The sequence below is a fragment of the Lates calcarifer genome, linkage group LG20 (genome assembly GCF_001640805.2).
Source record: "Lates calcarifer isolate ASB-BC8 linkage group LG20, TLL_Latcal_v3, whole genome shotgun sequence".
NCBI lineage: Eukaryota > Metazoa > Chordata > Actinopteri > Centropomidae > Lates > Lates calcarifer.
The window spans coordinates 14,308,846-14,576,693 of NC_066852.1; the positions used below are offsets into that span (position 1 = coordinate 14,308,846).

The following is a 267,848-nucleotide window of genomic DNA, read 5'->3' on the forward strand; positions in this document are numbered from 1 at the left end:
TATGACATTAATCAGTCATTTTTAATAACACAGTTATATTTTGTTTGCTCTACGTTGTCGAGACAAACTGATTACAGTGATTGGGCCTTTTGTCAATATTCAGTAACACAAGCTCACTGTACTGGAGCTCTTTATTGTTGCAATTCTTTACAGAGCCTGGGAGGTTATATTCTTTGTCTCAAAAAATAAAATAAAATAAAAGATAAAAACTCCTCAGATGTTACTTTGTAATATTTACTCAGTGGTCAGTACTTTCAGCTCAAGCACAAGGACTCCAGACTCACTTCACTGCGCAGTGCATGCTGGGATCAGCACTGTCCTCCATGATTATGAAATGGATAAAGGTAGTGAAGAAGTACATTAACCAAAATTAGCCAGCTTCTTACCATATCCATTTTTTTCATCTACTCATCATAGTTTTAGGTCTCTCACTCTCAAAACAGTGGCCTTCCCATGATGCAGATGTCCTCTATATTGTGGTTTTGGTCATATCCATCCTTACACAGCAACTGCTGAACTTCACATGGCCTAACACTGGCATCTTGTGATGCAGGTTGTGAACATGCATCCAGCTTACTTTGTGAAATTCCCTGCGTTGGCCTTTGGGTGGAGACACTGGGCCACTGTACACGAGTCATTTGGAATGACAGTGCGAGAAATTTTCACCCTGTGATGGTATGCATTTATAATGTGCAAACATGGTTTCAATAAAATCTCTTTGTATTCTCTTAAACATGATTTCAGTCAATCTTTTCAGCACAGTGAGTGTACAGTTATGCGCTTGTTATGCAGAGCACATCACAAGAATCACTCTAATCTGTATGGAAGTCATTTAAAATGTATAAGAGCAGCTTTAAAGTGGGAATCAAGGGGAGAATATTACATAGAGAGACGTGAAGGGCAATTCAGGACAGGAGGGTTCTGGAAATGAGACGTAGGTGAGGACCAGAGAGGAAAGGAGACAAGGTCATCACACCCTGCTGGCAAAAAACGATGACGCTGACCGAGTTTTGCCACAGCCCTCCTTCCTCCCTGCCTCCCTCCCTGCCCGCCCAGTGTCTTCCGTCAGACACTGCAGAGGAGAGAGAGGCGAATCAGCGCTCTCCGGTCCACCTTCATCCCTCCCACTCTCTCCCCACCTCTGTGTGTGTGGGTCCTACTTCACCTCAGAAGTGAGATGCTCTGCAGTGCTGCACACTGAGGCAACCACCATCAGCTGTTCATCATCCACCCAGCGCCAGAGCACGAAAGGCAGGAGCTGCTACATCATCTAGCCCTGACAGGAGGTAAGTCTCAAAGACGTGTAGCTGCAGCTCAGTGGAAGAGATCCAAGGGCTAGAGTTATATCAGGTAGGCAAGGAATGTGCTAGAACATGGACGTACGCAGGGCAGGATACTAGATAATACTCATATTCAGAAATGTGTAAACATTAGTCTATAACTTGACATTAAAAATTCACCATGTAATATTAGGCTTGGGATGATGATGCATGCACAACTGTGTCAAGGGCAGTGGAAAAACATGAGGAACAGAAGAACAAAACAAGAAAAGAAAGAAAACAGGAGAGAAAATAGAAAACATCTGTGTCAAATTTCAGTTTGAATCATGTCCAGTCATTAGATTTGGCCACAGGTGGATTCAGTCAAGTCCCAGAGACAACTAGAGGACGTTTACAGCCAACTGGATCAGAGCAACTCAACCTTTTCAACTCATGACCCAAATTACAAAGTCATGTTTGCTGTATCACGAGAAAAAAAACATTTGTATATTTTGGTATCTTTTTGTTTTTGTTCTTTTTTTTGGTCTATATACAATTAACAATGTCATGACCTCACCCAAAATTAACTCACAACTGCCTGGAGAGCCTGACCAGCTGGCTGAGAAGCAGATATGGATCATAACTCAATTTGTCACATTGCTGCAAAGCCACTGTTTGCTTACATGTTACTTTGATATGATGCTCTTTATAAAGCGCTTTTCTCTCTCTCTCTCTCTCTCTTTTTTTTTTTTCAAAGTTGGATGGGTGCTTTTTCATCATGCTCAAGTCTCTGTTTGTGTTTGGAGTGCTGGGAGGTGAGAATCATTTTAAAGAACTGTCTCTTCTCTGGTACATAAAGACTACGCTCTCACCACCTTCTGTGTTGTTCATGTGCCCTTCTCTGTTTCGCCCCAGTGCTGCTGATCCCAGCAACGTGCAATAAAATCAGCGTTTGTGTTGAAGATGACAGGGACCTGAGAGTGGACTGTCTGATCGAGCCCAAGCCCAACAAGATCAACAGCTATGAGTTCTCCTGGTCCTCTGGAACCAAAGAGTCCCTCATTAACACCAATGTGTCTGGTTCAGCAGCAGAGGTCCAGTTCAAAGACAAAAGCTACGTTGAGGAGCTGGAGTCCGAAGGCTACAGGATGACCCTGAGTGGCTTCACAGACAACCTCCCACACAACACCACTTACATGTGCAAAATAAGTGGGGAGGCTGCCAGAGTCACTGTGGAGGCAGGTGGGTGGATCGATTGTGTTTGTGTGTGTGTGCGTGTGTGTGGATTTCGAGGGAGTGAGCGTGAGAACAAGTGAGTGGGAGACGAATTGGAGAGGCTTTTGTCAACTGTTTGCATCCCACTTTTCTTCCTCTGCAGATCAGCTTGTCCCGTGTTCAGCCGTGAGCGTGCTTCTGAAGAGCTCCTGCTCCTGGATCATTTGTCTTCTGCTCTTCTTCTATCACACCCACAGCTAAAGAAGCATGCAGTCTTGTGATGGCCCACACACACATCTAACCACGCCTACACATCTGTCCGCATCCACAGACATCCCAACAATACCACCACATGTTAAAAAGATGTTGTCAACAGCTTGCAGCTAAGACTCTCCTCTCCTCTTGTTTTCCCCCGAAGAGCACAGAAATAGTACTGAAATGTTTTCATAACTCTCTTTGATGAGAAAGAATGAAGATGACTGAATAGAAGTGTTTAGAGATGTGCTTTTTGCTGCACAGGCACACACAGTGTTGTACATGTATAAATGCACTAAGTAACTTGCCATGTAAATATTACTTTGGAAGCTGCGGCGTATGTTTTCAATAAAGGGATGCTATTTAAAGTCAGACATTGACTTCTTGTGAATTTAATGGTAATGGGACAGAACTGGGACCCAGATGGGAAAAACAAGGTCCAACAGGAGCTCTCAAGGTGATCTACAGTGCTTATAAAAATAGCATGTACACCCTTTAGAAGTTATTATGTTTTATTGTCCTATAGTTTTGAATCAAAGTAAGTTTCATGTAGCTTTCTGGACACTGATCAACTGGAAAAAGTCATTTAATGTCAATGTGAAAGCAGTCATCTACAAAGTGAATTACAAATATGAAAAAGTATTCTCCACCTTTAATAGGAGGCACCTAAGTCATCACTGATGCAGCCAGTAGACATTTTTCACAGCAGACATTTTGCAGCAGCACAGACTTCAATTACATTTAAAGTGGCACTGCTCCATTTAAGGGTTCCAGTAAGGTAGACTGCACAATGCAAAGGCTCTGGAACTGCAAAAATTAAACAGTATACAACAGTGCTTAGCATTATTAGTTACATTGGTGCTTTTCCTGCCTCTACATGTAAAAATATATGCTGTGAAAAAGATCTATAGGTTTTAGAGGGAACATCAGTTCAGTGGAGATAGTTTATTTGTCTGTAACATTTGATGAGGTAGTTTAATGGCAAAACCTCCACCATGAAGACAATGGACCATTCCAAGTAACTCAATTATATTGAAAAGCACAAGGGATGGATACAGGAAAATTTCAAGTCACTGAACATCCCTTTAAAATGAGCTATAAATCAATAAAAAAAAAAGTGGAAATACTATGCCACGGCTGTAAATCAGCCTAGAGCAGGTTGTCCTCAAAAAGAGAATGAGTATGCAAGAAAACTCTGAGTTACAAGCTTCAGAAGCTCAGAATGTGCAGGCAACAAAACTGGCCAAGTGCTTTACCATTCACATTTGTATTTGAGGGTCGTCAAAGAGAAAGCCACAGTCACCCCAGCAACCTGCACAACCTGAAAAACAACAATATTACTGTCATTGAGTGGCTGAGTAAAGCTCTCAATCCAATCAATAAACTGTGGCCAGACTTCAAAAAGGTTGTTCACTCACAATGCTGCAAGCAACCTGAGAGACTTATTCATACAGACTGAAGGCAGTAAATACTACTAAATTAATTCAGATCACTTTGTACAGATCTGTTTTCATTTTACAGTCTTTCTCTGTTCATCCTTTTCTAAGAGAAGCCACATTAAATCTACTAATGTTTAATGTTGTGAAACAATAAGACATGAAAACTTCCGGTGGGGGTAAATGTTTTTTTTATAGGCCCTGTCTGCACTTTGGTCTAACTCCAAATAATCCAGGGTTACAAAGGCATCTAATTTTCTCTATCTAACGAATAGATCATTCTTTAATCCAATTACTTTGAGTGATTATTGTTGGAACTTACAGAGCCCAGTGTCCGGTGGTAAATATTTGATATAAAGAAGATATCATGAAATAAATAATCCTGTAAATTATTTAATTGTCCTTATTTTCATTTTGGCAGCGTTTTTTTTAAGGAGTTTTAAGAATTTATTTTGATTTCCAAACGCTCCCTGTGATAATTTAATTATGGTTAATTCATGACAATGCAGAGTCACCAGTCACTTAAAAAAAAAAAAAAAAGAGCAGACATTAATGTTCAATTTCAAAAGAGTGCTTATGACTCGCACTAACACACATTTGCTGTCCAAGTTACACCACAAAGAGGAAGAGAAGACATCATTTGAGACCCCATTTATTTATATATTATTAATTATCCTCTCTCCTTTACAAACTATTGTATTTTCTTGCCTAGTACCTCCCTTAACCGAAATAGGTATTCTTGAGCCTTGGCGCTATCCGTAGTTTTCGACAACATAATGATGGCCGCTTTCGCTGGTAGCAGTAAAGGACCAGAGCTATCCAAAGCTGAGTACCTAAAACGTTATTTATCCGCCGATGAAGATGCCAAGAAATCAAAGGGGAAGCTTAAAAAGAAACGACGTAAGGTTCCTGAAAGAGGGTGAGTCCACTGAGACGTTGTAATCAAGCTGTTCCCGGACAGAGTGTGTGCGCGTGTTAGCCGTTAAGCTAGCTGAGGTCGCGCCACTCACTGCTTTAAACTCAGTGTTTTGAATGATAAGTGTCTATAGCGTAACCAAACTCATCTTTACTTCTCTCATTTAAGACTTAAAATAGTAGACGATGACATAGACTGGAGACAGATGGTCAATGAGGAGAAGGCGGTGGAAGAGGACGAAGACGAAGCTCCAGTGGTAAGAACTTAGAGCTAACGCCGTTTAGCCCGAGTCCATTCATTTTTAATGAAAACGCGTATTTCTGTTATTTACTTCAGGGATTCATAGGGTTAATGTATGGTTTATAATAAACGTCTTAATAAATCCGCATGTTGAGCAGATAATGTGGAAAACCTTAAAATGCATCTCAAATTTGCCAAACATTAGTGGTTCTTTTCCATTTTCTGAAACTTTATAGACAGAATGATTAATCGAGGAAATAATCAGATCAGCCCTACTTTTTTAATCAGTCGTATTTATGAGAAATCCTGATCACGGTATCTTAAGGCCCAGCAGAGTTCTTCAAATTTGTTGTTCTGTCTGACCCAAAACTTTCAAAACATTCAGCTTAATATCCTACAAGATAAAGAAAAGTGATTGATGATTGATTTACAACTTTGCCTATAATTCTCCAATACGAGAGGTATTACGGAGATAGTTACCATGGAACAATGGTGTGATGTTTGAATTTATATTGTCATTTTGCTGAATGTTATGTCTTGTTCTACTTAGATTGCTGAGGTGATTGATGATCGACCAGATGAGGTGAAGCAGCTGGAGGCCTTCAGAACCAGCAACAGATGGAGAGTGATTGGAGGTAATTGGCATTTGTGAAAGATGTAGAGAGAATCTGTGCCTGTGTGGTAAAGAAGATCGTTATTTACTTTGAATCTCTGTTCTTTCCTAATAGCTGATGAAGATAAAGACACAGGAGGGAGTCACCATGACTCACCAGAGCTGTCATCAAAGAGAGGGGGACATGATTCTCCTGTCAGAAAGACCCGACATGACTCTCCAGACGTATCCCCTCCCAGGAGAGGTCGCCATGACTCTCCAGACGTATCCCCTCCCAGGAGAGGTCGCCATGACTCTCCAGACGTATCCCCTCCCAGGAGAGGCCGCCACGACTCTCCAGATATATCCCCTCCCAGGAGAGGTCGTCATGACTCGCCAGACTTGTCACCTCCTCAACATTCAGGGAAATCAGGAAAGGTGCAAAGTAAAGGTGAGAAGCAATATTTGAGGCTGAGTCTGATTCTTATTGTATAGGACCAGGTGTTATGAACAAAAATAAAAACATCACAACAACTAGAAGAACCTCAAACTGTATAGTATATGTATATGTTGTTAAGTTAATAAGTTAAGTTGTCCTTTTGACATCTATTACATTTATATCTTGATAATTGAAGGCCACACTGAAATTCATTTTGCCATAGCTCTTTAAGTACTTAAGAACTCATTATGGGAAGACTTACTTTTAGTAAAGAATTGCTTGGAGTTTTAATGTGTATAATAATATTGTATATTATGATGTACAGGATAAAAAGTGAATAATATCATTATAGTGAAATGTGATAAATGGTAAATTAATACATGTATATCTCCATGTATTCAGTCAGCCTAATTCTTTCCTAGGTTTTTACCATCATTGTCTCATAGTGCAACTGGCCTAACAATTTCTTGCACATGAGAAAAGTACTTTTGGTTCAAGTGTCATATAAATACTTCATTAAACAACTAAGTATTTCTTTGTCAGATTCATCCCCCACCAGAAGGAAGCCCAGCGCATCACTGTCTAGTAAAAAGCGTTCACCTGATCCTCATCGGTCACCACCAGCAAAGAGGTCTCAGAACAGGCATGACTCAGACTCTGACCAGTCACCTCCACGCAAAAAGACGCTAAAGGGAGGAGCCTCAGACTCCGACCAGTCTCCTCCGAGGAGGCGTTCAAAACAAACACGAGGCTCTGATTCTGACCAGTCTCCACCCAGGAGGCGGCCGCAGAGTGGAAAGGACTCAGATGGAGATCTGTCACCACCTCGTAGACCTGGCCAGTCACAGGTGAGGAAACTGTTAGTTTGAGGATTAATATAAAATTTGATTCGCCTGTGTGTGTGTTTTCAATGTTTTTTTTTTTCCCTTCAGGGCCATAGGATGCTTTCTGGTGGGAAGGCAGGTCTGGTCTCTGTAGATGTTTTAAGGAAAGAGCAAGAAGAGAATCGACGCAGAGAAAGAAACAACCAGCCACTAGAAGGTTGGCACAGCTTTTCTCTTTTAAGATACTTTTCCTTCACAGCTATTGATGGCAGATCCGACAGGAATTTCCATCTCAGATCTGCATGACCTTGTATCTACATATACCTATTTTCCTGCTGTGAATAGATGAATCCCGCAACGCCCAGACTGTGTTCCGAGACAAGAGCGGTAAAAGGAGGGATTTGGATTCGGAGAGGGAAGAACAGAAGAGAAAAGCTGGAGAAAAAGCAGCAAAGGATGAGAAATATGCTCAGTGGGGGAAAGGGTGAGTCTGCATAAAATTTGCATACTTTACAGAAGGTTACTGAGGGTGATTGTGACCAGATTAAGAACTGAAATGCCCTATGTGTCGACTTTTTTTCCCATGATTTAAAGACAGCATGTGTTTATAGGTTGGCCCAGAGCCAGATGCATCAGCAAAAACTTGAAGATGCACTGCATGAAGCCCAGAAGCCGCTGGCACGTCACTACGATGACGAGGATCTTGACCGGATGTTGAGAGAGCAGGAAAGGGAGGGAGATCCGATGGCTGCGATGCTAAGACGGAAAAAAGATCGCAGTGCAAAGACACAAGGTGTTAAACATAACATACGTGTACCTTGGTCTTTGACCTGACTGATGCAAAATGGTTGTTTAGTTACAGTTCATATTGCAAACCATATTATTTTTGTTTTGCAGAGAAGCCTCGGTATAAAGGCCCAGCACCACCTCCAAACCGGTTCAATATTCTACCAGGCTATCGCTGGGATGGAGTTGACAGGTACAATGTGTGACTAACTGGGATGTATTTGTGATGGGAGTACTGTGGGCACATATAGCATATCCCTACTTCGTACTACTCCCCTGTATCTCATACCATTAAACAATTAATGGTATGTGATCACAGTTGTGGCTTCTGCATTGATCCTGAGCGTTATCGAAGGTTTGCTCTTGTGCATTGAATCATTGAGCTGAGGGTGTGATTGACGAATTAACAGCAGAATTTCACTTGTTTGTGTGTTGCAGGTCAAATGGTTTTGAACAAAAACGCTACACGCGGATAGCAGATAAAAAAGCTGTCCAGGAGGCAGCTTATAAGTGGAGCGTAGAGGACATGTAATGGCAATCAGAGACAGATAATTTAGGAGCAGAGGTGAAGCGCGGAACTGCTGAACGTCTAGAATTAGTTTAGAGGGATCTTCTAATTTGTGCTGTTGAAACAACAACAACTGCACATTAGACTCATCTACTCAGCAGAATAGACTTTGTTCACCTTTCCAAAGCAGTTTGTTACTGTACAAAAGATATCAGCTTATTACGGACTGGTAAACTGCAAATATAACTGTACATAACAGTGAAGTGACAGCATCTTTATGATTTTGTAAGAATTGATTTAATGTTCAACCAAAAGAGATGTGTTTTTCACTGTTTTATTAAATAATGTTTTTGTAAAGTGTTGTTGTGCCCCAAGCCTTGTTAGTTTCTTTTTCTAATGGGTTAGGGTCACATCTGCTGTGAGATCTTTTACACCTTCTGGTAAACATGCGTATTCTGGTTCTAGACTGAGGTCTCAAAGGTGGAGAATCTATATTATTGATTTTCCTACTACAAATTAAAATATCTGGGGTAAAAAAAGGATATTGGTGCTGAAATGCCATGGAAATTAAGAATACTTTGTACAAGACATTGAGGACATTTGAACATGGGTTTTATGGTGACTGGACCCTTTAGCTGCAGATCCATCTTCATGACAACTGAGCAAACTTTGATGAAGAGGATGGTGGTTCAATGGCTGAAAGCCATGAGTTTAGATTGTGTGATTATATTATGGCTTTATATTTCAAATAATTCGCCTTTATGCCTGTAAATATGCCTATTTCATTAATTCTGTTTTCATTTTGTGGTTTCTTTATATTTTAAAATACAAATTGCAGTGAGTGTTCTTGAATAGTAGTCCGGGTTACTACTGTCCACGGCATCTACAACTGGAGACGGTGTAAGCGATTTATTTATTGTTACTTTAATTCTGCACACTTATCAACAAAAATATAAATAACCGTATATGTGTCTTTATTTGCGTAAAATTACAAATGGGGGCAATTATCAGCACTGACTATGTAAAAAAAAGTGGGAATCTTTAAAACGTAACCGACTGGGCTCGTTTCATTACGGAATGTTTTGGGGGACGTACGCGCGACTGCTGGCTGTTCTCTGTCGAGGTAAAGGAGTAAAGAAAGAGTGTCTTCCAGCTTCATCTCGGTTAAAATGGTTGACTGGAGTCCGATAGCGAAGGTGTACGACCCGCTAAAAGCGGGCAGCATCGACGGTACGGACGTGGAGCCCCATGACCGGGCGATATGGAGGGCTATGGGCGCCCGGTACAAGCCCAGCAAGGGTGTTGTCGGAGACCCGCTGCTCACTCTGTTTGTGGCTCGTCTGAACCCCCAAACAACCGAGGATAAACTGCACCAAGTGTTCTCCAAGTACGGAGACATTCGGCAGCTCCGGCTGGTCCGGGACATCATCACGGGCTTCTCCAAAAGATACGCCTTCATTGAATACAAGGAGGAGCGGTCTGTCGTCCGGGCCCGCCGGGACGCCAACAAACTGGTGGTGGATCAGCACGAGGTGTTTGTGGATTTTGAACAGGAGAGGACTCTGAAAGGATGGGTCCCGAGGCGGCTCGGCGGCGGGCTGGGAGGGAAGAAGGAGTCCGGACAGTTACGGTTCGGCGGCAGGGACAGGCCCTTCCGTAAACCCATTAACCTCGGGGTCGGCATGGTGCAGGAACGGGGAGTTGGTGGTGGTGGAGGGAGGGAGTGGGACAGACAAGCCGCGAGAGACAGGGAGGACCGGGACCGGGACCGAGACCGAGACCGGGATCGACACAGAGAGGCTGAGTGGGGCAGCAGGGGGAGGAGAGATGACCGGGACAGAGGCAGAGAGAGGGACGACCGCAGACACGGTGACAGAAGCAGGCACCGGGACAGGAGATGAGGGTCATGTTTACCATCCAAATGTGATGTAAAGCATTGTCCAGCTGCTGCAGCTCGTCCAGTGGACGGATTTTAAGACAATTGGGCAGTGGAGGAAAATATGACTGCTTAGGCTTGTAGTCAGCACATGTAGAACTGGTCTATGGAAGTGTTATGAAAACCTTCTTATGGTGGGGTGGAATTGGTGTGTACTGTATGTTAATAGGAGGTCAACCTGAACTGGGCTTTTTCAGCTGGCACTCTTGAGTATTTCAGCATTTCCCAGTGAAATCTGATGTTGTACATCCTTGTAGTGTGCACTGAGCAGTTTGCATGTTGTCCAGCCACGTAAGGCCCACAAGCTTTGAAAACAGAATCTGCAACTAAATGGACAAAATGCCATTATACATATTACACACCTATACAGTACCTGTCCATCAGACTGAATGTGTTACACCGTTTGTCTCTTAAGACAATTCAGTCTTTATAGTGAAATCTGAGACATGTTTTTAGATTTCCTAAAGTGTGAAGATTAACAATGTGGCTTCTCCATGTCATACATGTTTTTCCTGATTTTTGGAGCGTCATACTTTTTGTGCAACACTGGTTTCATACTTGAGGGAAGAAAACCAAATTTGGCGTCTGTTTCTTGTCTCATACTTGAGGAAAACTGAGACAGGGAGATTTTCCTCTATTATTATTATTATTATTATGGGTTGCATTTGCTCAATGAAAGAGGTCATTAAATGTATTTTTTCTATTTTATATGTAGCCACTAGCAAGTTTGTTGTGGAATTGTAATACAGAAAATATAGCATCAACCAAATGTGATGCACAATTCTCAATTCTTAAAGTTGCAACTCCATTAATTACCATTAAAACTCTTTTGTTTAATTTTTGTTGTTAATTTCAATGACAGCAATAATGGCCACAAAATATATAAAGTCATGTACAGACACACAGGGAAATCACAGGAGGTCTGTCTTTTAACGTACACAGTGTGATTTAAAAGTTATCCAACTGTCCTGAAGTCTTAGCACAGCTGTTTAATCCCTGGTCCTGCCCACAGAAGCAGATTGTGTTTCAGTTATGAGTCACAGAGTGGATTGTTTTCTCTCAATCTGACCGCAAGTATGTCTGAAGTCATCAATATGCAATGCTAAGACAGGTCTGGTATTAGCATTAGTTGATTAAGTCTTATCCAGTGACTCCAAGCATTGCACAGCGTGGCGTGTGAACACATCACAGGCACTTTTATCTGATCAGATTGAGCTCGCTGCTGGAAGGTTTGTTGCCTGAGTTAAACCTGAGAAAAGAGTTAGAGCTGAAAAGAACTGATTACTTAGCAACACTGATGTAACACAATAAACAAAAGCAAGTAAAGAATGCAAATGCACAAATATACCAACCAAATGTGTTCCACGAAGGACCACATGTTGAAAAAGACAGATGTGCTGGATGTGGTTAGGGAAGGAGAACTCATTAACACAGAAACCTCCAACTTCCACTTCACTTCAATCATGTCTAAACTGTTTATTACTGCGCATTGTGTAGGAACAAACCTGGCTTTATAGCAATATGGTCAACTGGGACTGTTGAAGTACTGCAATCTTACATACAGCGTGTTAAAGACTATCTCTCAGAAGTCATTCGTGGTTGGGCGGACACGGCCGCTCTCCGCCTGCCAGGATACCTGGGGTTCATGATTGGCCAACCAGGGAAAGCCTCTCTTTGGACTGTGCTAAACTCGATCCTGTGAACCACAACATATGGACACTAATGAGCTGCTCTCCATGAGAAGCGATAGTACAATGAAATATTGATTAAAAACTTACTCTCACCTGAAGGCAGGGTTAATACCGATGTTGTCTGGCTGCGGGAGGGCAGGCGTTCGCCTCCTGCGGCAGGAGGATGGAGGAGGGAAATCCTTCTGATACTGAGACTGCATCTCTGTTGTGTCTTGTTCGTTTTTCACTGCTGTCGACCCTGTCTGATAGTGGTTGCCCTCTTGCTCGTCCTCCCCTGCTTCCCTGTCCCCGCTGCTGCTTTTTCCTCTTCCTGTTTGTCGGGAGGATGTGGGATGAGGACTTTGGGCCTCCTGCTGCGTGTTCTGGTCTCCTGAAGGGTGATCGTAAACTTGTTAAAGGTTTCATTTGAAACACAGTTATGAAATGTTCCATGAACCATCTCATTCCTTTGTCTTAAGAGGCAACATCTGGAAAAAATATCAAAACTGTGTTTATCTTCTCCCAGTATCATTCAGTTGCACTGTATGATACTAGTCCTCTTTAATTTTGATAACTGCTGTTTTTAATTATCAACCTGTAATGTCACATCTTAATGACTTAATGGATTTACAGTTACATTAAGCCTAAAGGCTACACCCTCATTCCTTCATCCAGCACTTTGCTGGTAATGTTTAATGTATTTGGGTCAGTAAAATCCAAATTAATTTAACATCTTGACACACACTAACAGCATTTTTACATGTAACCTTATAAGGATGTTTTTTTGTCACATTTTAAGTATTCATTACCTTGTTATTATTATTATTCCACTATAATGGCAGTGTTTTATTTATATTTCAGTTTGACTGATTAAACCTTTAAATGAAAGAAAAAACTCATAAATCACTTGCCCATATACACACAAAACACTGCCTGGCATGCCTACTGTCAATATTGAAACACTCATACGTCCACATAAACACAATTCATGGCTTATCTTCGACTGTAGACCTTTGCATCTGTCTTGTTGTGGGATGGGTCTGAAGCAGAAGGCCTCCCGTGACGTGGTCTCCATCTTAGCGGGAGTGTCCGGGTAGAGAAGATATCCTGAGGGGGAGGTCAGGACATGACAGAGAGGGTAAAAACACTTTCTTTTTAACACAACACTTTGGAGTAAGTCCAGTGAACACATCGTCACAGCTGGACTAACCTCACGCAAGATTTTCTGAAATCCTTCTAATCAGGCATTTTTATTTTAGTGTTTGAGCTGGAAAACCCCCAAGCTAGTTGGCTATCCTTGTTTAAATTATAGTAGTTGGTGGTGTAGGTCATGGCTCATTTAGGCCCATTTACTGACCGCAGTAAAAATAACTGTAATGACAATGACGCTAAAAGCTGAACTGATATCTGCGATAAGAATGTAATGTTTTATTTTTATTTATCCATTCAGAAAATTGCCCTGAGATTGAAGTGAAACCACAGTGAGCTTGTTAACAGGACTTCAGTGTTTAAATATATGATGAAGAAAAAACGTTTGATTCTGTTTAAGCTACGAGTAACTGATCCCAGATCATCCCTAACTTTTGTCTGATTCTGGGACGTAGCAGCAGCAAGCCTTTACCTGCCACTGTCGGCAGCTCCCCCCTGTAGGGTCGACTACGCAGAAAGAATTCGTGGCGGCGAGGTGGGTGTTGTGGGTTGGCATTTTCGATGAACATTTTCTCCGTCGGCTCCTTTCTCTGACTGTGCTGGTGGCCCACTGGCATCACCAGCAGTTCTGAGTCTTTGGTGTCTGGTACAAGAAATACTGTAAAAATGAGCACAGGTTCAGCAGCAGCACAGAGTAGCACTTCAGAAATGTCACTGTTTTTAATGTGTTTCAAATAACAACTAGTATAAAGGCTTAAACAGCTCTGCAGAGAGTTATTTACTGTATTTCTTACCTTACATGTAGAAAAAAGACAAGATGTGGTCCACTGCTGCAGTTTCACTACATACTGTCTACATTTCTCTGCACTGTGTGTATATGTGTGTCAGGCAATATACAGAGCTGCTTAAAGCTTGTTTACTGCAGTAGTCATGGCATCCTATTCTTCTCCAGTGACTGGCAGATACAGTAGTTACCAACTGAGACAATAAAGCAGCAGGACCACCAACAGAGAGTTGAAACTTTGCAGTGGCTGCTTGCACAGGCAGTTTTAAAGGGAAATGTAGTCTAGTATTAAAGGTTTTCAAGTAGAGCTGATTTAACAGGGGAACAAAAAAATACAGACTGACGCTTACCAGCAAGTTAAATGTGAGCCTTGTTTCCAAGGTAACATGGGTAAATTTTCAGGTCTTGAATAAATGACTCAAGTAAAATGTACAGTTGCAAATTACAGTGATGATAAATCTGACTGCAGTTGTGTTTAGAGACACACTCACCACGCTGTCAAAAAAAAGAAAAAAAAAAGAAAAAGAAAACATGCTGTCTACTCAGTGGTTGCCCCGGAGCACTTGGCCAGCACTCAGCAATGCTCTGTGCCTCCCATTTTTCTGGCATTAATCCCAGCTATATTACTTTCACATTAAAGGGTCTGTTCCAGCCTGTAACTCCTCTGTAGGAAACCTTATACTTGTGAAAATGTCATAAATCGTTTTACCTGATGCAGGTATTCTGTGGTGAGGGTGTTCCCGCAGACTTGCAGGTCACTTTCATTTGTGATACTGAGGTCAGACATTATTTTAACCTTATCTGCCTATGTGTGCATATTTTCACCAGCATACTGTGTGTGAGACTTGTTTTTAATTAAATCCTGTTTGCAGTTTGCACAGCAACAGCTCATAATAAGGTATAAGATAAGATAAGATAATTCATGTCTTATCTTTAAAAAACAAATCTCATTCACAATTTAGTTGTTCCAGACTGTTAATCCCATACCAAAAAATCCATGCAAAACATAGCAGAAACTACAGACACAAATTTTATAATCTATTTTATAAACATGCAATTGGTAGCTAAAGGTTTTCTTTTATTATTCACTGAATTATTTCAAACTGTCAGCATTTAATGGGAGATAATTGCAGGATATAGGGCAATGCATGTCAGCTGGTCATAATTCATTTATATGTCAAGAGATGTTGTTTACAGTCCTTGCACTTCAAGTCAGCACTTGAACTGGCATCTGACTCTTCCTTTCACTTCCCCTAAAACTTTAACTGCATTCAGCGCTTGCACTAAAACTCTTTTCAGGATTTCCTTTTTAGCTTCTTTTAGTACAACAGCTTTAAAGTCTTTTCAGTGCCCCAACTTCATTTGCTTTAAATGATTAGCCTGGCTGGATATTTTTTCTTATAATTAACAAATCCTTTGAAAAGAGAGATGACTTAGCCCTAGTTTTAAAAGATTTACATGTTGAGTAAGACCCAGTGAGCTTGGGTCTGGGTGCCAAAGACAGGGTAAAGAAGGGAAAAGTACTGCTTGATTTTATTCTTTTCTTCTTTTTTCTTTCTTTCTTATTTTTTCTTTGTTGTTTTTCATCATCTTCTTCTATTATTATTATTATTATTAGTAGTAGTAGTAGTAGTAGTAGTAATATTTGGCAAACTTTGCACTGCGCCAGCAGGAGTCTCCCGTTCCCATAGTAACAAGCCTTCAGTTAGAGCCGTACGTAGACTGAGTTAGCACCGCAGTCTCTGCCGACAGCTTTCTTGCGTCCAAAACTAAGCTCTAACTGCTTTCTATTTTTGTTTTCTATGCCAACTAAAGAGTCACCAAGAAGCAAAAGCGACGTTTTATTTGAATGTTTTAGTTTAAAGGGTGAGAGAGGCACTGTAGAGCTCGTCGTACAGCCTAGCCAAACTCTCTCTATCAGAGGCTCTGCTGCTTTTTCGGTGTCCGGAAGTTCTGTGGGAAAAAAGTGAGAAAGGCATGAAAAAAAGGAGCTGGAGGAGACTTTTGGCCGATTTTCTCCGAGCACAGTGAAGTACTGTTTTCTCTCGGAAATCCAGCGGAGCGGACAGAGGGCGCGTGTTTTTACTGTATTTATCTAATAAGTGGCAGCGTGTATTAATTTATCGATGGGTCTACCGACGCTGGAGTTTAGTGATTCTTTCCTGGACAGTCCGGAGTTCAGAGAACGACTGCAATGCCATGAGATAGAGCTGGAGCGCACCAACAGGTTTATAAAAGACCTCATCAAAGATGGAAACATGCTCATATCTGCCCTCAGAAGTAAGTGCACGTTGGTTGATCGCTTGTTTTGGGGGTTAAAAGTGTGTTATTCAAAGTTATTCAAGCAGCTGCACGGTCTGCTGCCTGATAACAGAGGGCAACCCAAGGCCATCAGTTCAAACAGAGTCAGTGTTGCGTTTAGCCTAGATTAGACTCAATAATAGTCAATAGTCTAATATGTTGACTTATGTTTGGTGCTATGAGCAGCACAGTTAGGTAAGTTATAATGTTACAAGAAGCAGGTAGTATGGGTTTTATAAGCTGTAATTAATAGTTAATACATTCTTTAGTGCTTAATAGATCTCAAATTAGCAATTAATAGGAACGACTCCAGGTTGTGCAGAATCCTCCTCCAGCATGACGCTCTTTAATTCATGGGCTACACGACACCCGGACCAAAATCCATTTATAAACTTCTTATTAACAACAAACTTATTATGGTATAACAATTTATTCACTTATACATAGAGTTTAGTTTAGTGCTGATCTCTGTGTCTCAGGCTTGAAATAGTTTAACTGTGGAAAGAACAATACAGTAAATGTTAAATGTCATTCTCTTCAACCAGTTTGTTATGTCTTGGTAATAACATGGCTGTGTGTTTTTGTTAATTTATAATGCACTTATAAATGTTGTTAAACCAACAGGATTTTGCACATTCTAAAAAGTCATCAGGTTTGCAGTTAAAAGGGTCTTGAGTTTCTTAACTTCTACTAAGCCATTAGAATAAAAGTTAGGGTCAGTCTCCTGCAAGTATACATTTTAATAAATAATTAATAAAAGGTTCTACAAGAATCTTTATTGGGATTGCTCTGAATTATATTTTCTCTGATCAAAAATGTATCACTGTGTTTTACTGATCAGATTATAAGACATTTAATAACTGACTGTGAAGGAAGAGATCTATTTGGTACCTTCTTATAACAATAAAAAGGAAAATGCTGGAAAGCTGGATGTATAACTGCTGCACAGATTGATGGTGGCTGTCATGTTCATATGAGGACTTTATAAACGCAGGTATACCTCGCACTTGTTTAGAGTTTCTTTTGATCACCTCAGGTGTAAGCTAAGACACACCTCCGTTTGTGGATGGCCATGGTTTCTTTGACTCACCTGCTGGTTGAAGTCATCGGCGTGAACGCAAGATGCTGCGTTTGACTACTGAAACAACAGGATTACTGCGTTGTTAACATGAACAGGTCACTGGCATCTCAACCACCAGTGCCGCCAAAATATGTTGTTACCATGGTACAGTGCTTTTGCTATTGGTGATAAACTCACATTTATTACCTTTACTGACTGGAAATTCTGATCTATTTGGAAAGCCTTTTCAAAATCTGGTAGAGTTTTCATCGGGTTCACCTCAAATCTGTGTGTTTTAGTGCCACAAATTAGATTTTCAATCAGGTTGAACAAGGCTGTCATAAAAATTAAGGTTAAAGTTTTGTAGGCATCTGACCACAAAGTCTTTGATCAACACAGTCCAACATCACCTAAGGGAAACATGTACAGCACAGTATGTGGACTGCTGTATGTAAGAGATTTGAACACAGTTCAATGCACATCTTAGATATTGGTAATTAAGGGCACAGAAATCTTTTTTGACCCTATAAATGACAGGTATATTGACTGAAGTGTTTGACTTACTAGTAATCAAAATTATAGCCCTGCTTTCCCCCTGTGTCTACAGTGTCTTTCATGCATCAAACCTGTCCACAGTTCCTTTGTGCTGATCTCCAGGCAGTAATCTGGTATGAACTGCTACTAAAGGACAGTTTAGTGGTTTCATTGTCAGTGTATAATGCAGTAATGTTACTGAAATAGTGCCTTACAGCAGCTGGTATTATGGGTGTGTGAGTAAGAGAATGCTGCCTTGTGGTGCCAAGTGTTTTTCACGTTCAACAGCAAAAGGCAGTATTAAACGTTATTATTGGAGTGTTGTTTGGACACGTAAACACAGTGTTCTGAGAGTAAAGCCAAGTGGAGATTGCTGCAAGGTGTGGCAGTTTCTTTGGATCAGACTTTGACACCTCATGTCTCGGCAGCAGATGATATGCAAGAAGGAATAAGTGATGTTGCTTGTAGCTTTATAGGGAAATGGGAGCACTGCATTGTGTTGAACCAAGAATGACAGTATGCAAACTCATGCCAAGAGCATTTGTGAACATAATGCAAAACTGTGAACTTACATTAGTTATGAATAAATGATGGCAGTAAGTAACTTGTTGTACCTGTTTTAAGTGACTGAATGAAATTTTCTATGTTTTTCTATCAGATCTCTCGCTTGCTGTTCAGCGCTTCTCTCAGTCTCTACAGGAGTTCCAGTTTGAATGTATCGGAGATGCTGAGACTGATGATGAGGTCAATATAGGTGAGATGAATAATGATCTAAAAGCTAGGAGCTGAGACTGCTACACATGTAGAATATGATCAGTCTTTTCACATTTGAGGTGTGTAATTTTCTTTGCAGCCCAGTCCTTAAAGGAATTCTCTCAGCTCTTGAGCACCATGGAAGAGGAGAGAAAACGACTGGTAAGAAGAATCATCTGTGTGTGTGTCTGAGAGAGAAAGAGAGAACCAAAAGTAGAGATCCTTATGTTTTATGTTTTTAAAGATAAAGGGAAAGAAGAAAAATTGAGGACATTTTGTTGGTTGTGACTTTGAGAATCACTTAAGTTAAATAAAAGTCTTGTGGTATGAGTTACACTGTATTTTATATAATGTAGATATGCTTAGTGCTTTAAAACTTTGTTCTTATCAATTAATCAGATTTAGGAGTGTAAATGTTTTTTGTAGAGATACTCATGCTTATTTACAAAAACTTACTTTTTACTGTCGCTGTGTACTATCCTTCTCTGCATGAAATACAATCATAAATAAAATGTTTGTGATTTATATACATTTATTTGGTCAGGAATAGAAAGCACAGACTTCTGAAGGGCCTTAGAAAGGAGTTACATGGTAAAGGATTCTCCTTGCTCAAGGCATCTTGTGCTGTTCTTAATATACCATTAGGCCAAAAAACCCTGTCTTTACCAAATTATCACCAAAGTCATTATCACCAAAGTCTAAACCAGTAGTTTCCTTTTTTCACAACTGGTTCTGCACTCTCTTTGTCTCTGCTTCATTGGGATGAAGCTGACCCAACTTGGGTACAGAGAAACACTCAACAAGTGAAAGTTTTTTGTCAGTAACAATCACTTGATGCGTCACACTGGCTTCCTCATGCCTGTGCTTTAATCTGGTTTTCCCACAAGTCTGATTCACACATTTGTAGTGAAAACTTGCTCCATGGTGATTCGGAAAAACGTTTTTGACTCAGAGACCCTCCATCAACCAGAGGCCTTTGTGTGGGAGTGACTGGAGTCTGGCACAGTTTGTGTAGGCACTCCTCTGCGCATGTGCAATGTATGTGTATTGTATGCTGACTTATGTATAGTCCTGTATGTGTGTGTGTGTGCCTTTGTGGCTGTGTGCATGGTCTGGTTACAGAGGAACCATGTGGAACCTATTCTGCCAATTCCCCTGCGAGACTGAGTACAGCCCTTACAGCCTGGGAAAGTCCATAAAAGGGTCCTGTGTGTGTTTGTCTGCAGTGTGTGTGTATATATGTGTGTGTTTTGCTTTTCCGCTTGGAGTGGCACCACTGCAACACTGCTTTCTACTATGCCTACTAATACCATCATTATCAAGTTGAAGGGCAATTCCAGCAAATGAGTTGCAGTAAACTACCTACCTGTTCAACCTAAAAGAACTATTATAGAGATGTGACAATGCCCCTCATTTTCCTAGTTTTCAGTTTCATCCCACTTATTGTTGTGTGCTAAAAAGAAGAAAAGAACATACAAAGACTTCTCTTGGTACTGGAGAAGCACCAAAATGAAGTGAAAGTGAAGTCATGATGCAGGGCTGGGAGGTGATTCAGAGTCTAATGCTTAAATCAGCTGGACAGCACAAAGCAAGACGTGACTGAGAGCTGTAATATCTAGACTCATGACTAAAGAGAACTGAGACTAAATACAAACACCAAAGTTCTGATAAACACTTCACAGCCTCGACATCAATCAACAGTTTTTTCTCCTACTCATTGTTACAGTTCGCTGTAAAAATATTACCACAATTGCACCATTATTATTTTAGGTTTGGAGGTTTTCTGGTGAAATTTGCAAGACTTGGCTCATATAACTGTGAAGGATCTCAGTCATCCAGGTCATTGTATATCCAGAGAGGCTGTTTTGTTATGAGATTAGTCTGATAAAAGTTACACAGTTTCACAAGAGTGAAAATGGACTTATTTCAGACAGACTTGGTTTAATTTCAGTGAAATGTTGTGCATCCACCCCTGCTAATTTGTGTTACTACTTTTCCTGGAAGAAAAGCTAATGTTTTGGCCCCGTTCTAGTTTCATCTATTTGAACCTAGATTTTTTTTCTGTGACTTAGATAACAATCCTAAAATACTCATTCCACTACACTGCATGATGCAGGCTCCCAGTTAACTGAAATATTAGATGAGATCATCCTAAAAATAGATTAAGAAAATTTCAGTTTTAGCTTTACTTATATGCAACAAATTTGACAGTTGATGATAGACTGGGTTAACATCTTCATTTGAAGTGAGTGATACACAGGGACCTTGTAGTTGTGGGATTGAATATGACTTTTTCTGTGTGTTTAGTGTTAAATCTACCCATAAATAAAACAGAAATCTAAAAAAAATTGTCTCTTTAAAATGAAATTGGCAGAAAAGTGAGGGACAGACATCTATTGAGCAATGAGATTGGAGAAAACGTTTTTTAAGTAAAACACTGAAGTCACCACAGCAGCCTGTCTTAGAACAGTGACTGAGATGCTGTCTTATTTGTACTGCTGGTTTCAGTATTTACTGTTACAACACACTGAACTGACGGCTGTGGTTTTTTCCTCTCTCAGATCCAGAATGCCGATGACGTGCTGATCTCACCACTTGAGAGGTTTCGTAAGGAGCAGATCGGAGCTGTTAAGGTACTATTTATCTGCAGTTGTTGGGAATTAAAGGGTAACTTGAAAGCTTAGTAAATAATTAACACAAAGTACCTGAACCAGTTAACGTTTGCTTTTATGGTTTTACATAAAAGAAGCACAGGCGATATTCAAAACTTCTTATGTCCCTGCTGAGGTTTTTGACCAGGTCATTATGTGATTCTCAGTTCATTAAGCCTGTTGCGTTCATTAGTTATCTAACTCTGGGGGTGATGATCATCTCGCTCTGGTCTGGTCCCACTCTGTCTCTCAGTAAATGGACAGAGAATCCAATTTGTTCAGATAAAGCAACGAATCACAGTCCAGTGTCAGTAGCAAGGTCATGGGAACGGACGCTGGGAGGCAAGACAGGGAACGCGTCACAGACAGAGAGATAGTTGAAGTCAGTGAGGCAGTGTAAACACAAAGTGAGTCTGGTGTCTGGTTTCAGCAGCTGTCTCAAGTCTTAAAATTCAGTTTTTGTCATTTTTTTCCCCTCTGCTCTCTTTTTAGACAGAAATAGAGACAGAGAATGCAGTGTCACATGGTAGGCAGGGTTTAAGAAATAGAACTGGCCGCAGCTAAAACTAATCCTGAAAGTGAAATCACAGTTCGTTTCCCTGTGTTTATCGTTGTTTGTGATCTACGCCTCAGCCTGTAGAATGTAGCAGGGGTATGTGAGCAGTACATCCTCACACTGATGTTGAGCAAGAGACTTGAGCTGGACATGGAGTTTGTGGCTGCAGCTGTTGTGGAAAATGGCTGTCATCCTAAATATTTTGGCAGAGTCTCTTCATTTAGATTATTAATGGTCCCACTGGACTTAGTCATACAGCTTTTTGGTCCCTCAAAGCGAGAACATTTGTTCATCCCAAAATCTTCATCCTACTGAACTTTTGTCACTTTTGAAAAAAGTGGATGTTGTGCAGGTATTTTCAGGGATGCTGTGATCTCACTGCAGACTTGTGGCATTTTGGTATTTTTCACCACACTGGCAGCGAGGCTCCAGGGAATGCAGTGTCAAAGTTTTGGTCGGTCGGTTGGCCCACCACTGTGAATGTCTGTTTAGTACAGACATTTGTGGTCTCAGGATATATCTTACTGACAGTATTGTAACTCAGGTATTGTAACAGCACCACAACTAAAAAAATGTAATCCCTGTAAAAGATATGTAAAAGGCTGGGAAACAGGAGGTATACAGTGTGACATTCTCAGTGTTTATTAGCTGATGTAAAAACTCACAAGCTCGCTTTTATTTATTGCTTATGTCCTCCTCCTGTCTCCCCCAGGAGGGAAAGAAGCAGTTTGACAAGGAGACAGAAAGGTACTACTCTGTTCTTGAGAAACACCTCAGCCTTTCCTCCAAAAAGAAGGAAACACAGCTGCACGAGGTAAACGCTCAGATTCCCACAAATCACACACCTACTGTAGTTCCTTCCATGTGTGTTAGATAACATTAAGTTCTATAAGTGTGCTATGGCTGTTTTTGTTGCAGGCTGACTCACAGATGAGTAAGGACAGGCAGGTTTTTTATGATGCATCGTTGCAGTATGTCTTCAAGATCCAAGAAGTGCAGGAGAGAAAGAAGTTTGAATTTGTGGAGCCGGTGAGTTCACATAAAAACATTATACTCAACTGTGTACTGTGTATTTCATTTGGAACACAGGACTTTTTTTTCAGTATCAGCCCTTTGCCTCCTGTGTTGAGTTGTGTGCATACAGATATGATCATGGAAAGGCATGTAAGCCAGGTTCTGAAAAACACACATTACACACACTGTTTGGCCAGTGATAAAAATGTTTTAATCACTCATATCAGTAAAGCCCACTTCCCGTTGCTGTAGCAGCACTTCCTGTATGGATATCTTTTCCGCTGGACAGAGAGGGAAACACTTTGTTGTAAAGTAAACAAGGGTAGAAGATCAAACAACAGGCAGAGTTTGGGGGTTTTTCTCCTGTAAAGGCTATTTTGATTGATCGAGCAGACGACTGACAGTCATTCTTTTGTAATCCTCTCATTATGCTCTAAACCTCCAAACCCCCACCTAACATTTTTTCCTGCGGATCTCTCTGTCTGCTCTTCAGCTATTAGCCTTCCTGCAGGGTTTGTTTACATTCTACCATGAGGGCTACGAGCTGGCCAGTGAGTTTGAACCCTACAAGCAGCAGCTTCAGTTCAACCTGCAGAATGTAAGTGTGCGTCTTCTGCAAACCTCTAGACCAGATCTGGGTCTTATATCACTTGTGAATAGTAATTTTAACTAGTTTGTTCCATCTGGTCTACCTGCCTCTGAATCCATAAAGAGAGAGTATTTGAAAGGCAATTTCAGATGCATCTGGCGCAACCTCTGCCAAAGTGGAAACCTCAGGCACCTGGTACACGTAGCATGTTGAAACACAATGTGAATTACTTTTAACCACAGTTTAAATGAGACTTGATTTAGTAGACTAACACATTTTACTGCTCAACGGTTCACACTTGGTTTGACTGGTTTACCTGGGAAGTGACAAAGTTAGGATGATCAGAAGATTAATAGGAATCCTGAAATCAGTTATGTCTAGATTGAAAAAACAGACTGAGTCATTATCAGCCCTTTCAGTTGCTCCTCCATTTTAACTTCTTGAAACATCTGGAAATACCTAGAAAATTAAACTGCAGTTTACCTTTGCATTTTAGTGCAAGCTTGTATGTCATTGTTGCAGCCTTATGGTTTGGGATCTCAGATATTTTTTTCTTTTTAGATAAAAGCAGGCACTTTTTAACATGCAAATGAGAAATCAATGTACTGCTTGAATTTACAAAATAAGGGCTCAGATAAGCATCATTACAAAGACTTGTAGTAATTTACTCAGCTGGGATAATTAACCATGCCCTCTTTTAAACAATTTTGTATGTTTATTCATATAAATATGTATGTAAGCCTCCTTCTCCATCCAGTTTCTTACGCATATGTTTGTTGTTAAGGCTCGCAATAACTTTGAAAGTACACGTGCTGAGGTGGAGAGGCTGATGAAGAGGATCCGATCGGCAGAAGAAGATTTCAAAGCCCCCAGTTGCTTTACCATGGAGGGATATCTGTATATACAGGAGAAACGTGAGATACACAGAAATCATATTTTCTCCTCTCTCTCTGTCTGTATCTCACTTATGCTGTCAAGAAACTCAAACTCAAGTGCACATGCGTGAAAATGTGTGTCATGTATTATAGGTCCATTGGGCAGTGTGTGGACCAGATACTACTGTACTTATGAAAAAAGCTCCAAGATGTTCACCATGAGCAACACAGAGGCCAGACCAGCCAGCAGACAGGTGAGCTGGCAGCACAGATGTGTACCTGTAACCATACCTGTGTTTTTAAATGTTTTAGACCACTCCCTCAAAAGTAGTTTTAAGTAGGGGCTGTTTTGGAAACACGGTGCTCTTCAGTATCTGACATAAAGGTTTTGCATGTTGTTCCCAGAAGCACTTGAATGCTCTGAAAACAAGAAGTGCTGCATTATCATGAGCTACTAATGCAACTTTAACAAAAACAAAAATGTGTTTTGGTTTGAAAAGTAAGTAGAAAAACACAAATATGAACCTTAACATATTGAGTCAGGTTTTTAAGTTTCTTTCCTACAGTATCAAAAGCTCAGACTTTGTGAGAATCCTTTAATGCAACACATTGATTGCATCTCTCTGTTAACAGAATGGTGTTGTGAACGGTGCCCCGGAGATGTTCAGGCTGCGCTCGTGTGTCAGAAGGAAGACTGATTCAATCGACAAACGCTTTTGCTTCGACATTGAGGTGGTAGAGAGGTGAGAGGGACAGATGAATGAGGGGTGTGTGTCCATAACACACATCTGTCTGTGGAATAAATAAATTGAGATATGGGTACTGTTGGATTGTGCTCAGGTAAAATGACCTGTCTTTCTCTGCAGACATGGCGTCATCACCTTACAGGCGCTCTCTGAGGCCAACAGGCGGCTGTGGATGGAGGCAATGGATGGAAAAGAACCTGTATGAATATATGCATCATTTAATAAATAATAACAATTATACAGTATCATCAGGAAAGCTTGTAGTCTGCAGTGAAAGTGTGCTCAAATTGTGACAGACTTATGCTGCAGTTAGGAGTCATTATTTCATTGTTGTCAATGAAACTCACTTCTTAACAAGAACAAGATCTTTATGAAGCCTCACAGCATTTGAAAGTAATGCTAACACAGGTTTACATTATATATCTGTTGTTCTCTTTCTTTCTACAGATCTACACATTACCTTCTTTACTCAGCAAAAAGGAGGAGAGTAAGTACCATGATTTATTCTGTTCTTAAAAGGGGGGTTTGTTTCAGTTCAGAAGAATTACTTTATCTATTATTATAGATTAACGCAATGTTTGTTTTTTGTTTTGTTTTACAGCATTTCTTAATGACGCAGGTTTCAACTTTGTTAAGAAGTGTATTGAACTGGTGGAAACAAGAGGTATTCCTCCTCTGTAAAATGAGTATTATCATGATTGAACTGATTCTATAAGTACTGTAGCTAAAGGGTAAAATTACCACACATGTTAAAACATGTCTGACATGTCGTGTGTGTGTATAGGTATTACCACCCTGGGACTCTACAGGACTGGAGGAGTCAACTCCAAAGTGCAGCGGTTGATGACGAGTGTGTTTGGTAAGAAATACCCTGCTTTCCTCTGTATTAAGTAATTTCCTGCATGGGAAGCATGAGCACCACCAGTTAAAACAGTTAAAACTATAGATGAATCATGAAGTCTGTACTTTCCCGTAGCGGCCACAGCTCCCCCTGACATGCAGCTGGACGCAGACGCCTGGGACAACAAGACCATCACCAGCGGCCTCAAGAATTATTTCAGGTAATATACTGTAAAGTTCAAAACAGCCTTTCTGAATAATGCCTCTCATGAATTATGAATTCAGGATTTCTTATGTGTATGCAGGTGTCTGGCAGAACCTGTGCTGACCTATAGACTGCATAAAGAATTCATAAAGGCTGCAAGTAAGATCTGCTTCTTTGAAAGTAGCATGATAGGCACAATCAGTGATTATTTCTACGGTGTTTGGATTTAATTTACTGCCTCATACCATATTACTGTATATGTCATGTAGCATAAGCATACTATGTGACCCTTTCATCTGAATCATATCCCTTTCCTTGTTTCTCAGAGTATGATGACCAGAAATACAGAGTGAGAGCCATTCATGCTCTTGTTCACAAACTACCAGAAAAAAACAGAGCCATGTTGGACCTCTTAACCAGCCACCTCCTCAAGTATGTACATATTACTACTCTTACAGATTACATTTAAAATTTCATTAAATTGAGACCTTTTAAGAAATGTTTATTTGCTTTAGCTGTACATATCTCAAATTTGCACAAATAAGTGTGATTGAAAATATATTAATAAAATAAAATGATAAACTAGCAGGACTGCAAGTCTAGATGTGATTGCTTGTTAAATTGTTTTTGTGTTTCTGTTTTATTTCACACTTTGTCTCTTACTTCGCTGTTAAATGATATAGGACATAATAAAAATGTGTGCTTATCGTGTGTGTGTGTGTGTGTGTGTGTGTGTGTGTGTGTGTGTGTGTGTGTGTGTGTGTGTGTGCAGAGTGTCCTCTCACAGTGACCAGAACCTGATGACTGTGTCCAACTTGGGAATGATCTTTGGCCCCACGTTGATGAGGTCACAGGAAGAGACTGTGGCTGCCATGATGAACATAAAGTTTCAGAACATTGTAGTGGAGATTATCATTGAAAACCATGATAAGGTACGCCTACACATAAGCATACACATTACCTACACTCTTTCTCACACACACACACCTGACATAATGTATGTTCCTATCAGATCTTTGGTGAGGCCCCAGACCTCTCGCTGCCGTTACCTCAGGCTCCGTCCTCTCGGTCGACTCCTCGGAGGAACAAGGCCATCTGCCTGTCATCTGGAAAGAGGAAGGCTCGTCTCTACCCTCCTGCTCTCTGCCTGGCCGACAATGACAGTGAGTACTGTGCTGAAATACAGAGATAGCACTGTCACATGCATTCTTAATGAGTTATGTAAAAATGCTATATAAATAAAGTTTTTATCATTATTATTAAGTTGAGCTTGATTGACATTAGTGGGCTCATCATCATCATTTCTGCTCTTTATGTGACGTGTTTCCATTTCTCCCTCCAGGTGACACATTCAGTAGCAGCCCCAGCACCACTCCAATGGGTAGCCAGGAGTCTCTGTCCTCGCATTCCTCTGAAAAGAACGGATTGTCTCAGACCTCACCTCCGTCCTCTCCTGCTGCCGAGCCCGGCTCGTCCTCCCCAGCGCCTGCATCTCCTCCAGCAGCTTCCGCCTGCTCCCCCTCCCACAACTGCTCAAATGAGAAGGATCAGAAACACCCGACAGATAGCACCACCTCCCCTCACCTCACGCCTTCCTCCTCCTCCTGGACTTCCTCCCAGCTCACTCCAGCCCAGCAGACTTCCTCTGTGTCCTCCTCCACATCCTCTTTACTCTCTGCAGAAAGGAGTCTGTCTGTCAAAGGAAACTCAACTGCCTCCTTGTCATCTGTTAAAGAGTCGAGATCTCCCTCCAGAGCCTCCACCCAGCATGCTTCAGTGGAGTGCGCCTCCTCTCTCAGGGAGGGTCAGCCTGTTCAGAGAGTGTCATCTGTCTCCTCTCTGAAGAGCATTAATTCGGTGGATCAAAGAAATGCACCAACTTCCGCTGTCACAGAAACCAGAGTGACAGACTCTACCTCTCCTCGGCAGCACAGGACTTCGTACAGGACTGCCTCCTCCTCCTCTTCCTCCTCCTCCTCACTGTTTCCCTACCAACTTTCCACATCTTCCTCTCTCACCTCCCTACACATCTCTGAGGGTGCGTGCATTCGTTTTGTAGTTGCAAAAATACAAAGATGAAGCTGTAGGATAAAGTCTGATGACAGTGTTAAATGTTTAAATATCTCTCGCTTCCCTGTTTCAGTGCTGATTTCTTGTGTTTTATTACAGATTACAAAAGCTGTCATGGATCAGTACAGAGTCTCATGTCGCTGGACCCACGAGGCGCAACACACACACGTAAAACTTCACACGTCCGGTGTGGCTCAGATCTGACTGCAAAACACTCTGAGGCCTCATCCAGTAACTGTTACCAGAGGCCTGGATCATTGTGAGTGTCTCAAATTTTGGAGAAAACGAGAATGCATGGCTGACTCAAGAGGCAGTCATCTAAATATAAATAAACACATTTTTCTCCGTGACATCTCAGCCATTATTGGTCTGATGATTACTTTTTTCTAATTGGCTCAAGACCTGCCTGTATTAATAATAAGTTGTTTTGTTTTTAAATGCTGATAGCATGGTTTTGAAACAGACATACTTGCAGTAAAAACTGGAAATGGTCTCAGGAAGTGATAGTTCTGTGTTTGTGTGTTATAGATTGTCAGTTGAACTACCACAACGTGAGAGTTCAGTATTCTCCTCAGCATTAGACATATGTTCCTCAGGAAGGTATGTTGTTTTTAATTTTGCTTGTGGCACAGATTTTTTATTATTGAAGCCTGAATTCATAAGTAAAAGTAAAACTTATCGATGCATAAAATCCTCCTGCGCTTGCTTTCAAAATCTCTCTTTTCTCTGATTTTTCATCTCTCAGGGAAGCAAAAGCTCTTTACTCCTGTGAAGCAGAGCACAGCCATGAGCTCAGTTTTCCACAGGGGGCGCTGTTCTCAAATGGTAAGAAAACTACTCACAGGTTTTACACCTTGTTTTAACATCTGTTTTTCTATATCCATAATCCCAGGTTCAGATGAGGAACTAGGTGTTCAGGGGCCACATGTGTAAAAGTCTGTATTGATTTTGATTAATCATTTAATCAATCAATAGAATAACTACTTTGACAAACACTGTGAGACTGTTTGGAATCATCATGACTTGAATGAGTGCTTGGCTGCACATCATGTCTTTGTATGACCCAGGAGTGAGACAGTTGTAGTTTACCAATCATGTACTGTATGTTGTTCATTTAGAGAGTGTACAGTTCACTGTAAATCTGTGGTATGCTAACATAACCAACAGGATATCATTAAATTTGCTTAGAAGTAGAGAAATGTCCATGTCTTAAGAAGTTTTGGGGCATCTGTGTAAGTCATTATATAAGATGACGTTTGATTGTTTTATGTATGAGGGTCTTTTTTTACTTGCTGAGTTGCGTTGTTTGTGTCTGCAGTGTACCCGTCTGTGGAACCAGGTTGGCTTCAGGCGACGTACAACGGCAGAACAGGCCTCATACCTGAAAACTATATCACCTACATCTGACACACCTGATGACGTCATCGCCGCATCACTGAATAACACAACGATCTAACTTAGACTTTAGGGATCTACAGTGCATACATTAACAACTCTGTGCTGCTGATCAAAGATATATTTATCTTGTAACTGTGACTGCTATCACTGAACAGTATGTATGTCAGACTACTGTGGCTGGATCTGAATGATGTGTGTACTGTATGTATATCTGACTACTATATCTGAACCATGTTATGTGTTATTAAGCAGCTTATAATACAGTAGATGTTAATATGTGACACGTTGATTTCACTTGATCAACATTATCAGCTCCTCTTTTATGTTTGTGTTCAGCCTGAGAACGCTACATGAAATGTGTCTGCAAGGTACATGTGAACAGTATTTTTCTATCGATCTTGGTAATTTATGTGTTTGTAAATAATCATGTTAATGGTATAACTGTCCAGAGATGAAGTGTTAACACGTCTGTCCTGGAGCAGTATGAACTGTTGGTCTAAGAATCAATCTGACCATAACACCTTCCTCCTACTGCCTCCTACTGTCAGATTTCATGCTGCCTAAATAAAGGACAAATACGAAAATTAGCTTGTGTTTGTAGATTCAGTTTAAGTTTAGTATTATTTTGTATGATTATTATGCATTATTGTATTTCAAATAAAAGGCTGAGTACTGTATGTTAGTGTTGGCAAGTGAAGAGGGAAATGATCTGCAAGTTGTATGTTCTTTCATCCACTAATTTCCAAGTTGTTCTGTCAGTATTGTGTAATTTCTGAGCTTTATTTCTCTGGTGCTCTCATGTGCTTTTCTAACACTGTGTCTCCTGTGCTCCAGGATCTCTGGTGTCTGTTGTGCCTGCCTGTCTGTCTGCCTGGTTCCCTGCCTTCATCACCCCTCATCACCCGCCACACCATTTCTCCCATTAAAACCTTTTACCTGTATTTCTGATAGGTGTGAGATGACCAATGGTCCCACAATCTCCTCTTTAAAAGATGTGTTCCCAATGATAAATTATCCAGATTATATGGGTTTTTTAAAAAGGTTTTTAGTCTATGTGTATATATAAGAATATATAAATGACACATAATAATGCAATCAGCAAGCTAAATTTTAATTTTATATTCACATACATACATTCTTATTTTATTATATTAAAGCTTTGATGCTATCATACTTTATCTACATTAAGTGTAGCAGAACAGGCACGTCAGATCTTTGAGCTGTGCAGTTCCACGTATAATCCACTACGAAGGTGTACCGATCTCTCCCAGCCTCCTCAGCAGTCCGTCCAGTGTCTCCATGTTCTGTGATTTCTCCTCTAGCAGCTCGTATCGCAGGCTGGAGATGTCCTGCTTGATCTCCTTCAGCTCACCTGAATTAACAACAGACACAAAGTCATGCAAGTAAAGTTTCATGCCAAAATGGAAATGAAAAACTATTGGCAAGTACATGTAGAGTACCTTTATATCCAAAATGGATATAACAATTGAAATAAGTTCCGTTTCATAATCACTCTGTTGATTTTACCTTCAGTGATCTCATCACTCTCTCTGTCCGTTTGGGCTTTGATGATGTAACGCTTTATCAGTCGCTTCATGATTTTCTACAACCAGTGATGGAAAAAAAAGCTCAAATTCTTTGACAAAAATTACCAATACAATAATAAGAATAGTCCCATTTTCACATTTTGATTTAGATTTTTTTTCTTTAAGTTTAGAATCTAGAACTACAAACACACATACACATACCTGGTATCTGGTTGGGCTGGTAGAAGCACCATATCCTGAATTTTTGCTTTCTCCAAGCTAGAAGATTAAGCTGAAGTTAACTTAATTGAACACAACTGTGACATTTCTTCTTGTCTTCAGGTCTGAGGTGGAGCCTGTAGTGCAGCAGAGAAACCACTGGGAGGTGTTCATGCTCTGTATTTAAAGCTCCACTGAGGACAAAGGCTGTATATGATGTTTTCATGAAATATACATGTGTACACATAGTGTGGTACCTGGTTGAGCTGTGTCTCTGTTTTTTCCTCACTGTGTCCTGCCATATGCTGCAGGAGCAGGGACTTGACACATGTGGCCAGTCCCAGCATGGATTTTGGACTGGGGACGAGGTTGAAAGGCACAGGGAGCGTCCTTCCCTCCTCGAAGTAGGAGAACCAGAGTTTGGCCCGAGCAAACTTCCATTCAACATCAGCATCATCCTAAAGAAAAGAGGGAAACAAACAGGTAGGAAAGAGACAAAACACACCACCTGCTCCACTGTGGCTTTTTGAGTTTAAAACATCAGATTTACTGGAGTATAGTTGTGTAGTGAAGAGTATTTCAACATTTTTGGAAATGTCCTTATTCACTTTCTTGCTGAGAGTTAGATGAGATGACCAATACTTCTCATGTGTCTCAATGACATGCGAAACCAAACAACCACTCCACAAGCACATGGTACAACACAGGAGAGCCAGCTCATCAGGGCAAGACTCAGCCGTTCATTTACATCTGAAGGAGAAGGGACACTCATTCGATGACGACAAGGTCTACATCTTGGACAGAGAGGACAGATGGTTTGAGAGAGGAGTAAAAGAGGCCATCTATGTCCACCTGGAACGTCCATCTCTACACAGAGGTGGTGGCTTACAACACCAACTATCAGCCACTTACAATGCAGTCCTGAGATCCTTACCCAGGAGACTTAACCCCCATTCACACCTTGAGACATGTGACCCTAACGACGATGATGTCAGGGTGGGGCAATGACCCACTAACGAGTCACACCTGTGCTCATGTGACCATAACGACTCACATAACGACTGGGTGGGTCATAACCACCCCCAGAGGTTAAATACCTGGGACTTCCCAAGCAGTTTTCAGAACTGAAGAAGCCTTTTGGATGAGAGGTGAAACATCTTCAAGAATATAAAAGAAGTCCAGTTGTCTTCAACTTCAGCACTTAAGACTACCATGACCTGGATGACTGAGAACCTTCACAGACATGTGTCTCAATGTTAAATATGACGCTACAGCCAACACTAAGTTACCCCAGCATAATGACTGGAAACAAGGGGAAACAGCTAGCCTGGCTCTGATCCAAGGTAAGAAGTCCACCTACTAGCATCTCTAAAGCTCTTTAACATGTGACGTCTTGTTTGTTTAATCTGTACAAAACGCAATTTTAGAAAAATACAAGCTGTGGTTTTACAGGGGTCTAGCCAGGCTAGCTGTTTCCACGTGTTTCCAGTCTTTATGCTAAGCTAAACTAACAAGCTAATTGAGGTAGTACATGAAAGTGGTATCAGTCTTCACATCTCCCTCAAGAAAGGGAATAAGCATATTTTGCATAATGTTTTTCAACAGAGGCTGTTAACATCACAGCTCCAAACCTCAGCAATGTGCACATTTGATCTGCAACAGAAACATTTAAAAAATGATTTACTGTTTGAGCCAACAGAAATGAAAAGCTTTATAGAGAAAAAAATGTTTGATGGTAGATTTTGTACATATAAATCTACTCTTACTGCATGCACGTATGCATATGTAGTACACACTAAATGTATAATTCATCATTGTTTTATGAGTATTCTCAGATTTCTGATGGAATATGCTATGTATTTAAATAGTATGCTATATACAAGAACATGACTGATTTTGTCACCTATTCAATCTATTTACAAAACACGTTGCTGAAGTGTTCTAATGAAATTTTAAGACTTCACATATTCGATGAGCCTAACGTTGTATGCTACTTTGACAATTACATGCGAATATAGGTAATGCTTCCCCAGTCCATATCTGAGCTTGTATCTGAAGCACATAATGATGTTATTATGTTGATAGGATTTGATTGGCGAACCTCAATCTCCTGGAAGGAACTGTTAATCATGGCGATGAGCATGTTGAGCAGCACTATCACCATGGTAACATTGTAGACGCCATACAGCACGTAGCCAATGTTCTCGATGAATTTGTGTCCATTGTTGATTACGACGGACCTGACCTCAGACAGTCCAAATATAGCCCAGAACAATGTTTTGAAGCTCTCCTCCAGGCTAGATGGAGAGAGAGAGAGAGAGAGAGAAATGGAGGGAGACAAGAGAAAAGTTATTTTTCAGATCAAGCAAACCATTAATCATCAGTAGGGAAAATTCAAGCAATGGGAAGAAAAGAACATTTTTTGGCCCACAGTTAGTTCTTACAGTGTTCAACATGGTGTGTATGTTACTGCTCACCAATTTCAAAGCATATACATGTGTTTCAAGGCAGAAAAATCTAAATGCATCTGTGAACAAACGTGTTCACTTAATGTCTCACGTGGTGAAAGCGTCATTCTGCTTAGCCCCCAGGTAGTAGGAGTACAGGTTAAACATGCCGATCATGAACGCCAGAAAGACCAGGATGAAGATGACCATGAACTTGAAGATGTCCTTGACGGTTCTGCCTAAGGAGATCTGCAGTGGGCCGAAGCTCTCGTTGGCCGGGAGGATGTAAGCAATCCGAGAGAAGCTCAGCACCACGGCGACTGCATACAGGCCCTCCGATACCAGCTGGGGGTCTGACGGCAACCACTCGTTCCGAGCTACAAAAACAGAACATGAATAAGTCAGTGAGGTTCAGCAAATCAGCTTTGACTTAAGTAGATTTTCTTTGTTCCAAACTTCTTTTTGAAAGGCAAGTCTTACAAAGAAGCCTGCAGTTATGCTTTCAGGTCAGATAATGGAAGAAACTGGTTGCATTAGGACACCATATTATTCATTTCACAGAGAGGGTACACTGATTAGCCACAACATTAGAACCACTGACCAGTGATCATCTTGTTAACAATACAATGTTCTGCTGGGAAACCCTGGGTCCTGACATTCACCTGGATGTTACTTTGACATGTACCACCCATCAACACTGTTGCATATTAAGCACAGCCCAACCTCCATGGCAACAGCATTCCCCCACACCACAAAAACTGTTCACAAATGTCTTGAGGAACACAACAAAAACCAAGGCCTTAACCTGACCTCCAAACTCCCCAGATCCCAATCTGATCCAGAATCTGTGGGATGCACCAAACCAGGCAACACAGCAGCTCTTATATGGAGGCCTAACCCCGCAATCCACAGGACCCAAACGACCACAGACGTCCCAGTGCCAGACACCACAGGACACCTTCAGATGTCCTGTGTCCATGTCCCAACAGGTCAGAGCTGTTTTGGCAGGATGAGGGGGACCAACACAATATTAGGTCAGTAGTTTTAATGTTGTGACTGATCAGTGTGTGTGAAGAAGCCGGTTCTCAACTTAATATGATTATAAGGATTGAAAAAAGAAAAAAACAGATGTTCCCCTACACAGATATGCATGTTGAAATCTTACAGTTTTACCTCCTCTGACCTCCAATGTGTATTGGTGGGTCTCCCCACTAATGTGGGTCTGAAGCCAAAAATGTTGGGAACCACTAAACTAAGTAACAAATACTTCTACTCCTCAAAAATGCTAAGTTTCTAAATTTGAATAGTTTGCGGTTTTATCATGTTTTTATTCAACTACCCGATAACAACAGGAGAATTCAGACAGAGACTGCTTGTGTCTGGCCGAGTCCAAAGCCAGCAGATGTCATCTCAGCTATAGTGGGATATATGCTCCTCTATGCACCATCTTGTGCTAACTCACTGCAGCTGTTTATACATTAGATAAATGATGGTTTTTAAAGTGTGGCAGTCTGTTAGCATGCTCACCCAGTGTAAAGTAGTTTATCTCAGGGGGCAATGTGACATTAATCAGTGTTGTGTAGTGTGTGTGTACATAGGTCTGGGCTAAGTTAGCATGTCTCAGGGCAGAGAAACGGCAGCTGAAGGAGGCGAGGAAGATCGCCAGCATCCCAAAGTCCAAGAAGTTCCATGGTTCGACCAGGTACTCCCCGGGTCCTTGACTCCAGATCTCCTTCACTTCAGCCCAGATCATACCTGCGGCGGCACATGTCAGACGATGTCATGCACAGGACGCCGTGATGTTTTTGGTGAGGAATTTCATCCATCAAGATCATCTAAATCTCACCCATGACCCATGAAATGATGAGGATCTCCATCCACGTGAAGGGTGTTGTGGTCATGCGGTAGAGCAGTAGCGGGCTGAATTGGGGTCCTCCCGGCTGATGATGGTGGGTCATGTTTGGCAGCAGGGTGGTGCCCGCAAAGCGGTCAGCAGCATTCAGGATGAGAAGGCCCAGGAAAATGGTGAAGGAAGAGGCGTGGGCCACAAACTTCATGAAGGGGCTACGCATCACTTTCCCCACCTGAGTGAGAGAGATGAAACAGTGGGAGGATGAGAGAAACCATCCTGCAGGGATTTATAGTCTGATTTGTGTATCTGGGAATTAATGTGGGTGACTTACTCTGCTGCAAGGAGCGATCCAGTAAGCCAGAGCCAGTCCAGGCAGTCCTATAGCCACTCCCAGCACCACCAGCAGTTTGATTGCAGTGGTCTGTTGTCTCAGACCGGGCAGATTCTCATACCAGATACTCAGCAGCTGCTGCTGGCAGTTAGGATGAGCTACAAACTGAACGGTGCCAAGTGAAGGGAGAGAAACAGAGACATCATGAGTGGTGAAAAGACAGAGCCAAAAGAATCATCATCATTCACTCAGTAGGAGTCCAGGGTGGAAAAGCCTATTTTGTCTGGTCAGCAGTTCAAAACCCACGTTGGCTGAATCCAGAGCACAGTGGAGCATTTTTTCCATTGATAAATGACTTGAATGTTAATCAATTATGGAAGAGGCTTGAAGATTAATATTGTGTTATTTGACTAATTGATTGACTGTTTCAGCACTATAAACTCTGCTCTCTGATAAAGGTATCACATGAGACATTTGAAAATTGAGAATAGAACAGATGACTTCAGACTTAAGTTAAATCTCCATTAAAATATAGTTTTATATTAACATTATATTAGACCATTATCTGCCAATGAGTTTTCAGTGACCTTACAGACAGGCATTGTTTTCAGTCGATTTTTTAAAAAGAGGTCTGAAAATCAGCTTGAGATGTTTGATGACTTTCATTTGTACAATAATTTATTTGTTTTTTGCATAGTTTGTTACCATCCTGTAGCAATGCAGTGAGGAGCTGAAAACCTTTTGAAAACTTACTGTACATTCAAGGATGTTGCAACATCCGGACTGCTCAGCTGCCACATACTGCCATTTTTAGTTAAAGAATCTAGCAAATACACACTATCACTTTGAACAAGATGCTCTCAGAGCTTATTATCTGGGATTGAATCACATCATTTCAGAATTTCCTTATATGTACATTATATTTAACTTTGACTAAATTTAAATGTGATGACACGGCGCCGTGATTCTTATCCAGGTCAAGTAAAAAATACTTGTTGTATACTTAATGACACGATGTGATCCCTTTTCGCTGTTAAATCTTTGCCTTTACTTAGCAATAATTCTTATATTACCATAAAAACATGGACTTTTTCTTACCTCAGCGTCATAGCCTGTTTGTGAGCATACTAACCTTTTTGAGTTCATATTTGATGGCTAATTTGAGCCTGGTGAGGGAGGGCCGACCTGGCAGATCATAGGTGTCTTCGGTGTCAGTTTCTCCGCTCAGTATGGCCTCCACCTCCTCTGTGCTGCGGCACAGATCCAGGAGGCCCACCACATAGTCCTTGCACTGGCTCGACAGACAGCAGTAGTCGTTCTACGAACACCACAAGGGAAAATGTATATCAGTGAGTGAGACATTTTAGATGTACTATAGTAGACCTCAAAACATATTTAAGTTAGTATTAGTGAGACATAAAATTGCCTACATACCAAGAAAGGTGAGCTACGTGATTAATTTGTGTACATGGATGTATCTCAGAAGCATTGTGCCATGTATTTACTGTACTGTACTTGTAGTACAGTAATAATTGTTGTTGTATGTCTGGCAAACAAGCAATGTCAACAGTGACTACAGGAACTAGACCGTCATCTGTTTCTGCTTCCTCTCTTAAGGCTCATAAAATGATCTTATGTTTACAGGCAGGTTTTACTGGCAGCTGGTTGGCAGCGACCTGGCAAATGTTTTGTGTATTTGATGAAGAGCTGGTTTTTAGGTCATGTTCACAGTAGCAGTAACAGGATGTGCCCAGTGATCTTTGATGCCCTGTGTTCACATAATTGTTGCTGGTGATTCTGTTGGATCTTTGTTGGGATTTGTACCTTAAATTCTTTCTCAATGTTAGCCAGCATGGCCAGTTCGTTGCTGAGCTCCAGGGCTGCCAGCACCGGGTCCTCACTGGACAGGGAGAGGTAAGCAGGACTGGCAAGTCCCCTGTAGGCATTGATCCTCGATCGCGAGTGGCTGAAGGAGTCAAACTGCTGCTGGTAGTTACAGGAGTCACAGCTGCAGAAGTAGTCATGAGGGGGGTCGATGCGAGCCCCTTTACTCAGCAGGGTGTGAACTATCTCGTATTCCCGGCAATGCGCTGCAAGTATGACTGGAGTCACATCATGAGAGAACCTGTGGGAATGGGTGTACACAATAACATGGATAATATACATGTACAAAGCAACAAAGAAGATAAATCAAATGTGTTAACATAGTGCATGTGATTATTCTGGATCTGTGTCTCATAAAAGGTACTGGTCAGTGTGGACACCTTTCATAACTTTCATCATCGCTTGAATTTTTCCTCCAAATAACTTCCTCCCTTCTCCAATCAAAATCAAAATCATTGTCATGATCTGTCTGTGAGACTCCCTGGACTTTGTCCTATTTCCTGTTTTATATTGAAAGTGCATTCCTTTTTGTGCCTGTTAAGGTTCTGCTTCCTGCCCTTGTGTGTATTTCCCTCCAGTGTGTCATCCCCACACCTGTTCCCACTTCCCCAATCAGCCCTGCAGTCACCTGGTGTCTCCCCACCTGCACCTTATTCCATAATCAACCTGGACTGTATCTATAAGTGTCCTTCCTTTGACAGTTTGTCCAAGCTGACCAGTGATGTCCAAACACATTCATACCACTGTGCCCTAATGCCAACTCTGCTGTTTGCTACCACAGCTCTTTCCACCACTCCAACCTCCTCCTTACATGTTCCGAGTGCTGTTGAATTTACTAAGATCAAATGTTTGTGTGTGTTTGACAAAAGTTTGACATTTGTATAAATATGCTTACTCTGCTTTCTTGCTGAGAGTTAGATAAGATACCACTCTCATGTCTGTCAAAAAACCACCAGCAGATGGCTAATTTAGCTTCGCACAAAGATTGGAAACAGGGAAATAAGTAGCCTGGCTCTGTCCAAAGGTAACAAAAGCCAAGTACCAGCACCTCTAAATTTCACGTATAAACAAGTTATAGCTTGTTTATTTAATCTGCTCGAAGGAGTTTAAAAATAACAAATTGCCATTTAGCAAAGGCATTACATGCCAAACTATTTCTTGGCAAAAACCAGTTGTCAGGCAAACAGCAAAGACTTCAGGGAGTTACTAGGTATTAGTCCCTGAGAGTGAACTTCAGTCCTGATGATGATGTTGCCTGCAGCAAACACAAAATAGCCCTTTACGTAGTCAGGACGAATTCAGGACCAGCGCTGCAGTTACTGTTAACTGTGGTCAGAGGGCACAGTATTTTTAGTGACGCCCCTGTCTTAAAGGTCTTACCTCGTCCCATCCTCATCATAAGCGTAGAAGTCATCCAACATGTCAGCTTGAGCAGGGCTTGCTGTCAGACGACGAGTATCTCTAAGTGAAGGGTGACCCAACAGGGCTTCTGTGATACGAACATAACCTTTACCTAAAAAAATCACACACACACACACACACGTAGAGACAGGGCTAAGATGTTGGAGTGGTTTAGTACCTGGTCACTTTCACAGCCTTACCTCAGTACTTTGCTAGTATCGAGGAACATGAATTTCCTGTAGTATTATTAAGATATTAAGATGAGTTCCCTTCAGCTCTGCAGTTTAGCATCTTTCAGCTCATTGTTTTGGTTTTAAGTTTTTGGCTGCAGCAGGAATATCCTTTCAGTGAAAAAGTCTGTAGAAAAGGCTCTGGCAGTTCACCAGTTAACAACCTAATTAAGCACCATAGAAAGGCCAGTCCAGACAGGTCACTGCACCACACAGAGGACAGTCTCCTCAGGTAGTCACTGTGTAGAGAAACATTAAGCAGCTAAAAAGACAAAGCAAAAAGGTGAGGGAATATTGAACTCAAAAATGAGTCACTGCCGGTTTAACCCTTTAAATCACTGTTATATGCAAACATACACAAATGCACACATCTTACTGATGGCTAAGAGGAGGGCATCACCCACTCTGGCCAAATCCGCCCTCCCCAGCAGTAGCTCCGTCACCTCGAGATGCTCGTTGGCCACAGCCAGCTGCAACGCATTCTGGCCCATGTAGTCCACAGCGTTGACATTCAAGTTAGGAACATGGAGCAGCATGCGCCGCACCTCTGGTATGTTGCCATACTCAGCTGCCTCCAGGAAACGCTGCTCAACCTCTGACAGGCTGGTCGAAGGAGCGCAGAACATATAGGCAGGACCACGGAGAGCCTGGCGTCGTTTAACAGCAGTGAGACGAGCCATGAGCTGTCTCTCAGAGCTGCTGTGGCTGCCAGAGAGTCAGGAGACATAAACATACAGTATATATTGTCCACATGGGAACTTACACATACACACACACATATTACATTTTGGAAACGACACCTCAGGCACTTGTCCAGAGTTTCAACTCAATTCAACTCATCACACATTAATAGGATTTAATCATTAATTCTACTTAACACCAGAACAAATACAGCAGAGAAGTTTGGAAATATGCAAACAACATTTCTCTACAGAAACTGCAATCTTCGTGCAGGTCCGTGTAGGGGACCATGTTTGGATAAAAATCTAAAAATAGAAACTGAGATAAAGTATACAAACCAAAAGATAACTAGAAATGTTATGTTTACAACCCAGATTTAACACAAATCCACCAAAACTTCAAAAATAGTTCTACTGGCCTGTAAATTTTTGGGAAGTCACTGAAGGGGAACAACACTGGTACTCACAATCCTCCATTAACCTTAATGACATTATGCTGATGGGCCTTTTATTGATTGGCAAAAACTACTCTCTTTTTTCCAAGTAACAAGTTGGAAAGTAAACTATAGTCATGGAAAACTAGCACCAGTTCGATTAGAATAGTTTGTTTAGAATAGTTTGTTTTTCCTGTATATAATACATACAGTCTCATTTTACCGTGTTCACCGTTGAGACTGCAAACATACAAACAAGATCATCCTTGAAGAATATGACAGACTTTTAAAAGGATACTGTGTAACATCACAAACACTAAAAGTGCAGTTTTGATCTTCATCAGCTTATTTTTACTTCTTGATTTTACAAAAATAACTGCACTGTTGTAATGGACACATGCTGAGGTTATTGTCTCACTTCATTGCCTTCTATTACACGTCTTCAGGTAACTCATTATTAATTCATCATGCTGTGTTAACATAAATACCATGAAAAGGCAAAATGCTGCTGAAAAGATATTACAGTCAAATGATTGCTGATTCTGATTACATAATATGAAAACACACCTGCTCAGTACATGAACATCTGGCTGAATAGGGGCTGTAAATGAGAGACTCACCCGAGGCATCGTCCAGGGCAACAGTTCTCCTCTCCAAAATCATCATACATCAGCAGGTTATCACGGCTCCTTGCCCTCGGGCTGTTAGTGTAACCTACAGGCCGGCTGTTATGATGAACCGCAGACGGTCTGTGGTTCATCCTGTAAGTGGTCAACAACCGAGGGTCCGCTCCCGCTTCATATGAACGAGTGATCAAGTGCTTGTGGCATGACTCTCTCTCTCTCTCTCTCTCTCTCTCTCCCTCCCTCCTCATTTTTTTCTGTGTCCTTGAGAAAGAATGCATCCTTCTGGGTCCCACTATACTTTTATTTACATGACTCATTGAACTACAGATGTGGAGGGCAGCTCAGTGTTACCACTGACCACACAAGTTATTGGTGATATTTGGTTATTTTTGTCTCAGCTGTTTCCACTGAATCTACAGCCTCCTCTTTAATTTCCCCTGAAGTTGTTCTCTGCATCAGTTTTGAGAATGCAGGCTGATTTGCAATGTTTAAGTTGATTTACACCAGCAGAATACTCTCAAAATATTGTGCTTTGCCAACAGTTTTAATGCGCAGGCTGTAAAATGCTATTTTAAACTGTAGTGTTTAGAGTACATGCTGAGTTTTGTCTGTGTGTGTGTGTGTGCATGCGTGCAGGAGTGACTGATGGCTGATGAACAGCAGATGAGATTCCTCAGGGTTTAAATTCCCAGTAGACTTTGCTTCCTGTGCTCCCACTCTCCACTGATCCTCGTCCACTGTGGGAAAACAACATCCCACTCTGTGCGCACACGCACCCACACACACACACACACACACACACACACACACACACACAACAGCATATATTCATACACATGTAAGCATGTGTGTTGATGCATGTCTGTGTTTTTATGCATGCAAACATGTATTTCCTCACCAGCAGATCAAAGGTGAGTCACAGTACCTTGTTTCTGGCTCTTGTATTGACAAGAAAGCACACGGTCATACACACTTACATAGGTTAATTTTAGCTTTTTCCTCTGATCATGCAGTGTGTTCTGCATCATCGCCACCAGTTTCTCCAGTTCACCGCATAGAAATTACACAAAAACACAACATTAAATCACACAAACATCTCAACACTTAAAAATGTGATAAAGCAAAGTCACTGATGTACAATTGTAGCAGTGAGAATTGCCTTTTAAGGGCCTGATTGCTGAAGCCTAGTGAGTTTGGACATTTCATGGTGTAACAGCGTTACATTTTACAGGGAGGCTGGTGGGGAGAAAGAGGGCAAACTCTGACAAATGTCACCAGCAAGAGTTTTTGTTAAGACTTCCTCCTCAGAACAGAACAGACCTAAGATCTGGATGTAAACACTGTCAGCTCAAACATACACACTCTTATTGGGGGGCACTGAGTGGGCAAGCACCTGGATAATCCTCTTCTCCCCCTCTCTCTCTCCCTCTGTGTGTGTGTGTTTTCGTACCACTGATTCTGGTGATAACAGTGTAGGAGCTCTGGCTCTTTGTGTGGTCTGGTATGTGCATGCTGACAATGAATACACACACAAACTAAGCTGTGTGTGCTACAGAGTAAAAATAAAGAGATGTGGGATCAGAGAGGAAAACACTGGTGCTCCAAATGAGCATCCTGTTCTGTGGAGAAAACTGTGGCTTGTTTAAACGTCACCGCAATTGTTCAGTCGTGATTTTTTTTGCTTCTCTTCGTCTCCCCAGCAAAATCTTGAAGTCCCAAAATCGTAATGTTCATCCACAGAGAGAAGACAGGTGATTAAAACCAAAAGCGTTCATCTCCTGGGGAGCAGGATTGAGATCAGTTAAATGTCATTTGTGAGTGCTGTATTTTACAAGGATGATACTTTATTATGAGAGTGACACACGAGGGCGATCACAGGGTCACCAAAATTTGATTTTAGTGAAGCATCAGAAACAGTATTAACACTGTACAAACTGAGCTACCAGATTGGAGTGAGTTCGACCTCACCTCAGATGTGTTAACTGATAACAGAGGACACCTCCCCCCCTTGTTAGAAGCTAGTGTGAGAAAGTCCACAAGTGCTCACAAGTGCTCCACTGTGAAATCGCCCTTGTTCCAAAGTTAACACACAGATATACAGATATTGTTTGATTATACTGACACAAATCAGATTCCATAGCTTTTGGTCATTTGCTGAAGACTGATGCTGGCTCATATGACCAGGAGATGTCGTTTAACATCAACACATAGCTGTGGGTCATATAAGCTTCTTGCACAAATGACCTGTGGGGATCGTCTTTTAAGAGTGTAACTCTTAAACAGTATGTTGATCATGTTTATTTAGACAGTGGATTGAATTCTGTGCAGTTTATTCATTCAACTCATCATTTCAGTCACTAGACTTCAAGTAAGTTGAACTCATGTTCAGAAGTGGTCTGATCATTAAAACTAGACATTTTGTACAAAATATATATTTTAAGTTGAATTAACTTCAAAATAGTTCAAATGAAATCTTGAAAAAATAAACAGAGGAAAATAGATTAAAATAACTAAATATATTAAACTATAAGAAGCTATATGAATGAAGAATAGCAGGTGCACATTTATTAGAACACAGAAATCTGTCATAACACAGAGTTCTATTAGAACACAGTTGTGTCACAGCTCAGTGAGTTCTACTAGAACACAGAGAGGTTTTCTGTAGACACAAGTTTCAGTTTAGTTTTATTCGCCGTAGTGAACAGACGTATCTGTGTGATTATCTGTACTGAACTATTGATATTTTATCACGAGAAGAAAACGCACTGACTCAACCTGAAGACAGAGAGTTCGATAAGAAGAGAGAGAAACACAAGAGCAGAAGAGACAAAGCTCGACTGAAGATGTCTGCAGACAGACAGGTAAATATAAATGCACCTTACTGAAGCATCAGCTGTGAGTTAGTTTGTAGTTAAGAGATTGATTTGCACAATTTAAAAACTGTTTTTTAAGTAATTTTAAGTAAAACAATTCTGTTAGCAGGTTAACTGTGGTTCAGTGAGTTACTTCATTGTGAGCAGGTGGATAGGCAGCATCTGTTTGTCTGTCCTGCTTTACACAGAAACAAGATGAAGACATTTTAATCATTATTTCTTAACTAATGATTTCACATACAACCTGTAACAATGTAATGCACATTTCATTTAAAAGAGTAAGAGTAAAGCTACATGTTCTTTTACTCTGTGACCTGAATATTGTTATTTGATACGAGAAAATAATTTATTTAGAAAACATACAATTAAAAATCAATTATATCAAACATATCCACTACACTACATGGACCTAACACTGTTTATATATCTCTGCTTTAGAGCACAACTCCATCTGAGCATCTTGAGGATGTTCTGCAGGATGAAGACGTCAGCTTCTGCCGCACCTCTCCAGCCATGTCTGAGGAGAGCATCATGACATACGCCACTTGGTGCTCCATCGCCGACTCAGACATCTCTGAGATGAATACACCTCGTGCTCAGGATCTCAATGAGGTTATCAGAGGTGTATGTCAAAACTTTGTGGATCCTGAGTACCCAGAGGAAGAGGAGGAGTATTTTGGAGACAGAGAGGAACTCCTCACCACTGAGACCGGATTCTCCTCCAGATTTTCCATCAGGTCAGAGGAGAGCGAGAGACCATCTTCCTCCGCTTCCTCTTTCTCCACCACCACAGCAATTACTGAGGCAACCCAAATGCTCGGCAGGAGGCTGTCAGGATCCTGCAGTCCACTGACTCTGCCAGCAAACCCAAGAAACCAGCTGTCATTCTTCAAAAAGCTGAAGTCAACATGGAAGAGCAACTCTATCGGGAAGGAGACCGAGATGCTCAAAAAGGTTTCTTCTTCCAAAGCTTCCTCCAGACTGGAGATGACCTCCACCCCTCTGGAGATCATTGAAGAAGAAGACACAGCAGAGAAAGACTCCACCAGCCCATCTCCATCACCCAGTCAGGTGGATGAGGCTTCAACAGATTTCCAAGACGAGGAAAGAAATGAGGTCCTGATGACTGCTGCCAACACTGAGGGGGAAGTGTCTACCCCTGACCCAGTGGACAGCTCCTCTCAGGCCCTAGAGAAAACCCCCAGTCTGAGCTCTCCATCAGAGAAAGATGGACCAGGACCCTCAGAAGAGGACGGACATTCTGCATGTTCCCAGGACCAAAAGGGAGAAGCAGCAGAACCACAGCTTGTCCTGAATTCTTCCACCATCTCTCCCATAATAAGGAGATTCTTCGAAAGCCTCACCGAAGAGTAAGTCATGTGTTTGCTCACTGATTTTCTGGTGGATACTTGAATACATTTCTGACATTTGAGAGTATTATTTCTGTGTTTCACCCTGTGTTTCTTTTTTAGGCAGTGGAGAGAGGTAAATGAAGGAATTTACAACCAAGCTGTGAAGGAGAAACTCATCAACATGTGCACAGATGTGCTGAAGTTCGTCACAGACTTGGTCATTAGAAAGGTCTTACAGTCCATCCGCCAGCCCTCCGTCACATCTGGCGCCTTCAACCTGATCAGACCCAGGTCCTTAGAGCACCTGAAGGAGTTTTTGGACAACATCCACAACGGTGTGCAAATCATTTTGAGCCAGGCTATCTGCGATACCATCGGTGCAGACATCCCTGTGAGGATTCCAACCGACTTCACGGCAGCCGTGATGACTGAGGTCGTCTCTGTCCTCTCAGTAGCTAGACAAGCCCCATTGGATGGACGATCCTCCAGTGCTGTTGCTCCTGCCCGCTGCCAGGTGCCAAAAGACAGAGCAGCAGAGAAGACCCTGGCATTTTGGCTTTCAGTGATGAAATCCTTCCTCACAGGAAAAGCCACTGTAGTGAAGAGAAGGATTATGACACAAAAAGAAAATGACAACAAAGAAGAGACACCGGCAAAAGGACATGACACCAGAAAGAAGTCACTGTGGAAGAGGTTTTTCAGTGCAAGGCAGAAGATAAAGATCCAGCCTCTCCTACTGGAACAGGACTCCACCACCTCCTCCAGTGTCTTCCTGAAAACAGACCTGAAGTCCTCTCCTCTGGTATTGGAAGATTACATGGAAGATGAGGACACGACACCAAACTCCCCTCTGTCCTCCATCAGCCCGATCCCACCAGATCATCAGGAGTTTGACTTCATCCTGAAGGACCCAGCCCTGGTTGAAGCAACAGCAGATGAGCTACATGAAGACATGAGCCAGTCCTCTCAGTCTCAGCCAAGAGACTCCGTCAGAGAGGCCGAGGAGAAGACGAGAAACAGCTTTTGCAGCTTCCTCCATAAAATCTTCTCAAAGGTAAGATGTTCTGCTTCTTCATCTAGAAACATTTGAGTTGTGAAGTTATTCACCTTTTCAGGACCAAACAAGTGTTGTTGTCTGTAACTTGAAAACATCTTCTCACTGTTGGATTTTAGTTTTATTTTTACTTTTGTACTGATGTGTTGTTTTTCTAATCACCTCTAAAACAAAAGGATGAGAACAAAAAGGAGACCGAGAAGGAGGAGAAGAAGACTCAGCGCAAATGTTTTCCTCTGTGGAAAAGACTGTTTTTCTGCCGTCCATGCAGCTGTTGCTTCGACCAATAACTTGACCAGGACCTCCATCTATCTCTCCCCCATTTCTTTTCTCTTTATCCCCTCTCCCCCAATCTCTCCTTTCTTCCCTTCTCTTCACCCCCCCCATCCCATCCCATACACCCCCCCCACCCCCCATCCCATCTACCTCCCAACCCCCCCATCCCCCCCCCCCCCCCCCCCCCCCCCCCCCATTCCCATCTACCTCCCAACCCCCCATCCCCATTCCCCCCCCCATCCCCATCCCACCTACCTCCCAACTCCTCCAACCCCCCCAATCCTATCTACCTCCCAACCCCCCCTTTCTCCTCACCCCCTAACCCCCCCCATTCTCCTCGCCCCCTCTCCCCTATTCCCCCTTTCTCTCTCAACCCAACCGGTCAAGGCAGATGGCCGCCCACCCTGAGTCCGGGTCTGCTCGAGGTTTCTGCCTTCTAAATGGAAGTTTTTCCTCGCCACTGTTGCCAGGGGCTTGCTCAGGGTGGGAACTGTTGGTTTCTTAATAAAATCCTCTTCAATTTGACAAACCGATTCTGCTTATCTACATTATGAATACTTAAATACTGATGGTACTATTGGTTTACTGGACACCTACATGGTAATGAAGAGTCTGAATTACAGTCACAATATGTCAAATGTTCATGAGGTCAATTATGACTCCCAGTCTATGAAACATCCAATCAGTTTAAAGGTCTGTTGTCTCAGCTAACTGTGAAATGAAGCTAAAGATTACAATTTCCAAAAAACTGAAAAAGAGAAACAGAGTCAATTAGTTCACTTTCAGATTCTGGGTCAGTTTATGAACAAGAAAAACATTGAACAACCACAATCTAATTCCCATGTTTCCTGGTTGGTCTTCTAGCATCAACTGCATCAACACAGCGGCCTCATTGAAGTGGAAGCTGATTTTTGACCCCACTTAATGTTTTTGTCTGTCTGAACATGGCCTTATGTGGAGGTTTCCCACAGCAGCCTTTTCCACTTCATAACTCTGTGGAGGATGCTCTGTCTAAGGAGATGACATTTTGAGCAACACATTTTGCCCTGGATTGTTAAAGTGGTTCATTTGTAGAGGTCAGGGTTTGATCTCCTTTTCCTGATTGGACCATGTTTTCAGAAAAATATTGCAAGGACTGAGAAATCTTCTCCGATCTGACAATTAACAAATGATAAAAGAATATTTCCTGGTTGTTACAACTTGGGTCTCATTTTAGTGAAATTACAATATTACAAATTTCGGCAGGGATTGTAAACACAGGGAGCTGCAGCAGACAAAATTACTCACACACACACACAGACACACACACACATATTCATGTATGTTTAGGTATGTACTACAGACGAAAGATTCACAGCACCACCTACTGGGATGGGTCGGTAGAAGTGATTTCACCTGCTGCTGCCAGTCATATTGAAACCCACACTCAGTGCAGACTTATGCAGCTTATGATGCATTCACTTTTACTACTTTTCACACTTACCCTCTGTTCACCCTTAGCTGCAGATTTCTGATACAGGACCCCTCGTCCCATGCACCAATCAGCTCAGGCTTGACCATTTGTCCTCATCTGTCTCTTCAACAGTGCAACATCTTGCCAAAGCACATTCACTGTAATTATTTCTAGGAATACAAACTGTTTACATTCACCAGCTGTTTCTCCTGCTTTGAGTAAACTGATGACCTTTCAGCTCGGCTGTGGACTTTGGTTCAGGTGGGACGTCAGAAGACATCGCCTTTGGCAATGGAATGTTTTGTAGGTTAATTTAAGAGGAATATTTAGGCTTGGTATGTTGAAGTTTAGCCTGCAAAGGCTTTAACTGTTACTGAGTTCTCATTGTGAGCTAAAGCTGCCGTATGGAAGTTAATGCTTTAACTTTGTTTTAACTATAAATATCCTCTTACTCAGAATAGACATGAGTATATGAACACCTATATAGATTATTTGCCACCACTTTTTGATAAGACAGTCTTTATGAAGGTTTACAAAACGGTCTGTTTTTTTTAACTAAGGATTAATAACCTGCTAAACTGTGACTTATAACACACATCTTTGAAACCCAAATGTTGCTCTTATAAATGGCATATACCTGATCAATACAGTTTTTGTAAATTATCTCTTAACCATGAAAACCAGACATTTTATAAACAGTACTTTATAAGAACATGGTAGCCCGTTTTTTCTTGTTTTCCTCTTTATGAAGGAGTAGCAGAAAGAATGTCAGAAACTTTGGACATATATGAACTAGAAAAAAATCCCCACCGTGCTTTATTATAGTACCTTGCAAAATCAGAAAGACGTAATAATAACAATAAATATAAAAACTTCTATTGCAAAAGTCCTGGAATTAGCCTGGAATTCTGTCTATGTTTCTGATGATTTTGGTCTTTTTGTTTTGTTGTAGATTGATAGATTGCATTATAATTTCAGGGATAATTATATCTTCAAGAGTCAAAGTCAGCTGGTGACTGGTTACAATGAGGTGAAACAATGAAAATAAGACTTCAACAAAACTTCTATCTTGTTTTATTAAAACCTCAGGTTGTACAAAGATGCAGTACAACTTATACAGTAATGACTTTGTGCTCTTCTCCTTTCTCTGTCAGTTATTGGTTGCAATCCTCCTGATCTTCATCGTGACAGATTTGATGGTGTGAGGGACCCCATTCTGTCTCCAGGTGTCCCACAGGATGTGTGTCCTCTGTCCATAGTTCTGCTCTAGGTCTTCAGGGGAGCCGTTGAGGTTTGCCAGGCCGCACTGGTTGAACCACCATCCCGTGTGGTTGTACTGAGTGCTGCAGCTCTCCACCTTGCGGTTGCAGATGGAGCAGGAGGGATTGCAGCCATCATTGTCTACATCTGAGGTGCTGAACGGAGCCGTGTCCTGGTTCTGCTCCTGCTCATAGCCGCGAAATGCATCACCTGTGCAAAAACATGCACAGAAACATATAGTACACAATCCATTTATCCCAGTTTTGAGTTTGCACTGTGTGGCAACCCAAAGCCTTTTTATCTGAGGGTGAACTTTTTGTAAACCTTGGTTTATTCAGTCATACCTGCACTGCCTGCATATCGACCCAGGTGTATACTGAAGAACTGGGTTTCACTGTCCAGGTGGAAATCATCATATGATGCATAAGAGGTGATGTCATCATGGGAGACCAGAGCAATATGAAGTTGGAAGCGAGTATCTTTCTGGCTCACTATGTGAAATACCTTCTTCAGGCCCAACCAGTGCTCTCCTGCGCACACACACATACACACAGAGAGAGTGCAAAATATAATCCCCAACATCTTTGTTACAGAAATGTTTGCCAAATGTAAATTCCTTGCCATCTTCATATCTCTCTGTTACCTGAGAATAAAGACTGGAAAAAAAGTGGAGAAGCTAGTCTGAAGCAAGTCTCCAGGAAGTCACTGTCAATAGTCACATAAACCACCACCCACCCAACCACCCCCACCCCACCCCAATAAAACAACAGTGTGTCCTTTTTACACTTTGGTTTTTGTATGGAGGAACATGTCGTGGCAGATTCTGTCACACACAGAGTCAGGCCACCAGGATTTAAATGATGTGTTCACTTGATGAACATCACCAGTTCTATTTGATTGCTTGATGTCAAAACATCTAAGTCAAGCTGTTTGAATAATGTGTGTTGGCCAAAGTAGCACAGTCATCATTAGTTTCCAACCTCCTCCTGCTCTTGGTGAAACACTTGAAACTGAAAAGACTCCTCTGTGACTGTATTTCAATGTACAACCTGCAAGGTTTCCAAATCCATCAGCATAGTCAGCCCAGGATCGTTTGAAGTCAGTCAATCCATCAATCCTCCTCTGCATCACCGTCCATCCACCTCCCATGTAGTCCATCTCACAGAAAACCTGCAGGACAAGTTCTGTTTTGAGCACCGACAGAATGAGTAAGCAGCGGACTCTGAATGACTGTATGAAGCACGTACCTCAAATGAAGAGTCAGTATTCTCAGGGTGGACGATGTAAATACCGCTGGGGATCTTGGGGACAACTGACACAAGGCTGTCCTTTATGTCGCTGCAGTCTCGTCCTGATCAAAACGAACATACTCTCTGTCATCATCAGGACTAACATCAACGTTCAAGGAAGCAGCTGCTGTTTGATAATCACTGATGACAGAGGAATGACTCTGCATATTTTTAAAAATGTTCAGTCATGTTCAGTCAGGTAAACTGATATTGATGTGTAATATTAATGGAATTTGACACCCACCTGTATGAATGTTGTACATATGTGTGTGTGTAAGTTACCATGGGACTGCACAGGTTTCACAGAGTACATCTCGGTGTTGCTTCTCTGAACCTCGGAGCTGAGCGCCTGCACTTTAATCATCAGCTCTGTGACCTGGAAATGTGACACTACTGTACATACGGCCAGCCAATCAGATGCTTGGAAACTCTGTTAATAAGAGAGAAAAGGAAGACTTCACTTTACCTGACTGCTGAGGATGTCCAGGGCTCTCTGCTGCTCCTCCATCACATCCCTCATCAGCTTCCGGGTGCTGCGTCCAAACGCCAACAGAGACTGCTGTAACTGGCCTGCACACACACACACATTTTGAACAACGGATGATGATGATAGAGGTAACAATGACGAGGGATAAGAAAGTTTTTTTTTTTTACCACAAACTGAATGTTTCTCATCTCGTAGCAGCTTGACAGTGATGTCACACGGGATGGAACATGTGTCCCGACCTTTGACCCCTCCGAGAGGTTTCTGGCCTTTGACAGGAGTGTCAGAGAAGTCCTCACCAAGTATTTCTGATTGGTTAAACTTGGTGCTGTTTCCTGTATCCTGGGAATAAAGAGAGAACGTCAGTGGAAATTTAAAATACCAGTCTGCGATTATTATACTATCGTAAGTGTGCAACACGGCACCAGGACCCTTGAGCTGTCTTTCCAAAACAAAGTAGTCATTTTTAGCATTAGCAATGACATGTGTGATTTTCCTGATGACATGCCAAAATGTCTGCTGTGCAGATGGTGTAGAGGGCACATACATATGGTCTTCTATCCAAACCCCCTGAATATGCCTGAGCACTGAAAACAGATAGATTAATTTGAGCAGACTGCATTGGAACTGCAGCTTTGTTACTTTGTTGAAAAAGAAAGTACAAGTGCACTGCAAAAACTCAGCTCTCACAAACAAGAAAATAAGAAAGAAAATGGGGTAAATATTTCTTGAAATCGGCTAAATCAGCGGCCAGCAGAACATGAAAAGTTCATTTGCCAAGATTTTTAAAACAAAACAGATGATTTTGCTTTTTTTTGGTAATATTTCCCTCATTTTATTGTTTCCTCCCTTCTTTTGAGAGCGAGAGTTTTTTCAGCAGCTTTATAAATCAGATCATTCTAGTTTCAAGTATTAAGTTACTTAGAACCATTAATAAAATCTTAGTGACACATTATGACATTTTTTATGATAACTAAAGATTAAGGTAAGATTAAATATCTCATCAGACAAAACAAACAAGCATTTATTGCCTTGATTTAATATACTCCATCTTACTTAGATTTCAATTTTTGCAGTGAGGGAAGAACAGTCCAGACTGATATTCAGCAGCACTTTGACTGGAGCAGGCTTGTTACTCAAACCCCTGAATCAGCAAACAGACACAGAGCCCTGACCAGCTTCTGCATCTGATTCTGACCTTTCTACTGAAGGTGGATGAATGAAGAAAATGAAATTTTCATCTGGGGGATCAACAAAGTTTTAAGTCAAATATCCTGGTGGTTGAGTTGGCTACAAACACACAGAGTGTGACTGCAATATCCTGTCTTTAAATCCTGTGAAAAACATTTGGAACCAGCAGTGGAACGTGACATTTAATAAGTATAGTGCTGACGTTCTTGTACTTGACTTCACCTGATGCTCCACTTTATTTATCTGACATCTATAGTAGATACTATTCAGTACATAGTTTTCAGATGATCTTTTAATACAACAGATTGGATGAGCCTCTAAAATGTGATCAACAGTTTAATGAAAAAAAATCTCCCTCTTATCGAGAAATTTTAGTCTGGAATTAAATTCTTTAAGTTTTATTTTCTTGTGAAAACATCTGCCACTTTAGTGGAAATATTTTTGACTTTTTTTTCAATGCAAAACAACTTTTTGAATTTTCTAAAACCAGTGTTTTCATGATATCAGTGCATGTTTTCAAGAAACAGACACTCATTTCTTGAACACTCAAGCTGATAAAAATCAGCTCCACCTTGACCAACCACAACAAAAATGCTGCTCACACAATCCTATAATATACTATATGCAATACTACACACACACACACACACACACACACACACACACACCATAACAATTTTAATGTTGATATAACTAATCAAAGAAAAGACAAATCCACCGCCCACAATACCTAAATCTAAGCCCTTACATCTCTGTGATTGCATCAGAATTTCTTGGAGAAGTTTGTACACATCTGGGGGGAAAAAATGACACATGGCCATGAACATAATTCCTGATAGAAGTATGGGTGTCAAGACAGATGACTGACTAAAACTGAAAACATTTACACATGCACATGGTACATACTGTGGAGGAGAGCAGATGAGGCAGAAGCAGCAGGAGGACAGTTGTTGTCCACATCATGTCAGTCTCGTCTGACTGTGATTATTTCCTCCAGGAGCCAAAGAGGGGCTGAGCTCTGTCCACTGGCAGCCACTCCTTCATTTACGCTTATTTTTCCATCCAGTCTGCTCTTTTCCCTTCACACGTCCATCCCTCTTTCCCTCTCATCTACCAAAGTCCTCTCTGTATCCCCCTCCTTCCTCTCGCTTGTCAAACTTTTCTCCTTTCTTCCTCCCTCGTCACCTCCCTTTCTCCACCTCCATCAGTCACTCCCACTTTTTCTTGTAAATCCTCATGACAACATCCCCCGTGAGCGGAGGTCAGATTTGTTAAATGGGCTGGTGATAAAGGCCTGGATAGGTTTCTGACAAGTAGCCGAATGTGCTGATTCCAGATTTGTGGTACAGACTGATTACCTCCCCCCCCTCAGTGTGTCTGTTACCAGGCATTGTTGCTTTACAGGTTCTATCCTGCCACCAGCATGAGAAACAGATGTGGAGAAAGGGAAACAGGCAGCTTGTTTTAATATAGAAACACTTTCTCTCTGCTTGTGTCTTTGCATGGGAGCTGCAGCTGAAGGTAGGGCGTCTCTGCTTCTTCTGCTCATATTTCCTCCCTGTTCTACTCCCTCTTCTCTTTCTCTCTCTCTCTTTCTCTCTGTGTGACCACTGACTCATACATCTGAAAGCAGCCTCCTAGAGGGTCAGACCAATTACTCTAGTTAACTGGGCAGTTAAGCAGTGAACAAAGTGAAAAGCGATAGAGAGCAACAGCACATTCCAGTTGGGGTCCAGCTGGAGCCGGCCGGCCTGCCGCTTCCTTGGAAAAACTTTGCTGTGAGTGCCAAAGAAAAGATTCGCTGTTGTTCTGAACCTGTGCGGGTTTACAGTCGCGGCCAGTGAGAGGAATGTGAAAAGCCTGGTGCCACTGCCTTGGGGCCCCCCACATCTGTCCCATGTTATATGCTCTAGTAAAGTGCCTACATGCATGCGAATGACACATTATATCTGCCAGGATAATGAGAATATTCATACCGTGTGGTATCTGTTAATCAAATACTCCTCTTTCTCTGTCTTTGTGATGAGTATGATACATTAAAACCACAACTTGTTGTTTTTAAGTTTTTTTATTTACCTAAAAACTGAGAGAAGGCAAAGCAACAAAAGAAGTAGATGAACAGAACTGGACTCAAAATACAGCAAACTGACCTGCATGATTTAACTAACCATAACAAAACTCACCACCACTCTCCCTGATTGTGAGGCTGTCATTCTGAGGTTAAATTGTTACGTAATGTCGCTTTAAATAAATGTGCTTGCTTCAGCTGGAGATTATGCATGTCAAAAAATGCTAAGAAAGTTGAATGCAAATGCAAACTGTGTTGGTTGTTTAATAATATTAAAGTTGCTTGTAATCTTTAAAGTGAATAGTGTTAGCAAAAATTATGCCAATCATTCCTTTAACATCCAAAAAAACATTCCAGCAGCTGTCACCTGAACACAACCTCAATCATTTTGGTTTTTTGTTGGTATTCTTTCAGTCAGTATTATTGTATTAATCCTCACATAATCCTCTCCAAAAGACTCCTGTCCTCCCAGATTTAATGCTTAACGATGAAGTGATTTGTCTGAATAAATGAGAACACGTCTCCATACTAGCAGTTTTGTTTGTGGTGTGAACAGGCACCTGATACATCGCCTCTGATGGTTTATACCCTCTGATTTGACAGTGTAGGGACGCTGATTAAAAACACAGCGTGGAGATGATTTCGCTGAGGAAAACAGCAGAGGAAAGAATGTTTGACATTGCAGAGGTAATAATCAAAAGACCACAGAAACCATCATCGCGCACTTTGTTACTCCTTCGCTGCGTTCAGACTGCTGCTGAGTTATTGTAGTACTCTGTGAATTATTCTGATGGTAACAACAAACAAAATATGTTACAGGTGTATAAGGTAAGACAGTGCCATCTGATGCCCATTGGTGTGTATTACATTACATTTATGCCTGTGTTGACCTTTTGGCAGCTGCTATGCTGTGTCTAAATTCTCCACAGACACACACACACACAGAGACACACACACACATTAAAAGCCTTTAAATATCTTGCTTGAAAACAGCTGATACTATTAAAAAAATATGTGAAAAAACCTTGTGCCTATGTTGCTTTAGAAACTGGTGGTAGAGACTGTTGAAACAACTGATAATGTCAGTACAAACAGTACATGTTGGCACCTTGATGATGGCTGGACCACACATATAAAAACATATCTTATAGTGTAAGACAGCTGGTACATACACTAATGTGTTAGTGTATTAAAGAGTAACCTGCAAATAACAAGACTACTAATGCACAAGGAGGTGAAGTGAGTGTATGATGTTGTTGAATGAAATTATTTTCCTCTCGTAAGGTAAATAAAAAAGGACTGTATAAAAATGACTGGGGTACAGTTAAAGGCAGCAACATGTGTGGTAATATAATGTGTGTTTTTTAGGAGACGGCTGATGGATCTGATTCCAGCAGAGTGGTACAGTCTCACACAGGCTTAACATCTCTGAGACGGATGGTTTCAGAGCGAGCAGGGCTGCTGAAAATCTTCACACACACACACACACACACACCCAACTTATGCAACTCCTTCACGGACACACAGATAGGAAGTGCGCTTTATCAGTCACACTCCGGCAAATGTATGTGGCGTGGAAACATCAGAGGCAGAGGAGGAGACTGAGGGAAATGCAAAACCAAACAGCACGGACACACAACTGCACCACACAAGTCTGTTTTCATCATCACAGTTTTACAAACAATTGCTTTGTTGAACCAGATCAGTGTTGAACAACCTATTTAACTGGTCACACTGTGTTGTCATCTTCTCTTTGTTGGTAAAGAGGAGGAAGCAAACTTTCTGTTTTTTTCTTTAAGTGAACATACTCAGTGACAACTAAGAATTAATTTGCACAGTAAAGGGAAAAGGAGCAGAGCGTGAAAACTTTAAAGATGCAATTCATTTCTGTGTGAAGACAGCCTCAGAAAGGCATGTAAATTACAACAGCTGGCAAATAGAAAAATAAATGTAGACTGATGCAATAAGATTTAAAAAATAACTTTCTCTTTTCGCTCCTTTAGATCCAGTTTTCCTTTTATTTCCCCTTACATGGGAATCAACATCAAATCTGAAGCATTCTCCATAACTTTAAACAAGCATATATACCATATATTATTTATTAAACACTGTAAATCTGCCTCATCAGGACTGTTTGTGTGTGGTTTGATTAAACTGACAGTGACTGAAACAACCCATCAACTGACACCTCATCCTGAAGCAAATGTTTCTGAATCCTAATTGGTCCACAGATATTTAAGACATCACATTTCTCCAACTGAGCCATGCCCCCTTCAAACCAGTGAGAAGACCTTAAATAAAAAGAAAAATCTCTGATGTGGAATAACCAAAACTGTTCAGACTTTGGCAGAAAATACTCTTTTCACATCCTATCGCATCCCTCATGGCGAGAAGCCGAGTGACAAAATACGTTTTCAGGGTCTTTAAGTTTGTTCACAGGAACTTCCACACTGCTTAACACTGTATTCATATATAGACATATATATATATATGTGTGTGTGTGTGTGTGTGTGTGTTGTGTGTGTATTCTGTATCAGCTTATTACAACTCTCAACTGAAGCTTCATGCTGTCAGCAGAGTGACATGTTTTAATGCAAGACTGCATGTTTTTATGTCTGTATCATTAATTCAGCCTGATATATCTGGTATCTATGGAAACTTTGGGATTTCAGCTAGAAGTTAAAATGAAGTTCTGTTCGGTTTGAAGACTGTAAACACAGTATGAGTTTAAAATCACGCACAGTGGCAGTCCACTGCTTGTTAAGTGGCTTGTATGATTAGGTTTATTTGTGCCAGCCATTTCCATTTCTAAAACGAATACGTGACTCAGGTGTATATTTTAAGTCAATAGCCATCATTGTAATCATTTATAAGAGTCCCCATGTCCGGTATAGTCTATATTTACTGGTGAATTATAATGATGAAATACTGAAATGAGTTATCGGATGCTCAGTCCAAGCAGACATTTTTCTTGAATTCAGTTTTGTTGGCCAGCTGAGCTCCGGCTCATCGTCTGCGTGTTTTCCACTAGAGGGCAGGACGCCGAGGCAGCGCCTGCACGGACAAACAGGCTCCGGCTGAGCTGGCCTCAATCAGGGGCGGATGTTTTCTCAATGCAACTTCCCAATCTTTCCCCCACCACCAGCACCACCACCACTGACCCCCCCCTTCCAAAAACCCAGACCAGGCCCTGGCCTTGAGTGCAAAAAAAAAAAAAAAAATGACCCCAGCACAACAGACCAGGCTGATTTCTCCTCTTCAGTATTTTATTTCCTCACCTCTTGTCTACACTCTTTTCCTCCAGCAGGAGAAAACCGCACAAACTGGAAACAAACACAAGCACAAGAGTAGTAGCTGGGTGTTATATCACGCATTTCCGCCCGTTTTTTTCCGGGACTGGAAGTGTTTGACGCATTTGTAGCCGTAAATGAAACAGTGAATACACAACTTTTTCTCTGATAAGTATTGTGTTGATGGTTTGTGTCTGTCCTTGGGAGTGAAACGTTTCTCCCCTTGCAACTGCGGCAGCTTTAAACCCTGCAACCCCGCCCCTCAGTACTATCACATGAATCTGGACTCAACAGCAGTGGATGTGAAAAAAAAAGTTTGGAGGTCTCGCTGGAATCACTTTTCTCCAACTAGTTTCACACAGCTTTGAGTATTTCTTTCCACTTTAGGAGGCGTTTAGGTGAAAGTTTGCATCGGAAATCGGAATTCCTCTGCGTGTTTCCCCGGCTGTGATTTCTCCAGCTTAGTTTTTTTTTTCCCCTGCAGGAATACAGAGACGGAGAGAGAGAGAGAGGAAAACGGTCTGGCTGCTTGAAGGTATGTGGGAGGCATGTAACGTGTTGTACACTGCTCAGATTGTTTTTTGTCACAGATCTCCGCTTTAAATCGCTCTCCTTCGACTTCTTTAGCCGCCGATTGTTTTTCTTTTCACGGCTGATTAACTTCCGAGATGTTACAGCTTGAAATAGACGGACAACGACACAGTTCAAATGGGGTGTGGGGGGGTGGGGGGTGGCGGCGAAGTGAGCGAGGGAGAGAGGAGGGAGGAGGAGGGTGGTGGGGGGTGGTTGGAGGGCAAAGAAGAGTGTAAACAAATCCGATCATAACTCCAGCACAACTCACACGCATCTAGTCTGAACGGGCCTTGAGTTCACTTTCCTGACTCTTTGTTTGTTTGTTTGTGTGGTTGAACTTTTTCGACAGATTTCTTTTCGACACCAAAAAGTTTTGGTTTTTTTTTTTTTTTTTTTGTTTGTTTGTTTTGTTTTTTTGTTTGTTTTTTTTTTTTTTGGCGACATGGACACGCACCGCGGCGGCGCGCCTCCGGCCGGGCAGCAGGTCGTGCACGTCCGCGGGGACTCGCAGACGGAGCTGGAGGCCCTCTTCAGCGCCGTGATGAACCCCAGCAAGGCGACCAGACAGCCGGCCTCCCTGCCCATGAGGATGAGGAAACTGCCGGACTCCTTCTTCAGGCAGCCGGATCCCCGGGGCCACTCCAGACAAGTACTGATAACAGCTCAATAACCACAGCTAGTTAACATTCATGACAGCAGCCCTGTAACATATACACTGAGTGACCAGAGTAATACAAATCCAAACCAATCCAATTCTAACTGCTGTATATATGTATGTATGTGCAAATGTATGGAAAGATGTTTGTCCTCATTATTTAGTCCACCTCCACTCTCAGATCTGAGAGGGGCCAAATATTAGAAACACTCAGTCTTTAAATGTATTTTTTTTAATCCGACCAACACTCCCAAAACTCAAAGATACTCAGTTTACTGAAGCATCAGATCCTCTTGTTTGAGAAGCTGGAGCAAACAAATGTTTTGAGATTTTTCAACAGTTACAGCTTGAACAGTTACTCGACTTTCAAAATAGCTGTCAAATTATTTTTCTGTCAATCAACTAAAATGCTTATAGCTCCAGTTTTGATCATTGGTTTACTAGTTTTGACAATTTCTTGACAAACCAAGAGATTTAAAAAGCACCTTGGGATTTAACTCTGCTTTTGTAATTTTCTATTTGTATGTTATGGTGTTTCTGATATTTGGTCCAATTCCTATATGCATTCACTGCGACTGGAACCAACTCTTTGGAGATTGTAATTCCAGTAAAGGATAAAATTGGATAGTATTAGACACTGTTAAAGTATAGTTGAGCTGTTTAAGCCACAGTGAGAAATATTTTGGGCTGATCTCTTCAATTTCGTGTTCAGTGTTGTTTATTTATTTCATAAACACACCTTGAATCTACCTATATTTGACTGGAATTACATTTGAGTCACATCTACAAAGTCACATCTACCCTCAAATGAACTCAAATGTTCACTGAGTTTCACAGAAAACTGGCTGAAGGATCTTTAGATAACTTTGCCAACAATCATACACCACCAGCAGTGAAAACTCCTTGGCATAAGAGATAAAACTTGTAAAGTGAAGCAACCAGACGTGTGAATGACCAGTTTCACTCCTCTTCCTCTAAGCGTTTGTCTTTCCACCTTTGCACACTCAGGTATCCATCCCAACCTTTTCTTCCTGCTGGCTTATGTTTCTGATTGCCATTCGCGGCTCGTCATGACAGTTTGTAAACCCTGCTTGTTTCTCGTCAGGCCAGTTCGGATGGAGGTGTGTGCGGTTCCCTCACTCCTCATCACGTCCGCGCCCACTCCTCCCCTGCTTCCCTCCCAGTCAACTCCCTCTCCACTCAAGCGGCAGATGTAGCAGCGACGCCAATCATACCTGACGACGTGCCACTCCCCCACGGTTGGGAAATGGCCAAAACGCCTACTGGCCAACGATACTTCCTCAAGTAAGAGGTCTAACTTTTGTTTATCATTGTGTTTGATCTGCTGCTCTGCAGGTTACTCGAAGGGTTTCTGTTTAGTAAGATCCAGAGAGTCAGCTCCGCCTTGTCGTATCATCTGCATTTCTACATTGGCACTCATACTGTGTAGGACACAACAAATTCTTCTTTTAATTGTCTTTTATTTTGGTCTATAAAAAGTCAGAAAATAATTAAAAGCACCACTCTCAGTTTCCCAACAGCCCAAAATGAGTCTTCCTTTGTCTGACTTGTCCAAAAATCAAAGAGGTTCGATTTTGAATCATATAAAACAGAACGAAAATAGCAAATCCTCACATTTTGGAGCTGGAATCAGCTCAGTTTCTCAATTTTTGATTGATAAAGTACTTAAAAGATTATCAAAAATGTTGGTTAGTTTGACCTAGACCATTAAACAATGTCTGTGGAGAATCTGAGTCGTCCAGGTCATGGTTATCCAAGAGGGATTGAATCAAGAGTAACCGGACTTGGTTGTAGATACTCAAAGACGTTTCACCTCTCATCCAAGAGGCTTCTTTCGTCTTCTGTTCATGAAATGAAGAACTGAGGAAGCCTCTTGTATGACAAGTGAAACGTCCTCAGGTACAAAAGAGTCCAGTTGCCCTGCATTCAGCCCTTCTTAGATAGATCAGTATGGATCCTATTTTAAATGCACCAGTAGTACTTTCTGTAGGTTTTTACCAAAGTTCTGTCCTGTTACAGAAAATGCAAGATGCTGCATCCCTCTTCAATATAAGTAAAAGCATTGGTAAAAGAGAGAGAATACAAAGGGAAACAGAAGAGAGACCTGTGCAGATACTGTACAACCAGGACTCAATCTCAGTCGGTTGCATGCAAACAGAAAATGTTCCAACTAGTTTTTCAACCACTGTGGTTTCAGCCAGTTTCATTCATGAGAGCACATGGCCCGACAGCTCACACTCCTGTCACATGCCACTGTAGTGTTCAACAGCACAGGCGCTGACGTGTGCCTGCATGAGTGTAGACGTACGTGCACATCTGGCAGTACAGGTAAAGCAGGTCCAAGGCAAAACATGCCTCGCGCTTCTCATCCGTCAGGTTACAGTGTTTTTTTTTTTGTTTTTTTTTTTTTTTAAAAACAGATACAGATGTGTTTAGACTTGTTGTGTGTTTGCAGTCACCTGGATAAGACAACCACTTGGCACGACCCTCGTCTCTCGCAGCTTCAGTCGGCTGCGGCTCAGCATCCTATCCCCGGCGCTCCGGTCCATTCCCACTCCCTCAGCAATCCAGCTCCCACTACGCAACCACAAAACATCAGTCCAGAGACAGGTATTGCTCTGCTCTTACCCACCAACCCACCCCCCTGTCTCACCATCCAGTTTCTCTCAAAAGCACAGACCTGCTTTTCATAGTTCTCCCATCTCCAGCTGGCCAGGTTTTTGCTGGGTGTAATTTCCTCGGGATTCCCTTTTGGTGTCTGCATCCGTGGCTTTTGGTGACTTTTGTGGGAATAATCACATTCATAGATTAAAGCCCAGGGTGACCCCTGATGACAGTCTATGATGGAGGCTGCTTTTAAAAGAGAGATGGGACTCTCAGGTTTGATGGTGAGATCATCCCACTAAACTGAGAGAAATCTACAGTGGTGAAAGGGAAGCAGTCACTTCATCAGTGTCTTTGTTGTCTTTGAATATTTCCACTCATGCCAAATATTAATAGTGTCAGTTCACCCAAATTACAAAAAAGAGAAAAGAAAAGAAACAATAGTCCCAGACCATGCAAGCGGGGTATGCAATGATAGCTTCACAGGTGGGTTTTTCTTTTTGTAGTTATTCCTCCTGTTTGTACTAGACATTATTACCATAGATCCCCTAGCTATTCATTTCCGATTTAAGTGACAGGAGACAAAATCTGGTCCTTGGTATATGCAGTTGTCTTTAAATCAGACAAATGAAGTGGATATGTTCCAAAGCTGCAGTCGTTTTAAGTACTTCTTGCTATTATTATCCCTGCACTGCAGCTCAACAGGTTAACACAGAGATGGAGTTTTATACTAAAAAAAACTGTATCTTTGGAAAGTTGTTTTGACTAATCCAGACTTCTGAAGGGTCAAATTAACTTCAGACAAACATCTGAATGTGTTTTTGCCCAGAACAAGGACTGTGGATTTTGTTTCCTGTCATTTATATTGAAAGCACAATAGGAAGGAATCTCTCTTTATTTCCAGTATGAACAGGAGGAACGATTATTGTAAGCCACAACTATGTCAGTGTTCACCTGGGCACCTCACTGCTGTCTTAAGACAAACTCGTTATGGCTTTTACAGTGGAGATTAATGAAATTTCATAAGTGCCTTCCATGACATTGAAAATAATCAGACATAATTAAATCAGCTATAATCAGTATTTTTATGTTGACAAAGGATCACATGACTACTTGTGTGTGAAAGATGAACCCACAGAAAAAGCTCATCTAACTCTGCAGTTCCCCTCAAGCTCCACAGACCATTTTAACATCTTTCAGCTCAGTGTTTTGGTTTTCAAGGGCACAACCATACTGTTTTGGTTCACTTTCTGCACTCTTATCAGCCTTACTTACTGAGCGCTACCTGCTCAGCACCATCAGCAACACAGCTAGAGACTAGCTGGTGAACACAGTGGAGCATTTAGCAGCTAAAAAGCGGAGTATTTCCCTCAGGAGTTGGTAGAGACCAAAAATAGGGCGAAAACAGGGTGAATCCTGGCCTTGCATTCACCAGACGGCCAGAAATTTGACTCTGAATGAAGGATAATGCTAATCCACATCCTCCAAACATGAAAATGGGTAATAAATTCACTACCACACCTATAGGCTTAAAGTTCACAATCACAACTTAATGTCAGTGTTGTGTTTACCTTTTGTTTTTCACTGTCCTCTAGTGGTCAAACTATCAATGTGGGGTTAAAGGAAGAGAAGCAGAGCGGTTTTCCAGAATATCCAGAATAAGGGAGACATTGTTTCTGGAGAGAGGAGTTCCAGTTGAATTTTAATTATGTAATTTGGTTGAACAGACCCTGTAAGAGCAAAACACTTTGATTCCCTCTCCCCCCCCCCTTTTTTTTTTTAACAATGAGCACCCTGAGTATTGACATGCATATTTCTTTACAAAATTTCCCACCCACTGCATTCAGGCCAGGAGCACATACTGTAGGTTAGACAACTTTTACTCTACAGAACATACAGTAGCTATTTTCCCACTAACCTTCACTTCTATTCTAAAATCTCCACCACCTAAAGTTACACAGTCAGTAAAGGACGTGGGCCAGATTCGTACTTTTTACTCTCAACACACCATTCACTCCATCCACCATTTGCCTTCTCACTGTGTACTTTCACTGCTGTTCAGGTCCACTGCCTGAAGGCTGGGAGCAGGCTGTGACTGCAGATGGAGAGGTGTACTACATCGATCACATAAATAAGACCACCACATGGGTCGACCCGCGTCTAGGTAGCACACTATCAGATTTGTGTCTCCTGAATTGACAATTCTTGTTTGTCAATGAGAAACATTTTGTTCCAATGTCCACCATCACAAGTTGCTGTTTAGCGACAAAAATAAGAAAGATCGCAAAGTTTTGACAAGTTTTCCTCATATATGTCATTACTGATGTTTTTACCTCTTGGAAATATTTACTTAATTGTCAAAAAGTTCTTTTCCTATGAATTTTATGTTCCAGCACAAAAGATGAACCCTGGCATCCTCGGCTTGGCAATGCAGCAAAGGCAGGAAAAGGAAAGGCTTAGATGCAAACAAGGCCTGCCTCAGCAAATCACACCACAGGTCAGAGGTCAACTACAATTGTACTTGCATGTGCAAAAGTTGTTTCATACAAACACAATTTTAGATTATATTATACAAGCAGGTGTGTGTGTGTGTGTGTGTGTGTGTATTGTAGGAGGCAGGAGGAAGAAATCAGATGGACCATGACAGGAATGCACAGACACTTGTCCCATCTCTGGATGTTAGGATCAGAGCATCAAACCATGAACCTACACTTAATGGGTGAGTCCCTGTTTAATATCACTGTCATGCTGTTACCGCAGTGTTAACTGTCAGAGAGTTGTGACAGAAGAGGAAAAGGTGTCAATAAGCTTTATTTAAGGAGTAGCAGTAACAGAGTGTAGTAATAATAAACACAAAGCTCATTTTTCTGAGTATTAACATTAAGAATCATCTACATAGCTGCCCCTGTTATCCACATATTTTTTCACTTTTTCAACATCTGCTGCTGTTACCATATATTGGGGGATAAGTGGAATTCCATTTATGTAGCTCGTAGCATTGAAAAATGACATTTCAAAGACTCAACAGAGTCCAGAAACAATGTCCCAGTTATTCTGGATAAACTATTAATCTCACTGTCTGCAGTTTTCATGAAAAATATTTCTGTGTTAGTTTCAGTGAAAACTATATAGTTCCAGGAACAACTATTATATACGTACTTTTTGTACTGTGACCTCAGTGACTACACAGCATTTCCACAGGTTACTCCATTTTTTTTAAAGAGACAGTGATCAGAACTAAAGGAATGTTTATGTGTTCTTGCGCAGCGCTCACTCTCGCAACGAGAGCACCGACAGCGGTCTGAGCGTCAGCAGCTTACCCCGCACGTCGGACCACATGTTGAGCTCTGTGGATCACATGGATACTGGTAATACATACATACACACACGCGCACGCAACCATAAAACTACAAAGTCAGAAAGATGAAAAGATCATTTGTTCCCAAAATCATTCAAAGTCATGTATAATACAGTGTCCGGATTTGCATCAAAATCTCCACTGCAACCAGTGGGAAGAAGTTTATTTTGGATGTGGTTTATAATGCATCACAACTTTGGCTGGTTATAATGCCATTATATTGGCTTATGTTGTAATACCTTAAATTATCTACTTTAGAACTGAAAACTATGAAATATTTTAGAAATTTGTTCCTGACTGGTAACTTTCCCAAAGACAATGCCGAGTAATTTGCCTAAATTTTATTTTGAAATCCAGGTAAAAGGGTGTAAAAAGGCTTCCCAAACTGAGCAGTGACAAGACAAAGTAAACATTCAAATTATGGCCCTGGCATCTTTATTTGTTTATTTAATATTTATGTATCTGTATTTGTGCACATACACTATTTATCTAATTACATTTTTTGTGCATTCAGCAGCTCCCCTCTGTGTGTCTGCATTGATTTATTTTTTCTTATGAAATACAAGAGAGAGAGATGGAGAATGTGCATTTTACATTTTATTTATGTACATACACACTTCCTGTGAAAAACTGCACCTGTATAGAGCACTGGCTATATTATCAGAGACAGAGACAGTCCCTGATTTTGTGAAAGCATCCAGCAACCCATGTAAATTCCCAAACATCTCCCATCTCACTGTCGGTATTTATATTCTCCACACACTTCAGTTTTTTTATCCTCTTTTCCTACTTGTGTAGGCGACTCCGGTGAACCCTCCTCGATGACCTTACAGGAGTCGATGCCCGTGCTCCCAATGTCTGAGAACGAGGAGCTAATGCCCTGCATCCCCGAGGGGCTGAGTTCAGACCTTCTGATGGACATGGAGACCGTTCTCTCTGGTTCGCATATGGACAGGGACAGCCTGCTCACCTGGCTATAGACACATCCGGCCGCAGCCTAACGTATGGTTTGATGTCAGATCTTCATAACATGACTGAGAATTTTGGAGGATTTTTTTTTCTTTGCTTCAGAAGTGGTACAGAACAACACAACTGAGAGAATACACTACCGTTGTGTGATGGATACGTAACACTACTCACACCCTGAGGAATATAAAAAACTGACTCTCACAGACGGTGGTAAGCTGCTGGTATTCTCTTTTTGGGCCTGGTTTTACAGAGATGCATGCTGGAGCGTCTATATTTTTACAACACTCCTTTCTTTTTAGTCATCGACCTCAGATGATGCTCCCCACGTCTCTGGTAAAGTATGTCAGAGCTAATTTTAGAGTACAGATTTTTTTTATTATCCCCTCTTGGGTAATACTGTTTGCTTAAAACTTTTATAAACACAGAGTCAAGTCAGAAACATCTGCATCTAACAGTTACTTTAATGCAAAAGAAGTTATGTTAAAATAAGACACAAGTTGCACAAAAATGTAAATGTAACAAAACAATATATATATATATACATATATATATCATATCCACATTTATCTCTTACTTCATATAGCCTGTGGCGCAAAATAGAAACATCTACAGTAGTATTACTACCTCTAAGCTGCCTGTAGTTTGTGATTTTAATGCACATGCTCTCAGTCTGAAACATGCTCTTAAGAAGCATCAGGACTGAGAGCAAGAGCTGATTCAAAGAATTTATCTCGATCAACACTACATAGCTGCCATAAAACCAAAAATCCCAGCTTACAAAATACTTATCACAGTTCACACTCCATTGCGACACAGAAATATTAAGGGGAAGAGGACGCTCCCTTGTGGTGAGCCAGTGGAAGATTAACAAAACTCCCATTTATTCTCAGAATGTCAGTTAAAACACTCACAAGCCAAAAAACAGTATTAAATCCCCAATCAGAGTCACTGATACGGTGAAGACTGAGGCTGCTCACAACTAAGACTGTAACATTTTCTGTTGTTTTTCAGAATAAAGTTCAGGAGAATAAGCTTTGCCTGTAGTTGCAGTAAAAAAAAACAACTCATTCCTAACAAATCACAGCCTGTCAGTGACAGTCAGAGAAATAAAGACTACGGGACAGTGCCAATGTGAAGAGGAATTTCAACTCAACACTACAAGTAATGTTAAAGTATGTTTGCAGGATCTCTCTTCAGAGAAAGGACCCCGGGATTATACACAGGATGTCCACAGTAGATGAGCACATGGTCAGTATAATGCAATCCAACATAATGCAGGGTTTCCCCCAGGAAACTGAAATCCTGACGCATTTGGTCTTGTGATCAATTTAGTCGGTAGATGATGGTTTCAACACACTCATTAGATACAACACATGGCCTTTGCTGTGTGAAATAGCAACTTTGCTCTTTTTACTTTTAGGTTACGGTTTTGTATTTTTTTAGAACAGTTGCCCACGTCTGTTCTGAAACACTACAGCAAATGCTGCAATAGCCTCACTATAAAATCACCTATTTTGAAGTAACTATTATTCCGGGTTTGTTAATGCTGTGTTTCAGTTTTTGTTGTTCTATTGGATTGCATTTTATTGTAAAGTGTTCCAGTCATTTTGTCCACCCCTGCATTGGATATAAGCTTCACAATGGTAGTATTTATTGGAGATTTGTCTTATTGGATTACATTATATTGTACAGTTGTAATATTATTGTGTTCACCCCTGTTGAAGAAATGATGCCATATAGTTTCAGCAAGAAGAATATTCATTGAGTCAGTCAACAGCCCATCAACTTTGAGATTAAGCTGTGTTATTCCTCTTATCGCTTTTTCCACCACTGGTTTGATATGTTTCCGACATAAAACCAGCAGCAGGTTCAGCCATGTTTTTTAGTTTTAGCTCCTTACCTTAAACTACACTTCATCTACACCTGATACTTTTGCTGACCATACCTGGATACATGCAGCACAGATTTAGATTTTCAGATGCATTTTTCTCATCAGTTCATCTACTGTTTTCCACAGTTCTCTTGCAAATTGTTTAAGCAATGTAATCACTAACTGTGACCATCAAGTCTGCATTATTCTTTCACTTGTGCATTATCATGGTGTGGTGATGCAATTTAAGAGCAGATTGATTTAAGAGTCTGTGCTGTGTTACTAAATAATGATGCAACACTGACTGCACTCCTGATGCTCGCTGTAACGAAGCTTCAGTTTCACTTCAAGTCCATCAAAGTAACACATCTTTTCCCCAGTACAGTTTTTTTGGCTTTTTTTTTTTTTTTACTATAGATGCCATGTATACAAAGCCACATTATCATCATCCTTTTCTTTTAAAAAATCTGTCCTTGGCTCAAGTTTTCCACTCTTAAAGAGCTGTTTTGTAAGTGGGAGGGAGGGAAATATTGTGCTTTAAAAATGGGCTTCAGGGCCGTTTGGAGAGTCGTAGTCAAGGACCCTGTTGTGCCTCCTCAGAAAAGCAACATACTAATTGCAGATGCTGTGTTCTTGGTATGTTTTGTTCTAACTATAAGTGCTGTCTGGTGCTGTAATAGAAGGCAATCGTCAATATGGGGAGCTCTTTAATCCTGCTCCTTTAGCTAAAGTATATAATAAGTATATAATCTGTTTTTATCCGCCGGGTTGTTTCTGCAGTGTGTTTATATTTTATCTGAATTTGAAGCTGTTTTATTATTGGTGAGAGCATTTCTTCTAACCAGCTTCCTTTTTTACACACATACAGTATATAGAGATAAAGACTTCATTCACAACATCCCTAAATAAAGAGCCAGGTCACCTTTTTGTAATCTTTAGCTAAAGCTAAATTAAAGTACCATGGGCTCATACGCATAATGCAACACACTACCTAGCATTTTATTTATCTTAGCATGCATGACACTCGCTATGTATGTTATGTATAATGATGTTTATTATCCTATTTACAGAGAGTTTGGATGCAATCAGACTTCTTTTGTACCTTTTTATGCATGTGCTTTATATAAATTTATTTCCTCTTACTCTCACTGTAATCATTTTAAAGGAGTTTCTGTTTAATAAACTTTTAAATACACCTGACAAGTAGTCATTTCTACTGATGTGGTTCTTAACTCCACGTCGACATCTTTATGGGATGACTGGTTTCTGTTGTGTTTATATTTATACAATAGGCTAATTTAACTTCATGGCACATGGCAAATGGAGGGTCACTTAGCATTTCATGGCTGAGTCCACTTATGTGTTGTACTTAAATAGCTTGCTGCAGCATGCAACATTTCAGTCTGAAAATGTTTGAAATCCAAACATTAATCCCTGTATAATGTCATCAGTTACTTTATTTCACAAAGATTATCAGCTCAGTGTCAGTACGGAGAGTGCTGGCTTTGGTACACAGAGTGTATTAAAATCAGCATAATCATCTCACAGTCATTTGTACTGGCAGTCATAATCCAAAGCTCAAATTGCTTAAAGTAAAATTTTGGACTTGAAGGAAAGATACCAGTAAAAATCCTTCACTTTTACTCACAAATTTAAGATTGAAAACTACCTCCCAACTTCTTTATTCTTAAATTTAGAAGAGATTCAGAGGTCTCTTAAGTTAGTTAAGAGCGTATGTCCTAGATGACTGCAGCACAGAAACAGAGCTGAGCACATATATGTCTTATAATATTAATAATAACAATATGCTGGAGAATTATAATTAAAAGATTATAATCTTTCTTTTTTGGCAGTCTGCTGTTAATTTATATGCAATCACCATCAAAGCATCTCCATTGTCTGTGGCACACAGTGTTCTCTTTATCATATGATTTCTCTATTGAACCTCCTCTAAAAACAGCAGAATGTTTCTCAGCAGAAATTTGTTTACATTTCACCCAATTTCCTATTATTTACAGCCCTATTTATATATTCATACACTATAAACCAATTGCTGTTCATTTTCCATGTTAATTATTCCCAGGAATTTCTCACAAATAAATAATTAGATTAATTAGAATAATTAGAATTAGAAAATTGTAATTTTACATAGCATGTTTTCACAGAATAATATATCACTGAATGGGATATGGCAGATGTATGGTCAGTCATTATCTCTGACTGGCTAATTCCTCTCCCATAATATGTGATTATGTGATTTGAACATGTACAACAATGTTTGTTTGTTTGTTTCTGTTTTACTCCTATTGGTTCTTTAGATCATTATTAAGTCTAATTATTAGAGGTTTGATCAATTCAGGCTTCTAGAAGATGTGTGGATGTTTCTTTAACAATAAACAAATGTAACAAATTATTTAAACTCCACCTTTGAGGGGACATGGGTAGAAGACTTCTGGAAAAATTACAGGTACTTTACATAAGATGAGTCGGGGTAATTTATGTATATTTATGTGGTATTTAAGAGGTCCATACAAAGCAAAGCAATCTGAGGAGCTTAAAAGGGGGAGGGGTTACTGAGCAGGGAGTTCAGGGAAATACCATTGCTTACACTCATCCAATTTATCTATATGACAGCTCACAACTTCAAACCATCTGACTTGTTCTCTACAAGGCCTCCACATGTGAGTATCTTGTTGTAGGATGTATTCCATGTACTAATATTTAACTTTAATAGTCTTAGATAACCTGACAAGTTAGAATTGTTAACACGTTGTTATTGTGGCAATATTTAAGACAGTTTCCTATGTAGTTTATATGTATATTATCAGGCATTTAATCTATCTTGTAATAAATAAGAGACATATTTTCACGTTTTATTTTAATTTAATAATCAAATACAAAGTAGGCATGAACATACAGTATGTAGGTATGTTATTTTAATATTTGTATATCAGTGACAAAATGAACAGCGTCGGTGTTGATCTTCATTTCGTACAGACAGACATTACTATAATTGTAGTCGGGTATTTTAACCGACTTGTTTTCCAGAAGATGAAACGCAAAAGTAATTCTAACATGCTGAGTCTGACTTATGTAATCTCTTATTGTTATGTGTTGTAGCCTATGTAAACGTGGACACAGTGAGATGCTGCTAGAAACCAGCAGAGCACTGGGACTCCAGGACTGGGGACTGAGCTCACCTGAGGGATTTACCTGAGGGATTTCTAAAGTATTGATTTCTAACATAGCCATCTTTCTGTTTCATTTTCATGTATCTCCGGATTGTATTAACCGGAAGAAGGAGGCGGTGCTGTGTCTCGCCTGTAACGAGAAGCTTCGACATTGCCCACCGGGACTTTCCGTGAGGCTGAATTGCGAAACGGTGAGTGTGACAGACAAAACCACTGGAAAGGAACAGACGTGTTAATGCGATGTCTCGTGTGTTGGCCAGTTTTATTTTCCGCTCCGTGAGCTGCTGCACAGATTAGCGCGAGCAAAGTTTGGCCGTTGTTAGCGTTAGCAGCCGTTAGCGTTAGCAAGCTAATGTCCGCTGATGTTATCAAAACTGCTTTCTGTGGGGCGTTGCATGGCACATTATACGACAGCTGCTGGTTGAGTGTGTATGTTAATTAACTGCTTGTCATATTCCTTCCCAAATATTAAACGATATAGCTATGGTTATCTGTAAAAGCAGAATTAGACCAAAACATAACAAGAGCAGAAACAGGAAGAAGAGAGGTGATTAACCTGGTATTGTGTTGAGGAAAGTACCTAGCTCCCCTGTCGGAAAGCAATATCAGTAATTTATAACACATGTTGTCTGTTTTCCTAGTAACGTCTTTATTTGACTGTCTAATTCTGTACCACCAGTTGTAATTCTGAAAGGATTAGCTGGATGATCGATTAGTCGATGTACAAGAAATTGTTTGGCTTGTTTTTTAAAAAGGGGCATTCCACCGATTTTCTATTAAAAAAAGCAAGGCTGGATTTCCAGCTCAGCAAAGTGGGCCGAAAGCCCCAGGTTCATTCCGTATCATTTGGATTTACATAATTGAATTACTTAATAGGAATAGAAGAATCTAGTGTTTTGGAGCTCAACCCATACCAAGAACTAAATATCGGATTATTTCTCCCTCTGCTGCTTTGATTTTGACCACCTTTAAAAATCCGTCTCTGGTGCCTTCCCCAGCTGTGTGGAAGCACATTTCTAAATCACTGAAGTACCCCTTTAATATATTTAGGATTTAACTCATTCATAAAGTAAATTTGTCAAACATTCCCAGCTTCTGCCTCTGTTTTCTGTAATTGAACTGTTGGGACAAACAAATATAGCAATTTAAAGACATCACCATGGGCCCTGTGAACCACATTTTTCACTATTTTTAGGTAATTTGCAGATGTATAGAAAGTTAGTGTTTGTAATTATTCCATAGTGAATGATTGTGCAAGATCTCCCTTTGCAGTATTTGTTCCCAATATTTTGCTATTATTTGGCATTGGAGTTAGATTTTATTACATTTTACCACTAAACAAATTATCTACCTTGTTTTAGCACTATGTTGAAGTTATATATAGATATATATCCTTAGTGAAATACTCAGATCCCACTATCTTTAAGTGTCCTTATTATTTTATTTTTTATCATTGTAAATCTTGGAATTTTTAGTAGAAGTGAAAACAAAGTCATATAGATTTGAACATTAGTGGTTGTAATGATGAACCTGTCAAAGGTCTATGAGTTTGAAACAAATACAATGACCTAATAAGATTGAAATCATGAACACAATTCAGCCTTTGTTTTTGTTTTGTTTGTGTGTGTGTGTGTGTGGGGTTTTTTATTTTTATTTTTGTTTTTCCATTTCTACAGGTGCTGGTAACATAAAACTAAAGACGGAAGCCCATTATCCCTATCAAAGGAGGATACAATTTTTCTTATTGAGTTTGTACTATTCAATTATGGCGGCTTAGACACCTACAAAAGGGATGTCTGCAATGGGGGGAGGGGTTTGAGACTAGACATCCCTTGGTCTGTGTGTGTGTGTGTGTGTGTGTGTGTGTGTGTGTGTGTGTGTGTGTGTGCGCGTGTGCGCGCGTGCACAGACAGGTGACAAATTAAAGGAAAAACCCAACAAAATGAGTTGAGACACATAACAATTGCATATGCTTCCATAGAGGAGCAATGCATGGTAAAATTTAGCACTTAACATTGAACCATGCTCTGTGGCATTTTTAAAAATGCTGAGAAGGCCCAGTGGATTCGGATACTGTGTCAAGTGTGTGAAAGAGGGTTCATTGTTGGGGCATGGATGGCTGGAGCTTCAGTCACAAAGACTGCTCAACTGGCTGGTGTTTCGATAGGAACAGTGACTAAAGTGACATCTGCATTTACATCTATTGGAAAGATGTCAGTATACAAGGTCGGAAACTGTGGTCGATAGCGCACATTTGATGACTGTGATGCTCGTGCATTAGTACGATATGTGATGAAAAACAGAGAAGCAACTCTTCCTCAGGTGACTGAGAATGTCAATGCGGGATGTGCTCAGACTGTGTCAGCAAGAACGGTCCGTTGACAGTTACATAGAGAAGGATATTATAGTAGAGACGCAGCGTTTGCTGGCATGGTTTGGGTCCACTTGTATTCTTAGAGGGAGATGTCCCTGCAGATGAATACAAATTATTCTGAGTGATCACCTTTATCCTATGATGCAACATTTTTATCCTGGTCTGTTCCAGGGTGACAGTGCCCCCATCCATAGGACTAGAGAGGTCACTGAATGGTTTGATGAGTATGAGAATGATGTGAATCGTATGATTTGGCCTTCACAGTCACCTGATCTCAACCTAATTGAAAAGCTATGGGAGATTTTGGACCAACGTGTTAGACAACGCTCTCCACCACCATCATCAAAATGCCAAATGAATGAATATCTTCTGGAGGAATGGTGTTCAAGTTTCAGAAACTTGTAGAATCAATGCCAAGGCGCATTGAAGCCGTTCTGGCAGCTCATGGTGGCCAGACACCTTTCTACAAGGTTGAAAATGAACTTCTTTTTTTTTTGTCCACCTGGAAGATTTTCAGTATTCAGGCATGATTATTTAGATTTAAAACTATCTTAATTCACAACTTAAATAATAGGGGTGATTCTTTTTCTTTTCTTTGGCTGGTAGGCTTAGCAAATTTACCTACCACTACACAAAATCGCCTACAGGTGCTATTTTCCAACCCTGCCTGACTAAGACACTTTATTGTTGGTTTTTCCATTAATTTATCACCTGTCTCTGTGTGTGTGTGTGTGTGTGTGTGTGTGTGTGTGTGTGTGTGTGTGTGTGTGTGTCCGTGAGTGTGTGAGCGTGCTTGAGGCATTTATTTAATCTATAATATTTGTGCACATAATCACGTACCAGATGTTTATGGTTAAATGGTTAGATGATGTATCAGACATGTCTGTGGTAAATGTACGCGATAATTAAGTGTACACTGACCACAGTGATTACTGGTAATACACCATTTAACATAGTTCTTTTTTCACTGCACTGGATGTTATTTGTCAGACACAGATTACTCGGACTGTAACTGAAAAAGAAATATTGTAGTTTCAGCAGTTAAATGGTCAGAGGTGGTTCTCTGTGTTAGGTGCAGGTAATATGGATCCAGGTGTTACATCTATATACAGGCAGTAGGAAAGGTTGAAAGGTTAATGAGTGATGTATATAGTGCTGTGTGATAATTATGGTTGGTAGACTGGTACTTTTGTTTCTTCTGTGTGAGATCTCTTAAGCTTCACTTTCTTTTTCACTGTCTTGGTCTGAGTTACACCTCCCACTTCTTCTGCCCCCTCATCTATTTCACTATTTTCCGTTTCAGTGTGACTGAGTGTGTCTGTGTGAGAGGGTAAGACCTTGGGTATTCTCAAACCCCTCTCCCTTTGAAGGACATCGCTTTTCCCTTAAATCGCTATACCTAAATCCAAAAATGGAAACTCTCGTTCAACTCAAAAACAGCCAATTTCTGATGGGACTTTGTCGTAACGGGCCTCCACCTGACCTACAGTATGATAACTCCTCAGGTACCAATCTCTTCTATTCTTTTCTCTTTATCAGATATATATGAATGATTTATTTGCCTTTATTTTTGCATCTGACCTTCTAATCTAAGGGAACTGTGTCAATTTGATGTCATCTCCATCTGCAGAGCTCTACCGCATCTCTACCTTTGCTCGTTTTCCGGCTTCGGGGGTCACAGAGCGAAGTCTGGCGAGGGCAGGTTGGTTCTACACCGGCGTGGGCGACCGCGTGCAGTGTTTCAGGTGTAATGTGACGGCAGAGGGCTGGCAGGCCGGAGACTGTCCGACAGAGAGACACAGGCAGCTCTCTCCATCCTGCTCCTTCATCCAGAGCCTCCCATCTACAGCCAATCTGCTCTCCTCCTCTCACTCCGCCTTCTCCCCACTCCGCATCGCCACAGCCATGACAGTAAGATCAAGGGAGTTTCTTATAAAATCAGTGACATGCTTTTTAAGAGGAAGTTTGCCCCTATATCTAGGAAAATTTATGAAATAGTTTTGTTTTTGACAACAGAATCTATTTTTGAGCATGAATACAGAGAGCAATTTTTTTTTAAACGAGTATAATGTTTTGTTTTTCGTTTTTGTTTTTTCTTCTAGCTTTCTGGTCCAGGCCCAGCTGCTCCTAACCCGACAGTAAGCCAAGACGAGCCAGTTGGCTACCTGAACATGGGTTTCTCTGCTCCACCGCCTTCCAGCCCGCTGAGCTCTCGCGGCGTAGAGGACATGTCCCACCAGAGGCCAACGTGCCACAATCCCAGCATGCGCAGAGAGCAGGACCGCCTGGACTCCTTCCACTCCTGGACGCTCTCCATCATCACCCCCGGAGAGCTCGCCAAGGCGGGCTTCTACTATTTAGGCCAGGGCGACCGAGTGGCCTGCTTCAGCTGCGGAGGACAGGTGTGTGCACACAGGGATCAGTCATATTCAGAGACACACATTTTAACGTTGCTTTGTTTTTACTGGGATTGATTATCTTCCTTTCAATCTGCACATTTAGATTTTTTGTGGTCCTGCTCTTCTTGTATTTATTGTGTCCTAGTATCACTTAACTTGTAATTCATGCATTCCCTTCTTTTAGGGTTAGGGTTGGGGGTTAGGGGTTGACTTATTCTGCTCATTGTTAATAAGTTTTGATCGGAACATACAAGGAGGGTTTAATATAAAAGTCTGACAGAAGTGGGCAGCAGGCTATAGTACATCCATCTTATAACCACAAGCAGCACAACATGTTTGTTTTCGAACAGTGGTCATGTCAGACATTTTTGTTTCTTATTTGCAGCTGAGTAACTGGGAGCCAGGTGACAGAGCTGTATCCGAACACCAGAGGCACTATCCAAACTGTCGCTTCGTCCGCGGGGACAGGGCCGACAACGTGTCGTTGCCCGGAGCGGCGGGAGCTGCATCCGGAGGGGTACCTTCCCAACTGTCTGCAGGAGGCCCAGCCCTCAGTAACGTGTCCAACCCTGCCATGCAGCAGAGCGAAGAGAGGCTACTCACCTTTGTCAACTGGCCGTCTCGTATACCTGTCAGGCCTGACCAGCTGGCTAAAGCTGGCTTCTACTACGTTGGTACGGACAAAACCAAAGAGACAGTTATTCAGCGACACATAATGAGGGAGAGTTCATCCGGTGGTCGTAAACATGACTCCAAATGGAAGCTAATGTTGCTCCATATTTGCTCACATATCCACAATATCAACTTTATAGGTTGTATTATGTTGTGTTTCCACCCTGTTATAGTCTTCCAAAGTGGCCACAGAAGTGAGTTAAATATTAAATCAGTTCATCTTTAATTTGATTAAAAACTAACTACATTACTTTTCAGCAGCTGTCACAAAGTTTTTACCTAAGAAAAAGGTGGAACAACTCAGAACAAAGGTTCTTAAATTCTTAAACGGAAAATTTACTCATAACGTGCAGATGATGTCCCCCCCCACACTGTTTTTTTTCCTCTGCAGACAGGTATTTGTCAGTGATGCTATTGTCTAGTTTCTTTTCATTCAAAATGGAAAGTCTTGACAAAAATCTTTTTTAGGGACGCCTTGTTATAAGCACGAGCTCATGATCTCATATTGACGTGATCGCAGCAAAAAAATATTTCAAGCAAAAGAGGAAATGAGACATATGTATTCAAACTACTTTCCAGCAGTCGTGTTTATTAGAATCACTGTGGTGAAACCCCCAAAACATTTGTCAAACTGAAAGCTCTTTTTTTGCTCCAAAGGTCGTAACGATGATGTCAAGTGTTTCTGCTGCGATGGAGGCCTGCGATGCTGGGAGTCTGGAGATGATCCTTGGGTGGAACATGCGAAATGGTTTCCTCGGTAAGTGTTGCTGTTCAGTTTTTTAATGTTTATTGATTCATTTGGTGTCAACATGTGTTTTCCAGAGCATGTAAAACGGTATCAAAGCACAGACTGACATTTCGATTGTTAAAATATAAGAGGATAGTTTATATGAATGTTGGTGTTCTTGTATCTCTGGTTAATTACAGGTGTGAATATTTGCTTGAGGAGAAAGGGCAAGATTTTGTTCACCAGATCCAGGCTCGTTTTCCTCGGCTGTTTGAGCAGGTAGAGCAGCAGAAAATATTTTCTCAGTTCAAACATTTGGTTCAGAACAGTTCATTTAAAACAACTTATTTTTCTATTTTCTTCCCAAAAGCTTTTGACAAATGGAGACAGCAGCTCTAGAGAGTTTGTGGATCCACCTGGTGAGTGTGAAATTATGTAAAATCGTTTACAAAGAATCCCAGACTGACATGTAAAATAAAATGTTTAAAATTTTCATGTCATAGATCATAACGTGTCTGTTGTCTTTTAATCTCAGTGGTTCACCTCGGCCCAGGGGAGGAGCGATCTGAGGATGCTGTCATGATGAACACCCCTGTGATCAAGTCCGCCTTAGAGATGGGTTTTGAGAGGAGTCTAGTCAAGCAGACGGTCCAGAGCAAGATCCTCACCAGCGGAGAGAACTACAGAACAGTCCAGGAGCTGGTTTCAGACTTGCTGAGTGCTGAGGACCAAAAGAGGGAGGAGGAGCGTGAGATGCTGGCAGAGGCGATGGCATCAGGTTGGCATCCTCAGCTCCTCTGTCAGCTGTTCTTGGACCAGTGAAGCTTCTGGAAATCATGAATGATAAACCTCTTAATAACTGTTTACATCTTTCTTTGTTTCAGATGGTTTCACCTTTGTGAAGAGACACCAGGCAGCGTTGATCCAGCGTCTAAAGAGTGTCGAGCCAGTGTTGGAACATTTAAGAGAGCAAAATGTGTTATGTATGTTCAGCTTTTCTTTGTGTGTTTTAGTTTTCCAACAACAATTTCTAATCAAATCTCAAAATTCTAACTAAATTAAGTGATCATTGTCATAGTAACAATAGTCTGGCTTTAGTATCCAAGAGCACCTTTCATGAAAAAGTAGTTAAATTACAATTTGTTACTACAATGATGTTTCCAGGATTGATGTTCTGTATACAATTGATTATTCAGCAACATAATATTTGGCTAACAGTACTTTGGAGGATAATTGGCGTTATTATTGTAGCTCTTATCATGCGGCTGTAACATGTAGAGTTTGTAAATCTCAATTGGGAGTAACTCTTCCCTGTTATCATGCAGCTGCTGAGGAGTACAGCAGTCTTCAGGCTCAGACGACGGCACAGCAGCAAACTGCCAAGCTGATTGAGCTCGTCCTCACAAAGGGCAACGCTGCCGCTGAGGTCTTCCGCAACTGGATCCAGAAAAACGATGTCCACCTGCTAAGAGATCTCATGGGTACGTCTTTCCCACCACACTGAACATATAGTGTGTGCATTGCATTTGATAGCCTGCATAGATTAAAGTAAAAATATATATATATATTGGCCACTAAGGCTTGTATGTGTGTATGTGGATCAACATGTACAGAATTTGTTTTTTTTTTTTTTTTCGTAATCTGAAAACAAAAATACAGTAAACTGTAGCTCTGTGATTCACTGGAGTCCAGGCTGCATCCACAGCACGAAGTCCTTCTGTGAAGCTTAATCTCACCTTCTATATTTCAAGTGCTGATAGTTGTCAAGACTAGAGAAATGAGAACGAAACTTAAGAAATGCAAAGATTGTCTCGTATTTGTGTTCACTGTGCAGTAGCTAACTAACTGCTGCTTTTCATATTTTCAGCCCAGTCAAACGAAGCTGCATCACCAAGCCAAGATCTTTCAGGTATGAAGATGCACCTGAGCTTCAGACAGAACTTAATGTCCTGCCAATGTCCTGTCGTGTGCTTGATTGTTTTAATTGTAAAGCATGAACACATAAAAATGAATGTTTTTCTCTGCAGACCTTCCCATGGAGGAGCAGCTGCGGCGGCTGCAGGAGGAGCGTACCTGTAAAGTGTGTATGGATAAAGAAGTCAACATCGTCTTCATCCCATGTGGACACCTGGTGGTGTGCAAAGAATGTGCGCCGTCGCTGCGAAAGTGCCCGATCTGCAGAGGCCTGGTTAAAGGCACAGTCCGAACCTTCCTCTCATAACCTGGAGGCTATGAGCCAAGTTCCCACAGTCTCCTGCCACAATGATGTGATTGAATGTAAGCAATATGATCAGTATCATACTATTAACTGGTGAATATTACAGTATAGAAACTGGAAGTAGCCAAATCAATATTCAAGACAGTGTGCTCCACTGTTGTTCTTAACAGTCATGTTAACGTATATCTAAAACAAAAACTTCAACACATTATTCTGTTTCCAAAATAACATGATAAGATTGCACTATAACAGCAGCCCTGCAGTAAACACCAGTTGGATGAAGGTTCATCATTTGGTTACTGTCAAGCATTTAGTGATGAGAACAAGCAGCAGCTACAGTAAATCATCTAAGTCTGATGTAAGTCTGATTAAAACCCAAGATGTTTATTTACCTGCAATACTGTGCTTACTAATTCAGTAAGGGCAAATAAAGCAGAGTGCTTAGAAGAGTCTCTATAAACTTTACAAACTTAACCGCATTTACTGCTGGGCTTCTGTCTTGTTAGAGGAGTTTTTGACCAGTTCTTTATCTTGAACACTCGAACTGGCACAAGCTCAAGTTTACTTTTATTTCAAAATTTGAATCACTTATTCTAAACCAGAAAAGTAAATCTAAAACATATTCTAATTTTTCTGTATGAAAGTAACATTGTAGTGATACCACCCTGTTATCAAACTGAACTGACTTGTGAATTACTGCAGTGATTCCCAACCAGGATTAGTACTTGTACCTCAGGTGGTATCTTTGCAGTTGCTTGGGGGTGCTAGGACAGGTTGTGGAGTAGTTCATTTGAAAAAATAGAAATTAGAATTTGTATTTATGCTCATATTGAGTTAGGTATAACACCTGCAAACTGTTTGAAGACTGCATAAAAGTTAGTTAGCAAGGAGAGAAGTAGAAACAGTCTAGCTTGGCTAAAAGTAAATGGATAAACAGTTGAGATAATGCTGGGGAAGTGGTATTTGACAGGGCTGTGGGGGTACATCTGACTAAAAAGGTTTGGAAACACTGAATTGGTGTCTACCTTACATCTCCAATGTGATCACAGCTGTTCTATATATTTTACAAAAAACATGGATATATTTTGTTGTTCTAAACATTACATGCAAGAAAACATGTTTTGAGACCTTTACTCAGCCATCTAGCGATACTAATCCTGCATTTTCCCTGAATGTTCACACCAGAATCTGGCAACATTGATAACTGTCAAGTTACGTGGCCTGCACTGGTTGTTATTCAGTGACTGCAGAAAGATCAATAAACTCTGTTGAAAAATATTATGTTCCATGTCTGCCACTCTAAGCATGATTTGCAGTACTTGTGCTATAGTTAAAGCCATTCCTACAGTGGCCCTGAAGGTCAAAACAGGACATTTCACAAAACACATAAATGGCATATTGAGTGAAGAGGAAAGATGAGGGAGAAGACTGTGTATTTTTTGTTTTAGCATAGGGCTACAACTTAAAATGTGAAAAAGGTGAGGGGGTCTGAATACTTAATGAAGGCACTGTAGCTTTATTTAAGAATGTTAAATACAGAGAAGCAGCTTAATACAAAATACTAATTATGGCACATATCAATATCCGTTTTAACGTGATCATTATTACTGAAGATATAATAGGTATGTATGTGGTGTATCATTTCAGCCTTTTATGGACATGGCAGATAGAAAGAATGTATGTAATTCTGACAATTATCTATATGTTTGAATGTGTGGCAAACTGGTAGTATAAAACAGACATGTCACAAGTCACTGCAACATCAGGACAAGTGTATTGTGTAAATGTTTTGTGTTTTCAGAACTGTTATTGTCAGCGGATTCAACTTTAAATTGTCAGAATAAGTACATATAATACAGTGTCAATAATCTATCATCTATAGGTTCGTTATCTTACCCGCATTTACAATGTAACGTAACAGTTTACCGTTGTCAGAGCTAAAAAAAAAAAGAGGCACAACACAAACAATGTAAACAAATCAACTATTAGGAGAGAACATGGCAACAAGTGAGAGGGTGAAGTCAGCCAGCGCTGGTCGTTGGTACTCGATAATAGCTTCTCGTGACTTGTCGGTCTGATCGATTTGTGCAACTGTGAACGACCGTAAGCATTTTGCAGACTACGTTTAAAGAGACATTTCGAAAGCTTGTGCGACGTAGAGTCACTTCCGGGTTCGACCTGCTCGACGACTTCTTTTTCCGGTAGACTAGTTGCCTCGCAGCACATTGCTGCCCCTCACGGGTAGTGATCAGATTGCAGTACGGAATAATTATTTCCCTATGTTTAACCATTTTGCTGCGATTAACTCAAGGACTGTTAGCACAGGTGACTGTTGGTTTTCTGTGGGACTCGGCAAGTGCTTTATTGAGAGTCCCTTTGCCCATGTAGCCTTTCTCTTTCCTCCATGTAACATTAGCATTCCATGAGTAGGGGTTTCATTTTGTTGCATGTTGGCTGCTCAACTTGGGATCTACTCAGTCACAAACAAGTATTGTCCCTTTATGCAATCTGAAATGTGGTATTTTCTGTAATGTTGTGCTTTGAGCTTCTGGGCCACCAAACAATCCAGTTCAACCATGGCTGTATTGCAAACACGTTCAACATGAACATGAAAGCGTTGGCTATTGGCAACTCCAGTACAATAGTGTCAACATTATATAGTAGTACTAGACATTGTGAGACATTTTAAACTTGCTACTGATAACTAAAGCATCAGAATCTCTAAGCACAAGAAAGTCATTTGTGGAATAGATTTCAAAATGTGTCTGCATGTGACCAATACTCTGTACATAAAAAACTAATGTCCATGTATTGGTCATACAGAAGCCAAACTGACTAAAATCATGCTTGATCATTTCTTTAAAACCCACTGTTTAGAAAACTTTGATGCCTGGTACTGTTTGTACAAAACCATCCTTCTAAACTGTGATGCATTGACACTGATCAAGGCCAGTGTTTAAGTGAATGACTCTGAATGGAAGCAGCAATATTTCTTCTAGCTCATTTCTTGCCAATGTTAGGAGAAATCAGTGTTTGAAAAACACTTCTTTTGCCAAACACTGAATTAACATTACTTTGTTAATGAAAGGTTCTTGGGAGAAAATTGCACACATTTTACTTGCAGGATGTAAAATTGTATTACTTCAGGAAGTGATTGTAAAGGCAGGGAAAACCTCTCATTTACTCCATGTATCCATGTGTGAAGACAACTCACAAAAACACAAGCACAGTCAATCAGTGTTAGTTTATACAAATATTTATTCTTCCACAAGTCTCTTCAGCCAGTTTAGATGATGCCAATCTGTGAAGAGAAGACATGAATTACACAATGTTCCTCAACAGCGTGAACAGAACTGGACCTGCATCATCTGGCATCAGTGGTTCCTTTGAATGCATCACAGACATTCAGATCAAATAAAAGTTTACATCACTTGCACAGGACTGACAACTTTTAAAAGTATATACAACCATCAGTTCAACTGATCTGGCCTTAGAAACTCAAAAATATCATTTTACTCTATTGAATGACCGTCGACTCACCTTGTTAGCAACATCCAACGCATCATAATCTGGTGCGAGACGAACGTACGCCTTCTTCTCACCATCAGGCCTGAACATGGGTTAGAGTAAAGGACATGGTCAAGAGGATGCAATGAAAGGACAGTTCTAAGTAAAATTTATGCCAGCAAGTTTATATTTACGGTGCAGGACTGAAGTGCTGATCAGACAACTATCTAGACCACATTTTAAACCAGACCCTAATCTCAGATTATTCTTTTACTTGTTACAACAGATGTAATATCTGGAAAAGTATGTCAAAATGTAAAAGTAGCTGTGATAACAGTAACCCAATATACCACTAATCATTGTTCTGGCATGAATTATGATACATAAAACATTAGAAGGTACTGCACAAAATAATGCTTCCAGTCCAGAAATAAAGTCTCCACCACCACAGCACAGAATTAACATTTAGCTCAGCCTGGGTTAAGATCTCTACCTGATGAGTGTGTTGACTTTGGCGACGTCGATGTCGTACAGCTTCTTGACAGCGTGTTTAATCTGGTGTTTGTTTGCCTTGACGTCCACAATGAACACAAGAGTGTTATTGTCCTCAATCTTCTTCATGGCGGACTCTGTTGTCAAGGGGAACTTGATGATGGCATAGTGATCCAACCTACAGAAAAAAAATACATATTTTGAGTCAAAAACCCACTTTAATATCCCATGTCTTCTTTATAAGACAAACCCTTGATAATCTAAGTATACTTCCTGACATACATCAAATCTCTCTGACTAACATATAAAAAGCATTTTAGTTGGGTGCATCAGTAGTTTATAAAGCTGGAATCATGCTTTTTCATACTTTGATCGCTATTTACCATCATATGCACCAGATTTAATCCTGTTCCATTTGTTAGCAGCATTCAGTCAGTGTAACTCACTTGTTCCTGCGAGGAGCACTCTTGCGAGGATACTTGGGCTGCCTACGGAGACGGAGGGTCTTGGGACGACGGAAGGTGGGAGAAGTCCTTACTTTCTTCTTCCTCTGGCTGTGTACGCCCTTGAGCACAGCCTTTTTGGCCTTCAGAGCCTTTGACTTGGCCTCAGTCTTGGCAGGGACAACTACGACAGAAAAATAAAGTGTTAGACTGTCTGTCAGCTGTCTTTGCATCTGCAATTTAGTAATCAGCCACAAAACAGCACCATCACCTCTTTAGTCTTTGGATTGTGTTTACTAAGTTTCCTGTTCCAGTCACAAAATGTCATCAGGAAAATCTAGTTACACTGATAAATTTAAGCATTAATATAGACTTTAGCTCTATGTGACATGTGTCTGATGAGTGGTGTAGTACCATAAACACACATTTTTCTTACACAACTGATAAAAGGGTTTAAATGTTTTAACTCTCTCGCTGAGAACCGATATATACACACACCAGTGACCCTACTTCACACACCATTCTTACATTAAGATACAGATGACTGCTAAACACGCGAACTTGATTACATTTGCCATAGCCATGTGCCATTTCAGTCATCTTCCAACACTTGAAAATACGAAAAGTTGCATTTGACCATGTCAAACCACCTCTCAGTACTACACACTTCACTCACGTTTCACTTTTCTCAGACACGACTAGCACCGAGTAGTAGAACACCCCCATCGGGATTTTATCCTACAAACCCACTGCAAACAACAACAAAAATGCCCAGAACATAAGACACATTACTTAGTTTTCTTAAAATTAGACGAAGGCTGCGGGTTTCACGTGTAACTAGAACAACGTTTAAAACGACCGGAGGAGCATCAAATGCTAACATTACGGTAAAAACAGCTAATATGCTAACCTACTGTGATGACGGCGACTACTAACTAACACATAAAGATATTAACTGCCTATAACGAGCCAACAACAGACAGTGTGGGGACAAATCGGGGCAAAAACACAACTGTAGATGGGCAGCGTTTTAGTCAGCATGACCAACGCTAACATGCTAATATTAGCTTAGCATCACGTTCCAACATACATGCCGGAGACGCAGTCTGCGTTATCTGCATATTTTAACAGCTGACGGCGACACCCTGAAATTATTTAAACGGCTGTCACTTCAGCCCTACATTTCGGACACATCTGCTGAACCTGAGAGATGCTGTTTGTGAAAATTGTACAGTTTATTCATTCAAAATGATGAGGTAGACGAACCTTCCTTCTTCACCTTCGGTGCCATGTTGAGAAAGGAAGAATGAACGGGGTTTCCTGCAGTATAATGCATGGGCGAGATCACGTAGCAATTGCATCGCGATAGTTGAGCAGGCCGACCCATCAGAACTATAAACTGTTTAGACTATAGACTATGGACTGTTTATTTAAAGCCCCGGAGGTTGCTGCTTATATCAGCCAGAACATTAAAACCACTGAGGTGAAGTGATTTAGACATTAATTATCTATCGCCTTTCGATGGGTGGTACATATTAGGCAGCAGGCGAACTGTCAGATTGTGAAATTTATATTCGTATTTTTTGTGTGCAGAGCCTGCATCGGAACCGACCCCAGAGAGGAGGCCTGCTTTTCCTATTGGAAATATGGGCAAAAATAAGGATGTGAGCGATTTTAACAAGGGCCAAATTGTGATGGCTAGACGACTGGGTCAGAGCATCTCCGAAACGGCAGGTCTTGTGGGGTGTTCCCGGACAACAGTGGTCAGCACCTATCAAAAGTGGTGCAAGGAAGGACACCCAGTGAACCGGCGACAGGGTCATGGGCGCCCGAGGCTCATCGATGAGCATGGGGAGCGAAGGCTGGCCCGTCTGGTCCAGTCCCACAGAAAAGCCACTGTAGCACAGATAGCTGAAAACCTTAACGCTGGCTGTGACAGAAAGTTGTCAGAGCATACGGTGCATCGCAGCCTGCTGCGCATGGGGCTGCGCAGACGCAGACCGGTCAGGGTGCCCACGTTGACCCGAAAGCGCCTACAGTGGGCACGAGTGCGTCAGAACTGGACCGTGGAGCAGTGGAAGAAGGTGGTCTGGTCTGGCGAATCACGTTTTCTTTTACATTACGTTGACGGCCAGGTGCGTGTGCGACGTTTAGCTGAGGAGGAGACGGCAGCAGGATGCAGTGGTGGAGGCGGTGTGATGCTCTGGGCGATGTTCTGCTGGGAAACCTTGGGTCCTGTCATTCATGTGGATGTTAACTTGACTCCCACCACCTACCTAAACATTGTAGCAGACCAAGTGCACCCCTTCATGGCAACGGTGTTCCCTGATGGCAGTGGCCTCTTTCAGCAGGACAATGCTCCCTGCCACACTGCAAACATTGTCCAGGAATGGTTTGAGGAACATGACAAACACTTCAAGGTGTTGCCTTTGCCTCCAAATTCCCCAGATCTCAATCCCATAGATCGTCTCTGGGATGTGCTGGAAAAACAAGTCCAATCCATGGAGGCCCTGCCTAGCAATTTAGAGGACTTTAAGGATCTGCTGCTAACATCTTGGTGCCAGATACCACAGGACACCTTCAGAGGTCTTGTTGAGTCCATGCCTGAACGGGTCAGAGCTGTTCTGGCAGCACCAGTGGGACCTAAACAACACACCGAGCAGCCACAGGTGATCACAGATGTGGCTGATCAGTGGATACAGGGCCAAATCTGACAAATACAATAAAATAACGCCATTTTCTTAATCCATATGACTGATCCACCGTATGTATTCCCTGTGCTGTAAGAAGCACTAAAAAGTAGGCATACATAAGCTTTAATAGGAGCCTAATCACAGCTGTCAGTAAGCCACAGCATCATCCAAATATCTTCCATTAAACCGACAAATAAACTATAATGTATCCTTTAAAGAGTCTGAATATTACTCTGATCAAGTCTAAAACTGATGAGTATTTACCATCTTAGGGGAACATAGTTTCCCCATTGCTCACACAATTGCCTTCTATATTTATATTATTTCCTGCCCCCATCTTCTTCTGTGGTACTTGTGTCTCGGTAGTTCAACATAGTCATTAATCACTCAATCGCCTTCTTTTTTACTGAAGAACGTTTGTAAAATATGATCAGTGTCTCAAATTGTTGGTGAGCAAATAAATCATAGGAAAAATACCACTATATACAAAACAGTTTATTTTATACTCTGATAATACAAAGCGCACACATGAGAAAATAAGCAGTAAATTAAATTTCAAGATGTTTAAAAAAAAAAAAAAAAATCTGCTTGTACCACTTCCTCTATTCCTCTTGTGGCTTATTTTTCATCCCCCTTTTCCTGGTGAAGAGAAAAAATAAAGACAATTTGAATTCTTTTAAAATATTTTTGACTAATATCCACAGCAAGTGCCATATCTTAACACCCTTCTATTTCAAAGTGAACTCCATAATTCCAGAAATTGGATTAATTCATTTAAGGGGTCTAATTTTTAAAAGAAGAACAGCATTAAATGAAAATGGCAATAAGACAGACAATACTTTAATGTATATTCTGGTTTATAAAATGTTTTGGAAATTACATGCACAGGGAACTCTTCATTAAGAGGATGCTCTCCCCCACCCGCCTTACTTTTTTAACTTGGCTCCAGAGGAATTTGATCCTGTCTTCTGTGACGCCTTCTTCTGTTTTTCTGTTCCCTCTTCTTTCTGTGTTTTATTTCTTTTCTTGAGTACCTGTCCTTTGGTCTTCTTTTCTCCTCCCTGCTCTCCACTCGCTGCCTGTTTCTGTCCTTTCTTTCCCTGTGCTTTGGCTTTTTTCTTCATTAAGAAACGAGGAGTTGTGCAAATGGTGCTTCTCTTGGGAGGTTTCTTCTCAAGTCTGCGCTTCACTTTGCTAAACACAAACAAATACAGCAATGCAGTATTAGAACCATATTACCACACTGATCAATTTATCAACAAATAAAAGCAAAAAATGACTTGAAATGTATTGGTAATGGTGGAATTTCATTATCATTATCATCCATCTCTTTTACCTGTGTATCTTCTTGAAGCCAATCATGTAATCGGGTACAGGACAGCCGGCTTGTTTTATGACATTAGCAATGCTTTTAGAAAGAGATGCAGAAAGAAATACATTCAGAGAGAAGGTTTCAATTGTATAGACTCCAGCTTTGTGCTTATTGCCTTCAACAGCAGAGACAAACACGAAACAAGCACCCAGTTACACACGCATTTATCTACAAAGGAAAATCAGCGTTTTTTCATTTACTGTGTTCATGTACCTGCGCAGCAGTGGTTTGTCATTTTCTGTGAAGAAGGTGATGGCTTTCCCCTGATGTCCAGCTCTGCCAGTACGACCTGAGGAACAAGATATATGATACATGGACTGATGAGCAGACAGAGAGGAAAAAGAGGAGAAAACAGGGCCACTCTAAAAAATGATATTATTATTGTATGATAGTATAATGATAGTATTATTATTGATTGATTTTTTTATTTTGATTATTTAGCTTGTAAAATGTCAAACACGATAATGTGCCCATTCTAAGTGACCAGAATCTGACATTATGGTTCCAAATCTTGTCAAAAACCAAAAGGTATTTAATTCACAATGATATAACATGAAGAAAACGAGCAAATCTTCAGGTTTGTGCAACTACCAGTAGAAATCATTTGGTCTTTTACACAATGAACAATTAATCATTAATTTAAAAAAGAACAAATGTTTTTGTCCATTGACTTATTGGTTAACTATCTCAGCCTGAGACACAATGATCATATTAAACTGACCGATTCGATGGATGTACTCCACAGCGCTGGTGGGGAAGTCGTAGTTCAGCACAAGGTTGACTCCTTTGAAGTCGATTCCTCTGGCGAGCAGAGCTGTGCAAATCAACACCCAAATCTTACCGGAGCGGAAACTGTTCACTACGTTGTCCCTCTGAAACAGAAGAGCCACAGAGGAGGAGGATAAATCCAGAGTTGCACTTCAGTGACACGGAGAGGACCAGTATCACAGTGTATGTGTACCTGCTGCTGTGTGCGGTCTGCGTGGATCACGTCTACATTAATGCCCTCGTACACCAGCTCATGGAAAAGCTCCCGCGCTCGCTCTATAGACTGAACAAACACCAGCATGGGAGGCAGAAAACCCTGAAACAAAGCAGAGACAACAGCCTCATTTAATCTTAGGTTGTATAGAAGCAGAACCTGTTCCATTATGTGTTACATTTTAATGTCTCCTACCCTCGGAGAGTAACTGTTTACTACCATTTAATGTATACCAGTCTTGTCATTTTAAAAACTCATCAACCAGGAAAAAAGGGTCATGTGACTGTTGTCCGTACTTTTTTGATGATGTCTCTCATGGCCACCAGTTTGCCGTTCTCTGTGCCAACAAACAGCAACTCCTGTTCCACTGTCTCAACAGCTGTATTTCTGCAAAGACGGTAAATTCATGAGGGAAAAAGGCCGTACAAATCCATCAAAGTGAGTTGAGTGTTGCGAGCAGATCCTTACCTGTGTCCAATGTTGACCGACACCAGGTTGTCAAGGTTCAGACGGCACCACTGCTCTACATCTGGCGTGCAGGTGGCGCTGAAGAAAGCCCTGCGCACCTTTGAACCGGAGCAGGCCAGAAACACTGTGGCCAACTGCTCCCTGAAGCCTGTCTTACCATCTTCAAACAGCTTATCTGACTCATCGACAACCAGCCACTCCACACTGAGCACAAACACAAGACAGCAAACAATCTCAGATTAGTAATTCTTTGCCATTATTATGAAATGAAATCTGTTACAGAGTAGCAGATCAAATGTTACCTGCTGAGGTCGAGAGCTGGAGGATCCTGCTTGAGAAGGAAGATGAGTCTGTTTGGAGTGCTGACGAGTATATCTGCGCAAAGAAACGCAGGATGTGAATAATGAGGAGGGGCGATCAGATTTACCTCTTCTGTGAACCCATTTGCTGTATCTTACCATATTTTTTATTTGACTGTGGTCCATATTTCTTGGCTGCCAGAGAAGCTTTGTCTATGATGTGAACCCTAAATCCGACTCCCTCTGACAGACGGAGCAGCTCTCTGTAGGTCTAAACACATCGCAACAAAACTGAAAGGTGTTAAAAGGTACGTGATCTACCTTAAGCTGTATTCAATACAGATCAAATCATGGTTGCTCAGGTCTTCAAGTTTCCTTCCTAGCCATCAAAAAAATTGTTGCATATTATAAACTTAGCTGGACTTTCCTAAAACATTTTCTGAGAAATAAAACATAACTGACTAGAAATGTTACTAATTCTTAAACCTGCAACAACTGATTTTTTAGCGACTTGGGAGGCCGCTGCACATGTAAATAAGCAACTGATACAGATTTAAAAACATCCCACAACACAACTAATAAATTGCTGTTGCTACATATGCTAATATGTAGCCAAGTCCCAAAATAATCACACCCCATCCTACGATTGATAAGAAACAGACTGCTGTGTATGTGTGTGTGTGTGTGTGTGTGTTTGTGCGCGTTTACCTGGCTGGCCAGTTCTCTGGTCGGAGAGATGATCACAGCTCTGAAACCCAGGTTGGCTGGCTGCTGCAGGCGGGCGAGCAGCGGGAGGCAGAAAGCCAAAGTCTTTCCTGATCCCGTGGGGGCACAGGCCAGGACCTCCCGACCCTGACAGAGAGAAGTCACACAGTTAAGGACCGTCTGTGTATATCGTTTACAAATGACTGACGGTGTGTGTCACTGTGTACTCACGTGCATCATGAGAGGTATCGCCTGCATCTGTATCGGTGTCGGGGAGCTCAGCCCTGCGTCTTTGAGGTTCTGGAGGACGCGCGGGTTGAGACGATACTCGGACTGCAGCTCCTCGAACGTGCACACAGGGTCGGGTACATCACAGCCGTGGACATTTATACGGTTTTGTGAGCGAATGCGGTTCACCTAAGATCAAGTGAAGAGAAAAGGAAGTTCACAGAGAATAAGGGACCTTAATGAATATTTCAATGGCAGACATATTTTTTTTAACATTTGTCTGTTTTTTGTGTTGTGAGCACCTTTTCCTGATGAAGATGCTTCAGCCTCTTCAGAGAGTTCTTCTCCTTCTCGTCACTCGGCAGGCTCTGGATTTTTCTGTCCAATGAGGACGTCCAGGTGATGCCGTTTCCCTCTGTGTCTTTCAGCGGTCCGCCTCCAGCTTCAGTCAGACAGAACACAGCAAACAGTGGTGAGTCTCTTAAGTGGACGGCTAAAAAACATTAGCAAACTTCAAAACATCCGGTCTCCAGCAACCAGCCACATCTTTACCTTCCACCTCCACCTGATTTCTTTTCATCTTTCTCTTCTTTCTCTTCTTCTTCATATTCACGCCTGTCTCTTCGTCCTTTCGCTTCCTTTTGCCTCCTGCACCAGAATCTCCATCTTCACTTCCCTCCTCATATTCCTCGTCTCCTCCTCCATCCTCCTCCACCTCCTCTCTCAGTCCTGTGGTCCTGCTCTGGGCTCCATTGGCTGATCCTGTGCCAAAGTAATCGATTCCAGAGAGAAGATCTGAGGACGCCTGCTCTCCGTGAGACCTGACAACCTACACAATGAGACAGGAGTACATTGTATGTTTAAATACAAAATTGTGTTCCATCATTTAACTAATTAAGTGCGACGTTAAGGCACCAAACGTCGCTACAATATCCAAAATATCCTAAAAACAAACGCTGCAGCACACTTTCCAGCTAGTACAAATCGGCGTTAGCCAAAACAGAACAAACCGTGGTTCGTGCTGCTGTTATTAAACGTTGTTTTTGTCCCGTATATCACCAGCTACATGTGTTATGTTTACCTTAAATCGAGCGGCGTCTTGACCAAACCTCTTCAAGTCAAATTTAGCTCCAGCTCCGAGTTTCCGAAACAAGTCGAAGGCGTCCATTTCTGTTGCAGCGTGGTCTGTGCTCATCCAGGCATCACTAATCAACCCAGATCGTCTACCGCTAAACCCTTTGTGCTGCCCCCTACTGGCTGTGTTTACACTACCTCTGTACTGTAACAACTGTATTTTTGTAAGCACAACCGCATCCTTTCTTTCATTTAAAATTGTAGTAGATCACAGGCACCTGCTTATAAAAGTGAAAAATGGGGTGGGGGGGGACTCATCAGCATTATGATTACTGATCGAGCTACCAGGCTCAGGCAAAAGGGCCCAAAGCATCAGGAGGCTGCTGTATGCATGTAAAACAGCAATACATTAATGCTCATCAACTATTATGCCCTGCTGAAAATATTAACTTATATTTACACTTCATACTTACATTAACACATTAATGATTTAACAGCCTGAAAAAAGCCATTTTACTGTTGTTGTTTTTTTTTCAGTCCACCACAATCACTCTGGTGCAGTTCTGTTCATATGAGACCTCAGGAGAACTGTATCTCATTTTGTATCACGTGGAGAGGAATCAGTAGTTCCTCAGGTTAGATAAGTGACCTGTATGGGTTCAAATTGTCACTTTCACACTTTTATACTCAGTGTTTAAAACCTCAGGTCAAATTCAGGGCAACAGCGTGACGCAAGACAGAACCAACAAACAATTTCTCTGATATCAACACCTACTGTATGTGAACTCTTGTGTTGAGTAACTCTGAGCCAGCACCAGCCTGCAGGAAATCATTGTATTTATTGTTTTGAACATCTTATTTGCTCCACAGATATCCAGTCTCTCAGTCCAGTCAGTGTAATCATTACTGTGTTCACACAGACAATGTAGTGTACTTCATTATCTGAATTGTGGCTGGGCAATACTAAATCAATATAATGGTATTAAGAATAGATCTCCAATGTTGATCTGGCAAATTAATGTAAAATAAAATATTTAAAAAGCGAAAAACAAAATAAAACTGACTGCGATCAACCATGTTCCACTTTCAGACATTACATCAGACAAAACTCCCCACATATGTAAAACAAGAACTTCAATTAATCACTTTGCTCACATTCATTAACTTGGACAACTACATTTTGTTAAATAATAAAACAATATGTTCATATGATAACAATATGGTTTCACTGAAAGTCAGAAAACAACTAATTTTCACCCAGCCTTAATCTCAGTCTTTATGTTTGTCGATGAAGTTGTTCTTGAAATGTAATTTCACTACATGCCTTTGTATATCAGATGTTAAGAGTGCAAGTGCAATTAGGTAAATAAAAGTATATAAAAAGCTTCTGCCAACTTCAAGAGGAAAATGAAAAAACATACAAGGCCTGTTGTGGTTCCTTATGATGTCCTTAAATCACATTATGACATAATCTTTGCCTGCAGTCACTGCTTTGATAGTTTGCAATTGGACGTCTTTCCTCTTTTGGTTAGTCTGCTCTGATCTGTCCAGACTTGAGAGACAAGCTTTTGTGATCTCAGGTCTCAGTTTTCTGAAACCCAGCGCTGCAGCTGGACAGTTCTTCACAGGTCTTCGTCAAATCCTCCAGAAAACTGACCACTACCTCCTTCCCTCTCTCCTCCTTTCCCCCTCCCTCCCCTTCAGCCTCCAACCCCTTCAGTCTGATCAGAGTCTGCTGCAGACATCCGATTCTCTGCTGAGGATTGAAACCGTCCCCGCCTGCATCTTTCTCTCCCTCCGCCCCCTCCCCTCCTCCCTCCTCTGCTCTGAGATATCTGATCAAATGCTCTTTGATGCCCTTCCCCTCCTCGCCCGCCAGCGACTGCCCGAGGGCGGGCATGTCCTGAGACTGACTGAGGCTGAGCAGGTGCAGGAGAGCCTGTGAGAGCGTGTGTCGCAGGCTGGCGCTGTAGCGGTACTCTAAGAAGTCGTTTGTGTCTTCACTGTTCTCGAGCGCCGTGGCCAGCGAGCGCCACACGCAGCTGAACCGCTTCGTGTCGCCGTAGCAGCTGCGGCGGGCGGGGACGGCCAGGGCGGCGGCCGATTTGATCCGTACCTTGAAGTTCTTGCAGGAGGTAACGACATGACAGAGGGCGGAGAACGCGTCACAAGACCACAGGGCTGAGTCTGAGAAGAGGAAAGAAACTGTTAAGTTTGACATGTGTATAGACGTGATAGTGGTATCAATCATCTCACCTAAATGTCAGCAAGAGGGCGAATATGTGTATTTCCCAAAATGTTGGAACTGTTCCTTTAAGGTTGTGTGTAAGCGAACACACTCAGGTGTTATTGGTTGGTCACAGAGCCAGGCCAATGATACGTTTAACCGATTTATAACACAGGTGAGTGCCCTGAGAATAAATCCTTACCGAGTGGCAGGGCTGGGTTTCTGAAAGCTTTTCCCAAGGCGTAACAGGCGTTCCATCTGACCTTCATCGTGGCCTCTGACTGGACAGTTTTTACGAGAGCTCGTACTGCTTCTTCCAGTGGGCGCTGGAAAGCAGACCGGGTCAGCTGACTCCGGCGCAGGAAATAAAGCAGATTGCCGAGTGCTCGCACTGCGTTGGACTTCACCTGGGAGGGTCGAAGAGAGGATGCAAGGTCAGGAGAGATGAGAGCCAATCGAAATGAAGAGTAGAAAACGATGCCACCGCAGGGCAGATATTTGATTCTTTGTAAGAACTTATGGAAAAACAGCATTTCGGGTTTTTCTGCATGGCCCTGGCTTATTTAAGAAGCAGGGAATATGCTTTTCATTTAGTAACTTCACAGCAGAACACAGTGCAGCAAGAGTTAACAATCTGTTTACTCTTGTGTATAAAAAGTGTAAATGCTCACCCTGTCTTTGTCGGCTGATGCTCGAGTAGCTGCCTGCAACATCTTGAGCAGCAGCATGTCTGACAACTCTTCTTGGAAGTCCACACCCACACTCTCCCTGATACAGAGAGAGGAGATCAACAGATGACAGAGGTAAACTCTATAATAACAGATTATATGCCTTGAATACTGTGATGAAAGTTGGACTTTTACTTTGTAAGATAAGTGTGCGATCCATGCTTTAATTGATTCATCATCAGATTAATTTATCAAGAAGTGCTTTCTTACATATTGACAATAAGTGTGTCTGTGAGATTGCCTAGAGACCAGGCAGCCTTAGCACGGACGTTTGTAGATCGATCCTCCAGGGTGGCGAGGATAGTGTTTGCTGTATCTGCGACAAACATCACATCCTGAAAAGATATCACAACCTCAGAACAGTTCCTTGTAGTTCTGAAACATGTGGTTTTATCAGACTTTAATCTCTTGACAGAATTTAAAGGATTTTAGTTAGTGCTCAGCATGTTAGCTGTTTGTCCCTGTGCTGTACCTCTCTCAGACAAGGGAACAGTATGTAGACTCCCAAAGCCCTGACAGCTGCCGTCTTCACCAGGTAATTTTCACTGTAGGTCAGCCCCAGCAGCACAGTGATGCACATCAGCTGGGTCTTGTCCTGAAAAAAAACAAAAAAAAAACATGCACAGCTCCATGAGGCTCGGTGATAGCTTTGTAAAAGCAGATAAGAGTTCAAAAACAGTGAAACTCACAGGCAGCTGTGCGAAGGCCTGGGGCAGGATGGAGGAGAGCGTGTCGCAGGCGCTCGACTGCAGCATGGGATGCTGTTCACTCTGCAGCACTCCGTTCAGCGGACCGCTCAAGACTTCTGACCAAAACTGCACCACCTATATCATGCACACACATGCATGAGATGAATTAAAATAATCTATCAAAAGGGTTATTGGGCTTAAACGCTCTTTTTCAGACTGTTTTGGTTAGATCTCTTTACCAAAACTAAGGTCTATTTTGTATAAACAGTGCAAGTTATTCAAATTCAAATTCAAATCTTTTTTTAGTTGTGACAAATATTTGCACACACAGGCCCATCTCTGGGTAGAGAAAAAAAATCAACAACAACAAATTATAGACCCTTGTCTTGGGACTGGCTCATCTTTGTCTTTCAACAATATATCATCTGAATGAGAGAGGAAAGAATCTAACACAATAAAATGAGACAAACAGCAATAGGAAATAAAAGTGTCTTAACAAATGAACAGGTCTAACCTAATACAGAACATACAATACAAAGACAGTTTGTACATACTTGGCTTATGGGGACTCTCAAGCTCTCAGGCACGTTGTTCTCTGCTCTGTACTGCTGGATTATTCCTGTCCCCAACTCCTCCAGTAACTAAACAAGAGTCGATGACATAGGTATCAGAGTCCAGATCTTGACCTTCTGGTTGTTACTTATGTCTTTTTTAAATATTTGTTAACTATCATCATTTTGTACAAATCATAAAATCAACCACCTGTAATGCTGAAGTTTGAACATAGATTCAGAAAAGAGAATGTAGGGGTCACTTAAGAATGGAGTAGGAAGAACTAGAGAGCATTACCTTTGCTCCATGCAGTTGTATGGAGGGATCGGTCTCCCCAAGGCAGCGTGCGCTCACCTGCCCAATATCACACAGACATGCCTGGGCTAGAGAGAAATAGCCACGTACCAGGTGGGACAGGACCTGAAACACAGTGATACATGACACCTCAGATTTCAAAATAGTCTATTTGGTGATTTCTTGTGTCGTTTTCTGTCTCATTCCATCTCTTACCTGTAGAGCTTCTAATCGGATAGGTGAGGGCTCCAAAGCAGCACCACCTCCTGTTCCCGCTCCCTCGCTGTCTGACTGGTCCTCTCTGGGCTGAGTCACCAGCGACACGCACAGCTGCAGCAGCCACGGCGGCGAGCTCTCCTCCTCCCCCGGCGTGCGAAGAATGTGGGGGGAGTGCGTGTGCGAGCTGCGCTGGGAGGGTGTGACCGGTGTGCGAGAGGGTGAGGATGTCCCGTCTCGTTGTCTCCAGCTGAGAGCCGAGTCCTGCGGCGTGAAGGAGCCGGCGCTGCTGCTGCCACTGTCCGGCTGTCGGAGGAGGAGCTGCACCTCGGGGAAAGGAGCCTGAGTCGTCACCAGAGCGCCGTAGAGTGTCAGGACCGACACGCGCACGTTCACGTCTGAGGACAGAGAACCGCTGTTTTAAAAGAGTGCAATGTGCTGGCCTGTTACTTGACAGTGCTGACAAAATACAGACCTCTGTGGCGCACATAAGGACGCATCTGCTTCCAGAGCGGGCTGAGCAGACCAGGTCTGAGACGGTGGTAGGGAGCGTTGGCCACCAGATAGGCCAGGCACTAGCACACAGGAGAGGAGGAGACATGCTGTTAGGATAATAACCCTGCATTATTAGACATTTTCTCAACACACACTGTTGGAAATATATTGACAGTTTTCATTCATGGTGTGTAATCATGATCTGGGTCACCCACACGAACAGCAGTCATTGCAAGTGATGAACAGACCTTGCCTTAACATTGTCTTGTCAATAGTAAAGTTGTCAGTCCATTTTTTTATACATTCAATAGCTTTGTTTTCTGATGTAAAATGAGTATCATAGTCTCAAGGGGCAGCTGATGTGGATGTTGATTTTTAGTTCGTTCATTTTTGTTTACTCTGCATTTAAAATAGCAACATGTGAAACTCTTTAAACCTGTAGCTGTTATTAAAGGTGCTGTGTGTAAGTTTTTGCCATTGCCACACAGCCAATGTTAGCAGCAGTTAACAGCTGTTTATTTATCAGTTTCACTTGTTTTCTTCTACTTAAGTTAGCACGTGAACCAGCTAGCCCTGGTCTGTTTCATCTCATAATAGCACTTTTTGACAATGAGTCATGTCAGTCAATGGCGGAAGCTCTTGGTAATCAAACAGCTTTTAATGCAAACACTGGCAATTTAGCGATAGCAATTACTTATATATACCACCTTTAATATCGTACTCTGTTGATTTAGAATTACACTCCCACAACATTGTTGTTGCAGCAGAGCCAGAGATTTTGTCTATCAACTTTATGTCCTAGACAAAAATTCCTACATAACCCACAATGCAACTTAGTGATCAAAAAATAAAATCACTGCACGTCCCCTTTAACACTTAGTAGGCAAAGGTGGTATCACACATGACAGTAAACTGTGTTTATCAAACCCATGTTCATCATACCTTTATGACCTGTGTGAGTGTCTGAGGGGCGGTCTCAGCCAGCAGAGCCAGACTGAGAGCACGGTGCAGCTCTCTGATGGCAGTGGCCAGTGAGAAGGAGAAAGGGGTGTAAGATGTACGAGGAGACGCTGTATCTTCAGCCACAGCCAGGAACTGACGGGAGCCATCCAGCATGGCCGACAATACCTGAAGCGCACATGCACGCACCTGAGAGAGAGAGAGGAAAGTTAGATATTACAGTCATACGTGTTGAGGAGAATTATAACATGAGTGAAGTTATGTTGTACCTTTGGCGATGGGTCCTTCAGTATAATTGTGAGCAGAGTGAGAGGCGGTTGTCCCCCAGTAGGAGAGTCAGGGATGAAGGAGGACCAGTACCCGTACAGAGTCCGCTTTTCCACACTTTTCACCACTGCTAGCAAACAGTGCAAAGCTCCCTGACGCACATGGCCGTGGTTAAGTCTGACAGTGAAAAACAGTGCAGGATGGACAACCCAGAAAATGATTTCTCACTCATTTGTGCAGGAGATGAGTATAACAAACTATGTCTGCTTTTACTGACACCCAAAAAAAAACTTTAACGAACGATTTGAAACATACAAACCTTTTAGAGGGCATGAAGTTAATTTTGTTTGTCAAATGAAATTTGCGAATCATTTTCAATTCATCTTAAGCTCATAGTGGTGCAATGAGTGCATCGGAAAAAGCTTTGACTTTCAAACAAAAAAACATGCATGCAAAGAGTGAGAGAGTAGTGACATGGATCGACATGAGCAGTGTCTTGCTGTACCTTAATTTGCTCTGTGCGTTGCCCTCCATGTCGGAAAACTCTGAGTCAGAACTGTTTAGTTTCCAGGACGGGTAGAGAGATGGGGCAGAGGGTTTAGACAAGGACTCTCCTTCACCTCTGCCTCCCTCTCTTCCCCCTCCTTTTTGTAGTGCAGACACTGCCTCTCTATCATCTTCCTCTCCATCATCCCCTCTGCTCCCCTCTGTGCTCGTCTTCTTCCCCTTTCCTCTAGATTTCCTCTTTTTATTCTGAGGAGTGACACAATTTGTTAAAAAATATGGTCCTTGTCATAACTGAAGTTGACAAAATTGAAGGCTTATCTTACCCCTGAGGCTTTCCCTGGCGCAGCGGCATCCTTTGGTGGTTCAGAGGGTTTTTGTGGTTCAGCAGATTTTGGCGCAGAGAGACCCTCATACTGAGGAAGAGGTGCTGGGTAAAGCACCGCCGGCCACTCGACACTCACTCCCGGAGCTCCCTGGAACATGAGCCTCTGCAGAATACATGTACGAATCTCCAATTTATTACCAAAATATAAACTCATGTAGTGTTTGTTGCTGAAAAAGGGAACAAAAATTATACTGCAATAGAAAAAAGTGTGCAAGTGTGGTACAGTTTTGCACCTTAAGTATGGCCAGTACAGATCCAAGCTCCTCCCCTCCATTAAACTTCCACTTTCCACCGGAGAGACAACACTGAAGTCCTTTCAGTGCAGCCTGGATCACCTGCACAGAGGAGACAAGGACAGTTAGGGGTCAGCTATGATTAGATGCATTTTTCCCCAGTGAAATTTCTGCAACACCACAAAAAATTATCCGCACCATGCAGTAGAAGAGCTCATCAGTGTTGGGGGGTTTGGGCGACTGCAGTGTTGTCAGAAAGACTCTGAAACAGACACCTCTGTATTGATCATCCAAAGGCGGCTGACCCGGGATTCTGCAGAGAAACAATCCAGCCAATCACAGACACAATTATAACCAAGAAGAAGGAACATTTAGGCAGAAAAAACACAATACAAAAGCCAGTTTGTGACCCAAACTGCAAATAAACAGCCTTAATGAATGGACTTATTGTTATTGGAGTAGCAATGTTGAGGCTAGTGCTATAGAGCCTGAAAGGAAAACTATCAGTTGTGAATTCAAGTGTAGTCTACAAACTGGGCACCAACAAAAATGCACAATACATAATGGCTACTGGCTAAAGCCTACCTGAGACAGATGTTGGCCATACAGTTAAGAGCAACGCGGCGTAATTCCATATTTGGCTGAGATGGAGCACTGTACAGCAGAAGCACTCCATCTTCACCCAGTAAGTCACTGAGGTGCTATGAACAAGAAAAATCTCAATGTAAAATTTCAAGTTATCTTGAATTACGACACACTATCAGAACGCTCGTACAAACACCTACCTGATGGCACTGAGGTCCATTCCCATACACTACTGTGGAGAGTGCCAGGAGGACATCTGAGTGTGTCCATGTACTGCACATCTTCAGTGCACTGGCGGTATAGTTCAACAACACGTCCAATGTCTGCTCATCCATTATTACCTTAAGAAAACAGTAAGAAGAAAAGTATGAAAAACTTGCCTGCTCATAGTCAGTGCATTAGTGAATATGAAGGCTGAGCTCTACTGTTTCTAAAGCCCATTGTTACCTTTAGTTGATTTAGTAGATGATGCATTAGCTGGCAGAATTTGATGACTAAATGTTCTTGACTCAGTGGCACAAGAAAGCTGGCATGTTTCAGCAGAGTACACACATCCTGAAATGGAAAATAAGAGGCTCAGCACAACCAAGACTGTCTTTCACAGCATCGAAACTATGACAAAGCATCATCCTGGATGTCACATGTCGATTTAGTGAGAAATGAGAAGAAGCTTGATGCAAAGGTACAAACACAAAATGCAAGTCCAAACCAACATGATATGACATAATGTTATTGATAAGTTAATAATAATAATTGATATATTGAAAAATAAGAAATGGGGCAAAGTATTGAGAGTATATGGCTGCAACTGACAGTTATTTTCATTTTATTGCTGTTAAGTTAATTCATAATTAACTCATTATTAGGATATAATATTTTTGAAAATAATCTTCAGTTGATGTTCATATTTCTGAAACTGCTGATCTCCTGGGACTTTCAGTCTAGACTTTACTCACAGAAACGAAAAAACATCCAGTGAGCAGCAGCTCTGTGGACAGGTACACCTTGCTGTTCATTCTGAGATGAAAAGCGTCTCAGAATGAACATCACATCAAACCTTGAGGCAAATAACGATAGTGTAATGATGTGGGGATATTTTCTTGGCATATTTTGGGCCATTTAACACCAATCAGTCATGGTTTTGGATCTCAAAGAGATGTTTCCAATACCGTGTGGAATCAATGCCATAGATAAATGAGGTTGTTTTGAGATCAAAGGGAGGTCCTACCCAGTATTAGCGTGGTGTTCCTAATAAACTGCGCGGTGAGTGTATGTCAACAATGTTCATGCATGCTGCTTGAGCACTGACACACCAGGTTCAGACATTAGGTTCATATGTGTCTAGGTTTGGCTGTTGTTGCTTTGTTTGTTCCTGTCTATGTTACTATGGCACCAGGGAAACCTGAACGTTTGCTAGCAATATCAGAGCCTATTTATTTGAGTTTCTCAGTATCACAAGTTAAGTTAGGCGTCTCTACAAGACCAGAGAGAGAGTATCTGTTACCTCTGGTCGGATGTTAATGCTGGGGTAGAAGGTTTTGTTGTAGTTTTCGGACAGCAGGTGGTCAAACAGCAGGTTGAGCTCCTCTCTGAGTTGGCCTGAGTCTGCCCGCAGAGCTCTGAGCTTTGCGGCGCAGCGGGAAAACTGTTTCTCGGCGTCCGACGGCGGACCGAGCTGCCAACCGTCCGTACCCATGGGAGTGAAGGATGGAGCCTCCGGATCGAAAGCAGGGCCACAGCTACGGCCAAGAACCGGTGCTGACAACCCTGTTTGAGCCGCCATGTTTTTAGCCTCGGAAGTACTTTATTTGCGTGGTTGTTCTTGCGCTTCATTTCAAGCTCGACACACAAATGTTAATCTCATTACTGCCCCCTGCAGGGTCATCCAGAAACGCAACTTTTACATTATATTGCTAAAATTCACCATGTTCAGAAAAAGTCCTACATTCAAGTTTTATTATAGCACTTTCTCTCAATTAAGTATCAAAAGATGTAATCATTTCCAACTACTATTACTACTAGTAACTAGTACTATTAGATCATTTTATATGTGTATGTTATCTTGTTAACTTTTGTGTTTTTGCATAAAGGCACAGAAAGGTGTGCATTGTAAGCCAACTGTGGTAGTTCACGCTACTTATAAAAATAAACACCAATAAATTATTATTGATGCATTAATGTAATTGCCATTTTAATGTTGCAGTTGGTCAAGATAGAGCTAATTCTGACTCAACAGGCATCTTATACTAAATCTGATATATTGTTTTAAAATTTTCATCTTAATTCTCACTGTGGCTGCCATGTAGATGCATGAGTAAAGAGTACAATATGTCCTTTAAAATGGAGACAAAAAATACTTTGATATAGTAGTGCTAATGTGGTTAACTTTAAAAGCACAAGCATGTAAAAATAGCTCAAGAAATTGTAGGTCGATTGTAGCCTCAAAGAACAAAAGTATGTATCATTTCACATTATGATTAGGAATATACTTGATTATAGTACATGCAAGTAAAGTAAATTTAAGGAATGTATACACACTGCACACATTTTGAACCCATTTACTGTCTGAAAGTTGTTTTGTGCTCAACATGTTGAAAATATCACAATACCAAAGTGCACACTAAATTACATTCCAGAGAAACAGCAGTGACATTGTAAATATTCACAGAAGAAGTGGAAACAGGAATGTTCAAGCATGTACAAAACCTTAAATCTCTTAGCATGTTAATATTCTTTATTAAGTGTGAGCAACAGTCTTGGCATTTTTATTCATTATCAGTTGACACTGAAAATTAAAGGCATTTCAACAAAAACTTTCTGTTGCTCATTTTAATTTCTTGAAAAATAAGTTATTATACAACATATTCATATGAAATAATGTACAATGTCTGCGCATCAATGCACAGCAGAAATAATATCCAGAAATTATGATTCATGGTGAGTCTGTCAGATGTGCAAATGTTGACTGAGTGCTGGCATGATAAGTAGTTTTACATTGACATTTTCTATGAACGGCACATCACCAGTCCAGGCATGACTAAAGCGCCATCCACCAATGGTGGTAGTGTTGTAGGCAGCAAACAATAATGGACTAAAACAAGCAGGAAAGCAGGAGGTAGGCATGTCTGCAGTAAGGTGTTAGCAAATGTACAGTGTGGCACAGAAGTATTAAGGGCTGAATTAAAAGTAGTTTAGAAGGGCATGTTTTGTTTTCAGCCTGACTTGAACAGTAGAATGGCCACTTGGCCCAGGTAGAAATAGATGAAATGCTTCGTCTCGTGTGTCACGTAGCTGCCAAAGTTCCTCCCAACAATGCAGTGCCATGTGGGATTGTACTTCTTGTCAAACTCCTGCACGGCAAGCAGTATTTAGAGGTCATAAAAACAGGTTATAATAAATGTTACATGTTTGCACTAATCATTTAATAATGATCTAATGTACCTTTTTGACATAAGCGGCGATATCCTTCTCAATGTTGTACTTCTCCATAGCCTGCATGGCACAGTCCACTGCATCCTGCTGCATCTCATCAGACATGTCTGCGTTCTTTATCACTGCTTTCTTGTCCGACATGATGGATTTTTAACTGCACAGGAGAGAACACATATTTAGTGACATTTTTTCCCCCCTGCACTTTGTTCCAGGTCGTGCAACCAGGTAGACTTGATGTTTCATTTTAATGGCATCACAATTTGCTTAGAAATAGAAACACTCAGCAGGTATAGTTATGAGTCTACTTATTTGAACCTTGAATTGAGGATTTACATGATTTACTGTTGAAAACTAAGTGAGACTGGCACTATATCCAATCCAGCTGACTGGACAGGAAGGCCTCATGATAACTTTGAAAAAAAAAAAAAACCTTGAGCCCACTCTGGTGCTCTGGATTTTACGTGCTGCAGTTTGACAACACACCTCCTTCTAATGTGGGTGTGGGAGACAGACACAGTGTGTCATGTCTTGGGGTTTCACAGTGACCGATAAAACAAGGGTGCTGACATGTCATATATAATTCAGCAACATTGTTGAAATGGTTGCACCTGCAGGGTGCAGCTGACAGCATTGTAACTTTGGTTTACTGCTGCTAGTAAAAATGGCAACTATTTATACACATATTCAACAAGTTACTCTTTCTACAAATCAACATTTCAGTAACCACCATCACTAACTCAAGTGGTGAGGTTTGCGAACAGTGAAAATAAAGTGGAACCGGTATTCACGGCTTCTTATGACAAATAGAAGCGGCTCAGGCGACATTAGCATGCAAGTAACGTAAGCCTCGGTGTTCACGCTCACCTGCTGACAGTGCACAGGTTACACTGACGATAAACAGCACTTCACATTATCAGACATGCAGTTAAGTCTTACCGTCTCTCTGCGAAGTTACGGCGTTTAAACGTGTGCGTTACGGGCAGCTGTACAGTTTTTCGTTAATTTAAGCACGGAAAGCGTGCGGCTCTGTCCCGCCCCCCGATGTCACATCCACTACCTGATTGGCTGGAGTGAAGCCTCCACCCCGGCGCCGTGGAGCTGACGGCGTTTTTCACTTGCGGGCAGTGCCTGCATCTTATTTCCACCCAGAATGCACCATTTTCACCCCGCCTCACCATCTGTGGGTGTCATCGATCCAGGTGATCGGGCTGATCGATAGGATCCATCCGCATAACTTAAAGAGCTTGCTAAACATTAAGGGCTAGATTACAGCCAAACAGAGGAGGAGGCAAGAGACGAAGTGAATCCGCAGCAGTGCTAGGAATAATGACCCCATGCTAGCTGTAAAAAAAAAAAAAAAGACTATGCCACAAAAAATGAACAGAGAAAAACATTTCAAATAATTTTCCCAAAAATGTTATTAAACAGTTTTCCCCCAATGGAGGCCAAATCCCATATCTGCTTGCTCACCCATTTTAGATTTAAAAAAATAATGTTAAGGCACAATTTTACAGCTCATCTCTGTCCAAAATGACCTTTTTCTGGAACTGAGTTTCCACATTTCTTCAATGCAGTATGATGACATAATGGACATCCAGCTCTGACTTCCTGCAGGCTTTGGCGAGGAAGATAACTTGGAAAAACCTGAGAAGGCAATCTCTCTCTCTGTACTGCTGAGACCAGTTTAATGACCCTGGGTTACAGACACCTCTGAAACAGTGGAAGAATAAAACATATTGTAGCTTTAATGAAAGCACCAGATTGAGGAAATTGCATGCAGAGTGTGATTAATTTGGCAGTCCCACTCTGCTCAAAAATGTATTTTGCTTATTATTACATTATGTAACTGTTTGAGCATCACTGTGATGATGTGTGTGATGGGAATTTGAGATTTCCTTGAGAGAAGTGAATAAACTGGTGAAACAAACTTGTCTTTTGCACATTTTTTTTGAAGAGTAGTAAGTGTTGCAGTGTCAGCTGAAAGGACAGAGCTCTTACACCTGAGGTGTATTCAATAGGTCTGACCTCGAGCATACAGAGTGATTCTTATTTCATAATAAAATGTTATTTGTGTCTGATGCTCATACAGGGCATCCTCACTCAATGGGCTGTATAATGTCTGATTTTTTATACTGCTAAAAAAACCAAAATAACATGAAACTATATATTACATTTTTATTGAAGAGAACAAAGCCTCAAGATGCTGATGATTATACTTATCAAAACTAGACTCATCTTCTGCGACTGAGCTAAGAGAAAAAAACACATTAAGGTCACATTCCCCTGTCGCCCCCACCATCCCTCCCTCCTCCACTGTTCATAGTTGTCCACTATTTACCACTCTCCTTATGTGCGTGGATCCATCCTGCACCTCCCAGCCCTCCTCCTGGATTTGATCCGAGCTTTGCTCCACTAAACAACAAACATTTTTATCAGAAAAACAATCACTCATCAGGATGGCATCTGTGATCGCATCTCTGAGGTCCCACACAAAAGGAAACTTTTTCTTTTGACTGTTTGAAGCCCAATTTAGTTTGAATATCTCACTACAACGTTTCCGGTTTTGATGGGGTTATGTGGACAGGGCCAGGGGTCGGGATCCTCTCCCGGTAAAAAAGCTCCCATGCTCCTGCTCCATGTATCCATCCTGAAGCCTAAATCCTAATCCTGATCTGATCCTGAATCCCGATCTGGCTCCAGCTCCGGAATGGGGAGACAATGAGCCCAGTCCAAACCTTCAGAATACCAGCAGAACCAAAGAGAAGGAGGCAAGTTAGAATCACACCTTCACAGATTACTGAAAAATGTCAATAAATGCATCTATGATGGACACCGTCTATGAACAAAAACACTATCAATTACTTTGGATACCACTGGACCTCCAAACTGAAGGTAGTGTACAGTATATGATAGCTATATACAGTGAAGTCATACTGTCCTGACCCAACACAGGATTTAAACTGCAGGACCAGTGTGAAAAACCACTGGACTTTAAGGGACAGAAGGAAAGTAACCGTGCTGGCACTTATAATATAATGGGAGCATGCACAAGTACAGCAACTATAGCATGACAAAACAAATTTTGTAATACAACCAGGAACACTGAGTGCTATTTTCAAGCATATATGCAGGGTAAAAAAAAAAAAAACTAAAGCCTTATTTTATGCAGATTTCAGAGTTGTGAGAGGCCACAGCCATCATACCATTGGTGCCATACTTGTCTCCTCCTCCTCCTGTTTATCCTAATATGAACTGTGTTTCCTTTTCCTCTGTTCCCATCCTATCCTGCTCCTCTGAACTCTACAGAGAAACACACGAAAGGGTCAAAGTACAAAAGTAAATGCAAGACTGAGAAAAATGTATAACGATACCATTCGAAAATGACATCTATAACATAACAAATGTCCTTCAATACATCCTAGAATCGGGGGGTGGGGGGGGGGTGGGGGGGCAGTACACAAAGGGGAGAGACAAAGTTAGAAGAAACAGGATGTTGATCATTTTAGGGTGAAAAGGAAACATGGAAAAAAAAATGGAGAGGGAGAATTTAAATAGAAGAAAGAGGGCAACGCACACAGACCAGGCTATTTCAGCCAATCTTAACAGGTCAAACAGGAGTCTGCCATAATGTAAAGTCAAAATAAAAACCACAACAGAAAACTGGGGAAACAGGAACACACACACAAGAGAAACAGCAAACAACTGACAGATTAAATGGTCCATGGAGGCTGTACAGGATTTGTTCTTCTCCACTCTGAGATGCATTGCTGGGTTGAGTTGGCTGGTGGTTTACGGTTTAAGGTCAGGTGCGCCTTAAGTGCGAGAACGCGAGCGGGAACGCCGGGGGGAGTAATGCGGAGACTCTCTGCTGCGACGCGGGGATTGTCTGCGTGAGCCACTGTTGCTCCGGCTTCGACTGCGACTGCGGCTGCGGCTGCGGCTGCAGCTGCGAGAGCGGCCGTAGCTGGGGCTGCGAGGACCATCCATCTTCACACGGATGTAGGCTGTCTCTCCCTGAACACACACAAATAAGCAGGAATGGGAAAAGAACTGCTTGCCCACAATTATTATGGTTTAAAAACAACATTAAAAAAACATGCTTTTCCTATTATGAAGTGTCTCCACGTAGAAAGGACATGACAGACATCAGCGTTGAGCTTCATCACTGTGACATACTATTAGATAGATATCAATCCCAAACCTTGCAGTCACAGGAGTGACAGGTTTGACAAAGCAGCAATATTCTTAGCATGCATATAAACGGACTTTTACTCACAGTCCAGTTGTCTTCACCCCAATACGCATTTTCCCAACTTAACCTGCTCCATGTTTCACTTCAAGATTTACCTTAAACAAACGGTCTCAATGCTGAAATCTAGTCCCAGAGCGATTCCTTGCTGTAACACTTTACGTACCTCATGAGAGCGGAACTTGGTGTTATCCAATTTACGGACAGCATAGGTCATGTCTTCTTTGCGCACAAACTCCACTACCCCGGTGCCATCACGGTACACATCAGCATAACATACATCACCTGCCTCTCTCATGTGATCCTTCAGGTCCTGCCAGCTTCCACTGGGGGGAAGACCTGACAGGGAAGAAAGGAAGGGGTGATAAGAATCTCAACAACTACTACATTCAATGTAATCCATTAGGGGTATGTCACCTACCTGAGACGATTACCCTGTACTCGGACCGTCTTGACGGGGGACCGTATCTTCCCCTTGCGGCTCCCAAAGCTCCTCCACCACCACCCCCTCTACCACCTCCTCGTCCGCTTCGGGGGAACTCAACGCGCAGACGGTAGCCATCGTAGTCATAACCGTCACGTCCATAAACGGCATCTTCAGCATCCCTGCAGAGTGACAATGACAGACTATCATTATCTGGTATCACCACATTTCCCACCATTATAGGGGTTTTAGGGTGCACTATGTGGTTCATATATTTTACACTTCAAGCTTGGACACTTGGTCACTCACACATTATTTGGCATACAGAGAACAGGACAGCTGTCTTGAGACATTCAAACCCATTCGGTCTCAGTGTCTCTGTCCATGGTGCTGAAAAACCCTAAGAAGTGGTTATCAAAGAAATGTGACAACACTAAGCTAGGATGAGTGGGACAATTTACGGTTGAACAATTGCATAAATACTTTATAAAGACTAAATTATACCTATTGTTGCTTTGGTTTCAAAATAGAGTTTATTTTAGTTTATTTGTTTGAGAGAATGAAATATAAATAAATAAGGCCCAACACTGATATCTGGTTGTTGTTGTTGTTACTTATTTATTTTACTTTTAATTCAAGGTTAGTGTAAAAGTGTATGACTGGCTATTGATACCAAAACCTGAGCGATGACAATGTGACAGCATGGCACAAATAATGCCATGACCACTTCAACCCTAATTAAAAGAAACTTATCAAGCATCAAATTGCATGTGGAATTGCATATTACTATAAAATTAACCATTGTAAAGATCCTAAATGCATTAGGACAAACATATAAAGAAACTCTAAATCAAGTTTTAATCCTAATTAGGCCCAGACAGTTGGGTTTGATTGGACTTGTGTAAATCCACATGCTGCATAAACTGGAAAAAATGAGAAAAAGAGAAAGCCAGATTTCTGACAAGTCAATTTAACTTAAGAGTTAACCTAAAAGGCATTGGCTAAAGTGCTACGTGCCATAAATTTGTATATATTAACTAATTAATTAGAAGAAAAATGTTCTCCAATCTCCATGTGGTGTCACAGAAATGTAGCCTACTCAAAAAAATAAAGTGAACAGCGTTTTGAACATACTGACGATTAACACTGAATAGACTGTTATAGATATGTAAAAGACAATATATGATACAACATATGGTTTCCAAGTTTGAAAAGTAATAGTGAAGTTCATGTGTGTCATTCAGCTCTGAAATAAGGGAGATGATGTTAAAATGTGGCACTGCAGCTCACCTCGGGTCCTCGAACTCCACGAAGGCGAATGGTGGTCCTCCTCTCCGGTTTTTCAAATCAATATCGCGAATGATTCCGTATTTGTAAAATACGTCCTCGACGTCTTTGGTGCGGATATCTGGGGGGAGGTTTCCCACGTATATCCGACAGTCGTTACTCCCTGCGGGTCCGCGAATGACACCTCCGCCGGACATGTTACCAGCGGCACAAAACAAAGGTGACAGCTAGCCAACTAAGCAGGCTAACGAAGCAGGCGAACAGCGGTTTGACCCTCAACAACAGAACGAAGAAATATATTTATGGTTGTGGACGAGTAACTAACTACAAGAGTAATGTTTACGGGAATGTTAGTAACGGAACTGTCAGTTAGCCCTGTAGTGGGCAAGCCCTCTTAACCAATAGCAGACAACATAGTTCACAACGTCATCACGTTGCGTACAATATCCTGCTGTAGCTACGTAAAACTGTGCTGTCTGGAAAATAGCTTGACAGGAGTTGTGGATCCCTTGCAGAGTCCTCTAAGATGACTTTTAGATGACTTTTTGTCTTTTTGTCGAATTGTATACATATAATTTGTTCGAAGATGATTCTGTGGCTTGAACATAACAAAAGAGAGGGAAAGAAGGGTAAAAAATCTCTTTATGATGATGGATTTTTGGATCTAAAAGAGTTCCTGCTACATGTAAAGAATGGTTACAAATGTCATAGCTAGTGGAATTCTGCACTTGATGAAATGCCACTTTAAATAGTTCCAGAAATTAGGATCTTTTGTTTTCTGAAATTAGAAGAGACATTAAGTCAGTAATGTACTAATAGACATGAGGATTTCACTGTTCCTCCACTGGGAATGGAGCTCAGATATTTCAAATATTATGCATCAAAAAGCTTATCTCCAAAGAGAAATACTATACAAAACTGCATTGTGTTGTTACATGGTCCCATTTATGCAACTTTAGACTCCTATTTCACTACTTTTCAGAGGCAAATATTGTACTTTTTGATGCTTTCAAGGTCAATAAACACAGAATACCCCAAAATGTTGTAAACACAACTGCATGTATTGCACTTGTGTACTGGTGTTGCAAGTTTTTAAGCACAACCCTTAATGGTATCAGAAATACATAGAAAGAAAAACACAAACATCTGCTACTGTTATTGACTGTTTTATTAAAAGAGAATAAAGCTTTGAGATACTGAGGATTATACTTCTAAATCAGAAATCATCCTCCTCTGGAAAAGACTGACCTAAGAAAAAGATACAAACCACATTAAGGTAACATTCCCTTGTCACCTCCCAGTCCTCCCTCTTCCCTCCCTCCTCCTTAATAGTTCCCCCCTATTTACCACTCTCCTTACGCGTGTAGATCCATCCTGCACCTCCCAGCCCTCCTCCTGGTTTTGATCCAAGCTTTGCTCTTCTTATATATAATAAAAAACAAAAAAACAAAAATCTGAAAAATAAATCATGGTGCCATCAGTAACTGTGTCTCTGAGGTCCCACAGAAATTGGAAAAAGAAATTTGGATTATCTGAAGCCCAATTTAGTTTGAATATCTCACTACAACGTTTCCGGTTTTGATGGGGTTATGTGGACAGGGCCAGGGGTCGGGATCCTCTCCCGGTAAAAATGCTCCCATGATCCTGCTCCATGTATCCATCCTGAAGCCTAAATCCTAATCCTGATCTGATCCTGAATCCTGATCCGGCTCCGGAATGGGGAGACAATGAGCCCAGTCCAAACCTTCAGAATACCAGCAGAACCAAAGAGAAGGAGGCAAGTTAGAATCACACCTTCATAGATTATTAAAAAAAAAAAAAAAGAAAAGAAATGCATCTATGAGGGAGTTTACGCTGAGAAAAACAAGGGACACCGTCTATGATCAATCCCAAAAAACTAAGATTTACTTTGGAAGCTAAAATGAGCAAAAGCAAAAAACACAAGCTTTGGGCCTCCAAATACAAAGTGGTACACAACTTCTTAGTACTGAAACTATTCAACAACATCTATTGTCATATGTATGTATAAAGAAAAAAAAAAGCTGAACAGGCTTATAAAGCAGATTTCACAGTTGACAAGGCACAGCCATCATACCATTGGTGCCATATTTGACTCCTCCTCCTCCTGTTTATCCTAATATGAACTGTTTCCTCTGTTCCCATCCTATCCTGTTCCTCTGAACTCTACAGAGAGACACACAAGAAGGTCAAAGGACAGTAGTATATGCTTAGAAGAAGTAACATCTTTACAAATGAAGCCAAAAAAAATAATAAAGCATACGAGACAATCAGCAGAAGAAAAGTGTAGAGAAAAGGGATGGTTAGCAGAAACACAATGTGAGAGTGAAACGGGGCCATGTACACAGAGTGTACATCGAGGTCTGCAAAAATGAAAACTGAAAAAGTAAACTGCAACAAAAAAATGGGGCAAAAAAGAACACACAACATGGCATTATGAATGGGCAACACATGAGATGATCCGTGGACAGCACACAGGATGCGTTAAGCGATGTGAAGATCTCCTCTCCGGCTGTGAGATGCATGACTGCTTTTGATTAAGCTTGGGCGAATCTAGGTGCGGGAGCGGGAGCGGGAACGCCGGGGCGAGTAACGCGGTGATCCTCTGCTGCGACGGGGGGAGTAGCTGCGGGAGCCGCTCTTGCTCCGGCTGCGGCTGCGGCTGCGAGAGCGAGAGCGGCCGTAGCTGGGGCTGCGAGGACCGTCCATCTTCACGCGGATGTAGGCTGTCTCTCCCTGAAAAAACACACATAACTGAGTGTTCACTCCCACATGTGAGTTGCTACATGAGACTCACGGAAACAGAGGAGAGAAAGTCAGCCAGTGACTGAAGATTATTCTTAACATGCCACCACCATTGTCATCATTACTCCACGAATGACATGTATAGCCAAATTTATGATGCAAAGCAACATTACCTCACCATTCAAACTTAACATTGGCCGTATTTACTGCTCTGTTATTTTCACTCTCACTCCGGCTTTCTTCAATTTGAGAGAATGTTTAAAAAATTCCAAATATAGTCCCAGAGCCATTCCTCATGAAGTTAGCCTGAGGCTGTAGCCCTTTACGTACCTCATGAGAGCGGAACTTGGTGTTATCCAGTTTACGGACAGCATAGGTCATGTCTTCTTTGCGCACAAACTCCACTACCCCGGTGCCATCACGGTACACATCAGCGTAACATACATCACCTGCCTCTCGCATGTGATCCTTCAGGTCCTGCCAGCTTCCACTGGGGGGAAGACCTGACAGGAGAAAGCAGCGTAAGACTTAGGCAGTCATCTCTCTACAATTCTGTAAAGGCATAAAGACAGGAACAGGATACCCACCTGACACAACAACCCTGTACTCTGAGCGTCGGGACGGGGGACCATACCTTCCCCTTGGGGGTCCCATTGCTCCACTGCTGCCACCTCCCCTTCCACTTCTTGGAAACTCAACGCGCAGGCGGTATCCATCGTAGTCATAACCATCACGCCCGTAAACAGCATCCTCTGCATCCCTATAGGATCCAACAGCTATTATTATCTAACTTAAATCAGAGAAATAAAATCACCCAACCTAACTAATCTAGGAACCCTGTTATCTTTTAAGATTGGATTATTCGCCTACACCGATGAAACCTGGGAGAAAAAGGTGTCTTGCAGGCAGGAAAAACAAAAAACCTACTTGCTAAAGTGACTGATCTGAAGAATGATTTATGCTGGTTTAGTTATAGAGAAGAATGGAACTGAGCTACAGAAAGCAGAGAAGTGAGAGCATTTAATATGATCAATATGTGCACAGGCAGTTAAAAGGCTTGGACTGGCAGCTATTCTAGACTGGGAGGCGTTTCAAGCTTGGCACTGAGGAATGTTTGCAACTTCAAGCTCGACACACACAGCAAACCAAAGCAACTGCAAGTCAGTGCCTTTGCGTATTAATCGTGCCATCAAGAACCTGTATTAGTGCAAATGTTGAGCATAATAATCACTTTTGTGAATATGGACGCATTTTGGAAGCCTTCTCCACTGTTTTAATGTAGATCCGTAGATTTATAAATTAAACCATTCCTTGATAAAATTGTACAATACCTATTTAATGCATGTCACACTGAAAACTAAATAAAACTAAGCCTGTTCAGGATTTTGATTGACTAAGAAATTTATAGTGAATTAGTTGTTTTAATATTCTAGTTTTTGCATGTAGAATTGTTGTGTTGTTATTTATGTTGTTTATTTCCCTTTAACATAACTAGAGGAGTTAAAGTGTACAATCTGACAGAAAAAGTAAGTTTGTTACGTTCAGTGGTAAAGTTATGTTATTTGGTCTGCGACTAATCGATTAAGTCAGTTCTCTCCTCTGTGACAAAAAAACATCATCACAATTTTCTACAGTCATGTTATTATATGATATATATTTTCAAATTAACATCATGAAAGACAAGGAAAAGCAGCACATTTTCATATGAGGCTAGAACCATAGTTTCTGGCATTTTTGCTTGAAAATTAACTTCAACTATAATCAATCAATTATCGAAGTATCTGTCAATTAATATTCAACCACCACCGGGACCATTAGATTGAATAAACACCTCTCTAAAACAGAACATTACGACCTTCATTAAAGTAGGATTCAATGCAGGTTATTTAATATGCTTTGCATATTTTAAATGGGTGTGTGCCTCTATCTTTTGTAACCAGCTTTGATAGAAACTAAATAGGAGATAACGTTGAGACGTGGCGGAGAGGTGCAGCTCACCTCGGGTCCTCGAACTGCACGAAGGCAAACGGCGGTCCTCCTCTCCGGTTTTTCAGGTCAATATCACGAATGGATCCATATTTGTAAAACAAGTCTTCAACATCTTTGGAGCGGATATCAGGGGGGAGGTTTCCCACGTATATCCGACAGTCGTTACTCCCTGCGGGTCCGCGAATGATACCTCCACCGGACATGATAGCACAAAAACAAAACTGGCTAACAGGTCTCCTCCTCACGAATAAACGATAAAAAATGGCGCTCAGGTTGTAAGCAGTGTATTAGAAGGATGCCTTAAATATTTAATTACAGCTACGTCTTACTTAAAGCTGAAATTCTTCCCGTTAGATGTCAAAACAATCAGATGAACAACAGCTAAAAGTTGGAATCCGGAGCTCAGAGCCTTCCACTAACAACGCTTTCTTCTTCGCGGCTGTAAAAGAGCTTAACAGCCCATTTTAAAGGTGCCCACACCGCCACCTGCTGGAGCATCAGATTACATCCCACAGGATACGTGTATTGCATGTTGAACCTCGAGGGTGATTTTTTTTTACTTGGGAAACAGCAGTTGACTAAACAATTTCAGCTCACGGTCTATTTAGAAGCTGTTCTGTAGCTTTAGATCACATCAAACCACAATTCTACTCAATAAAGTTCATTTGCTTTTGAAAATTATGTGGAAAAACTGAGCCATCAAATAAAAATTCTGTCACAAAAAAGAGAGGAAAAGTCTTAATAGAGCTTAAAGATTTGTAAATCACATTTTTAACATAGCTGAAAAAAACCCACTGAATTGCTTGAGCCAAACAACATCACAGACTATGACAGTGAGATGTAAGTGGACCTTGTGGAAATATCATTTTGTCAAAAGTCGAAAGTCTTTGAACAAAGGTCTCTTGCAAATTTATGTAATGTTTATATAAAATCTGGTATTCTTATTTTCTTGCAATCTAAAGAGAAAGCAAAAAGCAACAAAAATGAGTTACAACTTGGTCTTTATTTGTTAATAACTTAATAGAAAACGGAATTCAAATATAAAATTTTTACACATTTACAACAATTCAAGCTTTCACCAGTACAGTGTCTGACAGCCACGGTGTTCTTTCATTAAAATCTTATAATAAACACCATCCCTCACATGAAACAATAAAAATCATACAAGACCGACGTGTAAACCCCTCACTTCAGTGCTGCAAATGACCCTTTCTTCATGCTACCTTTATACTTAAATGTCAAGGCCACTCAAAAACAGTTTGTTCATAATGTGTTGATTTTTTTGGTTCAGATGTCATGTCTATCACATCCTCTGCTTCTTGAGTGTTTCTCAGTCCTTCTTGGCTTGTTTCTCTCTGCGTTTCTGTCTCGCCTCGGACACTATTTTGAGCAGTGAGAGCAGAATAGGCACACACATGGGCAGGAAGAGTGGTATGTAGATGGCAAACTTCTGGTCATCGGGGAAGTAGAGGAGGTGGAGGAGGGAAGGATCGAAGAATGCTCTCTCTGATGCCAAGATGGCCTCTTTACTGTACTGCAGAGCGAAGCCGAGGTTTCCGGCCTCCAGCTCAGCCACAGCCAGCTGCAGGGACGTGACGGCACTGGACACCTGAGAGACACAACAACAACAGTCACAGGTTAGACACAACTGATGCAACAGATAGCAGTGAGCAGTATCTTTTTATTTCACAATTTACTCTGTGAAATTTGTACAGTAATCATCATTCTTTTCACAGACAATGGTCAAAACACTATTGTGAAAATCAGACTGAATTGCCATTTTGCTTCACTACATTCATTCTGCCTGACATTGTGTTCATATTAGCATATTTACAGAGGGGAGACAGCATATTCCACGTTTTTCCTCTTGACGTCCTTAACAGTTAGGATGGAAGCTGCGGTAGCAGTTTCTCAGAGCAGTCAACTTAATGTTTATCACACTGATCAAAGAAATATGTGGGGAATTTGTAGCGCCTACCATGAACTACAACGTCCCTCTAAAACAAGCCATAATATGCCGAAAAAATTTCAGAGCAATTCTTACCATTTAATGCCTTTTGTAGTCATTTTGTTGCTATTTTCCATGTTAGCTAAGTGTGTAACTAGAATGAGGTGGCAAAAGAATTACAAGTAGACAGAAATATGTGGACAGGGTTGCCCATGATCCTGATATGATAATGATATGTCTTTTGCTCACATTCACACAAGCTGCCAACACAGAAACAGACATATTAAGGCAGCTGCGTGCTCATCTTACCTGCTGAGCAATGTTGTCATTGATAACGATGTTGCCTATCTGGTCCAGCAACTGTGCCAGCGAGGTGATGGTGGTGGTTGCCGTTGCGACATTTTCCACACTCCGACTCCACATGAGGCGGTCCAGCTCCCAGTCGGCCAGTCCTGCGCTGCCGCACGCCGCCACCTGGAAGCCAGGGGGAGGGGTAGACGACTGCACGCCCAGCAGCAGTCTGACAGGAGATAGTGCAGCAAAGTTACCTTGTGTGTACAGGAAAACAAATACCTGCGGACTGCAGGCATCCACTTACCGAAGCTGTGCGAGGAAGACTCCCATAACTTTAGCCATGTTGATGTTGATGTCAACAGGGAACACAGCATCCAATCCATAGAAAGCATTTACGTTATAAACCTGTAAGAACACAGATAAATACATTTTTGTTTAATTAAAACCTAACACAACATATAACACACATATAGCTACTAAATTATTATTCCTACCACAGGCACTTGACAATGAGCTATAACCTGTCATACTATTTAGACTACAGTCACCCAATGTTGCTTTTTAGATTATCTCACCATGATTCCACCCCAACGAGGAGAGTGAAACGCATTAGAAGGCACTTCCTGTTTCTTGCGGTCATTGATGTAAAGGGGTGAGTGGTGAGCATCCGGGACGTACAGGAGAAAATTCAACACTGGGTTGGAAGATGCAGCATTAGAACCTGGAAATCAAATACAAAAAAATGTTTTAAATATATATATATATACACACACACTAAAATAAACTAAATTATGTCTCTGTTTTTAGCAAACACTCGAAAAACATTCAGTGCGTGTTCTCTTTTACCGAGTCTAGCCTCCACAGGGTTGATAACATGAGCGAGGCTGTCAGCGTTGAGTGTGTAGGCGCTGCGGCTGCTGTCAAAGCGAGGGTTGACACCAAGCACAGCATAGTACAACGTCTGGAAGGAGAATGCGCACATTAACATACAGTTGCTGAGTGTCTTGTCGTCGTGATGCTGCACATTCACACACTTGCACACGCAGTACCTGAGAGTCAATGCTAAAGTTGGCTACAGGGGCTAGTTTTGTAAGCAGAGGTTGGATGTAGGTCTGCACGGCACCCTCTATGTCCCAGTGTAGCCGGTGGGACTTTGGGTCTGGGTTCAACAGGCTGAACGTTATCTCATAACCTGAAGAGAAGAATAAGCAGAGTGCGTAAGGAAAGTGTCCACAGGGCTGAGTCGATACTGACTCTGCTGAGACAAACACCAACCCGGGCTGGATTTAAAGGCTCTCATGCTGTCGGCGATGCTCCCCTTGTTGCCGGGGCTGACACGGACTCTGTCGCTGAGCGCAGCAGTGATGTCGGTGTTGCTGAAAGACATCACCTGCAGCACCTGCTTCATCCGAGGCTCCATGTGAGCCAGGAGCTGCTCTAGTGTCCTGCCCACTCTCATCGGGGAACCGATGCGCAGTAAGGCTGTCCGTCGCTGACCGATATACACGTCCACATCCTGAGAAGTGTGAAGGTACAGGTCGGTAAGTGCTGTGTGATTTATATTCATCTTTTTGCTACTTGACCCCACAGATTTATGACCTTATCTCACAAAAGCTAATTTAGCCATTCATCATATCATAAAACTACACACAGAATTTAAGCCCTTCAACATATAAACACATACACCTTAATGAAAAACAAAGGAAACAGGAGAGGAGAAACAATAGGATGGAAAAAGGGCTTTAACCTGACGCAGCAGGGATGATGACTCTGGGATCACATACACAACCAAAGAACCACATGGACTCTCGCTGAGTGTGTGCAGAGACAGATCAGCTTCTACAGAGGGAAAGCAAGAGAGACATTACCACTTGTGGTCTCACTGAGATGACAAAATGTTTGCATCTGAGGAGCTGATTTAACAGGCAAGCAGCATCTTACCTGCAGCAGTGGGCTGGTTCAGGGCGTCCTCCTCCATGATTGTGGCTGTACGGTACCTCGTCTCATACCTGTACCTCAGAGCTGTGTCCTCTGGAAACAATTCATTCGACACCAAAATGATCTTGCAGTCTTCAAATTATATATTGATAGAAAGATCACAGACAGCATTGATAAATTACCATCTACTCTGTGTTCCTCATCCTGTGTCTGCGTTAGTGGGACTTTCTTCTGTTGTTCTGGAGTCAAGGTACCACGTGCAAACACAACCTCCACGTCAGCACTTAACTGTAGCTGCAAAATAAAAAATAATTAAGAGGGAGACAATTTAAAAGGTGCACATTTGTTACACATGGAGGATGACAGGCCATAAGATGGGGGATTAATTAATGTAAAGAACAAACAAACCTGCAGCTTAGCCAACTCGTTTATCTGACTGACAGGCAACCATGCGCGGTATGTTTCAGTTGTTCGCCACCACAGAGGGACTCCCACGATGATGACCACTGCTGCTATCGCCAGAGCAGCAAGCTGGCCTCGTCTGCGCTCTGAGAGACACGCAAAGACAGATGAGCCTATAAGCATTTGTGTTGTTGCTTGCATGTGTAATAATGTCAACAGGGCTGTAACTACTCATTTTCATTAGCAGTTATTATGAATTTTCTTGATTAATTGTTAAAAACTTCCCAGACCCCAGAATGGACCCAACATGCCTTGTGTCAACAGATTAGCAAAGTGACAGTCTGTACCATCACATCAATACTGATAGCACAATGATATTTTACGTACAGGGGATTTTATCCAAATCGTTTGCCCTCCATTACACTTCACCTACATCAGTCTGCTTATTCCATATGACTGCGCTAGATGCTGAATTTATAAAGGTACGTGTCAGATCTACTTTATACTTTACTCAAGTATTAAGCGAACATATAACGTCTTATACAGAAAACATGAATTGGTCAACATACAGGAAATAACTAGGACCTAATAATGTGTTTCACTAATCAATCATTCAAAAAATCTAGGTTTGCTTGCTTTTTGTGGTGACAGAGAAAGCATCACAGCTGCAACTGCTGGTGCGGCTAGTTAGCAGTTAGCTTCATGGGGTTACACGCAGAAAACAGCCACCCGCTTCATACTAGGTCCGCTATGACTGTTATACATGTTAAATGTGCTCCAACAAACTGCCAAGAACTGGGCTAAATTGTGCCTTTTTGTACGAATGAAACAATTTACAGAGTTCAGCTGCGAATTGACTCACCTACTTCCGTGGTAGCCATGTCTGTCAATGATCGGCGTTAGGTGCGTTTGTTAATGCAGCGCCCACAGCCGTAAGTCACATGACCCACGTTAAGAAAAAAAACCAGGTGATTAGTGTGGCTGTGAAAACAACATTAAGACGTCACCCAGATACACAGTTACAGTTTGAACAATTTAAACCAACTATTACAATATGCACCTCTCTGCCAGCCCTAAACCCGAGAAGGCGAGAGGGTAGTGAGTTGGTTTGAGACGCAGTGAGGGACAGGAGCCGCTGGCAGACCCGGTAGAAATATTAAACGCACAAATCCAATGTGAGCTATTTTGTCGACCACCGCCCCCATGTGGTAGTTTAGAGCCCAGTGTTGATTCTAGCAAAATGAACATTATTTATTTCCATTAAGCTAAAAAGGTCCCCAAAACATTTGTGTGTAGCTATAAATACACAAGTGACTTAATAATTAAATACATAAATAAAAAACAACTCAAAAACTAGGGTTATAGAAAAAAGAAAAGCAATGATTACTTTTTAAAAAATGTGTTACACTTCATTAATCCAGAGAGGTTGCCAGTGCTCTATTATGATGTTACTGGATTATTATTATTGATGTATTGATATATAAGTGACACCCAGCGGTGTAGTTGGTCTAGGAGGAGCTAATTTTACCACTATTTAATACAAAGTTAAAGCTCTTTAATCTATAATAAGACATCATAGTAAAAGTTTTGTGTGAAAAATCTGAAAAGTAACTAGTAACTTTATCTGTCAGATAAATGTGGTGGAGTAAAAAGAACAATATTTAATTATACTACAGTAAATGTTCTTGAGTAAATAACTACAGCTGAGCTTACATCCCAGTATAACATGGTCCTAACACAGTATAAAACTGCATCCAAAAGACACACAAGGCATAGAAGCTACAACATCACACACACAGATCTCTGCTAGTTTTTAATGTTTATTTTAGTTTATTTTTCTCCACTATTTGACACACCAAGTGCTTCAGGAACAATATTAACATCACAAACATCACAGTATTCCAACACAGCAGTGACTGCTTCCCCACTGCTAACCCCACAAATAGGTCCACTTTATGGGTGCGTCGACAGAAACCATCTCGTCTTCCCGTGGGGCGGGCCGGGGGGAATCAGGAGAAGGGGGATGACACACAAGCATCACATAATATCGACACCTTCACACAACTGAATACATTAATTACTGTATGTAATTTAAAGCTAATGTTATACTTAGAATAGACACACAAGATGTTCCTCTGATTAGTGGTGATTAGAAGCGTGAGAACAGAAATGTTAGGATGAATCCTAGTGTGTTAACGGTTTGTTACAGTGTGCCTACTGACCTCTGCTGGAGCTACAGCTGTCTGAAAGTACAACGAGCACCCCACACTTTAAGACGTTGCTCAAAAAATAAAAGTCAACTCAATCTGAAAAGTCTTCAGACTGTTTGTCTTTTCGTCTTGTCCCGTACCGGATTGTACTGATGCCACGAATAAATCGGTTGGTCCCACTGTCAGTGAGGATGTTAGTGTCGCGTTGTTTGTTCTGATAGAAGCGAAACACAGATACACACAAGCTGATCTGGCCTGCTTGGGTTTGTCTCAAGATTTATTATGAGGGGGGATAAAGGCAGAAAGCACCGCGTGTGGAGACAGGTGCAGCTAGGAAGAGGCATGAACTGAATACTGACTGATTATCTTGACTTACTGTACATTTTGCAGCCTCTAACTTCCTATCTCTGAGCCCAAAAAGTGTTACAGACAGACAGCTATACATTAAATAAAACAGCTGTCCACTTCAGTCATAAATTGTCTCAAAACTGTTTGATTGATCAAATAGATAAAGAAAAAAAAAAACAAGCCTGTTCCCTTTAGTATTCACGTTTCAGGTTATGTTTTTAAATACACATATCTAATAACGTAATTTAATAACTCTGACAACTCTAAAGTACAGTAGACAGCGCAGGCCTGTGATCGATGGAGGTGTGAGGGGGAATAGCAGAGCAGATATAAGACTATAACTAGGCCACAGTAGTATGTGGTAGTTTGATGTTTAGTAGGCGTGATTAGCCACGTAGAGGGATTTTGCTGCGGCACCGCCGCTTCCAGAGGACTCGTACTTGCCGAGCGCAGCCAGGCCGTTTGCCTGAAGAAGACAGAGAAGAGACAAAAAAAGGCGCAAGTAAGAATATTTGCACGGAGGAAGTTTCAATTTCATTTCACTCTGCAAAGATGTCACTGTCTGACCTCAGCGCGCTTGATGAACTCCTCGGTCGCGGCCTTCTCGTTGCTAAGCTCTCCTCTCCATGCGTTCAGGGCAGAGGCCTGCAGGGCGCGGCCGTAGGAGAAAGTCAGGGCCCAGGGCCTGGGGAGCGGGCAGTTGTTCATGGCATTAAGGTTCACGCTGGCCTCCTCTTCAGACTGGCCGCCTGACAAGAAGGTCACTCCTGAGAGAAGACAGAAACAAGCAAATACACACATTAGCTCCCTGCTCAAGCCTATGTTTTATTTAATGGGTCTGTAAACACCTAATAATATCCTAATAATTTCTGATGTAAATATCACACTATGGTTTGAATGAATTAATCTAAAATAAATGCTAAGCTAATGTATTGAGCACAGCATGTCAGCTAAATATGCAAAAAAGAGGAGTTTGTCCATTGGCAAATATGCAAGTCAACATATGTAGAGCACATTCTTAAATCTCAGTTGTCTATCAAATCAGTTTAGCACATGAATGATTTCTGACGTTTGAAAACGTTGTTGTTTTTATTACTATTTCTGTTCTTTAAATGCATCTGTCTCTAACCTGGGACAGCAGGAGGCACAGTGCGACGCAGAGCGGTGACAGTAGCCATGGCAATCTCCTCGCTGCTGTACTTGGTGGGGCAGGAGTGTCCGGCTGTGACCATGTTGGGTTTCAGCAGTGTCCCCTCCAGGTACACATGGTGGTCTGACAGAGCCTTGTACACTGCAGCTAGGACCTAGCAACAGGAGACAGATATATATACTGAATGTAAAAAAGACTGTGAGATTCACATACAGTAAAATAAACACTGTACAGGATGTATGCAGTGGTTGGTGTTGTGTATATTACCTTCTCGGTGACATACTGGCAACGTTTCAGGTCATGGTCTCCATCAGGAAGGATCTCAGGTTCCACAATAGGAACAATACCATTCTAGGAGACATTATAAAGTAAAGTTTAAGTTAAACTCTCATTTCAACTCACATTTAAAAAGCACATAAAAAAAACGGAGGGAATACATCTTTAACCTAACTAAATAACAGGCTATGCAATCTCACACCAACCTGCTGGCAGATGCTAGCATATCGTGCCAGTACATTAGCATTCTCAAAGATGGCCAGCTCGGACGGCGTGGTGTCGCTGATCTTCAGCACACAGCGCCACTTGGCAAAGTCTGCACCGTCCTTCTTGTACTGTGCACAGCGCTCAGACAGCCCGTCCAGACCTAGACTCCAACACATACACAGAACCATCCATCAGAAACACAGCCACGGGTGGGGGGTTGTCATGTTTGTGAGATTACAGAATGTGTTCCTAATGCTTCCTACCCTGAGTGGTGGTCTCTCCATTTGTTCCAGCGAGGGGCACAACACCTTTGTCCACCTGTAGAGACAGAAATAGAAACTTAAATTGTCCTTCAAATTCTCAAGAGCACCAATCTTTCCTTTGAACTATACTTGGTTTTCTATATTATCTAGAGCTTCCGATAGAAAACCCCATTAAGACTATTTATTCTCACATTCAAATTCTCCATCCATTCGAATGGACAGAAAAAAACATCTATTCTAAGAATTTTATCACTTTTTTTATTGCTGATGATTTATGAGTGTAACGTGTGTTACATTTAACACGTTCAGAATTTTCTTGAACGTACGACCTGAGAGCTCTTTCACCCAGTTTGTCCTCACAACCTGATCTGTTGTTCTGGGTGGGTCTGTGTGTATCTAAACATGTTGACAGCGAGCCTGTGTTTTCATATACAGTGTAGGAGCCTTTCTAGTTTTACCTGCCAGACAGATGATGGCTGTCTTTTTGCTTGCTGAACCAAAATACTTGGCTTAAGTCTAATATCAACACTGTGGAAAGGGGACATTTAGAGCCAAAGCAAAGAGCCACCAAATAAGGCAGAGAATCCCCGACTCACCAGCCAACAGCTGAGACCAGGTCTTGGTTAAAATGTGTGTCTACTTTGAAGCTTTAAATATGACAGAAACATCGTTTACCTTGATGCCAACAACAATGCCGCGGTCTTTGATGAGCTTGGCGAAGGGAGTGCCGTCGTCTGTGTTCTGGTAGAGGGTTTCGTGGAAGAAGATGACCCCGCCGATGCAGCTGTCGATGCGCTGGTCGGCTGTGAAGAGCAGCTGGCGGTAGCGACGCCTGTTCTCCTCCGTGTTCTCGACCCCGATGGGGTTCAAACGTTTCGCCATGCTGCCTGTAAACACCACACACACACACAATTATTCTCACAAGCTCAAATGAAGACAGACTTCATTAATGTGTACATAACTGCATAGTTAAAGGCTCTGACACTGCCTCCAATTTTTATGATTTTAGACTTTATTTATTCAACGACAGCTCAGCTGTAAAACCACCTTTTTCAGTGTGTAATGCATGAGACTGTAAAATATTATTTTAACTGATCTACACCTTTTAAAGTGTCAAGGTTTATTCAGGTGAAAACCTATACAAATGTGATATCACTGAGTCAATTAAAGTGTCATTTCACACTGTTTCATACATGAAATGGATTTTTCGATTCAACCAGTGGAAACTGAACCCAGTTTTAAAGTGATTCTGTAAAACCAACAATCAAAAAAGCCAGTGTCTGAGTTACAACAGGGTAATTTTCTTATATACTGATGTAGGTTGCTATATGAGTGCTATGTGGAAGGTTTGGTGCAACCAGATCCTAAAGGATATTCCAGGTTTCAAAAAGAAGAACATGACAGATAATATCATATTGATGTGACACTAACTGATTAAGATACATAAAACTGGGGAGCATGTGGAAACTTGACAGGACAAATATTCATTTTGCAACCACAAACACACACACACACACACACTTGTGCATACCGGTGGACTCATCAGCTGCGAGGATGCCTTTTCCTGGAGCTACTATCCTCTGAGCGATGTCCTGCAGCTCCTTCTTCTGCTCAGGAGTCAGCGCGGGATACTGGTGAGTCATGGTGGCTGAAAGAGGAAAAGAAAGAGTGAGGCATGGAGAGGTCGCATTATTTCACGGTGTGTCGACCTGGAGGACTGCCCAGCACAGGCTTCATGTAATGTCCCTCTACCAACATGGCTAACACAACAGAGAATTGAGCTCCTCTCAGTGAGGGCAGGAGGATGGGTGGAAATGTCCAGTGTGTGTGTGTGTGTGTGTGTGTGTGAAATGTGAGAAAACCAATGACTGAAAAGAACCAGGTAGAAATAACTGCTATAAAGCTTCCTTGTTGGCATTTGCATCATCTGAGTAGGACTAAAAAATTCTGTCTTGTCTCAGTCATACAGAAACAGTTTGGTGGCAGCAACTGCGCTGTCACGACGTGCCAGCCTGCACACACACACACACACACGCTTCAAACCAGATTATTCTGTTCCCTATTCCCTTCTTCACTCTGCCGTAAATAAGCGGTTACGTAACCCTCCCTCCCCTCCCCCTCTCCTCCCCACCATCCCTCCGAACCGCAGAAGACAGAGAGGGAGCGGTTATGTAACAACGCTCCTATATACTCTGCTGCCAGTCCTCGTTATAGCCGCAGGACTGGATGCAGCACGGCTCGTTTCCCTCTCCTCAGCAACACTCTGCCCTCTCCTGTTTTCCGCTGATGTCGTTACAGCCCTCTTTGTGCAATGCACGTATACATGCCTTTTGTTTCTCTGCCTTGATTAATACACAACTTGCTCCTCCATTTTTTGATCACCCCATCTAGTTTCCTGCTGTGCTCACCGGGGGATGCTGCTGCTTGCTGTCTACAAACGATAACTGCTGGGTGCACACGAGATGATCACACATGTGGGGTTTGCACATTCCCATCTTCACACATCCCCTGAAATGCATCACTCCCACTGATGCAGACCGTGCCAGGGAACATGCTGTGACTTGGTCGACTACGCCGGTTGCCAAGCTGCTCCCACCTAACGATGACACTGCTGTAGCTTTGTTCGACATCACAAGTACTCCGGCATGTGCCACAATACTGGATCAGCTATAGATGACTCTGTTTGATGGCTACTCCTTTAGTGACAAAGGTTAGCTCCAGCCAGCTGTGTATGGAGGCGTCTACTGCACTGAGATTTGTATAAAACAAACCACAGCAACTTTCATCTGCTCCATGCAAATGAAAAAAAAACAGCCTTACTAGATAAGCAAGAAGGTATAATCATGAGTGTAGACCTATACAGATACTAACATTTACATCCTACACAATAGACTCATATGACCACTTAATTCCCAACTGAGGCTGGTTTGCTGTGTTAGGACACTGCCTGACATACCCTGTATCCTCTGTGTTAATCCTCAGCTTAAGATAGATGAGATAACAACCTTTACAGCACACGCACACACACAAAGGCCTCTCAATGATAACAGTGTGAAGTTAACACAACACAAATGTCAAGCACAGCTCACTGCTGATGGTTAAGTTCTGCATGCAGGCGAAGTTAAAGAGGACAGACCTGCAAGGGACAATATGTGGACAAGTCAGACCAGGAGCATAAACTGCATGCAGACCTCTCCAGTGAGTAAAGCAAGGTATTTACACTCGATAAAGGCCGACCTAAGCGTGCTGGCATGATGTTTGCATGTGCACAGCCCTGCTCCACTGTTAGCCAGACAAAAAATCCCATGCTCAGCAAATACCTGTTATCTTTTGTGTAGCACCTGCGTGCCTCATCAATACATTTTCAGCAGAGTGGTTGGGTTTCTGTTGAGAAAACATTGCAAAATGATTTGCAAGCAATGTCGAAATTTCATGCAATTTCATGCAATGTCGAGTTAAACTCAAAGAAAAGTTTCCAACGATGTGAGCTTGAAAAGACATAAGAAGAGCACCTTGAAGGACAGTGCCCTGCTGTGAGCATGTGACCTGCCTCTGACATATGATCAGCCTAAAGTAGGTTTGGTGGCAACACACTGTTGCGCACGTACACAAGGAAAAATACACATTTCTAAGCAATGCATCTCTCTACTTCTGAACCATTCTGTCATTCGGTGGACAAATAAATCCAGATGACCAAGATCCAAGATGACAGAGCCAAAAATGTGATGTTGTGGCGACTATCAAGAAACATTTGAGCTATTTAAAACTACAATGATCACAGTGATCACATGGGGTCAAATCCACCACAGAAGAAGCACTCTTCTCCTCAACACTGTGTGCTTCACAGGTTGAGGAGATATTCTATTTCTCAGAGCTCCTGAATGTCAGACTTTCCGGTCACAAGCGAGTCACAAACCCAAGAGACAGTGATTTTACTGTTTTCTATTTTAGTGTCTGCTCCTTATGTGTCTCCTGGAAACACTCTACCTCTGTGGGGAACTTGAGTACAAAAACAACACGAAGGTCCAGTTTATGCTGCACACTCAATAATTATCACCTGCTTGAGGCCTTAGCACCACAGATGTGACAAACCAAAATAAGGGAGTCTATCTCGCACAGCTTACGTAATTTGCTAGTGGGAACAGTATGGAAGAATCAATCAATGAAGACTGAGGGTTTTCTCTTTTTAGAGGGTCGTCTGGCACGTTGCTGTCTTCAGTGATTAATTGATGTATTTATGTATTCTGCTCTAGACTTTATTTCTACAAATTGTCCACAAAAAGCAGAAGCTTCTTTTCCTGACTCATAGAAAATCCAAGAAGCAAAGTGGTCTGATGCTGTGGAAAACATTTCAAATCCTGCACGCCTGGAAAATAAAGCTCTGAAAGGCCGAATGGGTGGTGAAACTGTCGAGTCACTGCCTGTGAAGGTTTAATTCCAACATTTATCGACAGATGGAAAATACTGGGCACTGAAACATTCATTATTCATCCAATCTGATCACAGAGTTTGATTTCCCTCACGTGCCTGAAAAAGATCAATTATTTTAATTGATTTATGTGATTTTTCAGAGTGTTTTAAAGTGGAGGTGCTCTGCCTATCCTGAGATAAAGAGTGCCTCTGCTTTTAGAGAATGACAGTTCAGACAGTTCAGTTCAGACAATCATGTGGTAACTACAGTGATGAAGAGATGAGATGCTACCACCTCAACTTCCTGGGGGGAAACCCTGAAAACTGATTTCATGTTCTTTCACTGCTAATTACATACACTTTGGTAGTATATGGTTGGTAGAAGAGGTGAAAAATATTGACTGCATGTAGCTTTGGTTACATCACTTTCTCAAATTTTGAAGGAACTACTGTACAATGTATAAAGCACTGACATGTGCTTGGGTAAAATAAACAGGAGTCATCACTCAATACAGGATTATTTGACAAACACAGCTTTGAAATGCACTCTATAATGGGGTGGTCATTAAAAATACAAGTTTTAAATCGTGTTCATCGTCTTGCCGAGATGACATTTGAGCTGTGTAAAAGGTTTGATGGGAGGGACAGCTGAGATTATTATGTAGTCGTGTTAGCCTTCTCTCAATCTGTGATTTTCATTCCAGCCTGTTGCACGGTGGTCGACCTCAACAAGACAAACAACATTTCTGCACTGCGACATCAAGATGCGACGGCCAACTCCCCACTGTGGCGTCACGAAGAACCACTTAAAACTGTGATCACTATGTGTTAAATGATACTTTCATTAAACATCAGTCAAATGCAGCAAGCGCTAATCATACTGCAGATCTACAGACATGCATTAACATGCATTAACTCACATTTGAAATTCACATTTCACCGTTCAGATTTAACAGTATGACACAGCAAATTAACTTACGTTTAATTAGACCCTAGTAAAGACACAACATAAGAACAAATACATATGTATTCCCTGTCTGGAACTGATTTTCAACTAGGTTATCATGTATCTGATGCGTCTGTCTACTTTAAGCTTTCACCTATCACAGTGTGATTAGACCAGACACCACACGGTGTTCTTCACGCTACAACAGTCATTTGGTCCCTTTGTGTGAAAACTGATGCTGCACAGGCTCACTTACCAACCCAGGAGAGAGTCAGAGAACCTGAGAACACATAAACAACAAACTCTACATTTCTAGCAACCATGCTGCAGCTGGTTTCTTTTCAAGCACTGCTGCAAGCATTTAACTATGAGATGTTTGAAGCTTGCATACTCTACTGTGTAGTGTTTATAAGGCTGCAGGCAGGGGCTCATTTGGGGTAGACTGAGAATAGCTACTTAAACGCAGGCTGACATTGCAGTTATAACATTTATCGATAGTTAATATTAATTGAGATAAGCATGTGGGGAGAAGACAGGGGCATTTGAAGAGCAAATGGGATCATCTTTGCTGCCATGTCTGTATCATTATCACCACATTTACCCACCTTGTTATTTTCTCTACATTGCAAGCTGCGTGAGCTTTAAGGAGGTGAAATGGCTCCTGCGGGGCAGCACTACGGTCAAAAGTAAAAAGCCTGCTTGCCGTGCTGCATTTTGTTACCAGGCGGGCTGCTGGCCTTGACACTGACGCACGTCCCTGTGTTTGGGCTGTTTGTATCTTCAGGCCTTGCTCCAGCAGCACTAGCAGGAGCGCTGTTTCCCATGCAGCTCTCTGACACGAGAGCCTGTGGCAGACGTCAAGGCTGCGTCCAATGCAGTTCAGAGAGAGGTTGATACTGGTGAGAATGTGCATTTACAGCAGTTGACGTTTCCCTCTTAAATGCTGCTAAAGTAAACTCTGCAATCTCTTCAATTTGTATGATAATTTGAATATATTTTCATTTCCATAGCGCATATGGAGGGAAAACAGATGAGGTTAAAGGAATAACAGTGATAATTTCTGATTAATGTAAAACAACTGACAATTAAGCTTAAACAATTAGTCCCTTATTCACTTTGATGATATAGGGGCTTCCTGCCTCTTGAATGTTAATATTGTCTTGGATTTCTTAGCCCTCTTTGTGGTGAACTGAATAACTTTGGGATTTGGACATTTTTCACCAACAAACAATTGATCCTTGGGATATTAATTGACAGAAAACAGAAAAAAAAGCACATATTTAAATGAATCAACAATCCTGGACTGATCTCGTTTCAGCTCCATAGTGAACACTAAACTAAATCAAAAATATTCTGTATTTGTGCTGTCCTTCTAAAATGAAGTCTGTCAGTACAAATACACTGATGCAGCCAGATGTACGTTTCAATGAATGACTTACTCATATGCAGTGTACTGTATCCATCCCCCCCTCCCATCACATCAGAGGAGGTCTACGTGCTTTGGCTCAGATACATACTGACAGGCCACCTCCCTCATCACCTAACACTGCTGCTCTTCGGATTGATGACCACAATTCATCTCGCAGTGAAAACATATTAAACAGGAGGGTTTGTCGAGTGAGTTTAAAATGAAAGCAGACGCAACAGGCTCATCCTTGAAGGTCATCGTTTATGCGCACTTCCTGTTGCGTATTTCGAGGATGTGCTGTAAATATGCAACTTCACACATATACGTTACAACAAACAGTAGACGACGTCTTTCTGTCAAAGGAGACGACGCCATTTAATGCCAAAGGTACAGAGTAAAGATAATTCACGAGTAACTAGCGAAGGAGATAAAGTTCAGGTTCAGGTTGTGTAGAGCATCTTCATCATAATCATCGTCATCGTCATCATCTATCCATGATCAATAACACATGATCATGGATAGATGTGGAGCAGGTGAAGGTTGGGTCTTACCTGCTGATGGGTGTCTGAGCGCGCAGAAAGCAGGTGAGCGTTGTGCGGATGATGCGGGACGGTCTCCTGTTTCACTGCTGCAGCGCAACGTGACCCTTTACAAAAGCTTAGAGGTCGGGGCGGGGCTCACGCCACGGCGTCATGTGACGCAATGACGCTGACCAGCGAGCGCACATGCGCTGGACGTCACAGCCCAAAGCGTGAATGCAGCATGATTCTGCAACTTTGAAGAAATAAACTGTGGAACAAACATGACCTTTACCTAAAATATATATTGTATTCCTAATATATGTTGCATTCTTTTTTTTTAAGATTTTGTATTTTAACTTTATTACTAAATTTACTTTGACAAAAAGTATTTCATATCATTTCATCGCTTTTATCCCTTGTTTTTAAAATATGTATGTACATTTTTACTTTTATTGTGTTGTGTACTTCTTTGTGCCTGATGTGTTATGTACTATGCGTTAAATAAAGTGTTTTAAAAATATTTAGCAGAGGTCTAAATCCAAAGAAGCCAAAAATAATCATCCAGATATTTATAGATGCTTTATCCCTGTGAATGAGCTGTCTAATGTAAAGGGTTTTAGTACTGATGTTTTTCTCTCTCCACCCCCTGATGTTAATAGTTTAAATTGTACAAATGTATGGTACAAATGCAAGTAAATGTCCACTAATGGATATTTGACTAAATGTGATTTCATAATCAAACACATGCATGTTATGAAAGTGAAGAAATGATGGGTTTCAACATATCACTGACTTATATGTTGAAATCTGCTGTCAAAAACGGCACTTAAACGCAGACAAAATCAGCAGATCACTGTATAGTAAGAGTTTAATATTCCATCTGTGCTACATGGTAATTACAAAAATACCTTGTAACATTAACATGTAACATCAAATAGCATCCAAAATATTCATATAAACTTTGTATAGACGAATTTATAAATAAGAATTTTGGTGGCAAAAAAAAAAGCAAGCTCAGGATCACACATGTGAGGCATTCTGGGAACACATCAGGGCATACTTTACAAAATCATAATATAATCTGATGATCAGGTAAGTGCATGATGGTGTGATTACTGGCTAGGGTTACGGAAGCCTTGGACAATAGAAAAAGCCCTGTATCTATCAAAATGTTAACTGGAGGTAAACAATACTGTTGTTCATTCAACCCTTACAGTCCCAGCTTAGATCTGCACAGTCGGGTGCCATCCAGGAGTCAAAATCAAGTTCGACTTAGGACCTGAGTTGCAGGTTATAAAGGATAAAGTACATATTGAAGGCGTACACATCTTGATCTGATGTTGTTGATGCTTGCATGGTTTTTCACATGGTAAAGCAGAGGGAGTTTAGGCAGTAAAGGTCAAGTTCAGGAAAGGTTTTTGAATAAAGGTAGAGAATAAAGATCACTGTATAATCACTCAGAGGATTAAGGAGAGAGTTTCTTCTGACCACTTCTGCCAAAGTGCTTGCGTAACCATGCCACACGAAAACAAAGGCAGATGCTCACTTTGTTGAAGTGGTTTGGTTGACTACATATAACTTGTGGCAAAAAGAAAAAGAAAAAAGAAAACATGAAATTTGGTGCATTGTGTTCAACCAGCGTGACTTTTCTATGAGGGGTGAATTTGATAGCGGTTGTACATTATGTCTTAACAGGGCAGCCATGACCAGTCACTGGAAAACTGAAAGTAGATGGACAATAGCGCAATCTTTCTTGCACAACTGTTGAGCAAATACAGTAGGCTTGAAAAGGTGCTCATTGGAGAAAGGCAAACAAGTAAAAAAAAAAAAAAAAACACAAAAAACCCCGGTGCTCAGTATACAAGTGGGAAATGGTGTTTTTTACTCAGCTGAATCATTCCCATCTACACTAGATCCAATTAAACCCAATAATTACCTATTTTGGCCTTTACTAAATAAGACATTTTACAAGGCACACCACACCTGTGTGTAAAGGTGAATATGTGTGCAGAAGGACATTTCTGTAGACCTCGTGTGTTAGTGATCAGACTGTAAACTCAAAAGTCTGTCACACAAACACTTCTCTGCGTGGTCCTTTTTCCTGAGGAAGCTGCAGTGGGAGCGCCGGGCCAGGCAGCGGTGAAGTTGCGTGAGTCTGTGTGCCGGCATCCAGCTGCGTGTCTGGCGTGGCCGGAGGGCTGAGGAGTGAGTCATAGTCGAAGCCCTTCAGAGGCTGCAGAGACAAAGTGAGTCCTCGTCGAGCTTTGGCAGCTCGGTCCGGTCTCTCTCTCAGCTCCAGAATCACCTGGACAGTGACGATGGGGGAAAAAAAATCGCTTTAATTTACCTGCATATTAAATGTTTCTTCAACAATCTGACTCATGTTTGAAAAAAAGGGGGGTGTGGGGCGGGGGGATAACCCAACTGACTACATCCAGACATTCATCAGTTACCTCCACAGGCTGGCGCTGCAGCAGGGCGAGGTCAAAAGTTGTTCCGTGGAAGAAGGTTTGGCGTTTGAAACGGTCCAGGGTCCTCAGGCGACGGGAAGGGGTCTTGCACAAAAGCTGGACAGACAGACGGGTGTAAGCCATGATATGACTTGTTGCATGAAATGAAACAGTCAGTAGTGCAGATTTGAGTGTTATGGAGCAAAATTAATATACTTTGTGTAATTACCTCCGTTATTAGCAAGGCAAATGGGGGGCTGAAGCTAAGGGGCATTTCATAGGGAAAACCCCTCACTTTCCTCAGCATGCTGCAGTGGTCTGGTTCTGGAGTCACAGGGAACTGAGGAGAGTTGAAATAGTGACAGTATTTAAATTTTTAGAAAGCTGACAGACTTTACATGGCAACACAAACACATATGAGCCTTTTAAATTCTTTTAAAGTCTCCTCATATGGTGAAAAATGTGTAAAATTGCCTCATGAAACAAACGTCAAATGTGTTTTGCAGTCCTCTTTTTACAGTAAAAATCAAGCTCAGCTGTGTCACTGCAAGAGTAATTGTGAGTAATATCATCTTATCATGCAGGACACACTGAAGCTACTGGCAACAAGCGCTCACCTTCCCAGTAACCAATGAGAAAAGCAGAATTCCCAGCGACCACCAATCAGCTGCGTGGTTATAGGGTCCGCCACTCAGCACCTCGGGGGCTGCAGAGCAGACAGAGCGTGTTCATGGCACTGGATGTACTTTATATTTGAACATTAATACATTCGCTTCTTAGTATAATATATATTAAAAATGCACCAAGTGTCAGTCTGTTAATGTGTTCCAGCATCTGCACCCGAGGCAGATTCAATATATCTCTCACCCATATATTGGATTGTTCCACAGATAGTAAAGGCTCGTCCTCCTCTCTCCAGGCGACGGGACAAACCAAAGTCAGCTAAGCGGAGGTGTCCTAGAACAGACCATTTACTCTATATTATTATGAGCACGTGGCTCTGAAATCAAACTCCTCTGATGAATGCAGTGACAACATTAATAATAATAATACTACAGTCTTAATCTGATTTGCTTAGTGTATGTAACTGGATGCTGTTCCCTCTCAGTGCTAACAGATGTACAGTTTGCATTAATGTGTATTGAGTGACAGCTGAGCACAGACAGGATGTTCTCTGGAAGCTTCTGTGCTTCTCCTGCACACCGGAGCTATGCTGCCCTCTGCTGGGGACAAGGTTTTACTCACCGTTGTCTGTCAGCAGGATATTCTCCATCTGCAAAAAAGTACCAAAAAGGACGGAATTAATCACCCATGAGCTCAATGAACTTGGCTTGGATTTCTTGTTCTCATTATTAAATTGCTTGTGAATTCTCATCATACAAACACAGTTTGGCATTTTAATAGTATAAATAATAAAAGTCATAAAAAATTATTTGTAACCTCTAAACAAACTCAACAAAGACCAAAAACTCCAAACAGCTTCAGGATAACATGTTATGTACTGTTGTAACCGTACTAATAAATTTCAAAATACTTCGATAAAATATAAATGTAGCAAAGGATTTTTTTAATGAGCAAAATACAAACATGCATCAATGAACTGATGAACAAAGAAAGAGATTACTTTGAAATGGTAAAAATCACAACCTTAAGATCATTGTTTAAAATTCATAAACTGTAAAGTGTTCAGTGTGTAAAGGTTTTTTACAGGTGACCATGCAAAATATTGTTTAGTAAGATAAAAACAGAAATAGATTTTTAAAACATGAACGCTGCACAAAGACTGCTGAGTTGGCTGTTCACATGTGGAATATGTAAGTAGGGCAGTTACTTGGAGAAAACCGAGGCGATGAAGAGAAAAAGACCTTTTTCTGGATAAACTTCAGGCTTATAGCATTTCTTTTCTTTCCTCTACTATTTGCAGCAACTAAATTACGTGAGAACTGGTGTTATATATAATGGTTGATAAACAGAAATACATTTGTTTGCATTTTGCCCTTGTAATCTGACTGAGTGATGTGTCATTTTGGTTCTAAAGTTGTGAAATACTTCTGTGTTTTACCTTCACATCTCTGTGGATGATCCCAAAGTCATGCAGAAAACCTATGAAAAAACAGCAAAAAAATAAATGAAATGTATTAAACAGTAAATATGTTTCAAATCCATCACTCTGTCATCATAATGGTAAATTAAAAACCCTGGCACTGACTTTCTGCTGTGGGAGATCCTTTGAGAGCTCATCTAATTTTAATTAGACGTCCTTCTTTAATTACAGTTAAGTAACTGTGGAAGCTTTCATGTGGATCTGATTCTTATTTGAAGAGAAATGTGACATGTATAATACAGTAGGTATGGTTTGATCTTTATCACATTCACAAGTGCAAACAAGCACAATGTCCTTAAGCAATTAACACACACATAATTATAACCTTCTGTGTGTTTATTGAACACATCCACTAAGTATTCACAGTACTGGTGGAAAAAGTAAGTGAACCTGTGGTTTTAATGACTGATTGAACCTTATTTGGCCGCAGTAACTTTAAACAGTAGTTGTAGCTGCAGGTCAGACCCACTCTTCCTCATAGAAGTGCTGCAGCTCAGCCATTTTCTTAGGACCTTTGATGTGAACGCCATCTCTGTTGAGTTAGATAAGGTCTGGGCTTGACTCCAAAAGGCAGATTTTCTTTGTTTGAAGTCACTCTGTATTAGATTTACTTCGATGTTTGCTGTCACTGTCCTGGCTGGTGGACAGCCACCCTGCCATTATCCTGTAAGATACCTTGATAAATTTAGGAATCCATTTTCCCCTTGACATTGGCGAGCTGTCCAGACCCAGAGGCAGTAAAGCCCCAAATCACGATGCTCCCTCCACAGCACTTCACCTTAGGGACAATGTTTTCATGTTGGTATGCAGTGCCCTTTTTACAATTCAGGGGCTCACATATCTATTCCAACCTGCACTGTGAATGCTTGAATGTATTAAGTACGGACAATAACAATACAGAGTTAATTCATCATTTTAACATAATGCCACTGTATGTTATGTATGTAAGCAGGTTGAACCATTCCTGTTATCATCCTTGGAGAGTACTCACCGAGCGCACACCCCAGCTCCGCTGCAAACACTCGTACTGTGCCCTCTGTGAACTGACCGATCATCTGCCAGTAGGTGTACAGGTCTCCTGTGCTGCAGTAGTCACACACTGCGGGAGTAGAGACAGCATTAAAACACGCCTCAGTCATGTAACGTGAGGTGTAGAGGGGTAGTGAAGGTCACGGGGATGTGGAACACACACTGGTGAGAGGAACTAGGAAAAGGAGTGTAATCTGGAAGCACATAGTTTTGAAAAATAAAGATACAAAGTGGGTTGGGGGTGCAGAAGTGTATAGGTGTGTGTCTGGAATAGTGGACTCCCCCGTCGCTAATTGAGGATAATATTTGTTGATCGCTTTTACATAAGGCGAGAGGGAAGGAAAATGTTCAGCAATGCTAACGCCCTATATCCATATTTATGATTTAAAAGATGTGATTCAATGATGATTCACTGTTTAACCAAGCAGGGCCGGCCTTTCTTTTGAACGTGACACATGTATTCATGATGAGCTGCAGCAGCGTCCCCAGGCTAACACACTCTCTTTTCACAGGGGGTGGGGAAGCAAACAAACTGGGTCACACTTTCTGAGTCAGTGACTGATTTGGAAAAAAAAAGGGTAAATGCTCTGGAGGAGAAATAAAGGGGGGCAAAGCAGCTACAGGATGCACAGGCAGTGGTAGTTTGGGGTTGCAGGGTTGTAGGGGTTTGGTAAAGTTTGCGTCTCTAGGTGCTGTACAAGCAAAACACCCAGAATTAAAAGACTTCACAGGAAGCTCCTTGTATTTTGTTTAACATGTTTTAAGTGTTGGGCTGGGGATTGTGGGTAGATCCTGGACAAGACTACCAAAAAAGTGGAGTGAGGGGTTTTGGATAGTGGATCTGGGTTTGGATTGGGTCACTGGTCTCTGGCTGACTCACTAATGTAGAGGTGGCGCTGTGTCTGCCAGCAGTCCTGGAGGTCATGGACAAATGGGTGGTGAACCTGACGCTGTGGGCAGAGGTCAAAGGTCAACCTGGAAAAATCTCACTTCTGGCCATCGATTCAAAAAGAAGTCCTTTTTTTCCTTCACTGGGTTGTTTCCTGAGATATGGCTTCACTCACAAATTTAGTAACCTTTTGTCTGAAAATCTGACATGAAATTGCTTAAAATTAGGCATTACAGATGTATAATTTTTGAGGAAAAAAAAATCTGATTCCTCAGACAAATAAAAGTGTGTCCCACAACACACAGTGCGATGGTGGCAGTGGTATTCACAGCATAAACTAATTTACATTGTAGCTAAATATATTCCATCAAGGTTTAGACAATTACTTAATCAGAGATGTATAATAATATATCATCTGCATGAACACATATTTTGTTTTAAACCTTGAATATTTGAGTTAGATCTTATAAGATGGGTCTAAAGTCTAGATTTAAAAACAAAATTACTAATAAGCAGTGATAAATATGCCTTTATTTTGAGTCTTGTCGAATGGTTGAGTTCAAACAACAGCTTAAAAGACCTAATGTTTTGATCCTCTTTTGAGTCTTTTCAAAGGCATATATTAAAGTCTAAAAACTTTCAAGATTTTATTCTCTCTCAAATCTACAAACTCTCAGTGATTTTCAAGGCCGGTTCTTGATTCTTACCTGGACTATAACCTCTTCTTTCGACTGTTCCAAGACCCCATGTCTCAGAATCTCTGACTTAGGTATAACCTGTAACAAAAACACTGAGATGAAATATGACTACACAGGACTAACACAGGACTTAAATGATTTTGACATGCCAAAAAATATTTGTAACACAATTATATACATACAAGTGTGTACATTAAAGGCTTCAATGACTACTGTAAAAATGATATGTCCTGACTTGAGGAAATTTTTGACCATTAAAAGGAGATTTCTGGTTAATTTTGAGACTATTCAAAACAGTATGCTTTTCTTTAATCTTATGTTTTACAGGCCTACAAATAGTCACTTTGTATATTACTGTATTTGTGAGATTCGGGCATAAGACTCACTTTCACAGCATATGTTTTCTGTTTGGCCTTGTCTTTCACTTTCAGAATGGGTCCAAACGAACCTTTGGCAATGTAACCCAACACCTGGTGAAGTGAAAAACACAAGTGATGTATTATCCGGTCCTAGCAAGCCTTATTGGTGTGTACTATGTTGGGATTGGTTGGGTCTACCTGAAAGTGTTCGTGCCCAGGCACAGTTCTGTGGGGGAATTCAGGCAGGAACATGGTAATAAACCCCGGCAGGCTCCACTCTGCTCTCAGCTTCTCTGGGCCAACTCCCGCCAACCTCAGGACGTGCTCTGGGATGTCAGGAGACTTGCCTTGGAGCATTCGACGTTGGCCAAGACGCAGGGCCGATGGGGCCAGGCGACAGATACTTGCCGGGATAGACAGACCCATGCTGGAGAGGAAGCCACGCCATCCTGATGTGAAGTGCTCATCCTCTTGCCCTTCAGTGGGCCTCTGGAGAGGAGACAAGGGGGGAGAAGGACACACAAAGAAGCAGTTGTGGCATAGGTTATTAAATGGTGCAGCAGGTGTAACATGAAAAAAAAAGCTTATACAACTGTGCAGTTATTACTCTGAATGAATATGGATCATGTCAGTGCTTTCTGGGAAGACATTTCAAAGAAAAAACTTTTATGTGAATTTCCTACCAAGATTTCTAAGGGCCAGCTCCTAGAGTCTCAAACTGACAAACAATGTTAATCCAGGGACTGTTCATTTGACAGTATATTTTGCAAGCACAAGTATCAGCACTTATCGAAGCTGGCATGCAATGCTAAATAAGCAATGTTTTTTTTACTTGAACGTGAGTTCATAGCCCAGACATTCACCAGCAGCCAGCAGAAGTGTTATAAGCCATGCAGGACAAAGGGGAGCTTTTTAAAAGTGTGCAAACACAGTTCCTCTGCTGTTGGGCCAACTGTGTAGCTCCACTTATACATATACTGCAAAGGTCTGCAATTATAATGTCATCCAGGGGCCATTTTTCTCCAGCACTGGTCAATGGGGCACAAGTCTAGTTTTACAGGCAGTGGAGATATAGCCCTATATGTTGTCAGTGTTTTGTTTTTCATGAAGTATTTCTTTTTGAGTATTTTAAGAGTTTTCAGACTCATAAAAACAAATGTACAGACTCATAGACACAAAAACGAAAAGCAGCTATAATAAACTGTCATCGATTTGTATTTGAAACACAAAAGATGACTGTATTTGTTGTTGCAAGGTCATGTTTAAAGACATGTTTATTATGATTTACGTGACATGGTAAACTGGGTACATTTGTGAAAAATCATCCTTTGATGCAAACTAAAACCTCAGCTTGTGCAAACCGCTCTAAAATGCATCAGTCGAGCTCAGTGGCCAGCAACAGCATGGTGCACATCTACTCTGCAGTCACTCGGTCAAACAACCCCTCTCTCCCCCCCGGGCACTGTGCTGCACAACATATCTGATGCTCTGTGGTGCAAGATGTGTGTAATCAACCGTGCAGGATGTTATTATCATCTGAGCCAAATTAAGGAACACACGGACACATCTACAGTCACTCAGCTGAAATAACTGTCATCAATGGGACGTTGTCTGACAACTGACCAGAGATGGCCAGTGATAGGATTTAATTTGAACGCTGTTTGTTTTAAGGAGTTCAATTGGCTATAGATTATTAATGTCAATGCCGGAAGCGTGGCGAGATTTTGTCTTCAAAATAAAAGCGTGAAATTCCATGGACTTTGGAAAACTAACACAAAAGATTTTTAGGGATAACATCAAGAGTAATAGTAACTATGAATGTATTAGTGACTACGACATTTGATTACACGTAAGTTACACTGCTTAAAAAAACGTTTAAGTCAGTCACTCAGTATTGGCACCGTCGTTTCTGCCTGGTGATTTCGGTCACCAAAAATCATCGCCATGGAAACAAGGAACCCCCCCCTCTACGTGCGTCACACCTTAGCAACCAGGAATTTCACTCAACTCACCTTCCTGTTTTTACTGCCGTCGGCCCCCATCAGTGTGACAGGACATCGGCACTGTAACCTCAGTGCGACGTCTGCTCCTCATCCAGGCGCTCACATCGTACTGCGCGCCCTCACGACAGCCTATCCACAGTCCACATGCACAACACAGACTAATTTAAGGCTACAAGAAGCTAACAAACACTCTCTATCAACAATCTGCAGTTGGTCGGTATATTCTGTGTAAATTGTGATAGATATGGCGACATAAAAACAAGTTAATCCCGAGTATGGGCAACGTCAGCGCAAATCCGCCCACATCTTTTCCATCCAATGAGACTGCAACCTGGTGGAGTTCAGCTCCCCCTGCTGCTCCCTGTAACCAGGGCTGTAGACAGCGATTCTACAAACAAGTGACAATTTCTATTATCTTTTGTGTTATTTGCGTGGCTGGTCTCATAATTAGCAGAGGAAAAAAATAAATAAATAAATGCAGGCATTAATGAAACTATAAATTCATTCTTTGGCGCATAATGATATATCTTCAGTTAACCTCTCCATTCAATTCTTGGTCTAAAAATAAACCGGGGCATGCATAATTTCTGCTGCCTTAACATGTTAAGTGAAAACCCACAGACAACATCATGGGTTAATTCATGCATGTTTGTGGCATCAGCGGCTAACTGCAAAGGTGTAACTTAACGTGGGCAATAGGAAAGGCAAAGCAGTTTGGGTCATAATAATGGCTCATCCTAACTTTGCAATTACAAAACATATTTGTGACACAGTGAAGTAAAAACACAATCCAAACCAAGACATGACAGCGCAAGTGCCTTTTATTTGGGACTAAGAACATAAAAAGCAAACAGTGCCATCCATACATTTTACTTTCACATATTTCTTTGTTAACCAATGTATGGTCATTTCTACAAAATAAACCAAACTGCTGAGTTTTAAATAAACAAGTAGAAAAGGGTTTGTGTAGCCATGTGGGAGCGTTCAGGGTTAAAGATGCATCAGTTGAACAGAATCACGTTCAGTCATCCTCGTCGAAATCCTTCCTGCCCTGGGGAGGTTTGGGTCCCCCTGCTGGTTTTGCCATGATGATCTGAAATTAGAAAAGACAGTAGTCATTTAATCCTTCCTGTCTAAGTACTGAGATCCAAGCAGCAGGCTGTGGGGCTCTGAGGCAGCATGTGAGGTTACAGAATGCGACTCTAAACCCTGTTAGACGACAGTCAGCATCAACAAAAGAAGATTCGATCTTTTGTCCTTTTTCAATCTATTTCATTTGAAATGTTTGCTACAGGACAAATCATAGAAAGAACCAATTAATGCCCAAAATTATTTGCTTAAACTCAAATAATGACTTATATATAAATATTCATGAGCATATATGGGGATATATGTATGCTGAAAGAGAAAATGTGCTACAGAAGGAAAAAATATGTAGCACAGGCAATGAATGTTTTAAAGACAAAAATAAATTAATACATTGCTAAAAACTGATATCAAATACCTATCCATCTATTTTCAGTGCTGGGCTCACCAAAACGCTTAAGGTACATTCACCAAAATCTATCCAAACTGAGATACTGAAGACAAAGTTACGAACCGAAGAATAATCTTTGCATTTACTGTGGCTTCAAAAATACACAGAAATACCACTGAGACCTTCAATGTAATCAGAGCAGCTTTCCAGCCCTTCAGTCAAAAAGCAGGCTATAGGCAGTGGAAGCGCTGGTAGAGTGAAGACTGAGGGAGTGGGCTGAGATCTACACAGTGCAGGTTTCTGAAGCAGAATGGCTTCATGGTGATTGAAGTACATTTTACTAGGAAAATGCCCTTCAGACAACACAATTGCTTCAGCCTCCAGAAACCCACATCTCATCTCATTTCCATGCTCTCTTTACATTAAATTAGGTTACATGCAACCTGAGGACGCCGACTGCAATGAAAAGAGTTCATGAGTGCATGCAGCATGCTAACACACCATACTGTTTCTGTTCTGTGCAAGTTTAGTCTGATGTCAGTGACACACCATTAAAAACACCTGTGAAGTGGCTGAATACAATCGGCTGTACAACATTTCTCTGCAGTGAGTTGTGTATCACACCCAGTGTTAGCAGCGACAGGCAAAAGAACAAACATTTCACAACTTCAGTGGCCCGTGAGCGTTTGAGTAAATCTGTGTGAGTTTTTCCAGAGTCAAAAACACACACTCATTCCAGGACCTACTGATGGAGGGTATGTGTGCGCCCTCTAATGGTGAGTTTCAAAATGATCAGGCTCTTCGTCCCAACCGTCCTTGTCCCAGTGGCCCCTTTGCTTGGGAGCCTTGGGTCCCCCTGCAGCCTTAGCCATGATGATCTGGATCGTATATATGTACACACATTAACTACCTGGAGCTTTTTGTTCACTCAAGAACACTTCACCTGCTGAATATAAGAACATTAGCACTGCAGCAAATTCTAAACTCAAAAATACAACTGAACATAAACATGTATCACAAAGCAAGTTCAACTTAGTCCAGCTCTTCTGGGGTTATCTGGCTTCACTGAACCTAACAGCGGCCCTGCTGGCTGTTAACTGGCTCTGTCAACTCTGGGTTTACTTAACCGGCTATGAGCGTGTTTGCATAAAGGAGCTGCAGTGGTTAATGACAAATGGTATCTTAACAATGAATCAAGTACTTTATATGAAAAATTAAGAATATAATCCAATAACTAAAACAGAATAAGAAGCAACAGAAACACTAGAAATAATTTCCAAACAATAAAAACCAAAAGTAATGTCAGAATGATTCTGCTGCCAAAGCAGAGGAGAGAGTAGCTGATGTCTGATGAGGTAAATCTGACTGGCATGTTGCATTTAAATATCTCAGTGTGCGAGTTATTTTTCTAATGAAAGACAACAGAAGGTTTAGTTTTTTCTTCCACTTGTCATCAGCTGCAGTAATGGTATATGAGTGCAAAAGCTTCGACAGTGTAAGGAATCCGTTGACAATAAGACAAATATGAAATATGTCCAGCTTTTAACAAAATTAGAAGCACATGAATTTAAGGTCGCACATCATTCTCTTTACCATGTGGCTGCTTTTGATCATCTGTGTGTGATGAACATTTGTGAGTGTACACACCTGGTCAACTCTAAGTACTGTGATGGCAGCGTTAGTGGCCAGTTTGATGCCCCAGTATTTGACCAGGTAAGGCTCCAGGATGCCCGCTTCAAGCATGTCCTTCACAGCGGGGCTGTCTGCCTGTAAAGATAACATCACAGCCACAATGTCACTCATCAGACCCAAACACATGAACATGCAGCTCAACACATCAAAATACACATGCAGTGTGTACAGGTGTGTATGCATACACACCTCGATGTCAAAGCCCATGTTTTTGTTTCCCTCGTGATGAGCAGAGTACAGTTTAGAGATGAGCTCGCTCCCCTTCACACCAGAGTTCTCAGCCAGTGCACGTGGCAATGCTTCAAAAGCTTCAGCAAACTTCTTGATGGCGTACTGCTCCAGACCAGGGCAGGACTACGGGGGGGGGGGCAAGATTGTCACATTTCTGCAATTTATCAGCTGATCACGCAGTAAAGACAAACAGGGCAAAACCAAGAATAAAGGCATTAGCATGAACCTGGTCTATTTTAGCTAATGCACTCAAATCTGCATACCTCTCCGTATGAGGTTATCTGCTTGGCCAGCTCAATCTCCGTGGCTCCTGCTCCAGGTACCAGTCGCTTGTCCTAAGACATGAAACGAGACAGAAACTGTAGCGACTAGTGCAGGTCAAACAGTAAATGAGGGTGAGGTTATGGGTCTGCTTAATTTTAAATAAATAACTTTGTCCTTTCAACATTTAAACTGTTTTATAATGACTATATTATGAATAACACTGATTTAAGTCTCAACAACTCTCAGCAGTCAATGAAACTTTAAATGTTCCTTGAAACATTCCAAGAAATTAAAGAGACACTTAGTCACTTTTCTTTTCTGGAAGTGCCATAATATCTTTTTGACAGATTCTTTGATGCATATTTTAAAATACTACACTTGTTGATTGTGTTAACTTACCCTGACCAGAACCTTGAAGGTGTTGACTCCATCATCTACAGCCCTCTCAATATCATCCAACAGATTGTCAGTGGAGCCTCTGATCACCACTGTTGAGATAGCACTGTCCTCTTTCTCTGTTTAAAGCAACCAAGACCAAACAATATGTTAGGTGTAAATCTCATATGGAATAAAAAGAAAAAAAAAAAAAAAGACTGACAAGACTGGGGCAAAAAGTAATTTACCATGTTTGAAGACGACCACCTGAGTGTCCCCCACCTCTGTCAGGTACACACTGTCACAGTGACCCATCTCCTCAGGAGTTGGAGCCGTCTACCACAGCAGAAAAGCATGATTTAAATGATGCAACGATCCATTTTAGTATGGTTCAAATATCTGTCCTGAACAAAACATGACTTAACTCACCATCCTAGGCAGCGCTACAGCTCCTACAGTCTTGCATAACCTCCTGAGGTCCCACTTGGAGTTTAGCCTGATGGGGAAAAAGGAGGATTTAAAGGCTGGGAAGAACACCATGATAAAAAGGTAAAACACCATAAAGACTTAATAATATCAATCAATTAGGGATATATATGTTAAGTTCACTTTGCACCAACACTGCCAGTACGGCAGGCAATGCTCTCCTGCCCATTTAGTTCAAACTAGGTGATGTTGATGATATGGTTAATTTTAAGGAGATAACTCTGCTGTCCACTCAGCTCTGATCACTTGATAATTAACGCTTACTGGGAATGTCAGATTTCCTCTCTGCCTTACCTCACCACCATGAGCTTGTACTTGTTGGCGTAGTGCAGCGCCATGTCAGCCACTTTTCCCCCAGTTACCACCATGTTGGCACCAGCCTCCTTGATGGCCTTCACCTGAGCCTCCATCATGTCCTCCTCTCCCTTACTGAAGTCCATGAGCTCCTGTGCATTATTTATCAGCACTGTGCCCTACAAGACACAGAGGAGCGCTGTTAGCACCGTCAACGTCACAACAGCCCAAAATCATAAACACCAACAGACAGCTCACAAACCAAGATGAAAAAGAAACTACAGCATGATAGAGCATTTCATTAGTTTTGGTCCTTATCAAAGAGAGACTTATTAATTACCTTGGTCTCTGTCACCATGCAGTCAAAGGGGCAGGAGAAGACTGCGATCTTTGCATCCTTAACAGATGTGACGTCTCCCTCAGCCTCTTTCTTGAAAACCATGCCGTGTAGCATGGAAGACGCCGTCACCCCACAACCCTGAAAACACCATGGAGACAAACAACCCTGAAAACACCACAAAGACAAACAACACACACACTGACAAATTATATTCAGTGGATAAGGCTACTTACCAAAATCTTGCATACTCTGACGTTATCAACATTGAAATTGCCGGACTCTGGGAAGATGGATACTGTAGCACAAACCGGTAAAGAAAAGAAAAAGAGAAAAAATACAAAGTTAATACTGCCATTCAGTGATTTATCTTTCACAGCTGACAGACCCAGTTTGGTTTAGGTGGTCTGGATTGCTGACTCACCACAGGCCTGTGCGATGAGGTCGGCAAGGAAATCTTCATTGCCATATTGTTTGCTCATGACTGCTGTACGGATCAGAGATGTGGCCTCCTTAACATCATGGAGGTTCTTGGCTGAGGAACATACGCAGTCTGGCAGGATCTCCAGAGCCTTCTTACAGGCCATCTCATAGCCTTCAATCACCTGTGGCAAAGACAAATTTAGATTGTGGTAGATTGCCATCAGCTCTAAAAACATAGTACCTAAGACATTCACATTTTATTGTCACACAATCTAAACAACGCAAAGGGCATGATGACGACTTGTGACTACATCTGTTTACCTCTGACACAGAGAGGCCCATCCTGAGCAGCTCCTCAGCCAGCTCCAGCAGAGCACCGGCAAACACCAGGACAAAGTTTGTGCCGTCCCCAACTTCCTGCTCTTGCATGTGGGATGCCATCACAATCATTTTTGCTGCTGGATGCTGCACCTATAAAACAAGAGGCATTCATAAAAAACAGTTAAATTCTCACATGTGTAAATCATTCCAGTGTGCAGCGTGTTACAGAAGAATGTTAGTTGTCCTCACCTCGAGCTCTCTGAGAATCGTTGCAGCGTCATTGGTGACAAACAGCTTCTCCAAGTGGTTGATGACCATTTTGTTCATACCTGAGAGGAAGCAGTGTCACAGTTACTGAATTTTCTGTCTCTCTGATTAAGTTCTACAGGGTCAAAACTCAAACAAAGACTTACTGCAAATATATATCTTGCTGCTAGAGGAGGGTGCTTACCGTTTGGCCCATAGGCACTGCGTGTGGTCTGAGAAAGCTCCTTGCAGGCTCTGATGTTACGAAAGACTGCCTCTTCAAGCCCTGAATAGTGCTGCAAAATTATAATATATAAAACTAAATTATAATTTAACAATCCATTTCGTTAATGCCCATGTCAGATAAGAAGTTATCAGTATTCTGCCTAAGAACAAATTAGGCAAATCATACCAAAAGACTGAAATGGGTTTATCAGGGAGAACGTATGAACAATAAGATAGGCACATGGTTTTCAGAAGGAGGGACTGATGTAAGATGTGTTAAAGCCGGTACACTGACCCAAAACAGGAAGCATCAGCATCTGTGAGCTGAGGTGATAATCAAAGCCTCAACTCTGACAGCTAGCTAAACGCTAACTGGGTGTGACTGCGGTCTGACAGTCATTTATCACTGACTTACACATACAGCATGTATAAGTGCTGGAAAAGACAATAACAGACGCAGAAAGCAGTTTTTAGTCCATGCTAACAGCCCCGAGTCCAGCCGCTCAGAGCGGCCTGGCTGCTTCTAGAACTCTCGCACATGACTTGCGAATGAACGTGCTAACACAGGGGCTAACGCTAGCTAGCACGCTAGCTGAAAATCATTCACTCAAAGTTAACCAATTGCTCCAACACGCTGATTTAACCTCACCTTGGCGCCATCCTTCAACATCTGGGCAAAGCCCGGAGCTCTGGGAACGTGGAGAGCCATTTTCCGATGTTTAGCAGCCCCGGTATCCTGGAGAAGGTAGCCGCGGCGTGGGTTCAGCTCTGGGTACAAAGCCGGAGAGACTGGGGAGGAGCGACTTCAACGAGGCGTGGGGCTCGTGACGAGCAACAACAAGGGACAAACTGAGCGACTCGCGTTTCACCTGTTGTGACCATGACACACCACTGGGTGGTACTGTTGTCTTTATGGATTATACAAATGTTATATCTAAAAATATGCCAACAGAAATGTTTACTTAGATACAACCAGCAGTAGGGGAGGTATCCAGATCATTTACTCACAAGTCAATGCATTAATATTACCATGTAAAAATACTCGATTACAAACAAAGGTGCTGCATCACAGTACATGTATGAATTACAAAATGCAGCAAGTTAAAGTAAGTAGTAAAAGTAAATGTACTCATTCTGTGGAATGATGATTGGAGAGAGTCAGGCTGTTAGATTATATGTAACTGGATGATAATTGAGGCCAAGGCTGGATTACCGGATTACCTTGAGAGGCCCATAGGCAAACTGCCTGGGGGCCCTTCAAACCCCCGGTTCGCTACATATCATTTGGGTCTACATAACTGGATTAATTGCAGTTTTTCTTCTTTCTTTCTTTTTTTTTTTAAAAAGAAATCTGCCACTACTGAAGAACAATATAAACTATGGCAGGTCCTGCATCCTCCATCCTGCAGCCGTGGTCTTGTAGAGGGTAACCTGTGTCAAAATCTAGTTTTGAAATAAGAAACACAAATGCAGAGAACAATAGGAAAAGTAGTTTTACTCCATCACAGGAGAACAGTCAGGCCAGCGATTATTTTCATTACTAGGTTGTCTGACAATTATTTCCTTTAATTTATTGACAATTGATTTGAAAATATGAGAGGGTGGAAAATGAAGAAGATGCTGAGTAAAAAATAGCAAATATTCACTTCTGACAACATGAATTTTTGCTAAGATTACTTTAATGATGAAAATGATTGGCAATTAAATTTCTGCCAACTAATCACTTCAGCTCTAGAGCACCAGTTGGTTTTTGAGTGCCAGGGGGAAAATAATAAAACTGCTGTGTATAATGCAGGTTGATAGGAGCCCCAACAACAACTTATTGCCCCAGGGCCCCTGAAGAGGTAAGTTCATTCATGACTAGGGCATTAAGATGTAAGCAGCATTTTAATTCTGTAGATGGTCATTGCCGGGATAATAATGTTGAGCAGTTTAATCTATAACAATGCATCATAATTTACGAGCTATTCATGTGCTTTTAACTGTCACAACCTGTGTCACAAACAGGTCAGATTATATGTGTTAAAAATAAAGACAAGACTTAGATTGACGAAGCTTATATGTTTTATTATGTGGAGTTTTTTTTTTCACATTTGGACACAATGTCTCGCTTTGGCAGAAGAGAGACGTTTTGCTTCATTTGAGGCTGTTTGCTTGACAGTCACTTCACTAATAACCTGCTGGATATGGCTTTATAACATCATCATCGCCGTCATCAGGTCATGAGCCATTACATTTTCCCCCATCACATTATCAGATGATTTATGTGTACAGTGTAGGTGCATGAATCATCCACAGGCCATTAAAAGTGCTGACCTCTGCCTCAAAGAAAGTATTAAGAAAAGGAAATACTGGCTAAACTACACATATATAAAAATATCCCCTTTCATAGAAAATACACTTTACAATTTGGCATAATAAAATGACATTTAAAAAGGCATAACAAATGTTAGTAACATTATTGCATACATATAAAGTCGAGGAAAATGCATCTCCCTTCAGTCAGTAAATTTAGCGTTAGTTCTGCAGATACAATTTTGGTCTCATGCAGCATTTCTTTTAAAGTAGATTTCAGAAACTAACAAAAAGTTTCTATGGAGAGTGTGTGAACACAAACGACAATATTAGTATTTTGAAAATGTAACTAGGACATTTGGTTGTAGCAGCTATAATAGGTACATACAAAAGAATACAGAAATCCCTTTGGTAGCTACAATGAGGATACTTTACCCACAACTAGCTAACATAAGATGTGTAAACACAAGAATTACACACTAAAGATAGAAAAGACAAGCTTCCATGTAACAGTCTCCCAGTATTACACTACGTGTAAATCTAACAGTGACACCTCGAGAATGATGTGTGTGAAACATGGCTACAAAAAGGTCCTGTGTTTTACATACAGTACACACATGCATGTAGTTCAGTTGGGTTTGCGAATAGTGTTCACAGCGGTATGGGCCCAACCTCCAAGTGTGTTTGAGAGGTGTGTGGCTCGGCGAGTGAGGTTTGAGCGACTGAGTTTCCCGTTGGGGTCTAACTTTCTCATCATCGCTCCTCCAGAACGTCCCCGTGTGCTGCAGAGAGAGAGAGAATAACAGTTGCTGCAGAAAACATATACAGATGGAGGGCGAGTGATGGAAACTGGGTGTCCGCAAATATACATATATATATAAGTGTCTTATTGGCATTATCATCTGTTAAAATGACAAAACAAAAGCAAATGTTGACGTGTCACGAGACACATGTTTGTTAATGGTGTATGTATAAACAAGATTTTCAGGACTCCTAAAACAATGTGACATTTATCAGTATCAAAGTCTATACATTGCCTTGGTTATGGATAACATAACATCATTTTTGAGGCTTTTCCAAGACCTGCAGACACCCTGGTAATTAGCAGCAAGTGTTTGAAAACTAATGAGGCGCCAGGGGACGAGTCAGTTTGTAAAGCAAAGGGCAGTAAAGGAAGAAGGTGTGAGAATGATAAAGAAGAAGAGCAGCCTTTGCTTGGATAATGCAAATTATTAATCAGCCATAAAAGAGCAGCTTTTCATTGCAACAGGTCAGAAACTTAAACAATTTCATATGTATGTAAGTCCATGCTTTGAAATACAGACACCAGGCTGACTCCGCCATGCGCTTTCATGTCTGAAAATTAGTTAGAGCATACTGTATCTTTCCACAGGTCATCTGGTTTTAGTAGCAAATTTGTTTTGATGTTTGTATTTACCTTCTTCCCTACTCCGCAATAAGGGAATAGTTGAACTGCCTGTTGTGGGAGGAAAACAAACTTGTGTTTAAATTCCCACAAGATGAGCTTACAGCGTACAGCGAGGAAAGCATTTGGCTGCATGTAATCTGCACTGGTAACAGACAAGGTCACTGTCTGTGTGCTGTTCCGCTTTTCACAGTGTATCTGATTCTTCGTGGATGCTGTAACATTTTGAATGTCAACACAGGAAGTGATGGAAATACACTCCAAGCTCTCTCAAGCACATTTTTGTCATTTCATCTGGCTCCAATTCCCACACCCACACCCTCTCCTCCCGCTGTCCCCCCCCCCGCTCACTCCCTCCTTATCCGAATACCAGAAACACACAGACCCAGTTTCAAACCGAGGCGGGAAGAATGTGTGTGTGGGGGGAGGGGAAGGAAGTCTGGGGACCCACAGACAAGGATTCTTTGGATGGGAGGGTGAGGAGGCAGAGGGCGGTCATGTGATTCTGTGGTCTCCTCTATGCAGAATATGTATATATATATAAAAAAAAAGGAAATGGACCAGTGGCTTCCTCAAACACACAATGCTCACATTCACACATCCAGAAACTGTTCAACAGTATTTAACCTGCCTTTTCCCACATCTACAAAACTCTAACAAAAACACAGAGAATTCAAACAACTCTTCTGATTAATCATTAATTACTGACCACATGCCAAGTCATATCTCACAATGAAGATGTTTTACCTGTCATCTCTGCCAATTATTTCATCAAAAGCCTTGGACAGATGTTTGAGCCTCCTGAGTCCACTGGACACAGACTCCAAATCATGGTCGAATTTTCTGTTACAGCAGAGAAAACAAACACTCAGGAAAAACAGAAATGACAGCAACAAACCAGGGATAAAATACAGAAAAATTTAGGACAGGAATGTATGAATTCAACTTTCACTCACAGCCTCTGGTTCTGTGTGTTGGGTGAGGCAAAGGGACTTCGTAGAGCAGCCATGCGGACCAGCTGCCTCCTGCCTCCTCCGGTTTTCACCCCACGTACACTGGCCTCAGGAGTCCTTCTTCCTCTAGACCCCGGAGTGCGCCCAGGTGTGGTTGTCGATCTAGGGGTGCGTCTGGGTGTCACAGCCCGGCCAGGCGTACGCCTCGGGGTGTGAGAAGTTGATGCGCCAGCTTCTTCCCCATCGCGTGTCCGGCCTGGGGTTGCTACCAAACACTCCTCACGTGCAAACTCTCTGGTTCTCTGCAGCCTCTGGGTGAAAGAGAAAAGGACACAAAGGAAGAGCAAGATGATAATGAAGAGGTGGCAAAATGAAAAGAAAGCAACTTGATTTTCAGGAATAATCACACACAAAACCACTCTGACATGGACCGACACCTTCAGATCCAGCCAAAGTCAAACCATACTAATTCACCAACCTGATACACTCCACTGATGGAGTTCCGGGCATTGCGAGTAAGTTTGCGGACTGTGCTGGGCTTCGGTTGCTCCTTCGCGGTTTCCCAAGTTGGATTTTCAGGGAGGGAGCTGGTCTGGATGGAGCGCAGCGGGAGTCGCTTGCGCAAAGACATTCGCAGAGAGTTAAGTGAAGATGAGGAGCGAAGCTTGCGGAAACGGTCTGGCGCTTCTGGGGAGCTCTCTGCCCCGTCAGACTCATCCAGGACTGTGTGTGCCCGCCAGACTCCCACCACAGCTTTACCAACTCCATCCATCATTGAAGACGCCATGCTGACTGAGCTGAAGTAAGATAACAAAACAGCAGAATATGTGTTACAATAAAACATATTTTTCACAGCAGACTGTAAAGGAAATGTTTCAAGAGCTTTATTTTGGGTAAATAAAAATAGTGCTGAAACAATAAATGGATTTCTCCGCCACTTTATTATAGTTACAGCAATTACAACAATGGAGTCATATAGATTTTCTGCTTTTCTCTGTTTTCTGTGAATTTTGAAAGTATGTTATAAAACAAGCTATTTGAAAACACCAAATGTAGTCCTCACAAATCATGATGGGCCCTTTTATTGAATAACTGTCCGTAATAAAGCAGATAACTACAAGATGCAGTTGTATGCAAAAGTTTTGAGTCTCTAAGTACTGACTTAATCCCCAAAAAGTAAGCTTTTTGCACATGCTTTTTTCATTAACATTTGAAGAAAGGCTATTTTTTAATGTCTGTTTGCCAAAGTTTGGCATACACTTGTAAGACAGTAATCATATAATATAAGCAAATCAATTAGTATAATAACATTTCTAGTAAAACACAAGGTAATAATGTAATACGTCACAGTAGGGCGTATAAAAGTAAATAATAGAAATGTCCAGGTATTAAGACAGAAACAGACAAGAAAAACACACTCTTTACAGTATTATACTGATCTAAGATGAACTCATTTAACGAAATTAGTGCACAGTAGTTTGTTACTGACGAAATAATGTGGAAAATGAACGAGAAGATACCCCGTAACAACCCATACAATGGCTATTGTTTGATCGTGATTTCTCGCTTTGCAGCCTGCCCTGTCTTTTCTAACTTAACCGAGGATAGCTCCATCCGAAACACTACCAGGAGGGAATAACACTGGTTTAATCACTCATGTCACAAATGGTAACGTTAATGAAGTTTTCCACATTACCAGTAAAAGGTATTATCTCTCAAACAAACACAGGACTGTTCCCGAGAAGACTTCGTTAGCTTATCTGCAGTAACAACGTTAGCTCAATAACATTAACACAAAATTAAATCAACGTTAAATACCTGAAATAAAAGACAAAAGAAAACCAGCTATCCCGGCGTGTTCTGTAGCCGCTAATTTACCTTAAAATCGGATGACTTGTCTGTCCTCAGTGCTTCGGCTGCTCGTTTCTGTTGTTTCTTTCTTTCGCTGTTTGAATTTGGCGGCGGACCGCAGACTGCACGCACACAAACCCATAAACGCATCACCACGCCCTTCACGCAAACTCCCCGTCTGTGACGTAATACGTTACGTCCGAGCGTTGAGAGATTAAATACAGAGGGTTTAAAAATAAAAACTGGGAATCAGACACTAAAATTTTCCATCAAACTAGTATGACACTTAAGAAGTCTTTTGGAAATGTTCACAAAGCAAAATTAGTAAATTTCAAGGCGATTATCTTCATTTTTATAATGGATTTCATTTCTACAGAAATACTTTGTGTAAAATTAACAGTAGGCTGGTTGTTCATAAAACTGTGGCTTCAGCCACCTTACAATGTAAATAGTTAATGTTGTCATGTTAACTTTGTTTTCCTCCAGGACTCGTGCTGATTCAGTGTTCACACTTCATTATATAAATATTATTTTCATTAGATTTATTTTAAAATACAGTTTAATGCACATAACTTCAGATTGTATTTAGACAAATGAGCAGAACACAGACAGTAAGTTACAGTTTTTCAGCAGATACAATCCAGTGCAATGGTTTGGCAATAAAGCTTATCTTTGTGAGGTTTATAATGTTCTGATTTTATTGACTTGGCACGAGATAGATGTTGATTCCAGTTAGTACTGTTGTTATATGGAGAAATGTTTCTGATGTTTTGTCAGTGTCCCCATTTATAAGGATGTGGCAAACACAATTTAACATGGTTCTGTATGGCAAAGCCTTCGTGTCATGCTATCGGTATTTTACTGTGTGAGATTTGTCTGAATTCTTTACCTGTCTCCATGATGTTCGCTTTGTGTGTATAATCTTCCCAAAGTTCCATTAGTTAGTAATTCCACAACATTATATTAACCACATTACATTAACATATATTGATACTGATGCAGTCAAACATAAGTTAATATTTCATTATATCTATATTGTCCAACCCTATCTTACTGTTATCATGACACTCACTATAAAATGATTTAAAAGGTGAAGGAGACAGCCTGGCTTGTATCTGCATTTAATGTTCAAAGAGTCATCAGAAATCTTACTTCTTACCTTGATGTTTTTATCCTCCTTAAATTAAATACAGATTCCAAATCTCAGTGGCTCTATATGTTTTAAGATTAAATTAAATAAATACTGTCATATGATAAATACACAACAGTCTATCCTGTTGGTATATGCAGTCTGTTGTCTATTAACACCATCAGAACAAGGACAACAGGTCGCTATACACTGTTGCTCATTAAGCCTTGGTCTTACACACAATGAAGCTTGTCATTTTGTCACATTTATAATTCATTGTGTCTTTGCACATTTTCAGTGTGTCATTACTATAGATTGAAGAGGAATTAAAGTAAAGTGTCCAGCAGATGTCACTATAGGCCTACATGTGAAATGCTTCCAAGCAACAGTGCTTTGAAATCTCTGTCATGTCCTCCCACAATATTTTGCTTTGGTCTGAAGTGACTTAGTAAAGGCACTGACAAACCTGTGTTTCCACTTTTCATTAATTCAATTTGTGCTGTATTTTGCAAAAAGAACTTTCATTTCATTTCAACTAGACAAAATGGGCTGTTAGAGAGACAGCGTTAAAACGGGTTCCCAGCATGACAGTTTAACTTCGTGACACAAAGCAAAAATCAGTGTATCCTTTAGGGCCATTAAGGATACAAAGGGACAGTTTCTGTAGGTCTGCACAGTCATTACAGAGTGAGCAGTCAATGTAAAATAGGCCAACTTTTTAAATGCATTTTTGGATATGGTGAGTTAAGGAGCTGACAGTGACTGCTGAGAATTCCCAATACATTTATAGCATTAATAATTACTGACTTTTGGACACAATAGCTAACTAAAAACCCTGACACAGAAAATGACCAACTGAGAAGATTCCTGAGTGGCTACTCAAAGCACAAGGCATAACCCAGCAGCTTCTTTCACAATAAAAGCCATGACTCAGACAACAGGATCCTCTTTATGCTGTATATTTGAACACCTCTTGAGGCCAATATGACACCCGTGCCTTCTTGTCAAACGTGCTCTCATCCACGTTCAGTATTGCGCTGTTTTATGTGATCCTGTTAAGTTTCTTTATTGGTAAGGGCACAAAGCTCTAGACCTTGAACCTCATGTCATTGTAGTCCCTGTCCTTTTGTCTCATTAAGAGTAAATGTATAACATGATTTTAACGAGCCTTGATTGTATTGTTGAGTCAGGAGTTAAAGTTCAGTGCAAATGTGAAAAAAAAATAAAAATATTAGGCACACATGTTTGTTCAGTTGTTTTAACTGTATGACAGATATGTCTCTGAAACCTAGACCCACTTTTACATCAGGAGGGCTAAAAGCATTAACATAGACTTCACAAAAGTTCTTATTCATTTATAAGAAAAGTTGCTTTTCTTTTGGCTTGAGTTTGAGCTCACTAGCTAGTCTCTTTCTGGTCACCTGAAAATGAGTGTGGTGATTAATCTTATGATATATGACTTCACCTGTGCAGTGGCACAACATGCAGACATACTGTAAGTAACATACTTGGGTAATGGGATGTAATATATGCATTTATCATACATTAGCTAATAGAAAATGGCAGTTTTGAATATGTCTGTCAATCTGTATATATGTTTTAACAGTATTCAAACCTTAGATGCTTCAAAATGCAGTGTCCCTCAAGAGCTATGATAACACCATGCTATATGCAAATTGCAAATGTGATGGAAAGGGCAGCTCCACTGACAATATTAATTGACTGCCCCTCAATTCTATCCTTAAACCATAACTCTCAAATATACAACCAGAAGCAGTGGTGTCCCCATAACGCAGGTGTACTTTTAAGTTTTGTGGGGAAACTAAAGCACTTTTATTGCAGAGATATTAACAAGAAAACCCATTTTTCACATCACAGGGTCAGGTTGCATCACACAGTGAAAAGTAACAAGGATCATCTCAAGGTCAACTTCACAGATCCCGCTGCCATAATCAATAATCAAATAAGTGACAAACTGCTAAGACGGCAGACAGCATGCTACATTTTGTAAGTGTATTTCCCACATGTTAAACCTTTCCTTCAAAAAATGTCAAATATGATATAAAATTAAAAACTGGGCTACGTAAGTGGGTAATCACAGTCTCTGGCACTCAGTGGAGGGGGGTGGGGGTGGGGGGGTGATGTCTTCGTGGCATCTGCTTCATTGGGTGAAGCAGAGAATACACAGGTTACTTGCAGCACTGTCAAAAGAGATGTAAATCATTAGTGGGTTCAGTTTGTGATTAGTCAGAGTCAGTCCCTGAGTCATACACATATGTACTTTATATGTTACCTTCATGATTTTGCTCCACCGTGAAACCACGGCAAGCAACGTGGTAAGGCACACCACCACCACTCCTGCTATGAAGGGCAAGAGTGGAAACTTCATGGTCTTTTCTACAGATGAGGAAGAAGGTGATCAGCCCACTTTTTTCTTACTTCATATCACTGACTGTTCATTTCACTTCAAGTTCTGATTATACATAAGCAGTGAAATCACACATAAGACTAAACACTGAGATGTGGTTTCTGGAAAACTGTGGCGTTGTGCGAGCTGACCTGTCACTGTGACTTTGAAGATCTTGCTGTGTTCTCCAAAGACGGGAAAGTTTGCTGTGCACTGATACGTGCCTTCGTGCAGGCTTTTCTCCACGCTGTTGGTAATCAGCTGGCTTGTAAAGCCGTCATTGGTCACTGTGAAGCCACCTGCTAATAGATCCACTGCGCTTCCATTTAGTGTCCACGACACGGATGAGACCGGTGGATTGGCCCAGATATCGCACCGCAGGGCCAGCACTGACTCATCTTCTACTGTAACCTCCTCTGACCCAGAGAGCTGTGGGTGATCTGAAGAGGAACATCACAGAGGAAATGTTAATGCTACTGAGATCGATGCACAAGTTTCATCTAAAGAATACATTTGAGTGCGGCTATTTCACTACCTTCAGTTGTATTATGTTGTTCTAACAGCATTTTTAGTCATGCTGGCAACATCTACTGATATGTCTGTTGCTCCAGACTTAAATATTTAAGACTAGGATGAAAATCTGGCATTTGAAATTCATGTCTGTCGCTCATTTCATGACAATCCATCCGACAGTTGTTGAGATATTTCACTCAAAACCACTAATGTTGACCAAAGTGGTGGATGGACCAGCTGACAGACCAACATCGCCTCCCCTTGCATGGCTCAAAACTCAGTAAAACCAAAATATTAGTTCCTGGTATTGCTATTAATTCATTTGAAGGGACTCACATGTGACATTGAGAGTGACTGAGGCCTTAACTGTAGCATTTCTGCTCAGGTGGCAGGTGAAGGTGGCGCCGTTATCTTCATGGATGATGGGCGAAATGCACACGCTACTGCGTCCCTTCCTATTCCCCTCCATCAGACTGACCACAGCGCCATTCCTCAGCCACACCAGCTCTTCATCTGCCGGAGTCTCAGAGCCTCTGTCAGGCAGGCAGAGCAGAGACACAGTCCTGTTTACCTCTGTCTGTATAACACCCTCAGTGCTGACTTCTGGGTCAGACTGGATCTGGACACCTTGGGAAAGGAAAGGGAGATGGGGACATTTAGTTAAGGGAAGGGGTGAAAGCTTAGATTGAACAAAGGGGGTTAGAGAAATATCCCATTGGAATAATCTAACTGAAAGTCAGATAAATTGCAGGTGACCTGAATTGCAAACCAGACACACTTACCCAATGTCTGGGTTACACAGCACAGGAGCAAATGGAAAAGAGGGGGTCTGCACATCAACTTCATTTTACTCCTCATTGGATGAACCTGAAAGGAAGGAATGGATCATTAGAAAAACACTCAAACAGACTTTATTCAAAACTCTTATTTAATCTAAATTCACCAAAACTTTTCAACAAAGTGAAAAAGTGAGTGTAATTTGTTTGAATCAATGTTGTTTTCATTAACCTTGTTGACACCAAACAATAATTAATTTTCCAATTCTGCTCTCTTTCAGTCGATCAAAATTTGTTTGTGAGCCAAAACTTCCACCTTTCTTCTGTCTTTCTGTTACGCCTGAAACAATCAAATCATTGAACAGACTTACAGAAGAATAAAAGGCTACTATTCTTCTGCTGCAAATGAACACGCAGTGTATAATGATAGGTAAGCCAAAATGAGGAAGCAGTATTTAAAACCATTTAAATCACAGTAGACAAGGTGACAAAATGCTTGTCAGTGCGCGTCACTGAAAATTCTGCGTGCCGTGCTAATGGACTGTATTTAAGCATCAGTTTGTCATGAAATTGCAGTGTGAGAAACATTTTTGGTAAAACACAAGAAAACTCGCCATCTGATTTTTGTAGAGCTGAGATAATTTACATACTTTTAAATATTATCTTCAGGCACTTTGGTGCGGTTCTACGCATTGAGTGTTTATGTCAGATCCCATTTAGGATATCTGGCATAATCATAATATGAGATCTTTGGGAATTAAGTGTCATCATTTACAGTTTACAGTGTGTTCACAAGGTGATTTGGGACATAAGGAGGACCTTTTCTAATCGCTAAGCAGAATACCTAGTCCAAGAAAGGAATACAGTTTGGTGTGACATTATATTCTTTTTTTAAAGATTCAGCAAGACGCAGTTTAGAAAAACCTGCTTGTTACAGCAGTCCATGTTTTTTTTTTTTATAAAGGGACAGTTTGTACTCGCTGGCACTTTTTATTTGACGATAAAAGCAAAATAATATGTGATTGCAGTTTACTTACATTATCAGTTACTGGTTCCTCTTATTGAGACAGTATAAGAGCAACACAATGCTAATTTTCTCTAAATAAACTGCACTCATGAAATACACTATAAAATGTATATATAAAATTTATGGTAGCTCATACATTTGTGTACATGTAGGCTTTACATCAAAAGATGGATGAAACGTTCTTACCTGGCTATGATTACTTCTTCCAGTTTTACTTCTTCCAATTTCTTGTCTGTGTTTTATCTCTGACGTTCCCTGTGTGTGAATATGAGGATGTGGAGGACTGTTTGAATCTTCAGCAGCTTCTTATATGCTTCACATTCAAATGAGGACACTTTTATAACTTCCTTCACTTGTTTCTAAATGGCTTTCTCATCATTCCATTCACCTGTTCCTGTCAACACCCTATCAATCTTCCCTCCCTCTCCCTCTCTCTCTTTTATTGTTGTGCACTTCCAATGTGTTAACACAAGGAAAGTTTTTATTGGCTATCTTTGTGGCAATATACAATGGCACTAAAGTGTCTTGGTTGTGGGAGTAAGGATTAAAATATATTCTTTTCATATTTGCCTTCAATAGTTGAAGGTCTTTAAAACCCATAATGCTTTACATTTTGTACACTTGTGATGGAGCAAGTCACTGTGGAAGCCAACCATTTTTTAAAACTTCACAATAAAAGTTTTTTGGCTGCAAACTGCCTTTGTATATAACCTTATTTTATGTTATTTTTATTTCAACATATTCTTACATCAAAATCTCATTATCTGTTTTTCCTAATGTGAGAAGAGAACAGTGTTTATGCTAAGACATGGATGTGACTTTAAAGTCTGTGGGATCTTTTCTTTCTGCCCTCTTCCAATTCTTCCTGTAAATGTCAGGTGACTGACTGAAACCAGAGACCAATGTAATGTATGTATTGATGTAAAATCAAGTAATTAACCAAAGCTTTGTTGCAAGCTGATGACAAAACTGCTAAATACCCAGTGCACAATTGCTTTTACATTTGCACTTTGTACTTTAGCGTTTTATTCTATTCACTTTAAACAATATGATTCTATTCTGTCGTACAAAGCTGAAATAAAGTGCAATGGCAATAATGATCTAAAGCCAAAATGCATAGATTTAAAAAAAAAAAAAATCTGATTTTCACATTGTCATACAAATGCTATACAAAGGTATATTTGGGGGAAAAATAGACAGCAGAAACAAGTTGTGCTTTCACACAACATATGTATTCACCACCTTTTTATCATCACCTTTCAAGCTGACAAGATCAGCTTGTTAGCAAACAGTTGCTCATTTACACATCCTGCAGTTGGGAATATTGTTATTCCTTTGGAGTCATGCCCCAGTATTTATCTCTTTTAGCTCTGTTTTGGGTCGCTACCAACTCCTGAGGGAAATATCTGGCTCTCTGACTGAGTGGGATGTTATTGTTGGATTCTAGCATGAGGTTACTCTTCTACCTGCTCATTATTAACAATACGTCAAAACACTCTCGAAGTGGTTGTTGTTGTAATACTCATTTCAGCTAGAGGAGGCTTAAGTGCGCCCCTATTCCAGTCTTAATAACACTAAAAACATTCATATTTTCTTCCAGGTGATAATAATCTATGCACTCTAAAGACAAGATGCATTTATCATATCTTAGCCAGTTATGTTGACATGTAATGTGCGACTTACCTTGTGTTTAGACTTTAAAAAAAAAAAAAATAATAAAATAAAAATAACTCAGGAAAATTAAAAGCTGCAACTTCACAAATTCTTTAAATCATCTGTGGTGGCACCGTGATATCATTAACCTGAATGCTTTTCTGTTCTGTGAACAGGTAAGTTGCCTAACACAAATTCCATGTACACAGCCTGTGTGGTGAAATCATTGGTGTGTGTGTGTGTGCATGTTTCCAACAGCCCTCCCTCTCTCACCCAGTAGAGAGAGGCATTGACCAACTGAAAAAGGTTTCTTCAGCTGCAGTTAGTTAATGAGTCCTATGATTTCTAACATTCAGTATGTATCAAGGTTGAGGCTTTGGTGTATCTCAGTGTAACGTATATCTACAACCTCCCCTGTATGTTTTTCAAACATTGTTGCCGTAGAGGAAGCTCACTGATCTACTGTACATTAATATTTTGGTCTAAAAAAACCTATAGTCTGTTTTATGACCAAATGTTTCCACAGAATCATTGACCTTATATCAGACTATTATCAGTTAACAGTGGATATCTCCTCAATGTGATTTCTGATGGAGGGAAAAAGAGCCACTTGTCATGTCAAGTCATGCCTTGTTCAAACGTTCAACCTCTTCACAGTTTCATTTGCATTTGATAAACTGGTTTTCAATACACAGTGAACACTGGATGTTTCTTTGTAATTCTACATTAGAATAAAGGTAAGAATGATTAGAAGGCAGCAGACACATCACAGCTTGTTATCATTGCTGCTGTTATTACTTCTATTCAATTCTTGACCAGAGCTTATATTTAAGCTTCTTAAAATGGTAGGCCTGTATCTGCTAACCCCATTTCAGTCTCTGACAGCTTCTTATACTTGCTCTTAAAAAAAGAAAAAGAAAGAAAGAAAGAAAGAAAATCCCTTATGTTTTTGACTGAGCATAGAAAGTGCCAGTTGTATTAGTCATGCCTCCTTCAAACGTCCGTCTTCTCTGGTTAAGTTTTTGCATTTGATTAAATGAATTTTAATGCATTATAAGCATTGGAATTTATTTTACAATCAGTTAATAACATCCAGTCTTTGACAGCTTCATATACCTGCTCTTAAGTCTGTATGTTCAATCAGATCAAAGAGCAAAGGTTAGCAGCAATTGCACATGTAATTGGGGGTAAAGAACGTGCTCTTTATGTGATGTTGCACAATTGACTAACTAGTAACCTATATACCAGATACACTTCTTTCTTACACACACACACACACCTGAAGTGTCAGTCTCAGTTTTACTGTGTAAGCTGATCGCTGTGCTTTTGCTGACATTTCTCATACTAAAGGCCAATATGTGTTTGATCATGTAGACTTTGCCACAGAACTTGGCTGGAGGTGCTGCTATCACAGATGGTACATATCACCTGTGCACTTCCTCATTCTGTCTTTGTTTGAGAAGGTAGATTTAAGTATGTATGCTGGGTGAATAATTCCTTAAGTTACAGACCTTTGTCAGTGCGGGTTAACAAGCACATGTGACTATGTTTGTTTATGTGTCTACTAACATGAGGAGGGCGACCCCCAGGATAAAGTCAGAGTCAAAGTACACTCAGAGGCAGATAAGATCAGTGGCTAATGCATTTGTACACACGCACACACTCACACACATAAACACAAACATGCACCTGTAAAATCTGTAAGTAATTAATCAAAGCCTGGAGTGTTTATGCCGTCAGAGCTCCTTCTGTGCAACTGTGCAAACAGGCATTCCTCATCAGATTACTGTTGAGTCCTGCAACACCACACACACACACACACACACACACACACACACACACACACACACAGCATGCACAATATGTTAATGAAACATGCTCACAAAGCCCTCACATACTCAGACACACTGTATTTCCTCCCTCCCTTTCAAGACACATTCTTTGGCCCTGCTTTGACCCTTGTCACAAAAGTCACTCCCTCTGTTTTCTTTTCCTCTCTCCTGCATTCATTCTCTCACCCCCACCCCACATTATTTAATCAATAACTTTGATGTGGGTGCTGTATTTCTAAACCCAGATAGACTGACTGCCCCTCTTACCCTCGCTCTCTCTTTCCCCTGCTCCCTCCCTCCCTCCCTCCCTCTGTCCCTTGTCCCGTAGCTTTTCTCCCCTTCTCTCTCTCCCATCTCTCTTCTTTTTCTGTGTTTGAATGGAGAAGCTGGGTTCCCCGGAACCTGCGCAGCCCTCGCAGGGTGCAGAGCCCGTTGCCGGGGTTTCTGTTGCTAAGACGGCAGAGGCCGAGGGAGACGAGGCTGTGGCAGCGGTCAGCTCCAAACTGTTTCGGTGTGCGTGCGTGAGACGTTGGCTACCACTGGACTACAGAGAGGAACTCTACCATGTCTTACGGCTCACGGGCCCACTGGTGAGTAGGGGAAAGTTGAAGTGTTGGTGGGGGGGGACTGGTATGTTATTCATAAAGTGCCACAACTGTAATACATTCAGTAACTGTACTCCTTTGTTGCACAGTTACTACTGAATGTGCAGTGTTACAGAACTTAATCTAACAGTGCAATCAGATACTGATTCTGTCTTGTATAAACAGTACACAAAAGGTGAAATAAACTGGTGTTCATAGTGCATGTAAGTGCAGACCAGTCTGTGCCTGGTGATTTCACAACACTGCTCTCTAAGTTAAAACTACTGTTCTAAGCACAGATAAGCCGTCTGAACCCAGTTAATAGTAATATGTGGCTGCATCAGCTTCACCTGATCAATGATGGGCTATTTGGAAATTAGTCCAACTTCTCTGTTTGTTTCTACAGCTGCTGTCCCGGATTCTGAACTTCCTCCTGCCGTTTGTTATCACCATATTCTGCGGTCACATCGGCAATGCAGAACTGGCTGGATACGCACTGGCCTCAGCGGTACTATCTACACTCCTTTGTGACATATAAAGCAATTATAAATATCTAAACATAAATAATTATGAATATAATTAGAATCCCCACTTCTCTTACTACTTCTCCGCTGCTATTACTATGACTACTATTTCTACTACTGTTCATGATAAGAATATAGTGAGTATCTTTTATGTGCTTGTGTATGCTATGGGGGGCAATGGACATCTAATATGTGTGTTTTGTGTTGGTACCTGTCACCTGAGATAGTGCAGGTCCTCAGTGACTGGTGTAATGTTGTGTCATAAATCACCATGTCACAATGGGGTAAAGACATTGGAAAAAAGAGCTGCTTAAATGGTAAAGAGCTGCCGAAAACATCAGCCGAAAAACATCAGCCATAGATTTGTACTGACTACTGAAGAGAAGTGAAGCAAAGCTAAGTGATTGTTTATGAAGGGCAATGTGTAGTTAAATGTGTAGTAAAAACCCAACCCCCCCGAAGAAATCGCCATTATTGATATTCCCACATTTGGTTGTCCAAACCAGTCACTGCTGAGTGATGTCATTCTCAGCTGGTATACATTTTACACTGATCAAAGAAACATGTTGATCAAATGTTTGTCAGTCCAAAGTCTCCCACAGGTGTTAAGATGGGTTGAGAGCTGACGTAAAGTGGGATTAGAAGCAGCCAAGTGGAAAAAAACATTCACGTCAGTCCTCAACCTGTAAGTCAGAGTCAGGGATATTGGGAATCTTTGATGCCAACGATATCGCCCACTTAGTGAAAAGAACTACAGGCGCATCAACAAAAATGTGACCAGAAAGTCAATTTCAGGCCACATTTTCATGATGGTTTGATACATACATCAATTTCAATGTCAATTTCAAATTCAATGAAATTGAATTTTCAAACTCTTCATATTCATCCCAGTATTGGACCTCTACAAATTCATGCCCACCACCTGTTGGTTTGCTTGGCTGCCCAGTGGTGGTGAGGAAAGACATCACCAGCCCTCCCTTCAGTTCGCCATCTTTACAAAAAAATATCTGGCTCTCTTTGGCAAGCTACATTTTAAACTCTTTTCACCAGACACTCATTTACTTTGGCCATCTGCCATTTGGCGCTGGGTAGATAGCATACGGTTTGCTTGTGTGAATGTGTGTGTTGAGAGCGGGTACCCACAGTTCGCACGGGAGAATCGTGAGAGCTGTTGGCAGAGAACTATATCAAATCAGTGGGTTGAAATTGGCTGAAAACTGCAACAAGCTACAGTCTGGGATGTTAATTCTCAGTGGGATGGAGTGTATCAACCTTTTCACATTGCAGGTGCAAATTTAATTCAGTGTTAAAATCAAGAACTTGACAGAGCTTAAAGCTTCACACGACCTCCTGGTCTACCATCTGGTTCTGACTGAGCAGACCTGGGAAAAGATCGACACATCCAGCAGATTAAACCTGATTAATAGACAGGGTGGCAACCAAAGTGCTTGTGCACAGAGGTGCTGAACACAGTCAAAGGCATTGGTGATGAAACACTTGCCTTACAAAGCCTACTAGTTCACTTGGGCTTTCCAACCATCCAGTCTCCACAGTACAAAAAAAATCCTGTGTGGCTACCTGAGATTATCTATACATCCAACTCTCAACCCTCTCCTCTTTTCATGTCGCTAGAAAGAGAGGGTTGAGACATACACCCAGAGGTGGAATTGCATAATTTGTACCTCATTGAGATCTCAGTTAATCAAAACACAATAAAGTTCCTGCATAGTTGGACTAGAATCTGGGATGTTGTAATCTAAACCCTTATGCCATTATGGGACCCCAAAAGTTGTCTAATTATCTAGTCCTTGGCACCATTCAGTCTCATAGGTCCAATGGTGAATTGAGCTGGAGTGGTGCTTCCTAGATAGACAAGCTCTGATGTACCATCCGGTCACTGTCTGGAAGCTGTCAGTGTACCTATCACTGTGCTTGCCTGTGCAAGTGGACCGTAATTCTACGATTTGCTCTCTTGTGCTATCAAAACTATTGCCACCATAGCAGTTTGTCTGGTTTCTGACAGACATGTCCGAATGCTGAAGATTTGAGTGAGTGAGTGCAGATTATAGGCCTTGCTGACATGGTGGAGTACCCTTTACTTCTGACTGACTGTAAACCTCTAATGTGGTTAGGTGCTGGACAGATTGGACTGTGTGAAAAATGGCAAACTCTCTGGATTCAGCCATGAAATCCTAAAAAGATAGTAGCCTAAATCTCAACCTCAGGGGCATTTCATATGCAAAACAAAGCGTTCTGGACCTAGAAACCACACAGACAAGAAACGATCTGTCATGGTAAATTTGGCCTTACTGTCCTGTTTGCACTGTGTGAGTTGACACCTCGGCTCAATCTTGTATCTTCAGTCTTCTTGGACGCAACAGAATAAACTAAGTACAGCCCTGTGTCTTGACGTTGAACAACAGAAATAGCTTCTTCCTGGTGCAGCACGTCCATGTCCACTTGTGAGATCATAATGTACCGAAGCAGGACACACTGACACTGGAGTGAATAAGCCCCCTGTGTGTGCAGTCCATTTCACTGCTGTAAAGTTTGTGTTGAGTCACGAAATTACCAGCTATATTACAGTCAAGAAGAAAACCTGTACACAACATAAATAACACTTTGCTGGAAAAATCTCTGCAATTTTCCGTTGTTAAAATGAAGCCTGTCATGTCTCAGAGAAGGTAAAAATAAAATGGGCAGACGGAGTCCCTCCTTACTCGCTTCGCTGGTTTAGCTTTTAGATGAAATCGCAGCATATCATCATCAAGCATAGCTTTCACCCAGTTGCTGCACCTGCCTTACAGGGTAGATGTGTGTAAACATAGTTCCTGCTGGATTGCTTTGCCTGGAATCAATCCTTCAGTTAAGGTGTCCAGAGATCACATTCATATATGTATCACTCTCAGTTACGGACATAAACAAAAAAGGTCAATGAGTAAAAGACATTTTTATGGCTAAAAACTCATTTTCAGCTTTTGTTCTCTGATTTTTTTCTGTTTGATCTTCCACCCCTCAGACCATTAACGTGACCACAACAGCGACAGGCTTTGGCCTTGCTATGGCTTGTGACACACTGATTTCTCAGGTGAGCAAACCACCATTATGCGTGCCTCGTTGTTGTGAGTTTGAACACTGTGTAATCACATTGAGCTCTGATTTGTCTCATTTGCGTTTTGCAGACGTTCGGCAGCAAGAACATGAAACGCGTGGGAGTAATTCTCCAGAGGAGTTCACTGATCCTGCTGCTGTTTTGTCTGCCCTGTTGGGCCCTTCTCATCAACTCGCAAAACATACTACTCATCCTGTACCAAGAGGATGAGGTGGCGAGGTACATCCATGGTTTATGAAACTGATATACAGTCTTCAAAATCTGTTGAGGACAAACTGTCAGGTTGTTTGAGGACAAAAAACAAGGCCCTTATCTTTATCTTTAGGGTTGTGGCTGTTACTCTTACTATCAGCACAACCAAATATATGCTATCAATGTCTTATGTTATTCCAGGTTAGTGTGTCCAGTACCTACACTTTAACACGTTATGTGAATATTGTGTATGCAGCTTCAGACAGGATATGCAAATCCACCTACATGTGGAATATAATTGTTTGATGCATGTCATTTCATTCATTTTACTTTGAGGAATTAAGGTGACAAAGCAGGAAGTTAAAGTCAGCAGACATATAGTTTTGATATAGATTTGCAAAAACAGGTGCATGTCAGAGCAGAGGCTGAATTATTGTCAGTGTGTTGCTGTACTAAATTAACATTACTCAATTTTCCCTTCAGAATTGCCCAACTCTACGTGATGGCCTTTCTACCAGCTGTTCCAGTGAGTGCACTAAACTGAAACACTCTCCAGAGTCTAGGGGGAATACAATTTTTACTGCCTTGTTCAATACACACCGTATAATGCAAAACTCTGAGCTTACTTGAGCTACAGTATTGGCATATAAGGACATACTGTAGGCTCTGTATTGTAAGTTTAGGAGGAAACAGTGTCCTGGACCAGGAGGCATAGTGGTGAATGAGGCAAAGAAACAAGTTTGTGGTCATGTCTATGCCTGAAAGTGATGGTTGCATAGCTCAAGTCTTTTGGCTAATCAGTGACCCAAATTCAATTATTATCAATAATTGATTCAAAATAGCAATAATTGGACTTTTTGGATGATGCTTAAAGGATCTGAGGTGGCCAACAGGAGCCATTTTTAAAACTATAACAAATGCAGAAATACAAAATGATTGAAAAAACAAATGGTGAGCTACTTTTTAAAAATATATATATTTACTTGATGAAATTAAATCTTCCACTATTGCTTGCTATGTTACTGTGTAGAAAAGAAATCCAGCTGAATTCAATTATCTGCATGACCCCTCTTGTACATAAAATAGAAAAAATTAAGAGAAAAGCACAAGTATCTGCAACTCTGTGATAAAGGGCACAAAGACAGTAGTAGGTGTTTCAAGATGCATCCACGTAACAGTAAATGCCTTGGGGTCTGGAAAGTTTCCATAGTTATAATCCAATTAAAGTGTAAAAATGGCACAGTGATTCAAAGCAACACAAGTAATCCACCTCTGTCCAATTTTGTGTTTACTCCAATTACCTTCTTAATTTGACTGAAATAATCATGTCAGTTGCTGTGATATGAATATTCCCCATTAGTAATAATTCATCAGATTATTAGCTTTTATGTTGACCCTGCTTACCCAAAACATATCAATTAATGAGTAGCAAAGCTCAATATACTGTATACAGTGGAACTGACTAAATAGCTAAGTAACACGTCATCTGGTGTAACCTCTTCCCTTTGTCTACCCCCCTGCTACAGGCCATGTTCCTGCACCAGCTGCAGGTTGCCTACCTACAAAACCAGGTAAGTCATGAAAGGATGCACTGAATTTGCAATGTTTGTAACCACAGAACAAATTCAGACATCAGAGAAGGTGCAAGGCCAAAACAACATTCATTACAACTTTTATATTTTTGTAGACATGCTAACAGCTAATTAGTATTATATAATAACTTTGGTGATGTCTTAAGAGTGAACACGGTAAACGTTATACATGCTAAATGCATCTTAGTGCTTTCATTTAAGTATGTTAGCATTTAGCTTAAACCACCCTGCACCCAAGCACAGCCTCACCAAGCTGCTAGCATGACTGCAGCCTCTTTCTCTTGTTACCACTGTAGTGTTATCTATATTTCCTGAATTTGCTTTAGGGAAAAAATGAAATCAAGTTGTGTTTTAGTAGTCAATTGTGGATGTCTTTTTTGTTTGGCAGGGGATTATTCTGCCCCAGATGTACACAGCAGCTGCAGCAAACATTTTTAACTTGGGGATCAACTATGTCTTAATCTTCAGCCTCAAGTTGGGTGTCATGTAAGTGTGTCATGCTGCTTCTCCTCACGTTTTCATTTATTTATTTTTTTATGGACTTTGTGTCACTTGATAAGGTGGTAGGCTTCAAGTGCCATGGCCAGTAAAATACACTAGTTACTAATTAAGCCTGTATTGCATTTAAAGCAGAAAAAATCTCTGTCTCTCCTCTGACCATTTCACTGTTGGCCAGAGAGGAGAGGGCTGGGCGCTGATGAAGTTTGGGAAAGAATTTGGGAAGGAGGGGACAGTAGGTCAGAGAGCTCAATATGCATGTTAACCTATCTAAGAGGAACGATTTGTTTTTTTTTTTTTGTCAGACCTACGCTGATGTTTATTATCTTTGTACTTTATTTAGAGAGGGAGGCAGAGCAGGGTAAAGAAAGAAGGGAGAGCTCTGACAGGAGTTGATCCTGGTCCAGCTGGATAAACACTTGATACAACGTGCAGTCGACTTAACCAATCAGGCCTCTGAGGTTGGGTCAGTTCTGTCCCTCCTCTCCCATATCAAGCATGGATTCCTGCTAGTTTTCAAGGGCCAGACCCTTAGACATCAAGTGTGTTCAAACCACAATGTAACTTTAACTGTCTCGATACTGATCTACTCTGACTCAGCGTGAAGTCTTTAGCCCTGTCTTTGCCTAGAGACAGGGATGGAGTCACAGTTAAAGCAGACTGTCACCAGACATCTCTCCTGTAAATAAAGATGTTTTCATGTGTTTGCAGCGGATCAGCAATCGCCAACAGCCTCTCTCAGATCACCATCTGCCTGCTGTTGTTTGGCTACATCAGATGGAGGAAGCTCCATCAGAACACGTGGGAGGGTGAGTTATGTGAATATCAAATATTAAATGACCGCATTTGAGTTTCTGCGACACGTCGTGGCCAAAAGGCAAAAACAATGCAGATGGTACAGTATTGTCTTCTGTAATCTGTCGTCCGCTACAGGACATACTGAGTATGGCTCTCTCTGAAACCTTTTGCAGGCTGGTCCACCGCCTGTTTGCAGGACTGGGGCTCCTACATGAAACTGGCTGTTCCCAGTGTATTCATGGTCTGGTTTGAGTGGTGGATCTGGGAGGTTGGCGGTTTCCTTGCTGGTCAGTGTTGGACTATTTGTGACACACTAGAATTTTTCTTTAAATTTCTTTTAACTTGAAAATGTTATCTTTGGGAATGAATGAATCAAAGTTGTACCAACATTTTATAGGGCACTAATTAATCTAATTAATTAAAAAAAAAAAAAAAACTACTTCAGAATCAGAATAATTTTAAATATGCTCTAATAAAACGTCTTCACACTGCAGCTTTAAAATTGACAGATCTTTTCCAGACATATTTAATTGATTATAATACAATAAAAACATACCTATTTCCTACTTGAGTTAAAGCTTTCTTTTAAGCCTGAAAATGTGAGGCTGCAACACTGAGCATCCCCAGTAACTTCTCACTTGCCCAAATAAAACTCTCGGTGTGGATATTCCCACCATCAGTATGTGATTAATTTTAAAATTTAGAGTCTAATAATCTACAAGTACCATATGTGTGTACCATCTGGCCTCATAACATTTTCCCCTTTTTGACCTGTCAGTTTAATAAACCAGCAGCATGCTGGGTGCAGTTTCCTTACTGTGTTTGGTCAAACATTTGCACTAAGCTTGTTGGTGCAGCCTTTAGGCATAGTGGAAAAGTCTTTGTAAATTTCTGAATCTGACCTTTATCTTATCAGGTGTACTTGGCGAGGTGGATCTTGCTGCCCAGCATGTGCTGGTGGAAATAGGAACCATTATATATATGGTATGTATAACCCAAAGAGTGCTGAGCTGATAGATAAACTGTAGAAATAAATCATGACTCAAGCTTCTCCCAAAATCACAGACTGTTGTTTTGACATTACTGTTTGTAATTACTTACTGTTTGTATGGATTTAACAGATGAAACCAGTGTTAAAGGTGCTGCTAGGTATATTTTTGAACTTTGGAGATACCCAGGCTAATGCTAAGCTAAGATAAACTGTCTTCACGCTCTGTATTTTACTTGCAGACATGACAGTGGTGTTGATCTTTTCTTCAATCTCTCGGAAAGAAAATGAATAAGCATATCTCCTGAAATGTTAACTGAATGTGTAGCTGACCATGAAAAGTAACATCAGGTCTTTGCAGTTCCCGCTAGGAATCCACGCAGCTGCCTGTGTGCGTGTTGGCAATGCTCTGGGAGCTGGGGACACTTCCAGGGCCATAGTCACCTGCAAAGTGACCCTGGTTCTCTCAGGTATGACAACACACACATACATGTGAACACAAACATACTGTAGATGATTAATATAATTTATAGCAGGGCCAGGTGTATTCCTTTATAACAATACCATATAACCAGACACCTAGATGCACTGTAAGTGTTTGTCACTCTGAATTAACCTGTTAAACTCTTCACCTCTGAATCTGGGAGGTACGTCTTATCCCTTCTGTAATGTCCTCCCTATAGGAATGCTTGCTGTGCTCCAGGGTATCGTCATTGCTGGCTGTAAGTCCGTCGTTGGCTACATATTTACCTCTGATGAGTGAGTTTCACACTAACACACAGTCATTCCTGTACTATGTAAAGGCAACTCTGTTTCTGATGATCTCCTTCCACTGTCTGTAGCAACATTGTGGAGATTGTCTCAGAGAACCTTACAGTCTGCACATTTCTGCAGTTCTTTGATGCACTTCTGGTATGTTACTACAGAACGAAACAAACTGACCTTGTCTAAATTAACACTGAGTCCTCGTGTTGAATAGCACACGCAGAGCTGTTGACCTGCTTGGCCTGTTGAATGAACATCATTTTTCTTTGTTTCAATCTCTGTGTGTTTCCAGTGTGTCTGCTCAGGGATTCTTGTTGGATCTGGGATGCAGAAAATTGCCGCCTTGTCCAACCTGGTATCTTACTACTTCATCGGTCTGCCGGTGGGAATAGCTCTGATGTTTGCTGCCCAGCTCAGAATATTAGGTAATACATTTCCTCCCATTCTATCTCTGTATGTTTCTGCTAACTTTCAAGTGGGTGGGTGGGGATTTCTTTTAGTTGTATGGTTCAGAACCTTCCACACTGCTCGTAGGTTTAACACCTGTCAGCGATCAGTGAATTGTCTGATTTCCTTGTATGACACCATAGACTTTGCCTTGTTAAATATTTCTTATATCATCCAATAAGCAGCATCTCTGAATTACACCAGCAGAAGTTGGATATGAGGCAGTGTGTCTATATTTAAAGCCAAGTTCATTAATTAAGCCTACAAACCCACTGGGTCCTGCTGCACCAGCCATTCTTTAATTTCCTTCCCTGCAGCCTGCCATTTACCCCCTGCCAGAGAGGCGCTCTTTGCTGTCCACTCAAAGTGTGCAAGTATTGATAAATATACATGCGTACTCACACAAACACACACACACACACACTCACCCAATGTGCATCAGAGCTCTGACCTTGTGAGGTGTGTATGTATGTGCTTTGTGACAAGCATCCTAACTGTGTAGCTATGTGGAAATAAATCTGACATGATTCATTTTAGGGTGGACTGAATTAATCCAGTTTCTAATAGTGCCAGAACTTCCAAAGTAGTGAAATAATAAAATAAGTGTGGCCCTGATTTAACATGCAGATATGAAATATATTTGGAGTTTGGAGAGTACCTGAGTGAGTAATGGTTCTAGCATTCCTTCTGCTCTTTCTAACCATGTTAGCATCATGGCTCTAGGGCCGGAAGTGTTGGTTGGTCAGTCCACCAGTGTGGTCCAGAATGAAATATCTCAGCAGCTACTGAATATATTACCATTAAATTTGGTACAGACTTTTCTGTTCCCTTTAGTCTTAATTGTAATGACTTTTTTGATGATCCCTGTGCTTTTCATCCAGTGACATTAAGTCAAAATTTGAATTTCTCCAATCCAAGTTTGTTTGATATGAACACTGCACATCAGTGAACATCAGTATAAAGACAAGATGTAAACATGCCAGATTTTAAGCAAATTTCCATCTGTCTTCCCTATAGAAAGTAATGTGAAACAAAAGCATTAAAGATATTAATATACAAAAAGTAATGTACAACACATATGTAGGAATGACAAATACATTGTGCAACATGTTGAATTTAAAGTGATCACAGATCACGTGGGACATTCCCTTATTGCACTTATAAACATAAAACTTATAAAGTCACAAAACTGATGATATGCCTCAGCTGCACTTTATGTTTAGTGCAAATTAGCAGCATGTTAGCATGCTAACACATTAAACTAAGGTGGTGAATGTTGTAAATATTACCTGCTAAATATCAGTATGTCAGTAATGTTACTATGAGCATGCTGATGTTAGCATGTAGCTCAGTGCTGCTGTGCCTAAACACAACCTCGTGTCTATATATCATGTATATAATAACTTTTTCTTGTTAACCAATCTTTACTTATATGTATGAAGGGATTACTCTGCGGATCTTTCTTTAAAGTATGTGTATTTGTGTGTCTCCTGTTAGGCTTGTGGCTGGGTCTTTTTATCTGTGTATTCATTCAGACGTGTTTCTTTCTTCTTGTTATCTTCAAACTCAACTGGAAGAAAGTCACACACAAGGTAGGATTTTATCTTCATGTAAAACCAAGGTATTTAAACATTTACATAAAGGGTTAAGGACAGAAGTCTAAATGGGATTATGAGATGAAACTTTTCTGCTTTAGTAGAGCACCACCAGGTGGCAGTCACATCAATACATTCAGGTGTCCCAGCAGCACCTTCCCTGGGTCAACAGACTTTTGCCAGAATTCAATTTTTTCCCCGCTCTAATGTGTTTTCAGGCTCAACTGCGAGCTGGAAATAAAGTGGTAGTGATACCCAAACGTCCTGCAAGTATGGCACTGAGTGAAGTGATGATGCCTGACATCTCTGACCGCCCTAACACAGTAAGTGTATATGGAGGGCATGTCCTGTGTAGTTAAGAAGACTCTCTCCTGTCTCACTTCTTTGTTTGTGTCAGTTTTATCATACCTGAGCCACACACAGCAATTAACTGCAGAATCTTTGCACCCTGAAGGCCCAGTTGGACAGTGAAGAACAGTCTAAAGCAAATGGCTACAGTCCAGTCAACACTCAGGATCAGGAGCTGAAAGTGGGTCACTCAGCTGACGGCAATAACGCAAATGCAGGAGGTACAGATGGAGACACTAAGCAGCTTTCTGTCACTCAGCTGATTTTACGTCGGGGACTCACCCTCTTGGTTTCAGTTCTCATTTTGGCCATAGGTGTTGCTTTCCACATTGCCTTCCCTGTGCCGGAGCCCTCTGCTCAGAGCAGGGCCAACTTTACTCTGAACTGGGCCAATGCCTCCACTCCCACACCACTGGCTCCTCTGGACCTGACCCCAAACCCCTAAGCTACCTTCGCCCTCTGAATGTAGACACCTAGTGGCTGAACACACTTAATTCCTGGATAGAAAAGTGTTCAATTTCTGCACAGTTGCACATCCTCTCATAAACCTTGTTATTTTTGTAAAACTACCACCTCTACCTTGTGTAGACAAAGAGATGTCTCAGTGCTGCATTGCTGAGTAAACTCACAGAAAGCAGAAGCAATATCAAAAGAGACTGGGACTGGCAGGATGAACAAAGGTCTTGTTACAAAGATCATCTTTTAACCTGCTGTCTGAGATGCTCAACTGGGACAAGACGACACATTTCAAATCCCTCACTAAGAGACCACACAAGCAATGAGGAACAGATGTTTTTCCACTGATAGCTTTTGATTTTTGAACCTATTCTTGTCTTGATTTACACATTGCACTGTGACATATGTCTTCTTTCTTACTGACCTTAAATCATTTTCTCAAGGATTAACTTTAAGTGTAAGTGATTGACTGTAAATATCTGATGTAAAATTTACATGTATACATGTAAATATGTAATACGCTAAAAGTGAGTAGGCAATATATTACTGCATTGTCTTCTTTTGTCATTGTCCTGATGTCATCAGGACAGATGTGAATAATAAATAATAAGCTTTTTTTTTAATCAATAAAAATTACATCACACTTTAGAAGTGTGATTAGGTATTGTGGACTCACCAAACTACATTATTACCCCATGAAATGTGTTATCTGCGTCTGAACTCTTATTTTCTTTCTAGGTTTTTGTAAATATGTATTTGAAGAAATCCAAAGATTCAAGAATTGAACCACCAATTATTATTATATTATAAAGTAGCAGTTTTAAATTCAATCATATTTTAAACAAATGATTTACAGATATATTAGTGCATTAAAGTGCTACAGTGATGGGACCACCAAAATGATCAGAGTTTTATTTAAATCTGAAGCCTGTAGAGTTTCTACTGTTTTGCGGTGATTATGTTGTATTTTTGAGTTTTTATTTTTCAGGTGTAGATATTTACAGAAACTACATTTGGATTTGTTAAAGACAGTGTGGTACAAGGAGTTGGAAAAGGCAGGCTACTCATGAAGTTGCTATTGCTGCTTTAGCTCATATATTAACTCAAAAGACCAAGGTTTAGTAACTAAATGTGATGGAAACTGCCGTTGCTCAACATTATCCATTTTAACCTCCACTTCCACAGTCCAGTCTGGCCTCACATATTAGTATTTGTGCATATGCAGTAGCCAGTAGTTGCCAGGAATGTCATTGCACTGCATGGCTACACAACCAAGAAGTTAATATGAGATTCCTTAAGATACTGTATCACAAGTTCTAGTCGAACGATACTGACAGCAAATCTTTACACAGTCACTTGTTAATGATGCCACAGCGTGTTACTGATTGCAGTCTCTGGAGGTGAGCGGGGCTAAGATTACAGTCTCTGTGAGGAGCCTGTGGCAATGTCTCCGCTGATGAGCAAGACTGAAGCTCAGACAATGTCATAACCATGTATGAATCAAGCCTGATTTACATGTTGAGTAACGATAAATTAATATGCAAGTTTTCATGGGACTGTTGCAAACATCAATCTGTTGGAGAGTGCAGTGGTTTGTGAGTGTCCTCTGTACAGGCCAGAGTGGAGTCTTTTATGGATACCTCAAAGGTCAAAGCTCTTTTAAAGTTGGCACCTGGTAAAATGAATATACCAGAATATGCAACCCTTAGGAGAACTTATGGCCTATGTTAAAATACAACTGCACTAAACAATGAGTCTTCCAGCTGATATATGAGTATCAGTTTTCTTTTTGCAGAGGCATTAAAAGGAACAGATTTAAAGTGACAGTTTAATATTTTGGGTACAGGAGACAGGTCCCCTTTGCCACGCCCCAATAACTTAACAGGGGGAATCACTTAGATCATACAACATTAACAAAATCTGTTTACCTGTGTGGATTAAACAAACAACATGTAACATGTTAATTAGTGAGCTTTAGAGGTATGGGTAGGTGGATTTTGGTACCATTGTATAGAGCCAGGCTCGCTGTCTCCTTCTGTCTCTAATCTTAGTGCTAAGCTTAGCTAAGCTAACTGACAGATATGAAAATGGGATCCATCTACTCTGCAAACTGTTTGCCAGAAACTGAACAAGCATACCTCTCAAAATGTCAAGCCACTGCTTTAAAGGATCTGTGGAGAAACACCATCTATGTATGTATTTCATAAAATCATATGTGGTTCATTGTTTGCTGTTAACCAAAGTGAATCCTTTATTTATGAGCAGGCTGTGACTGTGAAGCCTGAGCTAGCTAGTTATCTGCTCCTGCACAGGGTGAACAGGTGGTTTATTTGACATGTCTTCATCCAGCCAGCATGTAGCAGCGCAGAGCATACAGCCCTTTCATTATCATCAAATTTGGCGACACAGATCAAAGGAAAGAAAAATAAACCAAAGAAAAAGAGCAGCTTTTCTGTCTTTGATGATGAAAGCACACATCCACAGATGCGCTGTAGCCTAAATATAGCATTTAATCATCCTATTTCTAATTGTGGCATCTATTCAGACTATATACTGCAGGATGAGAACATATATTTTGCCAGTGTCTTGACTGGAGCCCTTCTTACGCAGCATGTTTCTATATAAAGGAGACATACCTCTCCAGTATTTTTTCAGTTCAGCTTGTCATTGGTTGCCTCATTTAAGCCCTGTTTCTTCTTAGATTTTCCAAAAACAAGACTAATGTTACAACTACCTGTGAATAGGTTTGAACTGCTAAATAGATTACAGGAAGAAAGTGCCAGAAAATTGACATTAAATACAAAAACTGACTTTGAAGATAGTCCCTTCAGTATGAAGTAATAACAGGAAACAAAAAGGAATGGTTGAAACAGACCTGAACCAATAATCAAAACTGAGCAATAACTCCATTTACTTAATGGAATTACAGAATATTTTTGCTTGTGTAGCGTGCAAGTGTAGCTAATACAGCTATAATTTATTTCTACTCTATTAAATGGTCTGAAATTCTGTAAAAGTTGCTACCACCTGTAACAATATGTTATTACAAACTGCTACAGGTGGTGAGATGGTAAGCTGGTAATGTTGCAATACCCAAACTTCAGACAAACCATACGCATGTGGGTCTCAACAGTGGTCAATTGTCTAATTGGAACAGTCTAGTGATTAGCTCGCTGATGGACACTCCAGCAGCGAGAATGACGAACATGAACAGCAGGGTGAAGCCGCGTCGGACCACCAGTTGCTTGACCGACAGAGCTGTGTTGTGTGAAGTCTGCTGACCTGCAACTTCCAGATTCCCCTCTGCTGGACTCAAAGAGTCGGACTGACCGGTCTTCATGTGGGTCTGTCTCTTACCATGCTCCGGGGCTGTGAGAGAGAGATTTAATGTACAGTTACTGTTGTCAGAGAGATGTCCATATGTAGCTGTATGTGTTTATGTTTACCCTCATTTTCTCTCCCAAAGATGTTGTTTCTCTCTGTAATGACTCCTGCTCTTTCCATCGCCTGTTCAGAGATATTCAAAACAACTAAATCAGTTTTTTGAGTGTAATAAACTACAACAGCAATATCAGCTAATTAACTGAATGGCTTTATGTCTTTGAGTTACTCACCTCTTCAGTTGCATTCTTCCAGTTTAGTTTGCATAGGAAAACTATAAAGAATGTCGACTGTATCAAAACAGAAATGAAAATTCCTGACCACATCCCTGCAACAGAGATGGAGAGAGGGTAGTTTTGTTTTTGAGAGGAAACAGGACTAGATTGTCACTTACTTTATAAATATTTTATTTGTCCTCACCTACTATGCCCAATTTGAGAGGGAACATCAAGGACACTCCAATGGGGAACCCAATGAGGTAGTAGCACACCAAGATGCACACGGCACCCATCTTTTGCTTCCCTGCTCCCCTGATAATACCTCCTGTCACACACTGTGGAGGTAGAACAAAGAGAATCTAAAGTCTATGCCAAAAACAGGCTAAAGTGACTTGTACAGCAAAGGTTCTCACCGCAAGGGCCTCAGTGACATGGAGGAATGCATATATCTTTATGACATCAGCCACCCTTTGAATAATGTCTCTAAGAGCAAAATGCAAATATAGATTTGAAAATGAAATATAAAGTGAAAGTATAAAATGAAAAAACAGCATCCATCCTGTCTGAGGTAATGACAGTGCAAAAAGCAAAAATACCAAGATTACTTTGCTGGTTAATTCATGATGAATTACATATTGACATTACACAAGCCTGTTAGTTATTGTTTTTGAGCTAAGAATACACAAACTGACAAATGTTACACAAGTGTCAAAATCTGCACATACTTCTCTGTGGTGAATATGTAACCAATCACATCCTTAGACAAGCCAAGGCAGGCTCCAATGAAACATGAGGCGATAGCTGGATTGGGCATTAGAGACACAGCATGGTATTCAATACATAAACATTTTGGTACACTGTGATGCAGATATGTCAGGCTACATATGTGAGTCATACATGCCCAGATGAGGGAGACCTTGCTGGACAGCTTAGCTTGCTGTGTGTCCCCAGCACCGAGAGCATTTCCAACCCGAACACTGGCAGCGACAGCGAAACCCATTGGAAACTGTGGGACAGGACGAGGTAAACGAAAACAATCACTTCACAACAAAAGATTCTTGAGTAAAGTTCTTTAACATACATTGTGCTCAATCCAAAACACACCAGAAAAAGGCAAAGGGATATTTAGAGAGAAATCCTAATGACAAGAAAAAAACAGAAATATTAAGAAGTTACCATGTAGGCGATAGTAACCACTTCATGAAGTATGGACTGAGCTCCTAACTCAACGTCGCCGATGACGCCTGCCAGGAACCCCACGATCTCATACAGCCACCACTCCAAACAAAACATCAGCATGCTGGGGACAGCCAGGTGGAAGAAAGAAGCCCACTCCTGCAGACAGTCTCTTGACCAACCTAGGAGATTATTATTATAGGAGGAACCATGTATTCAGTGATATGTATTTATACCCTTTAAGAAGTGCTATATTACCAATTCATTGACAGAGGGCAAAATATTTCACTAGTCAATATCGATCTGTAATTCTTAATAATATTCTAAGAAGTTTCCCAAAAAGAATTATGGAATTTCATTATAGATAATATAGAGATGGTGTTTAATCTGTACACATCCAGTTAATTCATTGTTAAGCTAGAGTCTATTTGTAAGTGCATCTGAACATGAAAGCTACAGGTGGGCATACGACTCAACACAGAGAATGGATAATAAGAATTTACAGTGATAGACTAATTTTGAAGGCTAAGCTGCATTAGTTATAGTAAGGTGTACCTAATAAACTGGCAAACTGAATGTATGTTTATGTTCATGAGGCAATATTATTTAAACGCAGCAATTATTAATTGCAGTGGAATTCCTCTGACTAAAGTAACTAATTTCATAATTTTGTCTCTGCTTTGGTGATAATTAAAATCAAACTGCAACCTTCTATTTAGAAATTTTACAAGAAATTCATTAGGAGGTTATGGTCAAATAAACTTACCGTCCCATGTGTCTTTGTGCAGACCCCTGGCACAGATGTAAACAAACAAGAGCACAGCCAAGGAGTACTGTGAGATGGCATTGGCAGCTGCAGATCCACTTTAGTGGAGTCAAGAGGATTAAACAATGAAAAAAAAAAAAGACAGAAAAACAAAGCCTACACTCGTTGCCAGTAACTCATACAAAGATGTCCTCAGGTAAATCCTCCACCTGACTGCTAAGATTGATAATCAACATTATAGTCTAGCTTTAAAAGGTTACTTTGATTAATACTGATTTGCTTAAAATTAAAGTTACACTATTATTGGTTTATACTTACACAACCCCCATGTCTAGGAGATGGAGGAAGATGTAGTTGATTATTGCATTTAAAACATTCCCTATGGCTCCGGATATCACCTGTGGCCAGATGATCCCCTGTGGATCAAAACACATCAGTGCAAGTGCTGTTTGCTCCTGTCTCACAGTACATGTTCCTCTAACGCACACACACACACACACACACACACACACACACGACCTCGTACCGACAAACTTTCATATCATTGTTTGGTTTTTACACCAGTGGTGTTACAGTCATTAAATGCACCTGATTCTGAAGATACCTCCCCTGCAGCTGGTACATGAAGGAAGCCTGCAGAAGCCAACACAAGGCAATGAATGGGATTAATTAGATCAATAATGCAACACAACAGCCATTCAATACAGCATGCAGGGATGCAGATACAAAAAGCATTTTGTAAAATCGTGGAGGAAGCTGAACTCACTGGCAGCGCTGGCATAAAAATCTTCACATACAGCTGGGAGAGTCTTTATGGCAAACAGAAAATCAGATATAAGTGCAAAAAGTATTCATAGGGGATAAATGGATTCATGAGTAATAGGTGTATATGCAGCATGTGATGTCAGTTAGTGCTGTTGTATTGGCTGTACTGGCTGTGATGCCAGGGTTCACCTGGCAACATCTGGGTTCTGCCTGGCAGCCAGCAAAATGGGCTGAGTGTTTATGAGGATGGCCCAGCAGGGGAAACAGGATAAGAGCAGAATCAAAACTCCCCTCTGAAGTATCACCCCGACATGTTTTAGATTACCGCTCCCATAAGTCTGCAAGACAGGGATCAGAAAAACAGGCTCTTCTTTATGTGCAAGAAAAAGGGCAAAGTGGACACAGGAAGAAACAAATCTGAAACAGCACACTGTGAACACAGCAGCAACTGGTCAGGACTGACCTGGTTATATAAAAAAGACGAATGGTAATACCTGAGATATGAGAGTATCACATGCTGATGCCAAACCAGAGCCAACAGAAATACCTGTGACATTGATTACCTGTATTGAAATGAAATATTATTAAACAACAGTCCAGAAAAAAAAATGAAACAGATTCAGACTGGGACAGATAAATGTCTGCATAAAATAAATGGTGTGAACAAGAGCGAGCAGTGATCCTTGACAGCGAAATGCCAATAAAAGCAGGAACAAGACTCTAGTGAGATCCCTCACCGCTATTGCTAATGCCACCCCTGCCAGCTCTGTTTTCCCCAAGTGACCGCAGAACACCATGCTGACGAAGCCGATCAAGAAGCTCATCAACTGTGAAATGAACTGAAAAACAAAATCACGCTCCCTGCTTTTCATAACTATAAAAACATAAATGAACTTCGACAAACATGAATGAAACTTTAAGCTCCGAATGCAACACAAGCAGCAGCTGATTAAGTTATTACTCATAAAAAAACAAAAGATTGTTTCAAAAGGCCCTGAGGTAAGAAAAAGTTCTTATTTGCTCTGGCAGCTGACATGTGTTATGCTTGTTTTTTTTTTTTTTTTTCTCCTTTGTATTTCTAAACGTCTTTACTACTTCTCCTTTCTTCTTTGGAAAATAGTTCTGGTGATTGCTGGTGTAGGTTTTTGACAGGCTTTGGCATCAAAAGGTTTGCACAAAAGGAAACTAAATGTCCTCGTCTATCAAGCTCCGGGTTTGTGCGATGAATAGAACTCAGGGAAAAGTGGATACAGGTTGGGCTCTCCAAACTGTTTGTCCTCCACAGAGAGTTGGAATTTTCTGTTGAGTGGACACTTACACATGCACCTTATTTCTATGGCATATTGAAAACATTGTTTGAAAAATATCTTAGCTTATCTCAATATCAATATTGAGCTGATATCTGCGTGTGAATATGACAGTATAAGAGAGAACCTTTACAGGATTTGGAGGTTACTTTTAACTTATTTAGGAGTTGATTTAATTAATTCAGATATAGTTTAAATTCATTTCTATAATGTGGAAGATCCTCTAGGATATCTTTAAATATTATAATGTCAGACAAATACAGTGACGCATCTAAGGCATTTCAATCGTGGCCACACTTTAATCAGCTATTTGTCTAATTTTTCCCAATGGTTTGTAGTTATTAATCTGTTGATTGATGTTATAATAAAGCAAGTGGCAAACATAATCCTTGTGTTCAAAGTGAAGTAGCAATTTACGCCTTTTCAAATTAAAAAATTAGACTCTAAACAAAGTCTTACCACAGGTCCTGCCAGTTTTAAAAGCTGAACTGTTTCATTCTTGTAGTCCACAGGTATCCAGTGCTTCACACTTCTCAGGCAGAAGCCGCAGCATGAGTCAACACTGCCGGCAGCAGGAGAAGGTGATTGGTCTGTTTTGGACTGTCCATTCACTCCCTTACATGCGATTACTAGAGCTAAATCTTCCATACTGAAGCACAGTCAGCTTCCAAATATTCAAATTTCAGCTCCGCAAGCTAAATCATACCAGTATAAATCTCTCCTGTACATAATTTTCTCATGTGCATAAACACACACAAATGACCTTTAAGTAGCTACAGGGCTGAGAGGGAGGCGGCTGCAGGAGCAGCGTGACAGACACGCTCCTCAGCAGTCCTGTTTTTTTTAATAGTTGGACCATGGTTTATGATAGGTTTACAGTTTTACAGTCCTCGTCTGACAACATGGACCCGCCTTTGTTGTCAGATTTTCACCGTTAAATTAACGTGACAGACCAAACCATCTTCTGCATCAGAGAGAGGGAAAGTTAAATTGCTTTAATTGCAGGCAGGTTAATAAAAAGCAATTGAAGATTATCATAGGACTGTAGTTACATGTGAAAGAAATTTTTAACTACATCTATCAAGTCTGTCAATGTTAGCTGCATAACAATGTTTATCAGCAATTAAAGCCATGAGCCAGAAATACTTTGCTGACATTAATTCTTGCAAATTCCCACCTTCCCAAAGTACTATTTCACATAATTAATACATCCTGCTGCTATGACGTACCTGTATCTACGTCCACCTTTTCAATTTGGTATCACTCTGTATAAACTGTGCTCTACAAATAAACTTGACCTGACTTGACACTGTCACCACAGTTAAAGATGGCAGTGCAGGTAAATGACACATTGTCTTTGCTACCAGTCACAACTAAAAAGAGATGGTAAAAGCTGAGTAAAAATACAGAGTCAGGTGATAATTCTCTCTGTGTTTGTCACTATAAAGAATCGCATTCATACTACTCATAGTCATCAGACTCATTATTTGATCAAAAATCAAAGCATCTTTTAATAAAGAAATAACACAGAAGGAATTAAAAGCTAATGATGGCAAGTTTCCTTTACCTTTAATATGACAACATTATGAAATTTGATGTTCACAGTTCACAAATGGCCCTCCATTGACGCCTGCCTCCATGTAAATAATGAACTGTTAGAATAGAAGATGGAAAAAATGGTTAAAGCTACAGCACGCAACTTTTTTGTAATATTTCTTTAGCTGAAATATGCTCCAAAACATGCAGAGAAGTGCTTTCAAAGGCTTCTGTGACGCAGACTCTTCAAACAGGCTGCCAGCAGTGCAGAGATACTCCCTTAAAAAGTTTCTGAGCGTACCTCGCCCCTCTAACCAACTCTAACCAATCAGAGAGGGCCAAAGACAGGGGTGGGAGCTCACGACTGTCAATCAGTATGTTGACACGCTTCTGGTCTACTACTCCTCTCACACTGAGGCCTCAAGCTAGAATTAGTTGCTGGAAGACGTCACTGTGGCTGAGTCACAGGCAAACAAGCTCCTGATTTCTGCATCATATTTGGATTTGATTATATTTAGATGACCATTAAAAGCCAAAGGCAGTATTTGGGATTCCCATCACCAGTACAAACTACACACTGACTGCTGGAAAAAAAAAGACTCCTGATGGAATATAAGAAACCATTTCATGAGTGCAGAGATACAGAAAGAAGTGACAATATATTTCCCATACTTTCCCTCACTGAGGTAAATCACTGAGCCTGTCACTGTAAAACAACAAACATGCTTGTATCCTGTCACCTCATCGTGTAAGATGTTATGTTCCTCCTACCATAGTGACACCTCTCAGCATGGTGTTCCTCTCTCTGGCTGTGGCTGTGAGAGCCTCCCATTGGGTGGTGCTGTTTTGCTCTAGTTGAAACTCGAACGCTTAAAATTTTTTGACACATCAGGCTGCCTCACTGAACTTTGAATGGATTTCTAATCATTTAATCAAACGATATAAACATTTGTTTCTCCTTCAGCTGATGCAAGTCATTAAACACAGTCGAGGCAACCCCGCGACACACCGTTGAACATACTGTCAAACACTCAGTTAATTTTTTTTTTTTGCAGTTTCACCTGTTTTCACTGCATCTGGGAGGGGGGTGGGATTAAATGGAGAAGAGAAGAACAGAAAGGAGAAAGGGAAATTAGCTGAGGCCAACGGCAGAGGAAGGGGGTGACACCTAGTGTAGGCTCTCATTCATTTTCCTGGTTCAGTGATGCAGCAAGGCCCACCGGGTCCACCCACCCACCAAATTGTATTCCTCCGGCTCCCCCGTCCTAACCACACGCGCAGAATCACACACACACACACACATACGTAAATATGTTCCACCAACCAGCGGGGCTGGCGTCCGCCGTGACGTCACACTGCAGTTCTTCTTGGGCTCCACTGGATGACAGTGGCAAGTCACCGCTTACACATGATGAGCCGTCATTCTTAATGGCGACCGCTCAGAGTGTGTGTACGTGAGTGCATTTGTATATGTGTTTGTGTTTGTGTGCAGCATGTGCGCGATTGGGTGGGGTTTTGTAGCGCCGGATGGGTAGTGATGGGGTATTGAGGAGGTGGAGAGGGTTTATTGGAGGGGGTAGGTGGGTTGATGGAGGTGTAGGAGGCGGGGGCGGGCAGTAAAATTGCAAATGAGAGGAAATTGTTTTGAGTCACAGCAGATTTGGTGGAGTGAGATAAGGGCTGATGACGGTGGTGGTGGTGTGATTAGGATTAGGGGGGGGGGTTTGGGGAGAGTAGAAGGTAGTGAAGTTGGGGGTGGGGGGTGAGTGTGTGCACTGAAGAAGGTTTTGGGAGGGGTGAGAGTATTTGCACACACAGTGTGTGTTGGGGGTGTAGCATTTATCTGTGTGTGTGTGTGTGTGTGTGTTTGTGTGTAGGTTGTGAAATTTTTCCTGACTATGAGAGAGGGGAATTGAGAGAAAGATGAGGAGATGGGTGGTTTAGATAATGGTGGCCAGAGAGAGTGGATGAGGGCAGAGCGTGTCACACAGAAAGATAGAGTGCGATGAAACAAGAAAGAGTGGATGAGACAAAAGAAGTGAACATTTGATAGAGAAGCAAAAAAAAAAGGGGGGGGATGAGAGGATGGATGGTGGTGGCGGTGGTGGTGGGGGGACGCTGAACGAGTGCCAGAGTGATTTTTTCGACGTGTTTCTCTTTCCCCTCCTTCTGTTGGTTCCGTTTGTGGTGGGTTAGCTTTTGGCGGCGAGAGCTTTAGGGGTTTTGGAGGGAACAATGACGCAGAGGGACCCGTCGCGTCTGCTCCAGCTGATAATGATGATGCCTGAAAATGATAACAATAATAAGCAGCTTCTCGTGGAACCCTAAAACCGCTGGCACGTGATACGTACGTCAGAGATTATCACACATGACACACTGCACTGGACACACAGACATGGCTATCTCACGTTGGCAGTGTGTGTGAGGGTGGTCAGGGCGAGACACAAAGAGAGACAGAGGTTTGGAAACGGAGAGAAAAAAGGGGGAGCGGCGACGAAAACGGAGTCCGTCACCTGCATGCACTTCATACGTTCGCATGCGGGATATGGAACGTATGAGATGTGTGCTGAAAGTCAAAAACAAAATTAATGCATTTGTAGCTGCCCCAATTGTATGTGGGCAATCTTGTGTAATTTTGCTTTTATCACCGCAGATAGAAAAAAAAAAAAAAAAAAATCAAAGGCAGCCACTCAGAGAAAGCTGAACCCTACTGAGAAGCATTATTTTGAAATGTGGTAAAACCTGAATGAGATGGTGGAAGAGGAGGGGGCGAGTTGGCGCCAGTGGGTGGGTGGTGGTTAGGTGGGTGGGTTGTGGGTTGTCTAACATATTCTTGACCACATTTCCAGTTGACAATCTACACAATGTCAAGCTCTCCATTTGAATTTTCGACTTTGTCAGAGGAACAAATAATTGAAGCGTGGACTCATCTCACGAAAAAAAAAAGACGATATAGATGAAAAGTAATTCAGCCATGATTAAAGCAGTAGAAAATTTGCTGTCTGCTCTTTTGATGATGTATGAGCTTTTGAATTTCTTCGGTGAGTCATATAGAAATTACTTGAAATAGTCACAGCGATGCTGCACTCACATTGTGTACTAGGTGCTATAAATATGTTTTGAGAATTTTAACTTCATCATTTTTGTAAGGCAGGACTGACAGAGGCCGCGGAGAAGAGATACTCCTCTTTGACGACAAATGACAATCATAACATGTAACTGTCAGGTCTCTCAGGTAATTAGGTTAGATTGTTGCCTTAATGAAATCTTTGTCTGACCTGCTGAAACAGGCATCATGGGAACACGTTATAATTCCACCGTTGATTTACCAGTGCTGTCCTAATGCAATGGACAAGCCTTCTCAAATGCCACCAACCCTGATTTGTCTTCCATGACTCATCTAGCCTCTAAAACAATGCGGCACCGTGCTGCTCGGTCCCTCATGACACACTGTCCTTTCCATTGCACCCTTGATGAAGCTGCGGGTTTGTCCGCAGGGGTAAACACAAACAGACAGCACCAAAGGGTGTCTCAGGAGTGCTCGCATTGGCAAAGACAAGAGCAGAAAAAAGAAAAAAAAAACAAAAAACAAAAAACAAAAAACCCTTAAAATATCAGAAGTAAACAGGTCTATAAGGACATCTTGTATGACTCAGTCAAAAGCCTCCCATTAAGCTCACAGGGGTTGTAATTGTATAAATTGTATGTATTTTTGTCTGGTGCGTGATGGGGTCATAAGGCCACGTCACATATGACAAATCCATGCCTGGAAATGATTTGGTGATTTGTTGACTCAGAGTGAAGAGGCTCATTGCTGTGGCAGCTGGTTGACCTTGGAGAGAAGGCAACCTGTGTCTCTCACTTTCAGTTTCACCCCACCACCACTCTCGGGAGCTTTCTTTCTTTCTTTCTTTCACTCTTGTCAGAGGAAGTGAGGCGGGAGATGTACAATCTGACATGAGAATCACAGGGGGTGCTGGCCTCACCTGCAGCGCATCATGCCTAATACACGCCAGCAGCTTGTGACAATCTGAAAGTCTCCCAGGCTCTTAAAATCGATCCTTACTCACTATGACAAGTGGCTTAAAATAACTATGAGGTATGTTGTTTTGGAAATCGATTGAAAACGATGGAATCATTGGATTTACTCGGCCCACACACATACACATGTCTTAACTACACAACAGAGCCTCAACAGGGCATGTACACTACATTTTACAGCATGAAATCAGTACTGGATGATCAATGTAAGAATTAAGAATGTGTATTTTTTAATCTTGGAGAATCTCGAGCTTCAGAAGATGCTCAAACACTCGAGTAAGTAACATGGTGTAATTAACTGTCCCTTGGTCTCGCTGTGTATTAATAATACATAAATAACAATGTGGAAATGCTGTATTTGAAACAAAGAAATGTTTTGTAATTGGAATGGTTCAGTATGAAAAACAATATGAATGTTCAGCCAACAGTCAGGGCTTTCAGCTTGCTGCCCTTTATGATTCATATACTGCATCGAAGGGAGTAAATTTTGATAGATTTATCCGCTGCGGGGCAGGCGTTTACTCTTAAGCACATACTGAACTTTATGTCAAGCTGTGGGGGTTCTGGAAGTTTCCTGAATGTTCTCATAATCACAGTTTCTTCATTAGAACTAAGCACGTGGCATGATATAGAAAGTGAAAACATGACGTCAGGAGAGTCAGAAGAGATGAGCTGAGAGGAGGCAGAAAGCGGAAGATCAATAGCACACAACAGTTGCTCAGTTAATTGGTTTTGTGTGTGTGTGTGTGTGTGTTTAATTTTATTTTCAGAATTCGCAGACATTTTACATCAAATATCACTCAATGGACTCAGAGTAGGGCAAAAACCTAGTCTTAAAAATGAACAAAACCAATAAAAACTTTAGTGAAACTTATCCTCTGTGGGTGGGTCAGAGGCAGTTGCGAGCACATCTAAGAGCAACGTGAGTTACAATGATTCAAAAGGCCTCAAGTCAAGTTTTGTAATAGTCCAGACTTCTTGAAAACACATGACTACAGTGTAACACATCTCTCATTCTTGTTGGACCAATTCACAGGAAGTTACTCCTCTGAGAAACATGGACGCACAATCAGAGTGCAATTTATTCAGGAGGGTGAATCAGTCTTGTTGGCTTTCTTCAGACATGTTCATGTTTCTTGATCCATTTCTTCCTTCTCCATGACTTGCAACGCTGAGAGCCATTTTTTGACTGAATTTAAAATCGCTGCAACAGGCTAAGATGTAATCAGAGCCATTATAAAACACTGATGCTCCAAGAAACCACTGAATGATTCTATTGTTAAATGTTTTTTTTTTTTCATTGATTTGTCTCCTTTAGGCACAACTGGCACTTGGTTTTGGACCAAATGTGAAAGAGAGCATTCAGCATTCACAAAATTGTGCTCAAGCCAGGACAGGATTTGGTCCAGTGTTGATGTTTGTCCATGTGTTACACGTTGTGTTTAAACAGAATTTGGCCAAATATGTGGTCAGACTCTACAGTTAAAGGTCACCAACCACACGGTGGGGTGGGGTGGGAGCTCAGGTCATATGTTGACGACTAAAGACACAAACCACTCCCTCCCATTGCTTTCCTCAACAATATAAACTTTCCAACTCAGTAAGTGGTAGTGAAATATTAATCATCAATATGTCTCTCATTGACACTGTTGCCATGGCAACACAGTGAAAAAGCTAATAGCTACTCTGTGGTCTTTCACACCTGAATGTTTCCAGTCTCCTGAAAGTTGCATAAACCACTTAACTAAAATGTTCCCAAAATGAAATGCTTTAAAAGATGCACGTCTCCATGAATAGCAGAGTGCATGGGAATAATTTGTATGAACGTGTGTGCACAGAGGCATACAGCTGCCACGTAACCACATAGTCGCACAGGAGAGACCAGAGGCACAAGCGTGCGGACACACCAGTGAGGTTGCATAGCATGAGGAGATGGCCAATGATCTCCAGATTGGTGTGGTGGTGGTGGTGGGGGGTGTTGCCACTGTTAGTGAACCTAAAGCAGCACAACCAGCTACTACTAATATAAATGGACTGAATTAATGTCATTCTTGTTCAGGAACATGAAAGTGGACGGCGGAAACTGGGGAGAGGAGTGAGGTGGCGGGGCAGAGTGTGTGTGTGTGTGTGTGTGTGTGTGTTAGTGATGAGGCTTGAAAAGAGATGAATGTGGGAGGGAAGGAGGAGGGCAAGGGGGGAGGACTGGAGAGTGTGAGTTAAATGCAGAGAGAATTAGAATGAATGATCTGCTCCTTATTTCTCATCTTTTTATCCTCACTGTAGGATTACAAAGAAACCCGTGTATGTCTCTGCACGAGCACATGTAGGTAGTAACTTGATGTTACTACCTGATGATGAACTGACAGTTCGGAAATTAGCTTAATGCTGCTGTTGAAAGCTCACCTCATTTTTCTGTCAACCTGCAGGATAAATGCTTTGTTTTTGTTTTATAGTAACCTTGTGTTATCTGACAGCTGGTGAATAATGAGTCAGTTTAACATACGGCTTTGCTACAGAGTCCTTTGCCACTGAAGGGAAGAAAGATTTTTTGTGATGAAGAAATCAACACATTCGATATCAAATTAAAGTTCAATCACACTTGACAGTACAAGCAAGGTTTGTTTTGTTACTCTTTGGTTTCTCTTTTAACCAAGATATTGTTTCTCATTGACTTTACAAACATAAAGCTTGCAAATATAAAAGTACAAATATTTTGTATCTACAAAAATGTGCAAGGTAATTAATATTAGTTTAGTGCAACAGTGCAGTTAGTGATGGTATGGTGAATAATGCATATTTTCATGGCAATTTCATACAGTTTTTATCCTGCAGAACCATGAGAATTGATTTATATTGCTTTTATTTTTTGATGGTTTTACTTCTTTCCAATAATGTAACAGTGATGCTAATGTGATTTACATCAAATGTAATTTTCTTTTCCACTGTGACCTTTCTCTGTTTGATTCTTTCTCTCTGTGGCATTTAACATTTTTTCTGTCTTCCATTGCGTCTGCATTTGCCTTTGTTTGTTGCACTGAGTTGCTCTTTGATGCCTTTAATAAACCCCTTCACGTGAGGGTTGATGTGGGATATCTGGATTGGTGACATCCTTTTAATTGCAATAGCTACAACAATTATTTGATTAATCAATTAGCTGATCGACAGAAAATTAATTGCCAACTATTTTGATAACTGGTTAATCTAACAATTCCAAATCTTCAGTTCCAGGTTCTCGAATGTAAATGTTTGCTGCTTTTCTTGGTCTTATGCGATCATGAACTGAATATTTTGGGGATTTTGAAAGCTGGCTGAACAAAACAACATGTGTCTACTGTGTCTGTATAATGTTTGATTGCATGTGAATCCAAAAAAAGGAAAAAAAAAATCAATGACTTAGTCATTTGACACAGCCTTTTCAGACCCGAGGAAGAGCAGACGGGTAGCAGAAGGAAATATGTATACAGGACACAGATGGTTGATTTAGTCCACAGATTTCATTTGAACTAATTGCGAGAGCAGCAACATCACGCTGGCACTAAACCATCTTAAGACTAATTTCTCTCTTTCATTAACATTTGGTTCGACAGTTTATGTTAATCATCGGGTTGATATCTTGATTTTTAACCAGGAGGGCTGTAAAAGGTCGAATCATTTTGTTGTTTTCTTTCGATTTTTTCCAAATCTCTTTTTTACTCTCACTTCTGCATTCAGCAGAAGATTGTGTTTCAGATCTGACAATGCAATGCTTTCACTGAATGCAGTTTATGAGACAATATGGCATTGTAACTACACAGCTGTGGGCTGTGATTGCAAAGCCTGTCTCTTTTGGGTTTGTGCGTATATATGTGTGTGTGTGTGCGTGTGTGTGTTGCCTACAGGTGACTCATCGCACTGCAGATGACCACAATGTTTTTCTGCTGCTTGAGCGTTCATGGCTCTCTTTCTACCTTTCCCTCTCCTATGATTCTCATTTTCTCGCTCTATTTTTTTTTTTTTTTTTTTGCTTCTATTTTTCTCTTTACACCCTCTTGCTATCTCTTTCCATCACTGCTTTCTTTCCCTCCAGATTACATAATGCCCTGTTTCATCCAATTCTGTCTGGACACCACAGAAACAAGATGCGACAAATAAAAGGGACAAAGAAACACAACATTTACATTTTGGAAACATGTCATATGTTGTCTTCCCTTTTTTTTTCTGTGGTACGTTGCGCCTGAGAGGGCTGGCCACCACCAGCAGACCGTTCATCCAGCTCAGGTATAATGAGCTATAATGTCATGTTACGATCTGATTGGCAGAGGGGGGCGGGAAGAGGGGCTGGTGACAGAGAGAGAAAGAAAGAGAAAGGGGAAGAGAGAGAGAGAGAGAGAAAGAGGGAGGGAAATAATGATGATGATGATGATGAGGGGCCATGAGGCGAAACAAAGGCTGTATAAAAAAAAAAGGTGAGGATCAATTTATGCCTGCCACCTCATTTTCTGCTTCCCCTCTCCCCCTTTCCTCTCTCTCCCAGCGTCAAACTCACATCAATCATACAGCCATTTACCCCCCATCCCTCTCTCCCTCTCAATTACACTCTCTCCTCCATTTCTTGTCCTCTGCATCCACTGTCGCTGAGTTTTAATGTTTTAAATCATTTCATATGTGTGTTTTCTCCCTCAGGGCAGCCGCTGATGAAATGTTATATCTCCTTGATGATGAATCTGAACGTTTACTGAACAGAGAAGGAGCTGTATCTTAATTTGGACGATAAAATAGAAAACTGAAAACAAACATGAGGAGCAGACTGGCATGTGAGTGAGCGAACCTTTGCTAGTGTGTTGTCCAGAGGAATGAATCTAACAAATATGGTATCAAATCACTGTTTATTTTATTTATTAAAACTTTTTAGATGTGGAAAGATTGCATGAAATTTAAAGTTCTTTTTTCATGACTTTCAGCTCCTTTTTAAGCATAAGCTCACTCAGAATAAGCTAAAATACAGTATGTCGTGTTGTTATTCACATTTATTCAGTATCTTAGAATGTCCAATGTTTTGGAAAGCTCAATGTTAAAAAATAAAGCGATTAAGTGATACTTTGTAAACACAGGCGCACATATAAGAGGATTATATCAGTTAACATACATCAAATCTGTAATTTTTCTGTGTAAATAACTGAAAATAATTCAGTCACCATATTCAGAACTTGCTTGACAGAAATGTAAGATTACAGATAAACCTAATCTTGGACATGCACATGTAGGCGTACGCATACGGATCTGAACACACACACACACACACACACACACACACATAGCATTTACATTGTAATTACCCCTTAGCCTCTCTCCAAGTCCCTGTGGGGCCTCAGGCTGAAGACGGTCTCAGAAGAGTCCCAGTTGTCCCATTGAGGAGATCATTAGCCTGGTTAGAGTAATCCAACAACAATCTGTGTGTGTGTGCGTGCGCGTGCATGCATTTGTACGTGAAACGCGTGCGTCTCTTGTGTGTTCATGCGTTAAGAGGCTGTTAAATGGACTCCACGGCCTTTAGTGTCCGTGGACATTAGCTTTATTGGTGTGATCTGAAAAGTTATTTAGTGACAGCTGGGATTTCCCTCCCCAGGGACGGGGGGGCCACTGACGACTCATGATAGCAGACATGAATGAGAGGGGAAATAGGCGTTAAATTGAAAGACCTGGAAAACTGCCGGGAAAAAACACACCCTTGAATTGATTAAAAAAAAAAAAAAAAATGCACAAAAAAATTGGCTAAAATGATTTGTTATGAATTCTTCTTAAATGCTTCTTTATTTTACAAATCTACAAAGATAATGAATGTTGTCTTGTTTTATCAACTTTTAATCAAAAATAAATTAGATTCCCTTATTTTGAAGGTTAATGCAATTACGTTCTAATAAGCAAATATTTTGTACATCTTATTTGAGTGACAACAAAACAAACCAACTTTAAGTATTTATGAACATGTTAAACCACATTAGTTCAAACATGGAGACATTTCTGACATCGGACAAGAACGAAATTTGGCTTTACTTCAGTCTTTGTCTGAGAAACACACCTGCACTTTTGATTGCCCGAGTGTGTAAATGTAATGTTATCTGTAATGAATTTTGGAAAGAGCAGAAGCTGTGATCTCCATCAGCTTCTTTGTTGCGGGATCATTTTAGCAGAGTCGAGTGTCCTAGGCAAGCATGGCTGCGTTGTTGGTGTATTTTAGGGCTTAGAGGATCTGTGTCAAGGGTTATAAAGCAGCTGTGCATTTCCCCTGTCTCGGCTTAAGACAGCAAACATCAGCATGTGGTGTTGTATTGTCAGTTGCGCTTCTAGACTCTTTGAACCAACGTGACCTGGCCAATCAGTGGTTCCTCTCTCTTCCTTTATCTATCTCTGCCTCTCCCTTTCTCCTCCCTCTGCCATTTTCCTCCCAACGCTGTTGTTTGGAAAAATTATCCTCCTTTTGCACTCTCCGCTGGAAAAGAGAGCAGAGTAAAGGGGCACACAGAGGGGGGAGAGGGAGAGAGGGCAACTGATTGCTCCTATTGTTTAAGAGTGAGGCTTGCAGCCTCTTAGGGGATAATTGGCACACAAGGAGGGTAATGTGTTTGGATGGGAAAGGGAAGTCAAAGAAAGAGAAATTAAAAGAAAGGTGGCGAAAGGGCTAATGGAGAAGACGCAGTGAATCAGCTGAATTTAAACATGTAAAATTAAATGCGAATGACTAAAACTAAAACAAAAAATATGTTCTGAAATCAAGCATATGTATAAATTCACGTCAAGTATTTCATTTATTTCCTCTGCTGTACACAGGTATATCAAACAAATCCAAATACTCCGTGATACAGGATACAGCTAAGTATGTGCTGTACTCTGGAGCTCCTTTATATGTCAGTTCAAAGGCGAAGCAGCCCTTCAAATAAAATTGCCCTGCAGTTTCCTAAAAATAAAATGTAACATAGAATAATCTATTTATTCCCTTGAAACCAGTGATTACTCATGACTCAGACTGTACTACCGGGAAATAAAAAAACTGAAAATTATAGCTGATGGCAAGAGTAATATCACAGAAGAATTATCTTATCAAATAAAATCAAAAATAATAAATATTGACAAATACGTACCGCAGTTGAAACTAGGCTAATCTTCTTTAGCATAACATGAAAAATAGTCCATTTTACTGAATGCCTGTAAAGCTAGTGTTGCTTTTAATTTACATTTAGCTCTATGTCATGTGTTAAATCAAAAAATAACTATGAAATTTCTCCCCAGAAACATATATTGCCAAAAATATATGCTGCTAACGCTATATAACACAGCTGTCACACTTTCTTTTGTGTTCCTGTTTTCAAGAGCAAGCTCTGCCATCATTTCCTGGCATTCACGATGTTCTTATTCTATTTCTTACTCTCATTTCTATCTGCATGTGCCCTTTGTTTCCCGTTAGACACTTTGAGAAAGTGCCTGACGGAAACAGGTGTTAAAAGTGCTTTTTAAATAAAACTCAACTCGACTGGAGGAGAAGTCGTTTCTAAAGCGGCGGTAGAAAAGGCGAGATTAATGTAAAGAATATGATCCTAAGGAGAAGATTTTTACAATGGTTTCGGCGGTCTAAGCCCCCACAGAATCGCTCAGACGCTGTGTTTCAGAATCAAAGGCCTCGCATGTCTCATTCAAAACCGTGCAACTGTAAATAATCATCAAAATACAGGGCAGGTGATGCAGAAATCCTGCTCTCACAGGGATGACCTTTAACCAGCAGCAAGACTTGCACATCACATGGCGCAGATTGTATTGTGAAAACTGTGAGCGTGCAGTACTATCTGAGAGAAGAGTTTGCTCTACTGCGTCATCAAACCGAGTCCTGCACGTCCCTCTGTATGTCTGTGTCGCTACTTCATATTCCAGTCACAAGCCATGTGGTGCAATTGCTCAAACGGTACGATTTGGTATTTTGGATTTTTTATTTTTTTTTTTTTAGGGGGGGGGGGGGGCTTGATAAGTTTTGTGCCTCAAGGTCTGTCTGGGATGGGATGGCTTCACACAAAGAATGTGCATGCTCAACACGCTCGTGACCACAATCGTTTTAGCCTGATACCTGTGATGGAAAAAAGAAAAAAAAAGAGGGAGAGAGAGAGAAAGAAGGAATATAGAGGAAAAAAAAGGAACAGAAACATTTACATTCAGTTTGCAAGTGTGCTGAAGACTCTGCGAACATCTTTGAGTGCTCGCAGCGTGCACCTCCGCCCGTGCGTGTCTGCATACTTGTGTGCGTGTGTGTTACAAATTAGTGTACTTGTAAGACAATTATTTGTGATATTATTTTGTCCAAGTGTGTGTGTGTGTGTGTGTGTGTGTAGGTGCGTGTGTGTACAGTGTGTCTAAATTGGAAGGCTGTAATTAAATGCGTAGACCTCTCCACTATCTCCTCCTCCAGCCAGCGCCAGTGACGCACAAACCGCAGCACAGCCATGAGTCATCAGGCCCCCAGGATCACCACCCCTCCTTCTATCTCTCTATCCCTGCCTCCATCCACCTCTACACAGCTCTCTATAACCCTCTCTGCCTCTCACTACACATTCCTATGTTCCACTCTTTCTAAATTACCCACCATCCCCCCCACCACCTTCCACTGGCACACGCACGATGTGAGCAAGCCGCCTTTTTTTCCCCCCTATACACTCCTTGAGATTCGTGCTCAATTTCCACCCCGATCCGACACGCTCCCGTTTATCTCTTCCGCATCTGTCCGTCTCTCTCGCTCGCTTTCTCTCTCTACTGCGCCCCCACCACCTTCTCCTCTTCACTCGATCTGTCTTTACCCTCTTTATCTCCCCTGTTAACCTCTCCACTACCACCCGTGAACCTGGCGAGTTATTAAGTTTGCCCACAGTTGCGGGCAGAAAGGGGGAACAGAAGGTGACATCGGGAGGAGAGGGAAAAGAGAGGAGCTGTGCGGAGACACGTGGGGGGACAGGGCTGAGGTGACGAGGAGGAAAAGAGAGTGGGAACGGTGGGAGAAGACGGCAGACGAAAGAGCAGAAATTGATGGTGTGTGTGTGTGTGTGGTGCGAAGAGTGAAGAAGGTTGTGAACAAGTGAGAGGAAACATGAGAGAGAAGAAGAGAGGGAGAGGATGATTTGAGGCATTTGCCACCTGGCGTCCTGAATCATTATCTGACTCATGCTAATCTCTTATCTTCTCAGCCAAACGCACATAGGAGCACGCATACAGACACACCACACACACAGACACACACACACACACACAGCTAATATTTCTAAAACACCCAGCACAAGCAGCATTTTTGAGTATCAGACAGCGTAAGAGAAGAGGAGTCAGGGGGCACTGGAGAGTAAGGATGAGAAACACTCAAAGGACAGAGAGAAGAGAATCTCTCTCGACTGTCTGACGAAGTCGCCGACGTGGTCAAAGGGAAAAAAGGGGGGATGTTTCATTTCCATCTCTCTGAGTGTTTATGATATGAGTAGGAAGGGAGAGCATATTAAATGTATGACTCATAAATGTGTGTGCCTCTGTGCCCCACCAACGCCCTGCAGAGAGGGTTGCATCCACTGCTGCAGGAGGGATAAAAAAAAAAAAAAAAAAAGGCAATTTCGTGCTTTACTTGGTGTGGTTATCCAATTAGTTACACAAAACATGTGGCTAAGCGGATGTATGCCAATATGCCTCTGTTCCTGATAGATGTTTTATCCCCGGGAGAGCCGTTCACGAATATGTAGCAAAGCTGTCTGATGAAATATTACATTTTGAGTGCAATAGTTTTTGTATTCGGCATTAGTTGTTTCAGTTTGACAGAGGGGATCATGCGCTATTATCCTCTGAGCTGACAGTGATAATTCAAGGTATTCTGCTCACAGATGCCGTAAGCTCTCTGTTCATTAACAAAGCCACGCGCCTTGATTGTACGCAGGTTTCCCAAAGTGTAAGTATTATTTATTATCTTCTTCCAACATGTGCACATTAATCATGTGTACATCCTGGACACCCCTGATAAAACCACCTTCCTTTTCACCAAGTGACCAACCCCATAAATTATATGTGTAAATCTTTGTTTAGAATAGGCATTATCTGTAGAAATAAATAAACCCCGCACTGCTTCAGTACAGAATAATGTGTAAATGTGGCTCTGGAGCACACAATGATAGACATTAATGGTTTAGTGCAAAAGAAGAAAGTTGTGCGCCACCTCCTAATTCTGCAGCTTCAAAATCAACGCAGAACTTTTCAATGTCGATTTCAAAACTTTGTGATTAACAGCAGGGACACCGGTTGCATACATATGAAAGAGAACAAACAACATGAGCTCTCCCCGCTTCAGCGCTGATAATCCAAAAATCCAAGCCTTGCAGTGGGTGAATGACTCAACGTTATAGCACTAGATACTACTCCACTGGAGTGCCCCACATTTATTTCAAACATTCGAAATATTTATGGCTTGAATTTCGTTTGCCTAAAGCAGACTTTGAAGAATACCAGACTTTTAATAGCCCACTAGAGTCAAGTTCACAAAAAAAAGGAAAAGAAAATTATGCCTAGCAAACACTGTAAGTTGGTGATAATATCAGTGAATGTTGGATTTAAATGATGCCTCGAGCTACATAGCCTAATTTCTGAATGTATCTCTCTGCCTAAGCTGGTCAGAGTAGCTACACAAACAAAGTGATATACTTTGAATATGTGTGCGGAAAAAAACTATTAATATTTGCAGATATGAAAGCAGATTTGAATTCCATAATAAGAAGATTATCTGAGAAATGTAGCCTTTCATTCCTTCTGTTAGGGATTCTGCTTGTTCTCAGGCTTTGTTAAGGATCCCTGTGCATCTGAGTCACTTCAACTCTCTCTCTCTCATTCTCCGTGTTAGTATTGGAGTATGTCTTTATTCAAAATCTACTCCCTCTCCTTCTCTCTCCAGCTCTAAGTGTTAGGTAAACTGCTGTGAAACTAAACAAAAAACTGAAAAACTAAACTTTGATTTCCCAAATACAATCTCTTTTCTGTGTGCTATTTGATTACTTGGACACAGGTAGCCTGTTGTTGTTGGTTTTGTGTCGTGATTAAGTGCAGCTAGAGGAATTTTTGGAAGACACATTTAATAGTAGTAAGTATCAATATCTCTGGTTCAGCTGGAGATCTCTGTTACAGTTTGTTCCAATCCGTCTCCTGATTTTTTTTTATGTCGGTCTCTACTATTTTTTATCAATTGAGTTTAAAATATCTGAAAATTAACATTACAAAAAAATATCAAAAATCTGACTGGATTCAATCCTGCTCTTATTTTGTACTGACATGTCAAAGAAACCAGTAAAACGGCAATTATTTCCACTACAATCCAACCTACATTGTTTACAATGGGAAATGTTGAAACCAACAAAACATATGATGGTGTTGCGTTTCCTTAAGCTCTTTAACAAACTGCTTCCCAAACTCAAAACTAAAAACAATAAAATTAGGTCACATTCTGTCCAACCTGTCCTCCCACTGGCTCCCAATTCATGCCTCATGTGACAGTATATTACATGGGCTTGCACCATGTTATGTGGCATATCCCATTGCATTCTACGTATCACACACTGCAGAGCATCCTTGGATCCCACGATGACAGCTGCCTAACTACCTGCATTCAAAATGAAAACAACCAGTTCTTATTGTCTTTGTGTTAAGTGGTTTCCATGTTGGGGTTAGTGCACATTATCCAAATGTCCTGAAATGGCAGGCTTACACCATGGAAATTTAGCCTGTTTAACCTGGTTTGAGTGCACCTGTTCCTCATGCTGACGCATGTTTGTGTGGGGGTTTTCGCCTGTCATAGTAATGCTTCACCTACCTCCTTTCATTCCAGATCATGGCTGCAGCTGGGCAGTGATCTGTGCCCTTTGAGGTCCTTGACTCTCCCCTGCCTCCTCGCCTCTGGTGGTAGCCGTTGTTCATGGTGACTGCTGATGTTCCCACAGGCTTGTTGACCTTCATAACAACAAACAACAAACAACAATATGAAGTACATCACTCTTGCATGTTGGTGCCAGATCCATACATCACCCTCCTGTGTATATTCTATGTGTCTTTTTGTTTGTTTGTTTTTTGCTGTCTGTGTCTCTGCGGGGGTCATTCGAAGTTTCTGACATTTTTCCCAGTCAAGGGTTTATGAGACTGTTCTCATTTCTTATGTAAGGTCTAAAGTTGGTGTTTCCATGGAGTTATTAATTTCATGTTTGATAATATATGCACTCTATAATCTTTTCAAACTGTAACCTGTAAACAAAGGAAATGTAAATAACCTGGACCTGGTGGAATAGTCTTTTTGCTCACTGCTTCTAAAGCACACATCTGTACAGAAATCCCAGCTAAGGACCAACATCACTGCTCTGCAAACTCTGCAGGCAGTTTCTTGAGGCGAGTAATGAACCTCATTCACTTATAAATTATTTTTTAATTTCTTAAATTAATTTGTAAAAATTGAATAAGAGAGAAGTAAGACCCTGAACCCCACATCAGATCCAGAAGACGTGCCCACATTACTGATGGACCTTATTCACAGAAGATATTTTGACGACATGTCACAGTAGGAAGAGCACAGGTGTAAATAACATTAACATTAATAACAGTTAGCTGCTTCAGTTTCAGGGTCCGGGCATTATACATGCAGTCACATGCTGTTACAGCAGAACTGTTACTAACGTTATTCGTAACACTTGGTATGACAATCAAAATGTCTACTGTGAGAAAGGCCTATGGATGCTTTCCCATTTGAATATCTTTGTGATTCAGGATTGCTCTGGAATTGTGTTCTATGCAACCTATCATATATATATAAATGTATATATAAAGTTCATTGAAGAACTATGTATTTACATGAATTGTTGCATGCAAGAAGTGTACAACTTTAAGTCACTTCCATGACATAAAGCATCCATGACTTCATGAACAAATCTGCTTAACCACCACAAACATTGAACTTTTACTTAAACTATAACTTTCACACTTAATGAAGCTGTATAAATGGCACAGAAGCAGATTAAAAAGGGATTACAAGTGTTGCAAAGGAGTGTTTGATGTCTCTAAAAATCCCCCCTCTGTGTTCCAGTTTTCATTCACAAGATGAGAGCAAATATAAACTTCCAGCTCCCTGACTGAAATGCCTATAGTGTCATCCATGTGACTATGAAAGACATCTGTAATTTTTCTGATTGGCATCTGCTCGTCACAGGCCGCAATTTCTAGTCACTTTATTAGAACATCTTTCATTTGACTTTCCATGATTTTTACACTAAGTATAGGTTTGCCTTCAACATGCAGCCTGATTAAAGATAAATAACGATTCATAATCATAGTGTCTTTGAATGGCTAATCTATGACTTGCAAGGCAACAGACAATCAAGCTGATAGAGGAGTTTCTGCACCTCTGTTTGCTTTGGGAAAGATTGTTACAAAGTTACCACCAGAACACTCCACTTACTGCACTGACTTAAGTAATGATTCAGATTTACATTTGCACATGCACAAACTGAAATGTACATTTCACATTTATTCGTTAGCAAACTTGTCAAATATGTAACATATTTGCTAACAAATTAAAACTAAACAACACTGCCTTTAATGGCAAAAGTCTATTCTTAATCTCAAAAGGTCTCACTGATACACATCTCTCCTGCTGAGAAATGTATTATCTACAGCAGTTATCCTTCATCTGTTGCGCTAAGCAGCATCATTTCAGTGTTTCATTATTTAGCTACACTTGGAATGAAAAAATGGACTCAACTCCATCTAGCTACAAAGCTGAAAACAGGCCAATTCCCTGACAGTTAAAAAATAAACTAATATAACATTAGTGAACATTACAGTATCAGGGGCTGTAGATGTTGGTGTAATGGTAGCGTTTACTTTTAATTGGCTATCTTTCCCATTTAGTTGATATGCTGCTAATGTGTATGAGTCCAGGATCAATGCAGGTTCTATAACATCTAATCTTCCTCTGTTTTTCTGCTAACATTAAAGGAATATTTTTAAACCCTTACAGTCTAGGCCACAATATGTAAAGCTTTGTTTAAAATGGGTAATATAAATTGTTTATTGTTATTATTACCATTTCAGTTAACAAACGTACACCTTTTAATGGTCATATTTTCACTCCTGTCTGGTAGCACCCTAAAAGACTTAAAAAGACACTTTGTGAACAGTATACAGCATCATGTAACGTGTTATATGGTCACACCGCTCTGTACTTTACAGCATAGGAAGGTTTCTCAGACAAAAACCTGACAAAAAACATGATATTTGACACGTGGAAATAGGACTGGACTAGAATTGCCCACTTGAAGCCCTGTGATATGGGGCTCTGGCCATGTAAACATTTAGGTAAGCCACAACCCAGCAGTGTTTTGTACTTTGAAGGCGACTAGTTCTGTCCATCAGAGTCAGTAAAAAAAATCTAAAGTGTACCTCTTTATCAGCAAGACATCTGTCCAGATCTGAAGGACAGGCACAAGATAAAATGTTTCAATTACAACACTGATCCGATTTCCTCTCCATATGAACTGAACACTAAATACATCACTGAGGCTCCTGAATGCTTCAAGTCTCTGACCAAGAAAGCTGACCAAAGGCTTTTTCATGCCAAGTCCCAAACAGATTTACAGTTCATCACACTCATTAACATTTCACACTACGTTCGGCGTGTTAATTCTTTTAAAAGATATGGAGCAGAAAAAAGGTGAATCCTCTGATCAGTGATGCGGCATCGTTCTTTTTAAATATTTCCCATTTAAAATATCTCCTGTGCTTTGTGAATCTGACCAGGAATTCCACACTCAAAATGTATTTTACTTGCTTTTTGTCCGCTTTGACCGATTTAGTGTTATGTAACTCAGTTTCTCCACAGTGTGTTAGAAAAACAAAAGCTGAGAGATGTATGTGTACACAATAGCCATATACAATTGTAACAATGGTTTTGTCCCTGATTACAACAAGGGAGCCTTCCTATTATGCTACGCTTTGGCTGCTGTCCTCTCCATAGTAACAAGTGATGAGGCTCTTTGGTTTATTTATAACTGATGGAGATTCCCGAGCTCTTGTGTTGAATAAAACACTGAGGCTGCAATTAAAAGTAAACTTTCAAATGTGAATTAACTCTCCAAGAAAATACTGCTGGAACAAGCCGCTGGGAGAAGACTGTTTTCATTTAACAACAATAAAATAATATACATATATTATGAATCATATAAATAAAATCTGGAAATTCTCCCATATGTGAATGCTTAGGCTGCCCTCCTTTTCTTGTTTGCTTTTTCTCACTGTCAGCGCTGTCTCTTGTTCTTCCTCGAGCACACCGCCAAACACAGATAAGCATGCTCATGCCTGGGAATAGAACATATAGAGAAGAGATACAGAAAAGAGGGGAAATCGAAATTATAACGAACGCATGCTGCCATAATAGAGGAGGTGATGAGTTGAAATGATAGAGGGGACAAGAGAAGTGTTTATGACATTCAGTTACATATAGAAAACACAGCTTTGTTTCAGGGAGATCAGTGTCTGGATTAACAGAAGTGACAGATAAAGAAATGGGAAATTTCATTGTCTGCCGCTATCTGGAAAATGGATTTTGTGAATACTGAGCTGGCTGGATATAAGCTTTTATTCAGTCTTTTACTGCCTGAATCCTTTTAGATTTACAAGCTCAGGTTTTACCCACAGGCTACACTGAGGACTTTTTTCTTCCTCTGTGATGCTACATTTTACCCTTGTATTTCTTTTTTTTAATGTTCCATTTTACTCTTTTTAATTTCTATCTAAATGCACTTTTATATTGTCTCATATTGCTTTGACATTTTGTTTTGATGCATTTTACAATTTATGTAAAGTACTTTGAACTGCCTTGTTGGAATGTGCTATACAAATAAACTTGCCTTGTCTTACAGTGAAAAGTACACAGACTCCATGTAATGTACTGTCGACAACACATCTTCATGTGCGTCCCTTCACCTCAATGGGCCTCATCAAAGAACATTTTCAAAGTGGTGTCCTAAATATCTTCTTTTCATCTTTTTCGGTGAGGTTTCACTAAACTTTCTTTATTGGACAAAAATGAGAGGAAATTCAAATTATGATAGAATTAGTGAATGCAGAATAAGTGAATGCCACAAATTCACTTGTTCGTGCCACAAAAGAACAAATCTGTTCGTACGAGTGGCTCTTGCAATCTTTTTAAGCTGGTTGAGTTCAATCTGTATACATATTGTTTTTCTTTGCTCTGGTGTGCCAATACATTTATATTAAATGCATTTTATGCATACTTTCTTCCTTTCTTGCTCTCTGTTTAGTCAACATAACCCTTAACCAAAGTTGTCCCCTTGTCTGTGCTTAGCCATTAGCTAACATCACATGACACACCAAAAACATTTTGAAAAAGAGATTTTTGGAAATGTACGTCATTATTTTCTCACCATGAGTTACTACATACTCACATACAGGATTTTAAAACTCTGGGAAGTTATTTAATCTTTTTGTCACAATGACTGGGGTGAAGAGTAGAAATACTCTATTCACACCAAGAATGTTTACTTGCATGTATGTGTTTGACCAGTGCAGCGTCTTGCCCCATGATGTCACATTGGGTTGCAGCAAAAGTTGAACCAGATTCTGCTTTTTTGTCATGTGACGCTGGGTTGTTTTTGGCACAGCTCCCTGCACTGGCACCCCCCCCCCCCCCACCACCACCACCACCACCACCACCACTCCGCTGGACTGGCTCCATTAAATTTAATGAGAGAGAGTGATTTTTTTCATGTAGGGCTATTGTCACAACCTATCTCTCAGTGAAGTAAGCACATACAGTGAGTGTATTTCACACAAAAGTACAACAGTAAGAAGCTGAACAGGATCATGTTCCTGACATGTTGCTCTATAAACTGTGGAGTTTATCAATTTCACTGCTTAATTCTGTGATTTAAAAACAAACAGGTGTAGGATATGAGGATTAGCCTACACACTTCAATGTGATTAACTGTGTCAGGAAGACATCTAATGAATAAAGTATACATACATACACACACACACACACACACACAATAAAAAAAAAAAAAAATATATATATATATATATTTACACCCACCCATTTGTTGACTTTTTATGGCAATTATGGGATTTCATGAGCTTGTTATTATTAGGTTGTGTGTGATGTATTTTGTATATCAGTATTTAAAATCTACTCCCACATACTCATGAATTTTAAAGGTTACGCAGCTTTTTAAAAACCTCGTCAAAGATGTTTAACAGTTTGGTAGATGGCACGCTTTAGCAAATGTTGGAAAACTTTGAAGCCCTTGAGACTGCATCAGATGTTATAATCAGCCTCTTGTTATTTAAATGACAAAACTTGCGATTCTGTGTTTAAATCTATTTTAGAGTGTACCCTGTACCACACACATTTTGAAAACAGCTTGAGGTTCCTTGAGTTTGAGTGAATGCTCACCACAATTAGAGACAACTCTAATCAGCACGCAGGTGATAATGAGTATGATATGATGATTACCTGATTGGCAGCTTGTACCTACAGTATGTTATATCTTAACTTGTGTTGACACTAAAATTACATATAAGTCATCTTCTCTTACATTTTCAAGTCATAGCAGAGGCAAAAGTCAGACCCACATCTCATATAAAGATCATAGTGCAAGCCTCGAGGCTGCATAATGATTCACACTTGATAAAGTTAAAGGAAATTTCACTGCTGATAAATTCTAATTAGTGACTAATTAGGCTTAGAGAAACCGAGATAATATGATCTCAACTGTAATGTTTTTGGAATAAAACAGGATTTTTGACATGTCTGAAATTCTGTTTGGCTTTCCTGCCGTGGGAACAATTCCGCATGGCTCCTGTCAAAAGATACTGTCATTCTTATTCTTCCTATCAGTATTATTCAGGTAGAATCTTACATGTTATGTTATGTCTTGATTGACACTTTTCTTTGATATAAATAAAACTGAACTTTGCTGAAGAGCAGAAAAAACGTTTTTGAGGATACGAATGATGAATAAAGCCAGTTGGGGGTTTCCATGTTTGTATGTCCAGCGTAAGTGACTGATCGATTGATCCACGCAGTATGAACATAGAAGTTGTACATTTTGGCCGTGCAGAAAGGATAAGCATGTAGTGTGATTTAACACACACATACAGTACAAGATAAATAAAAAAAGGTTGCTGCTCGCTTTTATTTCACCAACTGTGTTGTCTAACTTTAACTGTATGTACAAAAAAAGCAATTATTTGTATAATTAATTTGCAATTTTGTATGAGTTGTTAACTCCAGTGCTTCATATCTCTGCCTTGTATCATTACAGCTCACCATTTGATGAATTGTTTTTATACTGGATCTATGGGAAGTCTTAAGGTCTTTGCCCGACACAATGAAGCTTGATATCTTATTTTAAATCTTGAGCCAAAATTAATCAGGGAGAGATAATGATTAACAAGTGAGAGACTGATTACATTCCTGCCTAGTCGTAACCCTGCATTAATCATGATAATTTCCCTCACCCTGACACCTCAAGTGAGCGTGCCCTATTTTGCTGTGATACCATCAGGTTGTCGTCAAACTTGTATTAACTGGACCCTGGCTTCCTGTCTGATATCAAAATGTGGGCCATTTATTTTGTATCTCAGCCCTCTGATATCCTTTTAAACCCACAGCAAACCTTGTTTTCCCATTTTATGGAATGTCAATAAATCTGCACAAGACATCTATCAAGACATCTATCAATAGAAATATCTGTTGACTGGCTGAACAATAAAAGAGGCTGTGCTCCACTTTACAGTCACAGACACAGTAGTGTGTGTTATCAGGTTAAAAAGAAAAGACTTAGCTCAAAATGTTTTATTTATAGTAATGTGTAATTATAGTTAGTGAATGAAACTTGGAGCAGGATATAAAAAAATATTGTCCTACTTTGTATGTATGATCCATAATTATGTGACTGGTGCTACATATCCTCCTATAGGGTCTCTGTCATTAAACCTCAAGCACCAGTTTGTTGGTCTATTGCACACACAGACACACAGAGTTGTGCGGCCCTATTCTTCCTTTGGAGGATCAGAGGTTTTGTCGCTGTAGGTGTTGGCGATGAGTCACACCGGCAAATTACCGCGTTTCAAACGGCTTTCAAATTACTTCCCTTCCAGTCGGGTGGTGTGCTGATAACCGATAACAGTTTTCATTTCAACAAGGAGTTTTGGAGGACTCATCTCTCCATCTGTTTGTCTGTCTCAAGGTATAGCCTGTGTGTATCCTGTACCTGTTTGCATTACAGTACACACTGTACAGCATGGACGTCAGCAACACAGACACACAAAGCTTTAAGTTGATAGGGGGGAAAAAAGGTTAGGCCAGTCACTGCTGGAGCTGCTGAAAAGCTAAACTATCTATGAATCCACTGCTAAAGAGACAAATAGGAAAACATTTTAGTGTTTAGCCTTTTTAGTCTTGGTTCATGAAGAGGCTCATTTAAGCTGACAAATGATTATTTGAAGATATACAGAGTATCCCAGTCTCCTACCTACAGAGATACTTCACAACAGAAAGCATAAAGGGTTCACATGTAAATCCTCCAATGTTAATTTCATTATAGTAACCTCATGGAGGCCTGGTGTAGTACAACCTGCAAAAAAAGTGTAAAGTAATCTAGTTCACAATGCTTGATGTGATGGTCAAAATATCTGGGACAAAAGTCCCAATGTGACTGTAAAAACTGCTTTCATGCACCATGAGCCATGAGTCACATTATCTGAAAAGCATCACATTTTGTGCGTAAAGTTGTGTTATTCGTACGCAGATTTAAGAGAATGGGCTTTATAATGAGTGACAGTGGCCTTGAGGGCTACATACACTGCACCTTAAGAAAACTCACACAATCTGACAAAACACAAGAAATTAATTAAAAAAAAAATGTCTATTTGACAACATCTCCATCACTTAAAAAAACAGGTGGAGTAAGTAAAAGCAAATTAAGAAACACGTGAACCAATTTGACATCTCATATGTGTTATGGAGAAATAATTGGAGGTAATTGTGTTGATTTTGGATACTGCCCATGCTACTACTGTTTTACAAATTATTATTTGCTCAGAGTATAATGTTTGTTTTTATAATGTTTTAATTCCCCTCAGCTGACTGTTATCTTTTATATTATAAATAAATATATATTTACCTGTGTCATGATGTAATGACTCAAAATGTCAGGTTATCATATCCACAGCGTACAGTTTATCAAAATAAAAGTATCAGCTTGTAAAGTGGTAGAAAATCAGAATGGCATAACAATGTAAACCTTGCATCATCTACTCTGCACCCTCAAGATCACGGACCTCTGCATGACTGCTATAGAATCCAAAGTAAAAGCTGTCATTGCATTATGTTACAACTGTTAAGTATGTTACAGTACGACTGTTGTCCTGTCATGAGCACTCTGAATTGTATGGCAATAATGTACTGAATGTTGAATTTTGAATCTTATGCTGGTACAATTGTGAGGTAATGAACCTGACCACAACACCAATGCATAGGGATACATAGGTTTTGAGATTTGGCACATTATAGTGATAGTGATCTGCAAAAAGCGTGGTTTCCCTGCCAATACATCTGCAGTCTGTGGCTTTGCCATCTGTGCTCTCTGGTGCAGTGATTACAAATGATGTGGATGCAAGCTATTATTCTAATAAAGTCTCATGCTAGGTTTTACTGTAGTACATTAGAGGCAGCTGGCTGCAGGCCGAGTGTCTTGTCATGAGGCCTTGAATGTGCAGCACTACCTCTGACACCATGTGTATGTGTGTGTGTTTTATGTCAGGGTTGGGTTCTATTCATTTTCAATAGTGTGTTTGCTGATGCATGTGCCAGATGTCTACAGGGGAGAGGGGAAGAGATTGATGGTGAGCGCTGATGTCGCACGCTCTGATATGAGTCGCCTCATCAACCTCAAATTCATTGCCTGCTTCTGGCCTCCAACACTATCCGTCACCGATGCCGCCACTTTCTCAAAGGTTGCAATGCGCATTTTTACAGCTAATATTCAAGGGGGGTAGATAATATCTGAGTAGCCGACAATGAGAGAGTAGGACAACAGTCGCCACAATGCGCACACATTATTCACGAGGGATCCTCCAACTCCCACCATAACTCCTTCTATAGGCCCTAATTTATGCAATAGACGTTTGGCATTCAGCGGCTGTTCAGAGCTCATATCCTTTCACATCATTTATATTGGCTTATAGATTCAAATATTATTTTTAACACCATATTCATCAAGGTGGAGATGTTAACCCATCACACATTACTTATGAAGGGATGGTGTTCATTTTTCTTTGCAGTGCTGGTACAGGATTTAAGGGAGTCGAGAACAGGGGACATTTGAGTCTATGTCATTTTTGAGAATTTTTATTTTTCTGTAAGCCACAAATGTCTTTGAATTTTAATGATCTATATAGTTTTTTGCTCAGTTCCTGCTCTATTTTAACATCATGGTATCGAGTGTACGTGCAGCTTCCTGAAAACATTCTGCATTATGCTCACATTTGGTCCAGTTTTAACTATCGAACTGTATCTTTTCCAGCATGTAATAGCACACATTGATACAAAAAACAAACAGCACTTTACAACAAGACCAAACATGTTTCATATGGCTGCTGTGCCAAAATAAGTGCATAGTTGAAACATACTTAATCAAGATACTGACATATTGTTGGTTTCAAAGCTCCTTGCAGTTGTTACAATCACTCACCCTCCACATCACATATTCTGTTTTCCCACTTTAATATTCAGGTATGTTTCTAATGCCACCTTGATTAATAACCATATTAAAGACGGGCAATGCAATATCAACATTATTAATGGAAAAACACTTTAAAAGAGAAACGTTATATCCTTCATTTTATTATGGTGACATTACACCTGCAGTGTGTCGGCGAACAGACCAGACATAAGTTTGATTGAATGCTCATTTTCCATGTACACAGTCAGTGTAGGCTGCCATATTGTCATCTATCAGTGAGAAAGAAATCTGTGGGCTTTTGAGGGCTACTAATGAGATACTAATTTTAAAAAATTCTCAATGCTGTCATCCTGTTCTAACACATCACTTATCCAGATGTAAACACAGCTGCTTCCCTATAAAAACCTACAATAACAGTGCAGCATAACACCAGCAGACACGTCTCACCAACTGTATTGCACCTTCTGACATGAACAAACGTTTGACTCAGAGTGAGAGAGACAGAGTGATTCATCTCTGGTGTTGAAAATAGCCTTTTTCTACAAAACTGGGCCAAGAACAGACAACTTTTACTTTGTTCCTGTATCTGAGCACTGACCAATGGGCTTGAGGGATGCAAAAATCCTAATTGAAGTGAAGTAAAATCCCAGTAATCGGTGTAATCATAATCATATTTACACCATAAAACAAACTTTATTGTCCCCTATCTTAAATTTGTGTAGCTTAATGTAGCTTGCAGCAAACTTTTCAAAAGCATGTATGAAAGGAAAAAAACAAAAAACAAAACAAAAAAAAAAAACACCCAGATGAAGATTATAGTGTGGGCGCCAAGGTCCTGCACACATCATCAAGTCCCAGCTATGTATTGTGTTGTAGGGAACCTTACGGTGCAATTACTTGTCCTTCCCTCCCTTGACAAAGTGGCGTGGGCGGAAAAGCTTCTGTTAATCATGAGCTCTATTTTATCAGTTCCAGGTAGGGACCCTTTTGCAGCACGAGGGAGCTGCATTAGCACACTTGCTGAAAAAGACCCCCCCCGCCAAAAAAGCCTACATTATCATAATTATGGCCAAAATGGCAGAAAAAAAACACACACACAAAGCCAACCCCCCCCCCCCCCAAAAAAAAGAAAAAAACAAACAAACAGGGAATTCATCATTCTCTTTCTCCCTTCCTGTTTGGAGGATGTTGATTTTTTGGCTCTGCCTGACGACCCTGCAGCCCTCCTCAGTCCAATACCAGCGGTGAAAAAGAGAAAGTTAATTAAATGGAACAAAAGGCCATCCACATATAGTCATTGCCTCTTGTTTTAGCAGTTTGTACAGGGAGCCATCAGCAGCAGCATGCCCCAACCTCCTCCAAAGGTTCATTTGTCTGTAATGTACATTACAGTAAGAGAGGGGAAGTGTGTTTGTCTCTGTGCATGTGTGTATGAGGGAGAGAAAGAGAGACAGAACGCATAACCGAGGGAGAAATGGAACTATTACTGTGTGTGTGTGTGTGTGTTCTCCAGTGTGTGTGTTCCATTAAATGCAAGCAGTGTTAATCTATGTGAGTGGCCAAGCAGGCAGCAGAGTGTGAGTCAGTGCGGGGGTGCGGACATGGAGTGAGGGTAAGGGGCCAACTAATGCTGAGTGGCAGTTGATAATGCCAGACCGTTATATCAGCATCTGCCCTCCGGCTCCATGCTTACCTCTCCGAGCCTGCTGCTGCCATCAAGCATTTCAACACAGACGTACACACATGCTCACATACACACAATAACATGAATGCCTTGCAAACACTCTGCATTCTGCAGCAAACAGTCCCTTGCACAAAATCTAATCAAACAGAGGTTATGTGGTGCCTCAAGCCATCGTAACAAATTACAACTTCATTTGATGTGTGCATATCTCGTCTGCTAACACAAAACACATATTTGCGCACAGGGACCAAGTCAAACCCCCCGCCTCAGAAGTGAAACAAAACGCCATTTTAGTTTCCAGGTAGTAAGAGTGAGCATGCTCCTCATGACTATATCATTGCTGCAGGGAAACCATGAGCTTTTGTATGCTTATTTTCATGTCTTTGATAAGCTTTAAAATGAGACATCAAAAGACTTTAGATGATATTTCATGTTCGTCTGCACATTATTTCTCTGATCAGCGAAGAAATATCAAAAATGTAACATTCACATCAGTAGAGCATGACATTTTGAATCAGCCACCCAATAATCGCTTCACAAAGTTTGCTTCGTGAATCTGACATCTGCAGCTAATAGCCAATTAACCTTAGAACGTCGCAGATAATATACAATAGAAGCCCTGTCTGTGGTTAACTGGACGTACAGTGAAATTATTTAATACACATTACAACACACACGTACAAAGAAAACATATCCATAAACTTGAGCACACGCACACACACTCATGGGAATAAAAGCCTTGATGTAGCGAGGAACTAACCCACATAAGGACTGACAGCTGAATTTAGTGGTGCACCAAGGCCAGAGCGGAGGCCTGGCATTGACAAATGAAGAGTATGGAAATGAGCTTGGCTTTAACATTGTGAATCAACTTGTTTCCACATTATCCAGCACATGAATGCCAGCGATGACAGCGCAGTGTCTTCCTTTAACTCCAGCGCAACAGGAAAGCAGAATGTCAGATGTAACTGCATATTTACTTGCCCTTGAACCATAATGTACAAAATGCTCCATTACAGCAGACCTTGGGAACGAGTGGTTGATGGTGGAAGTTGCTTTTATTTTATAACAAATAGAGCAGAAAGGAAAGTTGAAAAAAAAAAAGAAGAGCACAGATGAATGCACATGAGCGGGTCATGTAATCAAAGCATCCCTATACAACCCAGAGTTGTTTACTTCAGCAAAGCTTTGATTCTTATCCTGATGTTTCGAGCAGGACTTGTGAGGTTTAAAACCTTCAGGGCAGACTTATTTCAAATCCACACTGCTACTTTTCAGCAAAGTGACTGAATTTTTTCTCCATGAGTTGGTATTGATAATGATCAGAATTAGACCCAGTGAGCATCAAACTACTCATTAAGAAAAGCTTTGTTATCAGCAGTACAGTATAATATGTAATATGGGTGCACATACATTGATTTGTGGGTAAGACTTAATGATAAGGGTAACACCTTTAAGAATTACCAAGCCACTATGAGTTTTTGTGATTAGTAAATGTTTAATTAATCATCAATGAATGAATGTTAAGTCACTGTTACTTTATACAGTGCATATGCCACCATGTTAGCTGGAATCCAGTTACATAGAAAAGGGCATTTCAGACTTATTTGTGACATTAACAATTCTCATAGAAATATCAAGCTGTTAAATCAGACTGGTAACCTAATGCAAATTTCTGCATGTTGCTGGATGATCCGATGATCAACATCTCTAGTAATGTTGATGAGTCACAATCAGATTCTTGACACAACATTAACATCCAGTTTTTCGTTCTTGCTTCAAGTTCTGCCAATAAATGGAGGAATCTCTGTCTTTCTGTCTATTCCTCCATTTTCTCATCAACCATTCATCTGAACAAATTCAAACATGGTGGATGTGCTGCTGAGGACCCAGGAAAGTGCAGTGTCGACTGTGATGTTTTGTGGATGAGCAGTTCTTGAGAAAGCTTCAAACATTTCCACTTGGCGTGAAGAAAAAATGGACACAGATTAACGCCATGAATAATTATGTTGCAAACTGTGATGTCACAGAGCCCTCTGTCAGATAGGTTAGGGTCTGTGCTTTCGATTTTCTTGAGAGCTCATCATTCAAAAAAACTTCACAGTTGACACTGCACTTACTCGTGTCCTCAGAAATGCGCCGGACAAGTTTGAAGTTGACCGGATGAGCAGCTGTTGAGAAAATCAATGGACAGACAGACGGAATGACAGAATGACAGACAGAGATTTCTGGATTTATAGAGAGACGTCAACTGTTGACGTATGCCAAGATATGTCTGTCCACTCTCCTCTGATTTGTCCACTGGCGCTTATTTGATGGTTTTGATTTCAGTGCAACCCCCTGTGCTACACTCTACGACAAAAAGTACCACTAAAAAATAACCCACCCCCCTACTGTAGCTTGTAAATGTGACATAAAAAAGACCATTGCATCTAACTATCATAAAACACACTCATATTTTTGTGAGAATATTGTTCTCTGTCAAATTCTTAAGTCTAAAATGCCTTTCTCTATGTATGTAACTGTATTCCAGCAAATTACGCAACATACAAATTAATGTATGAAGAGACTGCGAGTTGATATTCAGTAATTAATGATCCATTAAGCATTAACTAATCACATAAACTCATACTGACTTGATCATTTCAGGAATCCATGTTACACCTTGCATTAATTCATGCAGTAAATCATCATTCATTACTTAAGCATGTGTTTTGCAGCCTTATTATAAAGTGCTGTGTTGTGTCTCTGTTATGAAAATCAATGATGATGAGAGGCCATGTTAGGAGCACAATGTGCTGCTGACAGTTGGAGAGCAGCCAGGGATGATGTGAGACAGCGGGTGGAAAATTGCGCAATCCTTGGAAATTGAGCAGAAATTGAGCAGCAAAGCACGGCTGCTCCCGTGGCCCGTGAGCCATGAAGCCACAGAGGATCAGGGCCACCTCAGACAAAAGACTAACAACCAGGCTGCGAGAGAGAGAGAGAGCTAGAGGGACAGAGAGAGTGAGAGAGAGAGAGATCGGCCTCTGGAGTGCACGCCACTTTACTGTCTGAAACTGCAGATGCAAGTCATTGATTCCCTGGAGCACGTCACCAAATGACCCTAATTGATAGCCTGTGAAGAGGTCACTCTATATTTTCCCTGCTCCTGAATCTGAAACAAGCCCAGAGCAGAGGAAGGAAGGAACAAGGGAGGAAGAAGCAACACACTAACCTTTAATATGTGAGAAGGAAAATGGCTGCGTACCAGCTCTATCTCTACAATTTTCTCTTTTCATTGAGGAAAAGTACTATTTCATTCATGCCATTTCCGTTCATTCATCAGCTGGGGCCAGCCTAGACTCACAGTGCCATCTCCACACCAACATTCTTATCAATGGGAGTGACGTCAGCACTGCCTGCAGCTGGGGGGTGGGGTTGGTGTTGGAGGGGGGGTGGGGAGGAGGGATGGGTGGTGGTGGTGGGGGGGGGGAGTCACGTGGTCCAGCGAGGGTATATACAATAAAGTTGCGCTGACCGTGGTGCTGAAAACATTCACTCAATTGTACATTAGCACGAGTGCTGCTGCCTTACTAACAACACCACACAACTAAATAAAGAACCGCAAGTGTTTTTTTTTTTCTATCTTGATGTTGGTCACAGGCTGAAGAGAGAGTGGTGGGGAAAAAAAAGACAGAGGTTCTCTCAGGTGATCCACTATTCATGAAATAATCTTGGCTTTACCCGCGTTGTGAGTTTCACCACTTCCCCACCCCCCCGAGTGGGACTCCAGGTAAGTGGAACGAAATCTAATTCTCTGTTATTCACTAGCCACACTAATCAGACAGGCTTGGACATTTTCCTAGTGTTATTTATTTAGTCATTATTAAATTATGATTTTCATTCATAAAAAGAGAAAACTGAGGCTTGTGGAGTGCGGAAGAATTTCTTTTAAATCCCAACTTTGTCAGTAGAATTGATCTATTTGCTGCAACTGGGCGACTGCTGGTTGTCTAATTGTACAGTAGATGTGAACTAGGACTGTTTCTACGAGACTTTTCAAAATTAAATAAAACGGAATCCATTTTATAACTTTAAGTAATCGAGCAATATACTCATAACTATTTTATTTTTAAATATATTTTTTACTGAATTGAGAAATGAACTCATTTATGAACAAACCAAGTTTTTTGTTAATATATTAAAATGTATAATAATAATTAGAACGTGTTATAACAAAAAGCAATGAAATCTGTTATTCTCTATTTATTTTGAGGGGATGATTGAGGAATTAAGCCTCAATAATGCGCAGACAATTATATTTAATAAATAATTCTGTGTGCAGCTGCAGCTCAGAGGCTCCTGTAAAAATTTCCGCTGCGATTTTTCCTACGTGAATGTGACAAAAAAAATCTTGTCAATTTTTTTAGGATTTCAAAGCCACAACAAGACTTGAACAATAGATTTTCAGTTATTAATTTCTAATTAAATCTGAGTCTCATTCATACACTGTAGGTCAGCCATCTTATTGAGAGGATTTGTTTCGTTTCCCACCTTGCTGATCCAGTTTATAAAAATGGAAACAGTTAAAATTTTGCGCTGCCCGCTGTTTCTGTGCTGCCCAAATTTGCGCTTGTCTGCATTCCACCACTGCCACCGAGGAGAAACATGCTCCCACCACACAAGGACAAAGCCGCGATTCTTACTGACTGCTCTCCCCACGTTCCTAGTGCTAAAAAAAAGGCTTTATCCCCCTAAAAATCTAACATCAGAGCTCATTTACAATTTGGATGGACCGCTCAGGGACCGTAGGGTTAAATAACTCAACCGTAGCCACCAGCTTTACGCATGACTTCCCCGTGCGTGCCGTCTTTATACCCAGCATCCTTGTCACACCGCTTTGATGCACGGAATACCAAAATCACGGCTGATACGGAGACAAATCCTCGGATCAATTCGTATTCCCCGTCTTATTTGTCTTAAGAAAGAGACGCTTTAAAATGGCAGGTGCGCGCGTTTCGGTTGGTTTGACTTGGAGGAAGAGGTGAGACATTTTTTTTAATATACCAGAAATTTAGGCTGAAAATTCAGCTCTTTAACGGGCGTTTCTCAACTGTTTAACAGTTTGCCTCGTTAAATCTCAAGACAAGAGGGAAAAAAACACATCAGAGTGTGCATTATTCTCAATCAATTAATCCGCGCGATGGGAAGATAATGACTGGGTTAACGCACGACTACAGACAAAAAAAAAATGGCTAATGTTTAGGTTCGGAGCGCAGTTTCTGTATGCAAATTATTACCTTCCCCTTGACAGACACGGACAGTTTACGCGGCAAATATCTAAAGAATCACGACTGGTTTCTGTGGTCAGATCATAGCTTCATCTGTGTTTTACAGATGCGCTGAGGTTACAGAGCAATGGCAACCTTTTAAGAAATAAGTATTACAGATTTGAGTTTGATTTTCAGAATAAATAAAAAAATCAGTCATGTCAGAAGAGAATAGGAACCGTGCAACTTTCTTTGTTGCATCTGGCATGGCTCGTTAGACTGCGTTTGTGTGCGTGCTTTGGCGTCAAATGTTCATTTGAAAAAAAAAAAAAAAAAAAAAAAAACACTGTTCACAGTGTTAACTGCTTTTGTATGGTGGCTTCAAGGTGAAAAGATACGGAATTTGTAAATTACTGATAATCTTAATGATATTTTTTTGGCAGGCTGTATTTCTTACCAGACATCCTTTTTATATTTTAGTCTGGCCTTTTCAAGAAAAATCCAAATATGTTCATATTGTAACTGAAATTCCACATGATTGTTATTCCAGAGAAAAAAAAGAACAAAACGTGACGTGGGAATCATTTCTCATGTCTTTTGTCCTTCTCCCTCTGCCTTCTTTCCCTCCTCTTCAGGTGCTTAACCTCCCTCCTGCCAGTTCTGCATGGTCATGACCTGTCATCACGCCCCTTCCACAGCCCACCTCATCCTATTGGTCCTGCTCATTGTCACTCCACAGCTGGCTGGCGCCGCCCCTGTGCGGGGTGAGGAAGGGGAGGGAGGGGTGGAGGGGCACACCCGGACAGACCGTAAGGAGGACAGCGTTGCCCCCTTTCTCTCGCCCCTGCCCCAGAGCCCCTCCGGCCCCGACGACGCGTCCCTAGACCGGGGCCGGGGTCAAGATAAGCGGTCAGATAAAGCGACAGATCCAGCGGTGCAGGTGCTCGCCGTCCTCCTGGAGGCCCTGGACCACCCGGGAGAGGGTGGTGAGATCCAGGCGAGCAAGGACAGAGACTGGGGAGAGGATCAGACTCAGGAGCTGCCCTCCGTCAGAGGGTTGGGGGGTGGTGAGATAAGGAGAACGGGGCAGACAGAGGGAGAGAGGGGGGTGGAGGAGGAGAGGGAAGGGCGAAGGGCTGATAAGGCTATTGAACAGCTAATTGTGGGCCATTTGACAGCTGCTCAGGGTGATGACTTAAAGGAAAGGGAGGAGGAGAATAAAAACACAAGGTCAGAGGAAGATCCAGGGTGGTCTGTGGAGGATGTGGGACCTGATAGTGTAAGTGAGGAGGGAGGAAAAGAAGAAGAGGAGGGGCAGGAGGAGGACGGAAAGGATTTAGAAAGTTTCTTAGACGACGCCAGACTACGTTCCACGTCACAGGGAGATGATCCCTCTCTGCAGCGCAAAATAAGAGGCTACTTCCAAAACATTGACTTGGGTCTCCAAGATAATGAGATCCTGCCTCCACTGAAGGGCTACAAGGCGTACAACACTCAGCTAGCGCGAGCCGGGAAGAAGCTGCACTGGCAGGACAACCAGTCCCGCAATCGACCCATCAAAGGGGGCAACTTCATGGATGACTTTGAGGATGAAGGAGAGGAGCTGGAGGAGGAGGTTGAGGAGGAGGAGGAGAGTCTCTCCCACATGGAAGAGGAGGCGAGAGCGCGTGCAGAGAAGCAAGAGGTGCTCCGGCAGCAGGAGGAGGCGGAGCGAGCCAGGGAGGAGGAGCAGAGGCTGGCAGACATCGCCTCCGACATGCTGCTGCAGTACATGGGGAGGAAGCAGCAATCCTACATGAAGCCCCGGCAGAAAAGCAGCATGGGTGCAGCTGGAAACACCGCCGAGGACAAGCGCTCTGAGGAGGTGCTCCCTGATGAAGACGACCTGGACCAGCAGATGATCGACAGGCTCATCGAGATCAGCAGCAAGCTTCACCTGCCTGCCGACGATGTGATTGAGATTATTAGCGATGTGGAGGAGAAGAAGAAGAAAAGGAAAGAGCTGCAACAGCAGCCAACCAACAGTAACCCTGTTGCCCCGCGCTTCAGGCCTCTGGTACCTCCTCCTCTGGCTGCTCCGCCTATCTACCACTACACAGCCTCAAAAAACCCCAAGAAAGCCCCTTATAAGTACAACAAGTCCAACAAGAAATGGCACAAGGACAAAGTCAAGTCATACAAGCAGGACTATTGGTATAAGCCTCAGAAGCAGCTTGACTACTGGTACAAACCCCAGAAACAGTTTTTAGCCTTCCCTTCCTACCCATACTACCAGAAGCCATACCGAGCATACTACCCTGTTTATTTCCCATATCCCAAACCACAATATTATGGCAAGCCCTCCCCCTCCAGAGACCAGCCATTCGGCCCCCAGGAACTTGACCTCCAGGCCCCAAGGCGCAGGCACAGGGCCGGGGGTAAGAACCGTGGACAGGGCTGGAGGCAGCAGTCGGCGCCGCGCCTGCCTCTCACCCCTTATATCTCTAACTATATCCTTCCTCACCCACGGACCTACCAACCCCTACCTCCCCCAAAACCAATAACCACACCCAGGAGAGGCAGGCGACCCACGTACTACTACCCACAAATCACACCGGGAGATGACTATGAGGAAGATGGGCTGGTGCCCCAGCTGGACAGTGAGGAGGAACTGGAAAACTTTATTGAGAGGATCTACATGAAGCGCAGAATGTATTGAGAGACTTTTTGGGACATTTGTCAGATCAGAGGGACTGCAAGAGGTGGGATAGATATACAGTAGCTGGAGAAAAGCTAAAAGAGAGGTGAAAAAAAAGACTCAGAGGAGATATGTGTTTTGAGCCTGATGGGAATTTAAGGGTCAAGAAGTAAAAAGTTAGATTTATGTTGTTTAAATCACTGTATTTTTTTGTTGATTTTCTCGGTCAGGGAGTGGATGGAGGGGTCCCAGTTTAAGCTCCCTGTAACCATGTTCAGCCTCTTGCTCAGTTTACATTTTGAAACAGAACATACCATGGTGTATGTCTGCCTCCATTCAGGTCGATCTCTGATGCTCTTGTATTATTCAGAGATTTATAGAGGACACACACACATACACACATACACACAAACACACACACACACAAACACAGGCACGCACATACATCAACATGCCCACATACAGTATAATCACATTTTTGACACGTTCACAAGCAGATGTGCCCATTGTAAGAGAACCATGTTTACAACATCACTTTGTATCTTTTGTTTTATATTCTGTATGTCATATTACAAAACTAAAGTAGTTCGATTACTTCTTATCTACACAAGTCTAAAAAAAAGAAAAACTGAACACTGCTATTGTCAAATCTTGACAGTATATTTTTTGTTGTATTTGACGTGTGTGTTTGCCTTTCTTATTCCCGATTGGATCAACTTTAAACAGCTGCAATTTGTGAAGGTGCCAAATACACACATTTCAGTTTTTTCAAACTCAAGATTCAGATTTTTGCCTTACAAGCACCATGGTTCTATAAGGGAAATATCATAATGCATAATATTATCATCACAGTCGGTCCCAATGTAGAAACCCTGTGGACTCCAAAAGCACAAACTTAAACACTAAACACTTCCAACCTGGTGGACTAAGGGTTTTCAGTCATTTTGGGATCCAGAAGTTATTGTGTCAACACATTTATGGCAGATCCACCATCACCACCGCCACCACACAGTACTCCTTGACCTTAGAGGAGTTATTCTATATATATATATATATATATATATATATATATATATACTTTTTCATTTTTTCTCATTGTTCATGTCCAGTTCCCATCTTACTTGCACACTTTTTTGAGTCTTCACACATTGTTACTTTGCCTTTTTTTTCTTGTATCATATCCATGATCTCATTATTTTCCCTTTCTTTCCAAAAAAGGGGGGGAAAAAAGAAGAAAAAAAAAATACTTGAAATCACACTATCTGTTCTGCAGCCTTTTAAACAGATCTCCACCAAGAGGCTACAAACATTCTGTTCATTTTCAGAAGAAAATTCATTGAAAAGTTTCAGGCCGGGGAGTCAGGGATTGTGCTTAAACCGTTAAATGCACGTCTTTCTACTTGCATCTTAAAAAATGAACAAAAAAAAAAGAACAAAAAAAGAGAAAAAATAAAACAGTATGGAGAATTCAAGATGGTTGTTTTCTCTGAATAAACTGTGAACATAAAAAAAAGAAATCTCAAAGGAAGAGGGCCACTGTGTCCACAGTGAAGCCATCTGTCTTGTAAAAGGAGAGTGTTGTTGTTGATGTCACCTTTAGCATTGTAAGATGTACAGTGTGAAATAAATATGCCCGTGCAATGTGTAAATAACAGCATGATGATTACTAGTTTTGCTATATGATAAAAAATAAAAGCAATTATTTTATTAAAGTTCAGTTTTTTAATGGCTTTTTGGAGAGTGCTATGTTGTACTTGTACAGCAGCATATAGCAAGAACACTTGATTCTTGTGTAATGAAACAAATCAAAATATGCAAAAGAGGAAGACAATCAGTCACAGCTTAGTGACAGCACAACTCATATATGTCATAGTCGCATCAATATGGAGACAAAATGAAGGGGGAAAAAACCTATAGAAGGAGTTCATTATGTTCCCAGACAGTTAAAATGAACATGAGAAAACACAGCAAGAATGGGACTGAAAAGGGGGAGGAATAACTGAAGAAAGGAAAAATTCAGAAGGGAGGAGGGAAATGGTAACTGCAGTGATTGATGAGTCACATGATTGGTGGATGAGTCATCCATCTGTACACTTTACTGCGCAGGACCACACACTCAAACACACACACACACACAGACACATTCTCTTTGAGCTGTATAGTAATTTAGCTGCTGGCATTCAAGATAAAGATTGAGTCATGTTCGCTCCTGCCTCGAGCCAGCCAATCGGCCGGTGGAAAGGTGTTTGGTAGATAGGTTTTGCCATATCTTGTTTCCACACCTCCTCCTCACTCTCACTTCACACGGGCAATATGCCCTTCTGCTATAATTCCTTGAAGTGCTTCTGGCTGCTGCTTGTTTGGCATCAAAACAAACCTTATGTATGCTGTCAGTAGTACAAACCCTGACAGTGATTAACAGGCTGTCAATATGGTCTAATCGCAGGTTATCTTGCCAGCTTGCTCACCAGTTGATTGGAATGGTACCTTTCAGGGATTTGTCTTGCCTTGTTGAGTGATTTTTGGGCACCATGTTATGAATTCAGATTTTTCATTACAGCTTGTACCTTCTGTAGATATAATATATTTATTTGTTGTGGCCTCAATTCTGGCTACTGGCTATCAGCCCATTGGACTTGAATAAAGAATAAGATGGAACCAGTGTCAACAGGAGCAGCTGACAGCTGAGTAAGTGACCCTGTCTATAAAATTCTTATATGCCTAGCAATGCAATAATATGACATAATGCTGTGTTGTATTGTTGGTAGGAAAAGGCCAATGAACAGGTAATTATCATAGCTTGGCATAATACTTAAATAATAATTAATACCTTAAAGGTGCTATATGTCAGTCTAGAAGAAACATTGTAAGTTCAGCATCAAACTTCATTCTTTTACTCGCCAAGAGCTGTCTCCAGCTGTAGAAAATAATGCTAAAGCTAACTCTTGTTTTGCTTGTATTTCTGTCATTTCTTCTACTGAGGTTAGCATGCTAGCAGCTAGCCCCAACCTGTCCTCTCTCATAATATTTTTGTGTGATAATGAGTTACTGTAGCATCCAGTCTGCTCTCAGTCCAACATAAGAGAATCAAAACGAGCATTGCCCAGAGGGCGTATTCTAACCTCTCGTCTTGTTAACACAACCACAGCTGAAGCGCTTGGTAAGTAGCCTAAACAGCTGTTAATGCTAACGTTGGCTAGGTAGCAAGAGCAAAAAACTTTCATAGAGCACCTTTAACATGTATTTTCCCCTTTATTTCTCTTAAGATGGAACTTTACTGAAACTTTTACACATTAAAGTCTGTTTACAGGTCTTGGGGAGCACTACTTAATATCATGAATCAGTGTGGGTTTGGTCTGAAGACTACAAGTTTAAAAGAGGTGAGCTTACCAGACCTCTGTAGCCCCCTCCTCATCTTTGCTTGAGGCTATCAGGTCAAAGCATCATTAATCAGTACTGGCATCACACACCAGAATATCCAACTGTTGATGGCCTGAGTTACAGTGTGGGTAATGTCGGCAGCAAGTTTTGATAGTGAAGAACAACGCAATATATCAGGTTCTGCTGCATTGATTTTGATCTTGTCCGTCCTACGTCCAACAATGTGTGCCGTGCTAAATTGGTGGCAAATGGTTGTTAAGTAGAGCAATTATCTTATTCCACATTATCTTGTAGTATCCAATACATTCTGTATCATTCTCTAAAAACAGGCAGTTGCTATAAAGCTAAAAGTAGCAGTGGCCGGTGGTAAAGACTGGGCTGGACATACTGTATTGTTTTGAAATTTTGGGATCTTTAGTTGTACTTAAAATGAACTTTTAGGTTTGGCTGCATAATTACAGTTTGATGCACTGCCGACCACTGGGTTTGAGAAGATAATACAGTGCAGGCTGATCAACTTAGAAGCTGCTAGTGATTGGATGTTGAGTTGCCCTGAATGCTGCCTCCATCAGTAACATCACAACATAACTCGCTTTTATCCACATGCTCAGGTGTCATCATCAGCTATTATCTTTGAGCTATGATAGCTTTTATCTCTACAGATCTAACACGATAGTGGACAAACATCTCCCCTTTCCTGACTCTGGAGATCGAGCCTTTGAAAAACAAGATAATAAAATCCTATAGGGTCATATTCACAAAACTAAGATAAAAAAGCTCCTTACTGACTGGGTGAGGAAATACTTCTGAAAATCTATCGATCTAAAATGAGTTAGTTAGTTTTTGATTGATTCAGTTTTATCAAAATAAAATTTGATTTTATTTAGTTAAAATGGATTATATATCTAATACTGCTTTAATCATTTCATTTCATTTCATTTGAATAAAGTGTTCTTGTTTATTTAGATTTTTAAATGACTATAAATCAAATTATGTTTTAACTTCTTTAGAAATATATCAAGTAAAAAATTCTAATTAATTAAATGTTATTGTACTGGATATTTTATTCAACAGACACCGTCATAATCTGGTCACCTGTTAACCCATCACTGTGGACGTCAGCAGTGAGTGAATTAATTCAGAAACATGATGTCATCCATAGCAACAGGAGTCAACCCTCCACCAGATGATTTCGGTCATCTAGCTGACACCAGTGACAGGTGCTGTGTACTGTGTCTCTAAGTTGGCATTTAAACATTAATATAACATTATGAAAGTTCCTCTGATTTATCAAAATTGATGGATTGATGATTTATGGTGGCAATGTGCTACATGTCTTTTAAAAACATGCAAACACTGGTATAAAGTCTGTGTGGTACAATGCATAATGTCTGAGTGAATTTACATGTATTTTTCTAATCCGAAAAAAGTATTTGCTTAGAATATGATGTTTAAGATGGAGCATAATGGGAGACTTTTAAGACTAATAATATATTTTTAAAAATGTATTTCGAGCTTATTTTATTTTCTACCACATGGATTTCTCCCTCATACAGCAGATTTAACAGGTTTGAGACCTGAGAATGTGGCTAAGCAGATCTGGTCTGGTAATACATGAAGTCCACACAGAGGAAGCTCACACACTGTCGCTTATGAAAAGGAGCCTTTTACAAAGTCCTTTACAAAAAGTCTTTCACACCTTGTTGCCAAGCTGGGGACAAAAAGAGCATTGTTGAGATGCTGCTATTTACATTCCCACATTCATATTTCTGTGACATACCACACAATTGAGATTTAAAAATTTCCGGTACAATGGGTTAATTGTGTGTCAAGCTTTAGATCACATTACGTCCTTATAGTAATCATTTATATTTTGCCTGGTGGGTGTGCTATAATTAAAATGCAATTTGAATTTTTCAAAAGCCTCCAACTCTCACAGGCACAAAATTTGGTATACATCCAGCTCCTGGCACAAAAGAGTCTGACAGCACAGCAATTCATCAGTAATGGCCCCAAGAAGCCCATGCATTTACAGAGGCAGAAACACTAAGAAAAAAAAAGCGCAGCCATTAGTAGTATGAATGAATATTGAATTAATACAGCTATAAGACCTTCAAAATCTGATTAAATAATGAACATGAATTTCTATAGCAGTAGGACTTTGGTTCAACCTTTAGCTGTAAATGTCAGCACGACTTTAGCCGAGCAAAATTAACTATGCACATAAAGTACAGAGTTTAATAATTTACACAGGAGTAATACAAATGTTTATGCACTGAAAGTACAGAGTGACCACCACTGGCAAAAAGGTCTGGTTCTGCAAGAGTTGGTGCAAACAGATGTGTTTACACATGGCTTGGAAAAAAAAAATAACATGACCACTACATGAAATAGGACCAAATCACCATTGCAAACACTAATACAAAAATGGGTCGTATTAGGTTGCATGGCAACTAGCAATGTCTTGTTTTTTGGTACTGCAAATGGTGGTTGATGGTTTTTCCTTTTTCCTATTTTTTTCTGAGTGTGTTGTGTTGTGAGGCATAATTATGCTGCTATTCTGGCCAAGACTTTCTCATTAAGAAAATATAGATTTTGAGATTATTTCATTCAAACAGATTAAATTAGATCAAACTACAAAAAAAAAAAAAACAACAACAAACCCTGCCATCATACCTCTTTTTCGTTTGTATGCATCTCAGCTGTGTTTGCCATATGTTGATTTGATTCCACCTGATTCTGCGATGTTTTTGACTGGGACTGAGGCCAAGATGATTTGGTTAGTTATCTTGTGTTGCTTTTTGAAACCTCACCAAGTGTTGATTTCCACACCTCTTTTGTAACTGAGTAATGCTGCTAATTGGCGTTCAACCTGAAACATGATCCATCTTTGGGTGCAGTATTTGTGACTGTGATTAAATAACTTCAGAGTTAAAGACCACCAAGGCGTGCCAGGACACCTTTTCTGACCCAGTGAACTCTATATTTGACAAATAATTACTGGAAATCTGTACAGTGCTTGGTGCATTAAGTGAAGAATGTGGCCAACTAATAAAATTTTGTTGTGCTGTATTTAATAGTTTATTGCATTACTCATGATTTGGTTAAACAAAGTATGAAATTTGATTTTCATGCTCTAAATTATTACAGCAGTTGATTTAATGGTTAAATGTGTAAATTACTGAGCAGATTTTTTTTTGCATTTTGGTACTTGGCCAGCTTTTCACAATATATAAGGAGGATACCAAAGCTGTCATGAGAGTAGAAACCTAAAAAAATTCAAGAAAAACATGAGACACACCAAACACCTAAAATAGATAATCCTGGGGCAAAAGTATAAGGTTAGTGTTAGTATCACAAAATGGCTAAAAATGATATCTACCCTGGATACACCTCAGAGGACATCAATTTGAGGCATGCACAGCAAATTTTATGCCTTGCATCCGGTTTATGATGCTAGGTTGTTTATCCAGTAGGTTGCGGAGACTCTTCGTGGCCTTTAGATATCTTTTTTAGATGCAGTATCTCTGTCTGCATGAAAGCTGCTCAAAGAGTCAAGATGTTTGAACTTTCCTATATGATGTTGATTTTTAACCTCAGGCAGCTTTTTCAAATTAAATCTGAACCTCGCTACCGTGGCTCTCTCCTCCTCACGTTTGTTAATTTTGCTGTCTGTTAAGCTACCATTGTTGAATGTAATCTTTGCCAGGTAACACGCCTCATCAACCATGCTTTTACTGGCCATTAGGACAACAGAGGCAGAGCTGCAAAGGCCTCTCTCTTGAAACTGTGTCCTTTGTTTATGATCTCTGCAACCCCTGGTCGTTTTGCTCCCTCCTTTCATCTCTCTTTCCCCTTTCTTCATCCCACTCCCTACCCTCATTCCCATCTTCTCCCTTTTTTCCTCCAATTATCCATGCCCCCCCACCCCCCTACCCCCACTCCTCCCTAATGCTCCCTAACACACAATCTTCCTCTCCCTTTTCTTCTTGATCCTCTCTCCATTTCTTGTATGCAAGCCCCAAGGGAGAGAAATGGGTGAAAAGCACTCTCTCTGCGCCACTGTCACAAAAGACTGGTGAGTCATCGCCACTTATGTTCCTGTCTCACTCCTCCCACAAAAAAACACACATATACAGGAAAAACACTCAAATTACTCCCTACCTGCCATGCACTTACAGGATGACACGTACAGACACACACTCACATCAGTGAGCGCACTGGCACACAACACACACAAACACTCAAATACAAACAAACATACACACACACACACACACCATTTAGAGACAAGCAAGCAAGCATACACACACACGCACACAGACACACATTCCACAGCTCTTCAAAACGACCCTGAAATTAAAACCCAAGTCACATAATTTAGTCGATAATTGTGGCTGAAAATGGCATTCATTGATGTGTGCTGCCTATCATATCTTACAAGATTATTTAGAGTTTGCAAAGGCACACTCGTGTCAATGAAGAAGTTAATGCACAGGAACAGAGAGCTAAAGAGAGAGCTAGTCATGCAAGCGATGCTCTTGAACTAGGTGACAGAAAATTAAAGGACAAGATAGACAAAAGACAGGAGAGAAGAGAGTAAGACAGAAATTCCCTGGGATAGTGATGTGGCTCAGGTCTTGTTTTGGCCATCTGCAGTTCATGAACCACAAAAGAAATGCTCTTCCTCCATCTGCTGGTGGAATGAATCACTTACAATGCAGTCATGGTGCTGTTGTGTGCACAAGATGGCAGTCCTGAATGAACACAATGTCCAGAATGGCACATATACGGATCTATCTCATCCAAATCATGTCTCTTCTTATATACAGTGGAAAGTAACTATTACTTTCAGAAAGTAGTAAAGTAAAAAAAAAAAAAGAATACAATATTTGCATCTGAAATTTAGAAGTAGAGGAATTAAGTGGGATAAAATGGAAACATTCAAGTAAAGTACAAATACAACTGTATATAAGTATCTGAGTAAATGTAATTGGTTACTTGTTTTGGTTGGTTTGGTCCAAAACCCAAAGATGTTCTGTTAAATATGCTACATGTAAGTTTTTGCTGTTGTTACAAAGCTAATGTTAGCACTAACGGCGTTTACTTACCAGTCTGGAGGAAATATCACTTTCCTTTTATGGAAGTTAGCATGTTAACTAGCTAGCCCCAGCCCATTCTGTCTCGTAATACCACTCTGTGACAGAGTCACTGAGGCGTCCAGTCTGCCCTGAGTCCAACAGGAGATGATGATAAAGTAGTGCTGCCCAGAGGGCGTATTTTAACCTCTTGTCTTGTCAGCGCAAAGATGGCTGAAGTGTTTGGTAAGTAAACAGCTGTTAATGCTAATATTGGCTACAAAATCTTACATATAGCACCTTTAATATACAAGACATAAGACTAAATCCTCACAGTTTAGAAGCTGGAACTAGGTAACCTTTAGAAATTTTGCCTAAAAATGACTCAAACTATTCATCAGTTGTCAATGTAGTTGACAATTATTTTTCTATCAATTGATCAATCAGTAAATTGACCTGCTGCTTCAGCTCTACACCAGTGTGATCAGAAGAAACAGATAAGAGCACATAAGGTATGCAAAGACAACAATCTGATGATCACTGATGAATTAACTGATGGTCACACTGCAGCTGCATTTCTGGGTGTCGGAGGATATATTTTAATGTAAAGTTATGAATACATCACAGTTTTTTGGTTCACTGTTTATCAGTGATGAATAAACTAATTGTGCCTCTGATTAATGTTCTATTCTAGGGTTATGGATGTTTTTGGAGCTCTGTAGGGAGTTGTCAGACACTGAATTTTTATTCAGTGTTGGTCTTAGCAGCCTTGCTTATGTTAAAGCAGACTCCACCAGAGACATCAGAGCCCTCACCTTATTACTCTTTACAGAAACCTGCTTGTGAGCTATTCAGACACATCAAATATTGAAAGCCTGGAGTTTCCGTTTCACACACAGGGAGGGAGGGAGGGAGAGAGAGAGATAGAGGCAGACACTAAGGGAGAACATACAGGGGCAGAGGAAGAGGAGGAAAAGTCAAAGAACAGTGGGATTAAGAAGAAATAACACATCAGGCACCCTGGGAGGGAGACATATGAGCAGGGATGGAGGAAGAGAGGGAGGAACAGGGAGAAAGCACCCAAAGGTAAGGCAAGGAGAGTCTGAATGTTTATAACGAATCAGGTGCTCGCCTTAAGTGTAACAGTAGAGACTGAGCCGGTGTAATCAGCTGAAGATTGATTGGCTGATAACCTTCTAGTAAGGCGGTTAGGAGGGCATGTTTTTTAATTCTGCTGCCTCTCTCTCAAACCTCAGTGGGACGACTTCTACCCAGGTTAACACTGAGAACTGCAGTGAGGAAAGTAACAAGCCCCAAAACCTCCAGGAGCCAGAGAAGGAGAGCCGAGCTGAAAGTGAAGTCTATGATGAAGAGGTTGACCCCAGTCAGGTCAGATTTGACAGAAAATAAAATCGACACCACACCAGCATTTATAATATATACTCTAAATTTACCTCCACCAGATGTATTTTAACTCAAAGAAAGTAGTCGTTAGGGGAAATGACATCAGGTTTTTGCTCAAGATGTTGGTGTGTCCCTTGGTTGGTATGATTGGTGAAGGCTGAAGAAGATCTATGTATCAGTGACGCAGAGACATTACTACAGGAGACTCTGATAGCCACAAACACACAGGACGATGCTGATGGCCTCCCATTGTCCCCCCTGCCAACAGAGGAAGAGGTGACCCCCCCTTCAGTGTCATCTCATCCCTCCAACACACAGAGTAAGTCACTCACACACACACACACACACACAGAGAGAGAGAGAGAGAGAGTTCACCAATACATGGTATCTGTGGGATGTGTATTACACTGAATCCTTGTGAAGTACTTTTTAACAGTTTGTGTCTTTGCAGATCGCCCGTCTGAGCCCTGCTGGTATTGCCTGAGGTCTCTTGACTCAGAGTATCGTCCTGAAACTTCTAAACAGGTTTCAGCATTTCTAACTAAATACATTATTTCACTGAGATGAGGCTGATGCGACACATTGTTACACAGAAAAGCAGTTTCTCTGAACTTCTATTAGCAATAAAAATAACAGAGGTGTGAAGAAATTTTACAATTTTAAGGATATCTGATTTGACATGGTAAAAGCAGCCTGGTCTTACAGAGAATTCACATCTTTATAGAAATAAACATTCTTGTAACCCCGCTAGATCAAAAGAAATGCTGCATTTTTATATCGATGAAACAAAAACATTTTTTCATATTAATTCATGACAACCTTTTTCAGAATTTGTAGGCATATCACCTAGACCTAATGGTTCATAAGGAAAATAAGTCAATAAAGGACCAGAATACAACTGATAGTAAAATATATACTTTATGTACACAAAGTATAGACAGAACACAAAGTGTATATACTCAATTTTCATAGGGAATAAATTCTACATATTCTGGAGATACTATACTGTATGTAGCTGACAGTGGCAGAAAGAAAATCAAGTCTTGTTAAGGTAAAAGTAGCCATACTTTGAAATACAATTACTCCACTACAAGCAAAAGTCAGTGTGATATTATATTAATTAATTTAAATGATAAATACATACAAATGTATTGTGTTGAAGCAAAGCTACTTCTTATGCTGTCTGGTAGTTTGTGCATCATATTTTATAACTCTGCATGTAAAACTTTGATCTTAAAATAATGACTAACTATAGCTGTCAGATAAATGCAGTAGAGTAGAAAGGGCAATATTTCCCTCTGAAATGTTGTGGGGTACAAGTATGAAGTAACATGAAACAGAAATGCTCAGGTGCACAAAAACATTTGAGCAAGAACTGTTTCAGGTGCCAAAGCTTTGCTGTGGTAGGGATGATCTTACAGAGGACCAGATGAAATTTCATTATGATTATCTTATTTCTTTTGCACCCTCTATCAGAGGTAATTCTTTCCATTAGAACATGACAGAATTGCTTTTAATGGCGATACTTAAGTGAAATAATTTTCTAAACAATCCTCTACTGTCCATTAAACCGTAAGCTGTAATTTAAAATGGAGAAAACAGACTCTCATAACTTGGAGTACTAAGAATCAAAAGTTAAATTCATGATGATATTGGATAACATTTCATTTTTGGGGGTTGGTCCACTGAGGCAGTGTTATCATAATGAGTTTATGGATTGAAAGAATTGTGGTTGATACAGCCCATCCAATTTGGTCTTCTCTAGGTGTAAGGCATGCTGCTGAGAGTTCAACCCATCCCTTGTTCCTTTATCATTATTCATCTCGTCACTGTTCAAAACTCAAATTCCATCTAAACTGAGCTTTGCGATTTTATTTTATTTTATGCAGATTTCCCTTTATTTTAACACAACTCTCCATCTGCCTATTTTGCAGGAGGACTCAGATCCTTCATCACCAGTGCCCTCTAGTGGCCAGAAGCTGAACTACCAGACAGACCCTCGTCCTCACTTTGGTGTAGCTTGGTCCTCTCACTCCCCATGTCGCCCCCTGTGGGGCAGCGAGGGGCCCTGCTGGGGGCAAAGAAACCAGGAAGTGCCCAATCAGACGCACACCTGCCCTCACTGCCATCTGGGCTTGCCCCCTGACACACTGCGGTGGCACGAGGTTGTAAACGCACACGGACATAAATAGAGACACATGAGCTCACAGTCTCTGCCAAACATGCCACCACTTATGTCACTTTGTTTACTAGAGGGCCCCTAACTGTTTTCCTTCTCTCTTCACAGGCTAAGTGTCTGCTCTTCGAAGGGCTGAGGAAGCCGAACAAATAAATGGTGTCGTCATCAGAGAAAAATGTTGCTTGTACTTGATGAATGATACTCTCTATTCTCTGTATTAATGCTCTCAGGAAATACTTTGTACCTGAGGATATGTGCAATATCTGTTTCTGTTGTTAAACAACTGTCTGTTTACACATTATTTTGAGCTCATGTGTAATTTCATTGATATTTTTAGTGATGTGCTCATACAAATAAATTGCATGTGTACAAAATCACTGCCTTTTACCCTGCTTCAAGAATATTGACAAAATTAATGATTTGTGCCTTTTCTATTTAAAGTACATTTACACACATATCCTTAATGACTTTTTTAAGATATAGAAATGGAGTTCATTGAAAGAACATGATATTCAATTACGTTAAGTCACTGTGTATCTTTATGTTTTATGGTTTGATTTGCTTCTTGAGGGACAGATGGAATATTTTGAATTGAACTGAATGGAGAACTCAGCCGATACCTGAGTTCTTGTGATGTCACCATAGAACCCTAACATTCTGAGGTTCTTCCACATTGTCCAGTTCACTGTTGGATTGATCGTTGCTGCAGGTATAGTCATCTCTCTTTACCGTTTCTTGGTAAGTAATGTTTTTTGACCTTTTCCTGATTTTTGTGACTTTTTCCTAATTCTAAAGTGGGATAACCTGGAAAAACTATACTTACTGACAGCCACAGTGATGATACAAACAGCAGAAATCGCTACAAATCCCTCTTGAAATCCAAAACTTTGCCATACTCTCTTTAGGTAAATTCTGTGATCCTGGGATTATCCAAACAGAAATGGATGAAGAGTTTGTACCCATGCATGGAAAAGACAGTGCTCAGAAGGAAGGTTTTGATTTAGAGAATGAAAACAGTGAGGAGGAGATGAGCGAAGACGGCTCAGATCTCAGTGATGGAGGTTGTGAGGGTGGCTCGGGTGAGGTGGGCCACTGGGGGTCACTTCCTGACGTGTGCTTGCGGCAGGTGTTCAGGTGTCTTCCTGATGGTGATCGCAGGAGCGCTGACATGGTTTGTCGCCATTGGCACAATGTCATGCGCTCTCCCTCCCTCTGGCGCTACCGCTTCTTCCACTTCAGTGGTCGCCTCTCCAAATACAGGCAGTCCGAATACTGCTCCGCTGTGGCCTATGCCCGCTACCTGGGAGTCTACCTGGAGAGGCTGGAAGTTTGTGTGTGTCCTCCTCGCAGGTCATTGGTGGCACAGCGACTGGAGCAAGCCATCAGTGGGCTGTTTTATGAGCTTACCAGGTAAAGGAATATGTTTCCTGAAAGCCTGGTCTAAATCAGATCTGGGTTTTACACAATTCAGCACATTATTTTGTCTCTGTAGAGTAAGGGCCCCACTGCAGTCCCTCTCCCTCGTAAGGCTGGAGCTGGACCGGAGTGCCTGGACGTTAGGGCTCAGGAACTGTCTGATAGACTCCCTGATTCGCTTCTTACACAGAGGAGCCTCAAGGCTCACCTCTGTTTGTCTGAACGGAATGCGAAACCGCACAACTCAGGTGAATATGAACACCAGTCCAAAGATAATGTTTCAGCATAAATGTCCCTGCCACGGCTGTTCACTAAAGTATTACAAAGATAAATCAGAGCTCATCAGCTGAGGGTTGGGACTGGAAATGTTCAGTATGAATCTCTAACACACTGAATCCTCAAGCTGAACAGAGCATACTGAATCATCAGTATCACCAGTGACTGATAGCTCATATATTATTTAGAGTGCGTTATATTCTGGGGAAAAGCTGGCTGACAGACAACAAAATCCACAGAAATAATCAAGATGCAATAGTCCTGAACCATTAACCTTATAAATGGTGTTTGCATGGGCCTAGATTTATGCTGATGGAAACACTTGCAGGGGATTTTTTCTGGTGCTGTGCAGGTCCACATTAACTCAAACATATCCTGTGTCTTGAAACACCTATGGGGCCCCAAAGTGCTGAAAAACAAATTTCCCTTTTGTGCAAAAACTATTAACTTTTGGGGACAATTTATCATCTTGTGTAAACAGGATAAAGCAATATCACTTTAGGACTTTCAGTGGTTTGTGGAATGAAGCTGAGACTGCTGGATGTAAAAATGAAATAAACCATATAGTCAGTAAATACAAATATAATGTATGAATGTAACTGAACTGAATGAGAAGGATCTGAATTACAAAGTTAACTAAGAGTAGAGTCTTTTTTAAAATAGAAGGGGAAAGATGATGCTATTTTGAAAATGTAAAGTCCATTTAGGAGTTTTACACATCCACCATCCAACTTGTTTTTAATAACTGTGTTGATTGCAGAAAAAAAAACTCTCACTGATTCTTGATCCTTTAACCTCTAGGGTCTGGATCTGCTCTCTGCCTTGTCGTATTCTCAGAGGCGTTTTGAACCCCGCTGCTATATCTCTTTTTTGGACTTGGAGGGATTCTTTTCCAGCGGCGTGCATATCCACCTCGACTCCAGCGTGCCCGGTGTGCTGCGCGAACTGCAAGGCCTCACCAGCCTGAAGCTGAGTTACTCCTGTCTGTCAGACGAGCTGCTGATGGCTCTCCAGCCAGCTAGGGGTCGGAGGCAAAACTCCAGTAGAGCTGGGAGCGCCTTGCAAGCGTTTTCTCTGAACTGCACTTTGAACGAGACCCACCGACAGGTAAGCAGGAAACAAATAAATAAGCATTACTTGCTGAATTGTTAACTGGGGTGCAGCAACCATTGATACAGTGGTCTATCTCCAATGAACAGCCTATATTGAGGGTTGATGGGCGATGGCACTGAAGGCCATCATTGAAAAATCACAGATGTCAGCTTTCAGGAGCTGAATATTAGGACACACACCTGCATAGTCCACCAAGTGAAACAAGCCTCTTGGCAAGGCAGAGGTGTAGATTCTTTGGGGTTAGTGTAAAAGTCTTGGTTGCGAACACTTGCTGAAATAGCAACAGTGATGAAAGAGTAACTAAAATACCACTGGTCAAAATTATACCCCCTCAGGTTTCCTTTGTTCATTTCTGTCTGTGTTCCATCCTCTATCTCAAGGTGGTGTGTGGTGACACGTGGGCGGCTTTGGCATCAAGCTGCCCGGACCTGAGAGTCAAACTAACAGTGGACCAAATCATCAACACTGACCGGCTTGCAAGGATCCTGCTGCGTGAGATTCCCCTGACAGAATTTGCCATGACAGCTTTCTACTCCCCTGATGAAGACTGGAGCGCCAGGCCCCTTCTCCGTAGAATGCTGCCTCAATACAGATGCAGCCTGCAGGTCAGGGTGCTGAACAGGCAGCATTACAGAACGCAAAGTGTAGAGAGATGGTGTTAAACTGAAAAACACATTATACCAAATATATAAATTCAGGTCATTTTAGTGTGATGTAGTAATTTACCAAAAGATTATACACAAAGCCACCTTATTACATCTGGGAGGAAACCCCAGTCTTTGATTTTTAGCCATGCTAATGGCGCGGGATGGCAATTTCGGTCTGTTAGTTGATTGGTTGGTCCACTACTGTGGCGTAAACTGAAATATCTCAACAACTACATACTGAACCTGGGAATCCCCTGACTTTTTCAGAGATCAAACTTTTCCCTTGTGGGATTTCTCTAGTGCCACTATGAGGTTCACATTGACAGTTTGAAGTGAAATGTCTCTATAACTATTGAATGGATTTCCATGAAACTTTCACTGTTTGATTGGATCAAACTGAATACTTTTTTTTTTTTTTTTGCATAAATTTTCAAAGAAACAGTAGTTTTTTCCAGAGGTTTGAACCAAGCTGTGATTTAGCTGAAATCTATGGAAAAAGGCTCTGACATGGACCTGGAGCTAAAAATGTTTTGTTATTTATTGACAATTCTCTGGAAACTCACACACAGGCTATCTGACTGAAAAAATAAATAATCTACAACAGCCACATTTATGGGTCTCTGGGCTGTATGTTTACTTTTGCCTTATTGACGCATTGGATTAAATGGGTACAACAACAGTGTTTGTTATCTGTGCTGTGCTGTAAGTAGAGGGACAGATGATGAAGAGTTCCTGTAGATTTTTATTTATATTTTTTGAAAAGTATAAGTCTATACAGTACATTTTAAGGCTGTTTTATTGAATTAGGTGGGGGAAGAAATTGAATGAATTAATTTCTATTCAAATTGTACATTTTGTACATATCTTGTCTGTTTGCAGTATCTGACCCTGGACCTGAGCAACTGCAGTGAATCACTAGATGAGGAGTTGCTGGAGCTGGTCAAGGTGTGTGAACGTCTGGAGCAGCTGAGAGTCTGGGCTTTCTTGGAAATCAGAACTGTGGAGAGGCTGCTACACATCAGACTGACACAAAGGCATTTACTCAACAAAATCAGAGTGAGAAAAACGGTCAATACTGCCTGAATCTGCACATATGTAAGATGCAACATGTTAATGCTCTTGTCGATCATCTCCCAGGTGAGAGTCTACTCAGTGAATGACAACACAGGAGAACAGGAAGACCAGCTGGAGGAAATACTGTCTTCCTACCAGCATCTCCCACCTGAGCTGGAGTTCTATGCCATTATCTACCCCTTTGTATGAGCTCTGAACACATGCTTTGGTGCTTGTGCATAGACAAAAAATAAATGAATGAAGCATGAAATTCTCCTGTTTTACAAATCTGTTGACTGTATGAACAATAACTGGTCATTTTAGTTTGAAGTTTTGGCAGTGAATGACTCTCTCTAGCTCTGTATCTGTGGATTTTCTCAGGGGGTGGGGGTCGTGGGTTTGTGTGTGTGGAAACAGTGACCTAGTTTCATTGTAAAGGGTGATCGGGGGAGGCAATGTGTGTGTGTGTGTGTGTGTGTGTGTGTGTGTGTACCCTGGCATGGCGAGAGCACTATTTAAAGAAACGGATTAAGAGGCAACAGCGATATACCAAACTCTTGATTGCATGACACTTGACACACTTGCATGGAAACAAAGTCTATTGTATGTTTTTAATCTTATTCCTTTGATTAAAAAAATATACTTCTGTAAATCTGTTTTATGACACCTCACTATCCCTCTATTATAACATACAAACACAACACATACCTCTGACTACTTGTACATATATTTAATGTAGAACTAATCCCATGCCAGTATTTATATATCAAAATGCAGGCACTATGACTGTACACTGTATTGTTGTGAATTATGACTGTGCAGTGTATATTACACATATATTTACTGTATAGGGACCTAATTCTAGTTCAGTCCTTCTATTTGTTTCTATTTATCATTGTCATTTGTATTTATTTTTATTACTAGTGTATTTTTTCATGTACCTACATTCTTGAATATCATGTGCTAAGTGAAGTATGTACCAATCTACAAATACAGTTTAATTTGTCCATTAATGTTTATTTGCTTTTAGAACTTCATAGACTGATAATTGGCAGGGTACATCTGTCTGTCTATCTAAATGTGTGTAATAATGCTATTGAGTATCTAGTTCTATAATTCAAAAGCAAAATGATATAATATTTTTGTTAATGTTTGTGATCAGAGCTGTCGCTTGTCACAGTAGTTGGCAGTCAGACAAAAAACTAACCTCGGCACATCAGAATTCTCCACGTTATTGGTCGCCAAAAGTCATGCATAATCACATGACTGAATAATGGCATTAGGCAGCATGGGTGAGCCAATGGCCTGCCCCATCACCTGACCGTCATTTGAATACTGATGCTCCCTCTGCCGCCACATTGGTGCGCCTCCCTGTGTTGTTGTTGTCTAGCATTGTCCGTGTGGGACCACCACCATCATAGTGGGATTTTCTTAAAAAATATATAGCTCGGACGACCAAAATGTCTTCACTGCTGAAGCCATTTTCGGTGTGCGAGGGACCGTGCGAGAGCTGCGGTGTAAAGAGAGGATGCCCGAGCTCGGCTCAGCAGCAGCAGCAGCGGCGGCGGCGGCAGCAGCGTCTGGCCGCCGTGGCGGGGCTGGGCTCTCTGCCGGCCCACCAGCGGTCGTACGCGGCGAGGAGGAAACTGGCGGCCGCTGCGATCGGAGGGAGGAAAATAACGCATCCCGGGAAGGCTATCCTTGCAGGTTGATTTTGCAATGCAGACCCCCACACCCTCCACCATAGTCGCCTATTGCTTAACCCTGCACAGCACAGCCTAATCTCAGTCTGTCGCCCATTAATGCTATCCGTGCAGAACTGGGTCAAAACGCACTCAGCCAGCAGTGATGCTACAGCAGGTTCCATGATGTATTTGCATGCATCTTTGTCTATTTTCTGTATTTTATTATTACGCTCACATTATATTAATTAATCTAAACTGAATTAATCTAAAATACCAGTAAAGATACTAACCGAGGCTGCTGTAATAGAGGCAGCTACCTTCAGTAGCTCTCAGCTGTTCTTTCCAGCTCAATACAAGTACTGCTGTACAATCACATCACATTAGGATTTAATTAAAACAAAGATAGTGTATCCCAGCAGCACCAGCACCACTCTGCAATTGATCCATCTAATCTTTTTTTCCCCCCACTGAAATAGAAACATGCAGGCAAGTTCCTTCAGGTCTCAGAACATTCAAGAACAATTCTGCACAGTGAGTCAACAAATCTTGACAGCAGTGTTTCTCTCCCGTCCTCCCTCTCACTCAGGTGGCATTGCAGGAGGAATCGAGATCTGTATCACCTTCCCCACAGAGTATGTCAAGACCCAGCTGCAGCTGGACGAGAGAGCCAACCCGCCACGGTACAGAGGGATCGGTAAGGTCACTGGGACATGTATGTGTGTGTGTATGTATGACTGACTGTAGGTCTGCGTGCCAGTCCTCTGCTGGATTACTCACTCCTGGATGCTCTGTGTGTGTGTTTGCAGGCGACTGCGTGAAATTGACCGTGCAGGATCATGGACTCAGAGGGTTGTACCGAGGTCTCAGCTCCCTGCTGTATGGATCGATACCCAAGTCTGCAGTGAGGTGAGGATGCACATGTTATATACAGTAGCTTTACAGATTATATGTAAAGAATACACTTAAAAAAACAGAATGTAGTTGCAGTAGAGAAGCACATTTGGCTCTTGCATTCTTTTGATTTATAGCATCACGTGTTGCCAGGGTTGTAAAGTTGACATCAATTTAACAGCTGACTGATGTCAAAGCAGTGACTCAGCATTTATTTGCTACTTAAATCGAAGCCATGCGAATGTTAAGGGCTGCAACTAATGATTACTAGTATCAATTACTCTGCTAATTATTTTCTGTAATTATTACTGAATAATTGATCTGTGTGAAAAATGTCACAAAATAGTGAAAAATGGCCATGCCACTACGATTTTCTAGAAGTCTAGGTGATCTCATCAAATGTATTGTTTTGTCCAAGGAGCTCGAGACCTTAAGATGTTTACTGTATTGTAATGTTAAGACAAGAAAAAGCACAAATCCCTCTCGTCTGAGAAACTGGAACCATCGAATGTTTGCAATTTAAAAATTTTCTGTCAGTCAACTAACCAATTAATCAACTGTACTACTACGTACAAAGTTACGGATAGTGCCATTGAGACAGTTGTTTGGAAGCAGAAACTTCTAAAAACAAAATATGGATTACAGTGGAATCTGTCAAATAAATGTCCTCCTATTGTTTCTTACTCTGACCCTTATTATTCTCGAATGTATCACCTTCCCCTCTTTCTCTCAGGTTCGGCACGTTTGAGATGCTAAGCAACCCCATGCGAGATGCTACAGGTCGGTTAGATAACACGCGGAGCCTCTTGTGTGGTTTAGGAGCAGGGATAGCAGAGGCCATCGTGGTCGTCTGTCCCATGGAGACGCTCAAGGTTAGTGGGGCTGGGTGTTACTACACATTTCTTTTTACTGTAGGAAGCTCTTTCCGTTTGTTTTTGTCAACACTGATCTGAATAAATATTGGCCTAATAAAAAAGTGTTTCTTTTCTTCCAGGTTAAGATGATCCATGACCAGTGTTCCCTCAGACCTCGTTACAGAGGCTTCTTTCACGGAATCAGCGAGATTATCAGAGAACAGGGTAAGAGAACAGGATGGATCAGTATCATCTGAGGGGCTTGTATTTCAATGAAATATTGTTGTAAAATATTAAAGTAGCAGCCACAAACTCCCTCTATAAGTAGCAGTATGTATATGTGAGGTTTGTGCTCCACACTGAAACCTAATCTGTTTGACTTGTTTAGGTGTGAGGGGGACATATCAAGGTCTGACCGCGACTGTGCTGAAACAAGGAACCAATCAGGCCATTCGATTTTATGTGATGAACGCACTGCGAAATTGGTACAAAGGTGAGAAAGCCTACATGCTGGAAAACAAGAGCCAATGTCCCTGTCCTTTTTGGACCAGTCTAAGTCAATCAGCCTTTCTTTGTCCAATTGATTGATGCATTTGCCTCTTTATTTCCTTCCATTCTCCATTAATCCCACTATTGGATTTGGCCTCAAAGGGGATGATCCTAGACGGGAGATGCACCCAATTGTCACAGCGATGTTTGGGGCGACGGCCGGAGCTGCCAGCGTTTTTGGAAATACACCTCTGGACGTGGTGAAGACCAGGATGCAGGTAGGAAACCCACCCCTCTGATGATTTCCTTACTGCCATCAGGTTTGCCTTTTCTAAGATGCTTGTTTTTCTTAGGGTTTGGAGGCCCACCGCTACAAAAACACAATGGACTGTGCCTTCCAGATCTTGAAGCATGAAGGACCGCAAGCGTGAGTGACTCCGATCTTCTTGCTTTGCGATGTTTTAGTTTCCGCTACCGTCAACAAACCATCTAACCTCATCCCATCTTGTCCCTCCTTCAGGTTCTACAAAGGGACAGTTCCCAGGCTCGGCCGCGTGTGCTTGGACGTGGCCATAGTCTTTGTCATCTACGAGGAGGTGGTCAAACTACTCAATAACGTGTGGAAGACCCAGTAAACTGACCAGAGGTCCAGAGGGAAGCACAGACCAGTGCCTCATGCTACGCACAACTGAACACCTCTACTGCAGTTCATACTAGCTCTCTGCATTAGCCTGGAGCAGATGACACTTTATCTTGACCAGTTTCCACTCATAAAATAAATGATTTGCAGGACCTATCTAAGCACAGTGATGAAAATGAAGGGAGAGTAGCTAGTTGCAGAAAAACAGCTCAATTTTGCATTTCTCTTCTTTCTCTCTAGTGGTCAGACTTAGGATTAGAGAGGGATCATTTTATTTTGAAGGACGGGAAAGAGGCAAAGTTGACTCAGTTTCTTGAGTCTTACTGCCAGACACAGGAGCATATGGTATTTAGAGAAGCACAGGCAAGTATTATTAACCAAAGTTTCAATTAGAAGGGTAATGCAAAGACAAAAAGATATTACTTATGTCCAATGTTTTAACTTTCTGACTGTTGTTACCATACATATTGTAGAGTGAACACTTTGTACTGAAACCATAAATGTGTCTTTTGATTCACTAAGTACTTGCTATACTGACCGAAGAACAGAGATGCTGCTGTATACGAACAGGCCCGCCGTAGTACGTAAAAAAAAATGTCTGTGCAGTACTTCAACACATCTCGGTGTTGTGATTGCTTACTTGACTGTGCTTGTGGCATCATCACACCAAAGTATTCGCAGTATTTCCTTGCTGTGTCTTGGTGATGAAGTTTAAGATACTGTTCATTGTGCATTTAATGGCCACCGCTTACAACATGAGTATGGCTGCATGAATTTCAATGTGGCATCTGTTCCGTTACTCGAACTGACAGGCTTGTTGAGGCTATACATGAACTGGTCTGGAGTCAGTACCTCTCCTGCAGATTTATTTCAGAGTTTTAACCCGGCACAAGTGATCATTAAGCGCATATTGTAAGAAAGAAATCCATATGTAGCACAACCTTCACATGCAGTCTTAAGAGTAGGAGATGGAAGTGTGAATACTAAGATATTCACTGGGTGGTTGATTTCTCTACAGCTGTATGTGAAGGCTTGATTTGGGATTATGTGACCAGGCTGACCCATGCTATTTCTAACCAAGTGCTGGTGTACTGCCTATACTTTACAAGGGAAGTCACCTCTTCTCCACGAGATGACAAGGTGTAAACAAGTCAGACGGTGTAAGCCATATAACAATGCGCCAGTAGTTTTTTTTTTTAGCACTTACTGATTCATTTATCAAACAGGCTGTCCCCTAGTCAGATATTATGTCACTTTAATATTCTTTCTTTACCTCAACCTAACCTGCTTCATAATGTTTTTGTACGCTAACTGTTAATTAACCATTTTGAATGCATTCATTCTTGTCTAACATAGTGTTTACATATGTTGAACTCCAACGAGGGGAAAGGAGATCAGGTCAGAGGCTCGATAACAAAACAAGTATTGAAGCAAGGCTTGGTTTTGATCGACCCAGTTGCACCGCATGGCCTTGCACAGAAGCCTTTTATGCCTCTTTGCCAAACTACTTCAGTAGAATCTCCAATGTAATATCCCTGATAAGAGCTAATCTTTATTACATTTTTAACCAAGAGCACCAGAATACTGTTTAATTTTTATGCCTCTACCATTTTGGTTTCATTAACAAAAGCACATTTTTATTGTATAGATTCTTTGCGTTTATGCTTATCATTAACATTTCAGAAAAATCTTGTCAGATACATCGAAGGATTCATTTTTTTGTTAAAGGAAACTGAAATTTGTTGGTATATCAGAAAAAAATCTTGTTAAAACCATCAGTGCTATAAGTCCGATTTACATGACCAGATGTGGAAACCTCTGAAGAAACATATGGTTTCATTCGTCTTAATAAACTTGAGCTTAATAAACTTGGTTTGTGTGATGAGAAATGTGTGCCAAGATATCAGATTAATAAAATGTATAAGATGTAGATGCTATGATTGGATGTGAGTAATTGAGTAAAATTCTATCATTAGCAAAAGTCCAGTTACATACAAAGGGCTGTTTCTTAAAATGAGCATTGAAAAAAATAAAGTACTACATAAAACTGTACTTAACATTTATCTGCACAGTGACAGACAGTAAGAGTTGCTGTTATTTATTTTATTTTCTGTATAGGACGTTATCCAATTAATTAGAATTGGACTAAAAGCGGTGATGTAAATATTTGTTAAATATTCCCAAAGCCAGCTGAATACAGAAAACTTATTTTAACTGGAGAGGTGAACCTGGTTTTTCCATCACACAGTTGGTGACACTTGGCTTCACCACACAGGCAGAAAAAAAAATCAGCAGGTTGCAGCTTTGCTGACCGCAAGACAGAGGAGATTAAAGGCTGAAGGAGCAGGGCGAGAGCCGTCGGCATTAACATCACAGAGGAAGGTATTAGCGCTCCCACCTGTTGCCTCCCCAGCCCACCTGTCATCTACAGGATGTAGTTCATCTGGTAAGGTTTGAGGTGAAGAAGGAGGGGGACAAACATAATCCTCAGAAATATGTTTGCTTTCCTGAAGCGTTGGTTGAATCTTTGTTTATCTCTCAATGTGGAATATTTTTTCTTAGAATAGATCCTGTGTTCAGGAATTTAAAAATTAGGTTAAAGTCTTATGTTTAAATATATAACCCTGTTTGTGGTTTCTGCATATGGTTCTTTCACATCAGGACCCCAGATGTGTACAAAGCAATACGTACATGAATGGAAACCCTTTCATAGCTAAAATCTGAGATGCTAATACTGAAATACAGTACAGCTTCTATTCACAATGACCTCATCTTACATTTCCACTGAGCTGAACACCTTTACAGTCATCAATATTGCCACAGTATTTGCGTCATGGCCAGACTAAAGTTCCTTGACACAATGCCACTTTGGACAGACAGTGTATAAAGCCAAATGGCAGATTAGGTACAGTCTAGCCACCCTTGCTCCAGCTGTCAGGTTTCTTGACAGTAGAAGATGTGAATCCTCTGTCAACATTAGGAAGTAGAACAGAGGTGTAGCTATCTCCTCCATCTGGAAATAAATAAAACAAGGCCAAAGGTTTAGGTGTGAAGAAGCACTGGTGTTTAACTATTCTGATAAAAAAGGCTTCCTAGCATCTCACTCACATTCTGAGACATTTGTCTTTCCCACCACTGGCCACTCTTTGCCCATCAGGACTCCAGTCCACTGCATAAACCTACACACACAAGAAACAAGGATATTAGGGAGGAAAAAAATAAAGTAAATACACAACTATCAGGAAGTAGTGCTTGTTTTGAAGACATTTTTCTCCCCTCACCTCATCAGCGTGGCCAGGCAGGTCCATGTTGAGCTTTCCAGTCTTTATGTCCCAAACTTTAAGTGTGCTGTCGCTGCTGCCGCTGACCAGCAGCCTGCTGTCTGCTGACCACGCCACTTGATACACAGATGCCACATGGCCACGCAGGGACATTAAGTACCTGCAGGTAGGTAGAACAAGCAGGCAGAGACATGATTACACAGTGACAGATTCACATTTTAGGGTTATAACACCATCACCTGGACAACAGCAGTATTACACACAGATTATCATGACATCTCGTCATAAGAGAGATTTTCTTACTTTCCAGTGCGTCCGTCCCAAATTTTAATGGATTTGTCAAATGAGGCAGAGGCGAGGAGCCTGGTGTCTGGGGAGAAGAGCACTTCATTGACCAGGGCGCTGTGGCCGGTCATCCTGGCCAGAGGCTTCTTGTCTTCAGCAGGGTTCCACAGAAACAAGGTGAAGTCATCAGAGCCAGACACCAAGCGCTCTGGAGCCGAACCCTGCAGCGGGGAGAATGGGAGTAAGAGCACTGATACAAGGCGCATACAGGCTTTAACACATGAGCACTTCACAACACAAAAGTACTTACCCTAACTTTATTATATCTCTGCAAGGCTTTCTCCTTCAACTCTTCCACTAGAGGGGGAAAAAAATGTCTGTTAGATGAGAACATCCTCCACAGAGCAGAGAAGCAAATGTGTTTCTCAGATTGCTTTTTTTTTTTTTTTTATCAGATCAGAACAAACAAGGGGAGTTCTCACTGGGATTTTATCAGAAGAAAGTGGTGGGCCTTACATGATCCAGTGAGGTCCTGTGGGTTGACAGTGGCAGTTGCAGGTTCAAAAGCACCAGTGCGCAGGACGTAATCTGTGCTGAGAGCCAGGGTGTTCACCCAGTGGGCGTGACCCTGCAGAGTCCTGCACTGGACACCCTACATCCACAGATAGACATAAACACACATTAAGACTTCCTTTGTTACACAGACATCTCCCCCGTCGTACTCAATTCATTGTGTCTGTGGCAATCCATATTTATTCAGCCATACACACACACACACACACACACGCTTACATCTTTGGCTCTCCAGACTTTGACTGTTCTGTCCTGAGAAGAAGTGTACAGAAGTCCATCTCCACCCCACTTCACACAGGTGACTGACTGAGTGTGTCCAGTCAGGATCTTCTCACAGCGTCCCAACACTGTGTCCCAGATGCGTACTGAGCCATCCTTAGAGCTACTGGCCAAGTACCGACACTCTGGGTTGCTGAAAGGGAAAAGGAGGGGCCGATCAGAGAAACAGTAAATCAAGACAGAACGCTTAAAACAATGTTTCCCAATTCAAGTATACACTATAGAGAGATGAAGTCTGTCAAATAACGAATAATTTGTTAACATAAAAAAAATTACAAGTCCCTTGGAAATTCACCAGTGTGTCAGTGTGGGTACTTAACATCACTGTAATTTGATTTCTCTCTTCTGAAGTAATCTATTCTTACGTCTTAGCAGTAATCTCTGCGGTTATATACATCATTCACCACTCTCTGTCCTGCTGTTATGACAGACATGTGTGAACCAACCACATCCCCTTGACTCACCTGTTCTGTCAAACTGGTGACGTTAACCCATGATGGTCTAGGGATTTACGGGGAAATGTCGGCTATAGGACGGCTGCGGCTCAGGTCATTCCTCGCAGGTAGTGAAATCATGGAAGTTGCGGCTAGGCGTGGTTGATCTTATTTGACTACTTTATGTCCATTTGGAGGAGCGCACACACAGCCCTTGTAGCACAGTGGCTGCGACGACTTGGAGGGTAAACGCATCCGCACAGAGCCTCGCGTAGATTGATCATTAAATGTACACAGACCACGAGTCACACAGACCCTGGCAAACCCTTGCGTATCATCACGTACTCACAGATGCGGAAAGTATAACACTAGCCTTAGGCCACAGGGGCGCCCAATATTGGATTCTTTTTTGAGCAAGGTTATTTTCCAAAGTTGGATTTTAGTTATTTGTGCTATTGCAGCTGTCAAAGTGATTTTGAATGATGTCTTCTTACTTCTGGAACAAAGTCAGAAGTTCTAGCTTGACTTTGGCTGTCTATATAACATTGTTTTAGTGTACTATTTTGGTAGTTAGAGTGCAAGTCATTTTGTGCTAAAAGGAAATCATGGAAGGGCTACACTGACTTGACTGAATATGTAGAAGTTACTAATACCATTAACAATGACTCCTTTATATTCAAGTGTCTTAGTGAGCCATGTCAGTGAGCCAGCATGCACAAAACCAGGACCCTGAAAGTGAGGCACCTTAATGGAATCCATCCATTTTCTTATTTTATCATCCCTGTTTTTCCTGATGTAACATGACATTTTTTATGAAAACAGCCCATTCTGGTAATTTTACAGTTTCACAAATAAAATGTAGCAGTGCAGAAGCTGCATCTGAACGGGATTTAGAGTGAGCACTAAAATAACAGGCAGCAATTCACAAAAATGAGTGTGTGATGACTTGAGTACTCACAGATGGAGAGGTTCCCAGCAGAGCCAAGTGATCCACTTGGTGTGTCCTGTTAAAGTTTTCCCCATCTGTGAACCAGTAACTGGATCCCAAAGACAGATCTACAGGAACATCACCACAAAAAATAAATTCACGGGATACATCTAGCAAATAACAACAAATTATAAATTAAAGGGATAATCTGAGAAATGTGTGTGCTGGAATCATACCTGACTGTTCTTGCACCCTGAAGCCAGTTTCTTTCCATCAGGTGACCAGGCGATGCTCAGTACCCAATGTGTGTGTCCTAATAAAAAAGCAGAAAAGGGTTCAATTGTGTCCAAAAACATTAATCATTTGTATAATGTAGCCCTACAGGAGTGACTTCATACCTCTGGCAGTGTGGTGAGGTGTCTCAGTCATCAAGTCCCAAAAACGCACTGTGGTATCACCTGAACCACTGGCCAAATATCTAAAACAAAACACAGACAATTACATTAGCGGCGTGGCTAAACCTACCAATAGGGTGTGTTTAGAACATAATTTCTGGTTTATTCCCCTCTAATTGCTGTTATATCACAATGACTCTCAGATAAAATCAGTGTACAAGAAAGCATGCAAACAGGCAAAGAAATTGTGTATCAGAGTTACTCACTTGCCAGTGGGGCTGAAAGCAGTTGAGATGACAGCTTCTGTGTGTCCCTGTAGTGTGCTTGTACAGCGGGCAACAGCTCGAACCCTGAACACAGCCTGAGGCTGGTACACAACTGGCAGGACTTGCTCTGTTTCAACCCCAAGAGCCTTCACACAAGACCTCAGATCGGACACCACCTCAGCCTCTCCTCGCACAAAAAATGCCAGTGGTACAGGCTCTTCCTAGAGTGAATAAAGGCAAAAATGATGAATATTCCCTAGATTTAAATTTTCAGCTGTATGTGACTTTAATAAATGTGTGTAAGAAGGATTAAAACAGCAAACAAAGTACGGTCTGTAGGGTATATTTTATTTTACCATGTGAATATTGTACATTGTAGATGTGGACTGGCTAAACATATTAGACTGAAAAACTTTCATGTGAGTATGTGTGCATCCTAATACTAATACTTTCAATCTATATTCATGTTACATAATGCTAGCTAGTTACCTTCTGTAGCAGTGCATTGCAGACCAGCTGTAGTTTGTCTGGGGTGATGTCTAAAGGCACATCAAAAGGTGAACCCAGAACCTCCCCTTCCTCGTTCTGAAACTGGATCAGCAGCCGCTCCACGTCCTCACTCGCCATCCTCTGTTTAGTTTAGATCCAAATCTAACAACAAGAAATCCTTATATAGCTTCACACATTGTACTTATTTATATAATGTACATACTGTTTAGCTCTCTACGTTAGAGCTCATGAATGCTGCATCGCTTAACGCCTAAACCTTGACGCTGTATTTGCATTGAAATAGATATCAAAATCTATCTATCTATCTATCCTATGTTAGTAAAAAAAACTAGCTCACAACGAGGTGTTGTCATTTCTCTGTTTTGCAATGAAGGCAACATTATAGCTAGCTAAACAGCTAAAGTCCGTTAACTTACTAATGTTCATTTGGAAAACAGGACACGGAGCAACACATTGTAGAGTTATGTTAAACACTGTTATTGTAAACATCTGAACCAAATCGTTCCACCTGAAATTAACAATTAAGCGGTTTACTTTTGGCTACCATAGTCTACGGTGTGAACCAATAATGCTAACACCGCTAGCCTGCTGTTAGACAGCTTTTTGGACACCTAACTCCTTTTAGCAGCGACCACAGGACAACAAGGTAACCGTCACTTGTTGAGACAACTGTGTTCAGTTTTACATGACATTAGGTTTGAACATAAATGTGTTAAAACTTTACCTTTAGCGAGGTAGCGATGTGTTTTAACTCCCCACGTGTGTACCACAGAAGAGCCTTTAAATGAAAGATGCTCCAAGAGGCTGAAGTTGTCAACTGAGTGGACGGATTCGCGCAATGCATTGTGGGAAAGTAGAGTGAGAACAGGATTGCCTTGCACATCTTCGTTTTTGTTATGTTTCGGTAGGTTTTCCGCGCGATATTTCTACGTAAACTTCAGGTGGTCAAGGACTCAGGAGGTGGCCTAAAATGTTTAAGAAACAGTACCACAGTGTTGCCTATATTTGTTTACATTTTTAAAAACGAAGTACGTCGAATTAGCTATCAACAGTTCCTTTTAGCTATTTACCACTGGATGTGCTGTCAACTACTTTGATACTGAAGAAATATCAACAACCTGATGACTCTCGGGCAAATCATAATTACGAGGTAATTTCTCCTCATCTTTTTATTTGGATGATGCAGTGTCCTTCCGTAAAAAAGAAACAGGTTGTGAATTTGATGAAAACTTCACAGCCAGACGCACTGCTTATACCTAAAATGTGAACATAACAACGGTTATACCTTTAATTGTACCTTTAATTTACATTTACCCAAATGTAACTATGTTTGTAAACAGTGGGACCTTATCATACTTACCGACCGCCTCCATGATAAAATAGATATGCTTTTCTCGAGTGGTTTAAACATTTCCATCAAGAGGCATTTTCTAACACTTTCTTAACGGACAACTGGTATTTCATATATTTCTTTTAGCACAATGAAACAAATAGTCTCAATACACATCTTGCATGCTTATTTTGTTCTGTTGCTGTAATATTATTCATCAGTTAACCAAACATACACAACTTCACGGACATTTTTACACTTTTTTCTTTGACAATAATTTTTTGCATTGGAATAGAAAAAGACTTCCTGTTTTACACTGATGTAAGAAAATACAGCAGAAGATAGTTAGATATCTAAATAATTAACTCAGATCTTTATGATTCAGGTAAATTTGAAATAAAATTATTTTTTGATTCTGTTCATGGCCTAAAAGTCTGCCATGATACACAATAGACTTAAAATACTGCATGTACATGACACATTATTTGTCATAAAGTGACTCAAAACACCTCAGTGTTGAAGCCCACGTCAACATCCACATTTAACATTTGAGGGATTAACGTACATGTTATATTTTAAATTTTTCTCCCATATTTATTGTTATACTCTAAGACACTTGATTCCAATAGCTGGTGCAAATAAATGATAGCAAGAATTTAAAAAACTCATTTAGATGTATCCCTCTGCATTAAGACAGTACAGATAAAGTAAAACAGCCTGTATCATCAGAGAATTTTTTATACAACAGTTCCCTATGATTGGCAGATCTTTCATACACTTGCACAGCTCTCTGCACTTGCACTAATGTAGCTCAAACCAAAACAATAAAAATGTATTTATTACTTGTACTTATTTTCAAATGTTTGACCAAGGCCTGTATTAACCTGTTCTACTTTCAAAAATAGAACTGAAGCATGCCTTTTATTTTAAAAGTAACTGTGTAGTTTGGCATGTTTATTCCTGTGTTTTCTGCTCTGACAGGCAAAAGAAGGCCTGTGGATAAGGTGGTCAGCCACTCATTACAGCGATAAACCTTTCTGTAAAGACTCTGACTTGGAGTGAACTCCTTAGAGGCAAAAAGTCCAGAGCAACAAATTAAAGTTTCCAATCCATGTGTGGTGGCCATTATTTAATGGCTGAGTCAGCTTATCCAGATGATGGAGTTGATCTTGGGGCATTTGAAAGTCTGAATCAGTTCTGAGTGAATTTGCAGGGGAGAGGAAATAGGATGTGGCACTGCAATGAATTTTATTCTTATTTGTTGAGCCCGTTGACGTTCTCAGGAACGAGGCCTTCCATAACAGCACGCCTTGACTCCAGGATCTGTGAGATAAAAACAAAGATGGCATCCTGAAAATGACCAGCACACTGCCACGCACATTTCCTATTAAAAATATACAGTACACTTTGTAGCCACTTTATTAGGTACAACTGCACAACCTATTGCAATTCAATATAATTGCTCTGCCATAAATTCTACCTTTTAAAAACTCAGATGTTTAGTTGACATTATCCAAAATGTCAAAATTCAATTATATTTTTATTACTGAGCTCATAGTTAATCATGGTCATGTACTAAGAGGTGTCTCTATTTTTTTGTCCTTCCCATTTACATCCATAGATTAGAAACACCTCTGAATAAAATGCCGTCCACTACAGCACCAGCACTTGACTTGACCTATGAAAGTAACACCTCTATAAAACAATGCTTCATTAAGAGCCAAAGAATCTTATTTTTGTTGCTGATGACAGTAAACATGTTAGTATGTTCGTGGGTGCAGATATCCCCAGAGAGTTATGCTAGATGCTCTTAGGCTGGACATACCCATTTTTTTTTATTTTGTAGTTTATTGTCTTTTGAAATCACTCATAGAAACTGTTCCTTGTATTATTTGCCAGCACAGATTTCAGTATTAGTCTAGCCCTCTTCTATTTCTGACATTATTCTAACTGTGAATGTCAATGAGTACAGACTGAAGTGTCTTAAAAAGATAACACAATCCTCCTCTAAGTGAGGAAATGATAACAAGCTACTTAAGGATAATAAAGCAAAACCATGATGTGATAGTGGTGCGCTCACCTGGAAGTTGGCACTGAGGCCGATGATGCTTTGCATGTTTGTACTGTAGTAACCCAAAACATACTGTCCACCTAGCAGAGGGATCTCATCCTTATCCACAGATATCTGCAACCAAAACACACGTTGATTGTAAACTGTAAACTGTTTCTAAACCCAATGCAAAAGCCTCATTTTCACTTTACCTGTATGACTTCATTTGTCTCTGGCAGGTCATCCTCTCTAACCCAAGCAAAGGTTTCATAGTCGGATGCACTCTTGAATCCCACCTGCAGGACATCGACCATGTGAGTTCAAATCTGTCTTGTATTATATTTATTTGTAGTCGTCCCCCCCTTCCCCCGGGTCCCTCCCAGTACCTTGTACAAGCCAATCCAGTCCCATGTGGAGGACATGAAGTCCTCTTGCACAGTGTAGTTAAGAAGCGCATCCTGGTCAGCGCTCCATACACCCACAGGAGAGATGTGCACCAGTTGTGTGTCAAAACACTTCCTCAGCTAAAAATAAGAGGAAGATTAGTTTTAACAGTGCAGGAAAAAAAACTTTAAGTGGAAGTGGTGTTAGATGAAAGAACAAACTTATACTGATTAACAGAATTCGGTCAAAGTCCTAGAGTCCAACAATAAGTCTGCTCTTACCTCCAGACTGAAGGTTGCAATGACAGGCTTGTGGTCACTGACCCCGTAGCTCATGTCACTGGTGTATTTATCCTGGCTGACCAGGATTGGATACTCATCTTGTTCATCATGTGTAGAAGTCGATGCCTTCTCATCATCATCCTCTGATGGGAGGGGTTTGGGTTTGATGCGCCAGAGGATCCGATCTGTCCAGGCTGGTTTCCGCTTCTTGCCGCTGAGCAAACCAGCAAGCATTGATTCCACAGGTTGAATTCTCTGTTTTCTAATGCTTATCTGACATGTCACATACTCATTCTTATACAGAAATCGTGGAAACTATGCTATTGAGGAATACAAACCAGACAGACACATACACATGCAGTGCAGAGTTATGCAGTACCTACAGTGTAGCATGCTGTGGAGAAACGATGGAGTGGACAGTACCATCTGACATGGTTTTACAGCTCAAATATACACACACTCACTATAAAAAGCAACACATACATTATGCAGGAACAAACAGTGGGGTGCTGGGTGCTGGTGGGAGCTGTCATGGGTCTAATGAATTTGCAGATCATGCCTGAAATTCATCATGGTCATTAAGTATACTAAACCCCTTTGTGTCATTTACACCAGTGTCTCCAGTTATTTTGGCATTGTAGGTTATATGTATATATAACCCATTATATGTATATAATAGCCATATCAGGGCATATCTATGGAGACACCCACCTTGGCGGGTCTAGCTCCCTGTACCAGGACCCCAACCAGACAGAGAGCAGCCCCCAGGTGAGGGAGGTGAGGAGGAACAGGAGGGTGGTGCTGCAGCGCTGCAGGGGCCTGGGTCTGTACATGGTTAGGGGCAGTGCCACAGTGCTCTTTCTGAGAGAGACACATACATGGCGCTAGTGTCAGGAATGGATATGACTCACTGAGAGAGCTGCTCCCAATTGCATCCATACATCAGGGTACTTTGGCTGCTTTGGCTTCCTGTTCAGTGTGTCTCAGGGGTTATTTATGTTTAATTTCAAGCAAAGATGTGGAGACAAAAGGAAAAGGAAAATAGGAAAAGGAGGAATAGTACAGCAACTAAGAAGTCAGGGAACATGGGAAATGCGACACAAAAAACGTCTTACTTAAAACCAAACCATGTCTTCGGAGAACTGTGCAAAATTTAAATGGAAACAAGAGCACAGATGAACTTTGGCTGCATGTTTGGGGAGGATGTGTCCATGTCAGTGAGTAACACACTTGTCTGAAGCTCATGTTACCTGGTATCATAGGTGTCGGAGTTACGGTCAAACTTGTAGGTGGGTTTAAAATTTAATGGCCCTTCCTCAAATTCCTGCAGGAACTGTTCCTTCTTCTTCATCATGATAAGCTGCAGAAAGATGAAATATGTTCACAAGTGTGCACCATATAGTAGTGTGTGTGTGTGTGTGTGTGTGTGTGTGTGTGTATGTGTGCTCATTTCTGCACAGTACCTGGTCTTTGTTCCACAGTAAATTTAGCCGTCCGCTGGTTATGGACGAGCGGAGGAAGTGCAAGCCATGGTCTGCGATACGGAAGTTCAGGTCGCCAAACCAGAACACCACCCTAAGTGAAAGGGACGGAGCCTCATTTTACCTGCTGTACAACAACTGTCAGTGAATATATTTCAAAGTGCGAATGTGTGTGTGTGCGCTGACTTGTGGTCCAGGATGTGTGGGGTGTCGCTGATGTCAAAGTCTTGCATATCCAGGATGTACTCAAACTCGTCAACGCGCTGCAGAGCGTAGTTCATGTGAGCTGCTAGGTGGCAGTTGAGGAAGCACACCATGTGGCCGTAGAAGGAAAAACGCACGGACACTCCTCCTTTATTACCCTGACACAGATAAACAGAGGAGGAGGAATATAGTAAATGAAGACTAAAGTGGTTTACCAGAGACTCACACAATACATTTAAAGTCTTACAAGTGCTTGCCCCAGTGTACCAGTTTCACCATTGAGTGCCCTTTGTTTGTCACTTCATTCAGTCAAAGCTGTTGTATGTTCCACTAAACAAACACAATGGGCCTTTCATGGCGTCTGTAAACTCTACAGCATCTGATGCCAGTGGGATTCCTGGTGTGCATGATTTGACAGTGTTGTTGTCTGTGAAGCTCAGGGCCAACCGGTGCTCCCACAGTGATTTCCTACCCAGTAGCCGAAGATGCCGGTGCGGGTGTAGGTGGTCTGGATGTTTCTGATGAATGGGAGGTGAAATTGTTTGGCGAAAACCAACAGCAGCAAGCCCTGCATCCTCACTGATGTGACCTAGACACAGATAGAGATGGTGAAAGATTGAGTTACAGATTATGTAAATGCTGTATCATGGACTGTACTCTTGTATTGTATGAGAATATGTACAATATACAGCTACAAACAAGATATGTTGCGTCAGAGATACAACCAAATAGAATGAAATGCTGAAAATGAATATGTATGTTTTACATGTTGTACTTTTTTTCCCTAGCAGTAGCCCTCAGGATACTGTTTTGTGTACCACATGTTTAGCTACATCTCCTCACACGCTCTTATTTACACTAGCCCACACACTACTATTTCTCTTTTCCTCCCTTTGTCTGCTCTTACCTTCACAAATCCTCTTGGTGCCAGTGTGTCCATAAAGATGTGGCTCCAGGAGTCCTCTGCTAACAAGTCCGAGATGAACCTCACAGGGGTGGCGTTCACCTCCTGCAGGCTGACACACACACACACACCAGCAAATGACAAATACTGGAGCACTGTCACCTGTAGTCCTGCCTGTATTGGTCTGGTGTAACAAATTAAATTCATTTCTTCCCCCCTACATTTTTGTTGCTCACCCAATCACATAGAGATCTGTGGGGGGTTGGACATCTAGTTGCAGCAAAGAGGTGACGTCTTCGGGAGGCTCTGCTGTGGCCACGTTCCAGGTCACCATGTGCAACCTTGACAGTAACAGACATTATTTTTCACATTTTTTAATAAATACAGAAGACATTAACAATTTACTTTTTTAACGTCAACATGTTTTCATCTTATATGGATACACGGAAACTGCTAGGAGATGTGAAACTGGAAAGAAACCCAGACATAAATCTAAATTTCAACTTAAGCTCCTGTCTGTTTTTGCCCCTCATGATCATAGCAGTTTAGTTTTTACAACATGGCTTCTACTTTTTGTGCTCTCAATCATTTCGAAGAACTCCAGCACTTCCTCTGTGTGCGCGTACATCTGTGTAAACTTATGTATGCGCGAGTAACCATGTGCATGTGTCGACCTGAATGTATCTGTGGGGAGGTAGTGCCCGCAGAGCTGAAATGCTTCGTCCAGCGAGCGGGACACTTCTTCGCTGGCCTCGTCATCGGAGCTCATGTCGTCTATGCGGGTCAGCAGCTGGGTCAGACGTTGGCGGAGGAGCATCTTGGACCTCGAACCCTGAGATGCCGAGCTGCTCATGCTGTCTGAGCGCGCACGTGGGATGCCTGTCAAGAAGTCCATCTTTGGATCTTAGACTGGAAAAAGGTCTTTCAGCTCTTCTTGTTACTTATCTGTCCTACAGATCAGGGAGGTTATTTAAGATTACTCAAATTAAAAAAATGAAGATGCTGTATTGCAAGGCCAAACAAACAAAATCCAGTGGACCAAATGTTTTTGGCTTTGATTCCTCCTCAGACTTCTGTGGTTGATTTGGTTGCAGCCATTTGATGCGGGAAGCCTCCACTCTGCTGGAAGTAACATGAATTCTTTCCTTGTTAGTAAAAATCTCTCTGCGTGCGCTTCAGGCAGCTTCTGTTTTAGGTTGTCCAAACTGACCAGGATGGAAAAACTCAAAAGCCCGGGGTGAGGTGCATCTGTGTTGGTGTAGTCCCTTTAGTGGCGGAGCCCTGTGTGGTCACGCAGCGATTTGGCAACGACTGACAAAGCTGTGGGGTTGACTCAGGAATGTGGACAAGAGTGAGTCCGATTTGGACTATAATCACTGGCATGTGAACGTGCATGTGTGTTTGTCTTTGAGGGTGCCTATATAGTCACAGGGAGTAGAAGAGGAGGACTAGAGGCTGATCCTCCATCTTTGTGAGTATTGTTCCAAGCAACTTGAGCAACTATTCAGATCCCTAAGAGGTTTACTACCAGCGCTCTCTCCATCAGCTGAGTATACTGAACAATGTATGTAACCCCGCAATCACAGCCATGCATTAGTGAGAGAACATCAGAGCACAATAGCATTAGCTTCTTTTGGCCTCAATCCAGGCTCTCCTCATATAGGTGAAAGGTTATCTTTGTAAACCCAGAGAGAAGTGGGGGGGTTAAATGGAGTTTCCTAATCTCTGACACAAATGTTTTAGTTTTTTTTTTATTATTATCGCAAAAGCTTAAATAACTCAATTATTAATTGAAGCAATCAGCAACAAAGCATTTTGCCTAATACATTAATGGTTTTAAGATTTTAAAACCATGAATGTGGCGAGATAATACTTTCAACTTTAGATGAAAAGTAGCCTCAGAGTAAGTAATCCGTATTGGAAAAAATGTATTTGTAAAAAATGACAAGGATTAGCCTGTACCTCTTTAAATGACTGGCTTTTATCATTTAGAGATGCTGGACTATATTCATTATAGTAAAATTATTTTATCCAGTATGTGTATAGTGTGTTGAGATTAAATTCCTCCGAAATTTTCTAGGGCCAGCTTGCAAATTAAATTTTACCCCACTGGTGCCACTGATAGTCTGACTAAACAGTTTTCACACATTGGATACAGTATCTGATTCTGAAACTATGGGCTGAATCACACAGCAGCTGTATGTTTGACTGAGAGGAACTCATAGCATTAAAAAGCAATTGATTATGTTGCATTATTTTGGGTATTACATCATTAAATACAGTTTTGGATGATACCTTACTGATTAATTTTTGAAAAATGCCTTTATATGACTAAACAATGGCGATTTAATCTTATTTTAATCATATTTTAATTTTAATTAAATTATGGGGGACAGTTCTGTATAAGGAAAAAGAGGGAGGATGGAAACAAGCTTGGAGCACAGAAACTACCAGAAGAAATGACCCTTTAAATAGAAAATGCTAATCTTGGGCAGCCCAGTTCTCCCTGCCACATCATGTAACAGAGTCACATGGAGAGACTTAGGGCACATTCTTTAGCAGGCAGAAGTGTTAAGTGGATAACCGACGGGGGTTCACCGGTCCACTGAGAAATGATGAAAGGGAGACCATTTAAGTTTTATCACAGAGCCTTGCAAAAACTCAGGCAAAGTAGCCACAAAGCTTGGCTGAAACTTAAGAAGGTTGGGCAATTCAGATACTCTATAGGAGGGTTACACCTTCTTTTTCCGGACTCTCTCTGTCTCTTCATACACCATTTTTTGCCTGAAGTCTGTTCTTTCTTTCACAGTTACTCTCATCACCATTTTGTCTTGCTTGCTCCCAGACAATGAGAGAGAAGTAGTTTGAATGGGAAGAAAAAGGTGATAATATCTTACCTGCACTTGTCTCTCCCAGCACTTCGAAATCTTCCAGCACTCATTTCCTCCCCTGTCGGCACACACAAACACACGTATGCCCAAACAAACCGTAAACAAACAGGGAACACACATACTAAGCCCAATAAAAGAGACAAAGCCAAACCTGACAGGGATGCCCCAAAGTCATTTCTGAAATGGCTTTGTAATCATGTCTAATCACGGTTAGCTTCATCCATGTTAAAGTGACAGTGCCCTGAAGGTCACATGTAAAAACAGAAACACTTTACTTTAAAGCCATTTTTAAAACAGATTTTGTAAAAGTCGATCTAAAGGTTGCTCATGTTTAAAACTGATTTAATTTGTATGCACTGTTACAAGGTCAGTATCTGGCTGAGGGGTCATTTATTGGTGAACAACAGGTCTTGCTGAAAATGAGCCCATGTCACATACTATAGGAACACTGCAAGGTATTAATTCAAGTATGTACACAGTGAGCATGTGGTTGGCCTGTCTGCCATTGATGTCCAAAACAGAAAAGCAGTATTTTACAATATACAGGCTAATTATCCCAAAACTGTTTACCATTTGTAATTAATTTGTAACAAGCCAAAGTTTTTGTCATTTGTGAGGACATTGTGTCAACTTTACCTGCATTCACTCATTTTTCTGGCCACTTGGGGGCAGCATAACAAGCTCTAAACACATGGCTAGCATCCTGTTAGCAAACCATTGCAGCTGACACGAGCAACATTAGCATGAAAAATAAATGGCCATAGTCACTCACCTTGTAGCTCTTAGCCATTAAATGCTCCACTGTGTTCACCAGCTAGCTAGTTGCTAACTTTGTCTTGTTGTTTAGTGCTAAGCAGATAACATACAGTTGTGTTTTTTTAGAGCTGCCCCTGAAAGCAAGGTTGAAGAGAACGAACAGGAACGTTGCAGGTTGTAAACCAAAAAACAATGAGCTTTAACATGCTGAAATGATCAATGGAGCCTTAAACCTTACTCACCTAAACACTTTTGCTAAAGTGTTTTAATACTACGTCCAATATAAGGTCCTAATCTTAAAATAAATAACTGACATTATGGTGAAAATTTTTTGGGGGTCCACCAGGTGAAAGGTGAGTTTCCAAAATATGACTGTGTGAAAAGGTCTTTGTCTCCACAATATGATTAGCAGCTCCATATCGACACACAGACTACTTAAGAGGCTTGTTGTTGTAATACCACATTGGCAATGACGACTCGTAAATTATTCCTGGTAGACTTTTCCAAAAAGATATTTTGATATAGTATTTTATGCTTTTCAGAATAATGCAAGCATTCAGCCTCTGTAAGAAAATGTAACCCATTAAGTTCAATATATGTGGTATTTTTCTCAAACTATCCAAATCCATTGATTGAATCCATTGTTAAATACTGTCCTCTTGGACTCTGCGCAACAGTTCAACACTAAAACTATGACTTAAATCTATTCCTGAAAAATATAATAACGAACAGTAATGAAGCAGAATATAGCGAGACATATATTGTTCCTTTTGTGTGAAACAGTTTAATCTTTGTATCAAGAAGAACATTACTCTCTCAAATACAGAAAGTGTGTAATTTGGTTTAATTAATTAATCATTAGTCTCAGTCTTAGAATAGCAGAGTTTTCACCGTCATCCATTCAGTAAACTACCTTTGTCTGTGTGTCTCTCTTGTGGTGTCCGGAAAAAGCTGCAGACCCCGTGTGCACAGATGACAAAGATCTCCAAAGGGGAGTCGAGAGACTGGATCTGCTTTCCTACAGTGAGTCCCGTTGTTTGACTGTTCCTTCTCTTTTTGGTTCTTTGGTCCTCAGCTGTTCCCCTTCAGGGTACAAGGTCCCACACAAAACCTGCTCTGGACTTAAAGCGTAACATCGGATCAAGCTATTATCCCAGGTTGGCTAACAATCCAGTGAGAAAGTATTATCTTATTCATGAATGGACATGTCTGTTTATTGAATGTCACCATGACGCATGGTATTTGTTGCTTTAAAGCCGTCTTTGTATGTTCATAAATAATCCGTCACTTTCTTAACAGTATGGAATGTATAGGGTGCTCTGCTTTACTCTGTACCATTTCAATATAAATACAGTGAAACCTATAATTTCTCCTGAAGAACAATGACTCTGGACTTTAAGGAATAATGAATTTACATTATTCACTTTTCCAAAAGAGAAGTAGTCCATAGTCATGCTCATTTTCCTAACAAACTACCAACACTGACTTGTACACTGTTAAGCACCTTAAGCTCACAGACATATTAGCTCTTCAATTACATTTCCTCTGTTTGAAGTCAGTTACTTACTCAGCATGGAGAACTTAAAGCTTCAGCTGCTGAAGACACTTTCATGGCTTTCATAGTTTTCATTATTATGACTTATTATTTTAACACAATTCATACAAATTTTCATCTTGTGTTTACTTCAAACAACAAAAAGGGCTATCTGGGAAGTCTGCTAATATGTTGGTTTTGTTTCTTAAAAACTTATTTTAATGAGTTGAGTGAATTATCAACAGCTCATTGATTCAGCTCATCATTTCAAGTCAAAGACTTCAAGAAAAAGATCTCACGTTCATCTTTATCATATATTTCAAAATTAGATTTTTAGTTTAGATACTCACAAAAAAAAGAACACATTTACACTTCATGTTTTTGTTGTTTAAGATGATGACAAGTCTAGTCCAGAACTACTTTAAAGTAATCAAAATGATTTTTACTCTTAAGCTAAATAAACCAGACACCCACAAACTGTGTAAAGCCTCATCAACATCTCACAAAATGTGTAGCAGCTCTCTGTCCGGTATCCTCCTCTGCCTCATAATCAGGATTTAAAGTAATCTTTGCTATCCAAAGCCTGATTAATTTTACTCTGCCTACAGTGCCTGTATATGTGTGTGTCTGTGTGTCTGTGTGTGTGTGTGTGTAGTGGATGCTGTCTGTCACAGTCTCTGTTTTGATACAACTACAGGGGGCACTAAAGACAAATGTTCAAATTTTACACTTAGTGGCTTTATCTTTTTATTTGAATCTATATATACTGATATATATTAATTTAACGTATTTGTATTTTGTTAAGCGTCTTTGGTCTTTTCAGTTTATGTTGAATCGCTTCATAAATTCACATATATGAATTAATCACTGAAACCTTTTTGAACTATTTACAAGGCTCTACAGCACAGCCCATCCAAACAAAACTACAACATAGACAGTTAAGTATAGTACAGTGTAGTAATATTTAATGTCCAATATCTGTCTAAGCCTCTTGCATTGCAGTTTATTTTCCCAAATTAGTGAACGTTGGGAAACTAAAGCCACTTGTTGTGACAAGGTGCATAGTTATTTCTTCCACTTTTCCTAAATCCACCAGTAAGTCTTTATTGTTGACCTAATTCTAAACAAAATGTCAAATATGTCTAAGCTTCTCAAAGCTTCTCTAAAAATGGCAACATGATTTCCATTTTTAATTTTCTGATTTTCCCGTGGCTGTTGAAAGCTTACCACATAGGTTTTAATTAAATCTAATGCAACCATGATCACCTGAAAACCTGTATCATCTCTCTCTTCTACACTCTCACAATGGTAATTAAGTAAGGAGATCATTGCTCTTGTGTTACAGTGCATGTGTTATGGTGAAAAAAAGAAAAAACATTCAGATGAAAACTTACATACAGTTGCTTTGCTTCTTTTTATTCATTTCTTTACGTCTCCAATGTACAGTAGTGTTATTGGAAGATAAGATGACAAAAAGGCACAAATTCACAATAAAAGAAAGAAAAAAAACAGGAGACAAGTTAACAGGAGTGAGAGAGAGAGAGAGAAAGAGAGAGAGATTTAACAATTTAAAAACAGTTTGGGACTGTGGAATCATTTGGTTTCATACTCTGATTATAAATTGAGGAATCTAACAACAGATATCTATGAGATTGTCTCTGTTAAACCATGTTCTCTCACAGGTTAATATGGTGTCTCTTCAGGCTCTTAAAATTGATTTACTGTCAGTATCTGTTTTCAAACAGCCTTTTTTTTTAAATATATATTTGTGTAGCTGTAAACTCCAACCCTGCAGCACCCGGTCGAAGCTACTCCTAAATGTGGAATAATCCCCATCACTAACCACGAGAGAACAAAATCTAAACTCACACTGAGGCTCCACTTAGGGCTGACACCACCAGCTAATAACGCGGATCAATGAACTGACCCAAGCTGCCGTTGTATGTTCCTTTTCCATGAGAGAGGCAAGTGTAGTTCAGAGACTGACAACAGAGGTACAACAACATTCAGAACAAAAATATATATTTATACACTGTCCTGCCAATGAGACGTGGTCCCTGTGAGGGAAGAACGTGACAAGGACGGGAAGTAGTGATCAGGGTTTTTGCTTTGCTTTTAATTTTTTTTTCTCCAACTTCAAACCACACAGCAACTCAGCACTCTGCTGCTTTGCTAAAATCTGCAGCAAAATCATCTCTAACAATATGAAAGAATGCATTAATTATGTCTACAGCTGACAGTACTCCTCAAAATGTCTTATCAGCGCTACATTTCAGCAACTACAACTCTACTTATCCTCACATTAATAACTCTGTGAGAGCAACTTGGTCACTGTGGTCTATGTAATGCTGAAGATTTAGCGATGGGAATAAGAGGATCAAGTGTCAAGACGGTGTGCTGTAGGTTTGGCAGGACAGTCTGGTCTATATATATGTGTTCATCTACATTAATTTATTTGCTATTTACAAAGTCAGTACATACAGTACATCCACAAATCTCCATGATTCAGTTGGTAGCCCCATCACAGACAGTGAATGAGATGCTTGATGGACACAGAGAGAGGTGGAGGAGTCAAACATCCGGGACCAGTGTGTTTTCTTTCAAGAGGAAGCAACAGAAAGAGACTCAAAACGATGGGTTTAGAAACTTAGACATGAAAGGGTGTGTCACAAGATGAATAAAAAGGCTGGATAAAAAGAGATTTTTTAAGTTAGAAAGTAAGTTTCACCACAGCAAGTCTGAACTATAATGCTTGAACACTTGCTTTTAAGGTCCAGAGCAGTTTTAAACTGCCTTTTTAAAAGAAATTTGAATTTGAATTTAATGGCTGCTGTGCTTCAGCTCAAAACAGACCACATTCAGTACATGTAGGGGATAATGACTGCACAGGGACACTGCTCAAATATTATTTTGTCAAATGATTTTGTCAATTAAATTTTATGTTTCACTGTGAAACAAACAGACAGCAAGGGCCAACTAGAGTTGTTTTGCTAAAGACTGAGCAAATTTAATTGACACAGTAAAGTGGATCTTCTGATTAATACAGGTACATCTGAATGTCACTGCTAGAAATCTGAGGGAAAATATATGAATTTTGGAAAGTTGATGACAGTGTGTGTAATTCAAGAGGCCCTTGAAGAGATAGTGTTGTGTCATTGCTGCTCCCTAAAAAAGAATCAATGCTGTAAGCAGCTCAGGTGGTTCACTATGACAAATAAATAAATAAATATATAATATCAAAGATATAATGCCACCTATTTGACTTAACTAATTTCCTATTTCTGTACTGTAAGTGCATTTCTTTCAGATTCTTCCCAAGAGCTGTCCTAAAATTTATAAAAAAGTATTGTTGTAGAGAAGCAGCATTTGCGGCTACATTCAGATCACTAAAAAGTTAAAGAAAATACTAAAAACAAGGAAATAAAATTATATAAACATTGGACCAGTACAGACTTTTTATTAAAAACCAGATTTGATACGTTTTTATAAAGTTCTTGCCAATAGAAAGCCCTTCAGTGGAACTGATTTTCATACCGTTTAACATCGAATCAGATTCCACACAAATGTGTTTAATTATGCCTTTTGTAATAATAGAATTTGTGTATATTGTTATATTCATATATTGTTTTTTTTTTTTTTCAAATTAAAAGTAAATATCTTAAATTTACTGGAGATTTGAAAATAATCCCCTTTAATATTAAGTCATTAATGCAAAATTCTGATGGCAGTTTTTTGGTCGTGAGACTCTTTTTCATAATCCAAAAGTATTAACTGTGAGTGACCTGTCTCAGCATTATAGCAATGGCTATTTGATGGTTTCTGTTGCTTTCTCATCTAAGTTTCCACACTGTTAAAATATATGGAGGATGTGAAGTATACAAAGGATGGAAAAGAGGAAAACAAAGGTGACAAAGGAGGCCAAACATCAACAATTGGAAGAGGGATAGTGCCTGTTGTTATCACTCCTCTAGCTCCATTACATGCTCCATTCTTTATCCAGCCAGCATCAGATCTCTTCAAAGACAAGCCACTGTACATCACTCATGTACACTCATGCATATACTGAAAAACCACACTGTCACAAATAACAGTCTTCAGATTCCAGCGGGAGACAACCCGCCTCATCGAAAGACAGACACAATAAAACCAGCATTTAATAAATAATTAACCAACAACTTAAACATCCTTGACTTTCAGCTTGAACTCTGCTTCACTAAAACTGTTGTCACGACAGGAATAAACTATAGAGTAAGATAGATTTGCGATGATAAAGGAAAGACCAACGTGTCATGGTAGTTATTGCTATTGCTGGATAATACCATTTATCCACTGGAGGAATGACAGAATGGGTGACGGGGCAAAAGTTGATGCAGATCGCGTTAAGTTTTACTTTCAAAGGATGTGAAGCCTACAGACAAAAAGACCGTCAGTCACATAAAGAAAAAAGAGACAGTTCTACACTTGTTTATGGCTGTTCTAGTTGTCTACTGTGCATTTTCCATTGTAGAGTTATACAGTTTATCTTCTATCTTTGTAGACTATCACTCCCTCTGTGTATGTATGTGTGTGTGTGCGCATCACTGTATATTTGTATTCAGAGGTGATCTTCTTCAATTACTGCACTTTGAAGCAGTCTGTTTGAACAGCCTGATGAAACTGAGGAGCTAGAAATGTTCTGGTGATGGAAAAATGTAAAAATATGGCTGGAAACCTTGATTACCTATAGACGCTACAGAAACACACACACACACTCACACACACACACACACACACACACACACACACACACACACACACACACACACAAACACACACAAACAGAAGTGCACACACACAAACTCACAAAGCAGCAGAAAAGCCAATGAATGCCTCAACATATTAAGGGAGATACTGGGAAAAAATCCTATCTGGCAGGTCAGGAGAATAACAAAGACAACGTAACACTCTTAGCACAATCGCAACCTTGTAGCTGTGGTTTGTAGATTTGCAAATTGATCTGAACAACAAAAGGAAAAACTGCACGAAGCATGACACAAATGGAGAGAAGGAGGTACTATGACAAATCCAAAAAAAGAAAAAAGAGACAGAAAATTGTAAAGAAAAGAAGAAAAAAAAATCACAGGATTAAAACGTAACACCGGGCAGATACAGCTTGGTCTGGAAAAATAAACATCCACAGACAAACGTACGGACAAAATCATTTAAAAACCCTGTTTATATATATTTATATTTATATATATATATTTCAATACAATTATTCAGCTCCCCGATATACTGTATATTGTATATACATATTGGGATATCTTAAATAGAAATAAATCCTAAATTGCAGAGATAAATGACACTATTCTCTGTAGTTTAGAACAGCTTAGAGACTGAGAGAGAGAAAGAGAGGACTGACTGACAAGATCTATAGTGTTGCTACTGGAGGCCTCAGAGCAGTTAATAAGATGGGGACACTGGATGGAAAAACAAATAGAGATGGCTGGGACTCAAGGGGAAGGTGGAGTGGGGTAGAGGAGATCAGCTGAAAAACTGGGAGTTTACTGGGTCCAGGTCCCTGAAAACCAGATTGTAACGAGGGAGGACGAGTTTGGACCGGCCGGTCAGGTGTTGTATCAGTTGGAACAGAAGGAGGATGTGAATCCGCTGGTGTCTGGGTATTCTGGTCTGAAAGAGATAAAAAGAGATTAGAGCATAAACAAAACTTCTAATGTCTGATATCCTGGCATGTCTCATCAATGTGCTTATTTATTAGACTGCGTTTCTAAAATGCAATCAGACTTAGAGCCAGACTCAAACAGAACTTTTGAATCTGTCATAAGATGTGCTACATTTAAGTTTTTGCTATTGCTACATAGCCAATGTTAGCTTTAACAGCTGTTTAGAACAGTCCAGAAGAAACGTTTAGCAGCTTTGTTCCTTTACTCGCCAAGATCTTAGACAGCAACACCAATGTTATCTCTTATTTTGCTTCTATTCCCATTACTTCTTTTCTTCTACTGAAGTTAGAATGCGAAGTCCTGCATGAGATGATGAAGAAGCAGCGCTGCCCAGAGGGCGTATTCTCCCACACCTTTTCTGTTTTCATTCACTCGCTCTTATCAATCTTCCAGCTGCAGCCTCCTGCCCAGCATCCCACAGCAGACACTGTTAGTGACTAACCAGTGGACTTAGTGGAGCATTTTGCAGTTAAAGAAATGTTTTTTTCTCAAGAGTTATTAGAAACAAAAACAGAGTTTAAAGGAGAGTGAACACTGGATGTATGAATGCTCTCTGTCTGTTCTGCTGCTATAGATTTGGCTATTGAAGAACTGTAACCAAGATACGTACTGAGTGCTACATTTTCCAGATGAGGGTTTTTGGAAGTTGCAATGAGCTTTCTTTGTTGAAAATTTGTCGATTGAGTAATCTATTGGTAAAAACTCAAAATTAATAGATATTTAAAATAATTTGTCTACACACAAACAGTAAGTTCCTCTCACCTGATGAGCAGCAGCATTCACGGTCTGATACAACCTCAGTCCTCTATAGCCACCATCCCTTTCACTGGGTCCTTCACTCTCATCTGACACACAAGAAAAAACAAATTATTCACAGCAATGTGGTAGCTGAGTGGTAAATAACATTCTTGTTCTAATGCAATAAAGTATTATAATGTAAAGAGAATGGTCTATACCTGCTCTATATGACAAGTGCCTCGAAATAACTTCTATTATGATTTGGCGCTACATAAATAAAATTGACTTGACTTGAGTGCTCACAGCCTGTCCTGTTTCAGGGCTCTGAGATTATGATTGAAATGCTTATTTTGACCAGTGTGTTTATATGTAATTGTAAGAAAGCAGATCTTCAGGAATGTGTCTGGATCTGTCCTCAGTGTTTTTGCTTACCTCATCTAGCTCCTTGCGCGTTTCCTCCTCCATGCGACGAATGTCGTCCATGTTCAATTCGATCCACTTGTCGATCCAGCAGAACAGCTGACGGTGGAAATTAGTGAACAAACGCTTCTCTTGCTGAGGACAAGAAAAGAGAGATAAAGTCTTATGTTTAATTCCATACTGCTTTACTCCATTTATCCACTAGAGGCTAGTACAGCACATATACACTGTATATGTACACTTTTCCACTATTAACTCAAGCTGTGAGGATGTGAGTTATTGTATGTATTGCGTGCATGCCCAGGTCTTAACACACATGCAGCCAAAATACTGCCCATGAAGAGAAATAAATAATAATACATTTGTTGTTAATAATCCCCGCCCAGCAGCTGACCTTGACCTGTGGCTACCTGGATGTCATGATGATCATAGTGACAAGCTGGTATGAAACCAGAGTCCAAACTGTAAACAAACCTTTTGAATGAAGTTCTCCACTTTATTTTGCAGGCCCCACCACTTGAATTTGACAGTAACCAGTTTGTAGGCACACATGTGTGGGCAGTCTGTCCTGTTAGGAAGGTCCTTCTGTAAATGCACACATACACATACAGGGCATTTTTAAATTCTTAACATAGCTACGAAATATATATATATATACAAGCTCAATATTTTCCTTTCTTATTTTTAATGAGGTACATTCAGGGCCGAATGTATTTGGACTTGCGTCCTCTCTGGTCTCCCAATAGATTCTGACTGGACATCAACAACAAAAGGATTTTTTTTTTTTTCATGCTTTATATTGTCTGTAAATGAAATTTTCCTTACTTCCTTACTACACTACTGGTCATTACATTGGTAGGGAAATATTTAAATCTAAAAAAATAATAATAATAATACAATATCCACAAACTGCTAGTGGATGTTTGTAGTTTTGTTTAATTTGCTGAACCTCATAAATTCACAAAAATACCTCTGGTCCTGGTTACATTATGATAAAGTGTTTTAACACTGGCTAAACATCATTGTTGCTAAGCAACATGTATTGGTGCAATCATGCTTTTTATTTGCACATCAGTAATTAACAGTAATATCAGTGGAAGTCTATATTTCAGTGGCTTCACACATGTCTCCACCAACATTTAAAACAAAATACTGTACCTTCCAGTCTGGTCCTAGAGGCCCTCGTCCTGTCTTCACTGACTTGAACCTGCAAGGGTCCTCTTCTGGCTTATAGTCCTGGAGAGACACACACACATGAAAAAAAAAAAAAAAAATCCAGAATGAACACCATGGATAAGATGACACAAGATGTTAAGAGATCTAGTTTCTGTAATCATTTCAGTATGGATCTTAAGCTAAACATATTCACCTTTGGCTCCACTTGGCCTCTGTCCGCAATATCAATATAGACTACGTCCACCTTTTTCCAGGTTTCTGCATCCAAGCCGTGTACCTGAAGCAGAACCACAGAGCACAGCTAGATACAAACACAACTCTCTGCAGGCAGCACACATACAACACAGACGAAAAACACAAGGCTCAGGGTAAAAATGTTTTTTGAAAGTGGTGCAAGCGAAAATGTTGGAAATTATACTTGGGCAATACATTTCTCTGGTAATCTGTGGAGTTTTTTTTTGTAGCCTTGCGTGTTCACTTTTTTTTTTTCATGATTATATTCATATTTATCTATATAAGGGAGCACCATCCCAGGGGTTGTTTCTGGACAAGAATTCATGGAGCAGTTTTTGATTAGAAGACAAGTAAACAGAGTGAAGCAGTGAGAAATGTTGGTACTACACAGCCAGCAGTGGAGGAAATGGGCGATAAACAAAATCCACCCATACCAAGTATGGTGCGACTTAAAATAAAGCATTAGTATTGTAAAGTGAGCGTTTCTCTGCCATGTGCATTGTTTAAAGTCATCCCAGAAATCCTTATTCCGCTTGTGCACACATACGCACTGTGCACCTCCTCTGCTAATTACAGTCTTTAGTAATTACATTTTCTTGGTGTCCCATGTCAGGTTTGTGCCATGTCTCAATCTTGATCAGGAAGTTATCTTTCATATACTCGTTCTGCAGAGAAAAGAGAAATGATCCTGAGTGATGTGGGACAGGAAGTCCACAGAACGACATGTATGCAAATGAAAAACTACAAAATACACAGGTCAGTCTGTTGTTCTCATACGCACATACCAACACACACCCACAGGCACATACAAAGTAACTGTGTCTGACTATCCCTGCTGCCGCTGTGTTACTGAAATAGATCAAATTTCTTTCTCAACTTTCAGGTTAATTTGCCACCTCTATGGGCATCAAAGTTTGGTGTGTCCTCTGTGTGGACAAACATGAAATTAATACACACAAAAGAAAGAAAATACTTACAGTGATAACTGCAGGGCCATTGGACAAAGCATAGGAACAAACAGAGAGAAATAAAGAATAATGCAGTTAAGGGCCGTATGAGAAATGTAATAACATTTACAGTGTTTGAAAATGTACAGAGGTAAAGGGGAGCTGATGATC

General features: G+C 40.9%; 29 protein-coding genes, 1 long non-coding RNA gene and 1 other non-coding gene across 46 annotated transcripts in view; 11 read left to right on the plus strand and 20 right to left on the minus strand.

The window, feature by feature from the left end:
- The first annotated feature begins 4,910 nt into the window (after positions 1 to 4,910).
- Positions 4,911 to 8,832, plus strand: bud13 (BUD13 homolog). Of its 2 annotated transcripts, XM_051078520.1 has the most exons (11): positions 4,911 to 5,084; positions 5,250 to 5,337; positions 5,872 to 5,956; positions 6,050 to 6,178; positions 6,218 to 6,364; positions 6,896 to 7,200; positions 7,285 to 7,393; positions 7,522 to 7,660; positions 7,788 to 7,969; positions 8,074 to 8,155; positions 8,401 to 8,832. In XM_051078520.1, the coding sequence occupies exons 1-11, from the start codon at positions 4,942 to 4,944 to the stop codon at positions 8,492 to 8,494; spliced, it is 1,503 nt and encodes a 500-aa protein (XP_050934477.1). In that variant the 5' UTR covers positions 4,911 to 4,941; the 3' UTR covers positions 8,495 to 8,832. The 2 variants fall into 2 exon arrangements, with proteins under 2 accessions (XP_050934477.1, XP_018547973.1); XM_018692457.2 differs by having other exon boundaries at positions 4,912 to 5,084; positions 6,050 to 6,364.
- A 673-nt stretch (positions 8,833 to 9,505) lies between these two features.
- snrnp35 (small nuclear ribonucleoprotein 35 (U11/U12)) lies at positions 9,506 to 12,820 on the plus strand. Its single transcript, XM_018692459.2, has one exon. It carries the CDS (start codon positions 9,640 to 9,642, stop codon positions 10,369 to 10,371), a length of 732 nt encoding a protein of 243 aa, XP_018547975.1. The 5' UTR covers positions 9,506 to 9,639; the 3' UTR covers positions 10,372 to 12,820.
- Positions 11,982 to 14,481, minus strand: si:dkeyp-69c1.9 (uncharacterized). Its single transcript, XM_018692461.2, has 5 exons — positions 14,020 to 14,481; positions 13,698 to 13,883; positions 13,088 to 13,183; positions 12,191 to 12,467; positions 11,982 to 12,102 (listed from the first exon to the last, which is right to left on the minus strand). Exons 2-5 carry the CDS (start codon positions 13,840 to 13,842, stop codon positions 11,982 to 11,984), a joined length of 639 nt encoding a protein of 212 aa, XP_018547977.1. The 5' UTR covers positions 13,843 to 13,883; positions 14,020 to 14,481.
- A 1,243-nt stretch (positions 14,482 to 15,724) lies between these two features.
- On the plus strand, positions 15,725 to 30,188 carry arhgap42a (Rho GTPase activating protein 42a). Its single transcript, XM_018691979.2, has 24 exons — positions 15,725 to 16,289; positions 18,563 to 18,658; positions 18,758 to 18,819; positions 21,219 to 21,290; positions 22,577 to 22,678; positions 22,783 to 22,893; positions 23,372 to 23,476; positions 24,252 to 24,381; positions 24,496 to 24,596; positions 24,976 to 25,085; positions 25,209 to 25,287; positions 25,536 to 25,575; positions 25,690 to 25,752; positions 25,873 to 25,947; positions 26,065 to 26,149; positions 26,234 to 26,292; positions 26,460 to 26,565; positions 26,906 to 27,065; positions 27,146 to 27,296; positions 27,476 to 28,171; positions 28,303 to 28,462; positions 28,732 to 28,803; positions 28,949 to 29,028; positions 29,522 to 30,188. Exons 1-24 carry the CDS (start codon positions 16,136 to 16,138, stop codon positions 29,608 to 29,610), a joined length of 2,958 nt encoding a protein of 985 aa, XP_018547495.1. The 5' UTR covers positions 15,725 to 16,135; the 3' UTR covers positions 29,611 to 30,188.
- Positions 30,189 to 30,691: 503 nt separating this feature from the next.
- On the minus strand, positions 30,692 to 41,431 carry trpc6a (transient receptor potential cation channel, subfamily C, member 6a). Of its 2 annotated transcripts, XM_018691981.2 has the most exons (14): positions 41,226 to 41,429; positions 39,868 to 40,196; positions 39,241 to 39,373; positions 37,801 to 38,101; positions 37,109 to 37,294; positions 35,977 to 36,141; positions 35,640 to 35,877; positions 35,321 to 35,548; positions 33,906 to 34,170; positions 33,448 to 33,643; positions 31,604 to 31,804; positions 31,350 to 31,406; positions 31,129 to 31,204; positions 30,692 to 30,973 (listed from the first exon to the last, which is right to left on the minus strand). In XM_018691981.2, exons 1-14 carry the CDS (start codon positions 41,363 to 41,365, stop codon positions 30,846 to 30,848), a joined length of 2,643 nt encoding a protein of 880 aa, XP_018547497.1. In that variant the 5' UTR covers positions 41,366 to 41,429; the 3' UTR covers positions 30,692 to 30,845. The 2 variants fall into 2 exon arrangements, with proteins under 2 accessions (XP_018547497.1, XP_018547499.1); XM_018691983.2 differs by lacking the exons at positions 30,692 to 30,973; positions 31,129 to 31,204 and having other exon boundaries at positions 31,350 to 31,483; positions 41,226 to 41,431.
- A 2,335-nt stretch (positions 41,432 to 43,766) lies between these two features.
- LOC108893156 (uncharacterized) lies at positions 43,767 to 46,889 on the plus strand. The gene is made up of 4 exons (XM_018691009.2): positions 43,767 to 44,092; positions 44,543 to 45,474; positions 45,577 to 46,510; positions 46,687 to 46,889. The coding sequence occupies exons 1-4, from the start codon at positions 44,075 to 44,077 to the stop codon at positions 46,798 to 46,800; spliced, it is 1,998 nt and encodes a 665-aa protein (XP_018546525.1). The 5' UTR covers positions 43,767 to 44,074; the 3' UTR covers positions 46,801 to 46,889.
- A 2,408-nt stretch (positions 46,890 to 49,297) lies between these two features.
- angptl5 (angiopoietin-like 5) lies at positions 49,298 to 53,616 on the minus strand. The gene is made up of 8 exons (XM_018691377.2): positions 53,370 to 53,616; positions 51,443 to 51,614; positions 51,255 to 51,358; positions 51,071 to 51,164; positions 50,747 to 50,850; positions 50,549 to 50,669; positions 49,844 to 50,029; positions 49,298 to 49,709 (listed from the first exon to the last, which is right to left on the minus strand). The coding sequence occupies exons 1-8, from the start codon at positions 53,424 to 53,426 to the stop codon at positions 49,390 to 49,392; spliced, it is 1,158 nt and encodes a 385-aa protein (XP_018546893.1). The 5' UTR covers positions 53,427 to 53,616; the 3' UTR covers positions 49,298 to 49,389.
- Positions 53,617 to 57,917: 4,301 nt separating this feature from the next.
- LOC108893390 (transcriptional coactivator YAP1) lies at positions 57,918 to 69,066 on the plus strand. 3 transcript variants are annotated; one of them, XR_001962654.2, is made up of 10 exons: positions 57,918 to 58,356; positions 58,744 to 59,043; positions 60,155 to 60,354; positions 61,526 to 61,680; positions 63,737 to 63,838; positions 64,068 to 64,171; positions 64,287 to 64,393; positions 64,942 to 65,042; positions 65,831 to 66,211; positions 66,301 to 69,066. XR_001962654.2 is itself a non-coding variant. In XM_018691378.2 (9 exons), exons 2-9 carry the CDS (start codon positions 58,837 to 58,839, stop codon positions 66,010 to 66,012), a joined length of 1,158 nt encoding a protein of 385 aa, XP_018546894.1. In that variant the 5' UTR covers positions 57,918 to 58,356; positions 58,744 to 58,836; the 3' UTR covers positions 66,013 to 69,066. The 3 variants fall into 3 exon arrangements, 2 of the variants coding, with proteins under 2 accessions (XP_018546894.1, XP_018546895.1); XM_018691378.2 differs by having other exon boundaries at positions 65,831 to 69,066; XM_018691379.2 differs by lacking the exon at positions 63,737 to 63,838 and having other exon boundaries at positions 57,920 to 58,356; positions 65,831 to 69,066.
- A 1,404-nt stretch (positions 69,067 to 70,470) lies between these two features.
- birc2 (baculoviral IAP repeat containing 2) lies at positions 70,471 to 80,730 on the plus strand. Of its 4 annotated transcripts, none has more exons than XM_018691375.2 (14): positions 70,471 to 70,552; positions 71,170 to 71,253; positions 72,739 to 74,941; positions 75,067 to 75,347; positions 75,539 to 75,838; positions 76,221 to 76,509; positions 77,165 to 77,264; positions 77,435 to 77,513; positions 77,605 to 77,653; positions 77,770 to 78,012; positions 78,119 to 78,217; positions 78,560 to 78,715; positions 79,102 to 79,143; positions 79,262 to 80,730. In XM_018691375.2, exons 3-14 carry the CDS (start codon positions 74,848 to 74,850, stop codon positions 79,453 to 79,455), a joined length of 1,926 nt encoding a protein of 641 aa, XP_018546891.1. In that variant the 5' UTR covers positions 70,471 to 70,552; positions 71,170 to 71,253; positions 72,739 to 74,847; the 3' UTR covers positions 79,456 to 80,730. The 4 variants fall into 4 exon arrangements, with proteins under 4 accessions (XP_018546891.1, XP_050934762.1, XP_018546892.1 ...); XM_051078805.1 differs by having other exon boundaries at positions 70,472 to 70,552; positions 74,740 to 74,941; XM_018691376.2 differs by having other exon boundaries at positions 70,473 to 70,552; positions 71,173 to 71,253.
- Positions 80,731 to 82,692: 1,962 nt separating this feature from the next.
- rpl23a (ribosomal protein L23a) lies at positions 82,693 to 85,308 on the minus strand. The gene is made up of 5 exons (XM_018691380.2): positions 85,161 to 85,308; positions 83,898 to 84,078; positions 83,453 to 83,629; positions 82,993 to 83,062; positions 82,693 to 82,753 (listed from the first exon to the last, which is right to left on the minus strand). The coding sequence occupies exons 1-5, from the start codon at positions 85,279 to 85,281 to the stop codon at positions 82,739 to 82,741; spliced, it is 564 nt and encodes a 187-aa protein (XP_018546896.2). The 5' UTR covers positions 85,282 to 85,308; the 3' UTR covers positions 82,693 to 82,738.
- Positions 83,775 to 83,847, minus strand: LOC127143731 (small nucleolar RNA Z17). The gene has a single exon (XR_007815339.1). It is a non-coding gene; the product is annotated as a small nucleolar RNA Z17 (small nucleolar RNA).
- A 1,759-nt stretch (positions 85,309 to 87,067) lies between the features above and the next one.
- Positions 87,068 to 91,868, minus strand: ddx52 (DEAD (Asp-Glu-Ala-Asp) box polypeptide 52). 2 transcript variants are annotated; one of them, XM_018691374.2, is made up of 15 exons: positions 91,723 to 91,868; positions 91,194 to 91,470; positions 90,944 to 91,083; positions 90,645 to 90,830; positions 90,417 to 90,560; positions 89,868 to 89,979; positions 89,712 to 89,784; positions 89,410 to 89,613; positions 89,238 to 89,328; positions 88,921 to 89,043; positions 88,681 to 88,831; positions 88,173 to 88,248; positions 87,924 to 87,995; positions 87,518 to 87,781; positions 87,068 to 87,226 (listed from the first exon to the last, which is right to left on the minus strand). In XM_018691374.2, exons 1-15 carry the CDS (start codon positions 91,834 to 91,836, stop codon positions 87,190 to 87,192), a joined length of 2,064 nt encoding a protein of 687 aa, XP_018546890.1. In that variant the 5' UTR covers positions 91,837 to 91,868; the 3' UTR covers positions 87,068 to 87,189. The 2 variants fall into 2 exon arrangements, with proteins under 2 accessions (XP_018546890.1, XP_050934761.1); XM_051078804.1 differs by lacking the exon at positions 87,068 to 87,226 and adding an exon at positions 87,272 to 87,370.
- A 667-nt stretch (positions 91,869 to 92,535) lies between these two features.
- Positions 92,536 to 101,672, minus strand: heatr6 (HEAT repeat containing 6). Its single transcript, XM_018691373.2, has 20 exons — positions 101,358 to 101,672; positions 100,301 to 100,408; positions 100,054 to 100,194; positions 99,854 to 99,969; positions 99,467 to 99,581; positions 99,269 to 99,370; positions 98,974 to 99,138; positions 98,649 to 98,896; positions 98,146 to 98,320; positions 97,859 to 98,065; positions 96,897 to 96,996; positions 96,422 to 96,819; positions 96,209 to 96,331; positions 95,914 to 96,000; positions 95,360 to 95,494; positions 95,143 to 95,265; positions 94,881 to 95,005; positions 94,614 to 94,710; positions 94,145 to 94,349; positions 92,536 to 93,902 (listed from the first exon to the last, which is right to left on the minus strand). Exons 1-20 carry the CDS (start codon positions 101,634 to 101,636, stop codon positions 93,292 to 93,294), a joined length of 3,660 nt encoding a protein of 1,219 aa, XP_018546889.1. The 5' UTR covers positions 101,637 to 101,672; the 3' UTR covers positions 92,536 to 93,291.
- A 723-nt stretch (positions 101,673 to 102,395) lies between these two features.
- On the minus strand, positions 102,396 to 104,371 carry dynll2b (dynein, light chain, LC8-type 2b). Its single transcript, XM_018691667.2, has 3 exons — positions 104,222 to 104,371; positions 103,295 to 103,439; positions 102,396 to 103,203 (listed from the first exon to the last, which is right to left on the minus strand). The coding sequence occupies exons 2-3, from the start codon at positions 103,424 to 103,426 to the stop codon at positions 103,066 to 103,068; spliced, it is 270 nt and encodes an 89-aa protein (XP_018547183.1). The 5' UTR covers positions 103,427 to 103,439; positions 104,222 to 104,371; the 3' UTR covers positions 102,396 to 103,065.
- Positions 104,372 to 104,521: 150 nt separating this feature from the next.
- Positions 104,522 to 114,490, minus strand: LOC108893548 (serine/arginine-rich splicing factor 1). 5 transcript variants are annotated; one of them, XR_007815317.1, is made up of 6 exons: positions 114,007 to 114,449; positions 112,596 to 112,768; positions 112,339 to 112,511; positions 111,341 to 111,429; positions 110,593 to 110,989; positions 110,396 to 110,493 (listed from the first exon to the last, which is right to left on the minus strand). XR_007815317.1 is itself a non-coding variant. In XM_051078836.1 (6 exons), exons 1-5 carry the CDS (start codon positions 114,198 to 114,200, stop codon positions 110,833 to 110,835), a joined length of 786 nt encoding a protein of 261 aa, XP_050934793.1. In that variant the 5' UTR covers positions 114,201 to 114,452; the 3' UTR covers positions 110,396 to 110,699; positions 110,808 to 110,832. The 5 variants fall into 5 exon arrangements, 3 of the variants coding, with proteins under 3 accessions (XP_050934792.1, XP_050934793.1, XP_018547181.1); XM_051078836.1 differs by having other exon boundaries at positions 110,396 to 110,699; positions 110,808 to 110,989; positions 114,007 to 114,452; XM_051078835.1 differs by lacking the exons at positions 110,396 to 110,493; positions 110,593 to 110,989 and adding an exon at positions 104,522 to 106,020 and having other exon boundaries at positions 114,007 to 114,490.
- On the minus strand, positions 105,877 to 109,678 carry LOC108893547 (serine/arginine-rich splicing factor 1B). Its single transcript, XM_018691664.2, has 6 exons — positions 109,249 to 109,678; positions 107,956 to 108,140; positions 107,701 to 107,873; positions 106,993 to 107,299; positions 106,489 to 106,585; positions 105,877 to 106,020 (listed from the first exon to the last, which is right to left on the minus strand). The coding sequence occupies exons 1-4, from the start codon at positions 109,440 to 109,442 to the stop codon at positions 107,099 to 107,101; spliced, it is 753 nt and encodes a 250-aa protein (XP_018547180.1). The 5' UTR covers positions 109,443 to 109,678; the 3' UTR covers positions 105,877 to 106,020; positions 106,489 to 106,585; positions 106,993 to 107,098.
- A 491-nt stretch (positions 114,491 to 114,981) lies between the features above and the next one.
- pigs (phosphatidylinositol glycan anchor biosynthesis, class S) lies at positions 114,982 to 119,512 on the minus strand. The gene is made up of 12 exons (XM_018691668.2): positions 119,442 to 119,512; positions 118,586 to 118,725; positions 118,360 to 118,471; positions 118,181 to 118,270; positions 117,987 to 118,078; positions 117,515 to 117,755; positions 117,289 to 117,431; positions 117,086 to 117,200; positions 116,815 to 116,960; positions 116,544 to 116,644; positions 116,255 to 116,465; positions 114,982 to 115,606 (listed from the first exon to the last, which is right to left on the minus strand). The coding sequence occupies exons 1-12, from the start codon at positions 119,458 to 119,460 to the stop codon at positions 115,328 to 115,330; spliced, it is 1,689 nt and encodes a 562-aa protein (XP_018547184.1). The 5' UTR covers positions 119,461 to 119,512; the 3' UTR covers positions 114,982 to 115,327.
- Positions 119,513 to 120,386: 874 nt separating this feature from the next.
- Positions 120,387 to 130,505, minus strand: aldocb (aldolase C, fructose-bisphosphate, b). 2 transcript variants are annotated; one of them, XM_018691669.2, is made up of 10 exons: positions 130,349 to 130,459; positions 126,354 to 126,417; positions 124,565 to 124,681; positions 123,709 to 123,920; positions 123,034 to 123,088; positions 122,770 to 122,930; positions 122,555 to 122,638; positions 122,267 to 122,441; positions 121,705 to 121,904; positions 120,387 to 121,603 (listed from the first exon to the last, which is right to left on the minus strand). In XM_018691669.2, exons 2-10 carry the CDS (start codon positions 126,385 to 126,387, stop codon positions 121,511 to 121,513), a joined length of 1,131 nt encoding a protein of 376 aa, XP_018547185.1. In that variant the 5' UTR covers positions 126,388 to 126,417; positions 130,349 to 130,459; the 3' UTR covers positions 120,387 to 121,510. The 2 variants fall into 2 exon arrangements, with proteins under 2 accessions (XP_018547185.1, XP_018547186.1); XM_018691670.2 differs by lacking the exon at positions 126,354 to 126,417 and having other exon boundaries at positions 130,349 to 130,505.
- Positions 130,506 to 131,168: 663 nt separating this feature from the next.
- Positions 131,169 to 140,175, minus strand: rskrb (ribosomal protein S6 kinase related b). Its single transcript, XM_018691015.1, has 13 exons — positions 139,860 to 140,175; positions 138,046 to 138,336; positions 137,875 to 137,958; positions 137,498 to 137,566; positions 136,782 to 136,851; positions 135,864 to 135,971; positions 134,831 to 134,871; positions 134,014 to 134,041; positions 133,636 to 133,725; positions 133,386 to 133,474; positions 132,998 to 133,108; positions 132,772 to 132,885; positions 131,169 to 132,623 (listed from the first exon to the last, which is right to left on the minus strand). Exons 1-13 carry the CDS (start codon positions 139,887 to 139,889, stop codon positions 132,387 to 132,389), a joined length of 1,362 nt encoding a protein of 453 aa, XP_018546531.1. The 5' UTR covers positions 139,890 to 140,175; the 3' UTR covers positions 131,169 to 132,386.
- Positions 140,176 to 140,653: 478 nt separating this feature from the next.
- On the minus strand, positions 140,654 to 147,036 carry cct8 (chaperonin containing TCP1, subunit 8 (theta)). 2 transcript variants are annotated; one of them, XM_018692365.2, is made up of 16 exons: positions 146,871 to 147,036; positions 146,202 to 146,292; positions 146,000 to 146,079; positions 145,751 to 145,900; positions 145,431 to 145,611; positions 145,243 to 145,304; positions 145,010 to 145,147; positions 144,670 to 144,848; positions 144,319 to 144,385; positions 144,138 to 144,225; positions 143,914 to 144,029; positions 143,514 to 143,585; positions 143,209 to 143,373; positions 142,975 to 143,094; positions 142,074 to 142,205; positions 140,654 to 140,943 (listed from the first exon to the last, which is right to left on the minus strand). In XM_018692365.2, exons 1-15 carry the CDS (start codon positions 146,928 to 146,930, stop codon positions 142,098 to 142,100), a joined length of 1,677 nt encoding a protein of 558 aa, XP_018547881.1. In that variant the 5' UTR covers positions 146,931 to 147,036; the 3' UTR covers positions 140,654 to 140,943; positions 142,074 to 142,097. The 2 variants fall into 2 exon arrangements, with proteins under 2 accessions (XP_018547881.1, XP_018547882.1); XM_018692366.2 differs by lacking the exon at positions 142,074 to 142,205.
- A 1,231-nt stretch (positions 147,037 to 148,267) lies between these two features.
- On the minus strand, positions 148,268 to 152,915 carry LOC108893129 (uncharacterized). 2 transcript variants are annotated; one of them, XM_018690967.2, is made up of 6 exons: positions 152,774 to 152,915; positions 151,374 to 151,692; positions 150,899 to 151,206; positions 150,690 to 150,785; positions 149,955 to 149,993; positions 149,155 to 149,298 (listed from the first exon to the last, which is right to left on the minus strand). In XM_018690967.2, exons 2-5 carry the CDS (start codon positions 151,680 to 151,682, stop codon positions 149,963 to 149,965), a joined length of 744 nt encoding a protein of 247 aa, XP_018546483.1. In that variant the 5' UTR covers positions 151,683 to 151,692; positions 152,774 to 152,915; the 3' UTR covers positions 149,155 to 149,298; positions 149,955 to 149,962. The 2 variants fall into 2 exon arrangements, with proteins under 2 accessions (XP_018546482.1, XP_018546483.1); XM_018690966.2 differs by lacking the exon at positions 149,955 to 149,993 and having other exon boundaries at positions 148,268 to 149,298.
- A 1,903-nt stretch (positions 152,916 to 154,818) lies between these two features.
- On the minus strand, positions 154,819 to 158,935 carry tmigd1 (transmembrane and immunoglobulin domain containing 1). Its single transcript, XM_018692641.2, has 6 exons — positions 158,785 to 158,935; positions 157,578 to 157,662; positions 157,132 to 157,422; positions 156,435 to 156,722; positions 156,169 to 156,272; positions 154,819 to 156,076 (listed from the first exon to the last, which is right to left on the minus strand). The coding sequence occupies exons 2-6, from the start codon at positions 157,651 to 157,653 to the stop codon at positions 156,065 to 156,067; spliced, it is 771 nt and encodes a 256-aa protein (XP_018548157.1). The 5' UTR covers positions 157,654 to 157,662; positions 158,785 to 158,935; the 3' UTR covers positions 154,819 to 156,064.
- A 3,400-nt stretch (positions 158,936 to 162,335) lies between these two features.
- slc47a1 (solute carrier family 47 member 1) lies at positions 162,336 to 174,885 on the plus strand. Its single transcript, XM_018692162.2, has 17 exons — positions 162,336 to 162,673; positions 163,074 to 163,175; positions 166,211 to 166,279; positions 166,374 to 166,522; positions 166,979 to 167,021; positions 168,022 to 168,066; positions 168,476 to 168,573; positions 169,297 to 169,394; positions 169,557 to 169,670; positions 170,300 to 170,367; positions 170,733 to 170,841; positions 171,055 to 171,130; positions 171,214 to 171,283; positions 171,429 to 171,561; positions 173,081 to 173,175; positions 173,397 to 173,501; positions 173,633 to 174,885. Exons 1-17 carry the CDS (start codon positions 162,461 to 162,463, stop codon positions 173,969 to 173,971), a joined length of 1,926 nt encoding a protein of 641 aa, XP_018547678.1. The 5' UTR covers positions 162,336 to 162,460; the 3' UTR covers positions 173,972 to 174,885.
- On the minus strand, positions 174,003 to 182,992 carry LOC108893801 (multidrug and toxin extrusion protein 1). The gene is made up of 16 exons (XM_018692163.2): positions 182,055 to 182,992; positions 181,026 to 181,127; positions 180,783 to 180,851; positions 180,478 to 180,626; positions 180,290 to 180,332; positions 180,112 to 180,156; positions 179,842 to 179,939; positions 179,524 to 179,621; positions 178,758 to 178,939; positions 178,479 to 178,587; positions 178,307 to 178,382; positions 177,995 to 178,064; positions 177,784 to 177,916; positions 177,597 to 177,691; positions 177,429 to 177,489; positions 174,003 to 177,351 (listed from the first exon to the last, which is right to left on the minus strand). The coding sequence occupies exons 1-16, from the start codon at positions 182,241 to 182,243 to the stop codon at positions 177,119 to 177,121; spliced, it is 1,752 nt and encodes a 583-aa protein (XP_018547679.1). The 5' UTR covers positions 182,244 to 182,992; the 3' UTR covers positions 174,003 to 177,118.
- A 31,177-nt stretch (positions 182,993 to 214,169) lies between these two features.
- Positions 214,170 to 220,279, plus strand: si:dkey-175g6.2 (uncharacterized). Its single transcript, XM_018692615.1, has 2 exons — positions 214,170 to 214,413; positions 216,526 to 220,279. Exon 2 carries the CDS (start codon positions 216,555 to 216,557, stop codon positions 218,586 to 218,588), a length of 2,034 nt encoding a protein of 677 aa, XP_018548131.1. The 5' UTR covers positions 214,170 to 214,413; positions 216,526 to 216,554; the 3' UTR covers positions 218,589 to 220,279.
- Positions 220,280 to 229,344: 9,065 nt separating this feature from the next.
- LOC108893623 (F-box only protein 39) lies at positions 229,345 to 236,184 on the plus strand. Its single transcript, XM_051078687.1, has 7 exons — positions 229,345 to 231,347; positions 231,515 to 232,019; positions 232,102 to 232,273; positions 233,103 to 233,408; positions 233,795 to 234,019; positions 234,941 to 235,117; positions 235,199 to 236,184. Exons 2-7 carry the CDS (start codon positions 231,550 to 231,552, stop codon positions 235,322 to 235,324), a joined length of 1,476 nt encoding a protein of 491 aa, XP_050934644.1. The 5' UTR covers positions 229,345 to 231,347; positions 231,515 to 231,549; the 3' UTR covers positions 235,325 to 236,184.
- A 354-nt stretch (positions 236,185 to 236,538) lies between these two features.
- On the plus strand, positions 236,539 to 241,545 carry slc25a1a (solute carrier family 25 member 1a). The gene is made up of 9 exons (XM_018691806.2): positions 236,539 to 236,821; positions 237,386 to 237,493; positions 237,606 to 237,705; positions 238,424 to 238,562; positions 238,685 to 238,769; positions 238,933 to 239,037; positions 239,196 to 239,311; positions 239,387 to 239,460; positions 239,554 to 241,545. Exons 1-9 carry the CDS (start codon positions 236,575 to 236,577, stop codon positions 239,666 to 239,668), a joined length of 1,089 nt encoding a protein of 362 aa, XP_018547322.1. The 5' UTR covers positions 236,539 to 236,574; the 3' UTR covers positions 239,669 to 241,545.
- A 210-nt stretch (positions 241,546 to 241,755) lies between these two features.
- nle1 (notchless homolog 1 (Drosophila)) lies at positions 241,756 to 247,454 on the minus strand. The gene is made up of 13 exons (XM_018691804.2): positions 247,349 to 247,454; positions 246,604 to 246,765; positions 246,115 to 246,335; positions 245,852 to 245,931; positions 245,690 to 245,766; positions 245,484 to 245,581; positions 244,032 to 244,224; positions 243,756 to 243,891; positions 243,550 to 243,596; positions 243,258 to 243,460; positions 242,955 to 243,114; positions 242,782 to 242,852; positions 241,756 to 242,686 (listed from the first exon to the last, which is right to left on the minus strand). Exons 2-13 carry the CDS (start codon positions 246,739 to 246,741, stop codon positions 242,674 to 242,676), a joined length of 1,437 nt encoding a protein of 478 aa, XP_018547320.1. The 5' UTR covers positions 246,742 to 246,765; positions 247,349 to 247,454; the 3' UTR covers positions 241,756 to 242,673.
- A 68-nt stretch (positions 247,455 to 247,522) lies between these two features.
- LOC108893629 (uncharacterized) overlaps positions 247,523 to 267,848 on the plus strand; it is a 26,646-nt gene continuing 6,320 nt past the window's right edge. The window contains exons 1-3 of the long non-coding RNA XR_001962704.2: positions 247,523 to 247,774; positions 250,244 to 250,318; positions 257,857 to 257,928. This is a non-coding gene — a long non-coding RNA (uncharacterized LOC108893629). The remainder of the gene's footprint in view (positions 247,775 to 250,243; positions 250,319 to 257,856; positions 257,929 to 267,848) is intronic.
- On the minus strand, positions 248,141 to 253,626 carry inpp5kb (inositol polyphosphate-5-phosphatase Kb). Its single transcript, XM_018691805.2, has 11 exons — positions 253,495 to 253,626; positions 253,262 to 253,370; positions 252,827 to 252,943; positions 252,337 to 252,512; positions 252,133 to 252,244; positions 251,920 to 252,029; positions 250,670 to 250,883; positions 250,391 to 250,528; positions 250,217 to 250,300; positions 250,035 to 250,139; positions 248,141 to 249,277 (listed from the first exon to the last, which is right to left on the minus strand). The coding sequence occupies exons 1-11, from the start codon at positions 253,590 to 253,592 to the stop codon at positions 249,209 to 249,211; spliced, it is 1,332 nt and encodes a 443-aa protein (XP_018547321.2). The 5' UTR covers positions 253,593 to 253,626; the 3' UTR covers positions 248,141 to 249,208.
- The window catches only part of pitpnab (phosphatidylinositol transfer protein, alpha b), a 17,812-nt gene continuing 9,798 nt past the window's right edge, over positions 259,835 to 267,848 (minus strand). Inside the window, exons 5-12 of the mRNA XM_018691807.2 lie at positions 267,708 to 267,715; positions 267,321 to 267,395; positions 266,690 to 266,773; positions 266,479 to 266,556; positions 265,795 to 265,905; positions 265,333 to 265,455; positions 264,925 to 265,007; positions 259,835 to 264,109 (exon numbers count right to left, since the gene is read on the minus strand). Coding sequence (XP_018547323.1) covers positions 264,960 to 265,007; positions 265,333 to 265,455; positions 265,795 to 265,905; positions 266,479 to 266,556; positions 266,690 to 266,773; positions 267,321 to 267,395; positions 267,708 to 267,715 — 527 coding nt within the window. The 3' untranslated portion in view covers positions 259,835 to 264,109; positions 264,925 to 264,959. The remainder of the gene's footprint in view (positions 264,110 to 264,924; positions 265,008 to 265,332; positions 265,456 to 265,794; positions 265,906 to 266,478; positions 266,557 to 266,689; positions 266,774 to 267,320; positions 267,396 to 267,707; positions 267,716 to 267,848) is intronic.

Excerpts from the sequence above, each read along its gene's own strand:
- LOC108893129 (XM_018690966.2), bottom strand. The coding sequence starts at position 151,682 with ATGGCGTCTTCAATGATGGATGGAGTTGGTAAAGCTGTGGTGGGAGTC. Across the intron at positions 151,207-151,373 it reads CCATCAGTGGAGTGTATCAG|AGGCTGCAGAGAACCAGAGA; the intron begins GTTGGTGAATTA and ends TCTTTCACCCAG. Across the intron at positions 150,786-150,898 it reads AACACACAGAACCAGAGGCT|AAAATTCGACCATGATTTGG; the intron begins GTGAGTGAAAGT and ends CTGCTGTAACAG.
- LOC108893390 (XM_018691378.2), top strand. The coding sequence starts at position 58,837 with ATGGACACGCACCGCGGCGGCGCGCCTCCGGCCGGGCAGCAGGTCGTG. Across the intron at positions 59,044-60,154 it reads CCCGGGGCCACTCCAGACAA|GCCAGTTCGGATGGAGGTGT; the intron begins GTACTGATAACA and ends GTTTCTCGTCAG. Across the intron at positions 65,043-65,830 it reads TGTGGATCACATGGATACTG|GCGACTCCGGTGAACCCTCC; the intron begins GTAATACATACA and ends CTACTTGTGTAG.
- LOC108893547 (XM_018691664.2), bottom strand. The coding sequence starts at position 109,442 with ATGTCCGGCGGAGGTGTCATTCGCGGACCCGCAGGGAGTAACGACTGT. Across the intron at positions 107,874-107,955 it reads GTACAGGGTAATCGTCTCAG|GTCTTCCCCCCAGTGGAAGC; the intron begins GTAGGTGACATA and ends CTTCCCTGTCAG. Across the intron at positions 107,300-107,700 it reads CCAAGTTCCGCTCTCATGAG|GGAGAGACAGCCTACATCCG; the intron begins GTACGTAAAGTG and ends GTGTGTGTTCAG.
- nle1 (XM_018691804.2), bottom strand. The coding sequence starts at position 246,741 with ATGGCGAGTGAGGACGTGGAGCGGCTGCTGATCCAGTTTCAGAACGAG. Across the intron at positions 246,336-246,603 it reads GCAATGCACTGCTACAGAAG|GAAGAGCCTGTACCACTGGC; the intron begins GTAACTAGCTAG and ends TATTCACTCTAG. Across the intron at positions 244,225-245,483 it reads TGCTGGGAACCTCTCCATCT|CAACCCAGAGTGTCGGTACT; the intron begins GTGAGTACTCAA and ends TTTCCCTTTCAG.
- cct8 (XM_018692365.2), bottom strand. The coding sequence starts at position 146,930 with ATGGCTCTCCACGTTCCCAGAGCTCCGGGCTTTGCCCAGATGTTGAAG. Across the intron at positions 144,849-145,009 it reads GCATGGTGACAGAGACCAAG|GGCACAGTGCTGATAAATAA; the intron begins GTAATTAATAAG and ends TGTGTCTTGTAG. Across the intron at positions 142,206-142,974 it reads CAGTACTTAGAGTTGACCAG|ATCATCATGGCTAAGGCTGC; the intron begins GTGTGTACACTC and ends TATACGATCCAG.
- arhgap42a (XM_018691979.2), top strand. The coding sequence starts at position 16,136 with ATGGGTCTACCGACGCTGGAGTTTAGTGATTCTTTCCTGGACAGTCCG. Across the intron at positions 25,288-25,535 it reads CAATGGATGGAAAAGAACCT|ATCTACACATTACCTTCTTT; the intron begins GTATGAATATAT and ends TTCTTTCTACAG. Across the intron at positions 28,463-28,731 it reads TACCAGAGGCCTGGATCATT|ATTGTCAGTTGAACTACCAC; the intron begins GTGAGTGTCTCA and ends TGTGTGTTATAG.
- si:dkeyp-69c1.9 (XM_018692461.2), bottom strand. The coding sequence starts at position 13,842 with ATGCCAGTGGGCCACCAGCACAGTCAGAGAAAGGAGCCGACGGAGAAA. Across the intron at positions 13,184-13,697 it reads GGAGCTGCCGACAGTGGCAG|GATATCTTCTCTACCCGGAC; the intron begins GTAAAGGCTTGC and ends CCTCCCCCTCAG. Across the intron at positions 12,103-12,190 it reads GGTATTAACCCTGCCTTCAG|GATCGAGTTTAGCACAGTCC; the intron begins GTGAGAGTAAGT and ends TGTGGTTCACAG.
- rpl23a (XM_018691380.2), bottom strand. The coding sequence starts at position 85,281 with ATGGGTCGGCCTGCTCAACTATCGCGATGCAATTGCTACGTGATCTCG. Across the intron at positions 84,079-85,160 it reads ACCGAAGGTGAAGAAGGAAG|TTGTCCCTGCCAAGACTGAG; the intron begins GTTCGTCTACCT and ends TTTCTGTCGTAG. Across the intron at positions 83,063-83,452 it reads AAAGTCAACACACTCATCAG|GCCTGATGGTGAGAAGAAGG; the intron begins GTAGAGATCTTA and ends ACCCATGTTCAG.
- LOC108893801 (XM_018692163.2), bottom strand. The coding sequence starts at position 182,243 with ATGGAAGATTTAGCTCTAGTAATCGCATGTAAGGGAGTGAATGGACAG. Across the intron at positions 180,852-181,025 it reads GGGTGGCATTAGCAATAGCG|GTAATCAATGTCACAGGTAT; the intron begins GTGAGGGATCTC and ends ATTTCAATACAG. Across the intron at positions 178,588-178,757 it reads TGGTTACTATCGCCTACATG|TTTCCAATGGGTTTCGCTGT; the intron begins GTAACTTCTTAA and ends CCTGTCCCACAG.
- slc25a1a (XM_018691806.2), top strand. The coding sequence starts at position 236,575 with ATGTCTTCACTGCTGAAGCCATTTTCGGTGTGCGAGGGACCGTGCGAG. Across the intron at positions 238,563-238,684 it reads GTCCCATGGAGACGCTCAAG|GTTAAGATGATCCATGACCA; the intron begins GTTAGTGGGGCT and ends CTTTTCTTCCAG. Across the intron at positions 239,312-239,386 it reads TGGTGAAGACCAGGATGCAG|GGTTTGGAGGCCCACCGCTA; the intron begins GTAGGAAACCCA and ends TGTTTTTCTTAG.
- bud13 (XM_018692457.2), top strand. The coding sequence starts at position 4,942 with ATGATGGCCGCTTTCGCTGGTAGCAGTAAAGGACCAGAGCTATCCAAA. Across the intron at positions 5,957-6,049 it reads CAGATGGAGAGTGATTGGAG|CTGATGAAGATAAAGACACA; the intron begins GTAATTGGCATT and ends CTTTCCTAATAG. Across the intron at positions 7,394-7,521 it reads AAACAACCAGCCACTAGAAG|ATGAATCCCGCAACGCCCAG; the intron begins GTTGGCACAGCT and ends TGCTGTGAATAG.
- ddx52 (XM_018691374.2), bottom strand. The coding sequence starts at position 91,836 with ATGAGCACAGACCACGCTGCAACAGAAATGGACGCCTTCGACTTGTTT. Across the intron at positions 91,084-91,193 it reads AAATCAGGTGGAGGTGGAAG|CTGGAGGCGGACCGCTGAAA; the intron begins GTAAAGATGTGG and ends GTCTGACTGAAG. Across the intron at positions 87,227-87,517 it reads TCTGGAGCCAAGTTAAAAAA|GAAAAGGGGGATGAAAAATA; the intron begins GTAAGGCGGGTG and ends TCTCTTCACCAG.
- snrnp35 (XM_018692459.2), top strand. The coding sequence starts at position 9,640 with ATGGTTGACTGGAGTCCGATAGCGAAGGTGTACGACCCGCTAAAAGCG.
- dynll2b (XM_018691667.2), bottom strand. The coding sequence starts at position 103,426 with ATGTCGGACAAGAAAGCAGTGATAAAGAACGCAGACATGTCTGATGAG. Across the intron at positions 103,204-103,294 it reads TCGCCGCTTATGTCAAAAAG|GAGTTTGACAAGAAGTACAA; the intron begins GTACATTAGATC and ends CTTGCCGTGCAG.
- slc47a1 (XM_018692162.2), top strand. The coding sequence starts at position 162,461 with ATGGAGAAGCTGGGTTCCCCGGAACCTGCGCAGCCCTCGCAGGGTGCA. Across the intron at positions 163,176-166,210 it reads GATACGCACTGGCCTCAGCG|ACCATTAACGTGACCACAAC; the intron begins GTACTATCTACA and ends TCCACCCCTCAG. Across the intron at positions 170,368-170,732 it reads TAGGAACCATTATATATATG|TTCCCGCTAGGAATCCACGC; the intron begins GTATGTATAACC and ends AGGTCTTTGCAG.
- LOC108893548 (XM_051078835.1), bottom strand. The coding sequence starts at position 114,200 with ATGTCCGGTGGAGGTATCATTCGCGGACCCGCAGGGAGTAACGACTGT. Across the intron at positions 111,430-112,338 it reads CCAAGTTCCGCTCTCATGAG|AGTTCAGAGGAACAGGATAG; the intron begins GTACGTAAAGGG and ends GTCTCTCTGTAG. Across the intron at positions 106,021-111,340 it reads AGTCAAATATGGCACCAATG|GTTTGGACTGGGCTCATTGT; the intron begins GTATGATGGCTG and ends GGTATTCTGAAG.
- si:dkey-175g6.2 (XM_018692615.1), top strand. The coding sequence starts at position 216,555 with ATGGTCATGACCTGTCATCACGCCCCTTCCACAGCCCACCTCATCCTA.
- LOC108893623 (XM_051078687.1), top strand. The coding sequence starts at position 231,550 with ATGGATGAAGAGTTTGTACCCATGCATGGAAAAGACAGTGCTCAGAAG. Across the intron at positions 232,020-232,101 it reads CTGTTTTATGAGCTTACCAG|AGTAAGGGCCCCACTGCAGT; the intron begins GTAAAGGAATAT and ends TTGTCTCTGTAG. Across the intron at positions 235,118-235,198 it reads ATTTACTCAACAAAATCAGA|GTGAGAGTCTACTCAGTGAA; the intron begins GTGAGAAAAACG and ends ATCATCTCCCAG.
- tmigd1 (XM_018692641.2), bottom strand. The coding sequence starts at position 157,653 with ATGAGGAGTAAAATGAAGTTGATGTGCAGACCCCCTCTTTTCCATTTG. Across the intron at positions 157,423-157,577 it reads CTGTGTAACCCAGACATTGG|GTGTCCAGATCCAGTCTGAC; the intron begins GTAAGTGTGTCT and ends TCCTTTCCCAAG. Across the intron at positions 156,723-157,131 it reads AGTCACTCTCAATGTCACAT|ATCACCCACAGCTCTCTGGG; the intron begins GTGAGTCCCTTC and ends GTTCCTCTTCAG.
- pigs (XM_018691668.2), bottom strand. Across the intron at positions 118,472-118,585 it reads ACGAGTTGGCTAAGCTGCAG|CTACAGTTAAGTGCTGACGT; the intron begins GTTTGTTTGTTC and ends TTTATTTTGCAG. Across the intron at positions 118,079-118,180 it reads GAACCAGCCCACTGCTGCAG|AAGCTGATCTGTCTCTGCAC; the intron begins GTAAGATGCTGC and ends TTCCCTCTGTAG.
- birc2 (XM_018691375.2), top strand. The coding sequence starts at position 74,848 with ATGGAAACTCTCGTTCAACTCAAAAACAGCCAATTTCTGATGGGACTT. Across the intron at positions 78,218-78,559 it reads AAGAGAGCAAAATGTGTTAT|CTGCTGAGGAGTACAGCAGT; the intron begins GTATGTTCAGCT and ends GTTATCATGCAG. Across the intron at positions 79,144-79,261 it reads ACCAAGCCAAGATCTTTCAG|ACCTTCCCATGGAGGAGCAG; the intron begins GTATGAAGATGC and ends TTTTCTCTGCAG.
- LOC108893156 (XM_018691009.2), top strand. Across the intron at positions 45,475-45,576 it reads TTCGAAAGCCTCACCGAAGA|GCAGTGGAGAGAGGTAAATG; the intron begins GTAAGTCATGTG and ends TTTCTTTTTTAG. Across the intron at positions 46,511-46,686 it reads TCCATAAAATCTTCTCAAAG|GATGAGAACAAAAAGGAGAC; the intron begins GTAAGATGTTCT and ends CTAAAACAAAAG.
- rskrb (XM_018691015.1), bottom strand. The coding sequence starts at position 139,889 with ATGGGGGCCGACGGCAGTAAAAACAGGAAG. Across the intron at positions 134,042-134,830 it reads TCATCCACAGAGATGTGAAG|ATGGAGAATATCCTGCTGAC; the intron begins GTAAAACACAGA and ends ACTTTTTTGCAG. Across the intron at positions 132,886-132,997 it reads TTGCCTTGCTAATAACGGAG|CTTTTGTGCAAGACCCCTTC; the intron begins GTAATTACACAA and ends CTGTCTGTCCAG.
- aldocb (XM_018691669.2), bottom strand. The coding sequence starts at position 126,387 with ATGAGGCACGCAGGTGCTACACAAAAGATAACAG. Across the intron at positions 123,921-124,564 it reads CGCAGCTGATGAGTCCACCG|GCAGCATGGCGAAACGTTTG; the intron begins GTATGCACAAGT and ends TGGTGTTTACAG. Across the intron at positions 122,931-123,033 it reads TGGAGAGACCACCACTCAGG|GTCTGGACGGGCTGTCTGAG; the intron begins GTAGGAAGCATT and ends GTTGGAGTCTAG.
- trpc6a (XM_018691981.2), bottom strand. The coding sequence starts at position 41,365 with ATGAACCACAGACCGTCTGCGGTTCATCATAACAGCCGGCCTGTAGGT. Across the intron at positions 40,197-41,225 it reads TGCCCTGGACGATGCCTCGG|CCACAGCAGCTCTGAGAGAC; the intron begins GTGAGTCTCTCA and ends ACTCTCTGGCAG. Across the intron at positions 30,974-31,128 it reads GAGTGATGAGATCACTGAAG|GTGAGCTGAAGGAGATCAAG; the intron begins GTAAAATCAACA and ends TTGTTAATTCAG.
- heatr6 (XM_018691373.2), bottom strand. The coding sequence starts at position 101,636 with ATGGCGGCTCAAACAGGGTTGTCAGCACCGGTTCTTGGCCGTAGCTGT. Across the intron at positions 98,897-98,973 it reads CGCCAGGGAAAGCCTCAGGG|AATAAAAAGAGGAAATCTAG; the intron begins GTAAGATAAGCC and ends GTCACTCCTCAG. Across the intron at positions 94,350-94,613 it reads CATCAGCCGACAAAGACAGG|GTGAAGTCCAACGCAGTGCG; the intron begins GTGAGCATTTAC and ends CGACCCTCCCAG.
- angptl5 (XM_018691377.2), bottom strand. The coding sequence starts at position 53,426 with ATGATGTGGACAACAACTGTCCTCCTGCTGCTTCTGCCTCATCTGCTC. Across the intron at positions 51,615-53,369 it reads CTCATCTGCTCTCCTCCACA|GATACAGGAAACAGCACCAA; the intron begins GTATGTACCATG and ends CTTTATTCCCAG. Across the intron at positions 51,165-51,254 it reads TGGACATCCTCAGCAGTCAG|GTCACAGAGCTGATGATTAA; the intron begins GTAAAGTGAAGT and ends TCACATTTCCAG.
- inpp5kb (XM_018691805.2), bottom strand. The coding sequence starts at position 253,592 with ATGGTGACCTGGAACGTGGCCACAGCAGAGCCTCCCGAAGACGTCACC. Across the intron at positions 252,245-252,336 it reads CCACACATCCTGGACCACAA|GGTGGTGTTCTGGTTTGGCG; the intron begins GTCAGCGCACAC and ends CCTTTCACTTAG. Across the intron at positions 250,301-250,390 it reads ACTGGATTGGCTTGTACAAG|GTGGGATTCAAGAGTGCATC; the intron begins GTACTGGGAGGG and ends GATGTCCTGCAG.